Here is a 239032-nt window from a genome sequence, read left to right as displayed (position 1 = left end):
CAAATCAGCAATTGTGTCACTCCCTTTTGGCCACACTGGCAGCATTTGAAATCACACTGGGGTACATGAATATGTGAAATGTAGACAAAATGGCCAGATGCCACAGAATCAATCTGGTATGGACTAAAGGGAATCTTGAGCCATAAATGTTCATTTAAAAGCTAAATTTATTGTACTTCATTTTACAGTGTTCCCTTTCTAGGCTGAGAGTTAATACAATAAAAATATATATAGAAGAACATTTAATAGTTTTAAAAGAAGGCAGCACAATGGAGAGGACACATGTTCTTTGTCACTAGACTAGCTTAAAAAACTGTAATGTTTCATTTTCACCTTTAAAGCAATCAAGCTAACTTTACTAATGTAAAGTGCAGGCAGAACGGCTGTTGCATAGCAACAGATCTAAGTCTTCTGAACTGCCTTGGTTTTGACAAGGAATCAACTACACAATGTGCATATACATCCATCAGATATAAAGAGTTTTTCATATGAATATATTTACTTTTGGTCCAGTAAAACAATAGCAAGAGAATCTAAATGCTTGGAACAATAGCACAATCCATTTCAAGTCAAGCATTTTTTAAGAGAAATTTACAAAAACCTCACAAATTTAATATACAAGTCAGTACCCATGCAGTAAATAAATGTCCAGTTTATACAAACAATATTCTTCTAATAGTACAAATCTTACACTGGATCCAGAATTCTATACAAACGTTAATACATGATTTGTCATCCAGACAACTTGAATATAGGATTACTGAAAATGGGCTACAGAAAGGCCACTCTTCTGTACAGTTGTGCAAAATCTGCAGAACATTTGCAATCCAAACACAATAACAAGATAGAAAATGAGGGGTAGAAAAAGGAAAAGAAAAAAAAAAGGGGAGCAAGAGAGAAAAAGGGGAGAAAGCAAGAAAGAAAGAAAGGAGAGAAAGGAGAGAGGAAGGAGAGAGGAAGGAGAGAGGAAGGAGAGGAAAGAAAGAAAGAAAGAAAGAAAGAAAGAAAGAAAGAAAGAAAGAAAGAAAGAAAGAAAGAAAGAAAGAAAGAAAGAAAGAAAGAAAGAAAGAAAGAAAGAAAGAAAGAAAGAAAGAAAGAAAGAAAGAAAGAAAGAAAGAAAGAAAGAAAGAAAGAAAGAAAGAAAGAAAGAAAGAAAGAAAGAAAGAAAGAAAGAAAGAAAGAAAGAAAGAAAGAAAGAAAGAAAGAAAGAAAGAAAGAAAGAAAGAAAGAAAGAAAGAAAGAAAGAAAGAAAGAAAGAAAGAAAGAAAGAAAGAAAGAAAGGATTTCTGTCCATTCTTTCCTTCATCCCTTCATGGATATAACTGCCAGGAAATATCAGAGTTCATAAAGTTTAAAGTACATTCACTGAGCTGTACAGGCAATAGTCTCATGTTGGTTAAGAGTACAACTCATGAAAGTATACAGGAGGCTTTTCCTTTCCACATGAGCACTATTAAATCATGAGTCCTAACTTATGCAGCAAAATACTGAAGAGCAGCAGAAATACTTTGTCATGCTCTTAACATTTTTTAAAACCAAGTTCATAAAAAGTAAATATATGATTTAAGAGTTCTCTCACACTTTTATTTCAGGCATGTGCCTAACTCTAAGGAGCTATTTCCCCTCATATTCACTGGGTTGTCTTTAGCAGATAACAAATCTCATGGAAGTTTAAAACATTTTAATTGCCTTGTGAACTCAGCAGAACCCAGAGACATCCCTTCCCCTTCAAAAGCAAACCAGAGGCTTTTTTACTCCTTGGTTATTTTTCAGGTTCCATGCTCAATTCTGCTCTCATCACACATAATCCCTGCATACAATACAGCCAAATTTCACAGCTGAGAAAACACATAGGAAACTACTTGAAAAATCCAATTCACTCCTTTTCTATTGTGGGAATCTTCAAAGCATCTCAGATTTGAAGCATTTCATTGCAAACCTTTTCCACTGCTGCTGTTCAGGGCTAAAGAAACACTGCTACCAATGATGTTGAAAGTCTACATTTTCCCTTTTGCAAATCTGCACATTATACTGATACCTTCAGTGCAAAAGCATCATCAATCACAGTACCATGACTATTTTTTTTAAATCAACCTAATGTGATTAAGAGACAACACACAATTTGGTCTTAATTTAATACAAACCAGCATTCCTTTGCAGTGATGGTAAACCTTAGCAACAGGCTTTAAAAAAAGCACAAGGAAATAAGACCTAACCTTTTGACACTTAAACTCACATTAGTTACTTTTTGTCTGCTGATTTTCACCATTTTATATGTTTGACAAAACTGAAATACAACCACTGCATTATACTTTCCCCCTGTTATTTAAGAAAACTCCTAGAGTTTCTCATTAAATATAAAAATTGGTTTTCTCCCACCACCAAAACAGTACCTGCACTCCAAAAATGCAATGCAATACTGGAATTATATAATATAAAATATCATTGTAAAACTGACCTTTGATAACAAAAGCTTTATAGCATGTGGAACTTCCTGCATGAAGGCCACAGTCTTCCAAAAATGCTTTTACATACTTTTTTTCAATAGCTAAAGATCATGTTTTTTTAATTCACAGAAAGTAAACACAAGCAGAGCATTGGTAGCTTATAAAATATACAAATCCTCATTAAAGAAGTGGTATCATTGACCACTGAAAGTTTCACACAGCTGAGTAACATTAAAATATAATTTACTAGAGCTCTCACATATTGATATAAAAACTACTTTCTGCACTTAAGTAAAGGGCTGGGGTGTAGCAAATGGACAAAAAGAGAGACTTTCATACATGAGTTTCTATGTAAGAGTGAGTGTGTGCCAACGAGGCTATAAGTGCTTCAACCTCAGAGGAGCCATTAACAGAGTCCCTCCGCGGGCTGCTTTCATAGGTGTTCATGAAGAGATCAAGGTACATTTCTTTCCATTCTTGAAAGTCTCTAGACGTCAAGGCTGGATTATCCAGAACTTTATCTATAATGGCTATTTCTCCTTCCCTGGCCTGTGAGAGAAAAGGAACAAGCAAAGAGTTAATGCAGGTGATGAGTCACTGACAAAATCAATCACATCGGTGGAAGCAGAGAATGGGGGGTAGAACTCAAGCCTCAGAGCCCCTGAAAGCACAGGGACTACCTGATCTATGAGCACTCACACACAGGAGCCTTTCTACAGGGTGTGCCACATTCCCCTGTGGGCCTTGGGGTTCCCTTGCCTTGTCCAGAACCCTCAGTAAGAGTCCCTATTCCACCACTTGCCCCCTTGTTCAGCCCCAGAAAAAGCAAGTCCTGTACTACTGCTGCATTTCTCAGGGTGGGTTTCACACAGCAAAGTGCCATCTGTTTGCTCTCGATCAGCATCACAAGTACTGCGTGGGTGTGTGGGATGCAGACACACGCACACGCCCAGCCTCCTGCCCGCCAGCACAGCTACACCTCCTCACCAGGCTTGCCATGGGGCACCTGAGCTCTGCATTGCAAGGGCTGTGCAAGGAGACTCACAGGAACGACAGCTCATCTGCACTACAGATCTGCTGCATGCCAAGGGCTGGCTGGCTGCAACCTCTTCCACCACTGACGTGGCAAAGAGAAGGCAGAAAAAGGGAAAATATAGCTGCTGCTGCCTCCTTATGCCCCATGGAGGCAGGGATGTGACTGTCCCACAATCCCTCTCTGGCGACTGGGTCACAGAGCTGAGTGTCACAGTAAGCCTCAGATGTACCCACAGCCACTCACAGCTGTTGCAAGTGGTGGAAGCTGGGTGCCACAGCCATAATCCTTGGAAACACAGCCAACACACACCTCTGGTTCCCAGCACTGCTACTCAGCACAGGAATGGCATGGCCACAAGCAACCTCCCTCCAACCTCCCTGCAAGATGGGTTTCACACTCCTCATGGCTAACTCATATTTTCCATGTCCATACTATGAGTAATTAAATCCTTCTGGCTAGCATGGCAAGGGGAAATATCAAGCTGTGTATGATGGAACAGATCAGAAGGGTCAGAGACATCTTCCTTAAGCAGTGCTTTCATTGCTGTGCAAACAATAGCAAATTAACACTACCTGCTAGAATATTCATTTCCAGAAAGAGAGGGCAAGCTGAGAACATGCTGTGGAAAAGGAACCATGGGAACTCCTGATCACCAGATCTCAGCTTGAGCTACCATAACTTATTTCTCACAGATTATGGCTGGTCCCACACCTCTGCAGTACCAGCCAGGCAGCTCATACTCAGTCATCAGAGAATGATTTTATGTTGTCACAGGACAGAGAGCACAGGGGTCTTTCATGAATGACTTAGAAGATAGGACACCAAGAGCCAGATTCAGTTTGGAGGACTGTCTCTGGATATTATTATGTAGGATAAAATTCAAGGAGAGTTCAGAACATCAGTGCCAACAGGCTAGTGCAATTGGCTGCATTCAGGAGGGAGAAATCACAGGTACTGATAAAAAGCAAGACTAATTGATTAGGTAATATCAGTAGCTACTGCTTGATACAATTGCCAGTAGTGTGGCAGAGGTGGAGCTCTGGGCTGTAACGCAGCCAGTCACAAGCTACCATGTTGTCACTGCAAACCAAGCATGTGTCATTCTATGCTGCTGCTCTATGCAGAAAACAACAATTATCTGTCTTTGCTCCTTGCTGCCACTGCATTTTCCATTATTGGTCTCATGTACATAAGCATGATTTACACCAATCACAGTCCAAACAAGAGTGCTGACAGGCTTAGAAAATATGGCTCATGGACAGAGAATGGAAAAATTGTTTGCTTGGTGCAAAGGAAAGAAGTTCCAGAGAAGCACAAAACCAGGAATGTATCTCAGGTATCAATAACCACTAACAAAGAGACAATTCAGCATGGCAGCAGGCTGCTGATGCTGAACCACAGCTGTGGTGTGAGACCCCACTGTGGTACAAACCCAAAACTACAGCGCGAACCTCCTGCCACCCCGATGTCTGTGAGCACTGTGATTTTGTTTCAGTTTCTCATGCTTGAAGAAGCCATGGACAGCTGTGAATGTTGCCCTTTTTTGTCAGCCTTCAACCCTACAAAGACTCACATGCCAAGATAATAATGCAAGTTGCCTTCAAGGAGATGATGCAGTACAGAAAGTTAAGCACATGTAGGATTTCTTTTCAGTATGGGAGCCCCACAGCATGAAAATAATATTGTCTAAATGCTTCTCTAGGTGATAGAAAACTAAATTAATTAATGTTTATAAAGCCCTCTTTGATGAAAGCTGTTACAACATGCACTGTACAATTATCTGGTGACTTAAAATGTGGTAATTTAATATAGTTAACAGGGTCCCTAAGGAAATCCAGCATATTGTTTCCTGAAATCTCTATCAGGGCATAACTGAAACTGCTGTAACAAATAAAGGAAACTGACAAGGAGACTAAAAGAGCTGTAGTACATTTAAAATTACCATATAAATTTTAAAATCTATTATTATCACTACTTATTTAATCAATCTTACTGATTAAATACAATGATCCTATCAGTTTTCACAGAAACCAAGCATACAGTTTCCTCCTGGACAAGCTCATCAATTAGACAACAGTCAAATGTTGCAAAAGATACTGTTCTCTTCTAAAGGCTGGCTTTGTTTAACTTTAGACTTTGGCAATTACAAAATGAATGTGTTTTGATAATTCAAAACCTTCAGGGATAAAACAGGGATTAAGGTTTCCTCCAGTAATTTGGTGTCAACTTCTGTTAAACTAACTAGAGGAGGAGCAGCTGACTGAGATTAAATACAAGAAAAAAAAAGAAATTGAAACTGATCCCCTCACTTTGACTGCTCTCCCAGGCACATTTTTCTCTTCTTTTCAAGCAATGCTTCCCCATGTGTCCCTCGTCTGCACACTGGGGCTCAGCCTGGACTCCAGCCGCACACAATAATCTCTGATTACAACACAGCCCGATCCAACCCTGGGGCAGGATTTTTCCTCCCTGTTTTATCTCACCTTTAAAGTGCTTTTCAGAATTCGCAGCTGGTGCAGTTTTTCATTGACTACTGGATCGCTACATCTCTTTATAAAAGATTTCTTATACTCCAGCTTAGTGGAAATCCGGTGTTCTCCTAAAGGAGACAGGCTGGCCTGCTCCAAGGCTCTGTACAAATCTTGCAAGGAGTCTGCTGTTTTTTCCTCTACAGTTTCAACTGTAATGAGACAAAGGGGAAAACAAAAAAAGGAGGAAGAAATAGAGAAAGCAATAATGTATCATTAATGTGATTACATGAAGACCTATAAAAAACCTTTGCCAAATGTTTAACAGGTTTAACTAGACCATAAGGAGAATATTTCACACCTCCTAAGTTCCAGAAAGGAGCTCAGAACTGCTCCTTCTTGCTATTGGCCTTCACAAGAAAGGGAGAAAAACTTTCAAGAATGTAAAAACGTGACATGCAACAAAAGAGGGGAAAAAAGAGAAATAGCTCAAGGTGCAGTAATATTAGAGTGACTTACTACCAGAAATCAGATTTCTGGTACTGCAGTTACATAGTTCTGGTGACTTCCTTGTTACAAGCAGAGCACCCTGGGAGCATCCTGCTAAGGATCAGGGATCACATCTCAGACTGAAAGTGCTGATAACAGCACACAAGAATATGTGATGGTGGTCCTGGAATGACACATCCTTTTCCTTCCTAGGAAAGTTCACTTATTTTTGTCTCTTATTTTTGATACTCAGTGGTGTTGTTCAATAGTCAGTAATGCTGTCACTTATTCTGGTCTGTTACTTTACTATTACCTCATGGTTCAGCAGCAAACTAGAGACTAAATATAAGAGCCATGACCTGGCAGCATAGCAAACCAAAACAGAGCTGTTTGCATTATAGTTTTGTTTAAAAAAAAAAAAATATCAATATTTATTGTATACTGTATCAAAATAAGAAATAAGAGAAGTATTTATTTATTATAGGTTTAAAATATTTGTTCTAACTAGTACTGAAAGCATTTAAAAAGTAAAAAAGAAAATAAAGGTTTTGCTTCTTTAAAAACAAAACCAAGCAAAAGCTGGGGATGAAGTGTTACTCTGATATGAGCATCTGAAATGCTTCATTTAGAAAACATCAAACCACTTCAACCTTTCACACAATGTTTCCCCCAGAGGAAAATCTTTGGTGACTCCGTACAAGCTTTGCAAGCACCAGTGCAGTCAGGATTAGCAGAGTGGGGATCAGGATTAACTGGGGCAGCTCTTGGGACAGTATTGGCTGTGTCCATGGCTGTGTCCATGGCTGTGTCCATAGCTGTGTCCATGTCTGTGTCCATGGCTGTGTCCATGCCTGTGTCCCATGGCTGTGCCCATGGCTGTGCCCATGGCTGTGTCCAATTGGCTGTGTCCATGCCTGTGTCCCATGGCTGTGCCCATGGCTGTGCCCATGGCTGTGTCCAATTGGCTGTGTCCATGTCTGTGTCCATGTCTGTGTCCATGGCTGTGTCCCATGGCTGTGTCCCATGGCTGTGTTCCATGGCTGTGTCCCATGGCTGTGTTCATGGCTGTGCCCATGGCTGTGTTCCATGGCTGTGTCCCATGGCTGTGTTCATGGCTGTGCCCATGGCTGTGTCCATGTCTGTGTCCATGTCTGTGTCCATGGCTGTGTCCCATGGCTGTGTCCCATGGCTGTGTTCATGGCTGTGCCCATGGCTGTGTCCATGGCTGTGTCCATGGCTGTGTTCCATGGCTGTGTCCATGGCTGTGTCCATGGCTGTGTCCCATGGCTGTGTCCCTGCCTGTGTCCATGGCTGTGTCCATGGCTGTGTCCCATGGCTGTGTCCATGGCTGTGTCCATGGCTGTGTCCATGTCTGTGTCCATGTCTGTGTCCATGGCTGTGTCCCATGGCTGTGTCCATGGCTGTGTCCATGGCTGTGTCCCATGGCTGTGTCCATGGCTGTGTCCATGGCTGTGTCCTATGTCTGTGTCCATAGCTGTGTCCCATGGCTGTGTCCATGGCTGTGTCCATGGCTGTGTCCTATGTCTGTGTCCATAGCTGTGTCCCATGGCTGTGTCCCATGGCTGTGTCCATGTCTGTGTCCATGTCTGTGTTCCATGGCTGTGTCCATGGCTGTGTCCCATGGCTGTGTCCATGCCTGTGTCCATGCCTGTGTCCATGCCTGTGTCCCTGCTGTCCCTTGCACACTGACACACGTTCACACAACACCCAGACACTGCCTGTGCTCCCGGAGCCCTCGGGGAGCTCCCAGCCAGTCCTGGCTTTCACACTGTGCCTGTTCTCCTGGCTCAAGGTGCCTGTGTCCTCCAGAGGTTTCCTAGAAGCTCTTGTAGGAAGGCTGCTTGGTTCCCAGCATTTACCCTGGGACACCCTGCTCCAGGACAGTCATTTCTACTGGCTGAAAGTTTGCCACATACAGAAGCAACTTTCAGTAAAGAACCTCAGTGTCCTCATGTGATTAGAGGGTTTCTTATCAGTCACCAAGAGAGAAGACAGCTTGTGTTTAAAAGTGACATTTTTAGCCCATCAAGAGCTACCTGAGGCCACCTCCCATTTGAACCCGTACTATGCAGTAGGGCAACAACTCTCCTCAGGCTCAGGCAAGAACTCCAGAAACCCAAATCTCCTCACCCCATCACAAAAAGTGTTTGCTTTTGTACAGATATTTATACAATTCAAGAATTTTGCAATCAGCAACTAATCTTGCTTTATCTCTCATATGTTTATTCCTTTGGCTTTTCAGAGGGCAGATGCTTTTAAAGCACACATTTAAATTTTTTTTAAAGAGATATGGAAGTGAAGAAAGATTGGAGACTTTTTATAGATGGAATTATTTTGAATTTGCATAGAGCTCATCCCATCCTGTGCTACCCTGCTTGGTGAGCTGGGTTCATCACTGTCAATGGTGGCCAGAACTGAAATAAAATAGAAGAGACTCTTTTCTCTTTCTTGTAATTTTCTTTCTTATTAAAACATTCAGTAGCTGAATAATCATAGAGTGGTTAAAATCTTTTGTGGTCTTGATTTTTATGCTTTCTTACGAAGTCTATGCAGCAATGAGGTCAGAAGTTTGGGATCTATCAGTTCCTATCAGATGAATGCTGATGTCCACCAGTCTGACAGCTGTGGAAGGGGAGTGATTTGCTAAAGGGCAAAGGGAAAACTCCCTCCTGGTCTGACACACGAGTATTGGACACCTGTTTCTCTCTCTCTATCCCCTTCTCATCTCTTGCTATGCAAGGCAAAAGAGGTCTTTCCTCAGGTGTCCCCAGCAGCACTGCCAAGGTTGTACCCTGAGGGGATTAGGGCAGGGATGGCTTCCCTGCATGAAGAAGCAGGCCAGTGCTTTGTTTCCACACCATCTGAATTCACTTTACTAGAGAGATCTAGAGCCTGGATTGGCAACCAGCCACTACACCCAGGCTTGCCATCAAAAAAAACCATGGTTTCCTAAAACACAGAAACTCTCCACTAAGGCAAAATGCAGCATTTGAGTTCAATCCCAAGGTCAAATACAGAATGACAACTGAATGAACCTGGATGACAAAATGGCCCCTGCCCAAGAGTATAAACCCTGTGCCAGGGGGGCTTGTCCTGCCCTGCCTACATTGCTGGCCTGGGATCTGCATGGCTGGTGCTCCTCAGGGCTCATTCCCTGGGACAGGCACCCACTGCTCGACATGGGCCTCAGAGGGAGCGTGGACACCAAACCTACCAAGCTTCTGCCCTTCCCTGAATGGGAACAGCTCTGAGCCGGCCCAGGAAAGGCCCAGCACTGTGGGGGCAGGACACAGGCTGGGTCAGTGCTCTGCCTGTCAGCACAACACTGACAGGAGGTCTCTGGAAGGCAGCAGCACATCACCTCCACACGGCTGGGGCTGCGTCCCCCACCACCCTGTCACTGACTCAGTGATGTCACTATGAGCAGCACGTCAAAAACGGGACAGGATTTCCTAAAGAGGAAAGAGGAGGAAATAAAAACAAGTCCCTTAAATGCCTTGCTGCTGCTGAAGCTGGGAAAGCTTTAAAGAGGGCAAGATGCCATGTTCACCCATGGTGGGGGAGAGGGCAGTGGGTGGCACAAAAACACATCCCCAGCCCTTAATATTTTCCAGAGAAATGCTGAAGGTGGTGCTGCTGCTCTCAATGGCTCTCAGTAGGCGGGAATGAGATTACACACACATCTCCCCTCCCTCAGCCTTCTGCTAGAGGCTTTGATTGATTTCCTGTAGGTGTTGGTGAAACCCTTGGCACCATGAAGCATCTGAGGTATTCTGTTAGATATAGAGCTGAGCTTAACACATATTTTCTTTTTAAAAATTGGTGGATTTGTATGCAAGTCATGCTTTTACAGCATGGCTGTCTTGTTAAAGAAGAATAAGACATCTGGTAATGTTTTGTTTAAGTAGAAAATGAGGTCTAATAGGATTTGCAGGTGACCTCAGACCAGCAGCCAACACAACAAATTGTTTTTCTCACTCATTTGGCTGCTGAGTTGGGGGTTGCATCTTTCCTGTTTCTCTGAATGCACTGCCAGGTCACAGTTTCCACATACTGCTGAAAAGCTGTGTCTTCTCTGAAGCTGTAATTTTGACCCCTGCCCCTCACAAGCCTGAACAACTCTATAACTCAGGGGCAGAAATAAAGCTGCACAAACTGCAACACATGGGATCTAAATCTAATAGAACCCTATCTTCCAAATGCAAGAATACACAGGTACTGAATTTTGTAACAAAGAAACTCCTGCTGTCTTCAAGTGAATGCAAAGTTATTTGCATTTAATTCTGGAGATAATGAATACATCTCTCTAGTAAACATTGTGTTTATTATTATAATTTACTATTCTGCTTTACATAGGAAAAGTTTCTGAACTTTTTGTACTTTGCCCTTAAAATGCAGTAAATCTCTGTAACTACTTTTACATTTTCTCCGGAGTGAGAGAGATGAAGATTATGGTTGAGTAGGTGAAACTCCAACAAGTCAGGAACTGTTTGGGTTCTCAGCATTCAGGAAAAAGCTAGTGGGATTTCTCATACTGTGTTGTCACTTGCTGTTGAAAAGAGCATGCACCAAGCTCTGTGATGTCCTAAGTGTCATCATCTCCTGGCTCTGTTAGGAAATTCATCTTTCCATTATTTCCCTCTTATAAACCAAGATCATAACAGCATAAGGTACTGTTGCTGTCGAGGCAGGACAGGAATGAAGAGACTCTGATCAGAAGGCTGTGAGAGTAAAACTCTGATTTATTCAAAATACACCGCTCTTTTATACAGAGCTTCATGAGGACCAAATCCATTGGTCCTGAAGTGAAAACAGCCCACCACCATTGGTGCAAAGTGCTTGACGCACAGTGATAGAACTTAACTATAAACAATATGAATAACAAGAGAGATAAAAAATTATTTACATTGTTTTCCAACTCTTTCCCAGGCTTCTGCCTGGCTAGAAACTCCCGTTTCTCTCTTTGACTGAATCTGAGACCCACAAGGTACTTCTGTGAAAAGTGACCAGAGAGAAAGTTACCATTGGTATTTACATGGATCAAGAGATGATTGGTCCGTGTAAACTGATGATTCAGGAAGAAGGTACTGAATTAGAACCCTGTAGAAGGTCACCACTGCAGCCCAGCTGGCTAACACACTGCTCTCTGGACACAGAGAATCTCTAGGTACACACTTCTCAAAAATCTGCTCTAAATATATGGAATAACCTCCAGCAGTTTTCAGTAGAGGTCCCTGCACTTCTGTTCATTTTTCTGCTAAGCTCAAGCCACCAAAATCTTGCATGGTTTTTGTCTTTCGGTGAGTTACCAGAGGAGCCGTGATTTCATGTGGGGCTGAGTGAACACAAGTGTCTGTGTAAGGATGGTTAATAAATTTTGTCACTACCCTGCTAACAAGGTCATATTTCAAGGATCAAAACTCTTCATTGGGGCCCCTCTGGTCTTTGCCAGTGCCTCCAGACACCACCTACACTCAACCCCTTTGCCTTCAGACTTCTCATCCTGACTGAAGGGCACTGCTGCCACCCTGATGGAATTCTCCATTTTCCCAATATCCTCTTTTCTGTTTGCTCCCTTTTCTGCTCAGTGACGCACTTTCCTTCGCTGCGCGACTCCTCTCACACACGCCCACTCCTCTCCTTGCAGTCAGCCCTGCATTTACCAACCTCTGCAAATCCCCAGAAAGCCAAGCTGCTGTGAAGTCTGTGACAGAAGTGAACAAGGCACAGTCAGACTGAAATCTCCAGGCTCCATTGAAATTTAAACTTCCATTTTCACTCCTTTTGGTGAGCTCACTCCCTCTGGCAGAGGAACCAGCTAACCTCAGCTTTCTCAGGATATTAAGGAGGCAATTTTGTTAGAATACATCACTAATTACATTATTAAGCAGCTGCCATGTTATTTCTTCCTCCAAATCCTAAAGATTTGCTTCCAATTTGACAGCTACACCTTTTTGCTTCACCTTTTGTGTAGGGGAGGCATTTACCTCAAGTGTCCCAGAGACCTGGGAGTGAGTAAATGCAGTAAATACTCCCCCAAAACAAGAAGCATCCCAGGCCTCTGGGAAGTGGTCTCAAGTTAGATAAAACAGCCTTGGGTGTACAAACCTCCGGGTGTTTTTTTTGTCTTTTTCTTCTTGACCCTGATGTATCCATGTTTGGAACAGACACCCTGGTCTGCCACAAGCTAACAACTGATATAATTCCAGCAGCAAGAAAGCTTTTGTAACCCTCCTATGCCACAGCAGGTTCTCTCTGCCATGTCTAAAACAGGGACTATCAAACCTGCCAGTGGTTTCACTGCCAGGCAGGCAGAGCAGCACACAGAGCCCTGCTGACCCCTTGGGAAGGGGCAGCTCTGCAGCAGCTCTGCAGCCCCTGCTCCAGCTGTGCCAACAGGCAGGCAAGGGCTGTGGCCACAGTGTTCAACAGCCTGGCTGGACTTCTAAACCCCAGGGAACACTTAGCAGAGACTGAAGGGATCTCCCTAGGTACTAGATACAAGGTGAAAAAGAAGAAGGAGGAAAGGAGAGTGGATGTGGATTTTAGCACTGTCGCAGCGAAGGGGAGAAAAGAAATTTCTGAAGAAGCAGTTGGTTTCTCAGTGCAAGGCCCAAATCCATCTTTGCTGCTGTTTAGGTTAATCATTAAGAGTCCAAATTGCCCAAGAGTGAGACATACCCAAATGCTTCTAATACAAAGATTCAGGAATTAATAATTTTTAACACTATTTAGATGGCTGGCTGGCAGACTAAGCTATGTATTTCCTTACCTCCTCCCCCCAGGCTAAAAGGAACAAAGTGGTGAAATCAATGTAAGGCTTAAAGGAGATGGTGTCTGCAGAGCTGTGGCTGTCCATGTCACTCCTGCACAGGTATGGGGGGAGTTACAATGACTGGTAGCTCCTGGTAGCTGACTGGTACAAGCTCCTGGTAGGAAAATGTTACAGGTCACATCCCTTATTACTGAGAAAAGGAAGAAGTAACACAGGATTTAAGCCTGGCATGGTACAGCAGGCAGGAGGTGCAATAAGATGCAGGTCTACATGGAAACAGTAGCTAAACATCTGCTCTGGGTAAAATAGAGCAGATTTCCCTGTTGAAGTACAAAGACACCTATGCTATGTCCTATGCCACATCCTATGTGACTTTAAAATCAAGGCTGGACTGGATATGTGATTACACCTGTAAACACACACACATCTTTATATATATATATATATATATGCCTACACATACACATCAGCATATTAATGTTTTCTATAAGTGAAGAAAACTTAAAGCAAGCTGAGTTAAAACTAAATTAAAAGCAAAACAAGTTCTTCTTCAGCAGTACCCAGTCTTTGCAACCCTTCCCCTAGGTATTGCTTCCCTTTCCCTGCCTTCTTCTGATTCATGTAATCTTCTGTCCTTTCTGTCCCTGTGTATGTGAAAGTGCAGGATTTTCCCTAAAGTCTTGAATCAAGGAAGAGAGGAGCATTGTTTAAAAACAAGCATTGATCCGTATGTTTGGTGAAATTTTAGTAGCTGGAGACTACTAAAATAAAAGTATTACATTTTATATTTATTGTATTTATGATTTTGTATTTATTCAATGAAGGTATTAAATCTGGGTTTTATACCATCATTTCCTCTAAAGTGGAAGTACTTTTGGGTTACTGGAAGAATTGTACTGAGTTTCCATTCTCTTCCATTACATAAACCTTCAGACAAAAAAAGATACTCCCTGGGGAGGGTGCTCACTGAAAGCACCAACACAATAGAGTCCTGCACTTGCTGGAGTTTTACACCCAATGGTATGAGCCTGCTTCTCCTCTCACATGCATGAGCATAAATTGGGTTTCTTGAAATACAGTGAACTGTGCAAGCAAGTGGAAAACTCATATCTCAAACGATAGATATCTGAAGTTATTTCAGGTATTTTCTGCTACAGCAAAGTTTAATACCAGAATCAGGCAGGTACCATCTTTTAAAAGATCTAGCCCTAGTCTCGCTAAGGCCTGACAGATGCCAAGCCTTTTCTGTGGCACCGAAGGTCTAATTCTTATTGTGAACTACTTCTGGCACTAGCAGTTTTCCTTTTGGGTCAGTAGATCCCTGAGAATCTCTTTTCCACTGGAGACACCTTTCTGGAGATGTCTGAAGGATGAGCCAGGGCTCCACAGGCCTCCCGTGCCTGCTGGCTGCAGTGTGAGCTGGCAGGCTGGAGCACGTTCACGTGTTCAGCCTCCAGCCTTCATGGCACACGTGGGCTGCTCTTGCTCTGGGTCTCACACCCACCTCAGCCACATCTCTTCAGCCTTCCAACAACTGGAATTGTTTGCAAAACACAGCTGACACTAAACTGAGCATAAGGAAAAACCCTCAATGTCTCTCCCTGCAGATCTGCGTTGCTGAGCTGAAAGCAGCATTCAGCCACTTCTGACATGCACTTAGCAGTGAAGTACAGGTGCCAGCTAATGAGTTACTGTGTTAGTGAGAAGGGGACACACATAATTAGCTTTTGCTGCTCATGCTGCCTCTTCACAGCTCTTGCATGCCTCACATGAGCATCTGTAGCTCCCTCTTTGCTCGCAGTCCTGCTGTTTCATGAGGTTATATTGGTGGGCTGTGATTTCAGAGAGGACAGAAGAATGAAGTCACTCCAAAGCTTCCCAAAGTAATGGAATTCTGATCAGTGGCAGAACTTTTCTGCAGTAGGGTTATAGTTGCATCCTTCCTTGGTTTTGGATATGGTACTCCAGTCATTAAGCTGCCTATGAAGGCACCAGTTTAACTTTCATCTGCTGATTCTAGTGACTCTCTGGGAGAATTTTACACAATGAAATAGGATATCCTGACATTTTTATGTGCCACACACTGATATAAGTGCTGTTTAATTTTACTAAAAGCTATCAATGCTGAAGTGAAATAAACAGACCAATCACACTTTGATGGTACACTTCCCCTTGGGCTCTGCAGTTCAAAAACAATAGAAAACTTGTATTTATGAGGAAAGCCAGGAGCTGGAGCAAAGCGGGCAAAATTGCTAGACATGTGATGATTCTGTAACTTTGGAACAGGATGAGGAGTTCCTTACAAATATTAATTCACAGTATATAGAAGCAATTACTCCTTGAGGAAAATACTGGTATTACAAACCTAACCTAAGGCTGCAGCACTCAAAGCTGTGAAAGGTTAAGTGACAAACGATACGGACCCAGTGACATTACTCACCAGTCAGATCAAGCCACAGTCACGCTCGCACAACAGCAGTGCCTGTCAAGGCTTATGGGATTGATACCTGAAAGCAAGCCTGAACAGATGGGGGACACGTTCCTGGTGAGCAACACCCACCTGGAAAATGAACTCTACTTCAGGCAACACCCCAAGTTGCTTCTTTGTATGAAAATGTAGCACTGAGACTGGAGTTTTCCAAAACGCATCACTAAGGAATTGCAATTCTAGGTTCAACATGGGAGAAACTTTAGTGTGGGCAGGGGCCAGGTTAATTGAATGTCTGCCTCAGTTACCCCTGTGAGCCACTGTGGTCTGCTGGGGAAGCCCCTACTCCCCAGGCGTTTCTGAAAGGGACCCAAAATACTTCCCAAAATGTTACCCCAGATGATGTCATATTTATTCAGATATTCAGATTTATTAATGGATTTATAACTGCACATTATGATAGCTGCACTCATCAGATTCCAACCTAATTAAGCTGTGCTCTGATTTACATGTTAATTATGCAGGGCACAACACTGCCAAATATTAGGCACCCCCCATCAGCTGCTGAATGCCCATCACACCCCCATGGTCTGTAAGCACCACACAGAGTTCAAGGTACCTTTCAGGACAAAAGCTATTGCTGTGACAAGAGAAATGCAATAATTCCATGTGGCTTTTCTAGACATCACTCATGTCACCAGATGTCAAAATGAACTTGTGAACATGAATGAACCTTAGCATAAAGTGCTCTCAAAACCGGCATGAGAGCGGTCACAGCAGAAAGGTCCATTCCCCACCCATTGGGCAGAATGTGTTTGCCATGAAGGGAACAAGAGAAAGGAACTGAACACTGAATGTCAGCCCTGGCACACGATGGTTATGCAAAAGCAAGACAGAAAATTTGCTGGCTTATTTCCTTTATTAAGCCCAAAATAACACCTTTAAAAAAATCCTGACTTCATGAATAAATCAAATGCCTTCATTAAAGAAACATTTACTGCCATTTTCTATACTTTATTTTAAGGCATACAGAAAAATATTTAACAAATGTGTATGCAATTAAATGCCAGGGACTGCTAATTACAGCCCTTCTGAATGCCTCTGCAAAACAAAGATACTCAATACAATATGTTAGAAAGGGAGGGGAAAAGAAAGAGAGGAAGCTGAAGACAATCTAATAGGCATTAGTGCAGATATATGCTGGCCTTTGGCTACAAGCAGCAAATAAGCCATCAGTGTTACCCCAAATGGCAGCCAAAGGACATTTTAGAGTCACATCCTTGCTTCTGCTTCTCTAATTCATTTCCAAAACGTTTCACCTCTAACTAATTATGGAATTTAATGACAGAATGTAAAGGACTGGCTGGGGTTGCAGGCCATTCCAAGACTTTAATCACATATCCTTCAGGTTGCAGAATCTTTATGTACTTAGCAGTGATTTATCATTCCTGGCAGAGGCAGGTACTTCAAAGGCAACCTTATATAAAAAATAAATTCTGCCTTTGCCAAGCATTGGAAAGAGCACTAAATTAAATTTTAAAATCAATTCTACAGACAAACTCATTGGGTTTGTCTATCTGGCCAACAGGCAAAAATTTATGACAGTACAGTTTTGTAATCAATAATAGCAATACAGTGCATGTTTCTGATTGGAAAAAATTAAAAGATGCCAAAACAACATTGCTAAATATTTAGGCTGCTTTGTGACAGTCCCATTGAGCAGAAACATAAGACATGCATTTTGATGGATTTCCAACTAATTTATGTAATACTATAGTTTTTATTTTTCAAAAAAAAGAATATTAAAACTATTATAAGCTTTGTCACCTGCTGTAAGGCAGAATGAGTTAAATTTATTCACTGCACATTTCCTGTTTGTGAGGCAAAAAAGCATAATTTACTTCTTTATAAAAGGGAAGTATATATATAACTATATATATATATAATTTTATTTGGTATTAACATAATGCAATACCATACATTGAGCAAACAGAAAGAAAACATTTCAAAATACATTTTTTAAAAGTATCTCCCCAAAAGATAGTATGAAATATCAAGTAATTAGCATTAACATTATTACAATACACCCTTAGCCAAATATATCAAGGAAAATCCACATTCTAATCACAGAGAAAGAGGCAAACATCAACCCATAGGGGACTCAGAACATAATGATAAATACAATATCTGAATCTACTTTGAGTGACATCCAGACAAATACTGGCCCCAAAACAGCCCTCTGGAGTCTGGGTGTTACACAGAGAATACTTTGTGCCTGCTTGGCCAGGCAGCATCACTCACATGTTTTAGTCCTAGAAGATAAAGAGGAACCAAAGAGTTTAACTGCAGAGTCTAATAAATCTCAGTGTGAGGTATCTTCTCCGTCACCATCCGAACGAGTGCCAGCGTACCCTCTGGGAATTCAGTACAAACCACTGGATAAATGGAAGTCTCTGAAAGGTCTGTACATACCTCCACTTGACAGAATACACTTAGTTTAGCATGACACAGTAAGGAAACTTCCTTCACTAATGTGAAGCACTCTTAAATGACACGACTCTGTCTGGTTGGCCTGAATGGGTTCACTGGAGTTCAGTACAAGCAATGGGAAATTACAGTTACCATGGCTGAATCCCTCTTTAATTCCTCAAGGTGTGCAGAACAAAACTGAGTGACATCAAAGCCCTTCCCCTGCCAAGACCCTCTTCCCCTTCCATTCTCCCGTGCGGGGGGCAGTATTTTCTGCAAATGTGCTCCATGTAGACTGGATCTGACTTTGTGCCTAGTCCCATTGTGGAAAGGGTGCATTCTTCAAAAGACTGGCCATGCCCTTTGACACCTTCCTGGAGGCCTCATATTCAGGCATGTGGTTGTCTATGCTTTAACAGGTTCTCTGTTATAAACATCAAAGTTATTCAAGAAGAACTGACTTTCTGAACGGAGGCCATTAGGTTGCTTGCAAGAGGCTGAAGTTGAGTCTCCGTCGTGCCAATTCTCTAATGATAAGTTTATCAACCTTTGAGTCCAATCGGTTCAGTGCCAAGAGATGTGGTTCCCATTTGACATGGAGAGGTGCTATCAACTCTCGCAGTGTATTAGCCTAATATGATAAAGCAGTGATACAATATGTTGAAAGATCGGTGATGTGCCATTATTTCCATATCATATTAGTAAATTAGAAATACTATCATGCAAACAAGAGCAAATAGCAAATCTGGCATACAGCAGCAGCACTACAGAGCCTTTCTAATCTGCATGCAGCGATGCTCGTGAGGACAGAGACATGGCACTGTTCTGCTATTACACCTCACCCCATTAAAATATCCATCCCTGATGCAAAAGAGGTATTTAGGGCAGAAAGTTATATATTCTCTTTTTGTAGATATGTTTTTAAAAAGAACAGAACAAAGACCAATTAAAAAACCCCCAAACAACCCACAAATAAAACAAGAGAACAATACACATCCTAACCAACTTGGTTGGTTGGTTTTCTCCATGTTGAAGACACATTAGCTCATTTGGAAGCACTGGGAAAGGGTCACATGAATGAGGAGAATGGAAGCAAAGAATGTGCCCCAAATCCACCAAACGTGCTACAAACACAGAAAAATAATCCTGGTGGCAACTTATGCGTGAACTAGAAAAAGAGGTGGCACAACACAATCTGGCTCCTTTCGTTCTCCTAGCTGACAGTCCAGCGTTGTGCAATGTTGGGTGAAGGATAAGATACAGAGCTAGGAGATCGTGTGATTTTGCAACCACACTGACATTACACACTTCCATAAGCTAGGGCTTGAGAACTCGAGAATCTTTGTGGACCTGTGTTAGCAAAGAAAAGAGAAAGAGAGAGGTGGAATAAACAGCATACAGCTAAATTGTTTACTTAGAGTTTCTGTGTGGATATGCAGTCTCTGCACAGGCAGTTTCAAAAGCCTGGCTGCTCTCAGTGCATTCCCTATTCTACTGCCTACTACACTAAATTGTAATAAAAAAGGAAATTCCATGGATCTTAATATTCATTGTCATTTTGAATCCCAGATATGGAAAGCTGGGGGATATTTTGTTGTTAAAAAAAAAACAAAGAAAGAATTCAACTGTGCATAATGCAAAGATGTACAAACTCATTCCAATTTAACTGGTGGAATTTGTTTAACCCCTGTTAAAAAGACTTTTTTTTTTCTCCAAAAGACAGGATGGAAAGGAAGGAAAATATCAAGCACTGCCATTTTTATTTTTGAGCATATCACAAAAGGTCTGGAAAGCAGACAAGAAATATTTTCCTAGGGACAGAAACCGCAAGGTAGAAAAGAATCCCAGATGGAAATATTGGTGACATTTACTCCACACATGGCAGCAATTGAAAAATGAGTTTCAGAAAGGCAGAGGGTGAGCAATGCTACACAGAACTCAAACCCAGTTCAGCCTCTTCTCTATTACTGGGACTCTGTGCGTCAACAAGGAGAGGAGGAAGAAGTGTGAGGAAAACAGTTTATATAACTAAATTCTAAGTATAGCAGTTAAGAGAAACTTTTATATAACCTATTGTTTAAAATAAAAAAACTCATTTGATTCCACAATCAAAATGAAAAAAATCCCAAACCCAACCTCCAAAACCAAATCCCAAACCCCTGACAAACAAAAGGCCAAACCAGCACATTTCAGGACTCATGGGGTTAAGGAAAGGGAGGACTTTGCAGAGTACAAATGGGAATGTTTTCATATTTCATCCTGTTCTATACTATGAATAGTGGTAGCATTGAAAATAAGAGTCTTGGATTTATTTGGAAAAAGGCACTAAGTGAAAGAGGATACTGCTGCCTCATAGGTATTACTTCTGCAGTTTATCCTGTCATCTTATGGCTGTTGTTCATACAACTTAATCACTAAGAATTCAAAAAGTTTGTTTAAAAGGCTGGGCTTTGGCAAAAGAAACTTCCTTTATTTTGTGAAACAAGGTGGCTGTGAAATAAAGGAGGGTTACTGAAGTTAAGGCAAGGGCATTATCTAGCAGATGTCTATACCCAGCTCTTGCTCATGCCCAGCCAAGTCTGGGCATCCTCTAGCTGTGGAAGAACTGTACTACCTTCAACACATGGTGGGACAGGACTTATGTTATGTACATAAAATTCAACTAAATTTTGCACTAGAAAACTATTTTTGAAAAAAACTTGCTAGCATGACATACTTTTGTAAAGACTATTCCATAATATTGCTAAGGTTTGATTATTGTATAAATTATATAAATTATCAAACACTGGCAATTTTTCACTTTCCCAGTTTGGATTAGTCACTGTGCATGAACAGCCTTCCATTAACCTCTTAAGATAAGTAGTAGCATATGCTGTCCTATTCATCTTAATGTGAATATAATTATCAGACCCTAGGGGGCTTTTTGAAATAGATTTTCAATATCACTTACTGATAGCAACTACGAGTTTAGAAAATCTGCTTTTTAGAAGTAAAAATTCATTTCCCTTATCCTTACAAGTCCCACTTTTTTTTTCCATATCACTAACATTAGCAAAATTATTTATGTAAAAAATCTCTAATATAGGGCTTTGCTTCTAGATGAGGGTTTTAAAATTTGTTTTAAAGGAGAACAAATACAAATAACAAAGAACAAGTAATGTGCTTTTGGATGGATACTTATTGACACTACAACTTATGAAACTCATGAGACTTGCAAACATTTTGAAAAAGAAACCAACTGCCATTCACATACAAAAATGAATGTGACCCTGTGAATACAGCAAAGTGACTTACTGCATTTATCAACCAAATTATGTGCACATTATGAGAATAGTTTTATGGCAAATGACTTCCCCAGAGTGGTTACAGACACAAAACTGTCTGCTGTAAATCTCTGCCTGTTTGTTGAGCTAACATGGTCATGTAGGATGTGAGGAATTTTATATCTGAACAAACCTGCAGCAGTAGGAGGTACTTTACCCATCTAAAGTGGTGAGGCAGAAAGCACCTGGGCTGGGATCAACCCACCAAGCAGGAGCAAGGGGATGCTCTGCAAGCCTTTCCAAGTGTCAAAAGCCAATAAAATGTAAGCAAAGGGAAGCAGAAAGTTCTCATGAGAGAAATATTTGAGAGTCGCAATCAATAAGGTCTCAAAATGGCTCTCAAACAAGGAATCCTATGTAAGGAAAGGGGCATAGAAGGTGATACAACTCCTCTTACTGATCTATAAATAAATTTTTAAGGAACACCAGCAGTCACTAATGAGAAGGTATAGTTAGGGTTTTCACTTTGATGTGTTTTTTGATAATAAAAAGCACAAGATTTTACCACTGCCACTTAAGAGTACACTTTCTTATCAATATTCACATTATATATTTTGCCTGAACAGACTACAAGATACCTTTTCATTAAATGGTATGTTTATGACAAATTTTCTTTTCAAAGAAGGGTTAGGTTGAAAAATAGGTTAATAAACTTATTTTTTAAATACATACTGAAGATTTAGAAGATTTCAGATTTCCCATCTATAGTGACCATCAGTAAACCTATATTTGCCTTTTGAAGATTTACCCTTTCCTTAGTTTCTATCCTATTTTGTGTACCTATTTCTACATCTGTCTACATATTCAGGAGAGAAGAACTTTGACTGGAAGCCCTTACCTACTATCTAGTCCAATAATCTAGTTATGCATTTTCCCCTAAAGGTAAACACTTTTCATGAGTGATCAGGTTCCCAACAAGAATGAATTAAAGAACAACAGGGAAGAGAAAACCTTCCCCATGTACCACAAACTGTGACCTGGCTGCTTCTGCTGGAAGTCCACTGGCAGATACATCTAGCTCCTTACTGGAAATGACAAAGCTCTTTGACACAGTCCTGGGGAAGAACACTGGCAGATCTGCAAACTGTCTGCAGCTCAATGGTGGGAAGCTCCCACCACCTCCAGGTGTCAGACAGATGCCATGCAGAGATAAAAAGGAGCTGGTGGAGAGCCTGGCAGTGAGATTGCCTGAGGAAGGAGGGTTTTGGTGACACATCTGGTGCAGATCCCCAACACCATACTCCAAAGCAGCACCTCCCCACATTATCCTGTGGGAATCCAGTTAGGTATGGAAGCAAAAGCAGGAGTCACTCAGCATTGCTCTGGAGACTGCAGTAAAGGGCACTAAATCAAACAATTAAAATACAGAAGTATGCTATCTGCAAATAGCAGGTTTCAGCTTTTACAACATCACAATATATGCTTCAGTGTCCCCCATGTCCTCACCGAGGAACACCAAGAGGACAAGTGTTCCATGGGAAGCACCATGGTGAGGAACAGGCACAGGGAGGACAGATGGGGGTGTCAGCCCACATACAGCCTCCAGTGCCTGCTCCTCTGCAGGTGCTACATTGGTCCCATGAGAACAAGGCAGTGGAAATTACAGGGCTCTGATCAGCAGGCACTTTTCCTCCCACTTAGCACAGTATTTCTAAATTGCAAATGTAACCCAGCTCTCCTATGCACTTCATGTACTACAGCTACTGCTAAATAACCCTCTGTCTGCCCAGTACTAAAGAACTAAATAAACTAAAATGTAGCACATTAAATCGCCAAATTACTAACTCTTACTATATTATTATACTGCATTATATTATATTATATTATTCCTAATTCTGCCCCTATTTTGTCCCTCCATATTAGATATATCTCATGGTTATTCTTATGCTGTTTCGATATCTCTCTAATATCTATCTGCAAAACTCTCTCCTTCAGCTCATTACCAGGGTCTTACTGGGGTGAACAGCTTCAAGATGGAGCAGTTTGAGTGTGGTTCTGTCAGAAAATAAAGTTATTTTTCCAGAGTAGTTAACTTTGTAACCATTGCAAAACAATACAAAGAGCTGCTCCCAGAAAAGGAAGCCCTCTAATTTGGGACATAACCAGTGAGACAAAGTTGAATAACCATGTTCAGGAAAAAAAAGAAAGAGCAGCTGGCTGAACTCAATTTTATATAGATTTAGAAGGCATAGGACGTAATCACAACTTTAACATCCCACTGGGCAGTTTATGAATTCTGATAATGATATTAAAACTTCTTCATACTGGCACTCTAATTGCTGGATTACACAGAGACTTAAGTTACATAAGCCTATGGGACATGCCTCACCCAGGACAAGTCTATGTTACATCCCAAAGACAAGCACACGAGGCACGTGTCTAATGGTGAGATTAGTACTATTGTAAGCTAAAATCAGCCAGGCTATGATTGCAATGGCATATAAAGCTCAATTTAATCTACCAAACCTCCTGCATTGTTTATTTTGAGAACTGCTTGAAAAGCCATGTCCTTGTTTCCTAATCATAAAGCAGGAACTGTATTTCCAGTCTATCACAACACAAAGATGAGAGTTCTGTTTCCTGACTAATGATTTGGACATCAATCCTGAAAAAAACCCAATGTACTGATTTTTTGCATTGGTATCAATGATTTTCTAAATAAGTATTTAAGCAGAATTGGTCTTATTGTTGTGACAAATTATTCTGTGTATTACTTTTTAAATTACTTTTTCAAGCAGTGTATTTCTGGAATTTTTTTTACATTAACTTGCTTAGGGCTTTAAAAGAAGACAGACACATATGGAATTAATTATAGCATAACAAATTTAAATTTACACAAATAAACTTTTAACTTCAACCAGTACAAGCCCCTTTGGTCAGAGAAGACTTTAACAGCCCATCATCAAGTAACATAATTGCATTTTTCTGGTGTGCTTTCCATACTGATAACAAAAACACCAATACACTGACAAAATCCTGGGTATGACTAAATAACACCCAGCCAGACTGTCATGTTCCCACAGCCAGGCTACATCCAAGGGCAGAGGATTGGAGATGCTGACCCTGCCACAACTGCTGACAGCTGGAGCAACCTGCCAGCCTGGCCTGGGTCAGTGAAAGAGCCACAGATCACCTGAACACTGTAAGTTACTGATAGCACACCTTGTGGTTAAGGTAAAATGACCAGACTGAGAAAAAAAGTGTTATCTTGTTTGTGTCATATTTGGCTGAGGTTTTTCAGCAGCTTTTGCTAAAGCCTCCAATGGGAATGGTGTCAAAAACTACTCAGGGAAAACTGGGGGAGGAGATTATCATTATTTTTATACTAACATTCATCATGTTGAGATACTTTAATTTAATTTAGAGCTCACTGGAGGGGCACACACACAAAACATGGACTCTACTATTACTGCTCTGGCAAGGCCAACAAGTGGAATGTTGGCACCACTCCTGGCTGTTGTGCTGTGTTTAACAAATGTACTTCTTTCTCCTCATGTTCTAGCACGTGTTTCATCTGTCAATCCAACTTGCCTTGACTGTTCCCAGGCAAGTATTATTGTTCTGCTCTACTCTATTTTTGACTCAGTCAGGTGTCTTTCAGGTTTGAGAAGGACCATATTTAGCAACAAAAATGCTATCAGACTTGAAGCCCTCCCTCCTATCAACAACCTGAAATATACTGCATGAAATTAGCATATAAAGAAACTTCTTTTAGAAGTCTTGCTTTTAATTAGTTTAGTTCCCATAAAAATAAGACAGGAATCACCTTTCTTTTTCTAAACCAATGACTGAGTTGTTTTCTTGGCTATCTATGGTGTCTTGAAAGTCCATCAGACCAACACAGAAATGACCTCCTTGTTTGCCTGGAGGAAATTCCTTACCTGTTTTAGAGTATAAAATTAAGAATTACTGATTAAATGTTTCACACCTTTTGGAGGCTGAAGATTTGTACTTTCATCTGGTAAATTTAAATTATTTTTATGAGAATAATTATCTCTATATAAAAAGCTTGCACTGGAAGGTTTTATGCAAGGCACTCTTCTGAGAGGCCAAACATTGCTATGTTATTTGTTAAGAATTGCTTGCATATTTTTAATGTGTAAAAGCTGTTTTCAGAGGGGATCCAATTTTTTCATAAGAAGTGCATCTTAAGCCTTTCATATTCCAAACAATGGTATCACTAGTGTAATAAGAGAAAATCAGGGCTTCAGAGGGATTTCATTACACTAAGGATTCCTGTTACCGGAGTGAAATGCTGGAAACATCTGAAGCTCTTGACTGTATTTTAACTTTAAAGATAGCAATAAATAGCAAATTTTAAATTATTTCAAATCCCTGAACATGCTAGACTGGATGAGATATAGCATGGATAGTATCTCCTGAAGCCTGCTTAGACAGTATTTCTGTATGCCCTTTAGGAGGGGAAAAACCAACAAACTAATCAAGGGAGTATTCTGTCATATCACCTTATGTGCTCAAGCTCCTTATTTAATACTCTGAAAACCACAAGGCTGCCATTCATGAAAATGGATGGCAAAAGGGATTTGCCAGACTGGCCAGGGACCTAGACAAAGCTGAAGGATGCCATGCCAGGGTTCCATGACACTGATGCCCAGCTATGTAGGAGTCCTTAGCCTTTCTCCCCAGCCTTTTCTGAAATACAGGCACCCACCAAAGACCCTCTTGGTGAGAGGACATGGTGCACACAGTGGTTTTCAAGGAAAGATCCTGGTAAAATTCTTGGTGAACTGGTGATAGCTAGTAAGGAAGTACATCTACACTTCCATCAATTCCACCAATTCTTCCACCAGTCCAGGAGGCTCTTACCCTCAATGACCTTTGCACAAAGGTGCAAAGACATTGGAATGAAAATTGCTTCTCTTTAGCCTCTGTCTTAATTCATCCCCAAGCATCTCCAAAACTGCCACAGCTACACCTCCACACACAGTTTGGTGAGGTGTAGCTGCCATACCTCCGTATGATGGCATTGCTCCACAGAAAAAAATAATCCTGCACTGAACATATTACAGCACCAATATGTGATTCAGGCCCTGGTTCTCTTCTGCACAGCTGATCCCTTGCCAGTGTGGAAGGGCAGAGCCTGGGGGAGACCTGCTGTTCCCCTGGAGTGATGGAGCAGTGCACAGGGCCCACCTGGTACCAATCTCATCATTCCTAAGGTATGTCAAACTCCTCTACTGGCAGAAACACCAGAGTTGTGTTAGAGATGGGCACTTCTCAAAACCTTTTGAGTTGTTAGAAGTGGTGCTCTTTTCCGTGAAACTGAAAAAATTATCTCTGCAGCTTTCAACTGGAGATAAGAGTGCCATCATCTTAGAATATGTATGACTACTTTCTAGCTTCTGCTACCTCATCCAGGTCTTTTGATCACAACAAGGGAAAAATACTTTTAGTTTACTCAAAGTTAACAATATCCAAGAAAAGAGAAGTCTTATTAAAGTGAGGGCAGCTGTTCCCTAAAGGGCTGCCCCAGCTCTGGGAGCAGCTGGGCACAGGAGAATGGCTGGTGTGAGATGGTGGCTGATCAGGCTGAGACGAGGAAGAGGAGCTGGAGAAAGGCAGGTGCAGGGTAGGAGGGAACACCACTGACACCTGGTACTGGCATTGCTGTAGCAATCTGCTGGGAGGTGGGGACACATTTTAAATATAACAAGTTTTACAAGAAACCTCTTGATCTGAGTGAAGATGTGGAGCACCTCCAGCAGTGCCAGGCCCCAGAGCCACTGTGTACTCAGCCCTTGGTCCTGCCAACAGTGCAGAAAGGGCATCGAGAGACTCGAGGAGAAAATCCCTTACTGTCACCACAACTGGTGATTGTTGTATGCAAGGGAATCCAAATGGACCAAAACACCCTGAGGTGCTGGAGGAAGGGTTACCTGTAAGAACAGCCACCTATTGAAAATAGCAGGTAAGAGTGCCCTTCCCTCAGGGGATGGTAATCCAAAGGAGGGGTTCCTGCTGTCCACACCAGTCACACGCACGAGCAAGGTTTCCCTGGACAAGCTGTAGCAAGACCCAGAGCTGTTATCAGGGATATATTCCCAGCAATTTGCTACACACTCTGCCTTTGGTTTGCTTAAGTGCCTTTCACTAAAATATCACCACTAAACAAAGAAAATATTATCATCTCTACAGCCTGAAAAACACTAAGTATCATATAGCTGAGCTCTGTTTTATCCCATAACAGCAACCTCCATGTTATGCATTTCTCAAGCTGCTCAGTTAGCTATTGTCCTCTGCTATTTTCTTCAGAAGCTACATTGTCTTTTTTACTTTCTTCTTCTCTGCAGTCTTGTGCATGAATAAGCATTACATGTCTCTTTTCATGCCTCACCAACATCAAAACCAAACCTTTTTCCTTTTTCCCTATCAGGCAAAAACATACCAAACAGATCCATTTAGTTCTCTTCTTGGATTGCACTTGTTAAAAACATCAAATCAGCTTCTACAAAAACAGAGGACTAGGGAGGTTTGGCTTCTACCTACATATAAACTCAGGAAGTAGTGTAGATAAAGCAGAAACAAAAAAGCCCCAACATATATACTGGTATATGGTATACATTATCAGAGCACACTCAGCTGAAGATGTTTGAAACAACCCCTTAGAAGGTGTGTGCAGAAACCTTGGGGTATTTCAGAACTGAAAATCCACAGTTAGAAGTCTAAGTGTAGAGAACAGTCTCCCCTGCTCAACCTGGAACTACCACAACCATTTGCCTTGGAGGGAGGAAATTAGTTAGTAAAACCCAGGAGGACCAGAGATGAAGATTTGGCTGTATATTTCTGGTCATTAATAACACTGCTAAAGATGAGCAACACCAGACTAGAGAAATGTAAAACATATGAGGGCAAAATAAAGAAACAGCCTCATGCATTTGCCTTTTAAAAAATTTACTCTATTTACATACAGTAGAACTGAGAAAGTACTCTGAAGAAAAAGTCTCAGCTAGTACTTTCAGCAGACAAGAGCTAAGGGGCCAAAAATAACTGTTGCTGCAACTAATTATGGACATTGATATTACAGGGTTTTCAACTTCATAATGAGGTTATGCCAGAGTCTCCTCCTTGGAAGACAACTTGCACTGAGAAATACTTCAATGCACTGGCATGATCAATGCACAGAACATGGCTCCAGCATAAAATCCATTCACGTGGCTCACCATGGCTCAAAATGCTAAACTGCATAAATCTTTGAAATAAAGCCTAAAGCAGCATAGATGCATTTACAGTAGGTTATGCTGTAAGAGAAATGAGACACTGTAGAAACAAAATACTTTTAAAATAGTTTTTCTAACTGAGGAAAGATTTATAATACCATCATCCTCATTTGTGGCCCAGAGAATTAGAGGCTGATGGGATTTTCATTTCAAAAACCAGTCACAACTTAATTAAACTTGTTTCATAGCTTATCCTCACCATACAGATTTATGCCCTATTTCTAGTCTTCTACTTTTTGCTTCCATCTTACCCTATTCAATTTTGCAGTCTCCTCCCCAGCTACCCTGATGTTTCCAATGCCCAAGTACTACAGATCAGACCGCATAACCTGTTTATTTTATTTTTCAAGAAAAGGGGTAAATTAAGCCTCCACCACCTTGGGAGTGTGTGCTTTCCTTTGTTCATTGGGTTACTCTCAGCAACCTCCTACTCCCCATCATTCCAAGGAGCAGTGGTACTGACAAATGCACAGAGCTTTCTGACAGCCTTGGCAGCAAAGCCAAATTCATGTAGAATATAAAATTTCACCCCCCCATGCCCTCATCCTTCCACATTCAACCTCCACTAAATTTCAGGACTAATGACATCCATAAAGATCTAAGTTCTGTTCTCAAAACTGAAGAAGTCTAATTTTTACTTCAAGTGACTTTTATACACTCCTATAAGTCCCATAGTCTTATTTAGCCACAACATACACAAGCTTAGGAAAACTGTCTTTTGGGATGGGACAGGCCAAGAAGAAGGTGGTAGTTCTGAGTTGCATAACTGTAAAAGCCATTTCCAAACTGTGAGTCTTCAAGGCAATATTTTTTAAACTTTGTGAAAACACTCACACTTCCTTCCACCTTCTAACAATAGTTCAGAAATAATTGTGCCAAAAATTTCAGTCATACTTTAAGCACATATTCCTAGGAAAGCTAACACACATCTTTTTTTCCCCTCTTCTTTTACTACAAAGACATTTTACAGATATTTTACCAATTGTGCAAGGCTTTCATAAAATGAATTTTCTCAACTTCTTAGAATTTGCATAGATACAGGGTAGCCTGTTTATGCTGTAAGAATCATGACAGCCACTATAAGATGTCCTTATCTGCTAGCAGAATTTGTAACTCAAGGTTAAAACACAAAGTGAGCAGAGAACTTGGAAACTATTGATTTATTAATCCATAATGCAGTAATGTCTAAAGTGCATTTGTGTTTTTTCGGTCTTTTTTATTAATTTTATTTTTATTCCATGGTCTCACCATTTCATAAACTCTGTTAAACTTTCAGTGTCTTGGTATAAAAAATTTTTGGTGAAATTAGTCAATTAATAGTGAAATTAGTCTAGTTCATTAATAAGTATTTCTAGCCCCTAAAATGTGATTACATGAAACTCCGAGGATACATTAAGAAACAGGACATTAAATATTTAGATCATACAGTGACACTGGAGAAGGTAAGCAGAGCAATATAAAAAAAATAGTAATTCAGTCTTGGATAGTTTTAATTTGGAATCTAAAGCTTAAATGGAATTTTCCCCAGGCTCTTCACATGTCTGGAAGTAAATAAATAAAAATTCTTTCTTCTGTCTTCTAAAGAAACAGAAGCCAGCAAATCCAGTTGTCTTTAAAGTATTACAATAAAGTTAGAAATATAAATGTTTTGCTGTAAAATTATGTACATGTACTTATCTAGATTAAAATTAAAAAAAAGAAGAAGAAAATGTCTTGAGAATATTTTTTTTTTTTTAATTAAAAGTTTAAAATAAATGGCAGGACACATTCTAGCAGGGAGGAAAGAAACAACTCAGAATAATCAGCTTCAAGCCTTTTATAGATTTAGTATGATTTTTAGATTGGTTTTCAAGTATGCACATTAGTACAGCAAAAAAAAAATCTCACTTTAATGCCAAGTGTAGAAGCAACTAAAATACTGTTATGCGAATTCTAAACCAGATTTTACCACTTTTACTACAGGAAAATACTCTCCAATTTTGTCTCATATTCACCATCTTTCAAGTATTCCATAAAGACCATTTTGCACAAGTAGGAAACCCCACTAACAGGGGATTCTGGCATTGCCAAGCCCCTGGGTACCATGCCAGGAGCTGCTCCTGGAGCCTCCCCAAGCCATCCCTCCTCACTCAAAATCTGAGCTCCTTTTAACCTGGGACTACAAGCACAAGGATCTTCAGTTGAGTTTTCTTACTTCTCTTATGAGTCTGCTGGTAAAGTGATGAGGATAAACTTCCTGCCCTTGCCACTGCCTGATCTCTGTCCATCCCTGAATTTACAATCAGGAGAAATCTCCTTAGTGAGGCTTCCTTCTGCTTCCTCCTTGAGGCCTGTAAATAATCTTATGATTAAATGAACGTTTCAAAAACTGATTGAAAGATGGTTTAAATTGAAGTTTTTTGACAGCCTCTCTCCCCTCTCTCTGATTGTGATAACAACTCAAATACTTTTAAAGAAATCAGTGGTGATATTTTATATTTCAAAAGCCTGAAGTTTATCCCTCTGGAATCCAGAAGAGAAGAGATAATTAGCTGGTATTATTTTGTGCCAGCAGTACTCAAAATGTGAAGCCAGAAAGCAAAAATCCTACTTAAAATGCAGCCATTTTCTTCATATAAATACACTAAGATCCTGCAGAGAACTTCTTGTATACTTTGTTTATACAATAATGGTATTTAATAGCACCACACTAGTACATTGATGCTGGACTGTTAACCATCCAACAAATTTAAAAATTCACAAATTTGGCGCACAAAAGGAGACATAAAATATTTATCTTCTTGCCTATTTTATTAATAATGAATGAGATCTGTGAAATTGCCTGATTACATGTTTTTTTTGTTTGTTTGTTTAATAATAATGAATGAGATCTGTGAAATTGCCTGATTACATGTTTTTTTTGTTTGTTTGTTTAATAATTCTGTATTATCACATTTGTTTCTAAAGAACTGGAAATTCTTCATTCTTAACAGAAGATCTTACAAATTAAACACACATGGCTGCTATAAACTCTGACCATTAAACGCTTTTGAGGGATGGAATCCTAAGTGACAAAAGAAAGAGACTTCTGCTCCCCACTTATCTCCAAGTAACATCTTTGGCCATTTAGATGCAGAAGGTCTGTGACACAGAGAACCCCATTTTCCTTCTAGAAGTTCAGCTCTCAGAAGTAAACAATATTAGTCACCTACCCTATCCAAGGTGTCCTCTGACAGCAAAGCCAAGCCCAGCTGGAGGAGACACCAGAGGTCCCTTTAAAGGGAGAGGCTGCCCTACATGGGGTTCCCCTGAGGCTGCTCTGCATCCAGGAACTATCCCACACGGGACCAATAGCCTGAACAGTGCAGGAGAATAAACTTATTAAAATCCACAGGCACCAAAGTGTGAGGAAACATCTCCTAGGACTGCTGGAGGACAGCCTCAGAGCTGGAATGATCTAGAGGGATGAAATCCCTTGCCAAGTTTTATATAACAATATGGTAAATGCTGTGCTAACAGACACAGAGCCTGGCAAACACCAGGTTAGTCTGCAAGGCTTTTTTTTTTTTTTTAAACCTAGTCAGGCTGCTAGTTTTACAAAATGTCATATATATTTGTTGGTTGGTTTTAGCCCAATTAATTTGACATTTTAATTCAGCTGAGGCTTTTATTTATATGAGCTACTTAATGTGGATAGGTAAGAGGCCCAGGAAAAAACCAGAACAATTACAATTAGAAAAACAACCATTAAGCAGAAAACCATCTGGGACACTGCAGAGCCCCAAGTGAAATATGAAGTACAGTATGGCTGCCAAACAGATGCTTATCACAGTACAGAGCATAAAACAGCCAGGGCAGAGCAAGCTCCCTGGTCTCAACCAGATGTGCTGCACCCAGCTCAGACTCTGCCATGGCAGAAGGGATGGGATCAGCCTGGGAAACCCAGGGAAGCTCAGCAAGAGGAGTCAGAGGCCTATCAAACACAAAGGATGGGAAAAACTAACCCAACCTTCACAGCAACCTTTCAGCTTTGGAAGAAGGGCTGCTGTAATGGAGCAGTCTGTTTCCTGTGCCATAAGGGAATGGAAATGCTGGGCTTAAATTGCAGAGGGAACAATTCAATATCCATTAGCAGAAAAAAAAAAAAAAATTCCTTCCCAGAACAGCAAAGAGGAAAAGCACTGTCTGGAGGGAATTAAGAATGCCCACCACCAGGAGTGTTTAAGATTTGGACGGTATGGCAACTCCAGATTTGGATGGCAGACTTACAATGGATAATCTTCCAAATCATTTCCAGCTCCCTGGCTCCAAGGCAAGCACATTACACTTACAGCTTTGCCAGGGTCTTTGCAGGGACCAAGATTTTAACCTATATACACTGCCCTCCTGCACTGAAAAGGTCTAGGAAACCGGTAAGGAGATAAAGATGCCAAAAATTAAGCATCTAGTGCCATTTTAGCTGTCCAGGGGTATCCAAGGAAGTTGCATAGGGCTGCCAGGTTAGACACAAGATGAGTGACCCTCTGGAGCAGCAGCTAGTGACTGCAAGAAAAGGCAGCCAGAAGGCCAGGCTAGCATGATAGGACAAGTCACAAAAAATTGTCCTACAAGATTGACTGCATAGACCTCTATGAAAATATTCATCTTAAACCCAAAAATTCTGAGGATTTCTTTTTAAAAAATAGTTTAAACTGATTTGCTTTGTAACAAATCTGCCTTTTCAGGATGTTGACTGTTTGCACTGAAGTCTTTAGTATCCTATCCTGCTTCCCATGATGAACATTAATTAAACAAGAATGCATGTTTACATGGTGACCCTCCAGACATCCAGCATGGTAGTAGTTTAATAAAACTGTATTCTTCCCATGTCCTTCCAAGCACTACTGACTCAGGTTCATCCTTGTTTCAATGATTGCCTTGAAATAACATGAGAGCCACATACAACAGATGGTACCACCTGGAGATGTAATGAATACATTCTGGAAAGACTTTAGGACTCCTCTGTTCCCCTAGTCCTACTGGTACTATGCCATCATCTTCTGACTTAATTGCCATTGATTATAGAAAGGGTTTAATCTTTTTTTAGCTTTACAAGTTTAAAATTATACATTTCTAAAGAACCTTCTCATGTTAATGATAGGGACCTAACTTTTTTTATTGTAGATTTCTGTTTCCTTTGCATTTAGAAACCTTCAGATTAGGCCAAATCTCTGCTATATCTCAAAGAAAAACTATGCCAGTTCTACAAAACTTCCAGTGAGAAATGGCTTTGTCATAGAAAAATTGCAATCAAATTGCAGTAGTCAAATCTAAGAACGTCTTTATAACCATTTTCAGCAGGTTTAAGTGAGAAGTTTTATATAAATTATTAAAAAAATGCATGTTTTCAATGTTTATGAAACCTAAATGAATTTAAGGTTAAATTTTAGGACAGGAAAACTCTCTTTTCAATGGAAAATTATGGGTTAATGAAAAAATAAAGTTGGATTTTCCTTTTCATTCAAAAAACAATGTCAAAAATCTACATATCTTCACTCAGGAAATTTGACTATAACTTCAGAATTGAAAGCACATTAAGAATTGAGGGAGTTGAAGCAGCAAGCACAAAAAAAGGGCATTTTTAATATTGCTACCAAAATTTTTCAGGCCAACAAACTGGGAAGGGAAAGCAGTGGGGTAAACAGAGAGCCCTAGAGGACTTGGACTGTTTTCCCTCTGTTGCTTGTGAAATGTTTTACCATTTATGGGTGACTTTTCCCAAGGAGAACATCTCTGCAGCCAGACCCAGACAGGGCAGCAGCAGAGACAGAGCTTGCTGATACCATGAAGTGGAAAAATTAAATGCAAAATAGATTGGTTACACAACACCTGGAGAGAATTAATGCAGAACATAAAAAAGCCCCACGAGAAATATATTCTTGCATGTATATATTCCTTATTTCAAGGGGGTCTCTGGTAGGGAGTAGCATAGCTCCATTCACAGTCCTCAACTTAGTAACTGAATTGAGGAAACTTAGCAAGAAAAGCAATTTGGAAGAATGTCCATGTAAGAAATTCTACTGTGAACTTCTTTTGCATATAAAAAGACAATTTAATTCATATATTTCAGGCAAAAGCAGATGACCTTTATTGGCAATGAGACCCAAAGCTATTAAAACCAAAATAAAAGTAGGAATTAATCTCTCCTTTGTATTTTTAGCAGCATGGGCAATAGAGATCAAATAAAATTTTAAAGGTGGCAACAATACATTTGTGGGCAAAATGCATCTATATGTATAAACACTAACAAGCATAAAATTAAAACTAGTCTTATTTTTGTTGACAGGCCATATTGCTTTCTGAACTGCTACTCAGTAAATGATTCAATACTTGGCTTTCAAACACTGCAGGCAATATCTTCCCCTTGAACTGAAATTTAAAATCAGGATATAGAGGTTTTATATCCCATCATTTTTGTTTAGAATACAAACTCATTTCTGCAGTGGAGTTGTTTTTGCATATGAGAATTGAAAAAGCATTATTTTATAAATTTTAAATTTTAATTAAAGCACATGCCAAATATGAACATATCTACTCCCAGTTGTTTATCTAAGGTGGTCATATTTTTGAACATAATTAGGCAGCACTTTTAGGTAAGCTCAATCTGAGTTAACAGCAAAAACAGTGCCTTGGAGGCAATAGGAAAAGTAGAGAAGGCACAAAATGCTGATGGTCTTCAGCCCACAGGAGTGCAAATGCCCAGTCAGGTACCACTGGAAGGCTCAAATGGGAATTAGGAATGAAAAATCAGATCACAAAAACAAAGCTCAGAAAAAGCAGACATTTTATTAGCCTACTCCAGTGTCTGAGCATGCATGGGCTGTGTTGCCCAGAAGGATGTCAGGCAAAAATAAAAAAAACTCGACTTAGCAAATGCTCTTGGTTGTACAGGACTGATAGTGGATGCAGTAAGAGAATAAAAGCCTCCTTTAGTGTCTCAGAAGGTGCTGCACTTTGTGCTGTTCACCAGTTTCATATAGAATACTTCCTAATGTGAAACATTACCTCAATTTCTCATAGCTCTGTTTATTTAAGACACCCCTAGGCATCAATTCCAGAGGGGAATATACAGTATCTTAATGCTTCCTCCCTCGTCTCTTGGTGAGGATAAAACTGGGTGGTCAAACAACAGGACACCACTAATGATGTCCTCTCTAAAATGGAAAGAGGCTGTCAGAAAAGCAAACTGCCCTATTAATTTCAGCCACACATCCTCATCAACTCCAGTGTGTGCAATCCAGGCTTTATGTGTTATTCATCCTGACTCACACATTTCACTGTTGCCTAAAACCTGCCAAAGTGAAGACACGCTACCTAAAATGCAGAGAAGCAAGACTTAGAAGTGTACACAGGGTACCACTTCATAACACAGTGTTTAATTAACAAACATTGATCCTTCTGAGACATACCTACATGCATTACAGCCCCCTCATTAAAAAGAGGGAAGTCTCCCTAGACCTGTATTTTAGAATTTGAAATACCTGGCCTTATTCAGAGTATATTTTTTACTGGTACTAACTCCTTCTTGAAAGCAAATGCTGCCATGTCTCATGTATATACCTTCTTGGGCACAGTGCATGATTCTTGCTGCTAGTCATGGGAGTCTTTAGCTCCTCTGTCCTATTTTGTGAAAGCACTGCCACCTTCAATTTAATTCTGCAACTGGGAAGTTGCAACATGGGAAAAATAGTCCTTAGTTTCCCTTATTCTCTGGCTAGTTTGTAGTTTTTTACTGGGAAATAAAAGAAGAAAACCTCTCAGGCTTGGAACCTCAGCACAGTCATTTGATACCTCTTTCAGTGACCAGCCCTCCCTGACATAAAGGTGAGCTTTCCTGAAACCCTCCACAGGGACTGGACATCTCTCAGAGCTGCTAAATGCCAAGGTTACCTCCTGCTCTGGCCTTTGACAAGTGTTTTCAGTAGTTTAGGGTCAAAAGGCAAATTTCAGAGACTGGAGCATGAGGCTACTGTGTTCCTCTGAGGTAGCATTCACAAGACTGTGTGGACTAAGCACGGGATGCCAGGAGATGTTGCAAAACTGCACAAGAGCTTGTGCTGATGGAGCAAAATGCCACGGAATACCTGTGAGTTTGCCCAGCCTTCAGAGTGAAATCTTTCCAAGGTGACAGAAGTCACATGAGGAAGGTTGTAGCATCTTGTAAACACTCTGGAGGGTGAAACCAGTGCAGCAAACAAGCAGCTCTCAGCCATTAATTGCCCCAGAAGGGCAGCCAGTAATTTATTAGAATTTATATGAGATTTTGTTACAGCTGTCCATGATATATAGAAGGTATTATCCAAAATTACAATAATGGGGTAGCAACAAAAAAGTCCTTAAACACATGTCAGGAAGAATGATTGCATTAAGAGTGCAGAAAAAGAACTGAAAACTTGCAGAACAAAGAGGCAAGAAACAACACAGAAGGAAATGGAATTTAACACTGCGAAGACAATCTAAGTGATTTCTTCCTGCTGCAAATACCTTTTCAAACTCCAACACAGACATCAGTGCTTTTCTATCCATGTTCCCTGAATAAATTTTTATGGAGCCAGCATAGAATAAATTTTTATACAGCCGGCATAGTAGAAAACTGCCTTGCACACTGTTGCAGGTCCCAGGTGTGAGCTCTCTGGAAAGTGTGCCAGCATTAGCCCAGCCAGTGCTGCAGCACACGGAGCCAGCAGCAGAGCTCCTGTCCCAGCAGTCCCTGGGCAGATGACAGCACCTGGGATTCCCCCAGACACGGCTGTTCTCCAAAGACTTTTTCAGGGAGTATGCAAAAAAGATGCAGGTTTTTCTGCAACTAAGTTGACAGGATCAACAGCCAGATATACCCTGCAGAGAGCTAGTTATGTACTTCTTTTAGATGCTGACATTAGTAATGCACAAACCAGAGAAGTCTTTGAAAATGAAGGAACCACCACCAATGATAATTTTAAAAAAATAAAGCAAAAAATGAAACAAGCTTTCCTGGGACAAAACCTGGAAGTAGTCTCTGTAGAAGTATTCTTTGCAGTCAGTGGCAGAATCTGCCGAAACAGAGAGTGCAGACTGAGGTGGGGCCAGAGGGGAAGAGGGTGACAGTGTCATGATACGCTGCTGTCTCCTTCTACTACCTCCCACTAGCAGAAAACAAACCTGAGAAGGCCCAACTCTTCCTTCACAACTGAATCACAGAAATGCAAACACTGTGCCACAGCCTCCAACCTCTCTCTGTGTTCAGGCTGCCTCTGAACAGCACAGCAAGGGGCATGTTTGGTGCTGCAGGTCTGAACGTGGAACGTGGTTTGCCATTTGCATAGTCAGGAGCAAACACATGGAAAAGCTTAAATATCCCACAAGAGAATCCTCTTCAATTACAAAGCAAGTGACCATTACAAGATGGTGTCAGTATGAAACATCTACATGATTTACACAAAAGTCATTTGGGAAATAAAACAATCCATTAAGGATTAGCAGTGCACTGTTAATGTGATATAACAGGACAAAAATATGCACCTTAACACACAACAAAGGTAGGTCCTGACAGATAAACACAGGAAAGGACAACCCATATTTTCAATCTGTCATATATATCTAGGCATTGTAGCAGAGTTGATACACAGAACTATTTTCAGGGTCAGTAAAGCCTTGAAATATCTATTTAAGACATAAAATGGTGACTGACTGAGAGAAGATGTTTAATTGTTGCAAATCAGTGTAACTTTAGTACAAAGTCAACAGAACTATGTTAAATTATAGCAGCTAGAGACAGCATCTGAAAAAAGTGTGGAGCTCCTAGTTTGTGTTGCAGTTATTTGAAAACAATTCTGCAAGAGAAGTTGGAAGAAACAGGATTGCATTTTACTATTTAATTTAAATTCATGTAACTCTAAAAGTGAGAATGTAAAACCAGAAAGCTGAGAAAACAAACTTTTGGCAATGACATCTGACAACAGCAAAGGAGCTGCATTCTTGTCTCGCACACAGAGCAATAGGAATGATTAAGCTTTAAAACACACACAAATACACACAAGAACACAAATAATCATCCAAGAGCCCAGCACTGTGTCAGCATCACAAACATGTAAGGCAAATAAATATATTTAAAAGATTCTGATACCACATGAGGGAACATTCAACGTGAGGTTAAAACATTTCTGAAAGAGAGAGGCTTTCCTTTCTCCAGCCAGTTGCAATGTTTCATTCTCCCAGAGCAATGGAAGTGAAGGAGGCAGTGAGGTAGCACATACAAGGTCACCCATCACGTTAGTGACTTAGCAGATGTAAGCAAATCTCTCAACTCAGAAACTGGATTTTGCACTTAAGAATACCACTTGCAGGAAATCCTCATGCCTTTTACTGGTAAGGGCACTGGAAAAAGTCAGTGTTGCAAACAGAATATTGCAGTCATAGCAACAAGCAATTCAACACTTAAACTTTGCAACAGACAAGACAGTATTTTACTTCTGGTTTTATAATTTCAAGGTCAACAACTCATTAATAGCACTTAACCTGTCTAGCTGGTTATCAATGTCTCAAAAATAATCTCCTGTTAAAGCCTCAGACAAGGAAACCTCCTAATTCAAATAAAAAAATATAAGCATATGTATACATAGAGACCACTTCAAAAATTACACCTTTGTTCTCCTTTTCTGGAAATAGAAAAGAAGGATGGAGAAAAGCCCAAGTCCATTACATCAAGTGCTAGCCTTTCACTAGTAATTAGCAGGCTATAAAATGCTACAATCAGGTACACAAAGGCATTGAAATTGAGATTTAAAACACCAAAAAACCCCTTCGACCTTGCAACAGTATCTGTAAGTAGTGCCCAAACAGCACAGCAAAGCCAGTAAAAGCCAGAAAAGTCTCTTTGACCCTTTCCATTTTCAGTAAGGACTTTTAAAAAAATATTTTTACATTTCTATCAGTAAAAACCCATTTGAAAACCAAATCTTAAGGCTAAAAATAGGACAAAATGTGCTGCATGGTTGATGAAATTTAACCCTGTTAATTAGATACCTTCATTTCACAGTCAGTAAGAATCTAATACCACCCTAATAAATGTACCCGTTTTTTTGCAAAGCATCATGCATGAACACAATTGAAATAGTGCTTTTTTAAACTTTTAATGACATCAAAATTAATTTCTGCAAAAGAAACCACTGTTTTCTCAAAGCAGCAGAAGAAAATATAGAATTGGAGATGTTTAAAAGAAGGTAATGCCTAATGCATAAGGGCAACTTTTGATCTCTCTCAAGTGTACTAAATAACATCCACCTGAATTTTAATGCTCAACAAAGGTGCTAACTTTAATGAATCAACTTAGGTAGGTAGTTAATCATACAAAGCTTTCATTACCCTTTCCTCTCTTTTTGTACTTCTTTACTGCAGTGAAAAAGCTGAATTTGAAGGAACAGATAGCAGAGACCCTTGGAGAGCTCAAGGGCTATCCTGCCTTCTTTGCCACTTCTGATAACTTAATTGCAGTGCAACCCCACAAATCAGTTTCACTGATTGACCCTACAAACTGGGTGTGGACTCAACGTTGCTAGCAGCACATGCTGAGAAGCTCCACAAATGACAGCGAAGGACAGAGCATGAAACAGACACAAAAATGTGTTTACATGTTCAGGAATGGCAGGGACCTTCTCTAATTCCTGGTTATTTGGATTATGTTTGATAAGTAGCACCAATATCTATGGAGTTTATGTGCCATGTAACTGACAGTTACTCAGCAGTAAGATTTTTTTAAGCCTCACTGGTCACAGTTTTCTCTATATTTTTTTGTTTGTTTGTTTGAAATGCTTTTTGAATTTCTTTCTTTATAAATCACAGTAAGGAACTGGGTAAAATACTGAGTAAAATACCTTCTCTTTTTCAACTTCTTACAGATTTTGGGATGTCTTGTGACCTGCCTGCCTGGATACTGCATAATCACAGCCTGACTCTGCACTCCAGGATTTACCAAGAGGTTTTCACAGCTCAGATGGGGTTGGCTGGAAATCTTAACAAGTATGTCCCTTGAACACACGTGTCAGTGGAGGAGGACACTGTGCAAGTGTAAATGTGAAGAAAGCATGGAAGCAAAATCCATTTATTCTAAGGATTGCTAGTAGGTGACTGGTGACCAGCCTACAGGGAAATGTCTGGTGATCATGAGATGCCATGCAGCACTCTGGTTATTAGGCCTCATACATAAGGCAGACCAAAGAGGTGTGCAACAAGGGGGACCTGGTAAAACATGGGGGATGTTGAAAGACTGTTGGGGATTTTTGATAGGAAAAAGGAAAAACAACCTCCACATTACACAAACAGGACACTTGAAAAGCCACAGAAATATTCCATACTTACTTTTATCTTCCTGGTTTTCTTCTGCCGCTTTGCCTTCCGCTTCCTCTTCCTCCTCCTCCTCCTCCTCCTTCTGCTGTGCTTCTTCGTGGTGGTCGGCAGCGCCGACTGAGAGGCTCTGGCAGCAGTGGTTGAAGCCGCTGTCCCGAGGCAGAGTGAAACTTCGGGGCTTTCCCCCATTCCCGTTCAGCACTTGCATCCGCTCGCCCTCCACCAGGGGGAAGGGGCCGTAGTGGTCTTGCAGGTGGCACTTCTGGGTGGGCAAGGTGGACTGCCGCCGGTGCTCGGGGGACACCACGGCCACCTCGGAGAACACGGAGTCCTCCAGCGGCAGCGTCTGCAGGTAGTGCAGTCCCGAGCTCGTGAGCGGCGTCTCGATGAGGTCCTGCCAGGAGCGCCGCTGGCTCGCCGTCTTGCGCACCGGGGACTCGGTGGCGCTCCCCGCCACCTCCGGGCGGAACTCCTCGTGGGACGACTGCGACTGCGACGTCTCCGTGGACGACAGGCGGCTGTGCTTGGGCTCCACGTAGGGGCTCGTGCAGCTCATCTGCAACGACAACAACGCGCAACCTTCGGGTCAACGCCGCTAGACCTGACGCTAGTCATAACCTGCCACTGTCAGCCATGGCACCCGGTTCATTAATAAGTTGCAAACTTACCTAATTAACCTGTCCTGATCCTAATTTTAACGCATACCCATGGCTGTATGTCACACCTGTTGGCCAAGTACTGATAGTTATTCATAGTAAGTATCTTTACTATGTCACTTAATCCATAAAATAAGCCATGAAAATTTGCAGAAATGTTGCAAAATATGGCACTATGGAAGACATAGAAAAGATGTACCTCATTCAAAACCTTAAAAATGCTATCCAAATGCCTGTTATCCTATTTTGCTTTTCTTTGGAATCACGCTTGCAGTGCTTCAGCACTGTCATTCAAAGATCTATAATTTTGTAAGATAAAGTGCTGCCTTTAAATTAAACATCATGAATGTTCTCTTTCCTCTGAATTTCCCCATTGTTCATTCCAAAACCCATATTGAAGTAAGATGTATTAGTTAACACTGAGTATGCAGAGATGGAAGTTAAAACTTCCAGTGGAGAGTAAGTTAGAGGTCTATAATAAGGTTTTATATCAACAAATGCTTCAAGAAAAATAAAAACCAAACTCCCCTTTTTTTCTAATTTATATGTTTCTATAAGAGAAACCTACTTTTTCACAATAAGAGAACAGCTGGTGTTGCTGTTTCCAATACATGACAGAACATTTTTATGCTGGCATTTTCTCTGGAAATTCAAGTGTAATTTGTTACTGTAATGCTTCACAGCACAACTGCTGGAGCCTTATAGAAGAGTCTGTGTTGTTCCTGAGGTAATAACATTCTCTCAGAAAGTCGATAAGGGGGTGGTGAAGGATTGCATGGATGAGTAGCTGTCCATCATGAATGAAAAACAAGAAGAATGACTTCTGTAACTTACTCTATTTTGTACAACAAGTGGGATTATAAATCCGTGCTCTCTACAAACCAGTGGAAAGAGCAATGGTGGCCATTGGTGTTGCTTAACCAATGCCTTAAGTCAAGCACCGACTAAAGAACACATGTTTGGGTGCCACCCTGGGCAGGAGAGCAGGCAGAGGTGGCACTTCGGGCACACGTTCCTGGGGACAGCTGCAGGGGACTCACCGAAGGTGGCCGTGGGTACGTGTCGTACGGGGGCGGGGGGCTGTCCTGCTTCGGTGTTGATGGAGTGTCAGCCTCCTCCTTGTCACTCTCACTCCAGTAATCTGCAAGTCACACAAGGATCAGGTCAAAAACTGCCAACACATTTTGATGCAGTTTTGTATCAGAGATTTGCTTTCACAAAAGCAACATTAAATTCCTCCTTTAGTATTACTGGCAGTGAAATACCAGAATGGTGATGCTGTCAGTGTTAGCTGCTGCAACTTGGAATTGTCTTAATCTAAAGAGGGAAAATTCTAAATATTGTGGAGTATGCTAAACCTAATGTCCTATTATAGAGCTATGGACAACAACCTGAAAATGAGACACAAATTTTACCCTTGTGCACATCTTAAAATGCAACAGGCATATAGGATACTCTTAACACATGTATCAGACTTTCAAATATTTATACCGCCACAAAAATAATTATGATTGGGCATGTATTGGCTGAAAAATACAGAAATATCTTTGAACAGAAATGATTAAAAAAATAGCTTTGATAAAGTCTGCAAATAACATCAACAAATGTATTTAATCAACTGGCAAATCAAACAGATAAGAGTTATTGCACCCATGAATAATCAGTGCTATTTTTCTACCCATTTTCTCCATTATATTCTACCATTTAGACATGTTTTTCAATTCAATTTTTAATAACAAACAGCTGTATTTGAGGCAAGACAGAAAAACTTTTTATCACGTATCTGCATCATAAAACAGCTGCTGCCCTGTTGTCCATGCAAAACCATAAAGGTGATATGGTAAGGAAAAATATGACAATGACATTTAAGAACACAGTTCAAAAAGAAGGATGAGAAAATATAAAGGATACAGATTTTGTGGGTTAAATTAAATGGGCCACAGCATTTAATTTTTTCAGGAAATCAAGCCTTGGCCAAGCTTATTTCAAAAGAGAAAACACATAGAAGAATATACTACAAATGAATTTATTCTTTTACAAAGATTTTTTGAAGGAGAACAGCATCTAACTAAAAGGACACTGAACCTTAATATTCTCTGAAATAAAATCCCCTAGTTAACTGCTAACTTGGTTCAAGACAGACAACTCTTAACATTTTTGCACATTGTAAGACTTACGCAAACATTTCTGTTGTCACTTCATTTCTGACTGTATTACCTTCCAGTACTTGGGTAAATCATTGTACAACAGGACACTACAGCTCAGACTGCTTACAGATTATTCACAGGCAATTTTCACTTCACCTCAAGAGTTTAACTAAGTGCATCATTTACTACTCTTCCTTTGATAGATAAGGAGAAAATGATTGATTACTGCTTCACAAATGATCTAAACTAAAAATCCGAGCTGGCACAACATGTAATTTTGTCTTTAATGATTTTTTCTTACAATTACTGTATGCTATGATCAAAAATCTACCATATTTAATCTTATTCAAGACTTAAAACATAAACTTACCTTTAAATTACAGAATCTTGAAACAGGAATCTCTATAGTTTTGTATTTTTTTAGATTTTAGTATTGGTGGGGATAGCCTTATTTATCTATTCAGTTTTTCCACACAATAGCAATTCTGTTTTTACTCCAAGCCTTTTCATTTCCTTCCTGCAAGCTTATAGCTGAGACTTGCTCTTTAGACAGTATAATAAATAAGTTGCATAAATAAAATTTTCATGACTACAAAATAAAAAGAAATCTTAACAGTTATGTCTCTAGACATCTGCAAATAATTATTTTCTGGTGAATGAAAAACTAAATCAGTGAAAACTCTTTTTCTAAATAAATCCTAGTTTTATGAAAACTTGTTTCCAGCAACTTAAAACAGTTGAAAATTTTGGCATGTAGGCATGTTTGTTCCTATTGCAGCAAAACCTAATGGTCTGCTGTGTGGTGAGAGACCTGTCAGAACTGCATTGTTCAGTGACATTTCTGCAGACTTGGAGCTCAACTGTTTATTCCGAAAGCAAAATTTAGCAGTCTCAGTGCAGGTTCCAATTTTGGCTAAAAATATGAAGGTGTTCTTGCTGTCAAATCCACATACAAGAGAACGCTGTAGGATGATGCTTTTGCACACCTTACCTCAGACAGAGAATTCTGTTGGCAGCCTATAGCTTGTCTTGAAAATTTCTGCAGTAACAGGGGTCAATTTTCAGATAAAATATATGAAAATGGTCTCCCACCAATTTTTATAAATGGTCTGCTTTTAGCAACTGACTCATTATAGTCCATCTAAAACATGTATGATGCCATGAAACATCTGCTGTACTTCTCTCTGTAGATTTATCCAATTCGGTGATGGACAAGCTCTATGCATCAGGCATATTTTGTAAGTTTTCTCAATGACTAACAGACTGAATATATTATACACAAACCAACACTGACCTGCCATTTCCTGAATAAATATACTCTATTTATATAAACTAGGGATCTTTCCTTTCTGATTTATGTGACTGGAAAGTATATAACTTCTCCAACCAAGGAAGTCCCTTGATGTATTGCTAACATGCATTGTATTTCAGATGAAAAGTTGAAGGTATTTTTGTAAAACTGTTCTGTACAGAATGTAACATTTTATTCAGCAGTACACCCACAATTCGATGATTCGTGCATCTCTGAAGCTCTTGAAATGTATTTATGAACTTTAGATTCAGAACCATTCAACTCTTAATTGAGACAGATTTGACAACTCCTGTTGAATTGTTTCAGAGGTATTAAAAAGCTTTGCTGCAAAGGGCTGAACCACACAGAAATAAAAGAGCTTTTGTCAAATCAAATATACAGATGACAATTGATACAGTCACTGAATATAGAAAATTCCAGCTTCACAGTTTCTATAATTGCAAAAATGCTCAAAGTGATAGAGAGGTTTTACTTTGCAAACTTGATGCCTTTGCTAATTAGGGGCACTATTGAGCTGTGTAACAGCCCTTGTGTTGGGAGCCAAGGAAAATCAGCAGAGGCATTAAAACAGTGTAGAGCAGAGAGGGGAGGATCTGCCTCCCACATGAAACACAACTAAGCAACACAAAGAGGGTACAGTTCTACCTACCTGCCTACAACAAATCAACATGAGTGAATGGTGTTAGAGTGGTAATAACGAACTCTGTCAGTGCCTGGGATATAATCTGCATAGTCAGTGGGGTTTCACTGATTATCTTCAATAGGGAGACATTTTAATAATAAGCTTTATTGCACATCATCTCATGTCTATCTGGATCATCTGCTATTTTATTACTCAGTGATTTCTTAGTAGTAAAAATATTTCTCCACGTCCATCTGGATTTTGAAAGGTGTATCATGTGTGTAAATGTGCACTTGGACAACATTAGCATAACATACACCTTTTCACTTACTGCCCCACATGGCATTGTAATTCTAGTGCCAACCTGCTGTCAATAAAAATTGTAATTTGGCTTTGAATGCCAAAATAGAGGATTTCCTTGAAGACTCTGAGATTCAGTTTGTTCACAGCCTCTTCAAGCAGTGACAACAGATGGTACACAGGTTCTTTCAAACAGGTTACTGTAGTGATGCTTAGGAAATACGGATTTCCAAACTTATTTCCAGGTCTGGTGAGGCACTGAGAACATGACTGAAGAACAGTGAGCATGGTGCTGCTGGGTACTCCAGGTTGTGTAAATGCAGAGGGCCTGAAATGACCTGAGTTTTTTGGCCCAAATCCCAAAATCTTTCTAATGAAGCCTTCAGAGCCACAGAATTAAAAACTGAGGTTTTAACTGAGCAGAAAGGCATCTGGATAAGCTCTGGATCATCATGACCACGGCAATTTTCTGGTGCCTGCTGCTGGGTACATATGTTAAAAAGAGCATGAATTCAAAACCTATCTGCTTGTCAAAGCAGATACTTGGATAGGAACCCTTCTGTGCATCCATATCACTGGCAATTCTAAGAAACAACCTCCGTAACACCAATGGACTGACCCTTTCTTTTTTCTGTGTGCAAATAGAATTTCTGCTGCAACAGTTCAAAGAAAATTGACACATTATTTTATATATGCTGCTTTTTTAACCCATTAAATATTAGGCATAAAAAATAAACACATAAAATGTAAGCCTACAACTCCAAATGAAATGCTAACAAGGCTGTAGCACACACTACAATACAGTAAAACCAGCAGGAATAATGAAATTTAAGTAGCCTTAAAATTAAAGTCCTTAGAGTAAATCCAATTGTCTCAACAGGCTTTAGAAAAGTGGTTTTGTTCCCAAGAATAATTCCATGAACTCCTGCCCTCTGTGAATTCAAACACAAATGCAATGTTTAAATTTTTTTTTTTAGCCTACAGATTCTTAACTTTCTTCTGATAAGGGACACAGATTCCTTGATATCATATAGTGGAGCTTACTGGCAGTATATCTGCTTTTTTAGCTACCTTTTGCAACCTTCTCAGAAATAATCTCAGAAGTGTCTGCAGATCAGAGTCTGAAGGAATTAGTCAGAACTCTTGACAGAGAAGGAATTCTCTAAAGCAATAACAGCAATACTCATATGTGATTTGTTTTCGGATGACAAGAATGAGGCCTGATACACAGCAGGGGAAAGAGAATAGATGAACCTGTGATAAGAGCTGACAGAAGAAACCGAAATAACAACACATTACCTTGCTCTTGTTTGATCCTCTCTCTTTCTGCATAGCCAGCAGCAAGCATGTTAATTCTGTTGAGCCATCTGAAATAATATTAAAAAAAGCAGTGATACCGATCCAGCCTCTTAATTTTGCGTGCATTTCAAGCAAAAACAAAGCTAGAAGCATCTGAAGGAGATTAAGGACAATGTTATTTTTCATATCAGACAGCTGTTCTCTTTGATACTCTTATTCAGGGAGTCTCCAAAGATCTATGATTTTGCTGTTGAACAAACTGTTTTCACAGCAAGAATTTTATTTCAAATGGAAAACCATGTATGATGATGTCAAACATCTGTAAAATAAAGGATTTAGAGATAATCAAAGAGCTGTTAAGTCTCCTGCTCACAGATATGCCATCGCACAAATACTCCTGCTGTTCTGATTTCTTAAGAATAAATACCACTTTTCAGAGATTTAAGCAATATTTTAAGGCCTGAATTGGCAACTTAGCAGAGGGAACAGAGCAGAAAACAGCAGTAAAAAGAACAGGTTCACTCCCAAACAGACATTGTGGTTTAATTATGCCATTTTATTTTAGAGCTTACCTACAGTGCTGTGTACAAAGAGAAGGAGGCATATCAGAATTCACTTTTGTGTTTGTGTCAGAGAAATGCAGGGAAAAAGACAGTTGCTTCAATACAATTCACATCTAAGGCTTTAATCTCAATTTAGCATTGAAAAAGTGCTTCCATAAACTGCACAAATTAAGAAAAAAGCCCAAACAAAACCATATAAAAAATCCCAGCACCCAAACACAAAAAAATAAAACCCCAAAAACCCAAACCAAAAAGCAAATCAGCTATTGCTGCTCTCTTCTAGTAGGGCTGTCACTGCCAAGCATACACTGAACTGTCTGTAGCAGGGCAGTTTCAACCTGTGCTCTTCCCCCATGGGGCTCTCAGTGTATTCATCAGCCAAATGCTTACACTGAATCAGGTCCTTCATCAACGAGGCTTTAAACCACCATGGCAATCTCCCGTGTTGTCCATTCCATGGTAAACCTGGAATTACTTGCTCCAGTCATCCCATAGTCAGAATTTGACAGGCCTGGTTTGCCAACCTACTGGCTTGCAATTTAACTGCTAGGGTATACAGAAAGACAAGTCCAGTCAGGTTTGAGTTTTCTTCAAGAATGGGAAACCCCCATTTCAGAAACCTGTGCCTGATGGGTTTTGTTTGCATACATGCACAGAAACAGGATGTTTGTCTGGCAGAGGACATACCTTTGTAATGTCTCCTGCATGCCTGTCTTCAACTATTGCAGTGCAGGGCAAGCATCAAATCATAAAATACCGTTGCTTTCCTAGAAATTAACTCCTGTCATCATGGAGTCAGAAAACTACAGAATGCTTTAGGCTGGAAGGATCTTAACAATCTTGTAGTTACAAATCCTCCTGGCATGGGCAGGGACATTTTCCACTCACTGTCACTGTCTTTGCACAAACAGTGACCACATATTTGATCTGTAAACCATGCTAATGCTAATCATTACACATTAGGAATAAAACTAGGGATTTGCTCCTGAAGTGATTGTAGAATACTTCAAGTTACCATACAATCAAGATTTCTGACAGAAGAATAGGGAAGCTGAAGAGGACACTAGAATTTGAGTTGTAATGGTTAGGAAGTGCCATACAGCTGTAAAAACAAGCAGCATACAGGAACAGAAATTCAATAAACCTTATCTCAGACAATGATGTCCAACCTTCAAAGCCAAAAGATGATCCACTACAAAGCCATATTTTAGGCTCACATTCTTGATATATGAAGACCTGCTTTGAGGAATAAAGTTCAGCTGCCAGCTGAGCCAGCTCTGCCAGCTCAAATCAGAGGCACAGAGGCAGGGATCTCACCCAAAGCACTCCAGCCCCGTGCTGCAGAGGGACCAACAAAGGCCACAGACTTGTCTGTGCCCAAAGGGTAAAGCAGCACAAGATGACAAGCATCTGCTCTGTCAAATGGCACAGCAGACACTGGGGATGGTGCTTTGCTTGCCTCTCACCTAATTCAGGGTTTCACATTCCCAGTTCAACTCCCGGTTTACCACCCTCACCTGCACTGCCAGAAGGGAACAGCCACCTATGATCCCCACTGGGCAGGGCTGCTAACCACAAAGCATTAGACAATTGAGTTATAAGGCTTCTCCTGTCCTTCATTCTGTCATTAACATGAGATAGCATTTCCTGGTAAGTTTGCTTATTATTGAGGTAACCAATTAAATTAATGAACTGACAGCCAATTGATGCTGCTTACAGAGATGACAGATGATGGTTTCCAGAAAAGCATTATTTCCTGAAAAGTAAAATCTAATGAGACCCCAGGAAATGTGTAGCATTCTCTCACTCTCTAGAGATAGAGCAGGCTTACTTCACCTTTAATGAATTTCTGCAGGTCATGATCTGTGCTGAGGTTTGGACTATGACCTGCAGTGCCTGTGGGGTGAAGCAGAAGGTGGCTGCAACCACTGATGTGGTTGTACACTGTGAAAAACCACAGCTTCTGAGCAGTTTGCCAGTCTGGAAACTAAAGGAATGGTATTGACTTCTTCTGCATATTTTATGATATGTGGCTGCTAAAGCTTCTTCAGATAGGGTTGGGGAATCAGTATTATTTTAATAAAGCATGGCCAGAGTTCTGGTTTGTTCAAGTTAGAATTGTAGGAGAAATCCAACACACTAGACTTGTATCAAAGAGGAAACTTACAGATTTCCTGCAGAATGGAATAGGAGTAATACATGCCTGGGTTACAATGCACTGGGGACAAAAGTTCCAATCATACAGCTACACAAATATTTCTTAATATGCATATTAATAGATACAAAGCCCTAGCACATGGGAAGATTTCTATCTTTCTTCCCTTCAGTTTGTGTGTCCTGGTAGGCACTGTAACATTTGGAGGGCAAGAGGCCAAGAAAATACTGCTTCTTTAGAGCAAATGCAGCTTCATGCACAATTTTTTTGGTGACAATTCTAAAATCTGTTTTCTAGGTATAACAATAAATACAATGTCACTGGTAACTGCAGTGCTAACTGCAATAGTCATTCAGGTTTCCTTTTTTCTTTTTTTTTTTCTTTTTGAGAACAGCACATTCATTTCTTATCAGTATTTAATTAAAACAGTTTTATGACACATAGAACAGGATTAAAACCCCCTGACTTTCTGAATGCCAGTAACTTCTGCAAGGAAGGATGCACAGTACTCTCACAGACTAGTAGAAAACATTTCTCTACCTTATGTCACATTCAGGAGATGCAATACTTTTAGTCAAAGCAGGATGTCAAATTCTCCTTAATCATGAAACTCAAGGCTATAGGATGAACTTGATGCATGGGAATTTGGATACCTTAGAGTGTCTATGAATACCTGAATGCAGTTTAACCAGAGTGAAGCAAATAACAATGAATTTCCAAGCAACACGTTTCCATGACCACACATTTACCCTAGAAAAAAAGTACTTTGCATCTATAAAGGATGTTTCTGTGCTTCTTTTCACATAGAAAAAGCATGCTAATAGGTAAAAAGAACATTTTTCTGGTGTTACCATATAGACTAAAGGGACTTCAGATGCCACAGCAAAAAAATTTAGTGATTATACCTCCCCAGACTCCTTACCAGCACCATGGTGTGGCACAGTCATAAAAGTAGTAAGAAAATTTGAATAGTGACAGAATTACCTGAGATTAAAATACCCATTTTATGTGAGTAGATACACACAAACAAAAACTTCATAGCTGGCAAACATTTTTAAAATATAAACAACTGAATCATTTCATACAAGGGATGAAGGAATTGAGCTATTTTGAATTTTCAGTCATTCTATGTATTAGCAGTTTTCTACTGCTGTTTCTTCTAGTTCAAATATAAACAAAACTGATAACTAGAATTTATGTCAGAAACTTGACAAAAAACCCATAAAATCATCAAAAGATAATTAATTTAACTTCATAATTTCATGCCATGTTTTACTTCATCTACGCCTCAGAATACTTTTAGAAAGGAAGTATTTTAATATCCCTGCATTTGAAAGACTATTTTTCAGTCACTTTTTCCCATCTATTGAGTTAATCTAATATTTGAGAAAGTGAACTAATTTTTCTAAAACATTAAACAAAGAGAAAAAAATAAAATTATTTGGTGAGACTCTGACGGCAACTCAAATATAAGAATTTCAAGTAATTCCACAGACCCTGACAGAGTTTGAATTTACATGTGTATAACTCAGATCCAAACTTTGTCAAGCTCATTCTAAAGGAATTAATAAGCACTAATTTCAAAATATGATAAAAAGACTATTTGTGGTGGGAAGATAAAAATATTTTAATTTCCGGTTTTATACTGCGCAATATATTTTAAAAATATTGCTACACATTTGCTGCTGCTTTCTGTTTACTGAAAAAATATATAAATTTCTATCCTTAAAAGGAAGGTGCCTTGTCATACGGAGTGAGGACCTGCTGACAGAAATGATTCAGCTACTGCTGTTGTTCAGGATACGTTGAATATTGACCAAGCCATTATTGTGTTTGTTGTGGAACAAACTGCATTTTGAGTGACTGGCGTGACAGAATTATCATGGAAAGGCAAGCCTAAAACTTCACAAACAAATAAAAAGGTTTAAAGTTTTCTAAGTGTGAAGAGACTTTTGAAATGAGCCTCAGTCATGCACAAACTTCTGAAAAACTGTTAATTTCTAAAGGCACAGTATAGTATCAGCATGGCTTTCCACCCAAATATTATCTGCAATGAACTGGCAGTATCCTGAAGGTGCTCTGCCAGGTAATTGAATCTAGTACTCACAGGAGAAATTAAACCATGTTAAGTTTTATTGATTCAGTTTTATCTTTTTCCTCTGTTTTGAAAAAAAGCTCTGGTCAGCGAGGATATCAACAGACATTATCCAAGACAGAACAATTCTCAGGTTGCAATAATAGATTTTTGTTTGTGTCCTCTGTCATTTGATGAAAATGGCGTAATATTTTGAACTGAATTAATGTCAGTTTATATTGTGAAATAAATGAAATAATCCCCCTAATATCTGAATAAACAAGGAAGTCATGTTCTAATTTACCATTCAAATGAATTAAGAGGAATTGTGTTTATTTTGTGCTGAAGTCTCAATCATTTTTCTGAAAAATTTCACAAGTGGCCAAGAAGAGATACAGTAAAATTTAATACTCAAAGAACTAATACTTTAGTACTTGGTTTTTTGTTTATTTTTAAATGCTGACATTTTCCCCCATCAAATTCAACACAACCAAAATTTGACTTCCAAGTTCATGGAAGTAGAGGGAATCTGCAAAATTCATTACTTGGAACCTCCACTCCTTTTTCAAGACTGGCATAAGAAAACCAGTGACTGCTTTAAATCTTTCTCCAAATTCTTACTCCGTTCAGGACAAGAAACAGAAGGACTCCCAGAGGAAGCCTCATGTGTTTGGGAGTATGTAAGGAAGCAGTTAGAGATATCTCACCTTTGCAGGTGCCACATAACCAAAACCAGAAATCTGGAATTCTGAAATTGTGTTTGGATGTTGCTTCACACACTGTATTTATTTCTTTTTAGAAACATGGAATCATGTTTCTAACAATTTCAAACTTTTGTATCATAGAAGAGGTAATTCTTTTGAATTAAATAATTAACATAATGAAGCCAGTCAGGAACAATGTTTCTCTGTACCTATTTTCTCAGCAATTAAACTTATGTTTTTAGATTAACAAGTAATTTATTATAGCCGTGTTATTAGTAGCTTCAAGAAGTGTCACATTTATGGAATGGGTCCTTGAACTTTGCTAGATATCCTTACCTGTTCATATCATCTAGATGTTCAGCAGCAAAATAAAAACTTTTGATCTTAGGATGGCAGGCTTTGAATGCACTGTAGAGGAAAAACACAATTAAAAAATATAATGGCACAACTCTTTTTTTTTTTTTTTCTGAAAAAAAGTCAGATCACATGGTAATCAAGGAATGAGATGAATTCATATTTCTGCATGCTCCAAAACAGTGTATGAACATACAACTTTTAGGATTGTGCCAGGTTTCACCAACTGAAGTGCTCTTCAACTACCCTTCTAAATAATCCTTGATTCATATGTGCATAAATAATTGTTCAACCATCACCTGCAATGTACTGTATGTGGATAAAGTTCATCAGTTAAGGATATAATTTTATGTATTGGGTAATTTTGCTGATGTACATATAGCTGTCATTTTTTTCTGAACAGAAAACTACACTAAACAATTAATTCAATACAACAGTAAAATTCTCAATCCTAGTGATTTCTCATATCCCAATGACTTTGACATTACCTTTAGCTCTAATGACTGCATTTCGAGCAGGAAATTGTGATGTGCTGATTGACTTCTGAAAAGCTGTCGTAAATCAACAGTGTGTTCATGAGGTCATCCTAAGCAATGGGCAATTACATCTCATCTCTCCTTTCCACCAAAGTAATCAACATGACTGGGTTGAGAGAATTACTGCATTTCATACATAATATGAAATAAATTACTAGAAAGAATCTTTTAACTATGTTGGATAAAGATTTATGGTGAAGCACCTGAAGCCCCAGCAAATGCATTTGAAATAATGAATAATTTACAGTAGAGAATAATCATTTTGAGAATAACCTGAAAGTGTCTCTTAAAAACAAAAAATGTAACAGTCCCCCCAAAAAATACGGAAAACTGCAAGCATGATACATGATGAGTATCATCACCATTTTTCTGAGACATAATGGATTTTATATATATATGTATATTCACACACACATATGTAATATAATAAAATAATTCTCACTCTCTAATCAATTGTGCCTCAGAAAAATAGCAATGACATTCTTCATGCTTATCATGCTTGCAATTTTCAATATACGTGTCTGTGTGCATACAGATGTACACACATCTATGTTTTGGAAATCAGGCAAATGAAATTGATAACAGGAAAGTTACTGCTAGAGAAGGCAACATAACATTGAGACTAAACAGATTCCTCTAACACATGACAGCAAACAGTGTTATGCAAGTCAAAGAGATGTACAGCGACATCTACTCAGTTTAGAAAGACATCATCAACTCACTGAAACCTAAAACTGGACTTCTTAAAACTGTTACAGCATCTCTCATCTGCATTCTTAGAAGGTTTTTTCCTTTCATCTTCCACCCAAGCTAAGAATCTTAATAACCACATTTTATATGCTGCTATTCAATAGACATTAAATCAAGTAAAACAAAACAATTTAAGCAGGGTGCAATTCTGAAAAACGAGTTGACTTTATGCTGCTGTGCCAACAAAAAAGAAACAGTGAAGCACTTTAGCCATGTGGCCCAAAGACAAAGGACAACAGGTTCAAGCCAATGTCTCCTTTTTTTTTTTAAATCAGTTTTTATCTTCTACCCTTTGAGACCACCTTGAAGTGTACAGCTCATCCTAAAGAGAGATACAGATCAACTGATACAAGGTTGGTGCTTTCTGTTGAACTGTAGGTAGCACAGATCATACCGTTTTACATTTGAAAATTATGTTTTGCATGAATTTCAGCAATTCCAGCCTTTTTTAAAAAACTGAGCAAATCATTAGAGGGCAAGGCAAAAAATTTTGAACAATAATGACTCTAAAAATATCTCTGTGGGAGCATGCACCTGTCACATTGCTACACATGCTTGAATTTATCTAAATAATAAATGGATTTGTGCAATGGTACAAATCTGGATAGCAGCATAAACAGGTGAGAAGAAATGTTCTTTGAGACCTTTATGTCATGTAACAAAAATACAACAAATCACTGTCATCCTCTTTTTTTTAATTCTGCCTCAGGACTGAAATAATGTCTCAGCAAACTTTAAGATTATGCTAAATAATTTGGAGTTACATTAAATATGAATGCCTGGCCATGAACTTGGGGACTTTCATATTTGGATGGTCTCCGTATTATGCTTAAAGCTGTTTATTGAGTATAAAGCACACAAAGACTCTCCAACCCTCAACAAACAAACAAAAATAACAGCAACCCCTAAAAGAAAGGAAAAAATGGAAAGTAAAACCAGGAAAATAAGGGGACAGAAGCAGCCAGGCAGCCTTCTTGCTCATAATTAATTTTGGTCTAGTCAATCACTGTGGTTCACGATGAAGTGAAAAAATAGCCTTCTTTGGGCAAGATGGCACTCCAAATAGAAAAAAATAATTTGCTCTTTTTATATGAGCTTATTCTGTGATACAACCTCATGGCAATTGCAACAAAGCCCATTATCTCCCTGTTTTAAGAGAAAACCTTGTCTTTTGTTTGCACTTCATTATTGTCTTCATTGTTGTATCATTGCATTATTTTGAGCATGCTTACTATTTCTTGCGGCATTCACTGGCTCTGTCAATTTTAAATTCAGGTAGACTGATGAATCCTTCTGCTTTTTCATCCTGCAAAGATAGTTCCAGATATTACTGTAGCTAAAGTGTAAGAAAAAAAAAAAACCCAGCATGCTGAAAACTTAAAAATATTTTCACTTGCCTGCTTCTTACAAAAGGAATACTACTGTCTGCTCTGCTCTGGCAAACCCCCCACAGAAGTCACTGGGACTTCTGCTGAAGTAGTAAGACAGATCCCTTGGTGAAAAATACTATTTTAAATACCCAGTTTTCTGAAACAATTTCACAGCTGAACCAACATTTGAAATTATACAAAATGACCAAATGTATTCAGTCAAATTAGTTATTGTAATTAGTTAATTTTTGGGGAAAATGGACTAATTAGTGTAGAAATGCAGCCTAGTGGAAGAAACAGAAAAAAAGCAATTTCGATGGGTGTTGTTCATCATTTATATGTATCACAGCTAAGAGGCATGATATCTCTTTAGCTACTTTCATCTCTCTACAACATTCAGAATGTATCTGACCTTCCTCCCCTCTCCTCTGAAGATTTTACAGAGTTTATTTTATCAGCTATGCAATTTCCCTTGACTTTTCACAGTTTCAAAGCATTATTTATATTAAGCTACTATTATATCAATAACACAAGACTCAGTATTTAACTGCTCATAACTTTGCATGCAAAATTAATACAAGATCATAGAAATGAAGCTGGAAAACACACAAACATATGTGAAGGAATTCCACAAATATACATCTTTTCCTAAGAGTTGAAATGGTTATTTACACTACATATGCAGTCCATATGATTATACGCCTTCCTAAAAACAAGTAAAAGGAACAAATCAGCACATAAAACTGGAGATGGAGTCATTATGTGGAAGGTACAGGGTTGTAACTGGTTCTGCATTAGCAGGTATTTTAAAATCAAAAAGACTGTTTAGAATAATCTTGCTATTTCTTTTTTGAATGGCTGCCTAGAGAAACAGAGTTTTGGCAAGAAAAGTGTTTGCCTGTCTGTCCACCTGCCACTGAGGCACCCCCTACCAGCCTTTGGCTCTACTGGTGATGACAGACACTGTGCTGAGGTCTCAGAAATAACCAAAACTCAGAAAAACTCAGGGAAGGCTGGGGTAGGGTGGGAGACAGAGGTGTTGAGAGCGCTGCCCTCCACGTGGGAAGCACGGCACAGCTCAGAGCTGCTCCTGGACCTGGGACTGACCACTGCTCTTGTAGGCATCAATTACTGCCCTGATGAAAACCTTGCAGTAGCCAAGGAAGGGAGAATGGAGAGGAGGGAGTTAGAGTTACTGATCTGAAGCTGGGATCAAGGCACAAATGGAATGAGTCTGAGAAAACAGGCTTCAAGAGCTCTGGCCATGGAACAACTTGCTTTCTCTTTACTCAGGGGAAGAAAAGTTGGGGATTACTTTGAAAAAGTTATGTACAAATGCTTGCTGTGATTAAAAGAACAAGTCCAGGACAGAGCGCATACAGATGTTAACAATGGTTTTACCTCAGCAAATTTACTAATGAGTCTAATAGGATTAAAAATCAAGGAATCATAACACTGGCAAAAAGCTTTGCAGCTTAAGTTGATATAATAAATGTGTACCAATGCAGAAAATGTTGCATAATCAAAGCTGTACACAATTCAGCTGGGATGCTCCTGTGTTTTAAGTTCAGCATTTATGAGCACTGAAATCATATCAAAAGCTACAAAGAAGAAACAACAGAACAGAACTGAGAAAAGAGAACTATCTTCCTTAATTGCCTAGCAGAGATAAACAAGGAACACCAGGCAGCACAACATTAAAGTTTACACTTCCATGACTAAGCTTGAATGACAGGATTAAAGTAATTACCTTTTCACTTTCAAGGGTTTGAGGATAAATTTATTCTGAACTGGTGTCATGAGGACACAGAAAACACTGTTATTTCTCCATGTAGTAAAAGGTGAATTGAAAGGAACAAGTATTTCAAAACCTTCATGGTAAGTTTTCAAACTGTTAATATTAATTTCAGCATGATTATTTGGATGAATAAAGTTATTAACATACATAAGCACTGAAAGCATTGTTTTCACACTAAATCCTGACTACAGAACTACAGAAAGTATTTCTTAAGACTATGAGTACAGATGTTTACCTCTTCATTGATATACCAATATAGAGATGTGTCCTTCAAGACAAACCAGTACTTCTTCCATTTTTGGGAGAAATAACTCTTGGCATCTTTCTTTTTCCAAAGCCAGCCTTCACAGTCCCCTCGACCAAGATCTTTACATGAGATCCGTCTTTTGCTTTTACCAGGAATAGGAGCTGAAAATGACAACAAGGTGATGTGAAAGCATTTGATTTGTCCACTAAATCAACAAAACACCTACATAGTCCCCTATATAGTCAGAAAGCACTATATATCTGTTTGAGAAAATTAATTAAAAATTTCAACCTCAAATTGCCATGAAAAATTATTACAAGCATTCTATTTTGACCACAAAACTTATGCACACCACCATAATTTAAAGGCCAAAGCAAATCAAACCAAACCATGTTCAGCACCTCAGAGCTCATATCCTATGGATAAGACAAAAAAAAAAAAAAAAAAAAAAGAAAAAAAAGAAAAAAGCAACACAGAAAGAGAAGAAAGAGAAGACAGAAGACACTATAGAGAAAAGAAAGGCAAGATATTTAAAAATAAGAAAAATGCTTATTTGTAATTGTCAACACATTTCCCATAAGAATAAAGCGCACAACATATAAATTCATGTACTTCCCACTTGGTTATCAAACACAACTATTTAAGTACTTCACAGGTGTTCACAAACCTCTCTTTGCAGCTCTTTTTGAAACTAAACAGTTCCTAAGGCCTTTGTACTTTAAAATCAAAGGAGGAAAATTTACTATGATATAAATTACCTGAGTGCGTAGGTAATGAGCAAGTGCTGCAGTGAGGCATTACCTGAACACAGCTGGAAAAACCAACCCTGGCCCCAAAGAGGCTAGAGTCTAAGTATTCAAAAAAGAAGATAAAAGCAGATACATGAAGGTAGAGGAACATTAGGAAACTATGAGACATCAGAAATGGACTAATACATTCTCAACATGATCAACTGAACCGAGCATTTTATTGGAGCTAGTAAGTTACAGTTCCTCCCATACTGCAATACAATTAATCTTGGTAATTCCCTTCCTACCCATATATGGAAACAAATTTATTTTTTACCTTTGTTCTTCTTTTTACTTTTCTGCTGTAGAGAAGACTGCTGAAATGTCTACAAGAAAATCAAAATGGAAGAAGTTAAAATACAATGTTCATATTCAACCACATACCTATAATAAAAGAAATATTATGTTAAGGCCTAAGAAAAAAGGTGATTTTAGTTCACCTGTTCATAAGGTTGTAAAGCAAAAGCACACTGTAAAACACCTCAAAACACATCAAACCGACTGTAGTTTCTGTGCAAAATAGTCACTCTCCTCTTGTTCTGTTAATAAAGAAGGAATATCTCTCTTTGTTTACTACAATAATGAAGCTACACTGCCCATGTATTTCTAATGTAGGCACTAAATAAAGTATTCTTGACATCTATACATAAATAAGCAAAATAACACACTGCCTAATGCAGGTGTGGAAGTATTCATACAACGGTCATCAGACAATTTTCTCAGATCCAGGCCTAGTATTCTGAAAGACATCAGTAAATTCTGCTTAATCACAACTGGGAAAAAGTCTCCCAAGTAAAAAGACTGAACTAGAACTTTTTTTTTTCACCAGGTTTTTAAGTGGAAGTATTTCCCTTCAGCTGATTCACTCCCAGAAACTAACCCACTCCCTTGACAATGAGACAGGATGGAAATTGCTCCTTTATTTAAGACCTTAGCTTACTAATAAAATCAGTAAGTATTAACGAATTTTATAACCATTTCTGTTTAAAAACTATGACTCAGATAAGCACAATTCCCAGTGAACTAAAAAAAAAATCTGTAATGAATCAGCCAAAATTTAAAGACGTGATTTGACTTGTTTTGAACTTTAGTTTTCTAGAAAGGCAGACAAATGTTATCAGTGTTAAAACTACAAAAAGGCTACATTAGAGTGTCTGCTTATTAAAACTTCCTATTTCAGCTTGCCAGGAATCAATACAGAAATCAATACTTTTGTGCCACTTGGTAAAAATAAATCAAAGCAAAAGCACTGACAGCTCTGCAATTCCAAATCCTGGTCCTAGTAGTAAGACAAACCCTCGCCCTAGTTTACAAGACTAGGTTCAATTCAAAGAGCAGCTTTGGCTTTGCACATGGCACTCAGTGCTATGGCTTAATTGACATGATATTTGGTTAAATGTTGGAGTCAATGATCATTGAGTTCTTTTCTAACTTCAATGACTCTGTTGAAATTTTCTCCTCCCTGCTTCCCACACCCCTGAGCTCATGTGCAGCAGATTCAGCTTCAAAGGGATCTCTTGCCTCACCGCTGAGAGATTTTTGTGCAGCAAAAACTAACATGCCTATTGGGAAAAATTATTAGCAAGACAATAATTAAGTGTAATTAAAAAATTTAACTGACTTACTAGATGTGCTAATTCCTTGGAGACCATATCTGGGTTTACTCCACTACATTGCTACCTCAGTGGGTCAGAGTAGGCCTCCACTGGGAGGTAAAGAAAGGATCCCATTCATTTTCATTTCCTGGCTCTTGTCCTTTTTCTTCTGCTACTGGTACCAATTAAATCAGCACCAGCTCTCAACAAACCATGACAGCAACACCCATCCCACTTACATCACACGAAAAATTTCAACCTGCGAAGGACTAGAAGAGATCTTAATGACCCAGGAATAACAGAGTGGCTGAGCAGAATTGTGTAACTCCCTCTGAAAATCTTACTTAATTCAAAGTGGATGAAAAAATACACACACATACAAATCCAAAACTTTAGCCCTTCTCAGTTCACAACTCAGACAATTTCATTCTGCTGTTTGACTTCTCTGCACTATTATTTTCAGTGTCGAAACAGAAAATCTCTGCTCCATTTTCTCACTAGTAATTCTGAGAGCAGGTGAGAACATATGAAAAGCCTTCTCTTTAGATGTTTTGTCTGTAAATTGAACCTGCAAACCTCAGTTCACACCTTTTTACTTCTGAGTCAGTTTTTGGGAAGAAAGGGTAATGAAAGGGTATCAGTTTTTAACAGGAAGAAAGCATATAATTTACATGTCTAACCATTTTCCCATACATTATGTTATATTGCAAAATAGAAAGGTTTTATTAAATTCAGCTATTATTCTAAATTAGCTCATTGAATTAAATCATAATTAAGGGCAAATTCTACAAGTGAGAGAAGTTCTTGGGAACTATTTAAACTGCAGTGAGTTTAACTAACACTTTAGATTATTTTACATAGACTTCAGGCTTCAAGTTAGTTGACCCTTTGCAAAAAACAGCATTATCTTTTTACTTAAGAAAATGTATATGTAATATAAAATATGTAATTAGAGAACAACAACAACAAAAACAAAAGAGTGAGGATGAAATCTAAAAATGCTTTACAACACTTCTTTTGTTGCTTTTTTAGGAACTCACTGAACACAATCTACAGCCTCTGCAGTTGGAAGATAATGCTTAGAGCCGTTTTCTCAGCAGTTTCAGGAGATCATGTCCTTCCTCCTGATCAGAGCAAGGCTTGCTTTGAAGCCAATACTGGATCCTGTTCTGAGTCATATCTAGCCTAGATAAACTATCTCCAAAGAGCTTCTTTAAGCAACTGTTGGCCACCATAATGTTTCCCCTTTTGCAGCTTAGTTCTGTGATGTGGCAAATATGGAAATAATGTAACTACTACTTCTGAATTCCATGAACCCTAAATCCATGGATTTACACCAAAGCAAGAAATTTAGTTGTATTAATACAAACTCGCTGTAACACAGTGTTTAATCACTCGCCCACAAAGCCAGATTCAATGTATGTTCACTGCATTTTGATTCTGATACACCTTGAGCTTTGAGTAACTGCTTTCATAAATATCTTTTCCCAGTTTCCAAGAATCCATCTCTTCTACTAATTCTGAGGGCAAGCATGAAATGAAATAGAAAACAGCATTCCATATTAAAGTAGTTATTAACTCAAAATAATGAGTAAAATTGAAACAGTACAGACACTAAAAAGATGAAATAGATGAGTACCTTAAGACAAGTGGAAATTGGCACTCCTGAAGAAAATTTCAAACTGTTTAATAATATTCTGAATTATATGCTTTCTAGTCTCCAAAATACAACTAGAATAACTTTTCATTACCCAAAAGCAAGGTGTCAATTGATGTTTAACATACATCAAAACCCCTCTGAATACACTGAGACTCAGTGTGTTTTTTAGACACAATGATTTTCTCCTGTAATGTGTGATCTTTGAGCTTTCTCTGTTTAATAATACATCTAGATTATCGACAAGTGCAGCTCTGAGGAGAATATAAAAGAAACATTTAACATATATATAAAGTCTGCCTTTCCTATTAGCAGCCTCAAAGAACAAGTATTTTAAGAGCCCATTTATTAAAAGGTTTTTTCTGTTTCTGGTTTGGTGTTTAAGTTTTTGTGGGGTTTTTGGGTGAAGTTTTTTGTTTGGTTTTTGTCTGTTTGGTTTTTCTTACAAATGTTCTAGCATGCCTCTAGCCCTACCTAGCTGCAAATTCCAATACCCAATGGAGATTTAATTGGGCAGGGAAGAGCCTTATCAGTCCCTCTCTTCCTGCAAGTGTTCATTACCAAACTTGCTGTGTGGGTTGCATTTACTCTAACAGTCTTCAAAGCTGCAAATTCCAATACCCAATGGAGATTTAATTGGGCAGGGAAGAGCCTTATCAGTCCCTCTCTTCCTGCAAGTTCATTACCGAACTTGCTGTGTGGGTTGCATTTACTCTAACAGTCTTCAAAATGATTGACAGAGTTCCAAAAGGCCAGCAGACTGCACACCTGTAAAGAGCAACCTGCCCCAGGGCAAGCCTTTTACGACTACTGCACAGCAATGCAGCTGCATTGTAAAAAACTTGCAGGTATAGGCTCATACTAACCAAAGAGATCACCACTGGCCTGTAATTGTACTTGCTCTTTAGCAAGAAAATAATCCTGTACAGATGGTCTAATCAATACTATCTGTGTGCACACAATCACACATCAGCATCTTTGTAACACAACATTTTCAAGAAATGAGACTATCATGTTTCTGTCTCATTCTCAGAGATATTCAGGTTTCTCTTCTGGGAGAAAGTATTTATTATTGGTTAGTCCTGTGACTGCTCTGTATTTGCTCAGAAGGGAAACAAGATTGAAAGTTAGTCACTAATGTTCAGAGGCCTGAAAATTTATTTGATATTAGCTTATTTTGTAGTAATTTCATAGCTCTCTATTTGGAAAAAATGTATTTAAATGAAAGTGTGTAATTATTTAAGTTTCAATGAATTTGTTTTATGCCAAATAGGAAACTTAATAAACTGATCTTGCGATACTAATATTAAGTTGGAGTGAAACTGCTATCAGAAGAGGAGAATGTTTGCTAAAACTGTTATGATGATTAGAAAACTTATAGTCCAGTTGATAGCTCAAATAAAAGTAGAAAAAAAGCAGACTAGTTATCAAAATGATAAATTTGAGAAGATAAGTTATTTTGACAAACTTCAAGAGTCTGAGGAAGATGTCTAAAGATTTGAGGTTAAGCTGCTCCTTAGAGCTTCTCTAATATCTAATATAAATTAGATAGGTGTGATCAACAGAATGTTACATCCACGTCCAAAAAATAAACATATTCTGATAGTTATATAAACTTCTTCATGGTTACACAATTTGTACCAAAAAAAGACCACAACTGAAGATTCTCTGAAGAATGACCATAGCAACAAGTACCTTATTGGACAGCACCTAAAATTCTCATTCAAGGGTTTTTTTGTTTCTCCACTATTCTTCAGAGATTTTTCACTCAATCATTTTAAAAAAGCTGGAAGAGAGAACCAAGTAATGGAAAAAAAAATATCCAATCCTTCTACCCAAATCTGAGCTCAGTCTGATTGGAATGGAAAATGGTACATATCTTTATAGCTTTATTTAGAGCTTGGGTCAAATCCAATATTTCTCAAGGTGCAAGTTTAGACACTAAGGAACTGTTTACAGGCAGGCACTTCCCCTCTGTCACTGTAAAATAGCTTTCTCTAGTTTCAGCAGGGTAGCTTGTAACACATCTGATTACTGGAACTTTCTGCTGCAGTTGGAAAAGCCAGTGTCTAGGAAAAAATGAAAGCTGGTTCTGCCAATCGTATCATTGATCTCCCACTTTGAGAGATTGTTCTCAATGCTTTGAGAACATTGGCAATGTTCTATTTGCATTTTGATATACCACATACACATTTCTCTTCATTTGGTGTGTTGAGATCCAAAATTTCAGAGCTAAAAGGGGGAAAATGCAAACCTATTTAGGTACAATGCCACACTTTTCATCGGTATTAACGTCTCATGCTTAAGGATACTCACAACACAGGATTTTGCCAAAATCTTTTTTGTTTACCATCTTGTTTAGTCTCCATTAAGACCCTCTAGCAGACAGTTCTAATTATTTTAATGAATATTTGTGGAAAATAAAGTTTTCAATGACTGTGTTAGAAAGATATGATGAGGGAAGACCTCTGTCAGATTAGAAAGTTTGAAACCTCCTGCAATCAGCAGCAAATACCCATTCTTGCATTTTGTTAATGACCACAAGGAGAAAGATATGGTATGTATGTGCCTTAAGAGTCTTTTACTGCAAAAAAAAAGGTAGGCTGAGATCATGAAGCTGCCAACTTTTTATGTGCCTCTGAGGTGAGCAATGGCTATATGAGCTGTGTAGAATGGTCCCCTTATCATATAGTCTATAAGGGTTGATAATATAAAAGATGTGTATTTTCATACAATTGCTCCTATGTCTGCTTATCCAAGAAGAATAGGCTAAGGGCAGAACTACGATTGTCTGAAATGTGATAGCAAGCACAGCTTTTCTGCTCAGGGATTCTTATTCATTCTCCCATTTCTAAATGTTTTCTTATCATTTGGTGGGGGGAGGGGCTCTGTCGCAAATATTACAGTCTCTGGATACAACTCAGGAGATGCAGAAGCTAGTAAAAATATTTTGAACAAAAATAAAATTATGCAAAGATATGCAAAAAATATGAAAAAAATTATGCAAAAATGCAAAAATAAAATTATTTTTTAAATTTTCAGGCTATTTGGAAAAATAATATACAGTGGTGCTGCTTTCCACCACCAGGAAAGACTTTCCTTCTTAGTCATTAAGCCACAGGTCTCTTTAACTGAAATACCAAAGCCATAAAACTCCTGGACAACATTAAATGAGAGTTCTCGTATTCCCCCAGTCTTTTTGACTGACATAACAAGACTGTAGCGGTGTCACAGCTGCCTGAAGCAAATGAGAATAAAAAGTTAAACTAAACAAGTGTTGCTCATTAGAATAATTTATTCTTTGATCATTCTTCTGCTCTACATCTGCTTTAAAACATGCAATTTTAGTACCTCCCACACTACTTTCTATTGACAGTGAGAAATCTAGAGGGAAAGGGAGGATTCAAAAACTGTATGTGTCCTTTAATGGCCAAAGTCCAAGATGCATCAGTTGCTCTATCACTGTGTGTTTCAAGTGCACCAATTTAAGAAGGAAAATAGAAACTAAACTACCACCTGTTACAGAACAGTATTTAACCCTTCATTTGGATTTCTACTCCCCAACAGTTCACAGTTTAACCTCTTACTGAGGAGAATGGACCAGCCAGAAAAATCACAAAACAACTGAGGTGGGAAATTAGCCCTGGAGATCATTTCATCCAGCCTTCTTGCTCAAAGCAGAAAAGGCTGTGGCCAGATATGTTTTTAGTATCTCCAAGATGGAGACTCCACAAACTCCACAGACAACCTGCTCCAGTTAAGCCATCTTCACAGTAAAAGTACCTTTTTCTTATGTTTATATGGAATTTCCTGTATTTCAATTTTTGACCATTGCCTTTTTGTCCTTTCACAGTGTGTCTGAGACAAGTCACCCCAAAGACCTCGTGGATACTTGTGCCCTGCTGCTATGCCCCTCCACTAGACACCACACTTTGCAATTTCCTCCAGGAAAAATCTTGTTTTGCTTAGAAAATGTCTGTGTTATTCATAGGGAAGGTAGATTTTCCTTGTATGCTTATTTAAACATTAAAACTAGCAAGACTAAAGATAGCAAGACAATCCAAGCAGATTTAAGAAACTTATTATTGATCTATTATTGGATTAGAGAGGTAGTCTGTGGCACAACATGGAGACAATCTTGGACCTTCTCAGAAGAAAACAAACTGCTGTAAAACACAAGTCACCCCTGGGGCGTTAACAGCATCTTCCACCAAGCCCATGGTCTTTGCAAAGGAAAAATCATTAGCCTAGAGTAAAAGTCCCATGTCCCCTTACAACACCTTGGTGCATGCTTATGGTGACAAACACACCTCCTCCTGCAGGAGGAGTGAGCAACACTTCTGACTGTACCCCTCAGCATGATCTCTTTCATACTCTTTCTGATTGTGTGACAGGAAAAAGTGCAGAGGATGTAGGATGGTCTGAGAAAACAGATTTCTGCTTTAAGGAAGATACACTATTGCAAGTTATTCTCTGTTAGCACTTGGACATAATATGCTTCGGGGAAAGAAACAGAAAACTCCTTCTGGATTTCAACAGAGGGAAAGTTTTCAGGAGGAAAAGAAGGAAAGAGTTTCTGTACATCAGGAATTACACATTCTATTAAAATTCATACCAACCACTTCTATTGCCCTTATGAATTAAGGCAGAAAAAGAACAGCTCATTGCAGGATAAAAGTCTCATTACTTGCTGGAATTCAGTAAAATTTCCTCTAAGCATAAGATGAAGCAGGCATTTGCAGAAGGTGGGGAAAGATAACATTAGTTTTTTTTTTTAATTCTGAGCTGGCCGTGGTGAACTTATGGGCACAAACCAGCTTAAAAAAGTTTTATACATAATTCTAAAGCCAGAATTCTGTAGTGTTGGAAATGCTATCTACTTGGGTTAATCTGAAAGCAAAGGGATATACTTGAGAAGTGGACAAAAGCAGTTATTGCTTTATGAAAAATACCAGGTTGCTTTTTCCTCCACAGCACAGTAGCAGAGATGGATTGGCTGACTCAGGGATCAGGCGCTAAGCAACAAGCACTTCTCTCCAGCAAAACAGAAACACCCGATAAAACAGCTTCAGTTCAGGAGCTGCAGTGCTGCAAAGAGCCACTTTCCTCCCAGGTGGAACCATACAATCTCCCAGATTGTGTGTTAGCAGCAGGCTCAAGGGACCACCACTGTGTAAGTGGGGCAGAGGAATGGGGCAGAGACTCCTGTGGAGTCAAAACCACTACTTGGAAAAAATCCCTTGTTCAGAAACAATGGAGCTCTTTGTCAAAGCATTTTGATAAAATGGCACTCTGAAACAGGCATATGTGCACCATTAAATTCAAATAACATTTCCACCACTCAGTACAAGTTTTTTAGAATGCCAAATTGCATGACTCATGCCAGCCATTGTCCTTGGTTAAACGCTTCCATAGTCCTGGTATCCCCCTTGTGCAGAAAGGAGAACAGAGAAGAACCAGTGGAGAAGGCAGGCCCCGGATCGAAGTTCCCCTGGATGTGACAATCCCCAGCATATTGCAGTGGTAACTCAGGCTGAGTCCCCTCTGTGCAATACCTGATATAAGCTTCTCTGCCACAGTGTGCTGAACTTCATCTCTTCTTTATCAAAGTGGAATAACCAAGAGCCTAAATCACTTATTTGACATTAATAAAATATAAAACTGTGTTACTGTGATTGTACCAGCTACAGGGAATGTAGGTAACCGATGTACAAACAAATAATACCTGCAAAGGCAATGGTTCTCTATCAGGTAATAAAAGCAGGATACAATCAGGAACGATTCTATGAAATAGATAACAGAAAAAAATACAGAATAGGGATGTGAAAGGAAATTAGGAAATGTTCTGAGCCGAGAGATTTATTAGTGTATAGATCTACATCTCTGGACCATATAAAATTAAATTTTCTGACAATTCTATACTATGCTAGACTGGCAGAGCTGGACTAGATTACCTTTACAGTAACTCTCTCATTTTTAAAAATTTCCCAGCGTTGTCATGGAAAGAAATTATGACATGCTAATTTTCCCCCTTATGGTCACAATGCAAAAGAAGGTAATAGAGAAAGTTTAAACAAAAATTTTCCACAAAAGACCCCCACTGTGCTTCATGATGCCCATAAACCAATCTTACCTCATCTCTAGGGGATTTTGCTTTGCAGCAATAATTAACTTTGGATTTCAGTTACGATCACAAAGTATATAGAATTAGATGTAAAATCCCCCATATTCAATACCTTCAAATTTCATTTGGACAACCACTTCCCCAATAAGAGCAAATTAATGGTATTAACTATTTCTTTCAAAAAGAAACAATGCAGATGTGAAAATATTCTCTAATCTGTGACAGGAATAATATACCTCAAGAACAATGCAGACATTATTCCATATAATTAAAAGAATTTAGCACTCCCTCTCAAGGAGACTTAAGTATTACTGTTTCACAACACATGCTTAAACAGAACTCAAATATAAAAGCTGCATATGCACATCTACTCTCTTCAGTCTTGAGTTCAAAGGACTGAGAGTCTAGAACTGGGAAAACAGATGTGACATAACTGAGGCACATTCCCAAGATGATTTTAGCTAAGCAGCAATGAAACAACAGAAACTATCCCTTAAATTTGAGCAAGTTGCTATACTCTCAGCTATTGCCAAAACACCTGTTTTGCTGTCATCTCCAACTTTTCTGCCATGGGGCAGACAAGCAGTGCTGCAGGTTGGCCAGGAGTTCATTCGGTCTCCATCTCAGGGGTGCTCAACACCCAGCTGGCAAAACCCTGAGAAGCCTTGTCTTACCTCAGAGCTTGCCTTGCTTTGAGCCAAAGAACCTCTTGAGGTTGCTCCCAGACCAAATTATCCTATCATCCTATGCAATTTATGCTGGTTTCTGAGGCATTTGGTTTTTTTTTTTTTTTGCAGCAAATTCATTAGATTACTTTCTCTTGCTGACATCTTTGCTCCCCTCTGCCCAACATTTTACTTGGAATTAGGACAACTGGCTACCCATTCAACCAGTTTATCACCTTTATCATTAGTAACAGGTCCCATTATTAGTAACAGGTAATTCATACCCTATTTGAATGTGTAATTTAATACAGATCTGAATAGGATTACATGAAAGAGATTAACTGTAACAGCAGAGGACTAGACCTGGAGGCCCTTCTATTCCTCTCTGTTGCTTGCACTAGTCTAAAAATAATATAAAGCCATCTTCCATTAGCAAGGAATTTATATGCTGTTTCTCTCTTGCTTTTTCTCTCAGAAATATAGATTTATTTTGAACCATATTTTTACCAAACTCAGAGGGAATAGCAAAAATTACCCTTGACCACAACAATTTAATGGCTATGCCAATCATATTCCAACTGTCACAAGAAAGGCATATTTTGTTTATTGGTTAACTGTTTCACTGTATTATTTGTTTTATATGCTACACAGTTCACTTATGACCTAAATGACATTTCTATACAGATTTTAACAACATGAATACCATTTTTATCACTTATTTTGTGTCCGTTACATTTGTGAAGTGCTGCATTCAATTAAAAGGATACATACAATATTGTTTAGATGGTTTCTTTTGGGCATGTAGAAGCTGGCCAAGTCCTGGAACCACTATTCCAACTTGAGAATGTGAGTGAAACATGCTGCTCTCCTGTCTGAATCAAACATACAAACCCACAAGTATCCAACTGAAAGAAACCCTACATGTGCCCATGGGTAGGCATTCAAAGCTGCCCATGGCCAATGTGGCTGTGGGACATGATGGTGTTACCCATGGCCTCATGAAGGCAATAGGTAAAAATTTCCTATTATGTTTCTTTCCCTTTTCCTTCTGTTCCCTTAATTTCTTCAGCATTGTTCTTTCTACATGTCTCTCAGAGCAAATCTATACCTGAACCAGAGATTAGGCTGATGAGAAATGGATAGAAGCTCATGATGCCTTCATAGCACAACTAAATTTGCTTCTCTGCATTGCATTATATGAAACATTTTACTAGCACTTTTGCCTTTGAATAGACTTTGAGGCTTTTAAAGTAACTTCAAATCAGATTATTCTATAACTTCATAAGCCTTTTCAGCTCAGTTTCTACTGCAATGCAGAGATTCCTTCCATTTCCAGACATGTGGACCTGGTTACCATCACAGCCTTATTTCCTCATTACATGCTCACTGATGGAAAAGGCAGCAAGGAGCTGAAGTCCTAGAACAAGACAAACAATCCCCTAAGGCTATAAAAACAAAGCTGGGATGTGACCAGTATAACCCAGGGTAGAAAGATGTAAATATGTTAAATGCTCCAGTACCTCCAGAGAGGATATCCAGGTGTTTTTAGCTTTTACCAGCCAAGCTCTGCTGGAGCTTCATGAACATGAAGTACTTGAGGAGAAACTCGGGCACCACAGCAGCTCAGAGTGTTGGACTCTCCTGCTGAGGTGCCCAGGAGCCTCCTGGCAGTCCAGGCTGAGACAGCTGTCTTTGAAACATGTAGACATCATCAGAAATTACAGTTTTTTCACTTGTGAAATTTTAACAGTGTATGTACCTCTTTTGGTAAAGACTTGTATTTTCCTGCCTTTACAGTAAAAGCTAGAGTGTGCACAATTATATTTAGACTGTAAAGGGCTAACCTGCAACAAAGCAGTGAAGAAATTATTTTAAAGATAATTTCTTACTGCGCTAATTAGAGACTGAAATTTTTCACAACTATTTCTAAAACAGTTTATTATGTTTATTTAATTTCTGGACAGTTACTTGAAATCCAGTGCACTTTCTTAGCTGGGAATATAAAAATGCCAATGGTTTTTAACTGGAACACAACTATAATTTTTTTGTATTACATAATTCTTACATTTCCAAAAAAGAGTTTAAGATTTCCTTTGCATATAATTAAAACACATAAATCTGTAATCTATCTGCCAGTTTCAATATTATTTTAATACATATATTTAAATGGAGATGAAAACCACAGAAAATTTTAATAATTAACAAATGTATGGAGATTCTATTGGAAAATATTTTTAACTATGCACTTAGATTAAACCCTTTGATAACAACTGCTAGATTTTTATTCTATAACAATTACATGTCTAACTATAGACTATTGTGAAAATAGGGAGGAGAAAAAGAAAACGGGAACCTTGTTATTTAGTCCAACTTGCCATAGTTGGACTCTAGACATTTTTAAGAAGAAAATTTTTAAGAAAAAAACACCAACTCCATCTGTTGTTAACAGTGCAATGACATTCAAAATTTCAGACACCTACCTAAAATCTGTGCAACTGATTTTTAATTTGTTCTCTACAAATTTTTTGTTTATTTACAAATATCCATTACAAAAAATTAACTGAACAGAATTTCTTTAAATACTGTGATATTTACAATTATAGGAAACTGCTAGTTTTTCAGTGGGGTAGTTTTGTTAGGGCTTTTTTTATAGCAAATCATTCTGCACCATTAAACGTTTTTTAGATGCCACTTTTATAAAGAAGACTTTTGCAATACGTTGATGGGTATTTTGCGCATAAGTTTATTAGGAAACTGTATGTACATGTTCTGCACTTTTTAAAATGCTAGTTATTGGGTACTACGATTAAAGGTTTTATAAATACATGCACATTTGATTCAAGAATTTTCACCCAAACTATGTAGTTGAAGTATCTACTTTTTACTTCCTTTCAGCCTTTCTGTAGAGAGGAACAGGAGAAGTAAGGGAAAATCAACCACTTAAGTAGAGTTAGACCTGAAGTTTCCAAAATCATGAGTTTTTTGGTGAATTCTTCTCTGTATTAACAGCACCTAAATATATGCATTTTGAATTCAACTGTTATAAAGCATTTTCCTGTATTTTTTCTGGAAGGGTCTGTAGGAGGCAAGAAACACCCGGAAATACGCATGATTTAAGCAGCAGTTATTTTGGCTAAAAGTTACTGTCTCCTTTCCAATTTATATTATTAGGTAAAGACCAACTTTTGCAATAGGTCCCTAACCAAATCGTCACTTGAGGTATTCTCAACGAGATCACTGCTGCAGCCAGCTGAGCCTTGCCTGGCCAGGTGATGCTGCCCCAGCAGCTCTGCAGAGAGAACCAAGGAGGAGCTGACCTGGCACAGGTCCTTGGGAGGACTGGAGGGAGCAACAGCTCAGCCCGAGCCCTGCTCACACCCTGGTCCTTGCTGCCTCACTGGCGGAGGAGGAAGGAGACTGCCTGGCTCTCTGTGGGTGCTCTTGCAGCAAATATTGCCCTTAATTACGTGATTAAGAGTCACCAGGCTGCATTTCAACCACATGGATGGTTAGACATTGCTAAAGTGGAAAAAAAGAAGAATTTTGCCAAACTTGCACCAGCTTAATTCAATTTGCGGCACAACTCCAGCTGATAGCTTTTATTTTATTTCTCCCTTATTAAAACTAGAACTGGAACATTAATGATAGTGCATGTGTACATATCTACACATGTAAATTTAGCGAAATCCCAGTGGTACAAAACCTAGATTTATCCCCTCAACTGTTCCAGATGTATGAACTTCAAGTGGCACATTTTGCTATTAAACTTCCCTTATTTTCAAATGCAAATAAAATAACTAAGAAAACTCCACTATTAATTAAACAATTTAAAATAGTCTGGTGATCACAGCACAGTGAGAAGCTGTTATTTTTCTGTCACTTTTCCTACAACAAGCGAGCCACTCTGTATTGCTAAGAAGACATGAACAAGTGAGCACACATGCACTGGAAAAGGCAGAGGAATAATGGGAGGAAGAAGAAACAGGAAGGGAGAAGAAACAAGGTCAATAATAAAGTTTATCTGTGTAGGTTACAACCTATTGTATATAGCAGGGAGTTATGCAAGGAAAAGCAATCTTGGTTACTATCACAAAAAATAGCCTGTAAGCTTTTCTTCACATTGCAATGCTGCTTCTAGGCTAAGAGAAAGTTGTTTTGATCCAGTTACAAAGTTATTATTATTAAGTTATTATTAACTGATTATTATTAACCTGACATTGAACTTCTTTTGATCCATTACTCTATCTCCCTCCTAAATAACACATTATTTTCCTTCAATAAAAACAAAGCACAACACACCAAGAAAATTCCTTTACAGAAAACATAATGGACTTGAGAAACTACAATATGGCAGAGTTTTCATCTCTTGTGCCCCAAAAGTTCAAGACAAAATGCACTGTTTTCTACCTACAGAAATAAATCACATTGAACATCTGCTTGCACATCAGATTAGCAACAGCTCAAACAGTTTGCCTCAGCTTAATAAAAATATTAACACTCTGTGTTGGTTTCTTTTACAATACTGAGGAAGAAAAATAGAATGCAAGAACAAAAACTTGTCTAGAAATCAACAAAACAATGAAAACAATTTCTAGGATGGGAAAAAAAAAAGCAGGGCAGAAAATTTATATATGAGGATTCAGAAACACCAGAAGAGGATACAAGAGATGTTCAGTTCACAGACACAACACAAATTAGTTTTTGCCTTGCTATGGTATCAGCTATCACACTGGTTGCATTCAGTCAACACAAGCAAACCCTGTTCACTTTCCAAGGCTTCAACTGCTATGTACCCTTGACCAGACAGTTTTAGTTGCAATGGCAGGTCAACAATACAAACAAAACTTTTGAAACCAGTGATTTTATGAAATTTTAGTATCCTGACAGTCAGAAAATGCTAGACTGCCACAATCTTGTGATCACTTTAGAATATAACAATTTGAATCTGCTGGCATTTTACAGAATAGCTTTTAGCAAATATTAAACAGGCACTTCTACATTACCATGGTAATTTTTTAACACCATCCACTTTGTTTACAGCACAAAAAATAATACCATTTCTGCTGTGGTAATTTAATTCAGCAGTAGTTTTCTGATCAAAGATTTTTCTTTTCTGTAGACACATACATAAAAGCAGCAGAAGGAGCTGAAGTCAGCATAATTGTAAAAGCTGCATTTCTGTAGAAAAGCTTCACAGTAAAAAGGTAATCAACCTGCTCACATCAACAGCTGCGAAATCCAAAAGGAAAGAGGCCTGGAATTGTAAAGGGAATTCATCATTAACTAGTGGGATGCATTTTAGTCCAAAATTATTTAACATTTATATCAATGGAGTCAAAAAAGAACGAAAGCACCATTAAACAAAGGTAAAACAGAATCAAAGACCAGTGAATGACACAAAACCTGACTGCTGAGTGAGCAGCATGGCTTTTACTCCAGGGAATTCAGTAAAAAGGGAAAAGAAAATAGAAGAAAAGAAAAAGAAGAAATTAAACATGCATGCTTTCTATTTCCCAGAATACACACATTAAAAATATAATTTCAGAACAAGGAAACCCCACACTAGGCCCCAGATTCCTGGAGATTCAACACTCCTTTGTTAAGGACTTGGGAATCGTGGGGTCCCAGTTTGAGAGTCCAGAGTCCTTACTCTCACATATTTCATACTTAGGGTTGCTTCAGAGACATGGATTATTCAGCAAGCATACAAGAAGTTACATGTTTCCAAATGACCAACTATATAAAAGGTTATTGTATTTAAGAACAAAGAATGCAAGATAAAAGCTAGTGATTTGAAATAATACCATTACAGAACAAAATAAAATTAAAACCAAGTAACAAGCATACTCTCATTCCAAGGCTATGCTTAAAATCAAGAATCAGTCCTTTAAGCATTTAAATAGGTAAGCAGTGAACAGGAATGGTTATGTAATCTTTCCATGCAGCTTCTGGAAATTTATGTACTCTGCTGGCATACATACTTTAGGAAGGATCCTTAAAATAGTTTAGGATTAGAGATGAAGATTTGAAAGAATTTTGAAAATGAGAAAAGGATGTGAAAAACAATTTTTGAAGAAAAACATAAGAAGCTCATTATAACTCTTGCAAACAAGCAAGAGGAGTCTACAAAATTATTTGATTATAACCTGTAAAATCCTATATTGAGGCATAAATTTGGTTACAAAAGATGTTTAAATCCAGAGGATAATGGTACATTTAAAACTATGGTTGGACATAGAAGCCAGGTAAACACAGGCTAACAGATGAATACTCTTAACAAGAGCAATGAGGGATGGGAGCTACTTAACAAGCCTGGTGGAGTGTTCTTTAGCACTGGGACCTTATGCAAACAATTGAGGCACTACAGGCTCAAATTCAGCTAAAGCCACGGGGTAGAGTCTGCTCTTTATGAAAATCTACTGGCTTGTGGTATACACAGCACAGTCAGAGTATTCTCTCTTCCCCTGATATTCTAGCAAGATGGAAACATTGACTTCTGAAAAAACACCCAGATCAAACCAAACAAAAATTTCCAGCTCTTTCTCTACTATCAGGGTAGCTCTTTTACACCTGACTATTGCGTATCAGGAGACTTCAATTTACAAATAATCTGAAATCTTTGGGAAAAACTAGGTAGCTGCTGATTGTAAAAAAAATTGTATAGGACAGCCATTCTTCTAGTGATCTTTAAGATGCAATTTGAGCATAAAGTATGTTTTCATTGTCTGATTTGTTATCTATAGCTTAATAAAATTTTATTGCAAACAAATATGAGTTCCTTGTGTGTTATCCATACTACCCCATTCTTTGTCTGCTCACTGCACTGTTTATTTAAGATTGGAAGAAAAGTTCTGCCCAATTTTTTACAAAATCTTTGACTCTGCTATGTGGCAAAAGATGTATGCACCAGAATACTTGGGTGTCACTACCATTAAATAGAAACTCTGGAACTGCATGTTAGCAGCCAGCTTCCAGAGGCAGCATCAGCAATTTTCAGCTGCAGAGTGCTGTAAATGCTTTGTGAAGGGCTCCTTTCCATTTCCCATTTCTTGGACAAATCAATAGTCCAAGATTCCTTTTTCTGTTTACTTCATGCATTTTGATTCATAGCCAGCTAGCAGATCAATACTGATTTGTATTCTAAAGAATGGATAATCTTTATTTTTATACAGGAATAAGCTCCAACTAAACTTTCAAATATCAGAGAGAGATTCTTCAATGATAATGATGTACAAGAAAGATTAGCTGATACTGGTGGAATTTGGGTTGGTAATATTTCAAGTGTTTTGTGGATGGATATCCAAAGTAAATGAAAAATGCTTGTTGTCAATTCTACGCTTGCTGCTGCTCATTAATTTCCAAACCAGAGCTCTGAGAATCTGCCAGTTCCTGTGTACATCATTAGTTTTTGTACAGAATTTGGAAACTAGACTTACTATGTGATAGAGGGAGCCAAAGAAAAATAACAAGATGGTACCTTAAAATAAAATATTTTGTTACTGCATAGTGTCTGGAATTTAACATACTGAGAAACAAATGTCATTGAGAGATGCGTATTCTCTTGATATATGGAAAGTGCTATAAGGTGAATGTCTTATCACATCTAAAATATGTTGTGCTCTTCTAACTCCATTTTTTGGACACACTTGAAAAGAAGCAAGTTACTGCAATTCTCCTTTTGCATCCCATTCAGCAGAACCACTACCTTCACATTTATACTTGCATTCCTGAGGGCTGTATGTTAAAAACAATTATATGCAGTAGAGCTCCTCTTACCTCAAAGGAAAACAAACACCTCCCATGAATTTTCCTGCCATTATCAGGCCTTCAAAGTACCTGTAGTAAAGGGCTTGTCTGACAACACTTAGCATATTGAAAAGTGATGGAGATACTGGGAAGAAGGTTTCTAGCCAGTCAGGAAACTGCTGCTGCTGCTTCCCTTTCCACCAGCAGTCAAGGCAGACATACCACACTGCATTTCCAAGTGCCATTTTCTAATTCAGGAAGTAAAACAATGCTGTCCATCCTTAATTTTAACAGCAAAATCAAGAATTCTAAAATATTTCTTTGAGACCTAGTTATTGTCTGAAGAATATAAATCAGCGCAACAGCATTAGTCCAGAGAAGGTTTGAAGAACACTATTAAACCAAGACTGTCTCTTATCACAAGCACAGAGCAATGACTTTTGTTAATGTTATTTTTACTCACATGGTACAAAGCAGTTTCTGGTCCAGGTGTGCCCATGACTTCTTGTCTCAATGACTCCATTTGTAAACTAGGCAACAGTGAGTAATGACTTGGACTACTACTCTTGTCTCCCTTCTTTTTGGACTTTTTCCCAGTATCCTTTTTGCTATTCCTTTGAAACATGTAGTCTTCTTGACCTATTTTCTCATTGCTCATATAGCGAAGCAATGAATTTTCTGTTGAAAGGAAGGTAATGGAAAACACCATTGTAAACTGTTACAGGCATGTAAATCCTGCTTCCAGAACATGCAATATTCTTGCTAAGATCTACTGCCAATTTTAACTCTTTGGGACTATTTCATTAACAAAACCCATATGCTTCTTTGGTTCAGATATAGTAAGAAAGCAAACTTTTGGTAGGGAAAACTTATTACTCTTACAGTTTTCTGGTATATTTTAAATAAGCGAAAAAATATAAAAGAAGATGCACATCAATAAATTTTGTCTTGGAGTTTTAAAAAAAATGAGCAATGATGGACTTAGGATAATTTTTGGGGTTTTGCTACTTTTTTACCAGGAGTCATAATTAATACAAAAGTTAGTGGCACCACACATTTTAAAGTACTTTGCTCTGAACATTCATTGGAGATCATTCACCATATCATAAATACTTTCCCTGAATACTCTTCCAGCATGTAGCAATTTGTAGCTGACCCAGAAGCAGTCTGTCAATTTAGGAAACCTCAGATTTCTTTTTCACAAAACTGTCTATCTTTCCTTGCATTAATGTGAACTTCTAGTACCCACTACCTCCTGTGGCAAGAGGTTCTTTAGCTTGAACATGAACTGCACCAGCTCATTTTCTTTTTATCCAGCAACTGACAGATATTTGAACTCTCTGCTCTTGTTTCAGATCAAACACTGACAAATCTGTTTCCTTACTTCACTCCACACAAGCTTTTATAAATGTTTTTTACGTCCTGCTCAAGTTCCCCAAATTGATAAAGGCCAGCCTGTGTAACTAACCCCAGTTTAGGAATCAATGCAGGCATCTGATTAATTTTTGTTGTCTCCTAAACCTTCTTGAATTCAACTGTATTTTTCTTAAAGATTAGGAGACTGGAATTGCACACACACATAGCATGAGCAAGAACTGACACGGCAGCATAAGAATGCTTCTAAATTTGGTCTTGTATTCTTTTCCTAATAATCCCTAAGTGTTTCCTTTTTTGATCCCTACTGAATATTTAGTTAACATTTTTGCAGAAATAGCTATCATTACTGTAACATCTTGTTCCTGGCTAATAACAGCAATCTCAGAGGTCATAATTTTGTACATGTAGTTATGCATCCAAGCCTCATAACCCAGAAGAATCTTATCCTCTTTGATTTTGAAGTAAATCTCATTCTGCTCTAAAATGCTTTCCAACCAACTTCCTCAATCCTAAAATAGACTCTGCAAAAAATTAGGCATATATAATAAAGAAAATACCCAGACAGGTTCACAAACATACATAGTTAAGCAAGCAGCAAAATGATGTTGAAATACATAGCTTAAAGTAAGGTAAAATCCATAATACCTTGTATAAGATATAGGTTCAGATTACTTACCTCTCCTAGTATCTCTTTTAATTTTATTGGGGTCTTCATAATCTCCCACCCAGTTGTATTCTACTGGCATAGAAATAGGCCTCAGCTTCCCTGGAAACAGAGGAAAAAATTGAAATCATGCGCCATAAGGCAGCATTAACCCAAGGTTATTTAGAAGAAAGAACAAATTATGTGCTAAGCTGCTATTCTACAGGGTTGCTTATGAAAGAGGATCCAGCGTTGCCTCTGAACAAGAGGTCAGGACAGGAGTTCTGTTTTCTTTAACAGAAAAGAAGCAGCTAAGTATTTAATGGATTTTTTTTTTAAGTTTAGAAAATAAATCCAGTGCCCTACCAAATCATCAGTGGAGTGACGTCTGACACTGACAAACGCATTCAAATTACTTCAGTTTCCACTGAGCAGAATCTATTTCTTATTCTGGAAGCCCTTGGCACACACATGAGAGAACTGTTTTAAAGCACATGGGAATTGTTGGTAACAGAAACTTGTGCATATCACTGAAGTACCTTCACAAATAGCATATTTGCTGGTGGGTTTGCAAGATCCATCAGTGACTAAGTGAGAAAGGAAGTAGAAAACCTCTACATGTAATTTCTTCTGTAGCATTTCATCCACAGAAAGCAAAGTACATTATTATTGCTAAATTCACTTTGACTTCAGACAGCAATAAAAAGAATAGCTGAAGACTATCCTATCTTTTAAATTTTGATTGGAAGATGCTGAATTGATTTTAAAAAATGCTGTAAACTATGACTTCTGTTTAAGGATTGCACATATATAGCTGAAAATCAGTGTGCTGTGGAACTTAGTGGGGCCACTTAAAAGTGGTCTGAATTCTTTAGCAAGTTAAATAGTGCATTGAAACAAAGCGTGGGCAAATAATGTACTGAAAGAAAACAGAGAAGCAAAGCACATGGCATATTATCTGACATACTGAAAACAAAATGTTTTCCCAACAAGATCAGGCCTTGCTCTTTTTAAAGCAATCTACCAGTCACAAATCAAAAAAGCAAGTAAATAGTTTGATTTTAGAAGTAGCAAAGCTTAAAGTAAAAACTTCAAAAGTCCTGTAAATTATTTTAGTAGAAAATCCCTACACAAAAGTCTTGTTCCACATTTTTGAGGTTAAATCCTTGATACACTGCAAAAAAGAGACATGTTTATAATGAAAACAAATATTGAAACATGTCCATTTCCCTGCTGAAGTACTGCATCCATGGAAAACACACCAACACCATGCAGGCAGCACAATGATAAAACTTATCATCTTAAAAAATAAAAAATTGAAAAAAAAAGTTGTATGTTCTGTTTAGACCACAGGATCGGGTCACACATACTTCACTACTCAGGAAAATCACATATATTTTAAACTTTTCTCTTATCATTCATTTTCCTATTTAGGGACACATATTGAAGTCTGATTCAATCTGAAGCTGGTGAGATTTAATGCACAGAGTAATTTCCTGAGTGGGGATGTATTCGGCTCATGTTTACTTGATCAGAAACAGCTCTCAACAGTTTCTTCTTCTAGAAAGTAAAACCTTTTCTTTGTGAGGCTAAACACACAGCATCTTATTAATAGGAACTGCACACTTAATAAAATAGAAAAACTACAAAATTGATTGTTAAAATCTGGTTGTTATCAAAAGTAACAACACATTTTCTGCAAAACTTTCAGCTGTTCCAAGTTTCTGCTTTTGTATCTGGCATTAAAACTGCAATGATCAAATTTGTTTCTTTCCTTAAACTCAAGTTTCATTTGCTTGTTTCCTCTCCTAACAACCTTGTTTTTATACCCCTATGGATTCCCTAATCTCTTTTCCATTGGGAGGACACTCAGGAAAATTTTTATCTTGTAAGTGAACAGAAGCTTTCCAAGGCCAATTAGCAGCAACTATGGAAGACCTCAAAGCCAGTAAGAGCATGAAAGAGAAATATCTTTGCTAACATTGTCAAAAAAATGTCAAAAAATTCCAATAAAGAAATTACAGAGGGCCTTATTAACCTTTCATGTAGGAGAACTGAGAAAAGTTTTGTAAAAAAGTTGACACATCACAAAAATTAATGTTAATGTTGAAAATAATTATTTCTCTAGGCCTGGGAACTCTCTTTGACCTTCTTTAATGGGTGACCATAAGCCATAAAGTGTTATTGTCGTTTTCCAGATTTCTGTGAAACCCTAAGGTCATGCCTACCCACAAACCTTATGTTAATAAATGCTATGTGGGAAACTTTAAAATTTAATGGTGAAATGGTAATATTTTTAGAAAATACACTTAAATGAAAATGGACTTGACAATTCATTAAAAATGGACTTGAATTCATGAAAAAACATGAGATCAAAAGACTGTAAAACAAATGTGTTAAATAATGACTGATTTTCAGTGGAGTCTTTGATCCATGTCTTTATGAATCTTTTTGCTAGCAGAAAAAAAAGGCCAAAAAAGTTATCCTATAACAAAATAATGGATTCAGCAGTCCTTGAAGAAGATACGTGTTCTTCACTCTCAACCACCAGTATTAAAATTTAATGTCTGGAACAGTGAGTACATCTCTGTTAATGGAACTGACTGCAGCCACCAATTGTAATATTTGAAATACTGGAGTAATAAAATTGATATATCCATTTTCAAAACTTAGCAGTTACTGTGCACAGAATGGGCATGGTTAGAAAACACTTGAAAACACTTGGAAATCAAAAGGATACTGAAGATTTTTCAGCAGGATGGTGTACTTGTGTAGAAAATTTTGTGAAAATGCAACCTTTCATGTTGTGCAAGAAAATTGATCCAGGTCCTGAGGATATTTTATACAGCTCAACTTCAATTTATATCAAGGTTCCCAGGTGATTCTGGGGCTTGGCTGCATGATGTACTAAATCTATGCTTCCTCATAATTTATATCTATTTTCTTCACAAAGGGATATGATGACAGGATTGTTACAATGACTCTAACATACAGCTTGTTCTCACTTTTAAAGTTGAAGTATCACAGCAAGTAGGTTGAAAAAATATTCAAGAGTGTGCTCAGCTAATACTATAGTAGTCAAAACACCTTTTTTAAACATGAGATTTCCTCTTCATTTTCCTCTATAGACTAACAACTCTGTGTCTGTACAATTTATTTTTGGCAACAGAAAACCAGTTCTCCCAGTCCAAAGCTAAACAAGTTACCATACAAGGTAAAGGAAGAGTTCCAGCAGTTTCAAGGGTAAAATAAGCTGGAGTACAAGGGTTTGAGCATCAGAACTCTTACCTGATATTTACAGAATTTACAGAAATTGTTCCTGAATTCTCATCCTAAATAAGCCAAAATCCAATAAGTGGATGTAACACGAATACACATGCATGTTTACATGCAAAATTGCTTCTTAAACAACCTATGCTCTCAAATAATGAGGAACTGCTATATGTAAAAAGCCATCACTTGCAATATAGGAGGTTATAGAAGGTTAATACAGTATTACCAAAAAAAGACCACTACCATCAGTCATACTTCAGTTCTGGGACTAAAGAAAAATTATAGAGTTTTAGAGAGCAGTGCAGCATGAAAGCAGCATGTCATCTCTTAGTAAATCTGAAGGAGTTTAATTGTTATTATACCTAAGAAAATTTTTCCAAAGCTGAATTCCAAAGCTTATTCAAGTCTTACCCTTATAATGAGAGAAAATTTCCATTCTGTATTTTTCGTAAAAAAATATAAGCTTCTGGTATATGCTTTTTTCAATAAAATGATACTGAAACATAGTCTGGAAAACTAAGCTGATAGCAAAATATATGTTCAGAAAACCCATCAGTTTTAAACTGGACTTACCTATCATAATAAGTATTTTTCTTTCCTATAACAGAATAAGCTCTTAGTCTGAAATTAGACTAAAGTAGTATTGAATTCTCAGCAAAATCAATGGCCACCAGAAATATTTTCATGGTTAAAAACAAAAGCAGATGCATGAAAATCCTAAAATCAACAAATGGTGATTATCTTTATGAGATCAATGCTGTACCATATGTCGGTGTGCTCTCTCTCCTCCCAGGACCACTTGTTCTTCCTTTCTCATACTCATAGCAGTACAAAACTGCATCTTCTTCAACCACATTAAAGCGTTTCCGATATTCTTGGTCCAGAAATGAGTTTGGAGATTCAGATCCTGTATGAACCGGTTTCCCCACTATATGTCTGCCAACATCATCACAGGGGAGATTACCCTTTTCATCCCTTTAGTTAAAAAGAAAAGTTATTAATATATTGATATATTACACTGATTTTTTTAATATTGTAAATATTGCAATAAATATGGGTCTGTGTCAATATTTCATGCACTGAATCAGATGAAATCCACCCCACATCAGGATCACACAGAATATATGCATATGTATTCATTTATAGGCCAGTTACCTCACACATTTCTGTTTGTTCAGTTCTTTACTGATTTATCCATCTCACTGATTTCTCTTGAAAAAGTATTATAGAAATAAAATTGATGTGCAGTTACTCTTTTAATTTTTCTTGTTTTTTCTGGAGTCTACCTAGCACTTTGTGATGTAGGGCAGAGGAGTAATGTTTGCCTTATATTTTTGGCCTTACACTGGATATTTTTAAGACATAGCTACATGGCAAGCATCAGCAAACTCAATCTGGTTCCTTATACTTCATCCCAGATCAAGAAGAACCAGGCACAGAAGATGTACAGACACCTGACATAGTTTTGCACAATCATTTCAGGTCTAGAAGTTGTATAGGTACATCAATGCAGTCTCACATACAGTGTGCAGCACCTGCTTACCAGCTGCTACCCCAGGACAGTGCTAGCTTTGCACTTTGTGTCAGTTCCCCATGATCTTTTTGCTTTCCTCCACCCCTGCCCCACTCTTTGAAAATGGAAAATACTCAAAGGCATCAAACGAGAGCAGGCAGTGCTGGGTTAGGAGTCCTTTCCTGCATTAGATGAACCAGGACTCAACTAGTAAATGTGCAGCTACAACTGCCTGGAGATGGCTACAAAAGACTTGATCAGACAGTCATTTCTGATCAACAAAATAAAGGTACTCAGGAGAGAAGTAGGTATTCAAGAGGTAATCAAGAGACAAACTGGGCCATATGCTCTTGTTGGAGTCCTTCAGCCCCTGTGAACTTCCCTGTGAGTTCCAAGCTGGCCAGCGTGCTGGCCCCTGCTTCACCTGGCACCTTGAGACTCCATCTGAGGACCAAGCAAAGCCTCCTCATGGCACCCAGGCAGCCATGAAGGATGAGAGAAGGCCATCCTGCTTCAGTGTGACAAAGCAACATCACAAACCCCCACTGATCTCACACTCAGTTTGGCAAGCTGCTTTCCCAGAGCAGGCATGGTGCTGGCTCAGTGAGGGAGGCTGGCACAGCCCCAGCAGGGCTGTGGGCTCTCCTCCAGGCACACAGAGCCCTTCTGTGCTGACAGAGCTGGGGATCCCAGCAGGTAACACGATGGAGACTGACACAAACCAGCCAGATGCTAATTGGTGCTGCAACCACCATCAGGGGCTGGTCCAAGGAAGGCAATGCAGTCTGGCCTAGAGGGATCTTTACTGCAAGCATGGAGTTAATACAGAGCCATCAGGCACACAACCTTTGCCACAGCCCTCTAGAGATGAGGGCTCCAGTTCCCATCCCCAAAAGTTCTTGATAAATATGAGCAGGCACTAACACACAACCAGCACATGGAAAGTGTTGGTCCCTTTTTGTCATGCCATCCATGAGAGGATATGTCAGCCACTGTAGTGTTTGTGGGTATCATCACCAAAGCTTTGAGTTTTACAATTAACATCAAAATATCGTCTTTTCCTCTATTCCAGTAACAAAAGGAGGCATGATTGTTTGCTTTTCTTCCTTTGGAATGGCAACAACAAACTGAGAAACAGATGTTGAGCAGTTTGATAATATCCAAAATACACACATGATTTAATATAGTTAATCATGAAAACCTGATGAAATACCCAAACAAATTATTCAGAAACACAGCACCCTATGTGACAGGTGAAATCAAGAACAGTCTATTTGGATTAAACTGATGAAAAAATTCAAATGTACCAAGCTTAATCTCTCTACAAGATTACAGCTTGTACTAATATGTACTATAAGATTTAATCTGAATTGGTCCAAACTACTGCATTATCATCATGATTTAAGAGTTGTTATTAAAAATAATCAAAATTTGTTTGGAAGGTCTCAATTTGTACAGCAGAACTCAAAAACTGAGGAGTAGTGAATGTTTAGCAAAAATACTTTAAAAATGAGGATGCACTTCGTATCAAATTAAAATATTCTTGTGATGGTAAACATAATCAGTTTCAGAAGCACTAGGTTTTTGCCATATGACTACTGCATTCAAAGAGAAACATACCTATGACTACTCTTTGGTTGGGTATTTCTTCCTCCCAGCTTTTTTTATGTTAATGGATTAGAATTAAATACGTGGTTCTTTTCTGAAAACCGTGTCCTTAAAAATATTTGTGTGAGCATAACAAAGGATTCTTATCAGAGAGGTAAAATATGTATTACTGTATTTTACTGTATTACACAGTAAAATAGAGTACTGTGCACAATTCAAGTGTCATGACTAAGAATGTTCTCATGTAAAGAAAAAAAATAGTTATAGTAAACTACAGTATGTGTTAATTCAACTGGGTTATACATGCCACACTTGAAATAATTATTTTTTTCTCTGAGAAATAGAGACCAAGCCAGGGACAGATGAGGCAAGGATAAGGAAGGAACATAAGACACAGCTTAAGGCTTCACAAAAGGCTTCTGACATCCTCATGAAGTCAAAATCACACTTGTGCTCTGCAAGGTTTTTCATATCTCTGAAGAATAAGAATTTATCACAGAATCTCAACTTCTCCTCCCCAGTAGGCAATTTAACTTGTCATATACCTCATTCTTGGGCAAGGCCCAAGGCAAAGGCCCTGGAAAGTCCTGTCAGTATCAGGTCATACATCTTATTAACTGGCTAGAGGAGTTGCTGATAATGAAGTGAAAGAAAAACTCAGCTACAAGGAGCTCAGGTGCAAGAAAGAACACGCTGCCCTTATAACCTTTCCAAGAAAGGTAACTAAAAGAAAAACAATAATTAATTTAAAAATACATTAACTGGACATATGACAACCTATGCCTAATATTATGGAAGCTTTAGGAAATCTGATTGCTCTTAAATACAATCCTAAACCTCTGGGCAGCCACTTTTTGCACTGTTTGTAGGCCACAATTCTCTCAGAGTTTCAGGAATGCAACATCTGAGTACATTATGGAAATATGCTGAATCATTTGTGGTTGTGTAAAGGTAGGCTAAGGAGAATCTGCTGCTCTTCTGGCTCAGCAATTCCAGAGACCTAGGAGGGAAGACAATGCCTGTTCCAGGTGGCAGGTCAGAATATCAGCTATGCTGACAGGGAACAGCATGGTCACTGCACAGTCAGGCAGAGTGGCCACACTAAAACACAAACCTGAAACTTGCTCTAATATTGGAAAAAGAAAATGCTATGGCAGGACTAAACAGTGTTGTTGTTAGAGCTCAAAACTTTCTTGCATTTAACTCAGACTCCCTTACTGCATTATGATTATTGGGCAAGGGGACAAATATGAGCTCCTTTCCTAGTTACAGATTCAGGGTTTCAGATAACTTCTGCTCTTCTGAATGAGGAGACTGTTGCAGACAATTGATTATTCCATATTTGAGAGAATAGGGTACTGAACCTCTTTTTATGAAAGCTACTGTCCATTTTGCAGACAAGATACTGATTCAGAATATTCTGGGTCTGATTCAACACATCTACCCTTAATACCCATTTTACCTGCAAAATACAGTATTAATAAAGTATTATCTACAGGGAAGACTAATAAATAAGTATGAACAGAATGGTCAGTTACTTTACAAACATTTTTTGTAACAAATTGTACTGTGAAATGGTCTTTCTTACCTTGGAACATAAGGTTCTGTTGGAGGAGGGGGTATGTAGAGATCCTGAAGGGCAGAGCTGTCTCTTTTTGTAGGTGTGCTGATAGTGCTGGATGGAGTAGCAACACTGCTTGTAGGGCTTCTAGGAATAAGAGGCTGATTCAAAAGAGAGAGAGAAATAATCAGGATTATCTTTATATATTACACATTTTTATTTGTGAAAGCCAAAACCAGAATATAGTTCAGAAAGCTAAAGAAATAGCAGTTCTAACATTCTGTATGCTTTTAAACTGACTAAAAAACCACTCATGCTAAGAGGACAGATCTACAAATGGACATGAATTGTGCTTATAAAATTGACTCCTCTGATTGCATTTTTTTCCCTGTAGCACAGCAAGTTTATTGCCAATGCCCATAAAATTAGTTATCACTAGAGCTACTGGTGAAATCTTAATGAGTAAATAATATACAGAATCCAGTTAATTCCTTAAATAAACATTGTAAAGAAAAAGTCTAGTGTTTACAGCAAAAGGTGCATAAGTAGGCATTAAATTGAATGTCAATTCCTTCCATCTGCTCTACAGCTTAAGAATTAACTGTAAAAGCTTCAGCTTATGCAGATGCTGTTAAATCAGGTACTGCATCCTCAGAGCACACATGCTATGAGAGAATCAACTGGAGATTATTATTATTCTTCATTCCCCTGAGCACACTTCTTACAAAGTAACATTTACTCACAGGTAAATAAACTGTACCCTCCCTGCAAAATAATAATGCATTCTAACTATAATTCCAGTCCGGATAGGATCCTTCCTCTTAATCACATTTTCCACAAGATTTTCACAAGATTTTCTAAGTCACTACACAGAGGCAGCAAAATCAAATGAGAAGAAAACTTTGATTTTTTTAGTCTACTTAATAACATGGCTGTTTAAAAACAAAATCTTTGTGTGGCTTGGTTTGTTTGATAGCTAAACTCAGGCAGAATAAAAAGAAAGAGCAGAACAGCAAGTACAAGTGTATCTTCATACACCCAAAAAAGAATCTAATATTAACATATATGGAGTTTTGCTTCAACAGAGTTTTTTCTCCTCCATCTTTCTGGAAGTTTACTCCTTGAATAAAGAAGTGCTAGGGATTGAAGAGAGTTCACTATACCTAAAATTTCTGACCTTAGGAACTACTTAAAGACACAAACATTCACAGTGTATTGATGGCAGAGAAGCTCTAAATGTGGACTGAAGGAGTGCATGGAAAGATCCATCTCCCAGCACCATTACTCATACTTTATGACAGACCAAGAATAGTAAATTCTTATTTTCTAGATATTAATCTTGACACTGTAGCAGAAAACCCAAAAAGTTTAAAGCAGGATCATTGCCAGAATGCTGGCCACTCATCAGCTGGTGATAAGCAATACAAATCCACACCTATCAAGCCAAGGTCCCACCACTGTGTTACTTTTTTACAATCTGTATGTAGGAACAATGAATATCACTTAGGAAAACTCATTCTGCCTAGTTTTTGGAACAGAGCTGTGTAAGGTGCTATGTAGCTCTAACATAATATAATGCTTAAAATTTGCTTGTTAAAACTTTGCAAGTCCACCTTTAGAGTAACAGCTATAAACTGACAAAAGTTTTCTGGTTTTGAATGTCCAAAATCTGTCTCCTATAAACAGTGATACTGCTTAACTCTTCCATTGCTCATTAACATTGGAGTTAATGTGAATATCCTACAGCCAGGCCAAAGAAGGAGTGTCAGTATTTACAGGAAGAAAGGGAGAAAGACACACACAAAAAACCAGACAGGTAAAAGACTTTACAACCACTAAAAACAAGACAAATCTGCAAAAATAAGAATAAATTCTGCAGCAAAAACAGGTCAAAAAACCCAAAACAACTCAAAACAATGAAGAACACCCTAAACACCCCCCCTCCTTCTTTCAGAGAAACAAAAATTTTATCCTTTACATTTTTATCTGTGACATTGTAGCCATAGATTTTTTTGAACCACTAATACAACAGTGTTTATTACCTTTCTGATACTCTGCATTTCTATAACAAGAACACTTTGTGGCTTGCTGAGTAGCTTGTTGAATTAATTTTCATCGTAAGCCGAGAGGATTTTGTGACCTAGATCCTGTTTACACTTGTTAAGCCCAAGCTGCTTGCTCATGGCTCATACCAGCAGAAGCACTGCGAGGAAAACAAACTGTGTAGGTGGGTTTGCTCTTCTCCATTTAGAGGAAGAAGACAAGCCTTTACTTTACCTACATGAAGAGGGAGGTAAGAGGAGAGGGGGACTTGGAGACTGGAACTGTGGCAGTCAATATGAGCTTATGGTTTATCTTACATAGCATTATTTTTGTAGCATTATTTTCAATGCTCAAGCATAAAAGTGTTCTGGACTTAAAAGAGATTGATGTGCCTCTGGTGATCCTGACAAGCTGCTGGAGGGCAGGAGGACACAGGGAAAGAATTTCCCTTGTGCTACAGCCTAGAATACCTGGCTGCAACTATATATATTCTAATGATATTGCCCTAACTTCTGGAAAAAAGAAAAAAAAATGCTGAGGTCTGAGGAATTGGTTTGGTATAGCACACAGCCTGGACATACAAGTCAGTTTGTCCCCCAGGCAATTTGCTGGTTGATCCTAGAAATCAGTTTGGGTTTGGACATCTCTGACAAATGTGTATTTTGGTTTATCTTTCAGCACAGGAAGGTGATTGAAACAGTGAGTGCAACAGGAAGAAATGGTGCTCAGTCTAACACAGGAAGCCTATCCAAGCTATCCAACTTACTGAAGGCCAGTGGTTCCCTGTCAGCCACTGTCAGAGGTGAAGACACAGTGTAACTGCGGACACTGAATGACTGTGGTACCTGACAGGTACCACATCCCAGGGCACCTGGAGCTCCCAAGGGGACAGAAATCATCATCCAATCCAATCCCTGTGGAGGCAAATCCTGTAGGATTGTCTAAAGACATACTAGGATGTCTCATATATTTTCCATATTTCTTTTACATTGCCAAACTCAATTCTCTGCTTATTTCCAAAGAAACAGAAACCTTGTCCAACTAGAAAAAAAGGGAAATCTTAATTTAAAAATAGGTCACCCCTTTTTAAAAAAAGAACCCCAGTCTTTATCATCACTACACCAGTAAATCAGTTGCTTACTAAGAATTTTTACATGGTATAAACATTTAAATGGTCTCTCCTGGTAGTAGCTCAACACACTGAGAGCCTTGCTGCAACTACCACTTTGTGCTGTAGAAGTTCAGCTTTCATTTTTATATACAGAATGAAAAAATCTTCAGACCCCTCTGGTTGAAAAGAAAACCTTCAGAACATGGCATAGATGTATGGTATATCTAGATAGCATTTTGATTTGAAATTTAGAGACCTCAACTGTTCAAGTCAATCTGGTCATGTGCAAGCAACCAGCTCATGGATCTCTCTGCTTCAATGGCAGCCACTCAGAGGGCCACATTCAGGCTCCTTGGACACAAAACCACATGCAACTGCAGTTAAGAATTTCTCAAATGGATGCCTTGGAGATCAGTGATATCACAAATTTAATTCTCTTCCAAAGATTAGAGATTCTCCTGCTGCAGTTCCTTCTGGCAGGCTGGCCAGAGCAAGTGGGATTGCTGAAACAGCAATAAAACTAAAACATTTTCAGGTATAAAGAGTTGAATACTTGGCCCATGGGAAAAGCCTGACAGAGAAAGTTTGGAAGTTACATATTAAAACTAGAACAACCTAAAAAAAAGTCCCACAAATGACCCTGCATCAATCTTAATCCACAATGACAGACACAAAATCTGTAATTCAATATATTTTGGAGTACTATTTCTCAAACATTTGGAATGCACCACCCTCCCTGAGGTTCATTAGTCTTTACAGAGCCTTCCCTGAACTGTTGCTTGGCTGCAGAACAGTTGTCAAAAAGGAAATCCCAGTCAGCACAGACTGACAGCACACAGTCCCCTCTCTTCAGCAGCTGTTCTGTCCCTGTTGGCTCTGCCTGTGGCTCCCACCTCCCTCTTGCTAACAGGACCCGTTGCTGCTTTTTGCACCCCTGGTCCTGAAGAAACTGAGAGGGTGTCCCAGTGAGTCAGCATATTCTTTTTGATTTTTCTATCTAAGCAATTAATGTAATAAATATTTAATGAATACTATCTAAAATTATTTTAAATGTTTTTTAAAACTCTTTGAACCTTTCATTAACACCCTTGGAAGCTGCAATATAAGTTTGAGAAACATTGCTCCAAAAAAGACATACAATTTTTCAAAATATAAGCAAACCTAATACAAAATTTTAAATTACATTATATTTATACAGTATTTGCATCAATAAGCAGATTTTACTGCCAATGTATTTTTCATATTAGATCAAAATTACAACAATACATCAAACAAAATGTTTCCAATAAAATAAACTTTTTATAAGAACAATCATGACATGAAATAATGAGATACTGTAACTAATTCAGAGTTCATTTTAACAGTGCTACAAAGAATGCCCAGTTCCCATGCAGTTAAAAGACAAATAAGTAATTTAAAAGCAAGCGAGTATTTTATTCAAATTTAATAATTAAAAAGGGGAGGGTCATTATTTCTAGTCATAAACGATGAAAACAGTATTGTGTCTAGATGAATGAAGGAGGCAATATAATCAAATAGGAAAATATACTGAATAAAAATAATAAAAGCAGCATTTTCTTTCAAACAAAGGACTTCTTATTGTTACCTTTTCTTCTTAGGAAAATGAAAAGCTTAACATATAACAGTGGAAATATGATGCACATCTAATCCACAAGTTCTGTTAAAAAACTACAGATACTGAGCTGCTGGTGCTTTTACAACAGTACAATTTAATCAAATACAAAACAGTACAGCAAACTATAAAGATATACAAAAGGTGACATTTAAAAAGGCTTGGTGAAGGAGGGGTCAGAAGGTTTTTTTCCAAGTCAACACACCAGATGTAGCTGGCAGCTGGACCTGCCCCATCCTCACTGCCATGAGGAAGAGCCTTCTCACTGACACCAGCATTCCAAATTAATCGAAGCATGGCACATGTTGCTCTAGCACTCTTTTTCTGTATTGAAAAAAAATTGGATGAAGAGTCTTCCACACTGTAATTAAGTCCATTTTCTTTTGAATAATTAACAAAGCATTTTCTAGAAGACAAAGGAGGACTTTGAAGCTAGGTTCTTGCTAGAGTGCTGACAGCAACTTACACAAAATTTCATATGCTCTGAGGATCTTTATTGAACTTTCCATCCTTATTCCAACAGCACCTGAAGAGGCCTTCCTTTGAAACCTCCCCAGAATAACACAAAGTGGAAAGGAGAAATAAAACAGACAATCTAGAGTAGAGGAAATTTATTTCAGTTAGGTTTTGAACCAGACAAAATTTGGAGAGTTCAAAGATAAAATCACCTCTGTGTCAAACAAGGAAAATAAAATAAAAAAAAAAAGGGTTAAAGCGAATTGGTTTGTTCACCATATTCAGTAGCAGTCAGAAATACAAATATCGCAAACTGCAATATCATTCTAGGTTCTCACACAATGAATCAGCCTATCAAAAAAAGTAACTGAAAGGCAAATATAGTAAGGTTTGTCTTGTAGGCATAACACCTTAATATTTATGGTATAATACCATATTAATAATTACTTTCAATTTTTCAAAAGGCAACCACTAAATTCCCCAAGGCCACAGCTGCCTAATTCAACTGTTGAAAAAGCAGTAACAAAAAACACAGGCTGAAAAATCCCTTGACTTCACAAATTTGGACATGATTCTAAAATGCATCATGGGAGAACCTTGATTACCAGTAAGAGGTTGGATATTAAAACAGACAATCAACTCACTGAAAACACACACACAAAAAAATCCCCAATCAACCAAACAGCACTTTCTTTAATCAGGACACAAGGGGAAAAAAAGAGGTTTTTATTTCTGTACTGATTGACCTTAGAGCTGGAATTAGTTCACTTGTAAATACAAACTCATTATGTAATGGTGCATGGTATAGCCAAAGGCTAATTGTATTATTTTACTGTACATCAAACCATTCTCTTTCAGGATGGCTACACCAGATGCATAATTCTTCTTCTTTCTCTCCCCTAACCTTTCATATTTATTCTGAGGACAAGAATATTTATGAAAAGAATAAATGTCAATGTTTCTGCTAAAAAGGAAAAAAACCCTCACAAATTATTAAGAATTAATCAATAATTATGTATCCTGCATTTAACTCCTAATTCATGGCAAGACTGCAATGCAAAGGCAGAGCTGTTCAAAGTAAACATCTGAAAATTCTAAGAAGCATTTATGCCAATTAAAGAGAGTTAACATCTGAATGATCTAAAAGCATTTTCCACACTTGGAGACTGTGAATGTTTGGCTGGCATATGGCTAACCTAGATCATAACAGTGGGCAGAAAGCTCTTAAACATTTCACTATCACTTTATAATTTAACTCCTAGGAAACCCTAGGAGTGTGACCCACACACAAACCAGCTCAATACACTGGTGGTACCTGCACACTGCCTGAGCTGGGACACTCATCGAGCACTTTCCCAGCTCACAGGCATATTTATTATCTCTCCATTTAGCCTAGTTTGTAATGTAGCTGCAAATGGCAAACTTCATGTTCTTAAACACAACTGCAGACTGAACAACCTGAATGTCATTTACCAATAATGCCTCCATATTATTCACTTAAAGCTAAAATTAAGTTTCAAAGGTTCTCAATTTAAACATCACAATGTAAATTTTAATGTGAGTATTCTAATTTAAGACACTGAAATATTTACCTTCTACACGTATGGCATCAGCTGTTAAACATATTGATTGGTGGGATATATACAGAAAACACAAGTCTGATTTTGTCTCATCCTCCTTACATTAGGACAAACTTCCACCTTCCCACCTCATTCATCACAATATGATTAGGTTATGACACATTTTTCCTGTGTTCAATCCATTTGCAGAAACAAAAAGACCACAACAGTCTTTTTGCTGATCCTATTTCTCATTTTATCAGAATTTCATCCCCATATCTCATTCTATAATCTTTTGAATATTTTACACTTCAACAGAATTATTACTGAGTCACAATTTCCTTATAGCTTGTGTCCACTGAATAACACATATAGTTCAATTAACTTAACTCTGGGATGACAGCCCATTTATAACCTTCTCAAATCTTTCAAGACAACCTGATATGGGAAAACAAGTTAGCATAACCTCCCCTGCTTGCAAAGTTAATGCTAAGCACTACTTTCCTTTATGTTTTTTGGTATTTGATATCACTTTCCTTCCTCTCCTCTCCTCTCACATTACATACCAAGCTTTATTGAAGAATAGCCCCTTTATGTAAATCAGGAACATAAGAAATTTCAGAACAGCCACAGCATCAAATTGCAATTGTTACACTTAATAGTTTTTCTGAAGATTTTTTTCAGAAAATTAGTCAAATAAACATAATTTCTTCATATTTTAACAGCTATAAAATTACACTGCACTCAAACTTCTTTTGATGCTTATTAATGATAAAATATACAGTACTGATTTCACACTTAGGCTGCACTTAAACTTCAACATCAGCTGACTTTAACATCTGTTCAACTCTGATGTGCATAAACCAACAACAGAAATTTCCACATTATGCATCTTCTGAAGTTTGCACTTCACCCTGGAGCTTTGTCCACACTCCGCCTACTTAAGAAAACTGTTGTTTCTCATACTAAAATTATAAATTACAACAGACACACATATGCCCACTGCACACATAAGCGCTGAATGAGGTTCTGGCCTTTTCCTGGTGTCGTGTTTGATAAAATCAGAATAATATCATCATGACACCAGAATTATATCTGCAGTGTTTAACAGTATCTCTATTTGTGCTCATATTAGTCTTGAAAATATTCATATTTTTCATGCTAACAGCAAGAACTGATCCTCTCACCCCCAATACTCCCATTGCTCCCCATTCCCCAAATCTGTAAGATTACAAAAAATCACTATCTAGGGTCAATGCCATCCAGTACAGATAATCTACATTCAAAGCAGCTGTCCAGATTCCCTTTATCATCAAATGCAGAGAAAGATGTATGTGCAGGGGCAAATTCACCGTATCCTAAAGGCAGATCAGTAGAAAACAGGCCAAGACAAATGAATCAGTAATTACTAATGCATGTCTGCTGGCCAAAGGGAGTTTAAATGAGAAACCTGAATGACATGTAGATATTTACATAGCAGATATAAAGTTAGATCAGTTGAGTAAGACCCAAGTACCTGTCAGAAACTTTTGATGTGGGGTCTGGAGCATAATTATTCTGGTAATAAATGCTAAAGTGAAGCAAAATGGAGTAGTTAGGAGCCTGGCCCAATTCACCTGAGGAAATACAAAACTCACCCAAGCTTGGTATTTAGACTGAAAGCATCTGACCCCATTTAAAGCAATGACATGTATTTACATTTGCATTTATAGTCTCACTAAAGCTATGGAAAAAGTGCAGCCTTCAAGTATAGACATTCATACACTCATTTCATGCATCCCGATTTGCAATTATATCTTCAGATACTAATTTCTGGTTGAAAGTTTTTGTCACATGTGTATTCGGCTCTTTATATGTGAAAGGCCAAAACATCTCAATCATTTAAAATCTTAGTTTCAAAGACTATAATGCATTTCACCATTATATAAATATTTACACACACACACATAAATACACACACACATATGAAAGAAGTTCTTCACGGCATTAGCTTTTTATGTATCTCCTAATATGTCAAATGGCATAAGACCACAGATAATGGCAGTGGTATTTCCATATCCCATTTTCCTTTTGTCCAAACTTTGCAGAATTCTTTCCTTTTTCATATGTACTTAATTTTTAATTAGAACTTTTAGTGTGCTAATAAAAAAGTCCCAAATAATGCACTCTTTATGCAAACAAAATAAATTTCTTAACAGTATTCTGTTTGAACTGAATGGAAAAATGGATTATTGTTGGTTTCATCAGTTAGTTACATGCCTTCATCAGTCTGAACATAACTTTTATTTCCTAGAGTAATCCATCACAGTGACATTTTATCCTAGAGTTAAATGAAAGCTTTAATGAAACCATTCCATGGCTTCCCACAGGCTGCAGATTTACTAAAATTAAGTGCCCAGCCAGACATCCTGTGCTATGCCTCCTTAGGGCAAGCCTTCGGTCTCAAAGACAACTTTGACACAAGTACAGCTTTGTTTACATGAGGAAATTTTGATGGTCAAATGGTTTATTGAATACATTTACCTTATAAATTTTTCTATAACTCCATGAGTGATCAAACTGAGAACTCAAACATTTTTATCCCCTCTTTTTTGAGGTTATACGGTACTGAAATCTTCACAAGAAATCAAACTAAAATTTATTGTTTTGTGAAGTGTATTTGTCTCTCCTTAGCTAGAAAAAATTATCTGAGGCTATTTTTCTACATTGTAGAACACTGGGATGATTACTTCTTAACTTTGAAAAGTTCTAACAGGTTTAATTTCAATTAAGCCTATGAGAAAAATCGCAGAGAAATAATTTCAGAAACAATTTTTCAAAGTATACAAGAGTAAATCTATATGCTGCTGAGGATGAAGAACAATAAAGCATCATTGAGATAATCTATAGTTAAAATGATGGTGTATGACTTATGATTAAGCTTTATTACCTGCAGAGCAAGGGGCTTCCATCTCATATTTTTCAGTAAAGCTGGTGCTGAGGTAAGCATGCTCTGAGGTCGCTTTTTCAAAGTTAAGATAACACCACTCGGATCCTCTCGTAGTGCATTCACCAAATTTTTCAACTGCCACCCCACCTGGTAACCAGTAAAATCATTACAATAAAATTGAGGTACATTATTCAATATGTAATGTTCCCTTTTTAAATAAGATTAGTAAATAACATAAAGGAGTGTATATATATCATAAAGGAGATTAACACTAGAAATGTCGAAAGTTAATCACCGCATAAAAATCACATAAACTAAAATAGTTATTATAATGCATTGAGATGTATATGCATCATTTCAGGTTTTAGAATTAACAAACTACTGTTATTTCACTGCAAATGCACAATTAAATCTCAACTTAGTTCTGGTACATAGACTTTATGTACTAGACTAGAAAGATAAAAAGCCCTGGCTTTTGCATTGACAGTTCATTTCAAAACTGAGCATTTTGTACTTTGTGGTTACTATTCAAAGTCCACTAACCACATGTAGTCATACAGTACTACTCCTAGCAGCTTAGGCAAACACAAACCAGCTCAGGAAAACCTACTTTTCACACTGCTATAAAAATGAAGTCAGAATCACAAGGCCTTTTTAAAAATAGTGCTTCTTTCATAATGATTTCAGAAACAAATACAGTAAATCAATGACAGAAATGTAGTCCAGTATTTTGGGCTAATACTATGTATTAGCCCAAAATAAAATTTTCCTGATTTAATTATAGCATTTTGAAATATTTTAAAACTAAAACCTTGATTAAAATGGAAAGCAACAAGTTTCTATTTATAAATGCAAGGAATCTGAATAATTTATTTTGCATTTTTGGAAAAAGTACTTCAAATGCTAAAACATTTTAAGTTGTGGAAATGGTTTTAAGTCTGAATATGGCCTGATTATAAGGTATGTATTGCAAAATGCTTTAGGATAGTAAAAGTATGTTTTTTCAAGTCTGGTGCCTAAACTGGCAATACACAGAATCATACATCCCTTCAAAATCTTGGCTTGTAGACTCAGAAGTTAATTCTTTCTGTAAATTTGACAACTTTGTTACGTCTTTTTGCTCTGTCCCCAGCCCTTGCCCTGCTAAACAAACAAGTAAATTTTCCTAATTTGTAAATTATCACAATTAGGGATATTTTCCTTCTTTCACAATTTGTACAAGAACACTGTCAAGAAGAAAATTATCCAGCTGGGAAGAGGAAAAACAAAATCTAGAACTTTGAAGTGATAAGGTTATTTTACATTTGAATAATACATTTTAAAAATGAATTGGTAGTGTGAACAAAGAGCACAGATGTTCCTTATCACTGGTATAGTGCAACATGACACAAACATATGTTACCTATGCTTAGACAAGATAATCACGTGTAGGTTGTTGCTACTTATTTTCTACCTTATTCCCTATTACAACAAGCCTCACTTTGGTTAGTATCGTTTATTTTAAGAACTTCTTCTCCCAAATAAGCACCCCTTGAACCAACACTGATTTTACCAACAACCCTGAATCACAGACGTGACTCAAATCCCATCACCCTTTCTTCAGCTCCTGTGGACCTACCTGTCCTGTTTCCACCACAGCAAAGCCCAATATATCCAGGATGCACTTCTACAGTAAGGTTATTGTATGCAAAGAAAAAGGGTATTGATAACATGCATCTTGATAGAATATTTTTCAGCTTTCACAGAAAACTTCCAAGCATGCTGAAATCCTTAATTTTAGTCCCATTTACTAGGCATATGGCTACTGTATTTCAAACAAAGTGAAACATTAAATTAACCAACTCCATCTCAATTCTCACATCCCACTGAAGTTTCCATTGTGTTTCAACAACATTTAAACAAAATATCTTCAAGCCCAAGCTTTGTGTGTAAAGACACTGCAATCTTATAAAAAAAACCCAAAAAACAACTTGCTATTTACAATATGGTTTTCTTATTTTAGAGAATACCACTCCTCAGCAGCAATATATTCCCCTCAGTTACATAATGTCACTGTGGGCATATGTGAGGTTTCACTTGCTATCCAAAAGAAGGAAATATTTGCCAACAGTTCATGTAAGCTATCTCTGTACCTAAGGTACTAAACACTGTAATTTCCTAATGCAACAACTTTAGAGCAATTTGTGGAGCAGAATCCTTCTGCTTAACAAAGCAGCACAGGGAGCCTTGAGGAGAACAGGATCTGATCTCAGTTATGGAGTCAGGATGTAAAGTTCTTCCCAATTAAGTTGGTAGGACACTGTATGCAAAAACTGTATTTTAAAGCCATCTGTTTCTCACTGAAATAGCCAGAGGAATATAAATAAAACTGGGGCTTTTGCGTTATGCTAGCATTTAAAAATTATTTAAAATGCACTTTCATACTTTGCAGAGATAAACTGTCTTGTGTATTTGAAATATGCATTACACTGTAATAAATGGGAGATTATCTAGTATCTTCATAAGAGTTTGGGGGATTAAAGAAAAAGATACCTTCAAAGCACTAAATCTGATGTATTTAATTTAGAAGCTCATAAATGAAAACAATTTATCTTAATTTTTCACAGTGAAATTCTGAGTTTACTATAAATTTCAAATGAAGTTCATCCTCTGCTTTTATCTAGTTCCTGGCAGACGTTTTCTGGCTGTTCAGATAGGCCTTGATGGCTTCTCATAATTTGAACAAAAAGTACTACTTTGGCCTAAGAGGAACAAGTCACATAAAAGGCAGTCAACAACCAATTGAAGGAAATAGATGTCCACATAGGAGGCCTGTTTTCAAGTTACAATATAGCTCAGATCCTCTCAAAATTCATTCTGACACAGGCAAAAAAATTTTTTTTTGAGGAGGTCAGGTTGGAAAGCAGAAAAAGCAGGGACTATATCTGGAACTGAAAACTCTTTTTCAGAAATCCACTTCAGCGACACGTAACTTACCCTTTAACTACAATTTGGTTTTATTCTCTCTAACATCTCCTTTCTCATTACCACAGTTAAAAATTTGCAACTTCTAATCACTGTATTTTTTGGGCAGAATTTTCTAAGTTATCATATCCTTTTCTATCACATCCTTGCCCATGTACTGCAAAAAAAGGACAGTAACAAGAAAGTTTCAACACTGGTTTGAAAATTCAATATATATGTAAGAAGACTGAATTAGCAGACAACTTTACTTACAGTAAAATAACTTGAGCAATTAATTTTGAAAACAGTGCACTATGCCGACCAAGTGGCCATTTTTAAGGGCCAAGGAAGTTACTGTTGCTTGCTTTAAAGTAAATTTACGCTGTTAAACTAGTGCCACCTAGAAGCAGCAGTCAGGAGGGGTGTCTTTGATGGCAGCCCAAGCCCAGCGGTGGCTTTCACTCCCGTGCCTGAATCCCTGTGCAGCTCTGGGCCAGGAGCAGGGACGGACCAGGGCAGCCACTGGTGCCCCAGGGGTCGTGGTGAGATGGTTTTGCCAACATTACAGCAACTCTGCTGGAGAATCTGCTGGGGAAGGGAGGGACAGAAGGGGTGACCCACACCTGAGGAGCAGTGGCCCAAGGCCAGATCCACAGCACTGCTGGGGTGGCAGGGGCACCACGCTCCCAAAGAGGAAGAACCCGCACAGAGACACAGCCTGCACACAAGGTGCCTAGAGCACCAGCATCAGCCACATCCACATTCTCATCCATCCCATCCTACCTGCCCAGGGACTGGGACCAGCCTCACCAGAGTGCTCCAGAGACACTCAGGACACCCAGGTTGTTCAGCAGGGCAAGACTGGCACCCAGGAGGGAGCCCTGCACAGCCCTAACACATCCTCCTCATCTCCCTGCCAAGCACCCACCTACCCAAATCACAGGAAGCTTTAGCAAAGGGTGCTTTTAGAGGTCCCCACCCACCACCTGGAAAAAAGCATGCTTTTTTCCAGGTGGTGCAAGTTGAGACAGACTTTAAAAGATCTCTATGTTTCTTTGGCTTTCAGCAAACACATCTGGATAACACTACTACAACAGCCTGAAATTAAACTTTTGTTTTGAATTTCTATTCTAAATCCTCAAGAATTTCACTTTCAAATAATTAAAAGTTGCTCTTAAATAGGTTTTTTCCCCCCAAATGAATGTTGCCCCTCTTATATAAGACTATCTTAGAAGATTGGAAATAATCTTGCTTTTTCTGAAAGTAAGTATGACCATTCATTGAATCTTTTTTTCACACAGTTGCACTCATGACAGTATTTCCATATTCCTGTACTGATTCGTGAGTACTGCTGTATGTTATGATCCAGAAAGGAGATCTGTAAAGTACTAACATGCAGGCAGCTCAAATAAAATTGGATGGCCATACACCAACTATTTTTAGGATGCTATGAAATAACCTACAGTCCGAAAAATCTAGGATTTGTCTCCCCAGAGAACAGCTACATCATTTAAAAGCAGTGTGCAAACCCAGTACGCAGTGAAACTACATCATCAAGAGGGTGGAATAACAGCCAAATGGTAAACAGAAGAGAGTTCATATTTTTACAGGCATAATTCTATTCTGAGGGTGACCCGAGTGAAAGTTAATGAAAGCTTTCTGTATCCATGAAAAGAAAAGAATTACTTTAATTATTTCCTGATTTGTAGATTTTGAAAAGGTAAAAGTAATCATATATTTAAACTTTTGAAGAAAAAATAATACCTTGCTGCTAAATATAATCTGTTAAGCCATTTCCCATTTTCTAACTATGCAAATATGCACAATCCACTCTAGTGTCCAAATTTAAAAAGTTGGTGGACTAGGAAGATAACCAAAATTATTTTTCTTTTAATGTTGCCTGTAATGAGTTGCATGCACCCAGAGTACTTTGACTTAACATTTCAGGCTTCAAGCTTTTACTCATTTTTCAGCTAAAAAACCTAAACAACTTCTAGGAGGAAAAATGTATTCACCTTAAGAAATATATTTTTTAAGACCTCCATATTAAACACCATCTTGCATTTAATGAAAAAAATAAGTGCATAAGAAAGGAAATCCCCAACACTGCACATTCCCCTTCAAATAACAAATATCAAACATAGCATGCTGTAAACAACTCAGAATTTGACAAGAAATTTGGCAGTGTCATGCTGCTAAATGACCAGACTGATTTCCATGAACACTGGCCAGAAACAAGGGCAGTCAGCTGCTAGCCCCATGAAAAAATGTTAGTAGCAAGTATCTTCTTCCCTTCCTTTCACTGCAGATACCTGAAAAGGCAAAAAATTAATGGAAAGCCTTCTGTCTCCAGAAAATGTAACTGGTGAGGAAACCACAAAAGGATGTTTACAGCATGGACTACCACAGAGATGAAAGCTGTATCTGTATGCAGTAGGGGGAAGCAGTGTCAGGAGAGCAGTAAATGTCTTCTCAGGAATTTATCCAGGTTCTTAAGCTAGCATGATAATAGCATCTGCACTTTTATAATGGTTTTCTTCAAAAGAGGAGAGGTTAATAATATTGTGATTGCAGAGGCTGCAATTCTAATTAAAGAGTATCTTGGTTATATTATTTAAATCAATGCAATTTTAATTCAATGTTAAAAGTCAGTTCTGTGCATCCTTAGAATGTCACTGATCATACTGCACTGTATCATTGCCCAAAGTCACAGTAATACAGTTTGTATGTAAAGTGCATTGAAAAAAAATCACATCTTTTACTTGAATAATTCCTGATATTTCACTAAAACTTTTGCTTACTACCACCAAACCATGAAATAAGTGATTTTTAAATTGATTTTTGTCTATGTACACTAAAGATCACAATTAAGAGACTTTCCCAAGAATAAACCAAGTTAGGATCCAAACTGAGAGCTAAGTGCAGAAATCACTACCTCTCATTAAGCTGCCCTAAACACATTTCCTTGTCACATGTATCTGACCCAGAGTTTAACTTCTGCAAAGTACAGCAAAGTACAAACATAATTCAACAAACTTGAAAATATTAGTACCATGACTACAGAGCACCTCAGTATAGGAGTCAGCCATTTGTATTATCCACAGGGGAACTAAAAAATTGATTTATCCAGAAATAGAGAATCAGTTCTGTACTGAAGCTTGGATGCTGTTTAATAGCAATGCTTACCTTTCATTTTGTACTGATACAATCAACCTTCAGCTCAGAGATACCCCATTGTTTTGCTTTTGAGTCATTGCTAGTACAACAGCCTAGAACAAATAAATGAATTTATTTGATGGAAGACTCCAACTTTATGAATTTGGTTATATATTTTACAGACATAATGGTCAGTTACTAGGCACAATTTCTGAGGACGAAGGATCTCATTTCCCCATTGTAGGGTATGGCTCTAAAATAATGGGGTTGATTCCAGTTCAGATTTTGTGTACCTCTGAAATGTGAAGCATTTCCCTTCATTTGGGTACCTGCAGTGACTGGCTGTTTGCAGTGTGGCAATTATAAGGCATCTGTCTCTTCAACCAGGAGTACAGATAACCAGAAAAGTCATCTACTGGCAAATTGGAGTGTTTTCACTCAATCCTCCATCTAGTTTCAGAACATGGATCTCAGCATTATTTATCCTCAGAGGGACTAAACACAGTCCTTACGAAGGTGTCTCAAGCACCAAGACATGCATAACTTCCACAGGAGCAAAGTACTGTGCTGATGGGACTATGCAAACACAAACCTCAATCACACAACAGGCAAGAAACCATTAGCTCCTTGCACTGGGATATGGGAAATGAGGGTTCTGGTCCCAGTTCCCCACACACCACGCTTTTGTATAATATAAATGCAACACAAACTAACACACACTGCAGAGAACAGGGTCTGGGAGCCCTGTTGTGATGAGCAGGCCCTACCCCTTTCTTCAGCAAGGACACAGAAATCAAGCTGTTATGAACAAAGGTGCTGCCACCAGAGTCCTTGTTTGGCCCATTTTCAAGAGCTTCTAGGGAATATATGGAGAGCCCAGGTGCCTATCCATTTCAGCAGGGCTTCTGGCAAAGGACAGTATCTCCCAGCCTAAGAAGAGGCATTTCAGCATCCCTGGGTGGCCTTGGGCGAGTGCTAAGAAAATTCAAGTGCTGATAAATATCTTAGCAGGCACAAAGAGCTGGTGGCAGGAGCTGGAGGCTCAGGCAAGATTTAGGCAGACTGGGTTACACTCTGCTTTCTCACAGATTAAGGATGTGGATGACTTCCCCCTTCCTTAGGGGAGAGGAAGAGCCGAGTTCTCCACATTTCATGTGGCATAAGGAATGTGCTCCTCAGGAGTGACCCTGCAGTTTTAACTCCCAGTCACATTTGCCTTACAGGAACTCATTTTTGTGGCCCTGTGCTTCATCTCATAATGGGAATTTGACTTGTGTGTGTGTGCATTGCACAGTCTCATCACCAAATGCTTGTCTTGGAATTAAAACAATAAACATATGTAAATATACATGCATACAAATATATAATTTCTTCCAGATTAGATTTACATTATCAAAATTTAATAATTTAGAATTATTCCACTGAGTCAGTAATTCAAATAGTCTTTGACCTCCCCCAGATTTTCAGTGTATAAATAAACTACTTGAGATTCCCAGATAAACAGTGCTGTTACCCTTGAAGCAGGTGTTTCTTGAGACTGAATTCATAGAGTGAAAATAAATTAAGACGTGTACAACGAAATAGTAAAAAAAGAAAATAATACTTAAGATTGCTAATGACCAAGCAAACAAAAATTATCTAAATCCAAAATAAGCCTGTAAGTGAGCTGCAAACTTATGCATCATCACTTAGCTAAAGGAAGGACAGGAATATGTAGTTAAAAGAAATTGTCTTAAAAAGGCAGTAATTATTTAGTCATGAGAGAGCTTTTATTTTTTTTACATTTTACTTCTATTAAAATAAGCAGCCATAGACTATGTACTCTGTTCAAGCCACTGAGTTGTTTTAATTCAGTACTGAGTTTTTTAAAATAAAAATGTACATGTTCACAGTACCTCTACTCAAATCATGGTATTTCCCTTGCTTTAATTATTCCTCCCATGGGACACAGCATGGATTTGCTTTTCTTACTGTTTTGATCTATTTTTACAACAACTATCACTGTCTTACGCTTCCTCACAGTTACCTCCTATTTTCATCGGAGTAAGACAACAGATTATGCAACAGAAGATGAGGCTGGAACCTGAAGACCAGCTGTGTCATGTACACAGCTGCTACCTGCACAAGGCACACAAGTATTCAAATTTATTCCATCCTAACTCATATGTGGTCCAGGCTGTGCACAACTGTAATGTCAGTTGTGTTAACATGTACAACATTGAAGACATCCTTCCTTAAGCTTTCATCATCTTTTTCTATAGTGTACTTCAGTTTTCAGTAACCTCAGTTAAAAGGAAATTATTAGCAGCAGAACAATACCTGCCTTCCTTTCCAAATACACATACCTGAACATACACTTACAAGAAGCCTTTTTAACCTCTTCTTATGAGGCAAAAAGGGTAATATAATCTGTATTCTGTTCTACAGGCATAAAAAATGTTAATAATAGAAAACCCTAATTCTACTTAATATCTGCTACCTGGCATAAAAAAATACTCTAACTATATATTCTGAAATAACCATTTTAACAGCAGACTTTACAGTATCCTCACTATAGAGAACATACTGTTTTAAACTGCCTGCAAATACAAATTGTACCAAGATTTGTAGCCAGTAGCAACTACTGAGAATATGAAAATAATTTTTATCAGGAATATAAGCAAAAAAAAAATTTGGCAGTATATTGTCTTTCAATATTTATGTTGCAAATATTAATACCATTTACAGCACCACTTAGAGGATTTTTTCCCTATGGAAATGCTACCATGTAGGGAAAAAAGGCAAAACATAAAAAAACCCTCTAAAATAAAACCATTAAAGTACATAATCTTCCAGTGTATCTGTGCAGAAAGATGAATTTATCAATTAGGCCACAAAAATACTCCACAGAATACTGCAGCAGTTTTTAGCAGACACATCCTCAGGAGTACAGTCCTAAGTATAATTGTATAAAAATACTTGACTTGGATATGGACTCAGAAACGTGGCTACGGCCAGTGGTGACACTATTAAGGCCCACCAGTGACACTCACAGAAAAAGTCCACTAGTGTCTGCAGAGGATTTATTACTACAATTACACTGCTTTCAAAAGATACTTTGGTGCCTAAAAGTCAGCCCAGGTTTGTATTCCCAAACAGTAGCCATACAGAGCAGTCTATGTCCTCAATTACAAAAGAAATTTTTTCCTCAAAGAAAAATAACTGAGGAACTCAATGTGAATGTTGTCTGTTGAATGTTGTCCCTGTATGTTCATATAATCACACAAGTAAAGTACCAGGGCTCAATAGCAGTAGCGTTGTCCATTCTGGGGTACAGCCAGGACAGAATAAAAGAAATCTGGTTTTGAGTGAGCTGTAGCTCATAGCAAATTTGGTGAGCAAGACCACAGTCAGCTGGCAGGGAATACTTCTAGAAATACAGTGTATAGGTACTGCAGCCATGTCCCAGTCATATGAGACGATGAGCATCTCTTGTTGCAGCAACTTCTTCTTGAAAGAACTTCCTGAAAGGACTCGTACAGCAATGCCAACCTTTCAGAGCCTGACTGTCCACAGCTCCATCAGTTCCACACCAATCCCACAGATGAGGCTTACCATGCCCAGCACACGTTCTAGTGCACTGAGCTGCAGCAGAGGGTCAGGATCAGGTGCTCTGGAGCACAGAACCAAGAGAACACTGGACGTGGGATGCCAGTGCTCAGGCTACAGGACCAAATGTGCCACTCACAAAGCCAGAGGCAGTAAAGAGCACTTTCCATAACTATATGTGATTTACTAATGACACTGACAGCGTTCCCTTTCCATTCTTGGGCACAGTCAACCAGGTTTAATGCTTTCAGCCAAGACAATCAGGTTGACTTTAAATTAAAGTAGAAAACCTGACATAGTTTTGTTCTGTTAACATCCTGGAGGAAGGCAGCTGCTGAATGGCAGCAGAAGCTTTCTGCTGTAAGTGAAATTCCACTGGAACATGACAGAGGTGTGCTTAAGTCTGAAAATTTAATAAGGAGAATTATTTAAAGTTTGGCAGAAACGTGAAGCAGCATGGGCTGGCCAAAGCTTACACTGATCTAACATAGATGTGACAAGGACTTGTTTGTTGACTGTTCTTGTCCTGCCAGAGACAGAGTGCAACTGGATGCCCATACTGGCACAACACCCTATTTACATAATAAGCCTGTGCTCATCGAAGTGGTGTGTGTTCCACACATCAAATCCAAACAAACCCCAGGGATCAACAGGAAAGAAATTGCATGGACAAGAGCATCCAGCATTGTTCCCATGGGGAAAAGAAAGATCATGTTCTCTCACACATTTCATTTCTGCAGTACCACACTTCCCTTACATATGCAATATAAAATATTTGTGGGTAACTGCACATCTATGTAAAAAAGATAACATCAATAACATCTTAGAGTCTCAAGACAAATTCCATGGTAAAGGGAATTTGACAAAAATATTCTTTCTTTTGAAGGGATCATGACAATTTAGTTCCTTTCTCAGTACTACACAATACTTGTGGAGATTGTAAAAACAGGATAGGGAATTATACTGAAATTTTGAGAGGGTGGTTGAAGGACAGACTACAATTGCCAGAAAGAATGGACCCCTTATCTTGCCAAATGACAAAGAGTTTAGGACAGAGCCCTACAGAACTAGGTTACTCCCATAAAGACTTCCATGAACATTTCTGGATTTAAAAAAAAAAAAAAAGCTTTTAAATGTAAATTCCATCCACCTTTAAAACTGAATATTCTGTGTTAACATTTATCAAACCTCTATAAACAGAGAAAGCCCAAGAATTCAGACAGAATTAAAAGCATGACATGGGAGCTGTTCCTCTATCTCCTCCTCCATAACAGCACATGCATGACAGCAACTGAAGGAAACGGAATAAAGAGCTTATTTCCCTTGAACTTTTATAATCTTGCTGCACTGTTTTTTTGTTCAAGTCAAGGACCATAAGAAAATAAAAGTACTGTTTTAAATAAAGATATTGTGAATGGAAGTTGTATAAAGTGTTAAACATCCTATGTTAAAAGCTTGGACTGTCTCAGCTGTCCCCTTCCTTGTACTATTGATGCCTTAAGTTTTAGCTTTCATATTTTCCAGATTCTGTACTGCATTATTATATAACTCTGAACTTCATATGAAGTGTTAGCAAGTTCTCATTACAGTTCAGTCAAACAAAACAATCCTTTTCCAACCTGACAACCAAGGACACCATTGCAGCTTCAAGCCCGTAAGGTACAAACAACAGCAAATTGAGGAGAGCAAACTGGGAGGATGGGACTTCATAACCTAAAGCTGTAATTGGAGAATTAACAAAATATGTAAATTGACCAAAACTTTCGGAAGTTTGAAAACTTATGACTCATGGTCCATCTTGGGTACAGCCTTGGCTGGGCTCTTGTACTGCCCAAGGTGAATCCTTTGGAAACCTTTTCATAAATACCAACTTTATTTCTTTAACACTGTCTAGCCTCTGTTCCAGGTAACTTCTCAAGGCATCACTGTTCCAGCCCATTTCCCCACTAAGCCTCTTTAGAAATACTGCAGCATTAAAAGCCAAGTTAACATGGCCATAAATGAAATACCTGTGTTCACAAAAGCCTAGCTGGATCTGAAACAGTGAAGAAAAAACAAACAAATATTTGCAACATAATTTTTCTACTTACAGGTGTTTTGTTTGGTTGTCCCCCCAAATCAAGAAGCCATCTACACTCCAGAGATTCACATGCACCCCAAGTTCAGTATTTCCTATGAGCTGGAATTTACCATCTCCCAAAAATCCTAAGACATTCCGTAAAAGTTGAACTTTCCTCACTAATTGTATAGTAAAACTTAAAAATCTGTTATTTCATTTTCCAAAGATTTAATTTAGGATGTCCACCTAGACAGGCATCATATTCCTAAGTGTATACCTTTCCAACAAAGCAAAGTATGATCTTGTAAATGTATCCATCATTTTTCAGAGGAATTTTAGCAAAATCTTCTCTAAGTTTTTGTGCTGTAAATATAAAAAGAGTTCCTGTAAATCAATTATGTGGACTTGGTTTGGCACACTGGAATTTCCACAGTAAATCTGCTGTATAAAAGCTAACTGTTATCTACAATAAGATGCCAAAAAAACAATTCCAACTTACAGGTGTTAAATACACTAAACTTACCAGCTTCTACATATAGCAGATTGATAATTGACCATAGTCACTTTTTTTTTCCCATATTCATCAATATTTACATAACTTCTGATGAGTTTTAGTCAACAAACACAAATTTTAGGAATCCACAAGTCTATCATGTCATATCAAATGTGTATTCAATCCATAAGTCATATCATATTTGTATTCAAAGTATATGCAATGTACCAAATATGCCTCCAAAATAAAGAAACTATTACACAGGAGCAGACTGTTAATCAAGAATCCTATACCATCTCGAGTCTGTACATTCCTGTTTTCTGCTTGGAGTATTTTTCCTACTGTTTTATCACTGATACAACCAGAAACAATACTGTGGAGAGTACTAATTAATATAAACAATAATATAGTGTCCTGCACTTTTAGTTGGTTAAAGAAAGGACTACTTGAGCCAAAATAGGCTCTTGAATTATATAGGGGCAGAAACATGAGCACTACAGTGAAAGAAATCCGAATGAGGAAGATGTTTTTGCTTGTTTGTTTACATTGGAAATATTTTAGACACATCAGCTTTTAGAGAAGATTAAGGATGGAATTTGCAGGGAAGTTTAGAAGACATTGTCTAAATCCTTTGAATCTTAATAGAAGAGCCATAGAATCAGAGGACTGTTTGGGTTGGAAGGGACCTTAAAGATCACCTATTGTCAAACCCCCTGCCATGGGCAGAGACATCCCCACAAAGCCCTCTCCAGCCTGGCCCTGAATGTTTCCAGGAATGGGGCATCTACAGCTTCTCTGGGTAACTTTTTCCAGTCTTTCACAAGTGTCCCAGAAAATAATTTCTTCCTAACACCTAATATAAACACGCCCTCTTCCAGTTTAAAGCTATTCCCCTCAGACTATCAATAAAGGCCCTCATAAAAAGTCCCTCTCAAACTCTCGTGCAGCCCCTTTATTTACTGGAAGGTGCTACAAAATTTCCCCAAAGCCCTTCCTTCTCTAGGCTGAACAACCCAAACTCTCTCAGCGTGTTCTCATAGGAGAGGTGTTCCAGCCCTGGGATCATCTTCGTGATGTCCTCTGGACTTGATCCAACAGGTCCATGACCTTCTCACATTGGAGGGAGTTATGACCCTTATTTACAGAACTATTGAAGAATAGATCTGTCCTGTAAGGCAAAACTTACACAGAAGATTCACATAACTATTTAAACTCAAGAAACCACTGTTTAAAGGACAATTTTCTGAACGTTAACTTTTCACTGACTTTAGGCCTAATCAATTTTTTTTTTAATTTAGAATATTCCAACGGTCCAAACATCCTGCCAGCAACAAGTGGAATAATCCTGTTACGCATATTTTATACTGAATAGCAAACAATCAAAATAATCACTTGAAATTCTTTGATTTCACTGCCAAATGAAATACTACAAAGATTAAACATCACTACAAGCAGAGGATGTCAACAGAAAACTTAAAACTATTTGACACCCAGTATTAGGACATGCATAATGAAAATCAGTATAAATCACTTAACTATTCTCCTACTTTGTCATGCTGCTTATTTGAAAGTCAGTGGACTTTCTGAAAAAGCAGCCTTTTTGTAGTTATTACAATGTGACACTTGTAAAAAGTATTATCTAACAAGTTGGATTTTTAAGCCAATTGTTTAAAATTGGAACTTTGGAACTGCTCTTCTTCCTATTTGTATTTACTCTCTGAAATATAAAGTACAAAAGACAGACATTAACTTCAATCTGACAGATAAATACACTGAAATAACTGAAGAAAAAACATGTTTAGAAGAGCTTTAACTCTAAATGAAATTATAGAATATTATTTTTTTTAATATATTTTGAGTCTTCATTTACAAGACATGACCTTAATAACAGGTACATGTGAATAACACTTCCCTACAGCTTTAGAATTAGATATTTTTAAAAATCAGATATTTAAAAAAATTAGTCAGTTATTTCTATGGTCAATACTAGTGATATAAGTATGATGAGTTACATATGATATGTATGATACGTACATATGATATGTACAATAAGCTACAGGGAGCAAGTTGTCCTGTATCTGCTGTTGGTGAGTAGCATATCAAATGTGAGAAAAAAAGTCAATAAACAGAAAAAACAAAATGTAGTATCTTCAGAATTATTTATCTCCTAAGCAAGAGTCAGTGTAAGGAATAATACCCCTTCCAAGAAAACACATTCCTAGAACTGGACAGTAAATTCCTCATGAGAAGCTGTAGTACAAAAGGATTTACTAAGATTCTTATCCAATTCTGCAGAATCTACAGAAAAAATGAAATATTTCAGCTTAATAAAATTGAAGAGTGAATGTAGTGTACTTTTGCAAAGATAAGATGGGAGGTACTACTGGATTTCTAAGAAAATCCTAGTTGACTTTCACTGTAGAAAATTAACTATAAAACAGAAGAAAATTATTCATATACATTGTATGCAATATCAATGATGACAACTATTTCAATTATATTGTTGATACAACAAAGAAAAGTGTAAGTAAATGTGTGGTTTAGTCTATTACTATATATATTCACCATTTAAACTACATTTGTCTTAGCTCTCTATGGTTCTTTTCCCTAGAAATACAACTACTTTTCTTCATGTCTCTGAAAATACTTTGCTTATGCAAAAGCCAAGACACTCAAATCCTACATTAAATATTCCATCCATGTAGGTAAGAAAGCTCATCTTAAGGCTAGTCAAAACATTACTGGTGATGTTAGGGTTAAGAATCTGATCTTTCCATCAAATAAATGCAGTGCAGATGTGCTAAGAAAACTAGAATAAATACCTAGCCAACTGGAAATTTTCAAGTTGACAAGGCAACTTTACAGTACCATCAGAAATTTTTGGGAAAAATAACTAGCTAGTACTGAATGTTTAATGAAGTGCTTCTCCAGATGATTTTAATAGCCAAAATAATAATTCTCTAAAGTGTTTTCCAAATTAAATTGATGTCATAAGCTCCCTTAGTGCAGAAAACCAGAGAAATTAATCATCAACTGTACATGAAAAGTAACCATGGAATATAACACTTATAAAGAAGCTGTATGGCCTAAACAGTATCAAAATTCACCCTGACCTGCTCAGATTTATCAAATTATATTGCATAGCTCCAAAGATAGTTTCTCATCTGTTAAGGTCCACATATATACAGTATATTTGATTTCAAACTTAACTAGAAGATATATTGAAGTATTACCCTAATCTGTGCAGAGGAGCTGACATGATGTACAATGGCCTAAAGCTGGAAGTGAAGCCCCGTGTGGAATGACAAAACACAACTTCTAGCAAATGTCAGAAGTTCTAAACTTCTAACACAACACAAACTTCAAAACACAACTTCTAACAAATGGTTGCTGCACTAATACCATATATTGACTTTCACTACTCTCAAAAAACATCATACTTTGGAAAAATAATAGCTGCTTTCGATACTGTAAGTCTGCCTTTTCTCTTAGAAAGCCTTACCTTAGAAAAGGTACATTCATTTTTAACAGTTCACGAATCCTAAAAAAAATTACCAGGCACTAACAAGTATCTGTTCCCACAAAGGGCAATTTACACAGTATTAGTTTTCTTGACTACCATTTCTGAAAGGTTTGTTTAATTTTAAGTTTCCAAGTTTAAAACCTGTCTTTAAATTAAGTCAACCACCCCATGTACCCCTATGGGAATTTCACATGCTTGTCTTCTCAAAAACCACACTCTAAACTTTCTGGTATATTTGGAAAGTAGTACGTTTTCCTGTGTCCAGGAAGCATTCTTGATGTGAAATGCACACAGGCACAATATTTCCATCTCCTTGCATCCCTTCAACCCAAAATTTCCATTACATTTAAACCAACTTGTGCATGTGCAAGCAGAAAACAGCCTAACAGATCTCCCAAGCCATAGATATTTTGCCTAACTTGATGTCTCCTGTAATACTCAGATGATCAGGGTTTAGCTTAAGACTTAAGAACTATGTTGTTTCAAAAGATAAAAGGAAAATTTAGATGTTAGAAGAAATAATGATTTATAAAAACACATTTTTCTACACAATTCTTCTCTACACATGCTAATATGCCCCGACACCTCTATCTCCAATTGACACAGAACATAGTTATACATACCACAGTTTGGTGGTTAACTTGAATCACTTCATCCCCAGCATGGATTTTCTTGCACCGATCTGCAGGTGACTGAATTTAAAATAAAAGAGATGATCAAGAATACAGGTCTTACCGGTCATCATCTCTCTTTCAGCAGTATGATTGCTAAGCTATGTAAATCAGGTTAGATTGATAGACATTCTACTGTGAAATAAAGAATGAAAGAAATGTTTAATAATCAGTTTGTTCTTGTTGGAAAAAAATTATATGCACTATTCTACACAATAAAATCACATGTTTAGAAAGGTATGAATATAAATGGTAACTGAGTCCTAAGGATTTCTTTTGAATTTCATCCTGACAAAAGGATGTTTTAACCTGCCGGACATATCTTAAGTCTCAAAACCCAGTCTGTGGATGCCTTTTGAACCTATCAAGACTACCTGACAATTCTTCATAAACAAATTTCATAAAATTGTCTTTTTATTCTACATTATTTCAGTATGTTGCAGAGAGCTTTAGTAAATTATTGTTCTGCCAGGAGCACACAAGAAGAGAAGATTGGGTTAGATACAACCTAGGAAGACCAAGTAAGTTAATGGTAACTGGTTTTGGAACACTATTAGAGTGAAAGAAATGCAACCACCATACAGAATTCAAAAAAGCAAAGTAGTTTTGTACTTTGCTTTTGCCTCAAAAAAATTCTCAGTGAGAACAACAAGAAAAACCAAATAAAAATAAAAACCACAACAAAAACTGCCTCTTTTATTAAAGTGAAAGCCCCACAAACTCTCCCTTCTCTGTTTACAGTAGACCAATTGTTTTCTGAGGGGAATAGCTGTAAGTTCAAAGGAAAACAAATTCCTTCAGTTTTTCAGAGTCACACTGATTTTTCTCACAATACTGTGGCTGCCAGAAGGCACTTAATTGACTCCACAGTAGAAGGTAAGACTGACAGTTTGAAAAAAGAACCCAAAGGAAACATGTTGCTCAGGAGCAGATTTCCAAAAAAACTGCTACAAATTTTATGTAAAGGAGTGGAATTAATTTAATTTTCAGGTGAGGTAGCAGTTCATCTAAAGAAAATGCTCCAGGCCTGAAATGTGGACTTTTTGCAATAACCTATGTAGTACATCCCCATTCAAGACACATGTCCCACAGCTAAGCCATGATTTTTAGTTGAATTGCACATAATTTATGGCCTAAGTTAATATCAGTGTACAAATGAAAGATATCCAAGAGACATGAGAGACTGAAAGTAGGATCACTCATGACTCATTTCTAGCAGACATTGCACAGAACATCCTAAATCAAACAGGGCTGGTAATATCATTTAACTTTATATAAAGAACACCAGCCTCGATATTTTGGCACTATTTAAGCAATAAAGGTACTGGCTGAGTGACCTGGGGAAATATTTTAACACTGGTGATTATGTCCTAATAATCTGTCTTCTGTCTGCCATTTCACTACTCGCACTTACTCATTCATACCTCTAAAATCTTTATAATCCTCCTATGTAATACAGCTCTTCTAGATCTGATGTAGTTACACCTAAAACTTTTAAAATGCAAATGCAAGTGAATTCTGTGTCATTACCCTTGAACTCTTCAGGACTTTATTACAATACATCCTTTGCTTTACAGTGTCTTCAGCATTTGCAGCTTAAATCTTGACAAAACGAGTGAAGTTTGCCAAGATATTAAAACATGGTCTGAGAATCTTCAAACTGAAAAAATCTATGTTAAAAAATGCCTCATTGCAATTATGCCTCAAACACAAGGTGAGATAAAAAAAACGTGGAAAGATATCAAGGCTGTGGTCTTATGAAGGGGGTGTAACTCCTATTCCTTATTGCTTTTTCCTCTCCAGTAAAAAACAGACATTGTTTATAAAACAGCATCTTTTATCATGGCTATATAAGGAAAACAGAGGAGAACCGATAAGTTCTTTCTTTTTTAGATGCATATGCTGATCATTAAGCACAGAATCCACCCATGAAGTACTGCTAGGACAAACAAAGTGTGCCACACCACAACTGTATCCTCATTAGCTGGTAATTCGGTTCAACAGGGAGTTGAAGAGATGGAAGCACCTGTCACTGAGGCTCACACATCAATAACTAAAAGCTATCCAGAATCTGCTTAGATTTATGCTTTAGAATAATTTAGTTTTGTCCTTTAGGCTAAATGTCTTTTTCCTATACCCCTGGTATACCCACACTGTCTGAAAGTCCAGTTTAGAGCCCCTGGAGCACAATTGCTGCATGCCCACAGTAGAGATTTTGGCAGTATTTCTTCTGAAAATCTCTCTTCCCTGTGATCTAAGGGCACCATACAAAGCAAACCAGTAAGTGATGACACTGGGAGATCCTCCTTCAAAGCCAGATGCCTGCTGGAGATGCACTGCAGACTATTACTTTAGAAAAATGCTGGTTTTTGTTGGAAAACCAAAGGACAAAATGGTCTTATTTGAAGGACACATTTGGTTGGTGAATTAAAATAATTTCTCCAACATGGTCTAAATGGGCTACTCAACAAGGAACCTGAAATCTTTTGTTGGACCAAAACACCCTTTTAGATTGTTACTTCCAAACAAAAGACAGAAGACATGAACTGGAAAGCTGAGCTTGCTCTAATGCTACAAGGCCACCAGAGAGAAGCCCTTACAGGGCAGTGACCTGTAAGGAACACTGCTCTCTCTCAGTCCAAGCTTCAGAGCTCAGCTGCTTTGATCTGCAGGGCTAATGTGTTGGGGGAGATAACTCCTAATGCCAGACAGCAAGATCCAAACTCTAATGGGCTTTGCAGCTGGATATCAAACACCTCAAAGGCCAAACAGAAAAAGCAGAACTGTCATTACAAAACTACTCTCTCACATTAATGTGGAGAGCACTACCATTACCATGTGTTTAAAAAGATGTATGTTCTTCTCCAGGATCATTCAGACAGAAAATTCTGTCACTATCTCACTTGGAAGAGAAGACTTGGAAATTAAAAGGACACAAATTTTTGTTGAAATGGAGGATCATTTGGATTCTTGTTTCCTAGAAGTTAAGCTGTACTGCAAAGAGTAAACATGTTAAAGCCAGCAGGTCAGATCACACGTGCACCACTGTGATCTTATTCTAGACATGCTGCTTAGATTTTTCTCCTCTTGTCTACCAGAATCAAAGCTCTGTGTGTGTGTGTGTGTGTGTGTGTGTGTGTGTGTGTGTGTGTGTGTGTGTGTGTGTTAAAGAAAGCAGCTAGAAACTCTGTCTTTAAAAGCAGGAGACACCCTTCTTTCGCTAAAGCACTGCTCATTTTCACAATTGCTTTAATACACAGCAGCTTTTTCCCTTGATAACAGAGTGCAGTTTCTTGGTCTGCCATGAGCACCTCCAGGGTGTCACAGCGAGTGAAAGAGTCCATAACAACAGCAGAAGAGTCATCATGACTGAAGCTTCCTGACATAGCTTTAAATTATATTCATGAATCACAAAAGATAAGGGTTTTGAGGGAATGCATTAGGATTTTATTTTTATCTTTGCCCCTGGGAAATTAAATCCATTAGCAAGTTATGGAAAGAAACTGTTCCTTCTTTAATTTGAGAGATTCAACTGTAAAAATTGTTCTCTTTATTTCATATATTTTCTAGATTAACTTCAACTGTAGTTCTGTTTGGCTTGTTTAGTTTTGCTAATTTCACTAATGTTGTCTTTAGCTGTAGGCCTGACTCTCTAGAATTTTTATTTTCCTTTAAATTCCTTATTTTTCTTTATTGCAAGGTAGGTTGCATTCACACAAATTCTACTATAGGTATTATCTATTGGTTATGACCCATGAATATTCTGCCCACAGCAGAAAACAGAAAGGAAAAAGGCTATCAGATTGCAGCTCCTATGAAAGGATGAAAATAATATTCCTATTTTGTTGAGATGTTAACAGAACCTCACTGTAGATCAGATGCAGCAGCTGTAAATGTCATGTACGTAGTTTGCACTTCCCACAGGATGACACAGTAGCATGATAAAACAAATATTTTTGACAGCTTCATTTTAAGAAAATGCCATCAAAATCTTTCACAGGAATTTCCTAAACCAGTATGGGATAGTTCAATGTTGTTAGTGATTGCTCCACATTAATTGAAGACCATGGATAGAAGCCTTTTCCCCCAAAATTATAATTTTGCTTGACTCCTAACAGACAGCCAGTTCCCTAAATATAGTGTACAAAGGAGGTTGTATTTCAAAGGCTTTTGAAATGTAGTCTTGTTATGTTTTAATTGCTCTTTAATGCCTTCAGTGAGAATTAGTACACTGGTAATAAGTGTTCCTTTCCATAGGCATTACTCAGAAGTTCATGCAGAAATACATGGTTATTTGTCAATGTGAAGGGATGTCCATTTCCATGCACTCATTTATTAAAAGATGAAGCTTGATAGATGGAAAATATAAAAGCTGTTTGTCTAATACTGCAGCAAACTTCAGCACAACAGCCTAAATATAATACAGACATTTATCTTTTATTCACAGAGCAAAGTAACTCCAAGACAGCTGCTTCCTGTCTGGATCAACTAGAGCATTTCAGGTGTCTTGCAAGAACAAATCAAGACTGATTCTCTTGGTTCTTAAATGGGAACAACTCTTTCAATTCTGAGGTAAACAAGCACAAGCATTCTGCTGTCCAACATGCCATTGGTCCTTAACAGCCAACCAGCACAAGTTTGCAAGCAAAATGTAGTTTATAGCAAAGGGAAAGCATTAACCACAGGTAAGGTCAGAAAGGCTTCCAGGTCTGAACATACAGTATTAACAATACTTACATTTTCTGTTGTTCCAGTAATTACATGAAGACCATCATATGTTGACTTAATGTACATACCCTAAGAAAAAGACATTATGGGAAAGAATTTTTAAAGTGTTTCACAAACCATCACCATCCAAATAAAACTTGCATATTTCTTAAAGAATCACTCTTTTCTTTTTGCTTTCTGTAAGGTATGTGGACTTTAACACATGCCATAAGGAATCTGTCTCTGCATAACAAAGTGCTTTTTTATACACTTCAAGAACAGCCCAAATAATTTTGGCCCTAATTAGCAATAGAAAACTGTTTATCACAGTTATGTCCATAAATACTCCCCATTTTTTAAATACAGTTCTTCAACTACAAAGAGAACAATGCCTTCCAAAAAGCCCCAGAAATACAAAATGCCTTAGTATGATTGCTTTGAAAATTACATTGAGTTTTAAACGATCTGAGTCTTCAGTAGGCAACGCTGCAAACACAACTTTCAAACAGCTAACCAGTGCTTGGAATTGTGCCTGCAAAACGGCTGTAAGACATTCTCAATAGCCTCACTCATTCCAATGAACACTTCAGCTATAAAACTCAGTGATGAAAAAATCAACATCAACTTTGTTAGCTACCCCACTTCTTAAAAAAAAAAATATGAAAAAGCAGGGATAGCTTGTGAACAGACAGAACTTCCTGCATGGGTCATCCAAAACAGTGTCTCAAATATGCCTTTGCACCAAGTTTCAATTCAAACATTTTAACAACATCCACTATGACACTGAGAGAAGGAAAAAGGAGAGATAATTGGCATATACTGAGCATTCAATAACTTCTGAGTAATCTCCTTTCCCTCAACCACTTTACAGAGAGCAAGTAAACACTGAGCACCTGAGTAAACATCCTCTCCATAACCTACTTTTTCTTGTTTTAATCCAAGTGCCACTGAGAAGTCTATCCCTAGCTGAGGAGTCCAGCGCACTCACTGGGGAGCAGTATAGCAAAGAGGCAAAGAAGACATATTGAGTTGTACTAATCTATATTGGGACCAGAACTGGCAGACATTTTGGTAGCAGATATGAGGACATACACATAAATTAACAAAGTGAATAATATCTCCAGTAAAACAAGCCAAGGACTTCCAGAGTTTCTCTGGATAGGGCTCAAAAGTGAACTCCTCTTCTGTTCTGCACAATTACATAGTGTTAATCGCATCAGCCCCAGTTATCATGTTCAGCTGCCACAGCTAGAAGGAAAAAAAATCCAGAACCTACTAATCAATACATGGTCAGAAACCTCCTGACATCATCTTTCAACTTCCAGCTCCTCTATGTACCTTCAGCGATTTGTCCATTGATTGGCTCCATCACACAGCTTTTGCTTAACTCAAATATAGAATGGCTTTTTCATACATTTATCCTCACAACACCCCTGTGAGGTAGGGAAACACTAATAATACACACACATCTTAACACTCATATACATATATCTTACAGGAAGCATAATGAGCCACACAAGAGGCTGAAATATGTTGGTATGTGTTCCTTGGTAGACACGCCTACCCTCAATCCACCACTAATGGAGACCTCAGTCCCTCTCAGGATCCCCATCTAAGTCACTGGGCCACACACCCTGCAACATGGCAAGAGCTAAATTCACAGTGACCATGGTGACTGGCACTTTGAGTCAGGTCCCCAAACAGAGCAATTTCTGAAGAAAGCCACATCTTTATTTTTATGCACAGTGAGTTACTGCTTTCAGCCTTAAACATCAGGTGAAAGCCGAGGGAAAAGTCTACACAATGGTTACATGGTGGTTCAGTTTTGTGCAAAGCATTGTTCCATAGGATAGTAAGTTCATCCAAGTGTGCTACCATTCCAGAGGACAATTCACATCCAACCTAGTCTTTCCAATAAATTTAAAATACTTTGAAAATGTACAAGAGGAGAAAGAACTTTGACAGAATGTTCTTAAAAAGACAGGATCAAGATTTTGCACACATTAAGAAAGAGAGGGAAGAAGGAAGCTGAAAAATACCTACCCTAGATTGTATTTATTCCACATGTGCAAAATTAATAAATGTTCTATTAGTACCATGTCACATTAATTTTACAAGCGCCAACATAATTCTTAATATAAAGCAGCTTTTAAATGAGGAGAGGTAACATTTTGCAACACAAAAATAAGCCCCTTTCACCCATGTTTCTTCACTCATTCTTTTAAGTGAACAGCATATGGGAAATGGTACAGAGAAGAGAACATTCCTGGCTTACAATTGTTTGATCTGGAATGGAAATAAGAATACCACAGACATTTACAAGTTTTCCTCTCTCTGCCTCCTTGTGGCTGCACAGTATCAATAGTACTTTCAGCAATCAAGAATAGAAGGGAGAACAGTGTGTGCTCTGTCCATTTGCACTGAAAGAAATTGGTAGGTACAGTCTTAGGTATTCAAAGGTAAGTCCCTAAGAATTTACAAGAATCAGTTCCACCAGATAAAAGGAAAGATAATTCAGTTTATATGACTAAAATAACTGTAAGATAACTAACCTAGTAATCAGGAGTAAATGTATGCCTAGATTAAAAAATTAATAACTCATGCTTAATTACATGAGAGATTGTTGTGATCAGTTATGGGTAGAGCTCTAATTTCAAACTAATCATTACAATTTATCTTGGCGATATAAAAGAGATATTTTGTGCTTTTTTTTTCATTTTTCCTCCCTTTCTTTGTTTTTGTTTATATTTTCTTCAAGAATGAAAACAGAATGTGATATATTTCTAACATATTTTATGTATATAAATATATAACGTATTTCTTGATATTTTATGCAATGCTGGAAGGAAAAGGAAAGAAGATAATAATTTCATTTAATCACACATGTAACTGAATTTTTACTTTCACTCCATTTTCATGGAGTCCTCCAAAGCTGCACGTGCCTCTTTAACCACCAAACAGCTCTTAGAATGCTGTTCATAACTCTTTCCCAGCTCTTTCAGTATTTCAAACAAAAAAATTCAGGGGAAGTATCAGGAATAGTAGTACACTGGAATGTTGGAAAGGGAGTAGCCAGTACACTTTAATCAGCTGCCACACCCTGCTGTATCAATGACTTGTATTTTATGACCAATTTTTTACACGACAAGCTTTTGTTGTGTTTGCTTCAGCAGGCAAAAAGGAACCTCGAACAATCACTCTCGTATTCTGATGAATTTACCTTTGCATTTCTGAACCCTTGAGATCACATCACAGTCACTTACCTGACTGGGATGAAAATGATTACCTGAACAGCAAACAACTGAAAGTCAAGATTAGTCTTTGCTACAGATCTCTGATTTTCTGTTCTATATTACAAATAAAAATAAAGTAGAAAGTGAATGTTGTAGAAAAACTAACCAAGAAAAACTTGGTTTTCTGCTTTTTGTCTAAATATACTCACTGTTTTCAGTCAAGAAGCAACATTTTTAAGTCTGTTTCAACCTAAGCTAGTCAATTTTGTCTCTTTGTATATCAGTAATGTAAAAACACACAAAATTAAATTCTGCTTACTGATACAGATGAAACAACTTGCAAGTCCTCAAAGGAAAAAAAAAAAAGAAAAAAAGAAAGGGGATTACATATGGGAGCATGTTGGTGATTGCAAAGTTGCCCATATTAATCAATTTTAAGGCTTTTTAAATAACTTTCTACCATGAATTCTTTTTCACCCTTACTGCACAGCCACTGCAGGCTATATCTCTTCCCCCAGCAGCACTCACTGGAGAACATGAATGCAGCCAGTCACAAGAGACAAGGATAGAGGGAAAACAAAAAGGGGAAAAAAACCAAATAACAAAACCAATACCAAATCCCACCCATAACACTGCTTTACCCAATACACAAGAGGTTCTCCACATCACACCCTAACAGCATTTTCTGTATGACATCTTTAGTTGTTTGAAATGTTATCTAGTCAGAGATGTTAGCTAGTTTGAATATATATGAGACATAGTAACTAACACATTTACTTGTTTCTTCTGCATTCAGGTATTAGTCTGAAAATTTAGATTTACCTCTGACAAATACTTACGTTTCCACAGGAAAAGACCAAACACAGTGAAGGAACTATTTGTGCTGATTAAAATCTCCTGATCATACCAATCTTCTTTAAGTTGTAAAAGCTTCAAGCACTTTCTTAATTCCATCATATATTTACCATGAGTTTAGGGAAAGAGCATTGTTTTCCAACCTTTTAATTTCCTTCTCATGTCCTCTGCTTTTTCTCTCCCAAATTTACTTTAGCTTCTTAGCTATTGAATTTGAGATGGTAGATATTCTGTTATTGAGAGGCAACAAAAAATCTTCCCAGTTAGCAGCAATCTTTATCTTTTTCTTCTTCCTGAAGTCCTTCCGTTTTTACACATTTTATTTAGTGATTGGTAAAGCCAGTACAGAACTGTCATGTGGGTCAAAAATCTACAGGAAAGTTGACAATAAACCATTTTTCCACCTCCATCATTGCACAAATCCTGGAAGAAGGTCCAGAAACAAATAAGCTTCGCATTTATCCCAGCATTTCTGATGTGTAGAGAATATTCACAACTCCAAGCTCCACCATCAGCTGTTAAACCCTCAGCACTCAGTGGGGCAGGAATTAAGTTTAAAAAGCAAACAGAAGCCCAAGAACCCAAAAGCACATAAATCACCAAGAAGCACATGACACAGGTGATCTGTTGGCCAGACTGGCGTGGTTCCAAAGGGAAGGGGACGATTTTCACTCTTCCAGTGTGAATCCACATCCTTGGTGCCTGCTCTGGAGAGCTCACAATCTACAGGAGAGGCACAATGCCGAGGCAACATAATAGTGGCACGCAGGCAAGGACAAGGGGGAAAAACCATGACCGTGTCAAAATGGCATTGTATCCTTCTATGGCTTGTATACTGCATGGTTGCTATTTAACTTTTTAAAAAAAATACATATAATTATTTTTTATGACAATGACATCAAGACCGTGCTATATTGGTTCACAAATACATAAAAAACAAAAGCCCTGCCTTGAAGAGCTTCCAGTTTAAACAGACAAGACAGACAGAGGATGTAAAACAGAGGCACAGAGAGGGAAAGAGATTCTCTCATCAGCTACCCAGCAGGAACAGACCCATGAAACACACTCTTATTTACAAAAATACCATTCAACATTTCTCAGTCCCTGGGAGCTCATCCCAACCTACATGAAAACTTAAATGAAGGGGAAAAAATAAAAAAAAAAACAGTCAGAAGACAAAGAAAAAAAAAATCAAGTTCAGATAAAACCGGACAGCACTCATAAAAAGGTGATCAAGACAAAGAGGAAGAAGATTTTCTCATTACAATAGAACAATAGAAGAAAGGGTTTCAAAAGGTTGACTGCAGTAAGGTGGTGGAAGAGTTAAAATTACAGGGGAAAGGGAGGGAAAGAAAGGGAGCAGAGAATCCATGAGAAGCTGAAATCCTGAAGGACAAGTTTAAAATGGATTCAGAGATAAAAAAGAAAGCCAGAAGAGGAAGGGAAAACAAACTGCAGACTAAAACAAATGATGGGGCCATATTTACTTATCCAAGTGTTTGGGGTTTTTCTCATATTTTAATTGCAATTTTCCAAAAGAATGGAAAATTAATTTAGTGCACAATTGCTCTAAATAACTTGGCATACCAACTTTGCCAAGAAAAACAAATCAACCCAAAACCCAGCAACAACCAATCATCTGCAAACCAAAATATTCTCTAAAACTACAACAAGCAGACAGCTTCAAAAACCTGCTGCAAAGAGTATGGCAGTCCTCCTTCAAGACTATTCAAGAATATGGAATGAGAATAAACTTGTGCAGAAGTTGCAAAAGCTATTTCTCTAGACAAAAAAATTTAACTGTATTCCAAACACCTTCTTTTCAACCTCCAAAAATTATGGAAGCAGATATTATTAATGATGGAAAGTCAGACATCTGGAATTGTTAACAGTGTTGGTTTTTTCCATGCAGCAGGTGTTGGATACTTGAGTAAACAAGAGATCAATGGTCAGCTCTTGAACAACAAACACAGGATGGCTGCATAAAGAGCCTTCACAAGTACCTGATTAAGAATGAAGAATTCTTGAGTTACTTATCAGCAGTGCTATGAAGCCCTGGAATAACTTATAAAATAGCTTTGTATCCCCAAGACACTATGAAACATTTTCCAGAATCTGACAGGTTTTGTGCATAAGCCCACGCAAACTTCTTGGTTGAGTTGATCTCAGTAATTTAAGTCCCTTCTGACTTCAAGATCCTAGAACAATCTGAACCATTTTAAGAAGCTGGTATAAATGGCAAGAATTTCTTACTCATTTCTCCCTGTTCACTAAACTGTGCATACTTCAGTCAGCTTTAGAAAATCCCCTCCTGTTGGCCCAGCTGCATGAGAAACCAAACTAGCATGAGGAAATCAGTCTGTTTTCAAACTTTATAACAGAAAAGGCTAAAATGTCCTATTCATTTTCATATATACAACTTATTTAAAAAACATCACTTTCTCATCCTGGATGATGGGTTTGATTAACTGCGTACTTCTTACCAGCCCTTCACTTGGCTTGATGTTTGTAAGCTGGATCACCTCAAGATGGGCAGACTGGGAAACCAGTGGATCAGAAGAGAGCGAGATAATGTGATCACAGACGCCAGAGAGAGTTTTACACTAGGAAAGAAAAAAGAAAAGGAAATGTCACAATAAGCACACCGTTGCTAACTATTCGAATGTCAATATATAGCTGAAATCACCATTTTTTTCACATGCATACAAGGCACAGAGGGAATGCCTCAGGCAGCAATAATAATCTGTGATGACCCTGAACTAACAGCACCAAACTAGGGGAGAACAGGAGGCAAATGCTTTTGTATCTGAGCAGAGACAAAGAGGGGCTCCCACGCCCCCTCAGGGATAGATGCCCTGCTCAGGCACACAGGGAATGTGTGGTGAGCCCCCCCACTCCATCTTTTGCAAAGACAGTAAGTGTCTCAAAGCCCACTAATTTCCATTGACTGTGCAGCTGTTCAGCAGAGATGAAAATCAGGCTCTTGATGATGACAGGTAACTCTCATCAACTCTGAAGTTGATTCTATACAGATTCCATACTATTTCTATACTATCCATCTATATGATTCTATACTAAAATGCTAATTGTCTTTGGACTGCGTTTCTCATGTTCTACAGCTGCCAAACACGATTTTCTATTGCAGACATAAAGCACCACTTCACAATGGCATAACTCTTAAACCAGTTATTGTTGGCAGCCTCTGCAGCAAGACAGAAAAAAATTCTAAAAAGGCTGAGACTGTGAAATTGGTACTGTTTTATCTCCTGATCTGTCACTCCCTGAACAACCTCTTCTCAGAAGCAGGAAAGCTGTGAGGCTTTCCTATCATTCTCTGTAAGAAAGTAATTTTTGAGACTTTCAGTGTTTTCCAGGAAGTCCCCTTTCAGCAACTTTAAACAATTTCTCTATTCAGATTTCCAATGCGTCTTTTATCAGGGATTAGGAGATTTTTCTGGTCCCAAAACCTTGAGCATCTCCAAAAGCAATTAAGAACCATCTTAACTCCTCTGAAATTCAGATGAGGAAATCTAACCAGTCTCCTCAAATGACTGAAACACAACTGCACACAACAGTTGCTACAATCAATCTTCCAAGATTCCAAAGTATAATTCTTACAGTAAAAAAAATCTGCAACAATGCTATGGAAACATTATGTAAAACTGGATATTACCTCCTGCCAAATCACCATTATAATTCCAAATTGCTAACTACAAATATCTTACGTAAAAAGGAAAATTTTTAAAAAGTGATTAAAAACAAACAAACAGACCCACAAAACAACCCCCAAACCCAAAAAACCCAAAACCAAACAAAAACCCCACCCCAATAAACAAAAACAAAAAAACCACCAAAAAAATCCCACAACAAAAAAATCCCACAAAAATCAAACCCAAAAAACCCCAACCAATGACAGTGACATCTTAATCCTATTACTGACCAGTACATTCTCCTCCTCTTTAAAGTATTTAAAAACAGTTGAAAGTTTAGATTTGTATAAAAAATTGCTTATTCTATTGAGCAATAATGTTTCAGGGAGAATAAGCAAATCAGAATCAAATGGAAAATATAACAAAATTTATAATACCAAGACGACCTTCTTGCAGAAAAAATACTACCTTCAAGCAAAGCCACATACACCACCCTTCTACTTTTCCATGCAATGCAGAATCATTACTGAACAAAGGACATCAACAAATATATAAAATGAGATTAAGAATGGTTTGTGCTTTACTTGAAGTACAAAAAAGTGAAAAAGAGAACTTTATTGAAATTTCGGCTTTTTTTAATGGCTTTTGGACACATGAAAATTGCTTTGAGCAGACATTTTTAAAAGGTAAAATTATATAAAATTACATAATAAAAAAGAAAGCTTAGATTTCTCTTAATTTGTGTCTTTAAATACAGTGTTGGCATGTTATTTCTATTTCCATCTTGGAACTGCACTGACAATAATTGAAAAATTGCTTAAAAAACTACAGAGCATTCAGCTATTTGTACAAAGTGAAGAGACCCACATTATAAATTATTTTCTGCAGATGAAAATGGAGTTTTTCATATCTGTTTAGACTTGTATTCATCCACCTATTCTTCCTATTAATCTCCTCTAAACCCAGTAAATGTACGGAGTTCTTAGCAATTTCAGAGAAACTTCTGTTTATAGTGAATTAATTTTTTTCCTCCAATATTCAACTGTTGCATTGCAGAGAGATGCCAAAACACACAGAAAAGGAGTGTTCCTACCCCCTAAGACAAGGTATGGCATTTCACAGATGTGGTTCCTCATTAAAAACCACGTTCCCAGCTGCCTTGACAGATGATGGGGAAAGGAGAGGAGTTGGGCAAGTCCAGGATGTGGCATGGAGCAGAAGCCTGAGCTGAGATGCATTAAATACCCCCTCGGAGCAGCTGCACCTCTGCCCCCCATGAGAGGGGTACAGACAGTCTCTACAGTAATGCCTATGGTGATCAGCATTCCAGTACAGCTAATTGGTTGCAATCCTAAAACAAGGAGGTGTGAATATTCCTCAAGACCACCTCTGGGAATATTGGGTGCCAAAATCACCAAGTTGCTAAAATCTGCCATATGCTTCAATGCATTTCTAAAAGAGTATGGTCTTTTGGGTCTCACAGCTTTCTTAGATATTCTCACTGCAATCCAACATTAATTATAGGGATAATGCAACACATTATCCCTATAAACTTTTATACATTTGAATATTTTCCTTAAATATTCCTTGGTTAAAGAGCTGAACTATAAGTAGGATCAGGTATCTATTTGGTGCATGCTTAAGAAAAATCTCCATTAACTCTGAAGTTGCCCAGAGAGAGCCGGGACAGTAAGGAGCACACACTTACACAGGAGATGTTCTCTGCCCAGTGCAAAGGCAGGGTACCTAGGCCCTCGCTGGAAACATGTATAAAGGCTAACACAGGCAAAATGATGCATTTTTCCTTGCCTTTGCTCTCAGGAATATCTCATTCACAGTTTGTGCTGATAACATGCTAAGCAGAATGAATCAGCGTACAAACGAAACTGTCTGTTCACCAGGAAGGTGCTTCCTCCCAATTGGCACCAGTATGGAAAAAACCCTTGGACCTATTCAGTGGATCAGGGCATTCCAAGACAAAGATGTTGCCATGTGACAGAGCACTCAAACATTGCACTTCTTCCACTCATTTTGTTCCTAACAATTTCTAAACACATTATTTCTCAGCAGAATTATTCAGGACAATCTGTATCCTCGACATGTATTTTAGTTCCACTAAAATCAGATGGTAGTCACCTTTTCTCTCAAATTGTTACTACCTTTGGAGGCCTTGTAAAACTACACTTATGATGAAAACACTGTCAACGAGATCAGGATCCTTTATCCTTTGTAAGTGTTGATTGCCTGCTGCAATGCAGTATTAGTTACAGTAAGACACACAAAAGCTGAGGATCCAATTGCTCCCACAAAAATCATCAGGCATTAAAAATCCCCAGCCTTTTTCAAGCTGTACTCAGTTCCCAGTATGCAAGGTTATCTGCACACAGGGAAAGGATTTGTCCAGGCCAAAAATTTAAAAAAAAAAAAAAAAAAAAGCAAGTTACAAAAGATTAACTGAGAGAAACCAACAGATAATTACATTTTCTCCTTTTGTCACATGGTCCCTGTTCTCACTATGAGCCTTAAAGCAATGATTTCAGTTCTCTTTTGCAGTAACTCATCACTGCACTTCAGTAATAAATTCTCCTCTCTATTCAAGTGACACACCTATAATTGCAGATTGAAGCTACACCACAGTCTTTATGTGCAAATCTAAATGATTCAAAGGAGAACAAAAACTATCACCACACAGCACCTTGCTGTTTGGTAGAAATTGAAAGGGAAACATTATTTTTCCCTCAGTAGGCAACTTCTTTATGCCTCAAAGCATGAAGAATGACAGATAATATTTAGTTTCTACCTGTATTTTTGGACCGTAAGGTACCAATTTCTAACAGCTTTTCCACAATTGCTCCTTCTTTCAGACAGGGGGATGGGGACCTAAAGGTGAGTGAATTAGATTTACATCTGCTTCAATTCTCTGTGGCAGCTTCAGTTTGTGCTGGGAAAATGTCTGTGTTTGCACCAGAGTGAAGCACCTATGGGCACAGCCTCAGTGGCCTTTCCTCAACCTGTCCAGCCACTGTCTGCTCAACTCAGGCAGCTCTAGGTCACCAAGCATTTCTGGTCAAGAAAAGAGACTTAGCTTTGTTTCTGTCCTTCATTTTACCCAGGCTAGTGGTCAAGTTTAAAATCTATCTTGCCAAGTATTTGCAATACTGAAACATCCTGGCTTAAACATACTCCCAGGACTGAGGACTCCCTCATCAGCACCCTCACCTATGGCATTAGAGTGAGGAACAGGATACCACTAAGACATATGGACTTTCAAGACTAACAGCAAGAAAAAATGTCTGGGTAATGTTAAGCTTAGTCTGTTAGTTTAGTTAGTAACAGCTGTCCAAGATGACGTCTAATTAATTAACTTAAGCCAAACCAAATAATATTAACCAATTAATTTTAGTCCAAAACAATTTTTATATTGTACAGAAAACATCATAACTCCAGCAGTCCTAAAACCAAGTGGACCTGAACGTGCACTGGTGCAAACATGAAGTTTGAACAGTGAACTACATCCGCTTTTGGCTGCAAAAGGAGAAGTTTCTATTAAACTGAAGCTTGTTCAGTTCAATTTACAAGGTATATGCTCTTCAAAGGCAGAAAGTGGTTACATTTTCTTTTTTTTTTTATGACTATAAAATGATACCTTTGACAATGTATTTTTAGTCCATTATACTTCTATAACAAATATTCAAATATAGTGGGCAGAAGCAAATTATCATCACTGTGGTTTCAATAAGGCTCTTGTAAAAAGAGAACATTCTGATCCATTGCTTGTTTTCTCTTTTTCAATTTAGTAACTCTTTAAATTTACATAGTTCATTTGCTTTTGAAAAAAACCTCTGAGCATTAGCTCCCCTCTTTAGATCACTTTCCTCAGTGTTCAAACTCAAAAAAATTGCAGGAAATGCAGCCTAATTTTTAAAAAGGGAAACTCCTTAAGAAAAGAGTCCTTTTTTTCTTATGAAATTAAACTAACAAAGTTAAAAAAATTATTACATTTTTTCAGTTAAAACATTGTTAATCTGACTGAAGCGTGGCTTCTACTTTCTATAATTAGTTCTTCTAGCTTTGCTCTCCTTTTAATACTCTACTGCTTCACATGGATTAATCTGAACTGGGTATTTCCATCAAATACAGCCTTGGACAGCTGGATGGAATCAATGAATTATTCTTCAAGTATTTTAAATCTCCAGTCAGAATTTTGCAAGGATTAACATACAATTCCCCAAATAAGCAGATATAAACTGATAGTCTTTTAAGTTGAGCAGTTTTCTAAATACTTCATCATCTCAAGTTAAATCAATATAAAGATTCTAAATATGAACTAGCATGAGCATAGTAATCTTCAGTTTTGAAGCCAGCACCACACCTATGGCTTATCCTTCCCTATTTAGGCCCTGTGTATTACTAAACCTGTGTTTCTTCAAGATATTAAAAAAATTGTGGTTTTTTGCTGCCACCTACTTCTGTTAGAATTATTTTCTAGTGCTATTTAACTTCTGTTTATATCAATAAATTATTATTAGTATTATTTAACTACATATTACATTGCTTACTTAGTAAAAGCTACCCCAGAAAAAACATACTGAGAAATGAAGCTGCAGAAGTGCAAAGCATTTATCTTTATTAATGAATATTTCCAAATTCTAATGAGCAAAACCCAACACATTAATCCTGTGTGTTTTTATGCTTCTTATTCCACAGAAATGAATTGTTTCTGAGAATGAAGTCATAGACAAAAACCCCAAAACTTTGAGAAATGTAGTAGTCTTCAAATAATTTTTTCAACACTCCTACAATTCTAGGACAAAAAATTATAGAAAAGACATTTCTTTCCCTGGATACATTTGAAACTCCATTTAGAAGAAATAAACAAGTTCAAGTAGGCAATTTCATCTTAAAGCTTCATAATTATTCAATGAGACCTTTTTCCTTTAGATACATTTTATGTGTTTACTTGAATAACATAGATTCGTTTCCTGCCTAACCCAATACTGTAAGTGACAATCAAAATGCTTATTCAAAGCATTTGAAACTCATATTGCTTGGAGCAAACAAAAATATTTCTTCCTTGAATATAAACTGAAGATACAGAGTTCTGTCTCCCCAAAATAACGTTTCTTAAAAAGCAAATCCTGAAAAGCTACCTTGTGAATACATTAACTGACATTGAAACAGCTGTGGGGACAAAGTGGTTCAGCCATGTACACCTACACTGTCACCTCTGAAGGAAAGAGGACATTAATTTGCTTTTCAAAAAAAAAATTAGTACTGTTAGAATATGAGCACATGAACTGTTTTTTGGCCTACCTAATTAAAGCAAACCAATCAGTCATTTATTTGAGGATCCTGCCTACTTCCCCATGCTTTAGATGAAGCCATGGAGACTCAGTGATGGGTTGACTTTGGAGCTTTCCTTGTATGTAATTCACTAGCAAAGGATGATCTCGCATCCCTGCTGTGCCCTGTGTTCTCCTGCTCTCCAATTTGGCACAGGCTTACTCCAGGGGAAACAGGGCAGCATCCCCACAGGAGATCTGTGCTTACAGAGCTCCAACCTTTGATCCACAGCATGAGTCAAAAAGAAATCCTTTTCATTCCATGGACAATGGAGATGTTCAACCCAGAACACAAAAATCTACTACTTTGATCCAGCAGTCTGCTCCTAAGGTGGTAAATATCTTGGTGTCCTGACAAGAAAGAGTGCATCACTGTCCTTTAAGGTTTTTTTCTTTTTTCATTTCTGTAACTCTAGTTCTATTTTACTTATGTAAGAAGGATCTCTTAAAATTTGACTTCAATCTTAAGTAAGAACAACATCTTTCAATAAGGATTTCCTTATGCTAATTGCCTGGAATGCTAATTGATTGTTAGTAATTTCCTTTTGCTTTTTTGAGAATCTTGTTTCCTTGCATCATGAAGAGAAAGTGGTACATAAAATTACAAAGGATGAGCCCACAGGTTTGAATTGAACCTCTTGTCTAAGTCAGCTCAGCAAACTCAGTTCTATGATTGTATGTAATCATTCAAAGGCAGCTGGATGGGATGCTGGTCAAACATCAATTCAGATGGGAAATAGACTCCAAAAATGGACTTGGAATTGTGTGATCTTGGAATTTTAAAAAAGAGAATTTCTCTCCTACAGTATCTGTGCCCATGCCCTCACAATCTTTCCTATTTCTCCCAGTATTTCTTACTCAATTTCCTTCTATGCCTTTCCCACAATTTACTGCTGCTCTTTTTGTATCACAGAAACCCATTTTCACTGTTGAATTGCTCTCTTCAGATTGTCTAATGGGCTAAAGCCACTACACCTTTTTCTATCTTCCAAGGAAAAGGATTAGAGGGAATTGTGACTTCAATTACAATTCTATCATCAACCTTTTCATGTGCACATGTAAAAAACTATCTTTCAAACTGAAAATATGATGAGGATCTTGCCTACTATGATCTAAAATGCCATAATTTAATTATTTAGTCACAGATTTACTTCTTTTACTTTTGGTCAGCCTCTCCCCCATCAAATCCCACTGATCAGCTGATATGCACCACGGTCAGAAATGCTCCAAGTTACATGTAATCCATTTTGTCGTGTTTAATCCTTGTGGGGTCATTTTTAACCCACGGCTTCACTAAGACATTCAAGGCTCTGTTTGTGCTCATGTTTCTTTTCAAGCTTGAGCAGTGATCCCAGAAGGTACACTTATACCTATGTCCACCTGTGTCCACAAAGAAGTTACTGCAGACTAAAGAAATAAACCTACAAGAGTCTAAATGATGTAAGATAACTTTTGAAACCCGTCTCAATTTTGTGTACTCATGTATTCTGAATTAACCCCTCTCAGTTTCTTCAAAACTGTTTGCTGATAACTGTATAAAGTGATGTTTACTCAGTCCTAAATTCTGGCAGCTTCCTTTGCAATCCTTTCTGCCAATTTGTAAAAGGTATATAGTGTATATACGAGATTTCAGAACTGTCAGCTCTTACAGCAGACAGCAAGCATGCTTTGAAAACTAGGCTATATATATAGATTTCAAACTCATAGCACTTCAACTTCTGCCAAGATTATGTAATAAAAGATTTTATTACTTAAATACTTGCAGAGGCCAACCTAGTGTAGATGACGATGTCAGCCTCACTAAATTTTCTAACTCTTTATGTCTCACACCTGAAAAAATGTCAGTGAAACTTAAAAATACAAGGATACTTTTTATTCCACATCACTGTGAAACCAAAGCATCAAAAGCTTACAAGATTCAGCCTGTCAAGCATTTCATACAGGTACGTTACGAATAAAATGAATAACAGAAAAATAAGTATTTGAACATTTACTGGGAAGATCACTTAAAGAAATGCAGTATTTTCTGGCTTAAGGTCTGAAAACAAGAACAGTAAGATAGCAAAACTTACTTGAATGTGAAATAAATTAAACTAATTAATTACTCACCCTTAAAGAGATTATCTTCACTTCTAACTTTTAGAAACAAGCTGTGGTTAACTTAATACTCACTAAAGCTCAGCCACACTTGAAACACAATTTAATACCCAAACTTTGGATGCAGCTCTCAGACAAAGTTTACTCAAGTTTTTGACACTCTATACACCAGCCTTTCAAACTCATCATGTTTTCTGATGCCCTGATAACTTTCATCTGCTTTATTTACCACAAATAGTACTAAAGATTCTCAGAAGAAACTATTGTATTTATGCTGACAATTCAAAAGGAAACAGTGCATTAATTTTCCTATCATTAGGCTATCTCCTGGCTCCTATGAGGAATAAAGATGTATAAATTAAGCTATATCACTAACATAAACATAAATTATTTCAAAGAAGCCTAGCAACCATCTCTCTCTCAAAAAACTGCTTTTTAAAAACATCACTCTTCTAAACAGGGTTTACAAATAACAGATGAGTCTGAGCCAGACAAACACCAAACCTTTCAAAGCTCCTGACCTGCTCACAAGTAGTTCCATAAATTCACTCAGTCATACTCAGTCTAGTTAGTTGTCAAACTGCCAATGCATCCAAAAAGCACAAAACAAACAGCTCTAAAATCCTATGTGGTCTATACAAAATCGGCTATGAGAAATCCAAATGGTACTCACCACATGAAGAATTTTGTTCTCTGTTTCGTATACTGTGCAATCCTGAAAAAGGAAAGCAGAAAAAGCAGGTTAAATTGGTCCAATCATGTTCCCTTCCTTGGCTTACCCTTGAAAGAACAGAACTGAATTGAAAAGTTTTTAGGATGAAACAACGTATTTCAAAGACAGAAATATTTCAACAGAATGGAAAGTGTGAAGCTACCACTGAAAGGAAAGGAAATACTGGTAAATGCTTATAACTATTCACTAGCTCTAGTTGCTTCCTTTCTTGAGACAGACAACAGTCTCCCCAGTTTATATGCTTTTGGCAAGTACCAGTCTACCACATAAGTGCCTTCCACCAGGCATCCCTGAGCATGGACAAAAATGACCTGCTTCTAGTGGTCCCACTGGAAAACAGAGATACCAGCAACAGTGACTGGTATTAAGTGACTGAGATGAACAATTCTTGCTGAGCTGAACTGACATTTTCGCACACTGCTGAATAAGGGAAGGAAAACCTTGGAGGAGAGGGAAGAGGAGTTTACTGATAGTTTATAACACACCCTGACAAGAGGGAGGAGAAACACTGCACACAAAGCACACACATTAAGCCTGAGGCACACACAGCCTGCTGGGACTGGGGGTACACTCTCATTACCTCATGAAGCACGTGAGGCAGCTTCCATAAGCAACACCAACAGATGTTGCTGGGGCTGGGACTGTGAAACTTTTTCTGACAGGCCAGAATCTCAGTGGATATAAGGAAATAAAATTCCCAAGGCAGAGAGCACATGAAATAGAATCAATATTGGTGAAAGAACCACTGCTAAGTTCATTCAGCTGCTGTAACTTTGTGGTAATTGCTGGAAGCTCTGTTTAAAACAGATGCTTTATATCCTATCTAACAAACCACATGAAAGATGTGACTAAGTTTTCATGTTTAAAGTCTCATTTTAAAATCAATTTATCCTGCTAGAAAACCAACCTTTCTATATGAAACTGTTTCAAAACAACAGAAAAATATTTTTTCATCCATTAAATACTTCAACTGTTACTCAGGCAAGAAAAGCCAATGTGTTCTTAGCCTGTAGATAAAGCCACCTATACAGAAGTAGCAGGTTGATCAGGAAACAGTTTCCTAATAACAGCTGTTGGCATTCAGGAAACATTTGCCAGTGAGTATAGCCAGAAAGAAAATCTAACACATTTAATTATATGCAGACATCACTGAAGTATTTGCAATCTTAGTAGCAAAAAACACATTTCATTGTTATATGTGGGAGGGCATGTAACATTTTAAATGTGGATACATCTATTTTCTGCATGGTTACTTATGAATCATTTTGCAAAAATAGCAGGAAGAGATTGCAACGTTTATATTGAAGAAAAAAAGTGCTTTTAGGCAGACATAATAATTTCATTGGTAATAGGAAGAGCTTACTATAAGTTTAAATACTCCATTAAAAGAGGATACTATTTGGGAAGTCTCACTACTAAGGAAAGAAGGATTTCATTTCAAACCTGTAGGCGTTTATTACAAACAAGAAAGTAGTGAATGACAGAGAAATACTGCTAGATCATTGAACTGAAAACTCCCTCACAACCATGAAGGAAGCTAAAGCAATATGCTTTCTTCTGGCAAACCAAGACTATATGTAAAAAAAAAACAAAAACAAAACAACAACAACAACAAAAAAAACCCAAACTTCTGAATCCACGAAAGATAGTAAAACAAGTGGAAAACTTCTCAGTCATCCAGTCTATTAATAGATTCATCCTGAATTTCCCTCCTCAACACACAATTCCCTACAAATCCAGGGTCTGGGTAGAGGAATTGCTAAACAAGTTCATCACATAGTAACAGCAGATTGTTGATACTACATCTTTGCATTCAGGCAAAAGGAAAATTAACAGTTTAGTGAACCATAAAAGACAGAAAGACTGGAGGACAGCAGATGCAACACTTAGGTAAAAAAAAAATTACAAAATACACTTTCTATACATTAATGACATCCAACTAAACATAATTCAAGCATGAGCTCTGGGAAATGTGCAGGAATGTCAAGAACCATGATGGCAACCCAGAGCAGCCCTGAAGTCCAGGATTCAAAGAAGCTTAGGAAAAGGTCACCAAGCTGATCCCTCCAGCTTGTCTCCACTTCCTGCAGCCATCCCTAGAGTTGAGGGCTGAGACTGCTTCTGAATGACCCCAGGAGCACTTTCTGTCACAGGGATCAGTTTCTTTCCCCTTTGCTGCCTTGTACTTTGTCTTTAAGCAAGGGCTGAAGAGAACTGTGCCCACCCTCCACAAACACCCTTGGTGGAATGGTAGGGTTCCTGCTTATTACTGGGGGCCTCTACCATTTACAGTTATTGCTTTTTTATACCCATTTCATCTCACCTAAAAGAGCTTAAAGCACTTGAGAACTATAAAAAGTCTCTAACTATGCAATTAGAAATAAATTTTTATTCTTTGTAGTGATTCCACCCACACCTGGAAAATGTCTTTTTCTTCCATACAAGCCTATATCTTACTCCTGAAAGAATTTCTTTAATACCTGTTTAACTAGAGTATCAAAATATTGCAATTAAGGTAAGAAACAGATCATATGCAAGTTTAACATCAACTTTTTTTCTACTTTAGAAAAGCAAGAACACACACAAAAATCTGCAACCAAGTTTCACTCCTACATAAGCTAAAATTTTGCTATTCTCTTAGTTAAACCAATACAGTGATTATCCCTGAACTGAAAGGCACAGTTACAGCAAGGAGGAGATGTATTGCTTCTACGTGTTTATTCTCTGAACTTTGCATATATATGCACTGCCATACTGTAAGTATAGCTAAGTTATGTGATCTTCTAACCAACCAAACTAAACTTCAGCGGAAACTCTGTTAGGTTATCTTCTAATTGTGGATTATTTTCTAAAACATTAATGACACACACGTTAATAAAGCAAAAAAAAGAAGTTGTGTTAATTTACATTTCCTGAAGATATGGTCAAATACTGGTCATTAGTAGTTTAAGGGAGAAAAATGGCAGAGTACCATCCACAAGAAAAAGGAGAGATTTAAAAGAGAAATACATAGAACAACTTAATAACTAATATCAGATCTTCATGGTCACTCTTTCCAGCTCTGTCTCATGCACAAAAATGGCAAAAGCGACCTTTGTCATACAGCTGGAACTAGGCTAAAATTCTAAACAAAGAGAAACAAGAGCTCCAAAACTAGAAGGAAAAAAAAAAAATAAGGGAGGAAGATAAGAGCAGCAAGAACAAACCACACAAATCAAGGAGCAGGTTCTTCTGCATTTTCAATCCAAGTACAATTTCAAAACCTAAATTTAAGACTAGCAAGACCTACACCACACTGTAGCTGAGAGGCATTGCTTACTTATTCCAGAAATTCTGACCTTCATAACCTTCACATGGCCTCTACAAAAAAAAAAAAAATTAAGTTGTATCTGCACAGATCCTACCATAATGTCATAAGGAATAATTGCTGAAAACGTTTAAATTAAACCCACTGAATCAGAAAGCACTGACTGGTAACAACACTGCAAAATGTAAAAATTTTACCCATCCCATCCCAGACATTGCTGGGACAAATCAGACATGAGACAACATATATAAAATACAAATATCTGTGGACTTTTTTTGTTTTCAAAAGCAGTGCTTATGATACTTTATTTTTCCTTTTGTTTTTTCTTTTAACCTCAGTATTACCACCTTCTTTTTAAACATTTGTCTTAGTATCTCAAAAAAGTGGGGAATGGGAAAAGCTAATTACACTAGTACTTTTCTTACTCCTTGTTTTCTCGTCACCCACATTGATTAAGTCTCAACTCAAAAAGTGAAGAACTGAGACAGACAATCTGCCAACTTACCCTACTGCTCCCGTGCCCCACAAATAAAAAATGTTCATGCAGTTCTCCAGTACTATAACTGTGGGATAAATATTCTGCAGAAAACATTTCTATTTTTGCATCTATATGATCTGGTTTACAAGTCCAACCTGTCAAATTAACTATTGCATTTACCTGTCAAACATTTCTCTCAGGATACTTGCAGGCTATAATCTTAAAACTTTCCATCTTTATTACCACTACTACAGCTATTAATATTATTCATGGTTTTGCCTGGTATTCCAGACAGCTGATGCACTGCACTCTTCTTGGGAGTCTTAAGTTCCTGTCAACTCTATACTTCACTTCATAATAAAATTATGCTAGTTCAGAAAAATAAATATATACATAGAAATAGTTAATGGATTAAAAAAGGGAGAAATGCAAAAATATATGCATTAAATCTTTCACCAACATTTCAGCAGTTTTAGTAATCCTTACATCACAGTACCCAAGAGATGGCGTGGACTCCTTTCATTATATTTTCTTGTTCAGCAGAATGCCTTAGTTGCTAATGTATATGTAGTCATCCTGATTTATTTTTTCCTATAGGGCAAGGCAAATTCCTATGTAGAACTGATATAGAAGCAGACTACATGATTTTCAGGAACAAACCCCAAAAGTCACAATTGTTAGATAACATATTAACCTAAAAATGTCCTTTGTAAATTCATATGATAGTAGCATTGCCTAAAAAGGCAGGCTGTGTGATCGACTCAACTGAAGCAACCTGTGAAGAACAAGAGCTTGACATGAAATCATTAATTCTCTGGGTAGCTTTTATGATGCTTGTAGTGGAGCTCCTTCACTTATTTCTTCATTCATTTTCCTCTGCAGTCCAACTGAATTCACAGGAAGCTAATATACATATGTATGTTTATGTATGTGGATATTGTACCATTTTTTTCAATATGTTGCAAATAAAAATGTAGGTAATTTAACTATTTTAAAAGTGGTAGTAAAATTACCTGGAAAATGCATGAGAAATCCCACTCATCTTCCATGTCTAGTTTTAAGAGGGCTAGATTTTACATACTGGTTAAAAATATGTCTGAAAGAATTATTGTCACCATTATTATTCAAGTCATGTAAAATATTCTAATCTATGCAATTCCAGTTTTCTATTTGTAACAAAAATAATGAATTACATGATTGCTTAAAAGAGGGTTCAGACTCTCATAAATTGCTAAACCTTTGGTATAAAACCCTCTTGAGCAATGTAGCCATTGGCTGGAATTAAGCCAAACAATCCTTCACATCTCTTTGCTTCTCAAATTGATTAAAACTGTAACTGAATAGTTTAATAGCAGTATAAGTAAAATGAAAGATCTGTTGGTCTTGCTACTTAGCAACAATAAAAAATAATTAACTTGAAATGCCCAGATCATAACTTCCAGCCCCTTCAGTCTCAGTAATGCAAAATAAATTGTTCTGGCTTCAAGGTGCCTGTTCGAGTGTCCCTAGGTCTAAGGAATTTATGTCATTGGCTCTAGAAGGGCTCATTTGATTTGAATTTGCCCAATTCAGCAAAAGCAAGAGAGCCACAAGACTGGGTTTTGCTGGAGTCATCACTGAAGGTTTTCACAAAAGTTCTCAACAATAATGATGACAAAGTCTAAATATTGGCCAATATATGAAGGTGGCAGAAGTTTTATAACCTTTAGTGTACTTTCATTCATTATTATCCTTTATCACTTCTCAGACAAAGAGACTGGTACATAGTTTCCAAACAGGTACAAGGATAAGACAAGTTGAGTTCATTTAGCCTTTCAGTAATTAGAAAATACATGGAAAATATATCTAATATGGCAGGAATAAACAATGACAGCTTTGAAACAGTAGACTAGAAGGATATCCTAGAATGGTTAGGGCTTGAAGGGACCTTAAAGATCATCTAGTTCCTATACCACTGCCATGAGCAGGGATGCCACCCTCTAGACCAGGGTGCTCAGGGCCCCATCCAGCCTGGCCTTGAACACTACCAGGGATGGGGCACCACAAGTCCTCTGGACAACTTGTTCCAGTGCCTCACCACCCTCACACCAAAGAATTTCGTCCCAATATCTAATCTAAAACTGCCCTCTTTCAGTTTAAAGCCATTCCTCATTATCCTGTTACTACATACCCTTGTGAAAAGTCCCTCTCCAGCTCTTTTGTAGCCCCCTTTAGGCACTGGAAGGCTGCTTATAAGGTGTCCCTGGAGCATTCTCTTTTCCAGGCTGAACAACTCACTTGGCCTGTTTTCATAGCAGAGGCACCCTCTGATCATCTTTGTGGTGTCCTCTGGAGTCGTTCCAACAGATCCACATCCTTCTTACATGGGGCCCCAGAGCTGGATGCAGCCCTGCAGGTGGGGTATCTCAAGAATGGAGCAGGGTGGGGTAATCGCCTCCCTTGACCTGCTTTTGAAGCAGCCCAGGATATGGCTGGCTATGACAAAACTCTGTGTTCTGTAGAGCATGATGATTAGAAAACTGAGGGATAGCATGGAATCCTGCTTAGACTCTGATTTACAGGTATGTCTGGGTAATTACTGGAATAACAGAATACAAACTGGCAGATATACAGCTCCGTTCAACCTCCTCCTCCAACCCTCTTTTAAAAGTAAGGAGCAAAAAAACCTTAAATCCCCCAAAAGTAACAGTCTCCTCTGGCAACAGGCTAAGAAATAAGAGCACGACACAGTCAGTCATTTCCTGATGTGCTTTACCACATCTTATATTTTAAGAGGTCTAGCAAGTCGTTGGATACAAAAGGTACGGGCCTTAGACACTGAAAATTATAAATGCTGGGAACAGAGACGGGGGGGAAAGGAAATATCTTTCTTCTGCCTCTTTCCTAACTAAAATGCAATAGCAAGCTCCTCTAAGCTATACAACACCCAGTGCTTGTGCAGGTAACCCTTGGCTGCTGCTACACATAATTAAATTTCAAAATTACACAGACACTGTTAATCTACACTGTATTTCTAAGTAACCGTCCCAAAATATGCTATTTCAGTGATTCAGTTTCCACTGGGCTGCTCAAAAATTCTCCCATTATGGCTGTTTCAACTGCGACAGTCCCAGGGAGCTCTATCCTCAACTCTCCCCTTTTCTGCAACCTCTTCCCTATTGCTCAGCAGCCTCCTAAAATCATGCTGCTTTAATTATCATCTCTGTATGGATGAGTCACAGATCTCTCAGCCCTTCTGTTCACATTCACAGATCAGAATCTCCTTCTGGATATTTGCCACCAGCCCTAACACAGGATGCTGAAGAGCTGAAATCACGTTTCTTCCCAAACGCTCCCTGTTCCCCCTTTCTTTCCCTATCTCTGTCAACAGTTCCACCACCTTATGTCCCACAAGCTCACAACCTGGGTGCCATTTTCAACTCCTCTTCTCTTCCCACACAAATCCTGTCGGTTTAATCCCTACTGCTGTTCAGAAATATTTGCTTTCTTTCTCAATTATGCTACAGTTATTCAATTCCTGCAATTTCTTCCCACTGGGTCTATAACATCCTTGTTCTATTATAATTAATTCCCTTCCCCTCCACACTAAAGCCAGAACTCATCTGAACCTGCAGGACCCACTCTTTCCTTGCCCGTTGGGGATGTGCATAAGAACTGAGAGAGGTGGGAGAAATCAGAATGGTGAGCAGGCACCACAGTAAAAGGAGAAGGAAAAAATCTCTATTGGGAAAATACAATTCAAGCTACTAAATAAATGCTATAAAAAAGGACATTGCTTATGCAACCTACCTGCTTCTAGAAGTCTAGAGCCTTTCCCTGAAAATGCAATAAACCTGCAGTACTCTAAGTTCATAACCCTTGTGTACAAACTAATAGCAATTACCCAGCCTACTGAGTACAAAGAATTGCTTTAATTTTATTTAAACAATCTGTGTGGAGTGGCACCTATCACCATAGTAACAGAATACTTAATGTAGAAATTTAATACAACTTACATAAATCACCCACAGACCAAGCAACTACTGGGGAAAATTGCTTGCTGGATTAAGAGAGATGCAATAGGTACACTAAGCTCTTTTATTATATCTTTCTGAAGTAATTTTCTATTTCCAATTATATCTCCCTTCTGCAAAAGACATGTTGCTTCATGTTGCTTTCCTTAGGGATCTGGTCACATATTAATTTTTACTTTGCATGTACAGAGTTACACCTCTTCATTTTTTCTAGATGAGCCAGCACACCATTCAGTCAGAAACCACAGCCAGTATTTCAGCACCAACTAAAATCACTGATACTTGCTCATATATCCTTCAGAATCCAAGCGCTTACATGGTCCAAGTCAAATTTCAGCTGCTCAGATGATTTCTCTACTTGGTGACATTCTCAGAGGAAAAAAAAATCCACTGAAACTATCAACAGATGAGAGATAGGAACTGAGGAAGAAATTGTCTATCCAAAGGAAAAAAAAACAAAGTCAAAACACTTCCCACACCTCTAAATAAGTTTAAAACATTCAAAACTATTTTATTATTGGCATGCAAAATAAAGCTTGTAGCACAATGTATTGAGCAATTCTTAAATTTTCAATGTCACTTACAAGACAATTTAGAGGTAAATAACTTTTTAATTTTTTCAGTTCTGCTTTTCCTCTAGTAGTGTCATGGCAAATAATCCTGGTTCTAAAAATACAACTGCAGCAAAAATATTTCTTGTTTTATATTTGTCTAGGTGATTATTTTGCCAATAGAAAAAAATTAATTAACTGAACTGGAAAAAAAAGTACTAATATTTAGGTAGACCACATTCCAGGCTGGGCTACAACTTCAATGTTTCATATTGGATTATCTCAAATGTATGTATTTGTAATGGATTTAAGCAAACACACACATACATATTCCTGAAATAAATATAGACACTACACTAATTTATGATTAAGGCACTTACTTGCTACTTAGCAACACATGGTTTCTGTAACTCCCTGTACTCAACTGGAATCTTGCTTCACTGTACCTGGTTACAGAGACTGCCCTGCCTCTGGGAAGGGAGATCAGTTTCCAAAGTAATAGAAAAGCAGTTTCAGGCTTCACATCTACTGATATGACCACCACAATACATCATATTTATCATAAAAGTTACCATGCATAAAGAATTACACAGTAAGAGTGGCATATCCTCTGTGTGCCTCATTCAGATGGAGACTGTGATGCCATTCAGTGTGCACAGACACACTGCCCACATCAGTCTAACCAAAAAAAAGCTTTTGTTTAAAGGAAACATGAGATACAAAACTGTATTTTCTCTCCTGTCTACACTTTATCTCAGTTTTCACCAACTTTCTGAAGCTTTCTGCATGTGGTTCCATGAGTGGGTTCCATAGTCCCTGACTCCTCCACTGTCACCTTGACTCACTCAAGCTCGATTTCTTAGAAAAATTTAACAGCTGCATTGGTTTACCAACATTTCAAAATTTCATATCCTTTCAAAAAGAATACTCTTTTTTCACAAATGACTCTGCTTTGTGTTTCACTTTTCCCCCCATGTTCAGAGACTATCAGTCATTAATCCATAAGAAAAGCAAGGAAAAAAACAAACAAAACCCCTAAAAATAACAAAACAAGCCAATATGAACTCCTTTTTGCTTTCTGGTCACTATGTTTTTTACATACTAAGCAATCTTGAGTAGTTTGGTGGTTTTTGGGTTTGTTTTGGTTTTTTTCTCCTTCTATCCCTTAGGAAAAGAAATTACTTTTTCAGAGAATGGAAAAGAAAACAAATTCACGTTTACAGGGTGGCAACTTCACAAGCTACTTTGAAAATGTCACATCACAGACATATATAGCTTAGGAAGAAAACCCCATACCTCTTTACAGCACCTATCTCAATGACAACTAATGAGTCATCAAATTAGTTCTAGTAGAGGTTCATCCCAATAGACTATTACTGACTTTTGAATCTTTCAGTTATTCCATGCCTAATTCCATTTCTAAAAGCACTTCAAAATTTACATCAAAAGAGAATATATACACAAGTAAGCAATTTCAAGGGGGAAAAAAACTGTATAATCAAAAAGCAGAAACAAACTACCAGAATCAGAAAAAGGCATCAATGCTAAGTACCTTGGGCACTTTTTACATTACAATAAATTACATCTGAAATTTTCCATAAAAGTGTGCTTTAAGAAAAATAAGCTACTTTCCTGTGAAAAAAACATAGCTAAGGAGCATACATTTATACATATTTTGATATAGCTCCTTGTGAACAAACAACAGTTTCATGCTTCCCACAATCCTTTAGTTTTGATTTTTGACTATATATACATTATATGCAATACACATTAACTTTTACAATTGAAGAGAATAACTGCACAGATCAGTAGTATCCTGAAACACCACTACTGAGAGCTGCTTTGAAACCTATAGAACAGAAAATCTTGCATAAGAGCAGCACTTGAAGGATATAAGGTAAGTGAATTCCAGCCAGCATTACTTACAATGAGGTATAATACTCTTATATGAAGACCCTTTTGATTTCATATATATAGGCAGATATTGCCTGTGAACTGTTTTTGAGGTGAGCTATTTAGTTACTACTTTCCTCCACAACTAGCTAGCTACCTATTTGTACACTTATCCCTTACTTGAATACCTATCAAAAAACGGGGTGTTTGCATAAACAGTGTGTTATGCACATAAATAAAAAACTTCAAGAATGTGGCCTCTTTGTCATTCAGTATTTTTATCTAAAAGAGGGGGGAAGGAAGTGATTATTACCACAGCAGGCTTACAAAGTTTTTTCTGCAAACATTTGGCAATAAAGTTGGAGTGGAATGAATCATGCTAAAAATGTAAATAAAAAACCTGAAAATTGAATATGCAACTGTCTCCAGCAAACATATGTTGCTTTGAAAATCCCAACAATCTGGAGGCGCAAAGCAGCTTTAATAACGATCCAATCACAGCTTCACACCACTAAACTATTAAAATAGATACCTGAGGTAATTAGCAATTTGGTATGATCTGAAATTTTAAAATTTTAAGCTATATTTAGTGAGTCCTTAAAGTCCTTAATAATTAGGACTTAAAAACAAAAGTGAGGAATTGTGACAGAAAAGATGAGAGATAATTTGTAAGACTGGTACTCAGGATACTAATTATTCTTCTCTATTCATGAATTTGACACTGTCCTTAACTAATGAATAGAACCACTTTATATCACTGCATTTGGATTCTGAGTCAGAGCAGGGGAGCTAGAAAGGTAAATTTCCATTTTATCTTTTTAACTGGAAAACAAGCCTCTACTTACATTTCTCAGTGAAACAACATTTGAAACATTTCTTTTGAGTTTACAGCTGTGTGATTACAAAACCCACAATGCCATAGAAAATAGTGCATTTCTCAAGAAATAATTTGTGATCCTTTTCAATATCTTTCATCTGAAAACCAGCCATGGCTAAAAGCCCAACAGAAGTATCCCCTGGGATGGGAAGTGCATCCATTGGGCAAGGGATATATGGATGCTTTCTTTTTTATATCTCAAATACCTTTAAATGGGAAAAAAGTTCCAAACCTCTCAGTTAAACCAGTGCACTTCTGTGGGCTCTATAACACAGCTTTCAGCTCAAAATCACATGTGTCCATGAAGTCCAGACAGTGCATTTGTGCAGGATTACATTGGTCTCTTTGCTATCTTCCATCCTGGCTGCTACCTCTAAAATTGCATCACTCAGGTTCTCACCCTGTGTCATCCAAAATCTGAGGTTACCTCCAGAGTTGCAGTGAGACAGGTGATGTCAGAAGTGTTCTCTGTGGCAACAATGCAAGACAGATCCAACAATGCAAGCCTTGTCTCCATCTCCACCCCGCTTACACAGCATTGCTTCCACCACAGCTCTTCAAAGAGGTCTTTAGGCAGAGAATTAAATGCAGTGAAGCTTTTCTAAAGGAGTATTTACAGGCCTATAGCTATGCTTCTACTGCAGCATACTCCTGAGTAAATTCCACAAGACACTAAAGCTGCAAGAAAAATGTCAGTGGTTTTAAAATTAAATACACACCACAAATCATTGTGAAAGTTGATTAAGGAAAGTAAAAAATATGTGATGAGGGCAACTAATGATCACTATTAAAGAGCAGTAAAAGAAATAGTGTGTTCAGCAGCAAAGTTTTCTTTAACTGTCTTGTAACTTACAAAGTCAATAAAAAATTACTTTTCAGATATTCCCAAGATTTCCAGGGCTTCCATTTTAAAGAAAAAGCTTCTTTAGTGAAACCTTAATGAATTCCTGAGGAATAAGAGCATTGAAAATGAAAATAAAAAATACAGATTGCCAAAGAAAGCAAGAAATCTTCTGTTCCCTATTATCAGTGTAGCTACTGCTACCTTTCTAAACCAAAATGAGCACACTCAAAAGAACCAGTTCTTGGCACCCTCTGAAGCTGAATAACCCAACTACCTAAGTCAACAGCAAGACTTCAATGAACACCATCAAGACATGCTCTCATGTTCTTCCTCATACGCATCTGTGACTGGAATAATTCTGTTGACACAAATCTAAATCCATTAATGAACCAAATGGGAACAAAGCACAACCCAAAACAATCTCACACACACACAACCTGTTCACCCATAGTTCTTTAACATTTATCCTCTACCATCAAGAAACAACAGGCCTTTTTTATGCGTAGCAGAAGAAACAGAAAGAACAGATAATGCTCAGCCTTCAATTCCTACTGAGAGACAGATATGTGTAGGAGAGAGAGTGCAAGGAAATGGTAGCAAAAATAATACTCTCGTGGATTTGTTTGTTTTTTAAATTCTTTCTTTTTCCCCTCCAGTTTTTCTGCAAAGAAAGAGTTTATTATGAAAATGAACAAGAATGCAAGCCCTGAATTAGAGAAGCCATCAGCAAGGAAGACAGTATTCAAAGTCAAAACTTGCAGAAGATGTTGTGAAACAATATCTGAAAATCCTAAGGGGGAGGAAAAAAATCCTAAGCCAAAATAAAGCAGCTGCACAGAAACAGATGATCAGTGCAGACTACAGTGATAACTTGCAGTGCTCTGAGGGACCTGATCTCACTGGCAAATATCCACTGCACACTGGCCTGTCAGGCCTTGGGCAATGTGCAACACACATAGAAAACCTGAGAGTTAAAACAAAGCATGTGTCTTCTCACATTTTGTACCAAAATCTGTCTCCAACTCCAACTTGTCTAATTATTTATAAGTTCAAACATAGACACTCAATAGGTTTTCTTAGACATCATCCTGATACAATACTGTCCTTTTGCTTCATTATCTGTTTAGCTCTGATAATGAGAGGGACACCCAATATAATTTAATTCTATAAAGAAACACAGTATTACAATTAGCTTCAAAATATGAAAAACAATTAAAGGAAGCCACCTTAGGTTTAGTGCTTTTTATTCTTCATCTTGACTAAAGAACTGGGGGTTTTTGTTTTGGTTAATAAGTCTAAACATCGGCTGTAACTTAAACAACACAAAAATATCCTGATGGAACTCAGCTACTGAAATTCTATTTTTAAATTTTACAAAATTATTTAAAAAGTTAAAAGTTATTTAAAAAATGTATAGACTGTGTACCTTTCATAAACCTTTAATCATTATAAGAAATTGTTCACTACTGTTAAAAAGAAAAATTTCATCCTTGCCTTTTGTAGATTTTTTACAAAAAAACCTAAGCTAGTAAGGTACTATAAAATACTTTGCATAAAAAAGAAAACAAGATTCTGAAACAGAAAAAAACGCCTGAGGAGGTGATATTGAAAGATTTAATTTACAGCCATAAGGAAGCACAATAAAGATTCTCAGTGTGTTCAGTGAGCATAATAAAAAACAGCAGCCAAAAAATTTTGAAATGCTACATTGGAATGCATTTAAGTACAGCTCAAACTACATGTGTTTGAGACTACTAATGGAATTTTTAATTATTGTTCTTCTGAGTACAGCCCAATTCAATTTCAGTACATGCTTAAATTTAGGCACATAAATGCTCCTTTTGACTTCAAAGTATGGATTCATGAACTGCTTTCTGATTGCAGAATTATGTTGGTTTTGGAGAAGGTAAGAATGCTGTTCTTCAAAGGTATTAAATAGTAACATTTATTCTCATTCACACTGAAAAATATGCCTAGAGAAATATCAACCTACACCATGGTGAATTAGCAGTATCATGGATAGGGATTAATTTTTCAGATGAATTGATACTGACCTAATTCCTGGGAAATACTGCTGTGGTTGCTACTTTACCCACATTCTCATTAATAGGGGACACATGAAAATTGATCAGGTGGCTCTTTCCCTCGCCTAAAAACTATCTAAAGACAATGATGCACAGCTACTGTGGAAAATGACCAGTCTGGACAGCTGGGTCAGGAGTTTAGTTTTTCTTAGTTTGGTGTGATTCTTGTGAAAACCAGAAAGTCTCCTCAGTGCTCCTACTACCTAGCCCACACTCTCCCTTTTTCTCCACTCTACCTTCTCAAGCACAAAGAATTCCTCAAACTTCTGCTTGGCAGCAAACAGAGTTTACAGTTCAGCAGAACAGCAGACAGACACAGAGACAGACCAAAGCCTCACATGGAAGGGTGGGGAAGGTTCTCAGGTTTGCACTCCCCATGAAGCTCATTAAGCAAGTTACTTCTCAGTAACTACTTCTGGATTTTTTGAAAGCAGGATACACAAAAATATAATCAAAATATTCTAACCACCTCATGGCAACATGTTTCAACAAGTGTCTAGATGATACAAACTTTAGGAAAGAAAGAATTACTGAAGTTCAATATAAACAGATCTTTTGAACCAGACAGGTAATTAAAATTTAAAGACAAAATATAAGAAATTAAATATGCAGATTATCAAATAGTTAGCTCAATTTGTAGTGATTATATCATACTAGAGAACCCAAGATAAATATTACTGCTGAGATATGCAGAGCCATATACACAGCACAACACAAACTAGTACGACAAAACCAGAAAACAGAATTTTAAAAAAGCATTTACTAAATACTAGTATTCCCTTGTTTTGTTTGGACAATGATACAGCCAGCATTAAACAAAATTGTGGGGAAGAAAGTAATAGCCATTTACAGTTCAGGAAAAAATAAACTGATAAGCAGACTGTCTCATACCTGTTGTACTATTGTTGTTAGTTCCAGACATAGTTGTATGACATTATTTCTTGTTACTGAGTAATCTGTGACAGCAGCAAAAGGTGATCTAAAAATAAAAGAAAAAAAAGTTGAATAGCACTAGCAGATATCCACTTGCAGTTTTAAGTTCATCTTGCAGAAATTCCATTTATAAAAACATTATTTCTAACAGTTTACTTCTGGACTACCTTTACTCCCCCAGAAGCCCAGCTGGCCTTCTGCATCAGTTTGGGAATACCCTTACAAAGACAGCCAGAGGCACTGCTTCCTCCTGTGATATGAACGGTGTCCAGATGTGAATGAGATCAGAGAAGCTTTTGGCTGATTCACTGGGATTCTTGGGAATTGATCTAATATCTGGTGGAAGTAGCAGAGGGAATGAAAGTAGCAGAATGGGTAGAATCTGTATCTAGAGGGGGAAACAGCATTTAAAGCCAGAGATGCATCCATGAATGCTGAGAAGTGGAAGCACAACCCAACATTCTCACACACTATGCTACAGTCAGAACTGCTTAGTGAAATGAACAGTGTAATCCAACATTCACAGACCTTACCTACATGCATCTTAGCCTTTAAAAACTTCACATTAGGATGTTTAAAATTCTTGCCTTCCTGGAAACTTGCTTGCTTTCTAGAAGCACTGCTAAAATGCATTTTGTTAGTGAAGCTGGCAGTCATCTGATTTGTATTCTACAAACCTCTCAAACTGTAAGCTCATATATATGACCTATATTCTTTATTCAAGAAGTAGCCAAACACTAGGCAGGACTGTTGTTTTCTCTAAGAGGAGTCAAGAGCCTGACTTTATCAATGTTTAAAATGAGGATTTTATGGGCATTATTAGCATCACAATGATAGCATTTGTTCCTAATATACCTGCGCTTCAAACATTTAAAACAAACAAAAAAAAGCAGGTGGCAGTGAGGTTGTTTTTATATTAGGATGGGTGACTAATCCCTTCCTCAACTGGCTTCTTTCATCACTTCACACACAGTTGCATATTCCTTGAAGAGTTTTACAGCACTGCTTGGTACTATGCCTTCCTTATTTAAGCCTGAAGACATTTCCAGCACAAAGAACTTTGCTATAAGCAAGTCCAAGTGCTAGCTGTAAATACTCTGTTTCTACTAACAGGTTTCTAAATTACAGTAATTCTACACACAGAATTATTGAAATTTTAGTGCGGGCAGATTTGGAATTATCCATTAACAACTCCATGTGAACTCACCTATCTCTGACTGTTTCATCTCATGCTCTTTCTTCTCTAGTGCTTGCAACCCAGCTCTGATGGTTGATAAGACAGAATTACCTCTGAGATGCTTAATTAAGTCTACCAGCTCTAATTTTATAGAATACATCACACAAGGACATACACTTTCTGCCTTTATTTTCTAAAGAGGAAACCAGTACACGCTTTCAAAATGAAAATACAGATGCTGGAAGCTAAGGTAAGTTCCAAAAGGGGCCTTATGAAAGTTATTGGACATAGACATGCACTCACAATTCAGAGTCCAAATTTTCCACAGTATATGACAACCATACAGCAGGTACACACTAAAGCAGGCCAAACCATGGGCACACCCAAAGATTATTTCTGAAGTTTAGGAGATACATGAGCATATTAAAGGATGAAAGGTAACTGAACTGCTTGCTTATGGACCATAACTGAGTTCAAGAAGTATTTGGACAATGCTTTCAGGCACATGGTGTCATTCTTGGGGATTCCTGTGCAGGGCTAGGAGTAGGACTCAGTGATTGTGATCCATTCTAAATCAGGGTATTCTGTGGTAATTGTGTTTAAAGAAGTACATTAGTCAAGATGTACAAAACTGCTGATTTTCCTTCCATAATAGTAAATATTGAGGTTCTGAAATCTACCTCAAACCTTGATTTTAAAAAGGTCATGTTCATTTAGGAACTTACTTTTATTGAAGATTAATGGAATCAAACCAGCAAATGGTATTATTTTACTTTAAGTATGGGTGTTAATACAATTTGATCCTGAAATTACACAATGGGAATTTATTTGACATTTCACGGCCGCCAGCATTTCTCTAAACAAAATCACACAGTAGGTTATGTGATTTTAATACTGCATCATCTTCCCTCATACTTTTGTAATTTAGTTAGGTTTTCACGGTTCATGAGGAAAACAATGGTATTTTTTACCATCATTACTCTTAGTGAAGATCATTAGAAATGCCCCAAATAAACTTTGTTGACTTTAAAGAACAGCCAATTGTACTGAGACATTACTCATTTTAGTTACATTTAAGTTATCACAATGAAGATTTACTGGCAACAGCATGTCAAGCAGGCAGCAAGTGTGTCTGCAGGAGGGAGAAGACTACTACAAATCAACAACTAAAATCTAAGATTTTGAGAAGTGCTTCACAACTGAAAAAGATAAGGAGGCAGGTCTATTTTTTATATAACTCTACTCCTGCAGAAAACCTAAACTCTTGCAGATCTCTGTACCTTTTAAACCAACTTCATTGCATTGATTTTTGCTGATGCCTCTCTGGGGTATTGCTGCAAACTGGACCAGTAAAATTGCAATTCCCTTGCCTCCCCATCCCCAGTTCAGTGCACATCCCTGGAGGCAATCTGCATGCATGATTACACAGCCACTACTACGTAAGCAACTGGATAAATGGTAAGGGTCTCTCCAAGTATTTGTCTCCAAAGGAAATGTATTTTGGTATTCCATCCCAAGCCTCAACTTCAGTAGGCAAAATGCAGCAAGACATAGTGTAACAACATGCCAGCATTTTCAAATCAAAATACCAACAGAAAATTCACTGCAGGATCACTGACTGGACTTCACATGAGACAAAAAATCTCTTCATTGGTAAAATGCCCATTGTTTGTAATTTTAATACAGCACAATATTATTGACTGTGAATAGATTAATCAACTTGTATAAATGCAAATAAAGCCTACATATATTATATCTTGAGGTGACTGCTAAAACCCCTTTCTCCTTAAGACATGAACCAAGTATAAGAAATTCCCTGTTTAATTAGACAACTTCTCTCTACTAAAAAAAAAATCCTTGGCTTGGTAGAGCCATTTCTATTACCTTGCAATTTCTATGCTTTTCTTTCAAAGCCACATTTTTCACAGTCCCTAGGTCTTTCAGGTCTGAAGTACCTCATACAACTCCAGTTAAGAAAATTCCCTGAGAAGAATTTGCAATATTCAACACATGTACTGTCCAGTACGGTGCTTTTAAAGTTAAACTGAACTAAAAAACTACCTTGGTCTGGGGCCACATGTTGCCCCACTTCCTGCTGTAACATCAATCTCAGTGTCTCGTTGTCTTACCTCTCATAGTCATTTCCAAGATACTGCCAATACACATTTCCCTCTTTGTAGAACATTTTTTACTGTTTCTTTTGCAATTTGTTCGCTCTTCCTTCAAAATTGTGATTTTCTTTGCAACACCCACATGAAAACACCTTTGTAGCTCCAGAGCATGCCTATCACATGCCCCTTCCACTCATTTTCTCTTCCAAACCTCTGCTGGCTTTCCATTTTGATTATCTGTCTAACCCTTCTACACCTGATATTTTAAGGAATATAAATTTACACAATCACATGAATGCTTTTGCAAACACATGCAGGGTATTTTTTGCCTTTAGTCTCACATTTTCTCCATCCTTCTCCTTTCCAACACTTGAAGCCAGTAGTCATTTTCAAACCACTTTCACAAATGAGTGGGTAATAGGTTTCAAGGATAATTAAGTTCATAGACATTTTGTGATCATGAATACAGCTGGAAAAGTGGGAACCACAAAACCTTTCCACTGTGCAAACCTACATTGTGAGCCTTTACCTTATGAGACACCAGGGCAAGATGAAGAGCTTTGAAACACTTCATCCACAGGGAAAAAAACACTGGTGCTTACTTTTTTTTCTTTTTTAATGCTAAAGTCAATTAACTTCAATGCCCTGATCTATATAGGATGAAAGGTTTTCCTAAGACAAGGCATGAAAAAGCTACTGGCTCTTTTCGCACTTTTCTGAACCAGTGTTTGACATAATCTAACACCTCTGAAATGTGAATTTATTTATATACATGTAATGTAGGCTGCAACACACATCCATGTGTGTACACTTTTATGAATTGAGACCTAATTAGCATTTTTAGCAGTATCAGCATTTTTCAGAATGAAAAAATAAGTTATATTATCAAACTTTCATTAATGAAACCACCCTGAAGGACTGGTAGAAAAAATAGTCACATTAACATAGCACAGCTAATTCCATCACAGAATTAAAAAATAATACAATTCAACAGTTATTAATAGTCATAACTATTGATTGCACATGAAGAAAAATCCTTCAAAAACAATTTAAAATTTGTGAAAGAGATGCATACCCTATCTCAGTATTTCCACATTATCAGCTTTTTTGTCCTCATACACTGTAGCCTCATCTGTCTTCTTCATATAACATTAAGGGAAAATAATGCATAGAACTAACAATTTCACGTTAAAAAGCTGCAATTTGGACAAATATAGACTGCTGATAGTAAAAGTATAACCCAAACCAAAAATTAATCCTATTTCACCACTAGCTGTAGTCCTGAGATACTTTTTAACAATAGACACTGTGACCAGTTCAAAACCAACATCATACTTATTTTAGCATCCTAACAAGGGAAAACATCCTCAGAGCTCTTTGATTAAACATGACAGCCCAAAATCTTTCAAAGAGAAGCAACCAAAGCAGTAACATAATGCCATCTTCAAAGGCAACATACTACGGTCAAATAAAAATCTGAATGCACAAAACTGTTGTATATATACTGTGCCTAAGCCATCTAAGATTCATAGTTTTAGGCTTTCATGAATCAAACATTTCATTTGTATTTCTAATGTAACTGCTTTATGTAGAATCAGGGAAGAATGCATTGGACAAAGGCATTTTTTAAATGAGTGGTCTATTAAACATCTACAGCTATTCCAGGAGCACAATACAGTTAAGTACCACAGCATTCTGAGGCAGCACTTACTGACAGGTTTGATATACCAGTCAAATCAACAAAAAGGGAAATGCATAAAGGAAACAAGATTCAAAGGTTTAAGGCGGAAACCTGGTCAACTGATAGTGCAATACTGTTGTGGTGACTAAAGAATCACTAAAGTCTTTACTTCTTTTTGCTTGGGTTTCATTTGTTTACTCCCACCACCTTGTGTATAAAGCAGATTTACCCTGTCAGATCAAGTAATAACCAAGCACAGCTAACAGGACTGCATGAAGTTTCTAATAACGGAGACTCTAAACCAGTAACACTTTCTTTGTAAGTAAGAAGTTATGGGCTCACAAACAATGTGCCTCTTTACTAAAACTACAAAATAGTCACAACATTAACATCACCAGGGCTCATTCAGCAAAAACAATGAGGCAAAGAAACAGAGCTGAATATATTCTACCTACAATGGAAGGAAATGTATGCATTGAGTATGTCACCATGGTGAAAAGAAGGATATCCATTTTGGAGTGGGGAACATTCTCCTACTACAATGCTTTACATAATGCAGACTTAAAGGGTGTGCTAAACCTGAACACCCAGAATTGTTCATAAATCAAGAGCATTTACATCATTGCAGGCTGCGCTTCTCTGATGCATTGATGCATCACCCAAAAAAGGCCATGGTGTAAGGCTTGGAGATCCTGTTCTGCTGTCAGCCACTGAAGTATTCAAATGTCCTTAACTTCAGAAACAGATTTTACTCTTACTTAATAGGATTTCTTTATGGATACAACTGCTTCACAGATGTGTAGCAATTCATGCCCATACCAAAATAATTTGCCCACCTGAGGTCTAGAAGTTATAGGATTACACCCAAGTATTCTGTGAATGACCACCCTAAAAGCAGACGTAGAATTGTTAAAAAGGCCTTTTAGTGTGAAAGTTTACATATTTTTATTTCTGTCAGCAATTTCACCATATATTTTATATAACCAACAATTTCTATCTACAGTTAGGTTTTTTCCCTGCACCTTCTTTTTCCATTTTGTTCATGCACCATGTGTTCAGACAGCAGTGGTAAGTTAATCAGACTGATGCACATCTGTCAGCCTGCTAGCTTTTCTCTGGTCACAGCACTGAAAGTCTTGAATACAAAAATCTATCTCCACAAAATCTCTTTGTTTCTACTAGACCTACTTAGACTGCAGTGATATCTGCAGCAGCAGTTCAAGTTTTTTATTTCCAAAAAGGGGATAGTGCTAGTATGAAAAACAGGAGTTACAGAAGAGTTGCTGTGAAAGACATATTGAATCTCTGCCCACACAGATGGCTGAGTCAAACAGTACTCTAAAAAAATCCAGTGGTGCTTGACAAATCCTAATTCATGATCAATAAAATCTGTGACACAACAACAGACGCAAAATGTAGCAGTTATCTCATGGGAAGTTGACTGTATTTTCTTAAATTCTTAAAAGAAAAAAAAACCTACCACACTATCTTAGTGTCTCTTTAATGAGAACTCACATAGTCCTAAAAAAAACCAACCCTTCCTCACTCCTATTCTCTAAGTCTGTGCTTATAGTTTATACAGGTATTAGTCCCATTGTTAAGATCCAAAATGTTCTACTGATGTTGCACAAGATATATGGTATAGAGAGTCCTTGCTCAGATAATATGGCCCAAACACTAGACCAGACAGGAAGAAGCCCAGAAGCACAAGTAAGAATTCCATTCTTGCTTAGTGCAATCTGCAGGAAATACAGATTTTGAGGGATTTTGGTTGGCAAAGACAACTGAAGTGGGGTGAAGGTGAATGAAGATAACGTATCAAACCATGAACAATGTGGAAGACGACATCACCAAAAGTTTGTGCTGGTGGAGCAAGAAGAGAAATGGGAAGAGACAGAGCTCATGAAGCTGCCATCAAATGCCACCTCACTTCAGCTTTGCTAAGGATCCTTCCTCTTCCACAAAGAACAATACAGTTCTTCCCAGTCAAGACTACAGTAATGAGCTGTACCTGTTAAATCCAGCTGTCCCATGAAAGCAAAATATATGATTTACAGTGGGACTTGAAGAGGAACAATAACATGCTCAAAGGATTTGTAAAATCCTTTTACTCCCAAGGCTGTCTTAACTTTGCAGCAGCTTCTGACTCTTTAGGAGAAAAACTCAACACTCATAGTTGTGCCAGCTTCTGAAGAAGATACAACCTTCTGTCAGCCTGTCAGGCGGTCTTCGAAGATCTGGGAGAAAATCTATTGGATGAATGATGAGTCCTTCATTCTGGACTCATCACGATTTCAGTACTGCAACCAATAGGTATCAGCAAATTAGCAGAAAATAAATGACCTGGCTGTGTCCTAATCAGAGAGAAAGCTACTTATAAGCATTAGTAAATGCTCTAAACTTGGGGCTCAGAAGAATTTTCTGGGATCTCTACAATATCATTACTTTCCAGATGATGCTTGCCTCTAGACAACTGGAAGGTTTTCACTGGTGTCATTGAAGATACAAGTAACACGGTAAAATCTTAACAGAATTTTGTTAAAAATGGAAAAAAGTAGCTGCAACTCTCAAAATCCTTGAGGTGTTCATGCTGCTTTTAGATCACCATGGAAAAGCTATGGATGGATAATGTATACATAATTCAGAAATTACAGAGACAGTGAATACCAACACATCCACACAACATTTTACACGCAACATTTTACAAAGTGTTTTTCAGGTGGATTGTAAATGTGTGGTCTAAGAATGAAATCTTAATCAGGAATGACAGAAATAAATATGCCTAATTTCAATTCCAATTAAATGTGTAGACAGTACTGGACATACTAGTGCACAGAAAAAAAATACATTCATGAGGTTAGAAATAGCTTTATGCCAAAAAAATTGTAATACATTCACAGTGCAAATCCACCGTAGTTCTAATTACACATTTTTAAATATTTCTCACCAGGATGAACTGAATCAGCCCTATAAAAGGCAGAAGAATTTCCAGGAATCTGACACATCAGACAAGAAGGAAGATAAAGAAAGGTGACATATATTACTATTCCAAAGAATACAACTTTCATGAATTACAGGAGTAAAGACTGAACAGAACCCCAGTGATTTATAATTCCTGAGAAGTATCACGGAGATATTTCAATGCCAAGTTGCTTCGATCAGGTAAATAGTTTCTTGCTATAGCCTGAAGTGTGGGTTTCTATCTGTCTAAATTACGTTAAGCGTCAAGTAGAAATGCATCACCCTTTCACAAAAGACTCGTGGTTTTTCAAGATACCAATCTTGTCAAGAAATTCGCTTGGAAGAATTTTAAGATTACAGAGAAAGTATAAAACAAAAGGTTTTAAAGCTATGAAGTCTCCTGAAAGAGGAGACTTCATTTTGTGGGCTGAGAAAGTAACAGGAAGTAAAAAATAGATTCAAATGTATCAGTGTGATGACAGTTTCCTTACAGCGTGTTATTGGAGAGTTATTTCATGCTCTTCAAAATCGTCAGACGATTTCTTTTGAAAATAGAATTCTCCATTAAGTTTTCCAGCTCATAAATGAAACTAAGCCAAATAACTTTTAAAGCTTGGCAATAAAAGCTACCCTAATTTTCAGTAAAACTCAATTTCTGACACACATCTGGAAGTAGGACTGCTCCAGGCAAAGACCTGGAACAAAGACTGTCCTTGGATTGGCCCTGCACAGTAGCACTGCAAAACTACAGTGAAAGTAACTCAGCAAATCACAACTCTCACACTCTTTTAGATAACTGTGCATGACCTAACAAAGTCCTTTAAGATCTTAAATGTCCCACGAAACCTCATAAACAGAGCATTCACTACAGCAACAAGTGAAGCACAGCCTGTATGGAGTCGTCACTATTTTGTACGTGTAAAACCCACATCACTGCATGTCTAAGCAAGCTGGAGCTGCTGCTTTTCCCAGACATGACCTCAAAGCCTCTGCCTAGGGGCAGCCTAGCAGGGCTGTTACAATGGGGTGACAAGCCTAACAGCCACTTCATTCATCCTAATGGTTTGCTCTCCCCTCTCACAACCCAAGATGCAACTGGTACTAGAAAACAACCAAAAAACTAAGATTTGGGGTCTAGATTTGATAGTAACAAGGGTGCAGAATAAAATTAAATCCATGTTCCTTACTTTTACTAATCAATTTTTAAAATCTTTCTATCTCCCCCTAGTGGCCCCAATACTTTCTTAGAAGGTACACAAGAAGAAGAATCATACTGATCTCCAGATGTTCCCACTTCCTGAGAAAAATGTAGTTATTAGCCTATTTTCATCCTCATTTGGGGTGTGCACGAATAAGGAAGAACAAACTTTACCAAAATATCCAGATGCTCATAAATCAAAAAATTCTTAAAATATTTTAGAAAACATTTCTTAGAACCAGGTGTTTAGATCTTCAAAAGGACTTTCCTGGAAATCTGAAGCTTTCTTTGGACACTCAAGACAGTATTGCTGAAAGCATGATACCACCATAATTTCCCTCATTTTTGACTTTTTGGAATTCCTGGGTCTGATCAGCTGTCATTTCATTTCAGCTAAATGAAAAAGTACATGTAGTGCACAGTACTACAGCAACACACCAGTCCTCAGATACAGATGTTTTCTAGCATTAATAACTACTGCTTCCTGAACATTCATTATTAAATTAATATTAAGTTGCAAAAAACCCATTGTTCTTCAATGTGTTAAATGTATGTATATATGTATATGAAATTTACTTCTGAATAACAGACTATTAAAAAAAGAACTCAAAACCCCATCAAACAAACAACCAAAGAGCTTGCACTCCAGCTTAAGAAGTGGAAAAGATTCAGGCCTCACCTAAACCATTCATATAGAAATCATTTATGGGAGAGAAGCTGGTTTTCCTCAGAAAAATGAAACACAAAACACACAACAGTAAAATTAAATAATTCTGTTGGATTTTAAAAGTTACACAAAGATCATACTCTGAAAAAAACTTCAGCTGCTGGAAACAAAATAAGATACACCTTTAAATCAAGAAAAGCATTTTATTTTCTCTGATGAAAATTCACTATGATATATTATATAAAGACTTACAGATAGACTAATTTCTATCACTTTAGGAATTTCAATTATTATCTTAAATACCTACATATTATTCTTGTTATAATTGGAAAAAGTCACTACAGATGTAGAAAAAGCACTTCAGTCCTGGTCCCACATATGTCAGGGTAGGCAAGAGAGGTAAAGGTGTAGAGCATTACCTCTAGAAAATCAGAATTATTTCACTGCTATTTAAAAAATCCTAAAACACAACATGCATGTTTGTACAAACACACTCTGGAATTATATGTTGACATTTACAAAATGGAAAGTATGATCAGTTTTGTGAACTTGATAGAATCAAAGCAATGAATCTGATTTATGCAGGTTAAATTGCTGCTTTACATTTAGTAAAAAATACATATATAACCTAATGATGTCATCCTGTTGCTTATATATGTTGTGTATATATGTGTAGGGTGACAGTGCATTTGAAGGTATTGTATTGAAAAGCTAATCTGAATTGCATGCAGACCTAAAAAAAAAAAAAAAAATTGGTACAAACATCCCCTTGTAACATGTGAATGAATTCTGCTTCCATTCAGTTTCTATTTTACATTTTGTAAAGTAGTTGGAGCTGGCTCATGTGCTTGATCTGGTTACCTGTGAGACATTTGGGAGATTTTACCTGTCCAACCAAGCCAGAAGACTTTTAGCTGCTCCAATCAGATCCACTACTGATGTCAGAAAATCATTCGGTAATTTGCGACTGGTCCTTCCATCATAGTGACCACTCCTTCTCCTCCCAGTAATGAAGTTCTGCAGATTTTTGGCAGATGCATTCAGTTTGTGAGAAAGGGTTTTTAGATTTTCTGTTTCCAAACCATAGTTCTGCATTGAAAAAAAAAAAAAAAAAAAAGAAAGAAAAGAAAAGAAAGTCAGCTTTATAGATGAACAGAAGAACCAAGAACAGCAAGACTGATATTCTACTTCAAAACTTAACCATTCCTAGTAATTAAGGCAGAAATACACCCACTCAGTAGTTTTTAAATGTATAGAATGTTCTGTTTCATGCACAAAAAGAGAACAAAAGAAGAGCAAAATTATGAGTGATCCTTTAACTTGTTCTAAGTGTACTGAGAAAAACATCTCAAACAGAAAACCTAGTCTGGAAAACTGTTTTTCAAAGCACTGCATCACTCTCAGTAGATCACCGAATCATAGAATGGTGTGGGTTGGAAGGGACCTTCGAGATCATCTCGTTCTAACACCCCTGCCATGTGCACAGACGCCTTTCACTAGAGCAGGCTGCTCAGAGCCCCATCCAACCTGGCCTTGATCAGAGGCTTCTCTCTGTAGACCTGATGATAAGGGATTCGTATCCCATGTCTACACTCACAATAATTCCTAAGACACACCCGGCACCAGGCTTGCAATGAGCATAAGTATGTAGCATGCACATGGTGTGACACTAAATTGGTTTTGTTGGCTTCAGAGATCTAAGTTAATTAGCATACTTATTTTTTAGCAGTCAAGGACCACTACAACCACAGACCAGAGAACACACTGCTGCCCTACTCAACCTCTCTTTCACTCATTTAAAGTCAAGTTTTAAACTTTGTTTCCATTTACCAAAGTTACATTCCTTAAATTATATTCCTTAGCTGTGCAGAAGAGACAGAAATAATTACGCAGGAATATTAACAAACAGTATTAACAAACAATACTAACAAACAGTACCTGCTAATCCTTCAAAAGTAAAAATGTTACCTAAACAGCACTCAAGAATGCCCTGATTTAGTGTTCTATTACAATATAATATAGTACCATCAGCAATTTCTCATTTCTGTAAACGATTTGTTTTCCTCACACACAGAGTGATAGAGTTATTACAAAAAGGACTGATTTTCCTTTGCAAAGGAATAAGCAGTTGCACAGACTTGAGTTTTGTACTCCTCTAAGAGAATTACGGAATTTTGAAGGTTCTCACTTTAGCCATGTCACAGGGTGATAGCATGGGGTGCTGACAACTTGCTCAGTTGACTCGTTACAGGACACGGACCATTTCCTACCACAAACAATGAAGTAGAATGCACAAAGCCCCTCAGATGCACATAGGAAAATCTACATCCTAATGACACTCCGTGACCTCCCCAGCTCTCCTCCCATGCCCCTCATTTGCTTCCCCTGCTGATCTGTCCACAAGGAGAGATGGCAGAAGAGATACTCTCCTCAATGCTAATTTAAGACTGCTGAAGCTTATTCACCTCAGGCTTTTTTCTATCAGAACTGGGGAGCAGGGTGTGAGGTGGTGATTATTTATTTACAGCAGTTGTCATGCTCCCAATCCAAACCATCTACTAAATGAATTTAATCCTCTTGTACTACACAGGAACTGCAGGAACATTATCTTGGAGCCATTCCCAGTGAGCCCCCAGCCCTCCCACAACATCCACTCCCACGCCAAGGGGGGCTCATGGTGGAAAGGAGAGATTCCAGCACACAGCTCGTCTGTCACCTCCCAGCCAGCTCTGTGTGCTTGTAAACTGAGCACACCTTGTGAGGGAGCTGCTCAGCCAACAGCCATCCTTCCACAGCAGAAAATGCACTTTGGAACTTTGCTGAAGGGGGCACTGACCATTACTAAGATTGCATTTCATAAACCATTACTGGAACTTCTGTGAACATCCCTATCTTGGGCAAAAAAGGCTTTGCAGGCATGTTTCTCAACTACATAGATGCTGTCCCCTGCCACCACAATCAATCCCAATTAGACAAATTGTATGTTTGGGCAGTGGCTTTTCCACCATGCAAATATTTAAGAGCAATTATACAACAGACAGCGTTAAGTTATAAATAAAAAATTACAAGATGAAAACAATTAATTTGGATTGAAAAGAAAAATGTACTTTATTATGCAGCTAAATGGCTCATAACTAATAACTTATTAAATCAATCCAAAGTAAAGAGATAAACATCAGATAAAAATACATCTGGGTTTTTTCTGCAGCTTTCTGTGGTCTGGCTGAGGGAGTATGATTAAGGAGCAAGGGGAGTAAGTCTGAAAAAGGTAATAGGTTTGTTCTTACTTCATTCTGCTTCTTGAGAATCTAGTTCATTTTGGCAAAATTAATGGGGGAAGAAACAAATAAAAGATATTCTCATGAATGATAAATCACTAAAAATGTCTTAATGTCTTAAAGACCAGCCACAAGCAAGCCCCAGCAACATGGCACTCACACCCCCACACAGGGTAAAACCACAGGCTGCAGGCCAGCCACAGCCTTCCCACAGGGCTGCCTTCTTTCCAATACACTGAAATGCTGAATTTCTTCATTCAGCAGGCTGTTCCTAAGGAGCTGAGTCTGATAATCCAAATATAAAATTAAGGTGGGAGAGACAGGGGGTGTGTGGGGAAGGTGCCATACAAGCTCAGGCACCTACTTGTCACCCCAGCCATGCCCCACACAGGGCCACAACCAGGGGAGACCACTCTGAGGCTGAGGTGGGACCCCGAAAGTCCTCAACAACCCCAGATTATTTCAACTCCCCATCTTTTGCCATCTCCTCTTTGTATGTACCTCACCTGCTCAGACAGGCTGGTGCAGGTTCCCAGCCTGTGCAGGTGGTCCAGAGGAAGCCCTGGCAGGCAGAGTACAAACCTCCAGTACCACTATAAAGTCAAGCACCAGAAGAAAAGAAAATCTGCAATACTGAACACTGCTAACCAAGCAAAACAACACTGAAAATTTTTTGTACAACAGGAAAATAGTCTGCATATATGTATACACTTTAGAAAATCAGCTACAAAACCTTAGTGGCTTCCTCTTAACATCTAAGTGATGGCCACCTACAGAAACATTATTTTTCTTTTTTTCACCATCACATATGAGGGAAGGAAGAGGCAGCATTAACAGATTCAAAGCCTATTTTCACACATATTCATCAAATATGTGTTTGTGTGTGTGTGTGTACGTGTTAACATAAAACACTGCGCCAATGTGAATTCAGTCTTACATGAGGATGCCACTGACACTGGTAAAGCCTCCACCTGTAATATCATACAGATAAAGCCAGAGATGGGAAATACAGAGATAAATTTCAGGCAAAATGTATTTCAGGGTAGCTGTGTTTATTGAAGCATTTAAGTAGAAGGATCCTAAAGCAGAAGCCCAGCAATCAAAATCCTCATTTTGTTTATCACTAATATTTCTGGCCCACATTAAAAGCAACCAGAGTTGTGTGTTCTAATGCTACAAAAAAGCTTGCTTAAATAAAAACTACCAAGTTGAATTACACTTTATATTCAATAATATACTATTAACAACACGGTTTTGTTAGAAATGCACTGTGTTTATTTTCAAGCACTGTAAGAAGATAATTGCAGGCAAAGGACAGTTTTTTGTTTTCCCCTAGTCTGCATTTAGCCAGCACTAATACAAGTTACACTTTTATTAGCCAAAATATATTCACAAGCACTGAAAGAGCCACAAAGAAATCTCTGCATGCCTGTAGAGATTATGAGAAGTGACACAAGTCTAGGCATCCACTTCCTCAGTGAGAGGCCACAGAGTGTCTTCAGAGATACCCTGCTCCAACAGAAAACAGCTCTAATGGAGTCTATTCTGGCAATCATAAAACAAGAACTTGTTGAAGCTGAACTACACAGAGTAATAGCTTGTCAGCAGGTGTTTGAACTGAAGGTGGTGGGAGCTATTAATAGACATCTTAACCTGCTAATTACTTTTCTGTGGCTTCATATGACAGTGTGAGTGAGGAATTGTAGCTCTTTTTTTCACATGCTGACAAGCAGCAGCTCTAATCACCACTGATGAATTTTGCTGGGTATTTTTGTAAGAAGAGCCAGCCTGGTCCCTCTGCAAGCCCATCCTTGCACCAGCATCCCAAGAGTAGGAAGGGGGTTCACAAACCAAATGTGAAAGTGAAGCAAAATTTTCTTTAACTAGCTTGGTCAATGTTCAGTAGTGCATTCCCTGGTTCCCTAAATTTAAAAAAAAAAAAAAATTAAAATTTAGACCTCATCTCTTTCCTGTGTTAAATTCACTTGATTCTTGCTGGCAGGGAAGTGCATCTGACACTTTTAGCATAGCTGAAAAGTAAAGTGTCCCTAACTCGAACAGTGCTAACTAATCTCTGCTGGCTTAGACAGACTGTCTAGAAGATGCCAGGACTTTAGGGTATTTTTATACTGCCCATTGAAAGTGCAAGGCCATCTCAGCTACCCAAATAAGCCAAGCTCACATCTAAACACAGTACAATATGCAACACAGTACAATGTGCAACCACAGTCCCATTAACAAATCCAGAAATCCCTTAGAACAGCTGTCTCGATCACAACTTTTTTGCAACCATGAATACCTCTATGTCTCCAAGCACAAATGCTATATCAAGTTCAGTGACACTGTTTGACTCTTACACAAGACAGGGAAATGAACATATGGCCTCTCTGCCTACCACTCTAAATCACTGTGTCTTTTCTTCAGCCCAGAAAGCTGAAAACCTTGTGACACAAAAGGCATGAAAACCATACTGCTGGAAACCATGTGGAGCAAAAGACATACAGAGACCAGTGTTCACGTCTGCTGAGGAGACCCAAGATGGGAACTGAAGATGCTACTATAATACTGGTGCTTGTGGGCAAGAAGAAAATAAAAAGCAGTATCTTCACCAGACAGCAGAGCAGATAGGAGCACGTACACTGATTAACTTCTGCTGCTCCTCTGCAGAAGGCAACCACGACTGCATAAACTGAAGAAGGTGAAGGTTTATTTTAATTTGGTAAATATTTTTGTAACACACACAAACAATATAATTTAAAGAAGAAACAAAATGGCAACCTTTTGAAAAGACAACTTTTATAGTCTAGATAGCTATACTGAGTAATAAAGTATGTGTAAAGAAGTGCAACTTCTCAATTACATCTGATGTATCTCAGTAATAAGGATAACTATTACAAGAATGAAATAATACGTTTTCTCTCTAATGCAATAAAAAGTCATTTTTCACTTATTCACAGGAGTTTTAAGCAAGAATAGCACATGGCTACTAAGAAATGGACTTTAAAATCACTTCAGGTAAGTTTAATTCTTCTCCTCACTATCTTTCACTGCTTTCATCTTCCACACTTAATTCCTGAGTATCCTTTCTGTATGCATTAGTTATTTGCTTTTAAACAAACAACCTGAAAGCAGTTCATAGGGTCCTCCTTTCTTGAAAAGCCTGAGGAAGATTTTAAACGAATAATCAAAACAGCATCACACACATACCACAGCACATGGCAGGCATAGCAAAACCACATCTGAAAATTAGTGGTGGACAGAAATTCACTAAGAAATGTTCCACCCTTTGCCTCTGAAGCTGATTTTAAAAATGAAGAAAATGGATCTGAAACTCGTTCTCCAAAACATTTGGCTGAACACATCCCACAAAGTATGAGGCAGATAGCTTACTAGCCCAAAACTGCTAGCAACTGATATCACAGCTTGTCATATGGAAGGTGCCTTATGTAACTTTATACCTCATCAGATCAGCCTACAACATATATTTCTAACGGCCCTTCCTCCAGCGTCTCAAAATGTTAACACTAAGGTTATCTCTCCTTCAAATAGCACTGACATATGGGGTAATTTAGAAGTGCACAACATATGATCCTAATACATCTGTTTCATAAACACAGAATAAGCAGATAGGGACAGAAACCCCAGATAGCTCAAATGACACTTACAAGTTACTGCAATTATTAAACACACACTGATTAAAAGGCAAACCGTTTCAAAGAGTATAAATATTTGTTTTAAATGTTTATAGTCAGAAACACACTCAGGTGCATGATACTTCTAACCTTGCAGAACCCAGGAAAGATTCACAGTCATCATCATTATCTCCTTTCTTGAAAAATGCCCTTCATTTCTACACCACAATCAAGGAACACATCAGAAAGCCAAGCCTGGGCCATACTTTGTAGATATTCTTCTTTCTCTTATCCAATCAACAGACTCTGAAAGACCAAGTGCTCATTACTTTTTTGGGTTTTTTACTTTCTCATGTAATTTTGTCCCTAGCCTGCCAAATGCTCTTATTTCTCCATAATTTGAACTACCAGTTCCATATCCAGTTACATGCATTTCCAAAAGTCTTAAACAGATAATTACTAGTTCAAAATAATTTTTTGAGAAAGGAAGTAAGTATTGTTATGAACACACTACCTTTTAAAAACATTTTACATTCTAACAGCTCTTTTTATCCAGTTTGCTTTTAACCGGGGGTTTACAACTTTTTAAATGTCCCTCCCAACCCAAGCCACACTATGACTCTATGAACCAGAGTATGTATTTCATACTTGCCCAAACCTCCAAGCAGTCCAAAGGAAAAAAAAAAAAAAAAAAAAAAAAAACAAGGAAAGAAAAAGAAAGGAAAAAAAAAAAAACTAAAAAAAAATTCCACAATTAAAAAGTATCTAGGATCCATGACCAGTTCTTGAGGCTGGTGGGAAGAAGGATGTTCACCCTTTGCATGCAGACATATTGACATATTTACTGCCTTTGGCACACCATGGCATTTACTGTAGTTCTGCATAAAAGATTTGCTAACACATTTTCAATGTGATCTATATGAGCTATCAGAAACTCTTTATCTCCTTAGCTTTATTGATCTGGTGATGGACTTCCAGGATTTCCTGCACTGCAGTCAGATTAGCTCAGGCTGAGCTAATCATATATATATATAATATATAATCATATATATTATGATATATGATATATAAGCAGAACTTTAACTTGCAATGGGCAATAGTGAAAACGGTAAGTAATTTTTCTGCTATGAGCACTCAGAATACTAACAGTAAATTCCACCTTCAGTATACATAAATCTCCATTCTGAAATGAAGCCTTCCTCATTTAGCACCATAATGATTAAGTCTAATATTCACTGTTACTGACAAAACAGTATTAAGTTCTGATTAGTGATAAGTGCAAAGGAAAGGATTTCTGTGTGAGAAATGGCAGGAAGATGAAATTAAGATAAAAGGCACAATTCTTAAGAAGAATCAAATCATTCACAGGTAAAGTAGGTTTATTTTTTATATTCATTTGCATATAAATGTTTTGTGTTAGTGGTAAATGATAAGTAATTTCATGCTGTTAGTGCACACCAATGTTTTCTCTGCCAAATAATAATGCTATTTAATCTGCTGCAATCTCCTAGCTTTACAGATTCAAATACAGTGTGCAATAAATTCCTGTGCAGCCATATCAGATTTAACTACCTTGCATGAAACTAGTACTGAAATTAGTATGCTCTATAAAGCAAAATCTGTTTTGTTTTATTTTTTAACTAAACTCTATTCTACACAAATGAAGATTCCCTGAAGAATTATTTTGCAAATTCACAGGAACTTCATAAAATTCTTTGCTAATGAAAAATTTCAAAGCATCCAAAAATTATTTTTTAAGCTTTTCAAATATTCTTAGAACAACACACCTACTTTGGGATCTTGTTTAAAAAATATTTGCAAAATCAAATTAAACTAATTTAATCTTCATGCAAACACAATGAACATGATATTTAGGAAAAGGGAAAAAAAAAGAAAAAAAGGAATCTCCATCTGGCATCTCATTTATCAAGGTATTGTTTCTTAAAGATGGAAGAAGTCATGTTTGGCTATGCAGTCTTCAGTCTTTGTGCTCTCCAGGCACAAAAAATGGTCCTACCCAGTTTCGTAAATGAAACTCCATCTCCTAACAAACAGATGGTGGAAAAATAGTAATGTACTTGTGTACTTTCTTTGCTTTCTTCAGGCCAGTTACGTATAGCAGGTGCTACAAAATCCCCTGATGCATTCCAAACCTGATGACTGGTATTGGATCTGATGGCCTTATCTATATAATTTGTTCTTTATTATGTATTTCTATTTTTGTAAGCATCATCTCCTTTTCTTCTCAATTTATTTTATACTGGCATTGTTCATTCACACTCAGTTTTTAAAGCTGCTATCAAAGAAACAAGGCTTGTCACATTTTGTGACAATGAAGTCTGCTACACTGTTGTTTGTTTAACGACTAATGAAAAGCAGCGTTAGACTAGCTTCACCCTCACACACATACTGAAAAGGATCATCTTGAGGCGAAGATCTTGCTGGTAATTGTGAACAACTGTATATTTTATTACCTGTGAATAGTGGAGAAACATGGCACTCAACTCAGTAGTTTCTCCTGTATCTCTAGAGCTGGACATGCAATTCCTCAGTCTATCATTTTCTACCAGTTTTGAGATGTCAATTACTTTGGGTGATTTTGTTAGTATGAATAAAAATGTCCATCCACATCAAGTAAAAATCTACCTACTGACACCACCAGTGTGATTGCATGTCCCAATTTAAACATAAAGACAAGAACAGGAAATTCGTCTTGCTGGAAATAAAGAAATGCTGCCAGCATATACCCATCACGGTGGTTTCTGAAGGTTTCTCACCTTGAAAACCATGTGACAAACTCTTAGCAGCAATAAAATACCATCACAGACATCACTACTTATTTCTTCTAGGCACAGGCAACATTTCATTCATCATGCCCTTTCTGACATATGGATTTTGTAAAGCACAAAGCTGCACCAAGGCACGATAATCTATTGAACATGCTGCTCCCACCTCCACAGTCTGAAGGAGAGAGGGAAGAGACAAACTATGTTCATTGGATTGCCTGCCCTCTCCCAGAGCACTTTCAGCTCCAGCGAAGGTATGCAGGATGTACACCCCCACCATTACCAGCAAGCGTGACCTATAACAGCAGCAGCAGCTGGGCAAAGACTTTGTTCCTCCTTCCCTGAAGCACCACAGGAAAAGAAAACCTGTGAATCTCACCCCCTGAATCCTTGCTCTGCTGTCAAGAACACAGTATGGCAGGCTGGCAGCCAAGAGAGACTCAACTAAAGATGGATAGCACAGGCCACCATTTGTCCTCCGATCAGCTCACAAACACTGGAGGATCCATTTGTTGCAAGTGCTGATGACAGGAGGCGAATTATGTGAGAGACCACAGCCAGCCACCCACCCACCTTCTGTCAAAAACCCATAAAGAACATCCTTTAAATAGTGTTATCAATTATATCTGGCTCCCAACTCTTACTGCGGCAGTTTGTGCGTTTAGCACAGTTCAACAGCCCCTGCTGGCGTGTCCCCTGCACTCTCCATACCAGCCAGATAGGATTGTTCAGGCTCTCTGCCTTACCCCAGTAAGAAAATGCAGGCATGCAACACAGGCAGCTGCTTTGCTGTTTGCCATCTCCACAGCTGCCAGGGAACTGCAAGCAGAAGTTTACCCCCACCCCCCCACAAAAATACTGGGAAAGGGTGGTAGGAAAAAAGCACATCAGCAATCAACATTGCATAAGCTTTCCTAAGTGATAGCAACTCTGTACTGGGAAACTCTCCCCCACAGAGTGGGAACAGAGATAAACAGTGGGAAGGGTTCTGTCCCCTCAGTTGTCCTCAATGCCAAAAACTGTTTAGGTGGTCACTCAGAGAGAAATGGGGAGAAGCAGAACCAACAATCCTTTAATTTTTAATACCTACTTTTAAATCAATCTGGGATTAAGCTTGTAAGGCATAATTAACTTTACTAGCCATAGCCGATCATAGCACCCATCATCTCCAGCATCCAAAGAGATGTTAATTCATTTGGATCATTTATCTGTAACTCATGCTAAGTTCTATCATGAAACCTCTGTTAAACTACTGTGAAACAAAAAAAAAAATCAGAAAATTAAAGAAAAAAAAACTTGCATAGCCACTAGCTGAATTACCAGTTATCCTATATTGGACAGTCATAGGCTTAATGTTCTTCTTAACAATACACCTAATATTAAAGTCAAATCAGAAGAAAAGGAAAGCCCTACCCAGGACAGACACTCACAGATGCAATAAAAAAAGAAAAGCCTGTCAGTATAGGACCAGTCCAGCCAAATGGATTGCCTCTGAATTAAATTTTCTAAGAGGTTTATCTGATTGGTAAACAATACATTCAAATTAAATCCACTAAAATCAATATAACAATAACATTTTGTATCCCCGAGGAGCCACCAGGAGCCAATTGTGAGACTGCAAAAACCTCATCTTAAATTAGAAGCTGCGATCTGAACTCATGCCACTGTGCTTTAGCAATTTTCTCTAAGACAAATTCAGAAAAGTAGACAATACTGTACGTGCAACAAGAACCAGGAAGGGAGAGACTTGCTGCACGCATTTAAGATGCAGTGTTAGTCTTTGCTAGAAATTCTTAATTTTATATTCAACTTAGTTCCATATACTTTTGCCTAAGATAAAGGAGCTACAAAGACAAGCCGTGTTTGTTTGTCTGAAGATTATATCTGTAATTACATACCAAAAAAAAAAAAGAAATTTCAGCTAATAAACAAGGGTGGTTTTTTTTCCTAACATTTATTTTTCAAAGATCACAATCTCTTTCTCTGTGTGACTGGGGAAAATGGTCATTGGTGCTCGCTAACTTAGACTTAATCTTTCTCAGTTAACTGAAGTATTTACTTTATGTTTTCTTTTGCACTGTCTGATAAGAAAAGTACTTTGTGAATAACTCTTTAGTCCCCTTCTATATCAGTAGCATTTTTAAGATTGCAACTTCCGTATTTAAAAAACAACTTATTGCACTGACTCACACTGCAATGTTATTAGAAACTGTATTCTACAGAAGATAATCTGTGTTTAAAATCAAATGTTTTCTTGTATGAAAAGGCTTTCTCCTTGTTTTAACTCTTTTGGGTATGTTTTATCTTTTTTCACTCTCTCCTTTTCATTACACTTCACAATACCCCAAAAATGCAACAACAGGGTATCCAGAAAAGCTGCTGCATATGGAGAACTGACAAGCTCTTCTGAAGAGCCTTTCAGCCTACCCGTCTTTGATTGCCTCTCACAGGATTCAGCCTTCTTAAAAGCTCCTTCTGAGGCTTGAAGAATAGGATGTACTAAAAACCCACAAAACACCACCTTAGGCAGTGAAGTACATCTTAACAGAGCTATTCACAATCCTTTCTACAGTGGAGAATGCTATGTACCCAATCTATCACTAATCTTTACAGACACACACTAGAAGTTCATAAGGAGGGTGAAGTGAGCACCACAGCCCTCACTGAGCAGATAATCCTAGTTATGCATGACATGACCTGACTGAAAGACCATTACCAAAATCCTTCCCTATGCCCCACTAAAAATTTATATATTATTTACACATAAGTATTTCATCCTTTCTAGTGAAATACCAGCAGCTCTGTTTCATCAGGCTCAAAAAATCATCTAAAACATAATTTGCATGAAAGGACGAGTGACATGAAGAATGACATGCTTAATATCAGAACATTTTGTTTGTAAAGGGCAATCAACACTCAATTACTCCATTCACATATATAACTATTTTACATTCCAAACCAAACAGAGTCTAGTTTTTTTGTGATTTCAGATAAACTTTTATTCTATAAAGACGGATATGCAAGCCCTAAATCTCTGTTTATTTAACAAACATCACTCTTATCCATGCATTTTTTCCCCTTTATCTTTCCCCAGCTTAAAATGCTAAACTGTTTACATGTTACAAATCAGGAGTTTCTTGAGCTGCTTAGATAAGTCTTTAGGAGTAACAGTTTGAGCACAGAAAGTGTGAATATGTGAATCCTGTTCACCCCTCCCCATTTGCCCCAAGAAATTTACCAGTGCACAGAGCAAGTCTACTGCTTCCAAGATAAGCTCCTGATGGCCAATTCGTGTGACTCCAAGATCTTCCAGTTCCTGATGAGTAATTCGTAATAGCTGGTCACCACTAATCTTCTCTCTCTCAAAGTTCTTTATATATTGCTGCAGGCAATCATCAAGACCTGCAACAAAAGGACAGAAGGAGGGAAGACAAAGGTTAGCAAGATCTTGTATCCTAGTAGGAAATAAAACTGGCTGAAAATTAAGCCAGAAGAGGATTCTTGCCCTGCCTTTAAGAGAAGTACTTTAACATTACAAAAACATTATGTAACTCAGAAACCTTAAGATTTGAAGAGCTACAGCAGCCATGGCTTTTTTACCTGTGGATGATACCAACTGCTCCTCAACCCTAAACCCTAAATTGCTGTGGTTTATTTTGCTATCAATGTCAATCTGGCAGCCCCTAATAACAGGTATGTTAGGGATGCCTCCTTCACATCTGAAAGGCGAGAGGAGAAAAGGGAACAATGGAACACACAAAGTGGCAGTGGCACACCCCAGTGTCTCTCCCACTCCAAGGTCACTCACACATTGCTGAGTCACCTGAAAGCTCAGAGCTCACGCCAGCCTCTAAAACAAGCTGCAAAGAGCTCTAGAGAACAAGAAAGGCAGTAGCATTGCAAATGCAAAAACTGGGCCCCAACTGCAGCAGCAGATCCAGCTCAGTGTACCACAGAGACCTGCAAGGAGTGACAGTACACAAATGAGCATGAAAAGCCATTCATATCAAGAGCTGGCTGCATTTCTCAGAACACAGTAATCAGGGAGCAGAAACAGGCCCGTTGTGCCAAAAAACATGGCTAAAAGTCATGCAACACATTTGCTCAGGACATGGCTGCATGCAGGATTGCACAGGTCCTGTTTTGGGGGGTATCCAAATTCTACCTTTTCAGTTTGATTATAACAATGACATACAGCTGGCCACAGGCATTCACCTGGAGCAATGAGCACTGCAGATTGAGAGAATCCACCATGCATCTCTTGCCCATCGATATTTTCCCAAGAGAGCCAGCAGTACAGGGAAGCTCTGCAGCATGTGCACTCATGTACCAAGGGGATAAGTAAGACTCTAGGGTATTTGGTGGTCCATTTAACATTTCTGTCTGAATACTTTCCAATGGATCAACATGACTGCTACCAAGCAACAGGGCTTGACAAAGCTCTGAACACATCAATTTTGCTGATTCTTGAGAAATACAACCTCTCTCTGAAAAATGCCTTCAAACAATCCCTAATAGTGAAAAGACATCTGCTCATTAGACTGGAAGAAACCAAGAACATTCTTACTTGTTAATCAAAATGCCTGAAAAATCTGAAGATATATGGAAGATAAAAGATGGATCTGACTGGTGAGCTCCAGTTATATTGTAAGAGCCCTGGTATACAACCTAAAGCTTCTCTGAAACTGGTTTTGTTGCATTTTTGGTTCTCATTCGTGCCTTTCAGGGTGTAGCCACACCTCAGGAGAGACTCACATGAGGCACATGTTGGTACTGCAGGCAGGGATGCCCCAGTAGCAGGCCAGCCTTTTGCTCCTGGCTCAACCCTTGGGCAGGAGTCACCCACAGTCTGTCCCTGCTACACCAACACAATATTCATAGGGCTTTAACCTCTAGAATTCACACACTGAAACTAAGCCACACGCAAACATGGTGTAAAAGAAGCACTCCAATCTCAAGATACAGGACAAAGTCCCCAGTTCCAGCAGACTTCACCCATGTCGTTCCAGAGCCTGCTGCCTGATTTTCTGCCTCTGAAACACAGCTACTTAAAAGTCTAGGTTAATCAAGCACTTGAAGCTATTGCCTTCCAATCAAAAAGTTGCTCAACCCATTCTGCAGGAAAGAAATCTTAAAAGGGCAGGAGAGGCTCCCTCCATAGGCAGCTGCTTAGATCAGCTCAGCTGGTCTAACATACACCAAAGCTGGGGGCTTGATCCTTGTACAGACCATTCTCTTAAGAGCTGGTCTGAATGATTCTTGTGGGCCCCTTCCAACCCAGAATATTCTGTGATTCTGTGACAGGATGAAAATTGAACTGTCAGGGAAGACCAGCCTGGCTGAACAGAGAGCTTCGACTGGAACTCAGGAGAAAAAGGAGTTTATGACTTTTGCAGAAGGGGCAGGAGACTCAGGAGGACTACAGGGATGCCATAAGGTTATACAGGGAGAAAATCAGAAAGACCAAAGCCCAACTATAACTTAATTGGGCCAGTGCTATAAAAGAAAAATATTAAATGTTTCTATAAATACATTAGCAACCAAAGGACAGGCACAGAGAATCTTCTACCTTTATTAGATGTGGAGGGAAAAACAGTAGGGAAGAATGAAGACAAGACTACTTTATGTCTTCTCAGCCTTGAGTAACAAGACCAGCTGTACTCCAGGGACCCAGCCCCCTGAGCTAGAAGACAGGGATGAGGGAGCAGAATGAAGCCTCCATAATCCAAGGGGATTATGTTTACATTACCTAAACACAAAAAAGTCTGTGGGGCTGGTGAATCCACCCAAGGGTACTGAGGGAGCTGGTGCAAGTGCTCACTGAGACACTTTTCCATCAGCAGTCCTGGCTAACTGAAGTCCCAGCTGACTTCAGGTCAGCAAATGTGATGTCCAACTCCAAGAAGTGCTGGAAGAAGGATCTGAGCAAGCACAAACCTTTCAGTCTCAAGTCATGCTTTCTAGGAAAGGTCATGGAGCAGCTCTTCTTGTGTGCAATTACAAAGCACATAGAGGACAACTGCGAGATCAGGCCCAGCCAGCATGGATTTAGAAAAGGCATATTCTGTTTCACCAATCTGAACTCCTTCTGTGACAGGGTAACTCCCTTAGTAAATGACAAAAAAGCTGTGGTATTGCCTACACAGACTTCAGAAGAGTCTTTGACATCATTTCCCACAGCATTTTCCTGGGAGAAACTGGCTTGGATGGGTGTACTTTTGGTTGGGTATAAAACTGGCTGGATGAATGGGCACCAGGAGCGGCGGTGAATGGAGTTAATCCAGCTGGTGGCTGGTCACAAGTGACGACCCTCAGGGTTCTGTGTTGAGGCCAGTCCTTTTTAAAATATTGATGATCTGTATGAGGGACTCAATGTACTTCTGCTCTTCCTGAACTTAAGATGCATGTTGGTTACATAGACTGCTGAATGAGAATAACATTAAAACAATCAACGTCATCAGGTATCCAAAAATGAATTACCAGTTAAGACACTAGCAACACAAATCCAGAATAAGACATGACATATGCACTTAATAAACAGTTACTGACAGATAATTCTATGTAAAAGCATTACTCTTCCTCCCGCTACCTAAGTATTTTTGTCATTCAGATGTAATCTAGATGGATGCATGTAGTTCCTACAGGGTGAGAAAAAAATTTAAGAGACCAAAAATATTACTGACAATTGTTTGACTCACCAATTCCATAAAAATTACAGCCAGGAAACAACAAAATAATTTAACTGGATGACATTTTCAGAATAGCTTGCCACAAATATGTCTCCTTATTCCCTAAACATCCTTTTAAAGTAATTTATTTCTGTCATTTTATTTCTAAATTACATAACAACTCTTATTTTTGTAAACAAAACTGTGAACAGATTATGATCATGACAATAATGATGATGATAATAATAATACAAAAAGGCCAGCATTCCTCTCCCACACCTTTTGCCCCCAAAGCCACAACACACCCAGACAGCCACTGCTGCCTTCAAATCAACAGGAGGGGAGCCGAAGGGAATAAGCATTCCCAGCTGATGATGCCATTAACTTGGGACAGGACACGATGTACCAAAAAACATCAGGTGCGTGGAGAAGAACTAAATGAAAATAACAACTAAATAGTACTGTCTTCTCTTAATTTCCTGCAAGTCCAAAATCCACCCAACCTTAATGCAGCTAGCAATTTTTCTAGCTGCCAAGGGCTGCTCTGCTTCTTCCCCTCTGTCATATGAGAGTATGTCACCTACCACAGCAATTCCAGCAAATAACCCAGTTTGATGCACTACTCCCTGTTCCTGGCCATGGGTGAGATTAAGACTATAGTGTATCCAGCACTCCTGGATATTTCAAGAAGTGGCCTCAGTCCAAAAGTCAGGTTCATTATTATGTTCTGGATGTGTAAGGCCCCAGAGTATATAAAAAACAGGTTTTGTGGTGTCAGTACACAAACAATAGTCTTATATTCAACTCTATTCCTCACTCAAAAATAACTGCAAGATTTTTCGAGCATATGTACAAACACAGGGATTTTAGTAGTAAGAGAAGTAAAGTACGACCCTCTTAAACTGTATGGTGATAGTCCTCTTCCTTTTAAAGCTACTCTTTAAACGAAGTTATATACTATAAACTCTTTTTTTCCTTGAAAGATCCCTGGTCTTGAGTTCCAGTAATAACACAGACCTCCAATGATGTTAACTCCTCAAGAAGGACTGCCCTGCCCCACATGCTTTTCACCTCAGCTTATCAACCACGGAGTCTGGCAATGCCATCCAGACTCCACTATACACTCATTACCTGGCCCGTTTGATTCACACCCACAAGGGCAATGAAGATGCTAATCCATTGCCCATTTTTGTTAGCTGGTGTATACCTAAGGTGCTGTGCACACAGATTGACCTTTCTGGACATTGACAGAAAAGGAACAACTCTTTACATTAACTCTCAAGCAAGCTCTCACTTGTGGGATTAAATACATAAAAAACAGCAAGAAAGTAAAAAAGCTCCTCCAAAAGAAACTGTACAGAAGACTCAATGCTTTAAACACTAAACAAGAAAACTTATTTAGAAAAGTTCCTCTTGCAAGTAGAACATACTGGAGCTGTTTTTTTTTTCCCAACTCTGTCACTGAGTTCTACCTTGCATAGGCCTATTCACAGTTCATCAAACCATTAACAATTTTTAACAGTTCACAGATGCAAATCAGACAGATTTCTACGTAATTAATTCCTTTTATTACAACAGCATCATAGAAACTGATCGAGAAAGGTTTAATTTTTTTTTTTTTTATTAATATGATATTCTGGAATAAGACTGCAAGATCCAGTATGTCCCTCCAGAGAAATCTTCCATGGTCACAGTCTTCTAACTAATAACTTCACAGTCATTCTGAGGAATTGTCTTATTTTGATGTGTGTAACAGGCCATCTTTTGAAACAAGCTAACCAACAAACTGCCCTGTAATTCAGTGCCACAACACGTTATGCACATCTGTGGTAACTGAAACTCAAATAAGCCTCTCCATGAAATATATTTATGAGCTATATATATTATCTCAGTCTGCTTCTCCTCTGTAAGCAGTTCAGTCTTTTCTGCCACCTCTAAGAGACTAAAAAATATTAAAATAGGCTCTTTCTATGGCTAGATCTGAATAAAATCAGCTGCTCAGATACAGTTCTAAAAACAGAGGCAACTAGGTAGAATATTCTTTCCCAAATTAGCAGTAAAATAATTTTTCTTCAAGGTTGGGAAACTACAGTGGAAATAACAGACCTTCTGTCCTTACCAGCCACCTTTTCAGTTTGGGTTAAGGAAACGATGATGAATATTACAGGTTTAATTATCATACCTGAAACTTTGACAAGGGAGTATATTTTTCTCGTCCCCTAGTATATGAGTGAGGACACAAACTGACAACACTGACAATTTCCCTGAACAAGGCCTTGTTCTATAAACACAGCACTTACTGAAAAGCAGTAACATACAAGCAATACATGGAATAATTTTGCATGGGAAGGAAAGGCACACAGCTTTATTAAAAAAAAAATTATAAAAAAAAAAACACCCACAAAAACAAACCCAAAAAAACAAACCCAAAAACCCCAAACACCAGAAACAAAAGGAAATGTCTAGCACTTTTCTTTTTTCTTTAAATATAAGACAAACAAATGTATCTTTCAATCTGAACAGAAGGAGTACCTGAACTCAATCAGCTTTCATACCTTAACAAAAACAAATTCAAGCAGCATAGGCTTTACCAGGCCATGAAAAAGAAAAGCAAGCTAGAATTTAAAATAAAATGGGTGTGCATATATGTAGCACTATCTCATGCCTTTTCATATTGCAAACTATTATTTGCCATGCTTTTACCTGAACAAGAATGAAGTGACCTCTCAAAAGTTACAGTTGTTTTATCCCTGCTCACTATTAAATTTAAGCCTAGTATTCTTAAGGACTGACAAACTTTGAGACTGCACATCAGTCTACATATGTTTCAAACTTGAAAATTCAGCCAAGTTCCTGGTAAGTTAAAAATTTTTGCTATGACTTATGCATTTGCACCTAGGCTTTACTAATCCAGGGCTGATAGGCTATTAGTCTATTCCCTTTAACTGTACAAAAGTACAAACTTTAGTTATGCCAAAGAGCAAGGCAATCAAGCAGAAAACTACTCCCTCTCTTCCACTTCCACCAAAGGAGCTGTTCCTGGGCACAGACACTGCTGGAAGGCCACAGCAGGCAATTATCCTCATTCACATTTTCTCCCCAGGACCAAAAGATGAGAGGCAAGACTAGAAAAGGCCAGTTTTCCCCACAATCTGTACATGGGAGATGGGCATTTGGAAACTCTCCATGCCCCTCAGTCTTAATGTCACCACAGCAAGCAGGGGCGAGCCAAACCAGCTGCTTCCCCACCTGAGACACAAAGATAATTTTCCTCTGCCCACGGAAGGGATGCTCACTGCTTCAGGATCTTCAGCACCTCCTGGGCTTCATATGTGACAAACAGATGTCACAGTTATTAGTGCCAGAAGATAGTGCAAAGAACAGAATGTTTTAAGTGCCGTGGATGGCAAAAGCCTATTGTGAACAGGATAGCTGCAAAAAAGTGATGCCCCATCCCAGAGGAGCACTGAGGAAGGATGTTCAATGAACCACCAGAAGCAGCTTTCAGTACAGACTGAAAAAACATTATGACACATTTGAAACTGGGAAAAAAAAAGCCCAGCACATTAATTGCAGGCAGGTTAAGGAATGGGTACTGGAGGAATAAAAAAAGAATTGCCAAATGCCTGGATTACAATACTTGCAAAAGAGCTGGACAATCACTTTTGCACTGTTTATCTGTAATTTCAGGCGAAAGCCCTCTAACTGCAAACATATCTATTCTTCACTTTGTAGAATTATTCTGTCTCTCATTCCCTCCTCTCCCTCTCTATGACATAGCAGAGTAAGATAAAATTCCAAAAGCATTAAAGAGAAACATTACCAAGAACATCCAAATAATTATTCCTTCAAGCATAATGTGTATTCATAGAATATAGTATAAGATTACATGTTTTCTATGTGCAGTTTAGTTTAAATGTATTTTTACTAAGAATTTTCAAATGTTCAGTCAAAACATTAGCTGAAAGGTACTGCTAACTAAAAACTACTATTTTAGATAATGAAAGGGAAACACAATTTAAAAACCCACTTTATATCCACTGGGTATATACTGCTATATCTGGAAAAGCATGTTAAGTTTGTACAATGAAGAACACAAAAGAGATGTGAACATGAAAAGCAGCAACATAATTCAAATTCAGCATCACTTGACTCTTTCTTCTTAAGGTCCTTGTCAGCAGAAGGACCTGTGGTTGGTCAGTGGAAAGCCACAAGCAAACAAGGAGATGGCATTACACTGAGCAAGAATCTGGGAGTCAAAGAGTGTATTTGTGACAGCAATGGATCAAAACAGAAGTCTGAGATGAAGGATGTACTGTCTCAAGTCACTATGAACTACACAATTAAAAATTAAATCCTGCTCAAGGAATCCAACTCGGAAGGATCTGCTATTTCTATGCCTACAGATGCATTCTCTTTTCGGGATTGCCCTCTTATCAGACCTGGATATATTAATTGTATGACCATGTTGGCAATACATAGCAATTTTGTTCATCAGAAAATTACAGAAATATCAAAACTGTGTGGATCACACATGGCTCAGCAAAAGCTCTACTTTACAAAGAACTTCACACTGACCAATTATAAAAGTGTTCTATTGAAAAAAGGAAACTAAAGAGGGAGATGAGAGAAACAAAAAATGTACATGTAGAACTAATTATAAGCATGACTGAAAGATACAGAAGACCAAATAGGCTGCTGTGTCCAATAGGGCTTATTTTAATAAAATCGGTGTAGACTACTTATAATCAGTGCTCATTGTGGCAAGCTAGACTCCTTAATTACAAGAATAATATCCACAGCATTCTGTTTAGCTGTTGATAAATGTAATCATTTGTATTTCTCTGTATACTTTCTGCTTCCATTATGCCTATCTGTATAGCAAAGCCAAATCTTTACACAACCACATACTAGTTTTGCAAGGCATTTTAAATCTTAAAACATGAATAACACTACAACCACCAGTGTCGAGCCTTATTTCTATGAAATTCAAGGATTAGTATCCCTGATTATCAATATTGTTCTCAATGTAAGGGGTTATAATTATTGTTATATTTAGGACTTTTATTATTGGATTACAATGAACACATTGTTCAACTACAGCTGTGGCCTTTGCCATAAGAATTGCTGAAGTGTGCTGAAAAATTTGTGTAGCTGATAATGGCAGCAGAAATCTCTTTGACAGTGGAAGGGAGAGGAGCCAAACAACCCACAGCATCATTAAATATCAGGAACCCCTCAAATGAAGCTAAATCAAAGGAACACCTTCGCTTACTCCTGATAATCACAATACCCAACTGCAGGGGCCCAGGACAGCCATAATGGGGGTGGGATGAGACAGTGTTCATTCACTTTCACAGTAAAATGTATAAAATAACAGCTTTTTAAGTTCAGGGTTAGAAGTTCAGCCCAATAGGGGAGGCATTTTGAGATAAACTGGAAATATCTAATCCAAAATCAGAAGTTCTCCAAAAAGTTATCCAAGCATTAAGATTACAAGACTATAAAGACTGAATGAAATACTCCCCTAAAACTTCAAAGAGGAAATTACATTATTTTTTCTTACTTAAGTCTATGCCCTTATGATTTTTGGAGCAGAATTGACAATGGGAATGTACCATCAATGCTTTGCAAAAGTAAGAGGCAAAAGTGACATTGGCACTTTACATGTCATAATATAATTTTATGATCCAGGCTTATGATTTTTAAGAATCCAGCCAGTCTAGCCTTATTCAGGCTCCCACAATGCTGTGAGATTGAACAAAGTAACATACAAGTAGACATGGCCCTAACCCAAGAAGCTCAATATAATTCTCTTTTCCCAAGAAATTCATGCTGACTAGCTAATAAAGGCAAATCCCTCAACAGCTACTTTCATTTCTACTCTGTTTCACACGGCAGTTTTCATACTCTCACTATCATTCTCCCCTTTTTTCACATGTACTTTAGTTGGCAGAGTACCTCAGGAAAGGGAAGTCTCCTTGGGTCCAATCAGTGTTTAACTTCTTCCTCAAAGTACCATGTTTCTGCTCCAATTATCACAAGTAAACTAGAATACACTGCAACTACCTTAGCATATAGGGATTTTTCAACCACCACTATAAAATTAGGGGTCTAAATACCATTAACTAACACCTATTTCATTTGTGTTTCATCAAATGTTAAAATTTCAAATGCTACCCTTTTTTCTCTTCTCTGCAATGATTCCTTGTACAACAGCTGTCTGCATCACTACCACTATAGGCATTTGATGCTTTCTACAAATTTGCTATCACACATCCAACTGTAAGGAGCAACTTTATTACCAATTGGATACTCATACAATACAAACCAATATATGAATGAACACAACAATAAGTTCTTCTCAGCAGTGTCTTTCTGACTTTAGAGTTTCTGGAGGCTAGAACAAAGCAACTTTGAAAGATTAAAATACAGCTTATCCCCTAACATACAGTATTCTGGTACCAGCCCACAAAGAGGCCACAGCACTGTTTTACACTGGAAAAACAACTGACCCTCTAATAACAGTGTGTGGCTTTGTTATTTCTCCAGCACATCTCTCCAGCAAGCACTGAGCACTGATGACATTCAAATAGGCTGAAGTGAGCACCACAAGACTCAAGCACACCACCAACATAGCAGTGCCAGAGCTGGAAAGGAGCAAAGAAAACCAGCCCTCCATCTGCCCCAGCCCTGGGCTACAGCTGCACATCTCTGAGCACAACTGCACTAATGTGCAGCACCTGCCCCCAAACAATTTTGCGCCAAATAACAATGACAAACTATCAAATTCCCCAGTATTACTGTAAGCATTGAAATGCAACCACCATATTCCCTAAGGATAGCAGGCTTTGTCTAAATAGATGTGGTATTGGCTTCTTCAACAGTTTAGAAGGGGCTAAGTCTGAAACACACCCTCAGGACTTAAGATATGAAAGCCTTAATTTTCCATAGCTTTTCACTGTCTCCTATGATTACTTGCAGCTGTGCTTTACACCATACAACTATAGAAAGTGCAAAGCCATCAAATGTGCAAGCATGCACCAGGCAGGACAGGAGGAAAAGTTTCTTCAAACTCTGAGTGAACTCCCTCCCATTCCTTTTTCCTTCTCACAACGCCCATGCATTTCCCAGGCTTGAAGCTCTTTAGAATGAAGTTCGCATAGCTCAGCACAGTGTGAGACTTGGGATGGTTTTAGAGTTGTTGGCAGAAAAAGCTGTGCATCCCCCTCCACATGACAAAGAAACATCTGTAACTTAAAACCACTGGTCAAATACTTTGATATGTGTAGGGGTGTCTTGAAGAAGAAAGGGAAAGCTATAATTCTAATATTCATCACCTCACATACAATGTCTCCGTAACCATCCCACACCCCTGGAAAATATAAATGAATCATATATTAAAGAGAATAAACAACTATAATACAGTTAGACAGTCAAAAGATGTTTATGTAAGCCAAGCAAACCCCTGACATTAGCCAAGTAAGTAAATAAGTACTGGTTGTTCTTTCAAATGCCTTCCCATGTTTGCATTTTTACAGTGCTCTGGAGCAGCCACCTGAAACACACTGTTGTTGTTACATGAAAGGGCCTCCTCTTCTTCCTCCCTCACATGGGCTAATATATGCTGTTATGCAAAATAGTCAGATAACCCCCCCCCCCCCACAGTCTTTATTAGAGTTTTTCACCATGAAAACCAGCTTTGCTGCCAATAATTTATTATGCCAGAAGGCATCCTTTTGGCATAAGCTGGAACACTGTGTCCCCGAAGAAATAATACAACAGTTGTTAAAGCTTTCCTTTATCTCTGTACTTTACAGGCTCCCACCCACTGGAGAAATCTGCTAATGGTTCAGATAAGGCTTCAAGATTTATTTGGTGATGCCCTCACAGAGGGTCTGTTTGATATAGCCCAGTAGCATGGTTAAAAGCAAGCCAAATTATTTTGCAATGGGAGCAATTCTGTGGTTTTGCTAACTTACATTGAATGTCTCTCTAGAACAACAGGGGACAAGATGATAAGTTTAGTTGGGGGTACTTACACAATGATTTCATCCATGCTTCAAATTACTCTTCCTCTTTTTACATTTCATTTTCCTTCTATGATCAGCAAAATCATCCAGCATTCATTGGCTCTATCTGCCTCCTCTCAGGAAGTATTTCACAATTAAGAGAGAACCCTAATGACATCAACCATAATTGGACAGAATATGTTCAAATTACTTTAAAAACAGTCCTGTAAGTACAGCTTTATTACATTCTGATATGTACAGATATGTTAAGAAGTAAAAAAATTTTGGTTTTAAGCTTCTTGGCTAACACAATCTGCTTCAAACTATATCCAAAGCAGAGAGCTTTACGTAAGAGAATAGGCAAGGATAACTTTACATATGTGCTCTTCCCCACTCTTCCTCTCTCTCATTAGAAGTAAAGAATACTTTTCATCATGTAAAAATCTACAACATGGACTGTAAGCTTGTAAAGTGGAAATGCAAACCACACAACTGGATCATGGTAAAATATATCTTTTGGGTTTTTATTTTCTTTAGCAATATAGTTTTCAAAATAATGTTGTCAGTTTTGCCGAGGTTGTACATACATAAAAATAAAATTTAAAAAAAAGATCTCTTGAAGTGATAAGCTAAACTACACTTTAGTTAGTTTCTCATTTTACATAATCACTTGCTTGTACTATTTATCCATATGAGCAAAAAGCTGTAACTAGGAATTAGACCCTTCAAAGACTGAATTAATCTACTTCGACATTAGTCTCTTTCAAGTCTTGTCAATGTTATATCCCCAGAAAAGTGAAATGAACATTCACATGGAAAGTAACATGTGCACACACAAAAATAATAATTTATTTTTAACTATTAACTGCATAGCACTTAATTAATAGCATGAATCCTTAAACTTCTTTCCCGAAGACAGGATTAGGTAATTCATTAAATAATAGTATTACACACTAAATACATTTGTGCAAAATGCTGTCATTTAGTGTTATGAACATATATACACATACATTTACTTCACCCATTCAGAGGCCTAATGCTGGCAAATCCTATTAATAACCTGAAATTCCTGCACTTTCCACTTTTGCAGGCAACACTGACAACTGCCTGTGGGGAGGTGGAAGATGCACACCACACACCCTGCCAAGGAATTCACGTAGAAAGAGGCCAGGAACATCACAGAAAACATGCTGCACTGAGAGCTCTAGTTGTACAGAGCCCTCCAGAAGGCAACACAAGGTACAGTGATGTTCTCCTGTGTTTCCCTTAGCTGTACTGACAAACAGCCCTGCCCCAAGGCACTTGGAAGGCATGGGAAACAACCAACACTGAGGTTCAACTGCAGCTCTAGTTTATTGTTGCCATAGCTTATCAGCTAAAAGGGAATAAACAAAAACAAAAAAACAACAAAACAAAACCAAAAGCCCAAAACAAACAAACAAGGAAAAAAAAAAACAAAAAACAGGTGAAATTTTACCACTGACATAATTTTGAAGTTGCCTTTCCTTTCTGTGAACTTCATGCTTTATTCTGCAATAACCCTGGCTGGTAGAACTAAATACTTGTATTGGTCAGCATGGGATAAAGTGCACTGATTACCTTTATTCCTGCCCATTTCCACAAGATATCAGCAGGAGGTTTATGCTAAGTGCTGTTTAGCATTTCCTGTGCTAGCTGGATATAGTCAACTGTAGTATACTTCCTGGTCTTGCTCCATTATCTCCTACCCATCTAAGCATTATTTATATTGAAAAGTGATAAGACAACAGTATAAAAATCCTATGTATTTTGTTAGCACTTAATCCATACCTAATCAAAAGCCAGGAAAATTTAAAAACCAAAGAAAGACAAAAAACAAAAACAAGGTGAAGAAAACCCTGAATTTTCACTCTGCTGAGTTTAATAGGACTTTTTATATGTATTGATTTTTCTACTATATAAGACATTTCTTATTCTATATTTAACCTTTAAAACATTCCTGAAACAGAAGGCTGGATAGATGTAATTTCAAATAGTTGTAAAACATGAATGAGTTAATAATTATTATTTTGATATTAGCTCTGGCTGACTTTGCATGCCTCCCTACTTTTTGCTAACAACTGAAAGAAGCGGCTCCCAGTTACTTGTCACAAATTCCTCTGGGGCTCACTGAAAAATAACATTCTGAGTGAAATTTAGAGTGTTGTTTATTGTATTTTTTTTTAAAGAGAGGACATCTTTATGTCCAAGTATGAAATATATAATTTGTGTTTCTCAAAATTTTATCACCATTTCCAAATCTTAACCATGTATCAGCTGTATTCTGATCTTGCATTGCATCAAATGCATGCTAGTGTTTGTGTTTTACTTCATCCCCCATTAAGAAACAGCAATACCTGAAAACTTCCAGTTCTTTTATAATGTCTTTCATAACTTGAACTATTTCAGAAATAACAGGGCTTTTAATAATAAAGCATGCATGAAGTTAAGCTCTGGTAGAGAGGAACTGACAATTCTAATGCCTAAGATAAGGGTGCAATTCTTCTCATGACAGGTTCTGCTCTGATGAAGTTCCCTTCAGAGTTGGTTCTCTGCATAACAGTCAGTTTCAGAACTGTAATAGGTAGACAGGCAGAAAATTGAAATAATATCTGACACTTTATATTAATAGCTTACTATCAAAAATTCAACAAGTTATTGGCAGAGTTTTGAAAATAAAAATATAGGACATGCAGATTTTTGGGACAGTACTTTTTAACAAGCAAATGAAGCCCAAATGACAGGGTGCAAGCTATGGGCAGAAGGACACTCTGGAGACTTCTGACTGGAGTGGTTTTGCAACACACTGGTCCATCACCTCAGTCAGCCCCTCCTGCAGCCAATTAATAGGACTCATCCCTGAAGACCACTGCCTTCTAGCCAGTTGTCAAGTTCTGAGCTGAAACTGCAGCATTTTCATCTGCAGTCCCCTGCCCCAAAAAAGTACTATGGTTTCTGCACAGCAATAAGAAATTAGTTGTCAACACCTTAATAAATAGAATGCAATCCTTAATAAATAGAAAACTGTAACACTCTTTTAACTATCTTGCCCCAATATTATGCTCATAAGACTATGTGGCCAACTTGTGGTTACCATCAGATTAGAAAATCTTAACCACATGCAAAATTTTTGCAAGAACCCTAAGTACCATCTTCAGCAGAGGAGAACAGAGATCCTCTTTGGATTACTATTTGGAGAACCCATCTTACCACCAAGGTAGAGGCTGCATAAAGACCAGGTAAGCTTAACCTATATCACCATCTCTCATTTATTCCTTTCCCAACACCATCACCAGCAAAAATTCTCCTCAGCACATCTTTTACTCTTCCAGGCCAACCCACTCCCTCTCTTCTTTCGCTCCATCCTGTAATTTTCCCACCTAAACAGGAATGGAAAAAAACATTTTATCCAAGCATTCATTTTTCATCCTTCTCTCTTCCTGCATAGCTCCAAGATCAGCATCTCCTGCAGCATGTAGCTTTCTGAAGTGGCAGGAGCTGTATAGCAGACTGACAAGAGCCTCAAAAGATTTAGCTGCTGCATGAGAGCTGCTGGTGACATTAGCAAAGCCATCCAGAAGGGCATCACTAGCTTCACATCACTTGGAAAATCTGTGACTAGCAATAGTGGTATCAAAGACATTTTCCAAATTTCAAGCTGGCAATGTTTTGCTGCACTAGAACCAGAGAGAAAATTGTGTTTGTTCTACAGAAAAATTCAAACTGTGAGCAGCCTGTAGAGATCCCTCCTTGTCAGGAGAACTGCACCTCCACCATTTGCAGACAGAATCACACAAGCCAGTCTTTGGCAGGCAGAGCAGTGCTTTGACCTCCAAGCATTCAACAGGAGATGCTGTTAATGAAACAATTTTAACCCACATGGTTGAGGTAGGGAGTGATTTGCTAACATGTGTCTCACAAAGTCTGAGCGCCACATTACTGCTGGGACAATGTCCTCTGATACAACTTGACACTTCAGTCATATGTTAAGCTCTGAAGCATCTGTTTCATAATAAACTGTTATATGCTTGCCAAGAACTGAGCACTGTTTTTTGAATGAGTACTACTAAGTTGCAAGCTATAATTTAATACTCATCTGACATTGATGGTGACCCAACATTTAATGGAGCTTAATGCTCTTCTGATGCCACTGATTAAATTATTGCTCAGTAGTCCAGTTTCATAATCTACAATTTGCAAGGAAGCAAGACAGATAGATATACAGGCACTGTCTCCTCTCACATCAGTGAATCAGTTTACTGGCAGGGAAAGGTTCCCTAATTGAAGTTAAAGGTAAGTACACTACAGCGCATCATTCGTCAGTCAGTACAGAATTTCATTCAGATGCTTTAAGCCAATTAAATTATTTTGAAAAAGCAAAGCATGAAGTCTTCCCAAGCACAAGGGGAAAATATGGGTAAAAGCCTTGACCCAGCATGTGCAATGACTTCATAACGTCCTGAGCACTGTCCAGGAAACTCATTCCTCTGGCCAACAGGCCTTTCTATTCATTTTCTCCCCACCAGGTTGTTTAAAAGTTTGGTCACCGCTTAGGCACAGCTGTGCAAACAATCTTTCAGTGTTTGGCCTGATGCTATTGAATTCCATCCCAAAACGTCTCTCTTCTCTCTGTGCACAGGATGAGGAAGGCTAGTTTGGACACAGAGGATTAGAGGCTTTCACAGCCCAACTTAAATCATTAGATCCTTAAGTTTCTGAGTTTTGAAATAATTTCACCAAGTAAATTAGCAAGTTTAAATGTATATCTAAGACAGCTGGCAGCAATTGCACTTTGTAAATCCTCTCAAAGTCAATTCCCATCTTGAGGGAAAAAAAACACTTTGTGAATGCCTAAACATTTTAAAACAATTAAAAGCAATTAAACAAAACCAATGAGAGTGCAATGTTTTTAAAATGCCTTGGAGGAAAGTAACTAGAAAAAGTTTATAAGCGTACAGGCATAAAAAACAACAAATGCTTTTTTTTAGCTTCCCAGAAGGTAAACCTTTCATCCCAGATAAAACAGAAGTCCTTGCCAGTACAAAAGTAGTTTTACAGTACTATTCATTATTGCATTATTTTCACAGCTACTGGCAACCCAGAAACATACCACCCTCAATAAAGTAACTAAGGAACAACTACATGCAAATTGAATGGTAGATGCTAGCACAAATGCAGTATTAAAGCTGCAGAAATAAAAAAGTCAAAATCAGAAAATCCCAGAGTAAGTTTTTCAAGGTGTACATACCACAGCTACACTGCAGTTCTCAAATATGGGCCTCATTTCTAAGAGCATCCACGATTTTAACTCTGAGAGAGCGAATATTCCTACCAAAGATCACACAGGTCACGCTAACATTTTATGTAAGTGTGAGCTTGCACATCTTCTTAGGTGATGAAGCTTTGTTCTAGCAGAAAGTTGTGGAGCTACTTAAGTCTAAATAATTTAATTGATATTACTGAAGGAATATATATATCAGGCTAAGTATGTCCTTTACAGTCGTTCCCAGAAAATAATGACATTACCTTAGAATACTGTGAAAATCTCAAAAGCATCAGCATTTGGAAATATTTTTTAAAAGCCCTCCAATTAAACATACTTTACTGGACAATGTTAAATTATAAAATATATTCCAAAATTAATTCAGATACAATTTTATACAACCATAAGGCCTATTGACTTGTTCCTTCATGTTAGCTTTAATACTGGCAAAATAATGAAATTCTAACTTTTGATTAATTTAGTCTTCAAAAATTTTCCATGTTATAGAATGGGAAAACAGAATGTACTAGAATAGATGGTAGAACAGAATACATATAGAATGTATTATAAAAAAAATCTGCAAGTGTTTTGAACATTAACACCTGAGAATCAAACTTTAAGGATTTCACCTCATGTCTTCAGAGAATCTCAAATACTACCATACTGTCTACAGGAAAAAGCTCTCCAGCTTTTTTCTCAAGCTGCACTGAAATCTCAAGAATCAGGGTCCCAGATGTCTTCTTGTGAGGTGCTTGTAACATCCTATGGTTTCTGACACCTTCAGATGCTTTGCCGAGGATAAATGCATTTTTAGGATTCTACAAGCTGTGCAGTATATACAATCTTTCTTCCCTTATGTAAATAAGTATTTTCTGTATTGCCAAACCCACAAAAGTATTTTTAGTTCTAGTAATAACTGTCCTTTTCTTGTTTGCATCTTACTCTCCAATTTTACCATCCCCACTTTTTAACACACTTGCAAAGAAGTTATTTTTCCTATCTCTGTATGAAGGGAGCTAAGATCCAGAGAGAAGGAGATGACTTTCTACTGCAAACCCAGTCCTCATGACTCAGCATCCTCTAAATGCCAGCCGAAAAATATACCCCATTGGCATGCAGGAAAAATGCAACAAGGGGTTATTTTTCATGGTCAGTTTTCACAGAAAACTTTACCATTCAGCATTTACAGGAAAAAAAAATGTCTATTTTTCCTGCATCTCAGTTCTTCCCAAGACCTTTGACTGCAGCAGTCATCACCTGCAGTCCACTCATTCCTTCTCCATGGCTGGGTAAGGCAAAGAGAAAAAAGACTGTCTCAGCCAAGTCTCAACTCTTCAGTGCAAGCAGGAAGAGTTGAGTCTTGCACCCACAAGAGTTACATCTCTCCCATCCCCAGATTCCCTGTACAAATCCAAAGCTCTTCCTGCCCTGTCCATGCCTTGCAGAGTGGATACCTTGAGTCCCTCACTGCATCCATTCCATCTGGGGAAGACTTCAGTGTGACTATGGAATGTCTTTGCCCAAACCCCCCCGATCTCTGCTCAGAGCTCCCTCAAAACCAGGGGTGAAGCTGTAGGAAGCCACAGCCCCATCTTCTCACTTTCACTCAGCCTTTCAGCTGCCCCCTCACTGCCCTTGGCATGGGATGCCACAGGATGCCACGGGATGCACTGCTAGGTACAGAGCTGGCTGCATGCTCCTAAAATGCACAGCTGGCAGAAGTCATCACAGTCATCATATTCATGGTGAAGACATCTCCTGACATGGCTTGGGAAAGATCTGGGCTATTTAGAAGAGTAAAGAGAAGGACAGGGGTTGATTAGCAAAGTTCTCACTGGTATTTTCCATGGCATTCCCTTTAGAGTTCCCCAGAACATACTATTAAAAATGGATGCTTGTTTTTATCTTTCACATATTCTGTAGTTCTAGAACACACGTAGCTATATGAAAATTATTTTGATTAAATTTTGATTCTGTGCAAAGAAACAGATCTCAATTTAAGAAACAGGTCCTATAATTACAGACCCCTAAAAGAACTAGCTGTTTTATTTTACTGAAACCTTTTGAATATCAAGGTGAAAACATTATAAAAGACTGTGCTTCAGTATTTTGAGGATTTCTGAGGCTTATAAAATTTCCTTTAATCTATAATTAAGAGAGCTCCTTCTTAAACTTAGTCAGAAGTCTATTCCAAATAGCTTTTTTAAAGAGCTAACTAGTATTAGGGAAGAGAAAAGCAATTCAATGAATGTGTCACTGCTACAAAAAACTGCTGTATCACACATTTCATTAACTAGCAGACTTTGGAAGATGAGAAATCAGCAGTTTCAATCATGACTAAAAGTTCCACCTTTGCACCACACACTAGAAATGCCCAAACATATAGAGGCAGTAAAAGGGGATCTTCTCAGCTTCAAAATGGCATGTAGAATTATTATGCTACTATTTCAAGAATTTAAAAACATTATTTAAGGGAGAAAATGTAGTTTCCTCAGGGCAGTAATCTCAATGACTGAAATTGCTGCATCCCAAGTAAAATTACTAAAGTACAATTTTTTCACTTAATTACAATTTCTTTAAAGCACTCTTCTAGTGACTACTGCCAACAAGAAAAGACATGGTGATTAAATGTTTCATGTCCTTTAAGAGCTAATCTGAAGTGCTAATGAGTGTTCAAAACATAACAGAACTGTCAGTTGTTACTGAGAGCTTCTCATTACACAGTGGAGCAATGAATAAACCCAACTCTTTTGCTTAGTTTGAGTCAGAATCAGAATATTGAGACCTGGTAGCTTAAGCACTTGTGACACAAAGTGACTCCCCTTAGGACTGTCTTCTGTCACCCTGATTCTCTAAGATTTTCTAAAGCCTTCTGAGTTTACATTCTGTTAGAAAACTTTCCCACACATTTTCTGTAAACAACATATTGTTTTGCATTCCTTCATGGGGGTGGAGGAAGTTGATGTACTGGTGGTTTGCCCAATGTCACTGGAGAGGTGGCACATTCACTCTCCAATCCACTGTCACCTTTGGAAAAGTATAAAAGCTGGAGTCAGAGAATAAACCTTCTTCCTTTTTACCTTGCCATTGTAGTGGCTCGTGTTGTGCTTTCTCGTGTCCTATAGCGACAGTCTTCCACCTGTCTTGCCAGGTGTCTCAGCTCACGGACACCTGCTGGGAAGGCTCTCACTTCCCCCTGCTTCACACAGTCCAAGGGTAGTCACCAATTTCAGCACCTATCTCGAATAAAACCACAATATTACCACTATCACCCTCCCCCTGCCTTCTACAGATAATCAAACTGAAAGAATTGTCTTTGTTAACTGTGGGACTTTATCCCTCCCTTCCTTTGCATGCAGGCCCGTCTCACGTGCCCGGCAATTTCCCCCTGGCGAGCACATCAATAACCCAGGGATGCTGCAGGGAGGCTCAGGGCTGTGGCAAGAGATGCCCCCCAGGCCAGCACCAGAGCCACCTCCAGCAGTGACCCTGCTGCCCTCACCTTGCTCCCACATCAGCAGCTCAGTGTCCACACCAATAATGCCAAAGAGAGACCTACAAGGACCTTCTTTTAGTCCCTCTATCAAGAGTACGAAAGCATCTCCCCCCTTCCCTTCCCTGTAATCCACGTTTGGCCTATGGCAAATGCCATAAGCATTTGTCATATTTTACCATTAGGAAATAAAGCAAGAAAATCAGTGTATCCTTTATACATAACATGTTGCACTGGTAACTTTTAGTTTTCTGTAATTTCTATGTCATTATGCTTTTCCTACCAGTGTTGGTATCTTAGTATCATAATTTCTTCCATGCAAACTCACAAACAGTAACAGTTTAGTCTCAAACTGTAAGATAATGTAATTTCAAATTTGCCTTGAGGAAGTTCATAAATACCCATTAAAATGTTCCTTTAAAAAATATCTCAAATACTGGTGCAAATAACAGCTAGAGTTTACCAGAATGTCAGCATTTACTATCATTACTAATAGTAAGTACTCTTGAGGACCTCAGTCGATAATTTGAGCTTCTTTTAGCACATTAACATACTGTACAGACTCACCAAAATATCTGGTACACTTACTTCTCTTCAGAGCACTTTTAAAAATCCTTGAAGTCCTATTGCAGCCCAACTCACAGCTGGTGACTTACTGGGCAGTGTGTACAGAAGCTCCACCTGCCCTTGGAATAAACAGCATGCAGATTCAGCATTCAGCCACTGCAACACCATGTACCAGTATTCTGTCACAGCTCTGGTATTTCTCATAAAGCTTCAAGGAGCTTCTGAACTAGGTTTCGGTGGCATATTTGCTTACTTTCCATCAACACAAATTTGTCCTCCGGTGTCTCACTTATCAATGTAACAGTAATATGTGCTGTGCAAGATCAAAACAGACCTATCAATTATGCCAGGCAGGAATTTTATACTGAAGGAGTTCCTTATTTTCCTTAAAATAATCACATAATATATATATATATAATATAGTAAATTTGCAGTACCTTTTTTTCTGTCTGCTCATACATTGCCTTTTTCTTTCATGCGACAAACTAAGTTATACAGGGCCTAATCTTACAGAGCCCAAGACAAGAGGTACCCATTCAGTTGGTTTCTGCTACCAGGCCTCTTACAACATAGTGGGTTATGATTTACAAACAGTCTCTTCTCTCCTACATTCAGAATAATGGTGAACTAGATGGCAAAATGTGATGGCTTCTACTGCTCAGCCAGAAGTATGAGCAATTACCACTGGGTGACCAGATCTCTTCCTCCAAATAATCTACACAATTATTTACTTCACCTTGTCTGGTACCATTCAGGCTGCAACATCCTCTTTACTCAGGGATGAAGAGAGGTGCTCACTTAAGCCCTCCCCATCCCTTACTTTTGGGCAGGTGGGGGTGGTTTGTATAAATTAAGACTTCTGTACTTACAGAAAGAATCCATCTTGTTCAGCCAACAATAAACAGAACAGAAAACTCATGTGTGAATTTTTAAGCCACTTAATAATGACTTTTTTACTTTTCAGTGTGTTAAAGAATCTGCATCATCTGACCACCAAAAAACTTTACAAGGGACTGCTTAACAGCAGGGATGAAAGTAATGAGGTTGTTAATCCTCAATCCACCCCACAGCTTTTGGCAAAGGATAGCAGGAAAAGTATGGTTTGTTTAGGAGGTGGCTCAGTCTTCCCAGGTGAGTGAAGCTCCTCAGACCTCCAGCCTAAAATCAGGAGTGACAGGCAGCACAGCAGTCTTTGAGTCCCACCTGTGCATGCTCAGATTCGTGCAGAAGAAATGGGAGCTCTGCAATAAGGATACCACAGAACAAACATCCAAGGCCTCCAGTAATTTGAAAGACATCAGCCACCACCAGCGCCTGAAAAATAATAGACAATCCTGCCTCTTCACTAAAAAAGAGCATCTTTCCTTTTAAAAAGGTTCATAGAAAAGGATTATGGCATTGTAACCATTTCTTTATTTAAAACACATTCCCAAGCTTCATGTATAAAACTAAAGGTCATTCAGCTTAGTCTCAATGTAAGGCAGAGGCATTCACAAAGGCAGAACAAACCATATCTTATGAAGCTAAACAAGACTGAAAATGCTTCCTGTGTTAAGCATTAACAAAACTTTGTATTTGCCAGTATTTAAAACACCTTATTATTTCTAAGTTATACAAGTCTGAGACAGCAGCATCCTACAAAACTAATATCAACAACAAATGAATCTGTCAAAGTGCAAACAATTTCTGCCTAACAAAGAGGATACATGGCAAGTAATATAACAGTGGTTTTAATTAGCTGGGCATATAAAGCTGTTACAAGACAAATTTCTTTCATTAAAAAAAAAGCAGACAGTCAGTTAGAAATGCTTCATTGCACCAAAACTGATGATGACATAAGACACTAAGCCTTCTCCCTCCCCTATAACGAGGAGGAACCACAGCAGTATGACCCAACTAGCAGGTGATGAGCAGCCCCTTCTCCTGCTACTGAAACACTGGTAACTGCCCAGAAATTACCAACTGGTAATTGCCCAGCAATAAAGGGGGTCCAGCAGCACAGAGAAAAACATTTCAACAGTAAAAAGGACCATTTCTTGTAATTTTTTTCAGACACTTGGGATAAGAGTTTCATGCAAAATTAATTGTAGGATATTCTAAGTCCCTCCAGTATTGAGTAACAATGTTTTGTGCATTGGCCAAAATGACTAAGAGTATGTGTGTATGCATAGACCTTTTTTCTCCACTTCACTTAAGGCACTCTGCTTTCCACATCATACAACTGCATTCCAACATAAGGTTCCCATCTTCCCCTCTGCTTCGGGCTGGAGGCGCAACCCAAAGAAGGGCTGTGCCAGCTGCTCCTTTTCACAGAAGCACCAGGGGTAACATCAAAAACATCAGCAGAAAGCCCACTGCACATATTATTAGAGAAGACTTAGTTTGCCCAGGCCCAAGGAGAGAGACTCAGGCACTTGGAGACAGAAATTAGATGCCTGAATTTAAGATCACAGGGCATGATTGCAGGCAGTTCTGTCTGATCAAGTTAGGATGGAGACAGACACATCCTTGCCTCCAGATCCTGTTGTTGCCAATGCCACCCTGGGCACACCAGCCAGGATGCTCAAGGCATTTAAGAGCACAAGGAACCTTAAGCTCCCAAGCCTTGCACTCACAATTATTAGAAGATTCTGGGTAAAATAAAGAACAAAATGTAGACAGTCCTGGAAGCAAAGCTGGGAACCCAAGACATCCTTGCAGCCAAATGGAGATTCACTGGACAGCAGTTTCTTATTTCTTAAAGTGGCTTTGTGAACAAAGATTACAAGATATTGCATGAATGTTGGATTGTTCCCCTTCAATTCAAAAGAAGCCATTGTTCTGGGATGGGAAACTGGTTTCTGAGAAGACAAACATCTCTTCTTGCTTGTTTCATTAAACTGAAAATTTAATTCAAATTAAGAAAACTCATATTCAAACGGCTCCACTGGAGAAAAACAATTGATATTTATGTGCTGTTGCCACTTTGCACTCATTACAGGGGGTAATGTTTTGCAAGACACATCTTTTAGACCTTCCTAAGCTTATTATTTACTATCTCCTGACAAGCATTACTTCATTTCATGAGCTGGCACACATCCCATTGTGAGAATCTAATCTTTAATAACATATCCTAATTAAATATGCACATTTAATGCAGAAACCAATAGCTAAAATTCAGAACAAAACAAAAACCAGTCATTTGACTAAACAAAGGAATTGGATTAGAGTGCACAGAGCAAACTCAAATATTAAGTCACATATATCACAGCAAAAAGCCATTAAGGGAAGGGGGAAAAAAGGGTAAAAGAATCACCAAAAAACAATCAGACAGACAGTTCTTTATACCTGATTGTATCCAACCTCTCTGAATTCCTAGCTAGCTTACTCTCCATCTGTCATATAATAATAACTTTGAAAGAAGCATATTTAAGAACTCATCAAAAGCTCAGGCCAATTGTTCTTAGTGCGTCTGATTCCACTTAAGAAGGGCGTGCTCTTTTACACAAGCTACAAGGATTTATTATTCTCAACACTCATGACATAATTTCACTATTAAACTATTTATTATTTTGAGTGGTTCCACAGTGACAAAAACATCCTAAAACAGTGAGCATCAAACAACAACAACAAAAAAAAACCAACAAAAAACAAAAGCAAACAAACATTTTAAAAAATACCTCTTGAGATTTAAACACCAAAATCACACCACCAAAAAGCTACTTCTATGCCCATTTTTGAATTACTGTAAACTGGACACCACTTTCCTTCTAGTGAGTACAGGCCTAACATTTGACATTATGAGATACTTTGAACTCAAAAACTTTGAGTTACAAGTTTGTGACCTGCTATAACACTTTCAAAGACTCTATCAAAACAAAATTAGATAAATTTGTAACTTTATAAACAATTTTGCCATTGATTCAGACTAAACCCCAACACACATCAATCTTTGCCTTCAGAGGTTCATTGTAGTTCTTAAAGTTTGATTTAGTAAGATTTATCAAAACAGTATTCTGCAGGAAACTCCTCATAGTATTTGAGAGCATGAAACAAGAGGGGAAAGGCTTAGGGTTTACAATTTTGGTTCTTAGGATAAGTACAAGTCAATTACCTACACCACATTGCTGAACATAAACAAATCTAGAAAATCTAATGAAATATTACAGTTTCTAGGTCTTATTTCATCCTGACTTCGAACATGCACAAATGAAGAGTTATAAGATGTTCATTTTCCCTTTGAATCTAAAACGTCACCATTCCCACCACAGACTACAATAGACTGTCAACTGAAAAACAAATGTTTTGTAAAGTAGAGGTCTTTAAAATATTTTTTTAATAATGGAGGGGACAGCGAAGTTTGTATTCAGCTTTACCTTCTCTTGAACTAGAAAACAAACTTTTTTGGGTTTTTGAAGGGACCTGTCACATATTGAAGTTCTATTTTCAATTATTCTATTAAACAGAGCACTCATTTCTCTAAAGAGGAATTTGCTCAGATCTGCAGAGGTGGAAAACATTCAGGACATGCTGTTCTGCAGACTCAAGCCTCTGTCCCACAGTCACAGCAGCTAGATGCCCAAGCAGTCACCTACAGCACACCACTGCACCCCACCTTGGAAGGCAACGGTGTCAGGAATACCCATGAAACCCCTGGTAACAGAGGCAGGCATTAATTACCCAGGCTGTTTAGGTTTACTCATTCATAGCTCATTAGCATTAGTTACCTCCAGTTTATAATTGGATAGTTCAGCACAGCTTACAGTGAACTGATCAACAACAGATAAGATGGAAGAGAGAAACTAGATGATGCCCAAATAAATAACAGGAAAGAGTTTTACTGCCCAAGACAGATCAACCAACATACTGGTGAGCTCCTTGTAAAACTAACTCTAGAATTTTAGTAACTGAAAAGAAATTACCTTTAGACCTCTGCAATAGATTTAATCATTTGTTCATCTAGCAAATACTACCCAGTACATGGGATTTTCACAGAAAAGTAATTTTTGTTTTGTTGTTTCTCAAGACCTCAGACTGGTAAACAGTCAAGACCATTTTCAAATACTGACATTTCCATAAGAGAGATGGGGGCCAAGAAAATGCTGCCAGACTGCTTTCAGTAGTGCTCAGCAACAGGACAAGAAGCAATGCCCATAAACTAAAATACAGGAAGTTCCACCTTAACATGAGGAAAAACTTCTTTACATTGAGGGTGGCAGAGCACTGGAACAGGGTGCCCAAGGAGGTTGTGGAATCTCCCTCTCGGGAGATATCCAAAACCCAACTGGACACATTCTCCTGTCACCTGCTTCAGGTGACCCTGCCTTGGCAGCAGGTTTGGAAAAGATTATCTCCAGAGGCCCCTGCCAATCCAAACAATTATGTGATTCTGTGAGATGGCTACCACTTCTTCATTGTCACTACTCTTCAGCTGTCTTATTCAAGCCAAGGTACATCAGGAACACCAAAACCAATTTATGAAAAAAAAACCCACAAGAACAACAAAAAACACATCCAAAAAAATCCTATCAAACCAACAAGAAAACATGGTAATCATAGGAAATACAGAAACTTCATTATTACATATACATCATTATACTTTCTGTAGTTGCAAACAGTAGCCTCACTATAACTCATTAGGTATCCAAATACTCTCAGTAATGAAGTTTGCTAAAGCACTCATTATTAAAACAGTCCTTTAAAGACTATCCAGTTATTTTCAAAAATTAATTGACTTGCTCTCAAGGAGTCCTGTCATGTTTTTCTAATGATAAGCTGTCCTATGTCCTTCAAATGTTCAGATTGACACTTACATGGAATTTTTTTATGTGCAATGATTACACTTCCAGGCTAAACCTCTGTCAAATCCACATGCAGAGCATGACAAATTACTCACACTACACTGTGCTCTTGGACTCAGTTATCAGGACTCCAGAAATAGGCTTTTGACCTCAGACTGCATTAAACAGTTAAGATCAGGTCAGTTTAAAACAATGAAGTACAATGAAGTAATGACTGAAGCAACAAAAACTACATCTGCTTTTGAAGTCCAGTATCCAACAATAAAATAACTGGTGATATTTTCAAGTGGACTTGTGGGGCACAATACTAAACACTACATCCAAAAACATTAAAAGAAATTTAAGAAACATTAAGTCTCCATATTCTAGGTTAAACTAGTATATACATTAAAAAAAAAAAAAAACTTGAAGAATGCAACATTTGAAATAATTAACACCTCTTGAAAAGCAGTAAGGACTGCCTTTGTCATCCTGCATTTATAGAAAATTTTAGAAAAAAAGCAGAAGTGAACTACCAAAATAAAAATAAACTAACACATTTGGTTTGGATTCTTTTCATATTAGCTCTAATAAAATAAAGTCTACCAAAACCAGCCATTCTTGATATCTGAAGAGAAATGGAGAAAAAAAGCACATGGTTCTATCCATGATGATAAAGCAACAATAAACAAGACAGCCAGATGTCAGCCAATGCTGAACACTCAAGCAGGTACAACTTGGATATCTCACAAAAATGTCTCCAGTCACACTTCACTCAAAGCGAAGAAACAAGAAGAAAATTGTTATTTTTTGGTGCTTAAAAGATGTATACAAAGCAGGACAAGTGCAGGTTCACAACTATTGAGGGTACACAACCAAAGAATTTTTTTTTAGAGATGTTTTTCTTTTGTGTTCAGCAGATCCCTCCACTGATATTTCTCCAAAGAGAAAAATCTGAAACAAAGCGAGGACAAGAACAGCAGTGCACCTTGCAAATTAAACTACCAACTACACAAAAGTAGCCAACAAAACTACAAAGCAATTAAAGAAAGTAAGACAGGTGCATGTCAGTAATGGATATCGATGAGGGGAATCCAGTTACAAAGATTTTAATTATTAACATGGAATTTAATTAGCGTGCTGCAGCTCATTCTCCCACCACTATGAAGCAAGCCTTCAGCAACCACACCTGGTCAAGATTTCAGGTTGGCATCTCCCTAAAATGACTAAGTTCTCTCATCATTCCCATGAAGGGTTTCAGTGTTGACTCAGAGGGAAGAATGCCATCTAGTGAATTACTCAGTCAACACTGGCACATCCCACCTATATTTACCTGGCCTCAATACGCAGAGGAAGGATTTCCTCACGTTCTTATTGATGTGAAGATTATTAGGAGAGAAAGGACATAAAGAAGGAGGAGAAAACAGGGAAAAAATACATATTTAAAAATACGCCATTTATAGCTGTAGCTACTGGCAACTGGTGGATCTGGGCGAAATAAAAATAAACTGTGTATTTTAACAAAACCAGTAATGTTATCAACTTCTTTACAGCTGACAATCATTCCCTGTGGGAGGAAAAAACCCTTTAGAGGTGAGCCCGCCAGCTGCTCAGCTCTATACGTGGGTATGCTCATCCTTCCAAATACAAGAGGCCAAGGAGTGGTCCCAGCATTACCCACGCTCATGAACAACCTCAGCTGCCACCCCAGCACTCTTCCAGACTATTCTGGTCAGCTCACACAGGAATGTATCATTCCACCAGTGCTACAGCCCAAGTGGCAAAGGCACGGCCCCATCAGCAATATCGAAGCTCTGTGAAAATGGTTCATGCAGCTCTGCTGGACACCCTCTGACCACCCATACCCCACACCAGTAAAATCCTAGCAGAGGAGTCACCACAGCATTCACAAAGCACAACTTAACATCACCAAATATAGACCCTGTTCCATTTAGATCAATGGATGCTTGAGGCCGATGCGAGTCCTAAACCATTTATTTTAAAAGCTACTTGAACCTTCAATTTAAAGGTTCAAATAATTCTCATCAACATTTCTCCCTCTTCTTCACACAACAGTACAAAAGCACAGCAACTGACTATATTAAAATAATACACTTAAGCTGAATATAGTTTAATTAAGGCTTACTCTAGTGAACTCCAATATTAATTAATAGTTTACTTGGAAATTCCCACCATATGGTACTGTAGCAGATGTTAATCATGTTAAGCCAAACACTTCGAAATTACTATTCTAGCCACTTCATCTGAGGTACCAAGTGCCCTAAATTTCTACTTAAAGGATAAGCTAGAAATGCCAAACATCCTACAAGATGACATCCACAGCTATTTTCTTCAAGATAATATTATGTGGCAGATAAGTAGCACAAAATGGGGTAGATTTTTAAGCCTCCAGTACTATAAAATGACTGGCTATAGACAGTGCTGGACTCCCTTTGCATAAGAAAAATGAATTTGGCATTTCTCAGGAATTTCTAAGAAAACAGCTTCTCCTTATTCCTCTGGAAAATGGCAACAAATATTACTACTTGTCTCTTGGAAATACAGTACAATCAAAAGCTACAGCAACTTAACTGAGATTAAATGGTTATCTACACTTCTGCAGATCAGACAGAAAGGCTAGACCATTTGTCAATTTGGGGTTTAGAAGATAAAACTGCCTGGGTTATTATTGTTAAGAGTGCTTAAAGACAACTACTTGCAAAAATTCTAAAAATACATCTGTATATATATATTTCAATCCTCTCATCTGATCTAGTTTATATTGCTGCCTTGCAAAATTCTTGACACCTATTAACCAGAAAAGGCATTTGTAAATTGCTTGGTTTAATACTGCATTGTACAAATAAATTTGAATAAGATCAAAATACAGAGCTTTACCAAATTGTTGCAAAAAACCACTTGAGAAAACATATTGTGAGGCCATATTTAAACTAACAGATGTTTCAGAAATAGAACAATATGTTCAAACAAAATAAAGGTGTAAATGGGCAGTGCTAAAAGAGCTTCACAACTAAGCATATCAATTTCAGTAGCGACTGAAATGACCTCATCTAGGAAAGCTCCCTCCTAAAAAGATCATAAATTTAGAAATGAATTCTGATGTTATGCTTAAAATTTGGCTGCATGAATTACTTGCAGAGTGGCTGCTTATGTAACATCGCCTTTGCTATGGCAACACCCGGCTGTTAGGCTTTGACACATCCCAGTTGCAATTGCAGTTTCATCTTCTGCTGATAAACAATGGCACGAGAGGTTTTCTAATCACAAACAAAGATGCTCTAAAAGACATCATCATGATTGATGCGGTGGCCATTGATACTGCTAAAACTCCTAATGTCAGAAGGGCAAGCAAAAAGTGAGAGATCCACAGGAAAAATAAACAACCTAGAGGGAGAGAGATCTTCCAGCACTGCTTTCAATACAGTTTTAAAGCTGGAGTCCTTTAAACTAAAGTTTGGAACAGTACAGTTTGATTCTTGACTACTTGTCTTTGTATAAACTTCCTTCTCCAGAAAGTCCCCCACTTTGTCTGACTAAAATTTTTGTTACTTTCTTACAGAGCAACTATCCATAAATTAAAGAGGCTGTGTGCTCATCAAAAATAAACTCCAGCTATGGCATTATTTCATATTTTTCTACAGCTTTTTTTGCTAGACATTACAGTAAGTCATAAATCCATTTAATAGCATCACTTCAAAGCTAATGGAGTACTACATGTACCCTCCGATACTGTAAAATTTTAGTTTGCTTTACATTGGAGAAAGAAAATAGTGGTTTAATGCTGACAAATTGTAAAATGCCTGATCTATTCCACATATGGCACTTAGCAATGACTATTAAATTGATGACTATTATGACTCTCATCAGTCATCTACACACACTTGACAAGGAATTGAAGTTTCAGAATCCAAGTGTTTTTTATACTTTCATCCAGCTATTTTTTTTTTCCCTGAGACAACTCAGCCTTTTCCATATTATTTCCAATAGGCACAATTTTTAAGTGCCGTGCCAAAATCAACATGAAGGGAAGTAGCATAAGAAAGAAACTTTAACTTAATAGACCACTAGAAGAAAAACTAGAAATTATGGACAAAATTGAAAGCCCTAAATGAGGCACATACATTTGTGGAAACACACCTCCTCTTTAACATAAAGTAGGTGTTCACATGCCTTTGTAACACTGTAGTCTATCCTATGTTGGAAAAAGCTCCCCCTAAATTCAGTCCATGTCAGCCTTTAGAGAAAGCTATGGCCAAAAACGAGGTCGGTCTGATAGTGACCCTGAACACAGGATTCACCCTTACCTTTTTTAAGGCCTAAACTAGATTGCTAGATGCCAGAGCTGTGACAAAATTTGTGACCTCAATGATGAGCTTCCCTGTTGCTAACTGATGGTTTAGGAACTGCAGCAAAACCCAGGTGCTGCCAAAACAGTCCTAGGGCTCTGCATATGCACGAACAGGAGTAGGAGGATCCCCATGGCAATACTTTTTAAAAATCATCATTAAGTATTTGAGCATTTAGTGTCGGAGCATTCCCACAAACTTTCATTTTCTTGATGAATAACACATAATTCCCACAACACCAAGTGGAGCACAGTTCTTGGCAGTCCATGATGACTCTGCAAACACACGTGCCACTGAAAATGGACATGAACTTCAGCATGCAAACAGCAGACAGAAACAGTTCTCAAACCCATGCAATATTTAATCATACAGGTGGGGAACTTTAATACTCTGCTCTCACTTTGCTAGCATGTTCATATTTCTGCTTCCCTCCCCCCCAGTCCTTCTAAATATCCGCATTCTTCTAAGCCCTGATAAAGTAGATTTTATAGAGGTTAAAAGCCCCTAGTCCTTAGCATTAGAAGCCTTTAAAGGCAACCCCACGCTTCAGATGTCAGCTTCTTGAGTATGGACTACTGTTGCAACAGTTTAAACTGTATGAGCCTCATACAAGCCCTATGAGCTGTCATTCAGCAAGCAAAAGATAAATATTTAAGCTTTGTTAGATAGAGTAATATTGATTTTTTTCAGGTGGACTGCCTTATGGAACAGATTCTGCCATTGAGAGATTGGTACTGAATTAAAATTTGAATATTGTTAAAAGCAGCAAGCCCTTACCAAACTACAGCAATCATCAATAACCTCAGACCAAAGAAGTTAGATCAGTCAAAAACATCCTAATGTTTGTTAAGTAAGTGAGTGTCTTTTAAGTGTACGCAGAACCTCAGAAACCTAAAATACATCTGGCATGTTTGCCTCCTGAGTGAGTGAAAGCCATGACGTTTGACGACACTTGCTTTTGTAACGTGTCAACGTCTTGAGACTCAGCAGTGGAATCCACACATGTCCTCCAGAGGGGAGGCAGAGGAGGTGGCTGACACACTTTAATCTCACTGATCCATACAGGACCTTTAAAATTAGTATTAAATAGATGAAAAGCACAATAATACATGGTTTGAATCAATTTAAATACTCATTTTATCCTCCTAGTACAATATGCCATCCTGTGGGAGAGATGAGCTAATCCATCTACGTTTTTTCCAGCTCTATGACAGTTACTCTTCTGGGTTCACTTTAAACACTGCAAAACTCATATGCTGACATAGGTTCCCCTCACTTTGTCCCTTTCATTTCCAAAGTTTTAACTGGTACTTTGGTCCACAACTTCTTATTGTACACATCTTCATAGTCAAAATTTAGATAGTTATTTATCTGTATAACCAATTCCAGGTACAGCCTGTAGCTCAGCAGCACTGGCATTAGGCCATTACAAGGATCCACAGACAATGTGCATGTTGAGGAATTAAAAACTGACAAGATACTGGAGAAACTGCATTTATTCCATGAATACCCAGCCTTGAGTCTGTTCCCTATACAGAAATTGGCACTTTTATCTAACCCCTTTGAGATACACTTTCCCCATGCTGATTTCTCACATCTTGTCATTTCAGGCCCAATGCTTCATCACTACACTGAGCAAAATGCCACTGAGGTAATGGTTCTTTTGCCTAAATAAAGAATTCCAGATGAGGCCTTTTACTGCAAATGTTCCAGTCATACCAACAAGACCATCACAAAACACTGAGAACAATAAAATCTAAAGTGTTTCATTTCCCCTTACTTTCAGATAACTGTAAACAATGTTGAACAGTAGGATTTTCCTTTTTCAGGAAAGATTTTGCTTTGAACATCAAAATCTATTTGGAAGAATTCTCTTTACAGAGCTGGTCTGAACAGGCATATGACATAGCAGGGCACTTACTTCAAGGAAGAGGTTAAAACCAAGTTCAACATTTATAATTCTGTAAAATAACCCCCAGTAAGTCAGCAAAATATTCTCATATCTTGAAGTTTAATGTAATTTATACAACCAGACTTGACTGCTGCTAATGCAAAGACCAATATTACACTCCTTTCACCCTTCTCCTGACAGGCACATTCCTGTTTTACTCTTCAAACTTGTCTTGGGTACCTCCTAAAATACAAATAAGCTATTTTGGGAACTTTCAGAAACAGAATTTGCTGGAAACAAAGCACTTAAAGCATTAGAAGAACAATTCTTCACATGGATTTCAATACCAATGTTTGCAACACGACACATTATAAGTAAGGAAAACAAAGTTCTTGCAGCAAAGACCACCTGCCCTTATCCACTACCATCCTTCCAACAAACTCAGCAAGGTGTGACCCATCAGGCAGGAGCAAACGTGCCCCCAGCTACTGGTCATTCTCCTTTCCAGGCTCAACTTTTGAAACTAGAGTGGTTCCCTAGGTGCTTTTCCTCCAAAAGTGCCAGTCACAGGCAGGTGCTTTATCTCCTTGCACCACCTAAGTGAAAGTTCCTGTGCTGCACAGAATACAAAATGAAGAAATGGAAGCGTGAAGCAACATATATGCGTTTGCTCCATATAAATGAAAGTCCTCCAGAGAAACAATCAAACATTCAGGCTGGAAAAAACAGGTTAAACACTAAAAAACAGGCTTCGTATTCCAGAAAGAGGGCATGACTGCAATAACTGCCTTTTTTTTTTTTTTTAACTTTACATGATATTTCTAAAAGATCAGCAGCTCTGAGCATTAGTCGCAGGTTCCTAACTACAAACCCTTATCCAGCAGCACAATTTCTAATGCTACCATTTAGTCTGTTCTTTTCAAATTACTGATTTTATAATAATGTAATACAAAAGCAGAATATGCAAAGCACTTCACCTGTCATTTATGATCAGTAGTTGATTTACTACATTTTTTAAGTGGTTTAAAAATGCATTATCTGCAAATTCATTGTTTTCATGAATTCCCCAAATTATGGGGAAGGTATCTCAGACACTGATTAGAAAAAAAATCTTACACAATCTTTTTATTTTGAAGTAAAAATGCTGGAAGCTAAATTGCTGTAAAAAACACTTTGAAGTTGAAAATGGTTTCCTCTTAATACTGATCATCTGCAGCTTCTTCAAGTTTCTTATCAATATTTACTAATTTCTCAGGATATGAACTATTACATCATTCTTTTAGATTATTATTCTACAGAGTGAGAATGCTTCCGAAACTGCAAAACTATGTATGTTACTAAATACAATTATAGCTTGCTAGCTGTAAATGCCAGTATTGAATAACTGAAAACATATGCTATATGCCTGAAATTTTAAGGATGATGAAACTGTCACATTGGTAGCACACAGCATGTTATAAAGAACTCCCACAATGTAGCAGTTGTTCAAAACTTGTACCCATCCGGTCATTCTATCTTTATAAAAAGATATATAACACTAGATGGTGATTTATTCAAAACACAGCTGCAGCTTAACTTAAAGGTAATACGAAAATACCACACACACACACACAAATCACACAACAAAATACTTCTTCACATCACAGCATTAAAGCCACGTCAGAATGGCATACACAGAGAATAAAAGAAAAGCGTTTCCAAAAGCTCCAAATTTTATTCCCATCAGAGTTTATTTGAGGGAAGGACAGGTGAGGCAGCGGGAGAAGCGGAGCAGCGGAACAACCACACTCAGCCCAGAGCCCAGACTGTTCGCGCTCCCTTCCATCACGGATCTTCAAGTGCAGTCCCGGGGAATGGGACGGGGACCGCCTGAGGCGCGGAGCCCCCGGCCCGGCCGGAGGAGGCCCCGCCCGGCGCGGCGGCTCCCGGCAGCGGGGGAGCCCCGGCACCTCCGAGGGCGCGGACCGGCCCCGGCCCCGCCGCCCGCGGGCCCCCCCGGCCCCTCCTCGCGGGGGAGGCCGCAGCCGGGTCTCCCCCAGCCGGGTCTCCCCCAGCCGGGTCTCCCCCAGCCGGGTCTCCCCGAGCCGGGTCTCCCCCCAGCCGGGTCTCCCTCAGCCGGGTCTCCCACAGCCGGGTCTCCCACAGCCGGGTCTCCCCCAGCCGGGTCTCCCCCCAGCCGGGTCTCCCCGAGCCGGGTCTCCCCGAGCCGGGTCTCCCCCAGCCGGGTCTCCCCCAGCCGGGTCTCCCCCGAGCCGTCCCCCGGCACCGGCCAGCGCCTCACGTCCGGCTGAACTTTCATTCGCAGGCGTTTCGCGCCGCACCCGCCGCGAGCAGCCGGACCCGTTCCCGCGTCCCTCGGCTGCTGGGGGGCGGCTCCATCGCCACACCACGGTCGCCGCCCAGGAGCACCCCAGGCTCCCCCGGGCACAGCCTCGCCCCCGGCCCCCTCCCCGGCTCTGCGGACAGCCGGGGACCGCCAGCCGCCTTCCCCGCTCCAAGCCCGGGGCAGGGGGGCAGCGCGGCCCCCGGCCCCAGCGACGCGGCCCCGACGGCCTCCCGCCTCCCTTCCCGCCCCAGCCAAAGCGTGGGGGCAGCCGGCGTTGCCAGGAGGCGGGATCCCGGCGTGGGGGAAGCCGCGGAGCTCCCCGCACCTGCGGGGCGGGGGTGGGGAGCGATGGGAGAGGGCACCGCGCCGCCCCGGCGCCGCTCCTCACCTTTCATCCAGTCGACGACCTGGCTCGGCGACCACTTACTGACGGGCTCCATGATGAGGGCCATGGGCGGCTCGGGGGCGCGGGGCTCGGGCGGCCGCCGCTCTCCGGGTGAGGGGCGAGGCTGTGCGGGGCGGAGGGACCGCGCTGCCCGGAATCCCGGCGGCGGAGCAGAGAGCCGCTATATCCCCGCTTGCCTTCGCTCCGCTCGCTCGCTCGCTCGCTCGCCGCCTCTGTGCCTCTCTGGGGATTTCAGTTCATGTTGCCGGCTCGGCGGGGAGGGGGAGGAGGAGGAGGAAGGGGGAGAAGGGGGCGGCACGCTCCGACGCCTCCCGCCCCCGCGAACCCGCGGGCAGCGGCGGCGGCTGACGGCCCCGCGGAGAGGTCGGTCCCTGGCGGCGGCGAGCGGGGCTCTGGCTCGACTCTGCCCGCTCCCGTGCCCAGCGGCTCCCGCGGCTCTCGGCGGCCGCGGCTGCCGCGCCGGTGTCTTTTTCTCCTGGCGGAAATGACGAGGCGGCTCCTGCCACCCGAAAATATCTCCAAGTGAAATGGGAAGCGACACCCGACGGCCGCCCGGGGCGGGGGGATGGGAGGGAGCCGGGATGACTCGCAAGGTGCCGGCGGGAGGGGGGTCTGGGGCGGCGGCAGCGCCGAGCACCTGCTCCCGGCGGGCCGGGCAGCGGGGGAGCGCAGCCAGCGGCACCGAGCTGCGTCTGTTGGATTCTGGGTCTCTTGGATGTTACTTTCCCTGAATTAAGCATCGCAGCGTAGGCGGGAAAAGTAATTTTTTTTTTTTTTGAGAGAGAGAGTGAAGCCCGGCTGTAAAACGGCAGTGATGGACGGTGTCGCCGGGCGCCCCGAGGGAGCCGTGGCAGCAGCACCGCGACCTGCGGGCGGCCCGAGCAGGGGAGGGAGAGGAGAGGAGCTGCACCTTGTTGTTAGCCCGCCTCACGCCGAGGGTGCGGCAATGGGGCAAGCTGGAGCGAAGTCAGTTAGCAGAACGGGGGGCGGACCCTGGCGACCACAGCATGGAGAGAAGAGCACAGCAGGTGCTCTCTGTCCTCCCTGTCCTGCGGTTGCACCAGGAACGTATGGAGGCTGCAGGTGTGAAAATCTACCATCCCTGCAGCGGGTCGTCATTGCTGGAGCTGTTCGTGTTCTCCTCATTCTGTCTCCCCAGGCTGCATCATCCTGGAAGTCACCCCAAAAAGGCAATTCCTATGGGGCCTGTGCCCAGTCTCTTGGTAGGAACCCCTCCCAAGTGCACAACGATTCCTCCTAGGATGGCCGTGGCACCCTTTTCCAGCACCCTTCCTAGGAGCCCCTGCTCTGAGTAGATGGCATCTCCCTCTGGAGCTCCAGGCAGAGGATAGTACTAAAGCTTATTTTCCTGCTGGTAAGTTGGCCAACGTGCGGCTTTGCCTGCGTTTGCATTCACCCTGCTTCTCCTGCCAAGACTGAGGCAATGACCACCGAGATGTTCCCTCTGACAGCGTTGGCCACTGAATGCCAATTGCCGATACTGACATTTAATACCTGTATGTGAGGAAAAAAAGAGGATTCCCCGAGCCCTGAAGTGGTAATAGCAAAGGAATCAATTCCTTTGTGCTGTATAGGCAGTGCCAGAATCTTTCCCACTTCGTTAGGTGAGGCTGAAGTAGCAGTGATGAGGGGCAGTAAAGCAGCCATAGGGTTGGTAATGCCTCTCCCTGGAGACACAGGAAGAGTTTCCCCGCCAGTGTTAGGTAGACTTGGCTCTCACTTTAAAGGTTGTACTTATTTATCTTTGAGAAGAATCTTCTTTTTACTGAAAACTGGGGCTTGCACACAGTAATTTTCCTCGAATTTAGCTCTAGACTCATTTCTCCTGTGTCACATTCCTGCCAGCACACTGACGAGCCGTCTGCTTCTAAAGAGGTTGTGTTACTTAAAGCCACAGAAACAATAAACTCACTTGCAAACTAAGGCTGACTTTTTTTCCTTGTGAAAGGTTTGAAAGGTATGTAGGATCTTTATATACTGAGTTATTGTTGTTGAAAGAGCATGTTATAATTTTAATTAGTAACCAGTAGTTTGAAAGGTTTAAAAGTATAAATATGCAAGATCAGACTGAAGCCTGGCATGTAATTTATAGTGTCATCATGTAATTCTCACTGGGCTGAAATGTTCTTTGTAGGTGAGGACAGGGGAAGTAGGTCTCAGTACATATCTATGTTTGTAGTCCTACAGTACATAATTATGCATGCCCTGGCTTTCCTATAGCTTGTCAGCTTAATTTGTAGCTACAGCAAGTTTTTCAGTAGAGCATCTGTGACCCAGGACTGTCCCCATGGTCAGTGTCTATTACTTTTAAAACCCCTTTTATGGAGGTTTTATCAAATTATGGGGTGGTAAAAGGGAGTTCACTCTTCCACTTCAGTAAACAGATGAAGTACTGAGCATGGAATCTAATTACCTTGATTGTTCTTCTCACAGAATATAACCATGTCATAAAGACTGGGGTAAATACCACTGTTTTACTTAGATTTTGTTTCAGTTTCACTGAAGATTGTTGGCTTGGCTATGGTAGGGAGGACTTGGCTCAGGAATAATGATAAAATTATCCATCCATGGTATTTAACTTGGTGACCTATTACAGCAATGAATTCTATAGTCAGGACATGTGCTACATAAAAGTATTTTTTAATTTGCTCTAAATTTATTGCTGCCTGATTTTCTTATTGTTCTCTCTTTCTAGGGTAAGAAGGAGAGCTGAATGACTCTTTATGCTGACCTAAAACTGAAATGTTTCAGCCAAAATGCCTTAACCAACATCTTTTGGCTATTTTCATCTTTCAGTTTAGTGGCCTTCGTCTTGTTATCGAACTTAAATGAGTCAGGCCTTTTACATAAAGCGCATGGGACAGTCTCCTGCAGAGACACTGAACTACAGAATTATGTCCTAACTCATATTTGAGAATTACTCTGATCCATAAAGTGCATAAAAATTAATATGTTTAAAAATATATCTAAATATACATGTTCCTGTTAGGAAGGCATTTATTAGGTAGTAAATGTAAAAGCAGGTACAATAAAACTCAATATTGCAAAGAAAATAAAAATAACAGGAATAAGTTTAAAATTGAACTGTAAATCTGAACTCAGAAGTATAAAACTACATATATGCTTAGATATCTATTCTCTGAGCAGCCAAGGATACTGATGGACAGCTTCAGCAGCTAAGTTTGAGTACACATACCTCATGGATCAGCACCTCAGACTGCATGCTCACAGAAGATACTGCTTTTCTGTCATGGTATATTATCAAAAAAACAATCTCCCTAGAGCTCAGCTAGCAATCATAGCTGCTACAGCAATACAGATTTGAAAATAATACTAATAAATTGTTCAAGTCTGTCTTATAATGTACATTTTGTGCATATTTAATCAATAGGACAACTGAAGTAGAGCATTGCTCATCCTGAATAATGGTGGCAGCTAGATCCAGGTTTTAACAATAGTACACTGAATAGTCATTTGTTTTGTGCATATAAAGCCAGACTCTACAGTGCGTATAAGTGATGAGTTACAAATGCAATTGTGGGTTCCTCAGAAACTTCATGGACTTTTTGCTAGAGTGTCTAGAAGACATTCAAGATACTCAGAAATGACAATTTGAAATCTTGCCCTGAAGTTAGGGAAACAAATATTGCTCTCAAAAGACGTTTCTGGTGCTGGATATTAAAGCTGTTTCTTAGGTGAGAGATGAAAACAAGTGGAGGCAAATTAACAGTAACTAAAGCTAAGGTCTAATAAAAACAGTTGGAGTAAAATTTAAAAAAGCAAAAACAAGAAAAGTGGAAAAACTAATACTTTCTCCACATTTATAAAGTTTGTTTGTTATTTTCAAGCAAATAAATTCCTGATTTTTACAAATGAGTCTTTATTTGATAAGGAATGAGCTTTTCCATGGGTGGTAGCTCATGCTGCAAATATGTGTTTTGAATGTCATATCTGCATTCTAGAGAGTATTTTATTCCACAGCTTGCAGCAAGGTGTAAAGCAAGGTGCTCTTCTCCTTAAGGGGAGGGCTGCTGTCTGTCCTGTGTTCCCCAGAGCCTTTTTGCCTTTGGAGTGGTGCCTGAACTGGTGCCTCAGCAGGGTGAGGCTTGCTGCCCCTGCCAGGGCTGGCATCTTCTACAGGGAAGTGGGGAAGATATTTAGGGGGAGGGAAATAACAAATAGCCTTGGTTCCAGGAGCCATGGGCAAGCAAAGGAAGAGGAAGGTTCATGATCAGAGGCATAGTAAGGTAGTAAGCCTCTGAGAAGAATAGACATGGGGCAGATAAGAACATTTAGAAGAACAAAGGGGCAGTTGAAGACCCAAGCCGAATTAGACTGGGATCTAAATCTGGGCAATTGTCCCTGGCAGTGGAGCAATGGGGAGGGATGTGGCAAGGCATGGGGCTGGGAAGGAATCCATCCCAGCTGAGAAAAGCAGGTGGCTCTCTTGCCTGTGCCTTGGGTGTCTGCATGGCCCCTGGCAGCTGGCCACTGCTTGCTCCATGGCCATGGGCAGGCTCTACCTGTACAGCAAAGGTGACAAAAAGACAATGAGCCTCCAATGACTTAGGGCCTACATTGGGATCTCGCTGTTCCCTCATTTCTTATCACTCATCTTCTTCAACCTGCTTGAAAGCAAGAGTCTTTTAAAGTGTTTCCAATGCAAATATCCTGGCCTTGAAGCATATGCCATATGTCCCTGGTAGTTTAATTTGACATAAATAGAGGGGATGTTGTTGGGCAATTGATACTATTTTGTATAATCAGAAATAGAAATCATAATCCCCCAAAGATGTTTAATAATTTAAAGTATTCAGAACTCAATTAAGGCTATTAAGAGATTAGAAATTAGATTAAAGGTGGCTAAAGGGTAAAAATTCAAGGACTTCAAACACCTTTTGTAATACAAAGGCTCTTAAAAAATGAAAAGGCTGAGAATTTCCCCAGGAAATTCTTATAATTTTAATTAGGTTTCTTAATTTAAAATAAAAAAAGAAACCACACAATCTGAGTCCCACTTCCTCTCTCAAGCAGTGGACTCAATTAATTGCCTGCTGAGACCTCCTCCTTTCCCAGGTTTGGGGGGAACATGCAAATGTTTAATAAGTTTTATACCAGGAGGGACCACCCCAACCATCTGACGTGTTCACTTGTATTGATGCCTGACAAAGAAATTCTTCCAGCCTTTCCTGTGGTGGTGGGAATTATCTTTCATTTGATCATGTTTTCTCTGGCCCAAACTGTATCAATTTCTCAGTTCCTTCCAAATGGAGTCAAGTCACTGGCTCCTTTTGTCACTGAAAAGAACAGGAATCCCTGGAAATGTGGAAGGCTCTTGTCTTTCTGCAACTCATGGTTTCTCCCAGCTGGTGCTGCTTCACAACAAAGATGGGAAAGAGCCATGCTGCCATGAGGAAGGTGCAAGCCAGTGGCAGAGGAGCAAGAGATACGTCCCTGCAGATGCAGAGGGTTTTTCAGGAGCATTGGCCTCTGAATTGGAGCTGGGTGGGAAGCTGCCATCTCAAAAGAACAGTTTTCTGTTCCTTTGTGAAAATAAGTACACATAGGTTGTGCTACACGGGCCTTCTCATTTTCTGTTTTTCAGGCACGAGCTCATGGATCCTGTTTGTTCATCAGCTCTGCTAAGGCTCCACCTCTACTACTTCCACACAAATGCCCTGCCCCCAACAATGAGAAACCAAGGGAAGTGTGCTTCTGTGCTGAAATCATATAGAAAAAGATTATAAAAGAAAACAGCAACTAATTATTAACATCAGGTTCCTACTCAGGTCCCCACATTATTAGCATCACAAATGTAAAATGGCTGCCAACAAGATTCAGCTTGGAAACCTCATTAGAAGGGAATGTCACAGTTTATTCCTGGTGATAAATGCTATTTTATTGCCTTTGGAACGGTTGGCTGGTTTGGCTAAATGCAATGAGTGGCTCCCCTTGAGGTATATATTTCTACTGATGAATTCATATTGTCTGAAGAATAATAAATATCTGATAATTTTCTAAGCAATTCTGAAAATATTTAATGTTGCCAAAGAATGCAGTCATCTAAACTGCACTCTGGAGTACAGAAGAAAAAGAATAATGATATGGTAATACAAAAAGGGCAAAATCATAATGAGGAGGGACATTTGTCAGTATACTCAGAAAAGCACAATCTGTCTCCCTGGTAATTTGGTGGAGTACAGAAAGTATTACATGCCATATTACAAGTATTACATTTTATTTCTGACTTCAAGAATCGTTACCATATGTTCAAAGTCAGACATGACCTCTTAAATATAGCATGTTCTTTGTTCATGCTGTGCGGGCTTCATCCTGCTTGGTGAGTATTTATTCTGAAAAAAATGAAGAGAATATAAATTTTCCAGTGCCAGAAGACTTCATATCAGCCCGCTTTTGTGGATGAACTGGACAACAATAATTTGGCTCCTACTGACAAGGGAAACTTGACAGGTCTGCTTTATTTCTCATACTTAACAACTTTCTCTAAAAACTATTTCTATGGAAATAGTCCTGAATTTCAAGAATCATTTGTTGCTTTTAAACACATTTTACAGGAAAAGGAAAATAACCACATATTTTCAAATATTCCTGGTGTGCAGCAGCCTATTGATGTTACAATTAAATGTGCCTTGACTGTGCTCTGATAAGGCTGTGATTAGAAGTTCTTTGAGATTTAATGCATCCAGCTTCGTGTTTATAGATAGAGAAGTTTATGACCTAAGCTCTACTATGAGCTTGGACTCCAAATTCTTCCTGGAGTTCTGTTTGGACTGCACATAGACCTAAAGGTTTATCCATATGATGTCACATTGAAATCAAAGGGAATTTTAGGAGTCGAATGGCCAAATAAAAAAAATGCCTGCAGATGGATTTTCACCAGAGTGCATGTAAGACTTAAATACCACACAGCATTCGTATATCTCATCATATGGTTTGGCCTTATGATACACAGGAAGCGATACACTACAGGAAGAAATACAATAATCAGAAGAAAATATTACAAGAAACTGGGAAAACCAAGAAGCATAAGAGGAAATGAAAGTATATATAAGTATGGATCAATCTGTAGGTACAGGTAGAATTAAAAGTGGGGAGGATTAGAAAGAGTGAAGTGAGAAGATATGGCAGAGTATTAAAGCTGGGAGGAAATAAATGAGAAAGTGAATATCATAAATGCTAAGAAGTCAAAAACATGGACAGATTCTAGAAAAAAAACTCTTTTTAAAAGGCAGGTAGATTGGACAGGGTATATTTCAAATATCCAAAGTGACTCAGTAGGAATTCAGCCAAGGATAAGTAGTAGAAACTAATTAATCAGAGAAGAAAGCAAGCTCCTCCCAAAACATGCCCAACTGCTCAACAAAGGCTTTTTGTTGTTATTTTTCTTGTTCCTTGTTTTACTAGAGCTAATGAATTGAGCTCTGCTGGATTAATAGTGCCTGAGTCATTCTCAAGCACTGGTCTCAGCTACCACAGAGTGGCTTATGTCCATAGCATTAAATAGCCTTTACTTGCAAAACCAAGTGGCTGCATGTAGCCAGCATATTTTGAATGGTTCCTGGCCATGTTAACACTAACAGAGCTTGGGACTTGTCTGGGAGGTGTTAGCTGTGCTGGGCAACATTTGAGCATTCTTATGCCTGGAAATATTCCAGGCTCTAGATAGATTTTTTTCCTAGGGAATTACGGATGGAACCTGCATTCACACCACAGGCTGTGTCATTGCTTTCCCTTTCCATGTCTAGGTTCATGCTCTGCTCTACTCTTGAAAGCAGCATCCAGTAGAAGGCTGGACAGTCTCCGTCAGGTCTCCCAATCCCTGTACTTTGGCAACCAAAGGTCAAGGATGTCCTGGAGGTGTCATAAATCCCAAAAGAGAACTCTGGGATGCTCTGGAGATGACCTGGGAAGGTAATCTAAACTCTTGTGTCAAAAGAGTTTAGAATCAACTGAAAGTATCACAACAGCTTCCTTTCCCACAGCCAGCCCCTCCATACCTGTGCTTGAAAAAGAGTAGGATGAGGATAAATAGTCAATAGCAAGCTGCAAATGAAACCATTTACTCTCATGTCATAGCTCCCTCTACCTACAGAGCATCAAAGTCCCAACAGAAAGTTGTCTGTCCTCCTACCCAGACAGTCTGATGGTAATCATGGTGCTTCCCCAGTTATGAGGTCTCCAGAAGCTTTTGTTTGTGTAATTGTAAAAGGATGAGCAGTGGAAGTCAGGACGTAGGAATCACAGATCAAAAACTTTGACAGAGCTCAACTGCAGTTTTGATAATTGCTCAGAAAAAATGCACATCATGGTCTCATTTCAGATTCCTTTAACCACCCCAATTAAAAAAAACTCTATTAATTCCGGTGACATGCAGGTATCACACCCATCTAATCTCATCTTCCAAGGCATTTCCATTGTGCTCCTCTCTGTAGTACCCTGAGCATTCTAGAGAATTAAATGAGCCTACCATATAACCTAATTAATATAGATTTTTTGGTTCTCTTCCACTCAACATGGGAAGGAGGAAAAGGTGCACAATTCATCTAGCTTTATTACTATTATTAAAGTTATTACAGTGGGAAAGCAAAGACAGAAAGGACTCCTGCATTTTAGCCAAAGAGCATTGATAACTGTGAGGCTTCCAGTCTCTCTCAGGAGTGAATCCCAGAGAACACTGGGAAAACCTCCTCTCATGATGTTGAACAACATGGAGAACACTGCACTAGCATATCCAGATCTGTTCAAATAGTGTTTCAGCAGCAGATACATAGCAGAGGTGCATATTAACATTTGCACTGCTGCAGCATATATGGTTTCATACCCAAAATGAAGCTCATCCAATTGAAGACCTGCCCTGCATCTGTGCACAGGGTTTGTATCCGAGTTTGCATAATGCGTTGTGCTGATGTGAATTTCTACTGTGCAAATGTGACCATATGGCTTTTTAGAAATAAGTCGTCTTGCAAATAATCTGGAATGAGTCTGTTGGGACTGATGAAGGTCAGGTCAGAGTCTGCAGACATCACAATGATTTATTTGCCCACTTTCATTCTCAATGCAGGTCAGCTGATGTCCCTTGATCCAGCCTGAATTTTACATTTTCCACTCCAGAGCTGAGGTTATTTCTCAACTGACTGGATTACATCTGTCCACTCTGGAAGTCAACGATGTTCAGAACCAAGTTGGCATATGGCAGTTATGGACTGGGTCTCCTACCATTACCAGATGAAAAATATTGTTCCATCAGTCTTGACTAATGGAAAACCAATAGAAATAGAAAAGCCAGAAAAGCCCATGGTGATTCCACAGCTAAAAATCCTCCCTCAAGCCTTTAAGTGAAGTCAACATTTTGCATTCAGTCTACCTCCATGGCCACATGACCAGATCTGGTCATTTGGCATGGGTAACATGCTATGCCAGCTGGTGACACAGGGAGGGACAAAAGCTTTTGTAGTCCTTGCTTGCCCACTAAACCCTCTTGGTTTATATCTGCAGGTACTTGGACCCAGCCTGCAGCTGTAGCAGCAGGGTAGAAGTTAAAATCAAGTGTCAAACAGAAGACACAGAAGCTGCATGTGTAATTTCACAGGCAAGGTCCATAGAGAAGGAAGTGCAACTGCTTCTCCAGCCTTCAGAGATAATTTTAGGATGGCTTGAATGGCCATTATGGCCTAAATGACCATGATGTGTCTTTGTTTTCATAAGACTTTTGGCAGCCAGCATCAGTTATTTGCCAAGCAAGAGCATGCACAACCAAAAGTGTGTCCTTTGTTCATAGGAAAAGTATTCCCTGCTGACAATGCTAGCAATGAATCTAACATGAACTCAAAGTGGTGTATTTGAAAAATTACCAACTGCCCATTTTTTTCCTTTCAGTCTAGGAGAGAGACAGTAACAGCCCAACAGGGCAAAATGTTAGAGCAGGTTTTATATCTGACACTTCTTCCTGCGCTCTACAGAAAATTGTCGTCACCATCTCCAGTAATTACAGATTAAATTCTCTACAAATGTATAAAGCAGCATGAGTGTATCCCAATTTACAAAGCACCTGTCTTATTGTTAGTGCAAGAAATCTTTCTTATAGCTGCCAATAATCATGGAGAAGGTCTATAGGTTACACAGTGATCATTTACTGAAGTAAGAAATGAGTCAGTATGGGAAAGATAAAACCTTTGTGGTTAATATGCATTTATTTGAAGGATATAAAAGTCTTAGGAATTAATTTTATTTGGGGCACTTTATGTGGGCTTGCATACTGTACTGTAAATGCAATTACTATGCAAATGTACTCAGTAACCATGTAAGAAATTTAGGGTAGAGCTGGTGGCACCATCTTTGGTTTGAGATCACAGAAACTATTTTGACCAACTGATCCAATGTTACTGTGAGAAGCTAGAAGTGATGCTGTATTTTAACTTGGGGACAGATTTTGAAACAACATGCATTAAAATGTATTTTCTGGATCTATTTTTTTTTCAGCACAGATGCATGTATAATTTCAAGACATTAGATATGATTAACTAATTCTGTAAGCATTATCCCATTATCCCAGACCTGTGCTAACCACTTTGACAGTTCTCTTTTGTTCATCCTACATCATACACATACTTTTGTGCTGAAGAACCAAGGAGAAAATTGATTGGAATTGGAGGAGAGTAGTGCTGAGAGTGCTTCCCCACTACAGTATGTGATACAGCTGCCAATCCAAAAGAGTGGGCAAGTTCCTCTGCATCAGCCTCCTGTCTTGTTTTCTGAGAGGTCCTTTTCTGCTGCACTGTTAATCTCTGGCCAGCAATGCAGGCTGGCTTCCAAAGCCTTTTGTATTAGCGCTCATTCTAGTGGGTCCAATTTTTCTCTGAGTTGAACCAAATTAACTTCAGAATAACTCCATTAACTTCAAAGCACCAAGCGAGTGACTGTTAAGTGTATGGAAGAGAATTCAGGGTATCAACTTCAACTTCGGTAGCACTGCTTTCCCCTGAGCACCCTGGCACGTGAGGAGAGAGCAGAAGCCTTGTTCTTCATCATTGCCTATTAATATCGAGTATCTGGAAGTTTGTTTTAGTCTCACCTTTGTGACAAGCTTGTCAAAGAGAAGAGCAATGGGTTTTTTATGTTTTCAAAAGTTGTACAATAATCAATTTTGTTATTTTTTCATCATGGCATTTCTGCCCACAAAAAGATATATAGTTCTAGGATAAATTGTTCTGCTCTGTCAGTCACATTAGCTCTTTTTAAAATAATAATTGCAACAGAAAAACACATATCAAAACTTGTGGAAATACAGTCATATAACCACAAGATTGCGTATTATTCTCATATTTTGTTTTCAGGAAAAATAAAAGAAAGACAACACTTACAGTGAAAAAACACTGGAGTGTTTTGAAAGTTTTCCACTGATATTAATTCAGCGTGTGCGGTGGTGTGTTTTTCTTTCATTTGATATTTGTTTAATATCTGTTTCCCCCCCCCCAACCCCCCTTTCCCTGCCCCTTTCCCTAGAACCTTCCCTGTCATTCATTCTAGCCCCCTCCTCAGCTTCCAGATGTTAGTTCTGCCCTAAACTCCTCCCCTGCTATTCCCTCATTGGTTACTGTTCCTACACCCGTCCTCCTGAGTTCTGTATAAAACCTTTGCCCCCCCGCCCGCCGGGGTCTTGGGGCTCATGGAATAAAATCATCTCGTTCCCCCCCAAGTCCCGTGTCGCCTTCGTCTGTCCCTGCGCGCCACGAACTGAAACTGCAGAGCTTGCGGGGGAAAGCGGCCGCCCGTTCTCTTCCCTCACCGCCCAGCACGGCTCGGAGTGCCGCGGCTCGGAGCGCATGCCGCGCCTCAACATATGGTAGCGAGAGGATGGTTCCCTCCTTCGTCTTGTAAAAAAAACGGGCAGATTCGTGGGGGCGCCTGCCTCACAGAAGAAGAAGGAGGGAAGAGGAACATCTACGACCGTAAAAGCTCTGCCTGATGCTAAGAGGAGCTGAGCGCCGAGCGAAAAACTGACGCTCCGGGACCTCTTTGTTCTCGCCATCTTCCCGCCCGGAAGCAGCCGCGCTGCACGGGCAGCCGGGCTGCAGAGCTTTTTGGCGGGCAGACTTACCCGAGGACACAGAGGGCGGTTTTGGCAGCGGCTCGGGGGAGCCTGAAGAAGGGCTGACCGAGAAGAGGTTCGTTCCTCGGTCAGCATCTGCAGCGAGACCACCGGAGGCTGATAGTGGCCAAAACCAAGGCTTCGGGGACGAGTCTTGGTTTAACGGGAACACCCAGGCTTCCGGAAGGGCCAAACCGAAAGAGAAGGAACATCCCCAGTTTTCAGCGCGACTTTTCCATCGAGTCGAGGAGAAGATTCAAGCCATCTCCGTCCGAGCCTGCAAGGTAAGGTGGGCTACACGGGGTGGGGGTCGCCCCGACGGGCGGCTGGGTCTGCCACCTTTTTTTTTTCTTGCGTTTTGACCCCCGTCTGCGCCCAGACTGGGGCTGTAGCCTTGCATGTCCCTGGCAAGCGGGTGGGTTTTCTTTTTCTGGGGGAAGCTAGCCCTGAGTGCTATCCTTCGCCTAGTCTTCTGTGGGGACCTAGATTGGATCGCTTTTTCTTCTCCTCGAAAAAGTTGTCTTCTCTATCCTCCCCTCCCTATTCTGGGCTGGACGGAGGGGGTAGAAAAGACACCAGTAGGGATCAGCTAAGAAGACGACACGTTAGCTATAGGAGCGTTGTTAAAAGGGGCCCTTTACACCCACGCATTGCGCCGACATCCAGCTGCGTCGGGCGGCCCCCCCCCCTCCTATAAATTTCCCCTTTTTGCTTCTGTGAAGCTCCCTATATCCCCATCCCCTCGGACTTTCCTAAAACCCTTTCCTATCCTCCCTTGGGGATTGCTGTGGCCGAGCCGCCCCAAGTGCCCTGCCGGACACTGCTCAGGCCAAGTGCAGTGTATCTGGCACCCCTCCCAAGATGGCGCTGGCCACGCCGCTCGGGACCCATTTCCCGCCTTGACCCTTCTTTTCCGCCCCTGGCTTCCCACCAGTCCCATTTCTCTCCCCCAATAGCCCTGCACCGTCCCTGCACGAGGCTAGTCCCTATTGTGGGGAGGCGGGGTTGGATATTCCCCCATCCTTCTTCGGGCTCGTCCTCCGGGGGGAGGGTCGGGAGGGATCTTCTCCCGAGGAAATGGAGCCGAAACCCGGGACTGAGGATCCGTCATTTTGTCTTCCCCCTGAAATGGCGGCGCCCCGGTCCACCCCTTACCGATACCCCCTGTTAATCATGGCAATCACTAATTAAGTGATTGTCTGATTCCCCTATCCTATTCCTTCATGTACCCTACCCAATACTCCTTTTTATTTAACTACGAATTCCTCTTTTTGCTTTTGATTATTTTTGAATAATCTGTTTGTTGAGTTATATTTTATAGGAAAAAAAAATCATCCCAGTTAATTATTACTCAAGATATTATGCCCACCTCTCAAACGGACATTCAAATTGAACAAACCACATCGCTATCCGCTGACTCTGCTTTAAAACAAGCGCCGTTATCCGCTGACTCTGCTTTAAGAATTTAAGAAGCTGAACATCGCAAACGCCGCGACGCAGCAAATTCTAAATCAGATGAAGTCACAAATCCTGCTGTGCTTTGTACCCTTAATTTAGACTCTCATTTAGGACAATTTTATATATTCCAGATGAAGTTTTTATATGTTTCATATGTTATAATCACAATTAGTTTATCATTTTTTAATGTCTTTCAATTTATGTTTTTTTAATAATATATAATGTTACAATTTGATTTTATATTAAGTTGTTTTGTTGTAATTATAATTAATTCAGTCTTTTCTAATATTTTTTAACTTAAAGGCTGTGTTTAACCATTATTGCTACAGGAATCACTCAGCTACTATATCGCTTCAGGCTTGCTGCATTGCTGCGAAATTTAAAAATTTATTAGTTATATTTAATTGATCTTTTATTATATTTAATTCCAATAATTCCATTTAATCATTCTAATTAAATTTTTTAGTTTAATTTCTGTCAATTATTTCATTCTATTTCAATTATTTACATTATTTACATTATTTTAGATTGTTACTCAGAGCAGCAAAACAGCAAGTTTTGTGCAGTCTTGTGTCTAATTTAAGCTGTTACTACTCTTCCTGCCCTATAAATGCAATAATGTGTCTTTCATGTCCTTTAAGTAATTTACAATGTTATCATATGATTTTATATTATTTGCATGTTTTATTAATTTGCTTAAACCACAAAATTCTCCTTCTTTTTGTAAAGAAAAAGAGGGAGATGCGGTGGTGTGTTTTTCTTTCATTTGATATTTGTTTAATATCTGTTTCCCCCCCCCCAACCCCCCTTTCCCTGCCCCTTTCCCTAGAACCTTCCCTGTCATTCATTCTAGCCCCCTCCTCAGCTTCCAGATGTTAGTTCTGCCCTAAACTCCTCCCCTGCTATTCCCTCATTGGTTGCTGTTCCTACACCCGTCCTCCTGAGTTCTGTATAAAACCTTTGCCCCCCCGCCCGCCGGGGTCTTGGGGCTCATGGAATAAAACCATCTCGTTCCCCCCCAAGTCCCGTGTCGCCTTCGTCTGTCCCTGCGCGCCACGAACTGAACTGCAGAGCTTGCGGGGGAGGCGGCCGCCCGTTCTCTTCCCTCACCGCCCAGCACGGCTCGGAGTGCCGCGGCGAGGAGCGCATGCCGCGCCTCAACAAGCGTGTGCACTGCTCATACTTTGAATAAAGCTCAAAAGTATCTCAAGCTATCCTTTATATATAAAAAGTCAAGTGTGTTATGATTTGTAGTCAAGGGACAACTTAGAGGAGCTCAAAGCATCAGAGGTAACTATGTCAGACTGAAAAACAGGATTGTGTACTTTTGCTCTCAATGTAAGTCACTAGTACACAAGAGTTAAAAATTGCATAAAATTAGAATTTTTCCATCATATATTCAATAGGAATTTGGTACAAAAAGGAAGTTAATCTTTTAGCATGCTACATTGGGGAAGGATTGACCAGTAGATTAATATTCCTGTACTCCAGAAGCATTTCTTCACAACTGCCTATCCAAATTTATGCACCTAATCTTTTGATGTGACGTTTGAATACAAACAGCATGTAGTTTATATTTCTGCCACAGAATAGGGTAGGCAGACTCCTTTAACTGTTTCCAGTCTATATTGCTTTGTGATACTCGTATGAGCAATTCCATTTGTTTACATTAACTCTCAAGAAGTGCATGGATGTCTTGAACAAGCTGAGGTTTTCTTTTCCTGCATGCATTCATGTGTGCATATTTGGGATTAGCCTTTTAAAAGCTTTTCCACTCTATTTGTCCTGGTGCTGGACAAAGCCACTTGTCACTGCTCTCATATTTATATGGCATTCCTTGCTCTTTCAAGCAGTACGAGTATTAAAACAAGGAAATGTGTAATATTTCCATCTGAAATATTTATATTCCTCTCTTTGTGGAGGTCAAAAATTTGGCACACAAAGGCTACACAAGCTATGGGGCTTGCACAGCTGGCAGCCTCATAGCCTCAAGGCTCTTTTTTCTTTTTGGATATTTCCAAAATAAAGCCAAAAACTCCCAGAAATGTTCCCAAAAGACTTTCCCACAGCACCCTGAGATTTTTATCTCACAAGGTTTGGTACAGCAAGAAACTCCTAGTGTCCACAGGAGGATGCCCTGACATAGTGGTGGACAGAGAGGGAGGGGGAGAGGCTGCTGCCCCTGGAATGCCCAATTTATCAGTAACAATATGCAGCAAGTATACATCAATTAGCCAGTAAGTATGTTTTTCAAATAATATTAAGTTTTTTAAGTTTTCCAGATCATCAGAAGTGTAAAGAAATCTAAAAATACCAGAGTAAGATAGGCAACACTTCTGAACTCTCTTTTAAAAAATATTTAGTATCAGCTAAGTATTTTTAACTCTTGGTGCTTTGTCTCAGCTGCCTCCTCTTTTTTATATTTGCTTTTATTCATAAGCTCTTGGTTATAGAGTGTTCCAAATGTGTGTGCATTTTTTCTTGCATAAGTTCCCTATATATTTGCTTCTCCTTAGAAGTTGAATTTGAGGTCACCCCAAAATTTTGGCATCATTTAAGATGTTTCATATGTTCATATAAAATATTCTAAACTTACTATGAGATGGAAGGTTTGTATTAAAATTTAGGGTATCATTTAGCAAAAGGTAAATCACTCTGGGATTTTATTGACATAATTCTTTTCTTCTATAACTCTTGATGTAATTCTTATAGTCTACATTTTTTCAATATAATTCTAGAGCTTCCGAAAAATAAGATTTTCTCATCCAAGATCCATTTTCATAGGGAACCTGGAGTCCAGTTACAGAGTTGTGAAGATATATATAGCAACAGTATCCATGAAGCTTAGACTTTTTCATCCAAAGAAGGTAGGTTTGGACTTTTCTCATCTAGATTACACCAAAAATGTAAAACTTCCTTTAAAAAAATTAAAATAAGGAGCTGTCTATTAACCAGAGTCATAGAGAGGTATAGGTTTTATCATTCATTTCTAAATTATTTTCTAATCTGTCACTCATAGACACACTGAAATCATTGCTGTACAATTGGGCTGCTCACATCCAAAACAGACTGGCATCACTGGTGATGACACTGAATATTGTCTCTACCCCTGCTGTTCACATCTTCTCCAACCACATCCTCTGACACTGGGGCATCAGCTTCACACCCACCCTTCCCACTGCCTTCATCTCTCAAGCCCACTTGTCTGCAAACAGGGTCAGCAGCGCTGGGGCCTGGGGTCCGGGCAGGCAGGCAGTGATGGCCTGAGCTGAGCCACAGGTGGAAGCCTGCATAAACAGCTGCTAGTAAGGGCCTGTGAACAGGCTGTTTCTGGGCAATTCAAATTAGCATCCATATAGGAAGAGGGAGGTGTCTTGGCTGTGGCCTTGGAAGTGGTTTGTGTGATGCCAGGGGCACGCCTCCCACAGGTGGGAAGCCACATCTGATGTCAGTCTGTACCAAAATAGATCAAGGCAGTATTGCCTTCATGCTCCATAGAACAAGACCTGCAATAAGTGAATTATTTAGTGGTGATGCACATCTTCTGAATATTCTTGCCCTATTTAGAGGCATACTAATGAAATAGTTGTTACAAGAATTTTCTTGTCATCCTGTACATCAAACACATGCCAGACAGTTTGGGCAGAAGTCTGGTACCTCAGCCATGAATTAGCTTGTGTTTATTGCTGATCTGATTTTTTTTATTTGTTTCTTCTTTTTACTACTTCCCATATTTTTAAATGGTAAGAAATATGATGCCATGTTAAACATTAAAGTTAAATCAACAACAGTACATCAAGAAGTACTGTTGGTGAAGGACATTTTGCAGGTTAAGTGCAAAAGAACAACTTGTAGCTTGTCTTCCTGAGGAATTTGGTAGAGGACCAGAAAGCAGCATTACTTAGGCTTGACAGCAACTTTAGTCTGCCATAGTCTTCTTGGATGTGCATTGCCTTCTGGCATCTTTTTCACATAAGAGAAATAAGTGGGTCCAGTGCCCCTGGGACAAATTCAGAAAAAGTGCATAGTAAGGGGCCAGATTTCTTTAAAGATTTTCAATTAGTTCTCTTTCTGTCTCCCTTTGGGAGTTTAACTTCTTAGAACACTTGCAAATGTGGGCAAAAGCTCCCATTAGAAGGACCCCACACGGTTGAAGTGCAGCTGGTGCAGAGCACATTGCTATGCCTGCTTAAACACTTCGTATGTAAGTAGGAACAATAACTTGTTTTAACAGCAAGTTTGGGAGGGGAGACTTGGGAAAGTTATGGATAATCAAGTGGTGAATTTAACAGGCATAAGTTCAAGCACGTTAAACTCCTGGGACATGTGTTTTCACTCAGAATAAAGAGGCTGGAGTTTGCAGCAATTTAAACAGAATTAAGCTACAGAAAATGAAAGCAATTTTACTCTGTAAGAGCACCCATATGGCGTTTATCAGCCTGCAGGTTAGGCAAACTTACATTCCACCTTTATTTGATTAACTTTCCTGCATGCCTTCATAATAGGCTTGGTCTACAATTTTCGTTAGTTTGGGAAGCCTAAATTATGCTATTTATAAGTACCATTCATTGTTTTGTGAACTAATATGGAACCCATCGCTAACTGCAATTGCACTAAAATTACTGTAATAGTTGCTTAATAAATACACAAGATTAGCTACTTCTATCTTGAAAGTAAAAAAAAAACCAAAAACATTATACTAGGACTAGCTCTCCAATAGAAATGAGGTTTGGTTTGTTGGTGAATAAGTAACCTTTGGTTTTTTTCCCAAAGAGGAATGGCTCCATCAGGTACATCTGTCCTCTCAAATAACAATTCCCCACTTCATTTCCAGGTTCTGTTTTCTAATCATCCATGTTAGTCCAGTTCCAGTCTAATTTGGCATGAACTTTCTAGATTTCCCCAAAACAAGAAGTGTGAACACTTTTGAGGATGCTTGGATCCAGGACACCCTCCAGGACAGCACTGAGGGACAGATTTGGCTGCCTCTGCCTCATACAGCATCTGCCAGCAGAGAGGTGTCAGTAGGGGTAGGTCCAACAAATTATACATATTTTACATGACTAAATCTAACATCAGGAATGCATTAAATGTGCTCCTATATGCGAAATGCCATGCTCTCTATACCTCTCTCTCTTTCTTCTTTTTAAAATTAGAGATTGATTTCTGGTTTCACTTCTTCTGATTGAAGATATGTCTACAGTAATCTTTCTGTCACAGCTGAAGTGAGTTTATCAATTGTCCCAATTTACTGCCTTGTATGGAAGTTGGATCTTTGAACAAAAAAAAAAAAAAAAAAGGATTATTTTACATCAGATACACCAGAAGACTCCATTGACACAACAAATGCCCTCCAGCTGCAGGTGAATTTACAGCCCAGGGACCAGGCCAGAGATGATGAATGTTTGGGCTAATGAAACTCACAAATGCCTGTGTACACTTCCAGATATAAACTTTGGATTTGGTACGAGATACTGTACTTTTTATAATGCTTGGCTCCCCACTACTGTCATGTCATTCTGTGGTTATGACTGGATACCAAGCAGAGCTGTGTGGCCCCAAGGTGCACATGGCACTTGGATTTACAGTGTCTGAGACTGGTCACGCTGAAGTCCAAGAGCTACCCCTGATTACAGTGGTTTTGAAGGACAGCAACAGCAAGGAAAGAAACAAAATGCATTTCTGGGAAGGCAAATGCAGTATTAAAAATGAGATCTGTGTGTCTGTGTTTACATGTGTATGTATGAGAGCTGGTCTAGTGGAAGGTGTCCCTTCCTGTGGCAGGGGGTTTGGAACAAGATGATCCTCAAGGTCCCCTCCAGCCCAGCCATTCCACGATTCTGTGATGTATCCATGTTCATGTGCCTGCTGGGATCACCTGCTCCACCTGGAGCTGCAGCAGCCCAGCCCCTGTCCCTGTGCTGCCTGCCCCTCGTGCACAAACACAGCCTGGAGATCAGCCTTTCCTCTGCAGGGAGGATGGGAGCCAGAACCTCCTCCAAGGCTGAAACAATTGGTATGGAGTGGGCAGGCTGTCACAGGGGCAGCATCCTTCCCCTCAGGAGCAAATGGGTCATCCCTGAGATTTTCCATCTGGCAGGGAAGCAGCAGTCCCAAGGTTACTCCAGAGCTCAGTTCCCCTTTCCTGAATTACTTCAAAAAATGAACTTCCCAAGCAGATGTTATGTTTTCTCTCTATGTTAAACTTAGTGTTGCATTTAAAGATGATTTTATCGCATTTAGCTTAGTGATGGATATCATCCTGTGTCTGATGCAAGAGACTTCGTAGTAAATTTGTCAAAAAGTAATGTTCTGCTAATAAAATGTTATTAGAATAACTGTTTGTGAAGGTTTGAGTCTCTTCTGTGCTTATTTTAACACAGTTAATTGGGGGGGTTAAGTATGAAAGCATTCATATGTTCATTTAAAAACAAAAAGGCAATTAAAAAGTAATTAAAATAATGTTTTAAAATTTTAAGTGATCTATGGGATCTGTTTTCACTGAATGGCTGAGATGCTTGAGTGTCTTTTATATTATGCGTTAAATAGTTCTAACATAATATATACCTTATTTAGAATTTATTTTCTTATAATTATCACAGAAAAAATGTTTTTTAAAATTGAAAAATTTCATAGAAAATTGGGAGTTTATATTGAAAAATAATTTATGCCCTGAATCCTCTATGGAAAAAAAAAAGGTTTTAATTTCTCAGGTCATTATCTGACTTCAGTTTATAAAATTTAAAACTTAATAGATGCAAAATACAAAATTTTCTAATTGACAGCAATCATCAATCTTGAGTCACACATAGCACTTGATATTGTTTTATTGCACTTCAGTCAGGTACAGGCAAGAACTGACAAACATTGTGTGCCTTTACTACAGTCTCTGGAAGGGATGCATCTTGCTTAACCTTAAGTAAGCAAACTTTAGACATCTCAGTCTGAGCTGGCCCCCTCCAAAGCCCAGTTAAGAGAAGCAGGCATTTCTAGAGGATGATTTGTGTTAAAGATCTTACAGGAAGAGGAATTGCCCTCTGGAAATAACCATGTCTCTCAACAGACTACAAAATGATCCACTAGTGAATAATTCAGACCCAGGTATTTAATTTCTCAAAAAATCCTAAGTTTGAGTAAATGCAGCCCATACTCTATGTGCACAAACCCAGAGGCTAATGTGACAAAGCAGCAAAAGCAATGCTGGACATGTGTGTGCTTGAGCAGAAGTGCATGAAGCCACGTTCTTTGGCATAAAGCCATTAAAACCCCCTATCTCAAGGACAACAGGAGACTTTTCCTTGGGTGTATGAAGTGTACCCAGGTTGAAGATGTCATCCATACACTCCCTTCAGTCTTAGGTTACAGACTTACATCTTCACATGATGTAAATTCACTGAAATAGGCCAGAAACGTTCCTGATATATTTCAAACGGGAACTAAATTTTTATGTTTATGGTCAACATTATAAGGTGTCCTCATATATATATGTATTCAAATATACCCATTTTAACCTGAAGCTTAATTAAAAGTTACTCACACAACCTAAAGGAAATTAGTAAGATGTATATATATATGGTATACACCCATACCTAATTGATTTTTTTCTGTTGTGGTAAATCTCTTCCGGGCATTCCAGTTAGTCATAACTATAATAATGTTGCATTTTCTTAATAACAGGTGCATGCCTCTTGTTGGCTTTTTTTTCCCCTTGTGTTTTTTTTTTTTTCTTGCTTTTGTTGGTTGGGGGTTTTGTCTTTTGAGGTAAGTTTTTGTTGGTTGGGGTTTTTTCTTTTATATTTATAACTAACATCAGCTGATCTAATGCAGCCCCATATGTCTCTGAACCACAACTGGATAATCCCACAGACAACAGGTCCAGATTACTGTGTGTTACCATAATATTTTCATGGGATGTGTCCATGCTTTCATTTCCAGCTGTGCACAAGGCAAGGTGGTGATGTCCTGACATTGGACTCAAGCTTGTCTGTGATCCATTCTTATCTCCTTCCTCCTGGACTTCTTTGGGTGAAGAGTTTGCTTTTGGGTGAAATTCCCTTGGGTGAAACCTCAAGTACAAATGACTGAGTGGCAAAATTCCCACTGACTTCAAATGGAGAAAGATTTTACCCTCAGAGTAACTCTTACTATGGTGCCAGACCTCAGGTTTCCAAGGAAGCCATGTGCCCCAGAAACAGAGCCTGAAATGAGCCTCCCACACAACCAAAAACCAAAACCAGCTTATGCCACCTGAAAATCTGAGCTCGTGATATCCTTTCATTTTGGCAAATGCTAATGACTCCTCAGTTGATGCTGTGTTGAGTCAAAATTTTTAAGAGTGCTTAGTCTGTCATATTAAACCCCTGAGGAAGAGATTTTCTTTCAGTGCTGCTAACAAGTAATATTTTTATGACTTAGGTCTGGTGAAGCTACTTATTATGCTCAATATCTTGTTTTATGGGCAAAGCAGAAACAACTTATATCTAAAGGCAGAAATTTATTGTTAGTATAATTGAGACCTTAGGAGTCTACTCCAAAAGTCATTACTACTCCGTGTACAACTATTACAAAAAGAAAAGACTATGTCTATTGCACTACAACACGAAACAACTCACGCACTCACTCAAGATGTAAAAAAAGGAAAAGAGGAAGCTGTATTTCTGACTTCACAATATATAGAATTCTAAAGGTGACAGTGGATTGGAGGATGAAATTGTCACCTCTCCAACTACACTGGTTAAACTAATAGTCTATTAATTTTCTGTTTTCACATAGAAGAATTTAAAGCAATCATTAGTTACATGAACAGTGCGTGAGAACTCCAGTAGAAATATGTAAATTTTAGAAGGTGTAGGAAACTTTTTAAAGAGCTTTAAAACTTTTAAAAGAACAGGGTGACACTATGTCTATGCAGAAAAGATTGCAACTGTAATAGTAATAATAATACAGCTAAAACTGTGACTCCTTAGTTTCTACCCCTTCTCCTAGTGAAATGCTCCCTCTTTCCCAGTCCTTTCAGGCCCTTCAGGGTGGATGCTTTTGCTCAGGTATTGGAGTTGTCAGGATTATGGATTGTTATTGGCATCTGTAGTTCTTCACCAGGAAGATTTTGGTGTTAATGTTGACAGTTTCCTTTTTCTCACTCTATGATTTATTTGGGTGCATTTTTGCATGTCAATTAACAAGCTTTTGCATCTTTGTTCTTTCTAAAATGGTCTGAACATTACATCAGATCTCAATTTGCTAAGGACAGAGCAGAGCCTTACACATATTCTATATACTGTTTCTTTGTTCTACTTGCTGCCCTAGAATCAGTTTTGTCCAGCTCAGATCTGCATTTCTTTATTGACACTGGTGAGTTGTTTATTGCTCTGGGGTCTCCAGAGCCAAATCTGTGCCCCGTGTCCTGTGTCCCAGTGCTGGTATTCCCCTACACCACACATGGGATCTGCCATCCCAGAGGCACTGCTGCCTCACCAAGGTGGAATTTCTCTTCTGGACCACTTCTGTGCAGTCACAAAACCACAGCAGTACCGTACAGCAATAAGCAAAACAAACCAAAATAGCCACAGGCACCTGGTCAGAAGGAAAACTGCAGTTACAGCTAAAGCAAGTTAAAGTGAAACTGAGGGCAGGTCAGACAGAGCAAGCTGGACAGGCTTCAGTGCTGAGACTTGGCAAAACTGACACAAAACTCATGGGCAGACGCTGGCCACAGCGATGCTGTGCTGCAGGTCTGTGTGGGCACACAGTTTGAGTCCTGCTGTTGAAGCAGGTTGAACTCCCTATACCGAATGAAATGCATGGAAACTAAATTTATGGAAGAAATCAATTTCCAGCACATCTTGGAAAGAAAATATTTTAGCACTACAGAGGCAAGGAGAAAGTTCTTCAATGTCCTCATAAATCTCAGGAGGTTGTGACATTTATATCAAATTTATGGAAAGGTGTTGAGGATATTTGTTGGAAGGATTTAATTTCTTTAAAAATAGTAGTTAAAACTTAAATATCCCCTGTAATAGCTGTTTACTAATCTTTGAAAGTTCTCATGCAGAAAGCTTCTTCTAAGGTACCTGTCTGCCTGGTGCACCACAGCTATATGTTTCTATATTCTAAATACTGTAAATACAGGTGGTGTTAAAAAGAAAAACTCTGGTTTTGTGTGGCTTTTATTTTCTCAGGCTTTTTTTTCTTGCATCTTCAGACTTCTCCCTGAAGAATTACTTTGGTTATTTATGCTGCTCCGTTCACCAAGAATAAAGCATTATTTTTACACTGATCTAAAATTGACTGAGCTCATAAAATACTTCACACTGATTTGTGTTTGTGGTGGAGGCAGTTTGTCATGCTTTTTAATGTATGCCTAACAGAGGCCTTTTATATTACTTAAAATATTTAAGGAGTGTGGCAGAGTCCATTTCTTTCTCTGCTGAGGATGCTCACCTGGGTCACTCAGAGTTCATTGGGTTAGTGGGGGCTGGTGCTATTAATTGGTGTTTGGGTTTGGGCCTTTTGCTTCCTCTGAAGCTGAGGCAGAAGAGGAAGGGATTTTCAGTATAAATCTTCCAGCACTCGCCTGGGGATGAGACCCTGCTCAAGGCCAGATTAAAACCCCAGCCCCAAATCACTTTGTGTTTTGGGTTTTGGGTTCTGACCAGAAGCACAGGGTGGCAAGGAGCTCCCCTCAGGCAGGAGCCACATGCTTGATGATCCTGAAGGGGTTTGAGGCTGGGTGGGTGCCCCAGCTCACAGCCCTCGCCATGGAGCGAGGGACAGGGACAGACACAGGGACACCATCCCCTGCCTCGCCCAGGGGCTGCTCAGAAAACAGCCCAGGAGTGGGAACAGCCCAGGAGTGGGAACAGCTCAGGAGTGAACAGCCCAGGAGTGAGAACAGCCCATGAGTGGGAACAGCCCAGGAGTGGGAACAGCTCAGGAGTGAGAACAGCCCAGGAGTGAGAACAGCCCAGGAGTGAACAGCCCAGGAGTGAGAACAGCCCATGAGTGGGAACAGCCCAGGAGTGGGAACAGCCCATGAGTGGGAACAGCCCAGGAGTGGGAACAGCCCAGGAGTGAACAGCCCAGGAGTGAGAACAGCCCATGAGTGGGAACAGCCCAGGAGTGGGAACAGCCCAGGAGTGGGAACAGCCCAGGGGTGGTGTCATAGTTTGGCACTGGCACAATGCCAGTGCCCCCATGAAAATGCAATCTCTCAATTGAATGCTGTGAAATGCAATCAAGAACAGAGCAAAGCAGGCCCAAGCTTAATAACAGAAAAAAAAAGCTTTATTAAACTACTACTATAAAAGGAAAAAAGGAAAGGGAAAAAAAAAACCACACACACACAAAAATCAAAATGAAAACCTTGCAAAACATTCCTCCTCCCACCACCCAACTCCTACAAACCACAGTGAGACACAATCTGGACCCCAATCAGGTCTCCACCCTCCAGACAATCGATACTCAGTCCATCGAGGGAGACAGTCTCTCCTGTGCCACAGACCCCCAAAGAAACACAGCTCCACATCCTGTGTTTCCATGTCACACATGGCACCACCCAGAGAAAAAAGTGTGCCATGGTGACCCTTCTTCTTTCCATGCACAGTGCTCTCACCACCAATGCATGGATGGACAGACTGCTTTTAGGATTTCCTTTCAAGGATGCCCTGCCCCCCCCCATTTTCCCCTGGGCCCGAGGGTCCAAGAACAGAGATGATCTTCTCCTTGTTTGAGGACAGAGGGCACCACCACAAACCCCCTAACTTTTCTCTGTTTGCTCCACTTCTGTCTCCTGGGAATTCTGCTTTTAACTCCTCTGTGTTCTCAGAGGCGTGTCCACTTTCAATTGGTCAATATCCAAATTGACCTCTTCCTTCTGGAAAATTCTTTTTCCGTGTCAAACCACGACAGGTGGGAACAACCCATGAGTGGGAATAGCCCAGCAGTGGGAACGCCCGGTGGGCAGTTCCTGCCCAGGAGCTGCAGGACCACAGCCCTGATCTTCATGATTACGTCCTCAGAAGGCTCCAGGGATGAGATGAAGATGCGAGTTAAACACTCAGGAAGTGTGGCAATTCAGTGAGGGTTATGTATGTGTGAAAGCTAAAATTGTTTAAAGTGTAAACTGAAAGGTCTGACCTCTTCAATAAGAATATTTCAAAAAGATGGCAGTACCAGCGTTCTGTGGGGAAATACCACTTCTAAAAAAAATCAGAAGGGTATTTTTATAATGCTTGACATTTTTATGTTGAAATAAAGGCAAATCCTTATGTTCCCTTATTCTCCCCACCTCACCACCCCAGATGAAAAATGGAGTGTAAAGTAGGAATTTCTGAATAAATAAAAACAAAATTTTAAATCTTCAAATATATTCTTTTTCTATCACTAACAATAATATACTAAAAACCAAAAAGAGCAGCTAACTTCTCTTCTGGTGAGAAATTAACTGGGAAGGAAAAGTCTTCCTCCTCCTCCACTTTTAATTTTGATCTTTTCACTTACTCCAGTGACACAGAGGACACAGAAGTGGAAAGTAAGTGACAAGTAAGTGTGTTACTTACTCCAGTTTCTTTGAACTCTCAAGTTGTTTTAACTTCTACAAAACACACTGCTTAAAGTTTTTGTATTTAAGTGTCCAATGCAGAAAATTTACTTTTCTGGAAATGGCCAGATTTTAGAGTACCCACATTTCCCAATATGTCCAGATGAAACAAAGCATATTGTTGCCACTTTTTGAATACTGACCTTTTTGAAAACTATCCTAAACTAAACACCAGCAACATTTGAATGTATTTTTTAATGTCATATTGACTAAACATGAGAGCAAGCATTTCAATAAGAGAATGAATATCTGAGCCTTTCTCATGAGGGCAAAGCACATAACACATTTTTGGTAGAAGGCACAAGAACACCCTTTTAGCTATTAAAAAAAGTTACTTTTGGAACAGCCCTAAATTTTAAAATGTGGGAAACATTTTGTTAGGTTGACACTGCATGAGGAAACTCATGTATATACCAAGCCTCACTAGGTTTAGATGTTTATTGTATCTCCCACAGCTGTATATTTTGTTTTTTACCTGCCTCTTTTCCATTCTGTTCCCACGATCCCCCAGCACCTACCCATCAGACTTCAGACTCTCACAGATACTTTCTGGGAAAGTTAAGTTGCTGCTGGTTCAGGCACACTGCTACCCTGCCTATCCATGTACTGGTGAGGTTTACCCACTTGGGCAAAACATAAACAGACCTATGCATAGCAGGTCTGGGAAATTTGGGGTTAGCAGTGCTATTTGTGTGCTTATGGAAGGGAAACATACTCAAAGTAGTAAAATCTGGGTTTTTTCTTTAATGATCTTTTGCTTCTTGCACTGTCTAATTTTTCACATACATGATTTTTTTACTTTGGTGTATTTTGAGAGAAATCAGCTCTCATAAAACTTTTAGATGAGCATTTTTTAACCTGTTGGATTGAGCATTATTCTTCTTGTTTTCTTAAAAATAATTGTCATTATTCATATTACATACAGACAAACCAAATAGGCTTTTCCTTTTTCATCTTTTACAGGTTAACTGAATGAGTAAGTAGGTCACTGAAGTGAGTATTGGATAAGAGGAAGGCCAAAAAGCCACATCAGAGCCACTCAGGTCAGTTGGTTTAATGATTAACAAAGAATACAGTCTGAAAAAATATTTTATTCAACAAAGTAATTTGATTCTCATGCAAATGTGTAATTACAGAAATGACCCAGATTGTTTATCCCAGAGAACATCTGTTCTGGTTTTCTGAAGGTGTTCAATTTGGCATCTTACTATGAAAAGTAATTTGTAGCTGGTATATTGGCCTGAACAGTCTGATAATTAGGCTGAGCATTCTAAATTAAGTATTTTAATACTTTATTATAAAGTTTGTACCATGTGTGCCTTGCATATTCCACCTTAAATATTCACTCATACAGCTGGATTTTTGAAAGAGACTAAGGAATTCATTTATAATTTTTTAATGAATTACCCCTTCTTGCTTACCTATTATGCATATTTCAACTCAGTGCATAATATAATAATATATAAATATAATAATGGAGCTCTACTAATAAATATATATTTACCCTATGGCCAAACTGCATTGCTGCTTCTACACTTTGGGTATTTTTCCTCTGTTTTAGACTTCCTGTCATCAAGGAAGTTTTTTATTTACTCAGTCACTTGGATTAGTAAAAACTGGGAAACTGGAGAAAGATGTAAATAATATTTTGACATATTATTGGTACTTCTCTTTCAAACAAGGTCACTTTCTACTTTCTGTGGGCTATAGAAAACGATAAAAAACCTGTTTACCAAATATGCTGGCACTTGACACAGTCTTTGCCTTAAAAACACTGAAATATGATTGACTCTTGCTAAAATAAGATCACTTTTATTTATCCTAAATTAAACAGCATGACCTTTTCAGTACCACTTTACATGCCACAGGTTTGCTAAAAAAGACTCCACAGTATGATTAATGAACCATTCCACTCACAGCAATGAAATCTCCAAAGACAGTGTCTGTCCCTCCCCAGATGCCCCTCAAGAGCCAGATTTGCCTTACTGCTAGCAAATTTGGATAATTTAATCTAGAGTTTCCATTTCTTTAGTTTGGTGTGGTCCCTTCTGCAGAGCCCCCACGTGCAGTTTGCTTTAATGCATTTCCTGGGAGAAGTCAGAGGAAATAGAAACCTCAGAAGCAAACCACAGGCTGCTTCTTTGGGTGCAGCACATCCAGGGGACCCTCAAGTGTGCACCTCCCAAGGGGACAAAAGAATATTTTGGGCAGTTTCGCCCAGGATGGGCTCTCCTGTGTGAGTCTGCAGATGGGTGATGGTGCAGTCCCCGTTGCCTGGCTCTTCTCCCCATCTCCTGCAGATACAGGGGCTGCTGCACAGCTGTGGCTACAGTCCTACAAAGGTAACATCAGACCCTAGGGGTGATTTGGGCAATGCTGAAACACCTGTTTTCCCTAGAAGCTGGATTTCACCCCAAGCTTCTATCTTTCCAAAGATGCAGTGCTATTGCATGGACTTATATTAAACTGTTCTGTCATGGATTGATTCCAATTCTGAGATGTCCGATTTTCATCAGTTAAATATACAAAAAACTTCAGGATTATTTATGGTGAAAGATTATGAATTGATGTTACAGTTCAGTACGTGCCTGTCTAGATGGTTTTACCCTTTCCAAATCAATTCTCAATTCACATATCACAGAGGGGTTTCATTGCTCGGGTTTTCATGCAACACACCTGTGTTCTTCCCTCATTGCTCCTATTTAGCCTTGCATTTCATTTCCAAATTGCAGCTGCACTTTCTGTCAGCTTCAAATAACAATTTTATCTCATTCCTCTCTGATTTAATTTGAACAATTTAATTTTGTTAACCTGCCATCTTCAGAACTTGAAAGACATGAATGTGCAACACCTGGAACAAGGCCTATGTGGAAGCACAGGATAGGGAGCAGTAGCAACTCTCCTGCAGTGGGAATGGGGAGAGGTTATGGCCCCAGTCTGGAAAAACACTTACACATGAACTTGTTGTTAACCGTAAGAAATATTCACATGTAGGACTTTGAGAGCACATACCTGCACTGCTGGATTGCTGCCTCTGTTTCTTAAAATGGACTGTTTACTTTACATTCTGATACTTGTCCATCATGAAATACACTAACACTACACAAAAAAGACTATATCTTTTTTGTGTAACCCAAGAATGAGAGAATGGTTTGTGCTGGAAAGGACCTTAAGGACCATCCAGTTCCAGCTTCCCAGCCATGGGCAGGGACACCTTCCACTAGACCGAGTTGCTCAAAGCCACATCCTCCTGGCCACAAACACTTCCAGGGATAGGGCATCCACAACTATCCCCACAGTAAATAATTTTTCCCTCATATGTAATTTAAACCTCTTTCAGTAAGACATTCCCCCTTGTCTTATCCCTGTGTTTCCTTGTGAAAAGGCCCTCTCCAGCTTTCCTGTAAGCCATTAGGTACTGGAAGGTGCTGTAGGGTTTTCTGGAGCCTTTTCCTTTCCAGCATGAAAAACTCCAAGCCTTGCAGCCTTTTTTTCATAGGAGAGGTGCTCCAGCCCTCTGATCGTCTCTCTGTGGCTTTCTCTGGACTTGGTCCAGCAGGTCCTGATTTTGGGGGCCCTAGAGCTGGACACTCTACTCCACTGAGGGGTGGGGTGTGGGGGGGTCTCAGGAGAGCAGAGGGGCAGAATCCCGCCCTTGCCCTGCTGCCTATGCTGCTTTTTAATGCAGCCCAAGACATATTTGGCTTTCTGGGTTGCAAGTGTATTCAATCCCACTGTCCATGTCACTGACAAAGAAGTCCCAGTATCTGGTGCTCCTCTGAGGAACACCACTTATCACTGGTCTCCACTTGGATGTTGAACCATTGATCACAACACTTTGAGTGTGACCATCCAGCCAGTTCCTTATCCACTGAATGGACAATCTGTCATATCCATGTCTCTCCAACTCCACCATTCCCTGGTCACTGCAGCCCAGGCTTCCCCTGAGCCTCACATTCCTCACCAGCCCCTCATCTGTGACCACGAGGTCCAGCAGAGCACAGCACCTCTCCTCAATGGCTCCTCTGTCACTTGGAGTTGGAAGTTTTCATCAGTGCATTCCAGGAACTTCCTGGATTATCTATGCCCTGCTGTGTTGTGCTTCCAATAGATACTCATGTATCCCATGGGGACCAGGATTTGTGAATGTGAGGCTTTCCTACCTGTCTATTGCTGCAATTTGCCTCCTTGTCAATGAAAGCTATTCATTCTCTCAAATATCACACAGAGATTATTTTCTGTTTCTTAAAAATCCATAGGTATAGTGTCTCATAAACAAAAATAATACCAGATTTCTTAAGGAAAAAGAAATAGCACTTTTAAGTTTAATGTCCTAGAATTTTTTTTTATGTGACCATGTATTATTTCTGTATTATTTGTGTAGTTGTATTATTTTGTATTATAGATGTATTATTTTGACAAAGAAAAAAAAAATTGAGACTAGTTTGAAACAAGTTTGATAATCTGTATTCTGATTTTTGATAATCTGAGATTCTGTAATCTCAGGAAAATGTGGAAAACAAACTCCTCAATAAATATTTTTTTTCTCTCCTAAAGCAGTGAGGAAACCTTTGCAGTCTATGGCTTTTGCTGGTACATTCTGGTACAGAACATTCTATTCACCCACTCTTTAAAAAAAAAAATAAAACTCTGTATGAAACAGTGGAAAATTATTTTCCTGAAAAATATGCAAGCATTTCTTTGAAGTATAAAGGGGGAGCTGTGATGACCAGATGGAATTACATTTCCTTGATCAAATAGTTAACAGCAGAGGAATCCAAAGGAAAGTATTCAAAAACAGTGGGAAGAAGATTAGTGGTGATTTGCAAAAGATTAACAGGACACATTTTGAGTAGTTCATTTTCTAATCCGGACAAAGAGAGCATGTTTGAATTTTCAGATATACATGTACAGTTCTGTGCAAATATGTGTGTCACAGCTTGCTCAGGGAGTCTCTGGAGGAGGTATAGTCTCCTATTAGGATGTTCTTTTTGAAACACTTAACATGGAAAGCAAAGAAATGCACAACTGAAGTGTTACAGTCAGTAACACACCTCTTTAGGATCCCAGTCATCAAAAGTGTGCTGCACATGATTTTGTTATTTATTTATTCAGACAAAAATAGTATATCCTCATGACTCTCTGTAAATAAAATGAGTATGATTTAGTTCATTGCAGAATATGGTATGCATCTAATGGGGCATGTTATCTATGTCATGTCTTCAATGTACCAGGAGACCAAAGGACTTGAACAAAACTACAAACATCCCCAATTCCACACAGGTACATTTATATCTCTCATCAGGTCTAAGTTACAAAAAAATCCATTCATGTAATTACATGGCATATAGAAAATTAGGCTGCCAGGCTATGCCAACATTTCTACACTGTCTAATACTAACACTTTTCTGTTACAAAATTTTATCTTTATGTTCCCTTCTCTTGCAATCTTACTGTATTTCAACCAAGGATCCAAAAGCTATGGGCTATATATAGGCTCTGGCTTCATGTGTGAATCAAGTTCATAAGATCTTGGCTGGATTTGAAGAAATGTAGCAATTTTCTTTAGCAACAGACCTTTCTATGGTTGCTTGCATGTTTTTTAGTACTTCTGAGGGCACAGAATGTGGATGGATGGCCTCTTAGGCTTCTCCTGTAGTCAGTGAGTAAAGAAAACATTCTTTGGGAAATGACTAATTCTCTGCTTGAGACAGATGAAATAAATTGCCCTCTGAATGCATCTCCTTCTTTACTGACTGCAGAGACAGGCCTGGGCTGGGTACCTGGCCAACACAGCCAGCCAGCGTTGGATGAGGTGGATCCCATCTCACAGGGAAGTCTTTAAGGCGCTGAGGCATCACCAGGTGAATCCTCTCCACAGCCTTGAGACTGGCCCTGATGCTCTGTCCTCTGCAACCAGAGACAGAGGGGTTCCAGGTGTTTAGTGACTGCCAGCCCTTGGAGCAACAGCTCATGTGTTTATGTAATAGAAGCACTGGTCAAATGCTATACAACTCTGAGAAATTAAGAACAACAGTAACAACTCAGGAATCAGTAAAAATGTAGCATTGGATTCTTAGCTAGCTCTTACCAGCATAAGTTTCAAGACCATTTTAAGTAGTCAGGTATTTGAAAAGCCATGCAATTCATGGTAAGTGCAAATAGACTAAGTTCTCTGTTCCAGTTTCAGTGTAATTGCTTTCACATAACCAGGTTTCCCTAGCAGGAAACACTAGCTTCCCTAGTATTCCCTAGACCAGGCTCCCTTGCCCACCAGACCACAAGCACAGCCAAACCAGCCTGCCTGGGGGTACCTGGAGAGATCAGAGCGAGGACAGAGTGCAAAGGTCT

At 38.6% G+C, this 239032-nt stretch overlaps 1 protein-coding gene and 1 long non-coding RNA gene across 10 annotated transcripts; one reads left to right on the top strand and one right to left on the bottom strand.

Annotated features, from left to right (window-relative positions):
• Positions 1-1258: 1258 nt before the first annotated feature.
• On the bottom strand, positions 1259-206789 carry CNKSR2 (connector enhancer of kinase suppressor of Ras 2). Of its 7 annotated transcripts, XM_077781640.1 has the most exons (22): positions 206478-206786; positions 170964-171127; positions 158916-159118; positions 148193-148280; positions 133195-133236; positions 123916-124035; positions 117375-117434; positions 112590-112658; positions 96205-96351; positions 86501-86634; positions 82555-82766; positions 78552-78641; positions 76962-77176; positions 58989-59037; positions 57912-58084; positions 55741-55814; positions 53205-53276; positions 47373-47440; positions 42733-42833; positions 41049-41592; positions 5967-6163; positions 1262-2996 (listed from the first exon to the last, which is right to left on the bottom strand). In XM_077781640.1, the coding sequence occupies exons 1-22, from the start codon at positions 206539-206541 to the stop codon at positions 2781-2783; spliced, it is 3102 nt and encodes a 1033-aa protein (XP_077637766.1). In that variant the 5' UTR covers positions 206542-206786; the 3' UTR covers positions 1262-2780. The 7 variants fall into 7 exon arrangements, with proteins under 7 accessions (XP_077637768.1, XP_077637767.1, XP_077637769.1 ...); XM_077781642.1 differs by lacking the exon at positions 96205-96351 and having other exon boundaries at positions 1259-2996; positions 206478-206789; XM_077781641.1 differs by lacking the exon at positions 112590-112658 and having other exon boundaries at positions 1260-2996; positions 206478-206788.
• Positions 206790-207080: 291 nt separating this feature from the next.
• LOC110483267 (uncharacterized) lies at positions 207081-225543 on the top strand. 3 transcript variants are annotated; one of them, XR_013339526.1, is made up of 7 exons: positions 207081-207254; positions 207655-207870; positions 212122-214448; positions 215599-216518; positions 222868-222950; positions 224918-225113; positions 225240-225543. It is a non-coding gene; the product is annotated as an uncharacterized LOC110483267 (long non-coding RNA). The 3 variants fall into 3 exon arrangements; XR_013339528.1 differs by lacking the exons at positions 207081-207254; positions 215599-216518 and having other exon boundaries at positions 207268-207870; positions 222822-222950; positions 224980-225113; XR_013339527.1 differs by lacking the exons at positions 207081-207254; positions 215599-216518 and having other exon boundaries at positions 207268-207870; positions 222822-222950.
• The last annotated feature ends 13489 nt before the right edge of the window (positions 225544-239032 follow it).

The sequence above is a fragment of the Lonchura striata genome, chromosome 2 (assembly GCF_046129695.1).
Source record: "Lonchura striata isolate bLonStr1 chromosome 2, bLonStr1.mat, whole genome shotgun sequence".
NCBI lineage: Eukaryota > Metazoa > Chordata > Aves > Passeriformes > Estrildidae > Lonchura > Lonchura striata.
This window is presented reverse-complemented; position numbering and strand designations above follow the sequence as displayed.

Bases quoted from the DNA above. Each gene is read 5' to 3' on its own strand.
- CNKSR2 (XM_077781640.1), bottom strand. From the start codon at position 206,541: ATGGCCCTCATCATGGAGCCCGTCAGTAAGTGGTCGCCGAGCCAGGTC. The intron at 159,119-170,963 runs GTAAATTTCTTG...TTTTCAATGCAG, and splicing joins TAGACTTGCTCTGTGCACTG to AACTATGGTTTGGAAACAGA. The intron at 58,085-58,988 runs GTAAAAAATAAA...TGTCATTTTCAG, and splicing joins AAGTAAAAAGAAGAACAAAG to CTCCTATTCCTGGTAAAAGC.